The sequence below is a fragment of the Corvus hawaiiensis genome, chromosome 22, assembly GCF_020740725.1.
Source record: "Corvus hawaiiensis isolate bCorHaw1 chromosome 22, bCorHaw1.pri.cur, whole genome shotgun sequence".
NCBI classification, from domain to species: Eukaryota; Metazoa; Chordata; class Aves; order Passeriformes; family Corvidae; genus Corvus; species Corvus hawaiiensis.
The window spans coordinates 831,794-1,061,073 of NC_063234.1; the positions used below are offsets into that span (position 1 = coordinate 831,794).

The 229,280-nt window shown below is 48.4% G+C and overlaps 6 protein-coding genes across 24 annotated transcripts; 1 reads left to right on the forward strand and 5 right to left on the reverse strand.

Annotated features, from left to right (window-relative positions):
• Positions 1–3,422: 3,422 nt before the first annotated feature.
• On the forward strand, positions 3,423–35,979 carry CLSTN1 (calsyntenin 1). Of its 4 annotated transcripts, XM_048326637.1 has the most exons (19): positions 3,423–3,640; positions 12,676–12,798; positions 16,923–16,952; positions 18,342–18,537; positions 20,705–20,913; positions 21,862–22,011; positions 22,110–22,295; positions 23,418–23,666; positions 24,531–24,652; positions 25,414–25,576; positions 26,685–26,735; positions 28,438–28,595; positions 29,214–29,362; positions 29,846–30,072; positions 30,390–30,560; positions 31,152–31,297; positions 31,923–32,058; positions 32,717–32,901; positions 33,546–35,979. In XM_048326637.1, exons 1-19 carry the CDS (start codon positions 3,574–3,576, stop codon positions 33,738–33,740), a joined length of 2,913 nt encoding a protein of 970 aa, XP_048182594.1. In that variant the 5' UTR covers positions 3,423–3,573; the 3' UTR covers positions 33,741–35,979. The 4 variants fall into 4 exon arrangements, with proteins under 4 accessions (XP_048182594.1, XP_048182596.1, XP_048182595.1 ...); XM_048326639.1 differs by lacking the exon at positions 26,685–26,735; XM_048326638.1 differs by lacking the exon at positions 16,923–16,952 and having other exon boundaries at positions 3,424–3,640.
• Positions 35,980–36,119: 140 nt separating this feature from the next.
• On the reverse strand, positions 36,120–60,844 carry PIK3CD (phosphatidylinositol-4,5-bisphosphate 3-kinase catalytic subunit delta). Of its 9 annotated transcripts, XM_048326630.1 has the most exons (26): positions 60,531–60,573; positions 57,918–58,056; positions 57,454–57,671; positions 53,762–53,835; positions 53,235–53,398; positions 52,380–52,608; positions 51,756–51,985; positions 50,766–50,945; positions 49,967–50,116; positions 49,585–49,674; positions 48,659–48,880; positions 45,683–45,779; positions 45,243–45,373; positions 44,538–44,597; positions 44,190–44,357; positions 43,573–43,694; positions 43,275–43,418; positions 42,590–42,689; positions 41,567–41,745; positions 41,265–41,374; positions 40,615–40,693; positions 40,205–40,372; positions 39,407–39,530; positions 39,077–39,222; positions 38,751–38,883; positions 36,120–38,209 (listed from the first exon to the last, which is right to left on the reverse strand). In XM_048326630.1, the coding sequence occupies exons 5-26, from the start codon at positions 53,373–53,375 to the stop codon at positions 38,072–38,074; spliced, it is 3,141 nt and encodes a 1,046-aa protein (XP_048182587.1). In that variant the 5' UTR covers positions 53,376–53,398; positions 53,762–53,835; positions 57,454–57,671; positions 57,918–58,056; positions 60,531–60,573; the 3' UTR covers positions 36,120–38,071. The 9 variants fall into 9 exon arrangements, with proteins under 9 accessions (XP_048182587.1, XP_048182590.1, XP_048182588.1 ...); XM_048326633.1 differs by lacking the exon at positions 57,454–57,671; XM_048326631.1 differs by having other exon boundaries at positions 57,492–58,056.
• Positions 60,845–78,845: 18,001 nt separating this feature from the next.
• TMEM201 (transmembrane protein 201) lies at positions 78,846–104,120 on the reverse strand. 3 transcript variants are annotated; one of them, XR_007207902.1, is made up of 12 exons: positions 103,545–103,715; positions 98,336–98,456; positions 97,600–97,794; positions 95,978–96,154; positions 94,991–95,370; positions 94,418–94,621; positions 85,890–86,107; positions 85,612–85,683; positions 83,752–84,042; positions 83,472–83,603; positions 82,783–83,055; positions 78,846–80,498 (listed from the first exon to the last, which is right to left on the reverse strand). XR_007207902.1 is itself a non-coding variant. In XM_048326214.1 (11 exons), the coding sequence occupies exons 1-11, from the start codon at positions 103,980–103,982 to the stop codon at positions 82,958–82,960; spliced, it is 1,962 nt and encodes a 653-aa protein (XP_048182171.1). In that variant the 5' UTR covers positions 103,983–104,120; the 3' UTR covers positions 78,846–82,957. The 3 variants fall into 3 exon arrangements, 2 of the variants coding, with proteins under 2 accessions (XP_048182171.1, XP_048182170.1); XM_048326214.1 differs by lacking the exon at positions 103,545–103,715 and adding an exon at positions 103,909–104,120 and having other exon boundaries at positions 78,846–83,055; XM_048326213.1 differs by having other exon boundaries at positions 78,846–83,055.
• A 3,761-nt stretch (positions 104,121–107,881) lies between these two features.
• SLC25A33 (solute carrier family 25 member 33) lies at positions 107,882–123,197 on the reverse strand. The gene is made up of 7 exons (XM_048326490.1): positions 123,011–123,197; positions 115,651–115,830; positions 113,299–113,376; positions 111,757–111,857; positions 110,630–110,696; positions 109,073–109,353; positions 107,882–108,434 (listed from the first exon to the last, which is right to left on the reverse strand). The coding sequence occupies exons 1-7, from the start codon at positions 123,058–123,060 to the stop codon at positions 108,232–108,234; spliced, it is 960 nt and encodes a 319-aa protein (XP_048182447.1). The 5' UTR covers positions 123,061–123,197; the 3' UTR covers positions 107,882–108,231.
• A 32,725-nt stretch (positions 123,198–155,922) lies between these two features.
• On the reverse strand, positions 155,923–182,398 carry SPSB1 (splA/ryanodine receptor domain and SOCS box containing 1). 4 transcript variants are annotated; one of them, XM_048326363.1, is made up of 3 exons: positions 182,314–182,398; positions 160,959–161,774; positions 155,923–158,051 (listed from the first exon to the last, which is right to left on the reverse strand). In XM_048326363.1, the coding sequence occupies exons 2-3, from the start codon at positions 161,650–161,652 to the stop codon at positions 157,924–157,926; spliced, it is 822 nt and encodes a 273-aa protein (XP_048182320.1). In that variant the 5' UTR covers positions 161,653–161,774; positions 182,314–182,398; the 3' UTR covers positions 155,923–157,923. The 4 variants fall into 4 exon arrangements, with proteins under 4 accessions (XP_048182320.1, XP_048182321.1, XP_048182322.1 ...); XM_048326364.1 differs by lacking the exon at positions 182,314–182,398 and adding an exon at positions 181,887–182,029; XM_048326365.1 differs by lacking the exon at positions 182,314–182,398 and adding an exon at positions 170,286–171,603.
• A 5,519-nt stretch (positions 182,399–187,917) lies between these two features.
• On the reverse strand, positions 187,918–199,671 carry H6PD (hexose-6-phosphate dehydrogenase/glucose 1-dehydrogenase). 3 transcript variants are annotated; one of them, XM_048326475.1, is made up of 7 exons: positions 199,634–199,671; positions 198,423–198,572; positions 197,042–197,197; positions 195,209–195,864; positions 193,983–194,100; positions 192,198–192,467; positions 187,918–191,892 (listed from the first exon to the last, which is right to left on the reverse strand). In XM_048326475.1, the coding sequence occupies exons 4-7, from the start codon at positions 195,833–195,835 to the stop codon at positions 190,535–190,537; spliced, it is 2,373 nt and encodes a 790-aa protein (XP_048182432.1). In that variant the 5' UTR covers positions 195,836–195,864; positions 197,042–197,197; positions 198,423–198,572; positions 199,634–199,671; the 3' UTR covers positions 187,918–190,534. The 3 variants fall into 3 exon arrangements, with proteins under 3 accessions (XP_048182432.1, XP_048182433.1, XP_048182431.1); XM_048326476.1 differs by lacking the exon at positions 199,634–199,671 and adding an exon at positions 198,205–198,317 and having other exon boundaries at positions 198,423–198,741; XM_048326474.1 differs by lacking the exon at positions 199,634–199,671 and having other exon boundaries at positions 198,423–198,741.
• Positions 199,672–229,280: the final 29,609 nt, after the last annotated feature.

The window sequence follows — 229,280 nt, forward strand, 5'->3', positions numbered from 1 at the left end:
GTATTCACGGTGTGCATTGCCTGCCTTTCAGGAGCAGGAAAATGCATTCATTTTTCCCTATCACCCTATCTTTTCTGTTCTGGCTGCTCAGCTCCACTCTGACAAGCACAATAAATGTGTCCTCCTGGGTCCTTGCAAGCCAGGCATTAGTCACACTGTGCATTTCAAGGACATCAGGCTGATAGGTTTTCAGCTGAAACAGAAAACATGTTCTGCCAGGAGCCATTTGTTCCAGTTTTGTTGCTTACCAATAAAATAAAAATCAATGGTTTTTTGGAACCTGAGAAGCAGGTCAGAGAGTAGGAGGGAGATGAGTGGTAAAATGAAGGTGCTGAAGTTAGTTCCCTGAGTTTCTCTGACGTAATGGCATGTAGCATTTGGGATAGAGCGAGGATCTCTGTCAGTGTGGGAAATGCAGTTTCCTCTGGCAGACAGGAACAGGACAGCTCTTGCCTAACAGCAATCAGGACTGGTGCAGAGCAGGTCCCACACTGGGTGATTGAAATCAAGTTGAGTTTTGCAGAACAAAAGGGAGGATGTTGTATTTGCTGCACTTCCAAAGTAAGTGCCGATGGAACATCCATGGTGACAGGGATCAGGATTTCATTTGGCTGCCTCACCACATGTGTAGGGCCCATCCTGTCTGTATCAACCTCTCAACTGCCAGTTCAAACCTCTCAGTCATCCAAGGAAACACAGACAGGGAATTGATCCTAAAATACAGACTAAAGAATTGTTTGCTTTACTGAATCAGTGCCTTAGTCACAACTGACTCGGAGGAGTTTTGCTTAGAAAGTGAAATGCCATCAATGCCTTCTCCTTCCTTGGAAATTTCCCAGTTTCAGCATGACTGATTCAGCTGATTAATTCTTCTGAGCTGGTAGTGTCATTGTATAATAAATAAGGTTTTACCTGGACATAGCATTTCTTTTCTTAAAAATGTCTCTTCCTTATTCTGCAGAACCAGAACAATTTAAATGAGTCCTGATGGTACCACTGAAGTCCCCTTCTCACTGTGGTCCATGGTGCTGTGCTTTCTCCTGTTATAATGCATGATACAGCCCAAGTGAAATGCAGAGCTCTTTTAAAATGTGGTTTTGCCACACCTAATGATAATTGATTTTGCAAAAACTGTTTTATTAGAGTATGTGTATGTGAATGCTGACTGGCCAGACGTTCAGCCCTCTTCAGATACCTTTATATTGACATTAAAGCTCTGTACAGAGTTAGATTCCTAATCAAATTCCAATATTTGGGTGAATACCAGCTATGTTATACCATGTATTCATCAATGGGCAATCATCTTTCAACTGATGATATCTTGCCTAGTAAATCTGTGCTAGTGGGGTGGTTCTTACTCAGACATTACGTTAGTAAGCCTAGTTTGAGAGTCACACTGTGCTGGACAGTCCTACTCTCCATACAAAAGAAAAACACATCATGTAGCACCCTGTCAGCTGAAGCTGCGTTGGCAGAATGTAAAGACTCAGCTCTCTGGCAACAGATGGGCTCCAGGCTTCTTCTGACATGATCTGCCATCCAGCATATGTTAGCCAGGCTGAGAAATCAAGGAGGTTTAGACTGAGGCTTTAGCTTTATTTAAAAAAAGAAAGATGTCTTAGCTCTTGATAGAGCAGCTGCCCTACAGTCCACGGAATGAATGTGGAGTAACTTGGCTAAGGGAGAGCTCCAGAGCACAGGATAGTACCTGGGGGGTGTCCACTGTGTTGGGCCTCAGGTTCCTGCTCTGCTCTGCACACTCTCATGTACAGTGAATAAAAGTGGTTGGTCTTGAGGATGGAAGAGGAAGAACATTTTTCCTTTGGATACCCAAATGCACTGGCTTGTACAGACTAGATTCTGTCACCTCGTGAGACCTGACTGGCTGCTCCAGGGTAGCGAATAGGTTGGTTTCTCACCTTTGGTTTCTCCCCCATCTCGAGTGTGGGGTGACCAGGTAGTCAGCCCTGGGCTTGCCTCAGGAGGGAGGGGGAGGCTTTTCCAGCACAGATCAATCTTGGTATTTAACTTGCACAGAAAATAAGGAAATACCACATCTCTAGGATCCTGAACATTTTGGACTTTATTTTTATTTCACAGTGGGAGTGAAATGGCTAATAGGTACAAAGCATGAGTAGTCAGATCTAATTATAAAATAAGTTGGTCGCATTTTGTCAAAACTCAGATCATGGTATTGATAATTTTTTCCTTTGTTGAAACATTTTCTAATTGAAATTTTTGATAGTTGAGCAAAGAACTTTTCTATTATTCGGTAAGTTCTGTGCAACTTAATGAAAATTCTTGATTTAGATAGTACTTGGAAATTTTTCCAAACAGAAGTAATCTCTCCCCTTGATAGAAGTCACTAAGCCTACACTAAGAGGGTTTGGTCCTCTGCAGACTGAGCTGTGAGTGCCTCTGTTGCTCCCTTTGGGCAGGGTTGAAGCCGTGTCTCAGCACAGCCCTGCGCACCTGGGGAGCACCAGGGAACCCCTTCGGCCTGTGAGCATCCACCTGGAGCCCCTCGGCGATGCACCGCGGTGTGCTCGCCTTGGAAGTGGACGCATTCCTGCAGGATTGCGCTTCTAGAGCCGGGAAAACAGCAAGATGGGGGTGCTGGGTTAATGGTTGGATTTAGTGATATTAAAGGTCTTTTCCAGCCTAAATGATGCTGTGATTGTTTGTACCTGGTGCTTGTAGCACGAGGTGTTGGCAGTTTGCTCCTGCCCAGCAGCTGACTGGGCTTGTGCATCCCATTCCCAGTGCATCCCTGTACTTGTCTGCCTTTGGCATTAGCTTTGGGTTGGGTAAAACCCAACGGCTTTGCCTTTTTTTCTGAAAAGATGTGTGAATGTTAGGGTGAAAGCATTCAAATAGCTTTGTACAGGGTTAATTATTTCTTAAATAGCTTCATACGGGGTTTAACTCTTTCTAACGGCTTGGGGGTTTAACCAGCATTTATTAAATCAGCTGTGTGATGCTTTGGGGCACCAATTTAAATCAGCTGTGTGAGGCTTTGGAGGGGCACCGGCTTCCCTCAGCTGTGTGATGCGTCCGGGAGGTCCCGGCTCGGCCCCGCAGCTTCCTGCCCGCAGCGCGGTGCAGCCAGCGGTAAGAAGCGGTAAGAAGGCATAAGAAGCTATAAGAAGCCACAAGAAGCCCGAAGCGGCCGTGGCGGAGCCGCTCCCGGGCCCGGCGGGCGGGAGCTGCCCGTGAGGGAGCGGCGCTGCCGCAGTGCCCTCAGCGAGCCGGGGGCGGGGCGCGCCGCAGCCCGCGGCGGTCCGCAATGGGCTCTCCCGGTCCCCCCCGCCCCGCGCCGTTGGTTCGCTCCCTCCCCCGCCTAGTGCCCGACGCGGACCCGGCCGCCATTTTAGGAGCCGCCGGCGGGGCGGGCGGGGGAGGGAGGGGAGGGACGGCGAGCGGAGCGGGGCTGCGCAGCGCTTCTCCTCCCTCCTCCTCCTCTTCCTCCTCCTCCGCGGGGCCGAGCCGAGCCGTCCGCCCGCCGCACAGCGGAGCCCGGACCAGCGGGGGCGCCAGCCGGGCTGCGCGCTGTCGTCCCCGCTCCGCGCTGCCATGCCGGCCCCCGCCGCCCGCCTGCTGCTCGCCGCGCTGCTCTGTGGAGCGGCGGCGGCCGCTCGAGGTAACGCGGCTGGGGCGGGCGGGGGAGGCTGCGCGGCACCTTGGGGACGGCGAGGGCGACAGGTCCGGGTCGCCTCCCGAGCTGCGCCGGGAGCGGGCGAGGGGACGGTGTCCTTGGCGCCGTGCGCAGGGGAGGGAGCGCGGAGGCGGGTGGACATCGCGGGTAGGGAAAGGGGGGAGGATGGAGCTGGGGCCGGGGTGACCCCGCCGCGGCCGTTGCATCTGCAAAGGGGACGAGGGGATGGCGGTTCGTCCTCCCGACTCACCTGCGGCGAGCGGCCCCGAGCCTTCGCAGCCGCGCAGGGCAGAGCCCGGCCCGGCCCGGCCCGGCCCGGCGGGGGATGCGCGGCGGCGGCGCTCGCTGTGTCCGCCCGCCTGTTACATAACGGGGCCCGGGGCGGGCGGGGGGCGGCACTTGTTGCCGGGAGGGTCCCGCGGGCAGACCCGGCCGGAGCTGGGCCGGGCAGAGCCGCGGCGGGAGCGAGGATAAACCCCCTCGGAGAGCCCGTGGGCAGCCGGGCCTGGCTGGGCTGGCCTGGGAAACCTCCGTGCGGGGATGAGCCGGAGCAGCGCCTGGGCCAGACCGTGCGGGTTCGCGATGTGAGCGCGGGCCTGGTGGCTATTGATTGATCCCGAGGAGCAGCAGCATCATACGCATTGCGGGGCTGCTCCCCGGCAGGCTTCAGTGAGAGGCTCGGAGACGCTTCCTCACCTGAAGGTTACCCCTGGCATCGGGAATGCTGTTTCTGCAAGATTCAGCTGATCGTATGATGAGATTTAAGAGCGTTGAATAGGAGCGTACATCAGAAGTGCGGCTGTAAAATGGCTTGTACATACGTTGAAGGGAAGTTCTTGATCTAGAAACCAGCTCATTATGGACACATCTTGCTGCAGTTTCCCTATGTGGATCAAGAGGCTGCTGCCGTAGTAAGTCTAGGAAGTCTTCTGCCAGCTGTTTTAGCAGTGACCATCATTAACCTGCGTAAGATCCCTCAAGTACAGTTTGTTCACCAGTGTTCTTGGAATCATTAAATGTAACATTTACCACACTAGCACACAAGCATAGTGGCTTTGAATTCCATTATTTGAAAGTAGGAATAAGATTAACATCAAAAACCATTTTCCAAGCGAGCTGATACATGCTTTGGAAACAAATGGCAAATACAGGCAGTGTTACCCAGGACAGCGCTGGTAGGCAGCTTTTCTGCAGCTTGTTAGAGGCAATACCTGTTCTCAGCCAGATCTACAGAGCTGCTGGACTGCAGGTCCTGATCTGTTAAACTTCATCACACATAACTGAGTTACAGAATGAGGGCTGGTTCAGCTTAGTGTGTGCAGTTGCCTTAGTCCTTGCAACGTTTTGGCTGCTGTAGGTAGGCCTGTTAATAGTGTTACGTGGAGATGCATTTAATGACAGTTAAGCTCTGGAGAACACCTGGAAAGCTGCAAGGGCTACTCATTTTCATTTCCCTGTTGCTAGGAGAGGCATTTGTTTGGAAGCATTTATGGTAAGCTTTCCGTTTTGTGCCGGTTCAATTTTTTTTCAAGTACAGCTTCATCTTTTTCATCTGTGACTTTTAAAGTCCTTGTGATGGAGGTCGCTGAGATTTATTGTAAGTGGTGAAAATGGAATTGTGCTTGGTTCAGTAATGTGCAAAAATGGACTGGAAAGGCTGCACCAGAGTGGTGAGTTCCACTTGCCAGTTCTGCCATTCCTGTTGTTGGAACAGGGGAGTGAAAAGTGGTTTCTTTTTTGATAATGGAAAGAAAGGGAAATAGCATTTGGGGGATGTGATCTTGCACAAAAGGCAGGTGTGAGCTAGCTGACCTACCATTTTCCCTGTAGCTATTTTAAGGGGTGCAGAGAGTGATTTTGGGTTCTAAAGAGGCATTTTCCTGTCCAGCTGGTGCAAAACTCTTAATCTAATCGAATTTGTTTTGTAATTGATGAAGTTTGTAATTGATCAAATATTGCTAAGCTTGTTGCAGTGGAAAAGCAGTACCTAGCAGTGCATTCAGACTGTGTTTGTGGGTGAAGCAGTTGGATGTTTCTGGCCAGAGCTGGATGGGGAATGGAATGCAGGAGTTTCCAGAGGAGGAGGCAGTGCAGCTCACGGCTGCTGCTTCCATGGGTCCTGACCAGGCAGAGAGATAGACCTCTGTTGTCTTGGGGCCCTTCCAACTTACTATCATTTAGGATGTGTATTGACGAAAGTAATACTTTCTTGAGGAAGCTTTGCTGATCTGTGATTATTTCAGGAAGTTATGTGGTGCTGAGAATGTCTTAAATCCAAACCACAGACCACTTTGTTACTACCACAGTCTTGCTGCAGATGTTTCTTTGATACAGGAACAGCCTTTTTAATATAGGGCTGGGGATTAGGTAGGTTTCTTTCCCCTTTCTAGGGGCAAGGAAAGGTAACGCTACCCTAAAGCATTATGTAGAGATATTTTGGCTATTTATGGGGCCTGTTTTTTTTTTTTTTTATTCTTCAAGTGTCTGTGAAAGTAAGAAACCACTGAGAAGAGATAGAATTAATCAGTACGAGACCTCTCTACGATGTATAGTGCTTGGGAAAGCATTATATACAGCCATCTGTTCATGCAAACAATTTTAATCTCTTTTTCTATGTGTGTTATTTAAAAATAATGCACTGCTGTGGAAACTGAAATGGAGGAGAGATGGTCTGGGCAAGCATGATTTACATTGTGTTTGGAATACTCTTGTGCTGGTTGTCTTCTCCCATGTTATTAGGCTGCAGGTTGTGCTGTCTGTGCAGAGTTAGCAGGAAAATCTGTCAACAGAAACTTCTCTAGACTTAATAAATGTATCTTTGGTTTGAGGTCTTAAATGTTTCTGCAGACAAAAAATCACCAGTTGCAGATAATTGCAAAGATTTTTTTAAGAAGGAAAGAAGCTGGGCTCATGGGCTTCAATTTCTCATGGAAGTTAGAAGGGTTGAAGTTAAACCTGGGTCAGGCCACAGCTCTCCATAATGTGAACATCCCACAACTTAGAATTCTGGTATTCTGGGTAAAACAGCATTTCCTGCTGTGAAGCCCAAGTATGTGATAGCTGAGTGGCTTGTGGCTCTGAAGCTCTGCTGCAGAGAGGAAAAAACTTCTGTGGTCATTAAAGTTTTCTGAATAAAAGCACTTTTACAATTTTACTGAGCCTTACTCTCTTTAGTTCCTTTGGGAGAAGTCTCTGAAATGTGATTTATGATGTTAAGGGCCACACATCTTGTAGCGTTATTGTCAAAGAAGCGATACCTCGAAACATGGGAGAGTTTAGTGAGGTGGAAGCCTTGGTCTTAAATAAATCTTGTTTTCAACTCTAATTTATTTGTTTTGTGCTGATTGACTCGTATTGGCTTCTGTAGGGACTAAACCTCCTTAGGAGCCTTTAGAAGGGATTATTGGAAACCTCAGTGCCTTTGAAGAATTGTCTGTCTGTCCTTTGTTTATAGTATTAGGTCTCATCTCATTTGCTTTGTATCTGATTGCAAACAAGTTGCAGCTACTGCTCCCAGGGGGTTTCCCTGTTTTTAAATGGAGTCAACAAGTAGAGCCAGAAGTGCCAGCTATACCGGGGTGATGTTTGTTGTATTTCTAAATACTGTTTCCTTTCGAGGAGCAAAGTTTGTAAATATGACAACAGTTAAAACGGAAGGGGTTTCCACCCTTGCACTATAATTAGCAACATTTAAGATAACGTTAATTTAATATTTGTAGTTAAAGGCTTATGTTTTCTATTTCAGTCTCCTGTTTAGTGTAAAACATTTTAAATTTCACTTGAAAAATTAAGGCTTTGTTGGCTTAATCCTATTTAAACTGTTATGTGGTGGAATCTTTGTTTTCCCTGCCAGGCTTTTATCCAAATTCAAATTTGGTCAGTGTATCCTCTGTTTAAGGTCTTTGGTGCTCTGAATGTTTCTTCTGTTGCAGTTGTGGATAGTAAAAATTGCAGATAGTTTCTAATCAGTCATTTGCATGTCTCTTAGTTTCATCAGGCTTATAGAAAAACTTGCATGTATCTTTGTACAAATAAAATCAGATTTAGGCAACTGGTTCAGTGGAGAACAGGAAACTTTCTGTAAGTGGTGATAAACAGGAGATATTTCTCTAGGCAAAATATAATTTCATAAAACCCTGTTGAATCTCTACAGCTGTTGGTTTGAATGTGGTGTTTGAAGAATTAGTGTTAATTGTGCAGGCTCCTAGTGTAGGCAGCTGATAGTTTATAAACATTATCTTGTGCTCCAGTGTATGGCAGTTGAGCTTCTAGAGCAGGAGTTACAAGTGGTCCTTAACTGTGGCGAAGAATCCAAGATAGAGATCTGAAATTTTGGGATGAATTTCAACCACCGGCTTTTCCTTCAGATGGGAACCACAGAGGTTAATGGTGGATGTCTGTGCCCTTACTTAATCCCTGTCCTGGGGCATCTCCTGGATATTCCAAGTGAGTCTCCTGGATTAATTCCTTCATACTTTGTTGCTGCCTTGAATTCCCAGCAATGGAAATAGTAGTTTGTCTTGAAACCTCATACATGGATAAGTTCCACGCTATCAAGAAAGTCAGCATTTGAACAGAGTTTGTGTTCAGTTTTATCCCATTGTTTGTACCTGGCTGTATGACGATGACTTTTGATAAAATTCTAGGTAGGAGAAGACCCAGTTAAATAAACACATACAATACATCTTTTCATTTGCACTGGTTTATATCCAAAGTTAATCCTGGGTCTTTTCTCCTGGAGGCAGGAGCTGTGAGTGACAGGCAGGGCAGGACAGAACACACATTGTAATCAGGCCATGCTATGCCCTTTCTTATTCAACTTTACTTTCAGGGTGGAGAAGGCATATTTTATTGTGTAGCTCTTCACTCATTGGCTGGACTGTATTTTTCTGTGGTTAGGTACTACAGAGACTTGTTCTTTTAATGATATGGCTTGACATTTCTTCAGAACAGTACTACATTACGACTATTTGGGGTAAGGTATGTTGGAGTTTTTACTGTCTCACTGAAAGGCATCCTGGTGATCTCTTGCATCAAGAGGAAGACAGTTAAGCAAAAGATACACAGTAATCAGTTTTTGTCAGACCTTCAGGACAGAAGTAAAGGATTCTACTAGTTCATCCTGTGCAGATGGAGTGCTGTTCATCTATATTGACAGAGGATATAATTCTCTTTTTGTGAATTTTTCTCTGAATTTTTCATGAGGTTCAAAGGTACATTTTCAGAATGAGGATTTTGTGTTTACTGTCATTAGATTGAAAAATAGCTTTCAAACTCTAGTACTTGTTATTGAGTTTAGTGTGTTTAACCAGTTAATTCTTAAGAATTTATTTTGACATGAAACATCTTGATTCAGTTCTAGCAATGTGCAGCATGGCTAGACAGCACTGTATATTAGAAGCAGTTATCTAGAAGAGAAAGTGTTCCAGATACAGTCTTTTCTGGTTGAGGTGTGTTTAAATCTTCGGTCGTGTAGGTGCCAGATCCCATTTAAGTCAAATGAACTTCTGACCACTTGTAAGAAGATAACAGAAGTCTTCAGAAAGGACTTTGATAAGTACATTTAATTTTAATGTTTGCTTTCAAATTAGAGAACTGAATTAATTCTGATTGTCTTAATAGCTTTTGATTAAAATTTCCACACTAGCCCTAAACCCGGTTGCCCTGCCTACCTGCTCATTTACATTCATTAATTCTTTTAGGCAGCAGAAGAAGGTTATCTGCTGGATTGTGTTCTGCAGCATCAGCCATCGCTCCTGGGAAGGAAGCATCCTTGCTCTGAGGAGCATTCCCTTTGCTGCAGAACAGTCGGGCTGGTCTGTTCTGGGTCAGGAGACACTGAGCACATTTACCTGGAGCAGATGGTATTTTCAAACCCTGTGTTGGAGGCACACGTGTGGTTTCTCCCCCTGTAGCAGCAATTACCTGCAGACAAACAGAGCTGGGAAGTGGCTGGTGCTCACCTCGTGGGACATGTTCCGTCAGGCTGGGCAGTAGGGAAGGCTCTGCAGGAGCTTCTCCGTTCAGGGTGCCACCTGGGAAATGCCCGTGCTTTGCTGGCCTTGGAATTCCTTCATGCCCACTAAAAGCCAAGCAGAAGTCGGTGAGCTGCCCGTGCCAGCACGGCTCCCCCCACTTGACTAGATTAAATGCTCATTGGGATTTACAGCAGATTCCAGCTGAGGCGCTTACAAATAGTGTGAATATTGTATTTCAAGGAAACCAGTGTAGTTTATCCCAGTTAAAGGGCAAGAGATTAACAGCTCAGGGCACTTTGTTAGTGTCAAGCTTGGAATAGGCTGCTGCTCTGGTTTGAAACTACCACTCTGGCTTGAACAACTTCTGTGGATTGCATGAGTTTTGTGACAATTAAACTACCCCTTCACGTTTTTGTCCCTCTTCTCAGTCCAAGATTTAATGCTATTTAAGCAGCTGAGATCAGGATAACAGTTCAGTTTGATTGAAGGGAAGCGGTGATGTATTGCTCGTACACTGTACCTCATATTTCAGACACTAGCTTGAGAATTCCTTCCAGTGTGTGGTTACGGTGGAGTCAGTAGATCACAACTATGGATAACGGGCCTTTCCTGGATATTCAGCAGTAAGTTTGGTGTTTTAAAATCCAGTGATGTTTAGTATTCGTACACACAAAGGGATTTAAGCTTTATGTTTTGAAATCTGGTGATGTTTTAGCCTTCCAAAACACAAAGGGGTGTAAGCTTTATGATTTTATTGTCTGCAGCACAATAAAAGGACATGACTTTGCTTTCAACTGGGCCTGTTGTTTGAAGGTTCACTAGACTCTGCAGATGCTCAGCATACTCATGATGCTGTGGTTACAGTACTTGAAGGTTTCACAGAGCTCCCTACCCAGAAGTAGTGGAGGTAGGAGGTTGCTAAATTAGGAGAAGGTTTCTCAGAACTTAAAAAAAAAAACCCTAAGTATTTTTGTAATCCATATTCAGAAGCATTATAATGAAGATGGAGGGTTTTTTCTGGCAGAGATCTGTTCTGGTATTTTATACCACATCCTTGCAAGGACTAAGATGAACGGATGAAAGGACTGATGCTTTCAATTGGGGTATAACTGTCCCAGATGTACTTAGAGAAAAATACGCACTTGTGACCTCCTTGTGCTCCTGAAGCCAAAGCTGTATTGGTGGCGGTTTTCTCGAGACTAGGTTTGAGTTGTGGGTGAGCGTTCCATGGGAGCCTCACGCTTGAGCAATTACTGGCACCTTCCCTCAGAGGGAGGAATCTGTTGTAGTGCCTTGAGCATGACCAGGTTTGTTCTGAAACGCGGCGTTCCTGGGAGGGTGCTGCAGCAGCACTGAACTTCTCTGGGTAAATAGAACAATGTACTTGGCATTTAACTGGCTCTTTGGTGTGCTGCATGTTGAGAGTGTGGGTATTGAGGCAGTAAAGAGAGTGTTGCCTTATTAAGTAAAACCACATGGAGCAATTAAACACAGTTTGCATTAAAACAGTTCGTTGTGAGTTCTTTCTTGCTGCATTGTTATGGATGAAGATGATACATCCTGTCTACTGTTGTGACTAACTAGTAAAAGATTGCAGATGAAAGCATACTGGGAGTATTACGGTTTCCTGTATGAGTTCTCTAGGTTTAATCGTTTATTTGAAGTGTCCTTTTATCACTGTTTTTTAATTCCCCTGGGTAAGCATATGGCACATGACATGAATCCATTTTAGTTTGTTGAAGAGGCAGGATTCAAACGTCTGGGTTAGCCTTCCATCTCTGCCTGTTTTGACAATCTGCTTATATAATTCTTGAGAGGTGAAATAGCAGGACTCAGCTGTGTGATGTGTTCTAGCTGTTGTGTATATTTTGCTGTGATTGCACAGGCATGCATTTCTTAAATTTTAAGTTCTTGATCTCATGCAGACCAAAACCTGGATGATGCTGCCTGTTGAATGCTCTTTGGTGTGTTTGTTGTAACCTCTTGCAAGGCATTTCTTGTATTTTATTATGCGTTGTTTGCTGAAGGTTACTTGGCTTTGTCTGGTAAGGAGCAGTTTTTGGGCCCTGTAGGATGTTTTTCCATTGGTTCTAAGCAGCTGGATACATGCAATCTTCCAGAATTGCATTTGGGAAAATGATAGTGTTAAGGAAATTTAACAATCTGAGTGCCACTCAGGCAGTAGCACTCCACCACCTGAGCTGGGGAGCGTAACATAAAGCTAAATATTTAATAATCTAGGGACTGTCCTATTGGATTGTCACAGAGTAGATGATAACCTAGTAGATAATGTGCTTTGATCTTGCGTCTTTAGTGATGTACTAGAAGAAACTCTTTTTGAGGCTGACAAGAAAAGATACTGCATTTCTCTGCAGCCAGGGAAGACCAGTCATCCTGAGACAGTCTCAGGTGATCAGTTTGAGGCTCTTCTGTGCAGAGGTGAAGGATACTCTCGCAGGTGATTTTGTAGTGGAGTTTCCCAGTCTCTTAAAACAACTACTAAAGAACTGAAGTTTGATCTCTTTTCCACATGTTTTCTTAATGATGGTGAAACCCCCTATACAAGACAAAAAGCTGCCATGAGAACAAGCCCTCATGTTCTGAATAGTCCACCAGCTGTATTCCAAGTTTTCCATGTTGGGGAGGGGGGGACGTGGAGTGTAAACAAGCCCTGATGTTTCGTGTTGGCTGGACTTTCTTCATCTGGCGCTGACTGAGGTTTTGCTGGTGTCACACTTGGCAGTGATGGCAGCAGCTCCCCATCACTGTTAACAGGTTTTTGAATTGCACTTCAGGGGCATCTTAAATCCCAGCATAGTTAGAAACTAATTTAAATTCTCTGAGTTACTTTTGGAAAGCCTACAGGGACACTCAACTCTTCTGAACATACTTAGCTAGGATTTTGTCTCAAGTCTTTTAGTTTATTAAAATCTTGATTCAGAATTATAAAAGAGGAAAATACTGAAATTAGTGTTTTAAAGCGTTTTTTAAAGATATTGTCGGTTCCAAATGTTTTGACTTTGTACTTTGTTTTCCTTTCAGTTAACAAGCATAAGCCATGGATTGAAACAACCTATCATGGCATAGTTACAGAAAATGACAACACGGTGCTCTTGGACCCCCCGTTAATAGCCCTTGACAAAGATGCACCTCTGCGTTTTGCAGGTAAAGAATTCATCTGCACTTCTGTTTGAAGATGTGGAAATGCTTTCTCGTGGACAAATGCTCTGTGTTAGTGTGTTTTCCATAACAGTAGCATAACATTTCAAAGCTTTTAGATCCTAGGAAATGTGTGTGCATGGAACAGCATTTTATTTCAGATTTGCAGCTGTATCCAAGTATCCAAACCAGAAAGCACTTTGCTTCTTTCAGTTTCATGTGTACATGGTAATTTTCTGGTGTTTTATTTTTTGTTTTCATAGTGTCTATTCTTTTCCTCAATCCTCTAGATTCCACATTTCACAGCATTCAGCGTGGGAGTTCTGAATCAATGATTTCTTACCATACTAAAGAGAGTTTTGGTTTTCTTAGCATTTTTTGTGTCTTAATAGAGTGAAAATACTAATTAGTAGAATTAGGATTGCACGTCTGTAATAAGTTTGCTTAACAATCTAGGGTATTTTAAAAACTGAACAACTTCCTCTGGCTGAAGAAGAGGGTTTTTCTCCTGTAGCAAAGAATATAGGGAATGATACACAACATATTTGCAAAATGTGGGCTAATTCTTCACTTTGAGCATAGGACTGACAGGTTTCTTATAAACTTATGCAGTAGATTTTTTTCTGAAAACCTTTGTTTAGGAATACTGTATTCATTAATTGGATGCAGTGTTATGGAAAGTCCTTTTTTGAATTTGACAGTGTTAGAAAGATGTGTTTGGAGAATACCATTGGGCATCTGCAGGTATTTAAATTACTTGTGGTGGATAGCGCAAGCTTAAATTGGATATTTGCAGAAGCTTACTTCGTTAAGCAAAATTTGAGAGTTAAGAATCCTAGTGAAGTACCTAAAGGATAGGACATGAGCCATTTTTGGCAACATTGCTTAGCCTGGCTTCAAGGAGGAAGGGATAGGAGAGTGATGAAATTAAATTAAGAACCATTTTAAATGTTCAGCAGCCAACTGCATTGAGTGCTGCAGTGTTATGGCAGTTTGGTCACAATCTTCTTGAAGTAGTGCTTAAAGTAAGTTTTGTTGCATGATTGTAAGGCTGTAATTAATTCCCAGTGAAGTTGAAGATAATGGTAAACTTGCTATTCAGAAGTTCAGAGATAGTGCTACACCTCTGAAATTCAAACTTCGTCATGTATTGGTACATGTGGCAGAGGCTCTTCTGTTATCTTAACTGGAAATAAAGCTGCTGTCTGTGTACAAAACTTTTCACTGCCAAACGAAGAAGCTTGTGTTGGCATACACAAAATCTGGTCATTGGAAAGAGGTATGGGAAGCCTGACTTGTGTTCTCAGGGATGAGGAGAACGTGAATCACCTCTTGCAGTTCTTAAGTGCTTTAAATGTAGGTGCTGGTAGTTCAGCAGCATTGAACAGAATCTGAACATGGCAGTTTTATACCTCTTGGGTAGTAATGTTTTCAAGAAAGTACTGTCAGAGTATCTTCAAATATATTGTTACGTTTGCAGAGGAAAATCCAATGTTAAAGCATTTCTTAAATGAGACTTTTCCCATTGGGTTGATGTAAATTGTATAAACCTGCTTTCATTAAATGACCATTTTTATATACTGGGAATTGTATAAACAGAATATATTTGTATAAACAGAATATATTTTGGCTTTCAAAAATGGACATTTCTGAAACAGCAGCAGCAGACCAGTGGATTTAAAGAAATTAATGTTTAAGTGTAGCACATGAACATTGTAGAGAAATTCTTGGTGCGAGACTGTTGGGTTTGAATTGCATAAATTTTGAAGGACTGTGCCGTGGGGGTCTCTGGAAGTGTTTGTGTGCCATTAAATGGAACAATACTCGAATCTGTCCTTGAGGAGCCCCGGGGTGAGCGAGTGCTGACTCTGTTACCAGCTTTGCTGGGTGCTGTGCTCACATCCTGGCACAGACAGTGCTGGTGTCCAGCACCATCTCTGGAGGGTTCAGTGTGAGAAACCCACTGGGGCAGGGATGTGTTTTCACAGCAAAACAAAGCACTGCTCAGGATTAAATGGCTGCTTCAGCCCTTACTGGTATATTCCTACTTATAAATCAAATTTATTCATGCTTCAAAAGGCTGGATATTTTAATTAATTGTGCCCTCTAGCTGAGCTGTGAAACTTCTGAGCTTTCTGCAGGTTAAAAATATTTTAAGTAGAGCTTTTTTGCTTTATTTCAATTTTGAGCGTGTCGAAACATCTCGAAACTAGTTCATTTAGATGCTTTGTAGTACATGAACTGTGGGGCAAATAAAAGTAACATATTACTGCTTTGCTCACTTCGTGCTATGGGTAGGATCCTAAAATTTAGGTGTGCAAAAATAAGTAGGGTTATATAGATGTTTATTTCTTGGGTTATTTGTATGGTTTTAAATCTAAAATGACACACTTTGGAAAACTGTGTGAATATAGTCATGCCAGCTTGCTTTGTCAAACTGCCTGGCACATAGGGGCAGGATGGAATCAGTGTTCTGCACCATGACTGTTACAGATCTGCTTGAGAAGACAATGACCATTCTTGTTCCTCAGTGAATCTTTTCTACATTACAAATAGAATCGTGTTGGAATTTGATCCTAAGTGTTTTTGCTGAAAAAAATAAAAATGAAATAAAGGACAGTTACATTTTTTTATTGTATGTTTATTGTTTGTGCCTAAAATCAGTCTGATGGCTAAAGCTCTCAAGCAGGGATTTCCCCTTTACTGTGCATGCATTTTATATACTGTAGGGAACAGGGAGGTGGGTGTACAGGAGTTAAGATGTGGAATATTTGAAAGGTTGCAGTTGGAATGTCACTTCTGGCTAATGAGTGGTGTCAGCCATGAATTTAAACAGCGTAAAATTTTCTTCAATGATCCTATTGCCAAAACACATTAAAATCTAGGATTATATTTATACCCTGTGTAAGAATAGACTGAAATATAAATCATGTGGGTGCCACAAGAGGCAGCATACTTGGTGTGTTAAAATAAAGAGCTGATTATAAATCCAGGGATTATCTGAAGTGAGTTTCAGGGAGGACTTGAGAACTATTTCAGAAACTGTCTCTTTTTAAAATGAAAGGCTAGAAATCATGATAAGGTAACTTTCCTTACTTGTATTTCCACTTCAGTATTAAACTGTAATTTTGCCTTTTTAAGAAAAATATTTCTCTGTAACTGTAGTGCCTCATCTCTTTCTGAGGCCACTCTGGAATGGAAACTTGAATGTGTTACTGCAAGTTGTTGGAAAAGTATGAGAATTAACAGGAGATCTGCCAGAAGCGATTTTAAAGGTACAGGTCCACTTTGTTGTACAGGAATTCAGGCTAAACATGATGATTATCAGGAAAAAAAATAATGGACACATTGGATGATATGTAAAAGTTGGTAGTTGGGAGGTTTAGCAGTTCATGATTTCCAGGGAAGGGAAGAGCGGGGTTTGTCTTTTCATTAAAACTCTGAAACCGTTCCAGGTGTCTCTCACAGTCGTGTCATACCCCTGTAAAACTCTGTTATATCCGAGGTCTCCTCATCAGTGTGGAAAATCCAGGACACTGTGGAAGCTTCTCCTTTCGTGGGGTGGCTGGAGGGGGCAGGGCAGCTGCTCCTCAGTGCTAAGAGAGGAATATATCAGAGTACCTGGGTCTCTTCTGTCCAGCATTGCAGTGTTTCAGCAGAACAAAATGGTTACTTCTTTAACCCGGAAAAGCAATATACTGCTAGGAAAATATATAGCTCCCCTCCCCATTCCTTAAATTAAAACTCTTGTGTTCATCAGAATCACAATTTAATGCATATATTTTTAAATCACGAACTATGGCAAATCTTTAAATAAAATAATATAAATCAGATAAATTCTACTTTATGAATGGTTATTCATCAACGTGCAATTTTGAAAATATCTCTTGTTATGAACATATCAAATATTTCAAAATTCTGCAAATGAAAATGTGGAGTTAAAAGATTAAATCATATTTAACATAACTAAAACTCTAAAATTGCAACAGTTACAGCAAATCACCACTGGAATTTTAAAATACAATTTTTCAAAAGCTTTTCTGTGTAATGTGTGCATCTTTGCCTTTTCCTTATTTGCTCCCATTCAGCCTTTCCTGTTACTGACTTGGGTTTGTCTTTTTTCCCTTTAGAGAGTTTTGAGGTGACAGTCACCAAAGAAGGTGATAAAGGGTTCTTTCTATCCCTTTTATGAGTATTAACCTACTAACTTTGGTTATGAAATGGGGAATCAGCACTGAAACAGAAGATCCTGTCATGCTCTTTTGTCCCATTTATTCTCCCAGTTTTTTTCTATTTTAAAATATATTGATAAAAACTGTTATGTAACCAAACCCTTGGTTAGAAATATCTGTAAATCAGACATCCATTTGAACCATTTGGGGTTATTGTATGTTGTGTGGACACCGAAGAAGTTGTTTGAGGAAAATTAGCATTTTCTGGTATTTTCACTTGTAGATCACTTTTTGGGGACAGCTGAGGTTTTCCATATGCTTTGTGAAGTAATGTTTAGGTGCTAAAGCATTGCACCACCTTCCCTGCCGTACACACCCTTCAGGACTGACTTCAGTGGTTTAAAATATAAATCAACCTCCTTTTTTTGGATACCTCTAGACATGTTTTCATTAGAGTGTGTTGTTGGTACTAAGAAACCACTGCAACTATAATAGCAAAACAGCGGCTGTAAGAAAGTCCCCATCAAAATATAACAAGTTACAGAGGTAAAAACACAGTGTAGATGATCAAACAGTTTATTGAGTGGCTTTTCTTGTGTGCTGGGCTTGCTCACCTGTGCCAGCCAGAGTCTTGTAGTGCAGCCTTAGGCTTAGAAGTGTTTAAAAATGATGTGCTGGGGATTTCTCTTCCAAGTTTGTAGGGTAAAGAGTTTGAATAGAAGGAGAGCCTTCTAAATCATTCCCTGAGAGCTTCCTTGACTAACGTTTGGCCCATGTTAGTAGATAGCTAATGGATGAAATGGATGCCTGAGAAGTTGGTATTTCTACCTTTCTCATTCAGTAGTTTATTTTGATTCCCTGATTTTAGCCAGGTACATTGCACAGGAAGACTTTGTCCTTTGATCTGTTGACAGAATTTCTGTAATTGTGGTGCTGAACTTGTACTTGAAGCTTTTTCATCTCTTGACTTGTAACTGTGCATTTTAACTTCTTGCTCTGGTCAAAGTAAACCAGCTGCCCAGCTATTGCCAGTAGCTTGGCATAGAAGACATTACCAGTGGCCTTGGCTGTATGCTCACATAAGATCTACTCTTGCCCTAGAGCTGTCTCAAGTACTCCTGTGAAATGCCTGTCTACATTTCTCTTTTTCTCTTTTGTACTCCTGCATGAATGGATGCAAAGTAAACAAGTTGCTTGGAAGGCAGACGTTTGCTTCTTTTTACTAAAGTTCCCAGAATTCACCCATTTTAAAGCACAGTGCTCTTGCTTTGTCCACAGACCCTCACAAACCCTTGGCTGCAAAATATTTGGTCATTTATTTAAAAAATGTATCATGATGATGACCAGTTCTAACCTGTCTTTACTTTAACTCTGTAGGTGAGATTTGTGGATTTAAAATCCACGGGCAAAATGTTCCCTTTGAAGCAGTTGTAGTGGATAAATCCACTGGTGAGGGGATAATACGCTCTAAGGAAAAGCTTGACTGTGAGCTGCAGAAGGACTACACATTCACCATCCAGGCCTATGACTGTGGGAAGGGACCAGATGGAGCAAATGCAAAAAAATCCCACAAGTAAGTCAGTCTGGGGTGGGCCGAGGGGAAGTTTGGCTCCGAGGGGTCTCCTGCTTGTGGTGACTCCCGGTCTGTGTGTTGAGAGGAAATGTGAACCAAGTGTTAATACTGGAAGGCTTTTCATGTAACCACGCAGAGGGTCAGGTTGGAAGGGACCACACTGGGTCATTTGGTCCAGCCTCCCTGCTCAAGCAGGGTAATAATGGTAATAAAAAGAGCAGTCAAATGGACATGAGCTGCTTGGACATCCCTTCATTTGTGTTTTAGGTGGTACTGCTTTATCCCTTGATGTCTCTGAATTTACATTAGAGAGCCAGGTGGGGATAGAAGCAGGAAAACTGTTGATACACTTAAAATCTGTCCTGAGTTGGTGGAGTTTGCATGGGATACCAAGCCTGGACGTTGTTTCGGAATTCAAAAAACTGGTTCAAGAAGTCAGTCTGTATTAAGCTTAACAAAATGCCAAAGCATACATGTTTCTGTCATTTCCAGACGGCCTCACCAAAGAATCCAAGATCAATAGCATGGGGCTCATCTTGCCTACATTAAGGAATGGGAACAAAGCAGTCTTTAGCTAATCTTTATCTAAGGAAAAACCACAATATAAAATAGTCTCTCGAAAACCCACTTGAGAGTAATTGTTTGACACTCTGGTGTAAACATCTGCAGAGCATGTGGGAGATGAGCAGTTGTGTGAAGCGAAGAGAGGGACTTAAGTGAGATGAGGAATAGAGTAGCAGAGGTCGGCTTGCTGACAAACAAGACCTTGCTACTCTATAACTGAATGCTTCAAGTAGGCAGCAGAATGTTACTGCCTTAAGGATTGCACTTGTGGAAAAAAGTTGTGTCCTTAAATTCTATTTGATACTCAATTTGACTTTTGAAGGAAGTTTTCAAAGAGAAGGATAGCAATAAAGATTTTTCTTCTTAGCATAAGCATTAGAAAACTTCTGCTTTTATGGAAGGACTGTAGTAATTTAATTCTTCATTAGTTTACCTTCCATGATTCATCTTTTTCTCCTTTCTCCATTGTCAGAAACTGCATTATTTTCCTGGTCTGTGTATATCAGCAATCAGTGACAGGCACAAAAGGATGGCATTCGATCCAGTCTGTTTAGGATTATCTAGCTGTATGAAGTGTTAAAGTGTATCTGCCACTTCTGGGACTCTTCTGTTTAAATTGTCTGATTTCTCATTTCTACATCCAAGAAATAAGCCAGTTTTCACTGCTTTACACAGCTGAGTACTTTATTAGCTAATTAAAGCAAATCAGACTGAGTTCTAAGACCAGTCTTAACTGTCATTCTTGTTCACATAAAATAAAAATTGGTGTTTGTATCAAATACTCTGACAGCAGAAAAAAATCTAGGATTATACTGTTTTAACAAAGGCAAAAGTGTGTTTTGTCACAGCTCTGTTATGTTGGATTTCTGTAAAATGGCAGGAATTTGTTGGTTGCAATACAAGGGTTTGAGTTTTATTTGCAAATAACCAGCAATAGTAAACAAAACCTGGAACTACACTGAATTACATGGCAACACACTGGAGAAACACCCACTGGTTTCTCGGTTAGGGTAGTTGGGATTGTTGGGTTTATTAGTCATTGGTGGCTTCTTCCTGAGAGCTGGAATGCTGAGGGATGGCTACATGTGGAAAAGAGGGAGCTGCTATGGCAGAATTTGTAATACCCTAAAAGCATTTCTTTGAACAGGAGAAAAGTGGCAGTCATTCAAAACCAGGTACAAATATTCCTGTTAATCAAACCCCAGACCTCCACATTCGTGGAAGTAAGTGCACTGGAAGAAAAGAAGGCAAATGTGAATGGTTTTTCACTTGTTTAAAGTACACAGGAAACAGACCTTCAAAACAGGTTTTCCTTTTCTGTTCCTTGGTTTGACCTGACTGTGTAATTCTTGGAACAGATAGTCTCTGGTAGTATAAATGGCACTTACCTTCATTTCAGTGGTGTGTTTATGGTATGGGAAGACTGGATTGAGGTTAGTTGGACAGAGGCCATTTTGAATGCATTGCACTGGAACAGTGCAGATTCAGAGCTGTCAGGTTGAAAGATTGACATGGCTTTGGTGGCAAAGAGGGAGCTGCTGTATCCCAGTGCTGGCAGGAGCAGAGTTTGCAGCCTCTGGGAGCCCTTTCTGTGTCATTGCAGGGCCACAGTCCATATCCAGGTGAACGACGTGAACGAGTATGCCCCAGTGTTCAAGGAGAAGTCCTACAAGGCCACGGTCATCGAGGGCAAGAGGTACGACAACATCCTCAAGGTGGAAGCCGTGGATGCAGATTGCTCCCCCCAGTTCAGCCAGATCTGCAGCTACGAGATCGTGACTCCAGATGTGCCCTTTGCCATTGACAAGGACGGTAAGAGACAGAGCCAGGTGGGGTGGGAGTGACTCTCATTGGTCACCCAAAGAGCAGGAGTCACACTGGTCAGCACAGAAATACAGCACACGTGTTAAACAGCCCAGTTAAGCAGAGGTGTTCCCTTCAGCAGTTTGATTTAACAATGAAAAGTGAGATGTCCTTCAATACCATGCGCCATTACTGATGTAAGGAGCAGATGAAATGTTGCATGTGTGTTTCTTGAAAAATCCTTTTCAAAATAAAGGAAATACAGTAGCTCTACTATGTTTTAAAACACCTCTTAGCAGTTTTGGGGTTTTTGCTTGTAGTTTTCCGTCCTGAATTAGGATAACTTTAGCTAATAAGCTTTCAAAAATGGGATTCCATGTGTGTGCTTTTCACATTTGAGATGCTCATATGAGGCTCTGGAGTTGACAGTATTGTGGTTATTGGTTTTGAAGTGGAGTGACCTGTTTAGGTCATTTCCTGACATCCAGTGATCCATGGACCCTTCAAAATCTGTAAATTACTTCTAGTGGTTCAAGCAAGCTGCATAAGCAAAGTTAGCAGTTGTTAGTGGGCTTTAGTTTAAGGTTTTTTGGGGTCTATGTTGCCAATGGATTCTTTTCATGGGTTTGCAGATTTTAAAAAAGTTAGTGAATCCTGGCATGTGCCAAACAATTTATGTATCAGTTACCACTCGTAAACAGTTTCATTTGGAGTAATGTAATATACTGTGAAGAGCTGGAGAAGTACCTGCTGCTCTGTGTATGTGTGCTTATCACTGCTTTATGTATTTTAAGGATCTGGGCCTGAAGTCTGGCATTGAAAAGTCAAATAGTGCAGGGTAATTCACTTGCAGATGAGTCTGTATGAAGTACATAGGTGGTACCTGGATGCATATTATGCAGCAATGACCCTGAAGAATTATATTGATGTCTGACAATTGCTTTTTTTCTGTGTCAGGTTATATAAAAAACACAGAAAAGTTAAGCTATGGTAAAGAACATCAGTATAAACTGACAGTAACAGCCTATGACTGTGGGAAGAAGAGAGCTGCTGAGGATGTGTTGGTTAAAATTAGCATTAAGCCTACGTGCAAGCCTGGCTGGCAAGGTTAGTTTGCTCTCCTTCCTCTCTGCTTTTAGCGTTTGCTGGTACCTTCAGTTAAACATGAGAGATCTTTAATATTGTTTCTTTGGATAAATATTCAGGTTGGAGCAAAAGAATAGAATATGAGCCTGGCACTGGTTCTTTGGCTCTGTTCCCTGGGATGCATTTGGAGACATGTGATGAGCCAATAACCTCAGTTGAAGCAACGGTGGAACTAGAAACCAGCCATATTGGTAAAGGCTGTGATAGAGACACCTACTCTGAGAAATCCATCCACAGGCTCTGTGGTAAGCAGACTTTTGCTAAAATAAAAGTGGTCTCTCTTGCTTACTAGTTTTTCTTTGAATTTTATGTTAGACCAGAAATCGGTGAGTAGATCTGGTCTTCATTTGCACGTAGTTTCCTTCAATGGATTTCCTAACAGGCAGCAAAAGGCATGAAATTGCCTGAAGGTGACTTCTACAATAATTCTCAAATGTGGTAAAGAATCTCTTTCTTCTGCCTCTCTGCTGTCTTACGTAGACTAATAATGTCCCTTGCATGAGATTCATGTTCAAGAGCTGAAAGAATATCTGTGGAAGGGTGTAGCCACTAAAGCCTCTCTGTTTTTCTGAGCATGACAGATGTAATGGCTGCAATCTGAGAAATACATGGTGAAAAACTAGAGAAAACCAAGGAAGAGTGGTTTGGAAGAAAACAGTTAACTTGGATCAGATAAATTTGTACCGTGCTTGCCCTAGGAATAAAGGCCCTTGGCATCCACTTATGGTGCAGTTAAAGGTCTTACAAAAAGTCGTTGAATCTTTTGTAGACATATGGAAGAATTGAGATTTCAGGATAAATTATCACTCATGATTTATGTTTTCAACTTCAGTTGAAAGTAATTGAAAGTCTGAATGGCATGTAACCCCAGAGACCCAGGCAATTCCTGAGCTGTTCCCTGATTGAGGTCAGTGTGACATTAAAGGTACCTGCTGCTGACTGTGCTGTGGGCAGGTAGTGGGCTGGGAGGGAGTGCTTGTGCACTCTCTTCAGCTGGATGAGTTCTGGTCTCACAGCTTAAATAGAGTGTCTAGAGAAAGGCATCGTGCTCATGGGTCTGAGGGACAAGTGGCATCAATGAAAGGGTTCCTGAGATAGAGGCAAAATAAGGTTCTACAGCTGTGAAGATTGAAACTGCTTTGCTTATTATGAGATTAGTTGTCTACCCAGAAGTCAAATTTGTGGAAGTTACCATGGTATTAGATGCCTGTAATTAGTGCCACATTATTTAAAAGGAAAATTGCTCGATGGGTAGTGCATAATCCTGACAGTTGGTGCTGAGAAATTAGTGCTGAGATAAACAGTTGAATTTGAAACCCATAGAGGTCTTTTAAATTTCTGTTTTAATTTGAACATTTGTGTTGTAGGTGCTGCTTCTGGCACAGCTGAGCTGCTCCCCCCTCCAAGCAGTGCTGCTAACTGGACTGTGGGGCTGCCGACAGATAATGGCCATGACAGCGACCAAGTCTTCGAGTTTAATGGCACACAGGCTGTGAAGATTCCAGATGGTGTTGTCACAGTCAGTCTGAAAGAGCCCTTCATGATTTCAGTATGGATGAGGCACGGGCCCGGAACCAAAGAGAAAGAGACAATTCTGTGCAATTCAGACAAGACAGGTTTGTCAATACTTCAATTATAAAAAGTCTTTTTGGTGGGTTGGGTTTTTATGTGCTCTGGCAGCACATGTGACAGCCTTCAGTGTTTTCTCTACCTCAGGGTTTTCTTGGAATTGAAATGAAGGTGACTTCAAAAATCACTATTGTGCTTGTGTTTAGGTTCGGCCTTAAGATTATGTAGCTTCAGATTGGGCAGACTTGTTTTTCTAATTCTATTTCAGTTTACATTATGCACTTCTTTTGCTGTGGTAGATTACTTATTCTGGCAATGCAGCCTCGAGTTTGCATCTCCAAAGATAGCCTTGTTCTTGATGCTGCCTAAAAACATTAAGACACACATATCAGGTCTAGTGACGGCATTTTGCTGCTGTATCTTTTTTTTCCCCTAGGAGTATATAATTTCTCTTTCTCCAGAGATGAAGTTTCTTTTATTCTGTGCATAATTTCACTCTCTGCTTATGATACAGAAACAATAATTTTGAAAATGCCATTAATAAGAAGGAAGTGTGATAACCCTGTTTCCATAATTGCCATTTGTAACAAAAAAAGCTCTTCTGTTTGCAAATAGAGCTCTTTTTCTCCTGCTGACAGGTTTATCTCTGGCTCTTCGGTGCTATGCCTTGGTTTAGGTTGGGTTTGGATAGAGACACGTCTGTCTGTTCTGCAGCCTCATGGCTTCTTCAAGAGTGTTTACCCTCACTACTACTGCCGATGTTTTACAGTCCTCTTACCATGCCTGATTTACTTCTACATTGATTACTGCCTATCAGTTACTTTGAGATTTAAGTGTGAAATTGCAGAACAGGTGGATTTTGTTCTTAAGGTTTGCAGAAAGTAACGCTGTTAATTCAAACTGCTGTGCAGATATGAACCGGCACCACTACACCCTCTATGTGCACAGCTGCCGCCTGGTCTTCCTCTTCCGCCAGGATCCTTCTGAGGGAAAAACCTACAAACCTGCTGAATTCCACTGGAAACTAAATCAGGTGAGTCTGGAAGGACACTTGGTAGAGTGCTAGAGTGAAAGCCACCGAAGACTAGCGTCCCTGGTAGTGGACTTACTAGTAAATGCTTTCTGCAACTCCCAGCTCCTGATGGCCTGTTTTATAGAACCCAACAGTGCTTGTTCCACTCGTGATCAAGTGTCAGATTCAGCTTCACCTTCTCATCTTGAATATGAAATAGAAAATACAGCGTCAGTCTTATAGCTGTGATGTCAGTTATCTTCAGTAAATGCACTCTAAGGTGGAGTGCATGAGAAAACAGGAGGTATTTATTCCAGGTTGTTTATAGCATTCAGGTACTTCTGAGCATGTGACATTTTCCCAGCCCTCTGGGTCTGAGTGATAAATAGTCATGTTTTTTTTAACAGTTGCTCTCATCAAATACCTGTCCTTTGTCAAGTAATGTTATCTTAAAACAGTAGTTCAGGATGTGCTTGCATGTACATACATATTTTTAGAATGAAATATGCTGTTGTTTAATATAAGAATTAAAGGAAAGGAAGTATGTGCAGCTTCCTGTATTGGCAACTTAATAAAGAAACTTTTTTTAATGTTTGGGAGTCAGTTTGCTTTTCAGATGTGTGCCATGAGTGTGAAAGATCAACTGTGTCTGTACAGGCTTGTATTGTAGGTTGTTGGTACATCTGCACGTGTGTTTATGTAAAACATGCACCAGATCAGTTACTGAACTGCAATGGAAAAGAAAAAGTGACAGCAGAATTGTTAAAACTCTGTCCACTCAGGTGTGTGACAAGGAGTGGCACCACTACGTCGTCAACGTTGAATTTCCTGCGGTGACTCTTTACGTGGATGGTGTTTCCTATGATCCTTTCCCAGTCACTGAGGATTACCCACTCCACCCTTCCAAGATAGAAACACAGCTGGTGGTTGGAGCATGTTGGCAAGGTAACTGTTTACAATTGTTAATACTTCTAATTAACTGTTTTTAATGAAATCTTTGTGGTTATCTAGAAGTACCCAGCAGATCCTTTCAGTGCATGAAATGTAACTTGTTTTGCCTCTTGCAGATTGTTTTTGCTCCAAGCTGGTATCACATATTTCCTCTGAGTCATTTTTTCCATGAGTCTTTGTTTTTTCGTTGGCCACAGGTGTGTAAAGTACAAGGCTGTTCACCAGCCTGTATTCCATCAACATGATTTTGTGGTGGCCATGGGAATACTGATAGATTATTTTTAGTAATAGTTGTAACAATACCTCCTGTACTTCACATTACTGAGCAGAACACTTAATTTCAAGTAGGTTGCAAAGCATCTTGTAGGAAAAGTGTTCTCATTAATGGAAGCCTGTCCAGCAGACAGCCCTGCAGAGCAACACAGCAGTGCTGTCTCTTGGGTATTTTACTATTTCTGCTTATAAAAATAGACATCTGCTTTATTGTCTGCTCTATTCAGGCTGCTCTAAGTTATATATACAGCTCACCTCAAAGAGAGAGATTTTATCCTTTTGAGTTCTTTTAACATTTCTTTTAAAAATTTAAAAGCTGATTTTCATTTTTGGTGCTTCCATCTGATAAATTGACTGCTTAATACATGCGATGCTATTATTGATTAAGAAATCTGTGTTGATAATGGCTTCTTTTGATCAGCTTTCAATACCTTTCGGTGATTGGCTGTGTTAGTCTGGATCACACTGTAATTTCCCCTCAAATGGAGCCAGTTGTTAGACTGTGCCATCTTACTCTGAAGGCGGTTTGTGAGAGGTTTGCTCTCTTGGTTGAAGTGTTCTGCAGTTCTTGCTGGCGTCACTGCTGCTTGTGCGTGGGGCTCTTTGGGTTGTGGTGCCATGACTGTTCCTGTAACAACACAGTGATGCTTCTTCACTGCATTGCAGCTCTTCGTGTTTCCAAGAACTCATAATCCTTGAGAAGCTGGGTCCAACATAAGCAAACATTGGGGATGTGCTGCTTTCTGTTTTCTGGGATTAGAGAGTTTGCCAAATTGTAACTACTTGGTCCTTTCCCTATTGTCCTGTTCTTTGTCTTGCTTTTCTACAGAATATACAGGAAATGAAAATGACAATGAAACTGTGCCCGAGACCTCTGCAGGTTGCTGGAGTTTTTTCCCTACTGTTTTATTTCATTTTTAAGCCAAGACATTGCTTCATCTCGCACACAGCATGAAATGCAGGCATTGCATTTGGGCCATTGACCTTCACATAATCCTCTCCTAGGCTTGTGTCTTCATTGTGCTTCTATTTGCAGAGCATCTTCAGCTGACTTCTGCTTGGTTTTGGGGGTTTTATTTGGTTTGGTTTGGGTATTTTTTTTGGTTTGCATCCAAGTGTTCCTCCATGTACAAATCTGCAACCATTGTGATTGCAGTGAAGTGGTGTAAAAAGTTGCTGATGTAAAATATCAGCCATAATTTCTTTCATTCAGTTTTGTTAAAACACAAATGCACGTCATCCTATCTAAATGTATGTATTTATGCATGTAGGTATGTGTCTTTATTATAGAATATATTCAGTGCATTGAGAAGGACCTCTGGAACTCAGGTACCTTTGCTCCCCACTCAGAGCAAGACTGATTTCATATTTAGACCAGGCTGCTCATAAAGACAGACCTGTAATTTACAGGGGATACTCACTTGGTCAGATATTTATATAAAATTCTCGTTACAGTGAATGGACAAAAAAACTTTGGCTGCCAGGTATTTCAAATTGGCTACAGGGTTATTTCCTCATAACAAATTTTAGTGATAGTTTGGTGGGTTCTGTGTCTTGAGTTGAGATACTTAAAATTAGTGTGTATTCTTAAAAGTGAATTCAAGATATGTACCCTTCCTGTAAAGTTTAAGAATTCCTGGAATAGTCTGGGTGTAACTGGCAAGAGGTTTCTAGTTGTGCATCACATTTTAATTTGGCAAGGAGGTAGCAGCATCCAGGGGCTCCAGAAGCTGAAGCTGTATGGAAATTGTATAATTAGTAACGGGACATTTCACCCCTGAATATTTTTTGAGTTGTACCAAGGATCTTTTATCACTCAGAACCTTTAAAACAAGCTTAGACATTTTTCTAAAATCAGGCTGCTTAGTAAGTAATGGGCTTGAAATACACATTTCCAGGTGGTGTTTTGTGGCCCTCAGTATTTAGCAAGATGGACCAGGTGATCATTGTGATGTCACCTTCAAAAACATTAAGGAATAAAGGGCTTATTAGGCTGCAATTCATCAGACTTAACTCAGGTAACTAAGAATGAGTTACCTGAGTTTAAACTGCTCACTGAGTCTGTAGTGAGACGATGGTGCCTTTAAAGGGGGCAGGTAACTCTTGGACACCTCTCTCAGAATGAGCTGAATGACTCTGCAGAGTTCCTTTCTGCCCTTGGAGTGTAGGGAGAGCCTGCAGTGCTGGTTTAGGTGGAGATCCCTCACACCTGGAGGAGGGGTGCTGTCCTGTCCTGAGTAGCAGGAGGTGTTATCTCAGCAGGAAGATTCAGGTTTCATGGTTCATTCCATTGGTTCTGTGTTTGATTTCTGAGCACCACCTCGCTGTACGGGGCTTCTTTTGAAATGTTTATCATGGAACAGTCAGTTCAAGGTGGCCACAGCTGTCTGAAGGCCACGTGCATGGGGAACTGTTTAATTCTTGTTTTATGCCTGACCATAATCACAAGGTTAACGCCCAGAATGGATGAAAACTAACCCGCATGTGTATAATACTGTGTGTATCAGCTGGCATACTTGTTGTTTTACAAAAGAAAAAGTAAAAAGAATCAAAACAAGTAAATCCTGCCTCATTTTTTGAAGGTGGTGAACTGCGCATGGCTCAGTTTTTCCGAGGCAATCTGGCAGGGTTGATGATTCGTTCTGGTAAACTGGAGAACAAGAAGGTGATTGATTGCCTCTACACCTGCAAAGAGGGGCTGGATTTGCAGATGGCTGATGGTGTTGGCAAAGGTGTGAAGGTAAAGTTGCATATGAACAAAGGGGAATGTGTATATTCCTTCCCTGATAAGAGCTACAAGTTTTACTGGCAGAGTTAACAGCTTGTCCCAGATATAACAAGCTCATCTCTTGTGGCATTTTGCATTAAAGTTACATAAAAACTAGAAAATTTTTCTTGTATAAACATGGCCTTAGGAGTGAAAGTTACTCTGTTGTCTTTTAAGTCTTGAAGAGAAACTCCGTATTTGTAAGCCTTTGTTTTACCAGCTGTAACCACCAGGTTGTCTAACAAGCAGCTTCATAAAATGAGACTGTGTGGCTTTTTCAGTAGCAAGGTTATGTGAACAGAGCTAAATTTCTCCTTTATATTAGCTGTCTCTCTTCTGTATTACTAGAACCAGAACTATGATACATGCCTAGATTTTTTCTTAAAGAATGAAACACCAAATACATTCCACAGGGATAAGGCAGTAAGTAGGGATTCTAGACTGTGTGCCACAAGGCCAGTAAATAATGACCCTGTTGCTTTGAATATGGATGTAATTACCCTGCATTTACCAGTGCTGAACTCCAGTTTGAACTGACAGATCATGTCACTTGGTTGAGTGTTCTCTTATGGTTTTCTTCTGTTTTTTCAGATCCACATGAACCCAAGCCAGTCAACAGTGACCATAGAAGGGGATGACATTGACAGAGTTGACAAGGCCATGCAGCACATTTCCTACCTGAACTCCCGCCAGTTCCCGACACCCGGCATTCGGAGGCTGAAGATCACCAGCGTTGTCAGGTATGTCCTGGCGTGAACTGAAGCAGCACTGTGCAGTGGTGGTGGGGCTTGGTGTTTGTGGATCTCACTTGTGAGAAACAAAGGAGTCCTGGGCTATGTGACCATCACTCATTTGAATACAGAAAATGTTTTCCACACCAGCACTCTGCTTTCTGCCTGAGAATGGAGGAGGGACTGTGTAAGATGGGGAGGAAAGTACTGCCAGAGTGCTGGGAGTGTCTCCTGTGTCACAACTTCATTAAAGGGTTACCTGTGGCTCTAAGTCAGAATGTAGAAATGAGGCCAAATGGTAACTGTAAGTAAAAATTAATTGTAAGATTGCTCCCTTGGTGGCAAATTCTTACTTTCCAGGGCAGCTGATGGATTTATCTGAGACTCTTGGGTCTGAGACAGCTTTTCAAAAATTTATAAAGCAATTACTGTGTGTAATTGTGCCTCCCTCCAAGATAACCACCTTGACTGCAAAATGCTTCTGTCTCTCAGGTGTTTCAATGAAGAGGCCTGTGTCTCCATTCCCTCTCTGGAGGGGTATGTCATGGTCTTGCAGCCAGAGGAACCAAAAATCAGCCTGAGTGGCATCAACCACTTTGCCCGCTCTGCCTCAGAGTTCGAGAGCTCCGAGGGCGTTTCCCTCTTCCCTGAGCTTCGCATAATCAGCACCATTACCCGGGAGGTGGAGCCGGAGGGAGATGGGGATGAAGATCCTACAGGTAACAGCCACTGTTGCCCACCCTCACCTCGCTCAGTGATCCTGGGGGAGGATCTTCCTTCTGCAGAAAGGTGTGGATTTCTCTTTAAATACAGAATCCAGTAAGGGAAAAGAAGGTGTAGATCCTCTGGTCTGGGCTAACAAAAACTTACCTGGAAATGATAATAAGTCCAGGCTATTATTCTCATGTACATAACCCTTGTTTGTATTTTATTTTTTAAATCATTATTTCATGAATACTTGTTCTCCTCAGGCCCAGATTTTAGTATTTGTTCTGGTGTTTCTGCTTAAGTCTTTGGCTTTTTCTCTGCTTTTCAGTCCAAGAGTCTTTGGTATCTGAAGAGATCATGCACAACCTGGATACGTGTGAGGTGACAGTGCTGGGAGAGGAACTAAATCAGGAACAAGAGAGCCTGGAGATTGACATGACACGATTGCAGCAGAAAGGCATTGAGATGAGCAGTTCCAACCTGGGCATGATAATCACAGGTGGGGGTCTCTGCTGCTGCTCTTGTGGGGAGAGTCTGAAGGGACTTGACAAAGGGACCAGTTCTGGAGAGGTGGTTTGTAACACCCTGTTGTAAATACTTCATTTTTTTTTTTTTTTTAAGAATTTCAAGCTTGGACTATCTTTAGAATTCTAAGCACAGCAATTCTGTGGAAAGCTGTGATTCTAGAAAACACAATATTCTAGAACCTTCCTTCTGTTCTTTTCTCTGTCCCAAATAGCAGGTCACCTCTGCGCTGTAGTTAGACTCTGCCCCAAAAAAGGCTTGTTCCAGTGCCTAGGAGCACGCATTGTTCCTTTCTGTCCAGATTATGTTGAAGTATTCCATAGAAAAGCTCCCAGAATCCTTTCGAAGATTGACTGTGTTTAGGATTTTATCACAAAACCAATCCACAGGATTTCAGTGGAGCCACATGTGCATGTCAGTGGCTTTGCCATTTCTGTACCCCTTGAAAATCTGTCAGCCAAGAAAACTTAGACGAAGAAATGGAGTGGTATTTGTCCAGTGTATGAAGTTGTACCAGTGTTTTGCAGGGTAACTGTTGTTACAACCTGTGTGTCTCTGCCCACAGGGGTTGACACCATGGCTAACTACGAGGAAGTTCTGCACCTGATCCGCTACAGGAACTGGCACACGGTGTCTCTGTTCGACAGAAAGTTCAAACTGGTCTGCTCGGAGCTCAACGGGCGCTACGTCAGCAACGAGTTCAAAGTGGAGGTGTGTGAGCTGCCCTGGCCACTTGGAGGGGCTTAGGAGGATGGAAGTTGTTGCCTCAACTGATAGATAATAGATAGATAATTGATCAATTATTGATTTAGATTTTGTCCTGTAAATAAATACTAGGAAATGTGAACATTTCAGGCAATATTTTATATATAAATGTGGTTTTAGTCCTCTATTTCACCTTGAAATAAAGCTGCCTAAACAGAGCTAAAATTGTTGTTTTGTAGAAGAAATAGTGTGGCTAATGGAGAGGTGAAGGTGAAAAGGTTGCATTGAAAACAAAGTATTAATTGAGCAAATGCAGTGAGAGTGGTGCTACTGGAGAGCTGAGTGGCCTTTGTGTGTCACTTCTTGCTGGGCCCTGCACTGTTCTGCTTGTGTGATGCATAAATTTCTGATGCTAAGGGGTTACATTAAATCACAGAGAGGCTAAAATTGCATTTCCTCTGCAGGAGGGTACAGGTTAATTATTATTTAGTATGCTTACATCAAATATATGGAAGTACATCAGAAAATGGCATTAAAGGCACTAAAATTTTTATTTTTTTCTCTTTATTTTTATCTCTTCAGAATTAAACTATTGGGTTTCTGGAGTTTAACACTTTCTGTTTGTCCCTAGGTGAATGTTATCCACACAGCCAGCCCAGTGGAACATGCCAATCACATTGCTGCACAGCCACAGTTCATTCACCCAGTGCATCATTCCTTTGTTGATCTCTCTGGTCACAACTTGGCAAACCCTCATCCCTTTTCAGGTCAGGATCCTCAGCCACTGAAGTTGATTTGGTTTTTTGTGGTGTTGTAGAGTTGTTTTTCCCAGAGTTTAAACCAGTGTGTTGGACTAATAAACTAGGCAGCTGCTCAGTCCTGTCCTGTTGTAGCCCAGGCAGGGAGGAGTGAGTTTTTAGAACCCTGTGAAATTCCCTTTCCTACCAGCAGAAGAGCTTTCTGTTGGTGTGTGTATGTTGGAAAAGGGGAGGAGACTGCAAGACATCCATAAAGTGAGGAACTGGGACAGAATTTCTTCTGAGTGGCAGGAGGAAAGAATTGCACTGCTGTTCCTTTGAGGAGTCATGGTATCTGCCCTTTCTGTTTTAATTACATTAATTTGGCATGGGTGTAGGATGTGAGAGGAAGAAAAATAGGCGATTCAGAGAAGAGTCTGTGTGTGGTGGAATGTGCTTTCCTTGTGTTTTCAGTCCTTCAGATTGATGTAATTTTATTTAAGGAACTGGGCTCTAGTTCTTACTTTCCCACTAACTTTTTAAGTGGCTATAGACAAAGTGCCTTTGGAACATATATAATAAATAATATACACGTAATACTTGTATAATGCCATTTCCCCTGGCAGGTGATGGGGAGTAGTGGGGAGCACTGTGTAAGAGTTACCATGGTTGTGTTTTCTGGTTGCAGTTGTTCCCAGCACAGCCACCGTGGTGATCGTGGTGTGTGTCAGCTTCCTGGTGTTCATGATCATCCTGGGTGTGTTCCGGATCCGAGCTGCACACCAGAGAACCATGCGTGACCAGGACACGGGCAAGGAGAACGAGATGGACTGGGATGACTCTGCTTTGACCATCACTGTGAACCCCATGGAGGTAACCCTGTGCAGCTGGTGTCCTTTTTCAGCTGGAATGGGTGTGATTGTCCACGGGCAGAGGAGTAGAGCAGAACTAACCCTGAGCACAGGGCAGAGACATTAACTGGGAATTTAGAATGAGGGTGCCAAATGCCAAGGGCAGTTTTTTGGGATCTTGCAGGGGTTAGTGTTTGATGATGCAGGATGGGATTTTACAGGCCGGTGTCCAGCACTAGTGCTCATCATGAGCACAATGCCTTAAACACAGCCTGCTTTTGTCTAAACTTGCAGGAATTTATTGTCAAAACATCTGTGTTTATGATGTTTCCTTCTCCTGTAGCTGACATCTGAATTTTTAGAAAATGGCGAACAAGAAGGATGTGTGGCCTTCATGCTCTCTGTCCTATTGTAACATCCTTTTCCAGTAGAATTTGCAGTACTGGATCACCCTTCAGAGCCAGTTTGTGTAGAGTGCCAGGATTGACAGCAGTGTCACAGAACTCTTTTACTGAGTGCTACTTCCTTTGTCTTTTCTGATTTCTGGCTACTTCCTGCTGAGCTTCTAAAAATCCAGCAATAGCTCTTCTCGATATAGTGCCTTGAGTAAAGAACAAAGAGAATTCTGGCCAGTATGGTAATGACAGCTAATTTTTGTCTGAACAGACTTATGAGGATCAACACAGCAGTGAAGAGGAGGAGGAGGAAGAGGAAGAAGAAAGTGAAGATGGAGAAGAAGATGACATCACTAGTGCAGAGTCTGAAAGCAGTGAGGAGGAAGAGGGAGAGCAGGAGGAGGACCAACAGAATGTTAACAGACAGCAGCAGCTGGAATGGGATGACTCTACCCTCAGTTACTGATTCTAGCTGCTCCCTTTGTCTTTATGTTCCCACTCTAGAAGACTCCACTGTAACACACTCCATTGGTACCAAGGATTCATGGTGTTTAAAACAAAAGAATTCATTCTGGCCAGTAGATTGAGCCCCCACACAACCCGTGTTTGTGTTCTGTCAGCTAGTTCCTGATGTTTAGGGTTGTAGTTAGCACCTCTTCCTTCAGCCATGCCTCAGTGACTGGATTTTTTTTACGCTCTGTGAGGAACCACCTTGCACTTTTTTCTTCATGTCATCTCAGCTAAGTGACTCTACAGCTCTGTAGCCATTGCACATGAATTTCTGAACTGTCTTTTTTTGCTCAGTGAAACAAACTTGGCTTTGTTCCTTTTTTTCTTTCTAAAAGATGCAAAGATTGCTTGTTGACAAAGGGTTAAGCTGCTCATTTCAGCCTGTTGATTTCTTTTAATTTTTTTTCCCTGAATTAGTGCATGTGTAAAGTGGCAGAATGAGGTTAATATGTAGAAGATTAACAAGACTTTTTAATATTTTGTAAATATATTGGAATTATGTAATTATGTCATTTGTGGTAGTGAAAACAGGGATTGGGGTTTAAAACATGCTAAAGTAAAAAATCATGCAGCATGAACTATTCCGAGTCTCATCCTACTGCAGCAGGAGCACGGGCACAGTTCTTAGTGTAGATGTTCAGTAACTCTGTCTTGGCCTTGACTGCGTTGTGCGCTCATGCCCCGCTCTCCTTGAATTCCTTCCTTTTCTTTCATCTCCTTTATTTTGCAGAGGGAACAGGCAAGCTTGTGAGAAGTTGTAAAGGCTTTAGGAGCCTCTGCAGAGGTTCAGCTGCCCTGTGCACTACAGTTTGGTTTTAATTAATTTTATTTTTTTCTCCCAATTAAGGCTTGCATTAAAGGCTTTTAAGTTATTGGGGAAATAACACTACATGGACGGTGGGCAGCTCTGTGTGCTGTGGCTGTGGGGTGTTGCCACAGCTCCTGGTAGTTCCAGGGAGGGTGCCTGGAGTCCAGTGTGGGCTGTGCACGCTGCGGACAGGTTGGGTGTAGGGGATTGGTACCTGAGCACCTGGGCTACCAGTCTACAGGGATAGGGATTTGGGGTTTTTTCGTTGTTGATTTTTTCTAATTTGGGAGTGGGAAGGTTTGGGGTGTAGCTGATACCACTGAACACTCCTGCTCTTCCCCTGCAGTCCCTTGTACAGTAATTCAGATTGTCAGTGTTTTAAGCCTTTGTTTACACTTAGTAATTGTGTTTTCCTGCTGGTGAAAAACTCTAGCATAAACTATCCAACCAGAAAACCTTGGGAATCATGTTAATTCATGTGATTTGGGTTGTTTCTGATCCCAGTTCCAATTTGGGATTGCAGAGGGCAGTAGCTGGAAGGTACGAATGAGGGAGGGTGGGGGGGGGGGGGGTGCTGTTTTTTCTGTCAGGCAGGGTTGTTTAACTTTATTTGGTCTGATGCAGAGTCGTGAATAATGAATTTCTGCTTGATTTCTATGGAGGTGGATTAAAGAGTAACTTGTTTTGCCTGTAACAGGAGCCTGGGACTGCATTCCCTCCTGAGCACGGTAAGCCAAGCGCCAGCGTTTGCTCGTGGGTGTGGGCACAGAGCCCAGCCAGGCCAGGGCCAGGAGCACTGGGGAAGGGCCAGGGAGGGGGCACAAAGGGTCCTGAGTAACAGAGAGAGAAAGGTCAGGGTTGATCCCGTGTTTGTACAGCTGGATTTCCAGAGCCAGCCCTGTTCTCACCTAATGGGATTGATGGGAGGTTTGTTCTGGGGGAACCTGGACTGAGGAGTGCCTTTACACTAGAGATGGACCTGGCAGCAGGGAAAGAACCCACACCAGAGCTTACTGGTTTTTGGGGTTGGGTTTGGTTTGGGTTTTTTTTTTTTTTTTTAATGTAAAATTTTAGATTTCTAAAATGGGAAAATGGTTTTGACTACTTACATGGTAATTAACTGCTAGTTTTAAGTAAACTGGGAAACTTTTAACTTATGTCTGACAGTTGTCCTGTGTTAATGTGTAGAAGACTTATCCTTCCATATACTGTTGCTGTAGCTGCTGTATTTTAGACCAAAACTGATCATGACTTCATGGTAATAACTGAGGGGTTGTAATGTCCTGATGCAGTTTGTAGCCACTGTGGGTATAACTTTTCAGATGTGTATATTGGTAACAGGTCAGTTTGGACAGTCTATAAGCTACAATAAATTTCTGGTTCTAAAGGTTGTTTGCATTTTTTTTTTTTTTTTCCTGAGTGGAACAAAGCAGAATCCAGTTGTATAAATGGTGTTAATTTGCCTCTGCTGGGGGAGTAGGAGAGTTTTGTGGTCATTGCTCTCAAGCACAGAAGGACTTTGCAGCATTTGTGTACAATTTGTCAATATTTTTTATTTACAAAACATGTACCTAAAGCAACTGAACAGCTAAACATGTAAACATTCTCTTCTTGCAGAACCACAATTTGGCTTAAAAAAATACTTCTTTTTTCAAGGCAACAGAATAAGCACAATCAGTTTGTACAGAGTTAAAAAAAAAATAATGACAGAAACATCTCTAAATAAATAGAAATAGGTCTATCATTGTGAGCATATTTATAAAAATGAGAAGCCACTTGTAATGAGATGGAATATTTTTGAAAATTATTTTTCAATCTTTAGTACAATTCAGCTTACTGAAAACCATCAGGTGAGCTGTTGCTTTGTGAATTTGGAGTCAACAGAGCTGTCAGATTTATCCAAGATGCTCTCCCAGGGTGTACAAGGAAGAAGGTCCACAGGATGACTCACTGAATTTTTACTGCTTGTAGGTAAGTCAGGTTTCCAGACTAAGTAACCTCTGTAAAACTGTGCTCAGTTCTTGCCACTGATACACCTTTGTGTTATTTATTGCACTTCTCAAAGTGAGGGACAGGACAGGAGCCACTGCTCTAAAAGCTGTTGAGGGCCTGACATTTCTGCTGTGAGACCTGGGAGGGACTGAGGAGAGCAAGGTCCCACTGCTGCAGCATCCTGAACACCAGGCTCTGGCACTGCAAGAGAATTGCTTTTCCAGCTCTGGAATTGTAGTGTCTTCCCTTCCACAAGAACCTGATCAGGGGTGTAGTTTCAGTGCATCTCACCTTGCACAGGGCCCAAGATTTTTTTTTTTGCATACTTTCTGCTCTGTAAATTAGTTTAATAAGCAAGGAAATAGCAATATTTACTCTCTAAAATGGAGCAGAGGCACAGGACTGTTTCTCACTGATCAGCCTGCATAGAGCTCTAAATCCTGCAGTATTTCTCTCTAGTACCAAAGCAGCTGTTAGAGCCTGAGTGCTTCAGTCACAGTATCATCTGGAAGTGTAGGAAAAGGGGCTCTCCCAGGGTTAGAGTAAATCAAAATGAGGTGTCTTCCATGCCAGAACTGCTGCTTCTACCAACAGGTGCTTGAGAGGCAAGAGGGTTTGTATGGATCGATCCAAACCAGAACAGACCTCACAGCGTAACATCTTTTACAAAAAGCAGCAGTAAGTACTTTAATTTGAAAATGCAATCTTAGCGTTTTCAGGTTTGAAACCAAAATAAATGCAGAAATGCAGGAATTACTTGAGAGTCAACTAAAGCCTAACTTGGGAAAGCAAAGTAAGTACCTGATCCAGTGGCCACTCCAAAGCTGCTCTTGTGCCATCAGTTCTAGACAGCAATAGCCGAGTTCCAGCTCAGTTTCAGAACACTTTGGCCTCTGGAGCAGACAGAAAGCAATATGACAGCTGGGATGTCCTTATCCTGTCTCAAGGCAGAGTAAAACCATTTGTCCAAGTCAGCTTCAGTGTGCTGTGTGCTGACCCACCTTGGTGGACACTGACACAGGGCAGGAAGAGTGACCACATGCTGAAGTTAATGCCTCTAAGCTGTAACAGTGGTGACCTAGAAGATGGGCTACAGGCACAGGGGAATCTCTGTTCAGCTAAATTTCCAAGAAAATAGAAATACAGACATTAGCACACTGGAGGGATGTTACAACTGCCTCAACTCTTCCATTGAAAGATGTACTTGAAGCTTAAGGAGTTCTTAAGGGTGCAGTACCTCTACCTACCTTTACTGTACACAGGAGTTTTATTGCCTCAAGTCTCTCCCTTGTCCCCCAAAGATCTACGGCAGCCACCGTGGTGTGGCTGAGGACAGGCCAACAGTTTTTCAGTCATGCAGCAATGTCTGATCTCTGGGAACGAGGTGGGGGATCTTCAACACGACCATTCTTCTGTCTTTGGGAACCTGGCAGTCAGTGCTGGACTCGGGGCTGTTACATTCTCCTGAGCAGGTGCAGGCTCCTGCTCTACTGCCTGTTGTCTTTGGATACGTTGTGTGCCAGCCAGTTCACTTTGGTTTTCCAGCTCTCTCGCAGGGCTTCATTAAACTTCAGTCTGAAGTGCTTCAGTGCCTCCTCATCAGTTTTCCCAAGGGCCAGGGAGTCCTGTAGGCAAGAGGCATAAATCAGTGCACAACTGAACAATTCACTGTTCAACCAGTAAGATGTTTATTTATAAGAAATTACTCCATTGAAAGGAGGAATGGAGTTGCCATCAATTGTTTTTAATTGTTCCTGTAGTTGCAGGGTTTTTTTTCTCTGATAAACACTTGGACCCTCAGCTTATGTTGGTGCAGGGAAAGAGCAGGTTCTGTATTGCTCTCGTACAGAGTGTTCTGCAGCTGCCAGGGATGGGTGGTTGTAACTCAGGAGGCAAACTAGGAAATTAGAGCCCAGAGCTGGGTCTCCTTCCCTGCAAGCTGGCACCTGCTGCCTTCATGGTGAAGAACCTGAAGGGATTTCCAAGGACCAGGACCTGGCATTTCTGATGTCCTGCACACGGACCCTGGGCATCCACTCACAACAGTGAGTCCTGGAGCTCATCTGCTTCTAAGAATCTGTCCTTGCACATTGAACCCCCTTCTCCTCACCCAGCCACAAGATCAGGTGTTCAGTTTTAACTCCTTACCTGGGCTCTGCCTCTTACCTTTAGGTACTGGATGTCTTTGGAGCAGCTGAGCTCTGGCAGCCCAGCAGCTTTCATCAGTGCAAAGAGGTGCAGGAAGAGGAGCCCGTGGCGCCGCAGGATCATGTAGGCTCTTTCACAGTAACCCCTGAACCTGTGCAGGAGTAGATGAGGTGAAGGAATGAAGGCTGCAAACTCAACCATTTTGTAAAGCAAAGCTATATACTCTCTCCAGTTAATAATTTATTTACTTTCATGTGTACAGGCAGCTAGAGGCTGCATATTGGTGGAAATAAATACTAAAAATTTAGAGCTTAAAAAGCTGAAGTTTAACTCCCAGCACTTACCTTTCAAACTTCTCATTGTTGTTAGTTTTTCCTTGCTGGATGACATGCACAAAGTCGTAGGTTAAGATGAAAGGAACTCGTTCTCTATTAATACCAAATTTAGTCTTGAAGTTTCCCAAAAAGTGACCAAAATCAATATGGAACAGCTGAAAATAAGAAAAAATATTTTTGGAATATTACCTGTTTTAGCTGATTGGTGTTGAGTTACTTCCCAGTTACTGTATTCAGCAGATCACGACCATAGGGTTTTGGGAGAGAGAAAAATGACCTTGCCCATGGCCCTCCTTTGGGAAGAGACAATATTCCTTTGCTCAGGTAATCCCAGATTACCTGCCCTGTCTCCCGGACCATGATGTTGTCGCTGTGCCGGTCGCCAATGCCCAGCACGTAGGTGGCCACGCAGTACCCGGCGCAGGACAGGGTGAACTCCTCGATGGCTTGGTCCAAGGCATCTCTAGAGATGGCAAGAAAGAGAGTGAAAGATAATTTCACTTTGGACTCCAGTATTGCCCCACGGGGAAAGCTGTTTTCAGCTGCAGGAGAAGAGAGGAAAGCTCGTTTGGATTCCTGTAGTGCTCTCTGGAGGCAGGACTCCCACCCCTGCTTTACAAAAATGAACTGCAATAACTGACTGTAGCTGAAGGGATCTGAATAAGGTTGTGGCCACAATCTCAATGGAATTGACTTAGTCTCAACTAAATTAACTCATTTCTGTATATCCACGGATCCAAAGGACACACAGGACTCCGGAGTGATTCCTGTTAGGGCCCTGCTGTGCCAGAACAGCACTGATGCTTTGCTGCTCTCCTCCTCTCCAGTAACCCCCCAAGCCACACAGCTGCTTCCTTTTTCACCTCCCAGTTCTGGCATTACTCCTGCTGCCCTTCTTCCAGCTGGCCCTGTGCTGGCTGTGTATCTCTGGATCAAGGTTTGGGTCCAGCCCATGGTCAGAGCTGCCTTAGGCTATCAGAGATCAAACAAAGCTTGCAAACAGTAACCCAGAGGCCTCTGTTTCTGCTCAAGGCTCACATGGATCCACATGAGGGAGCAGCCAGAGCCTGGAGCTGTGCACAGCTGAGGGAAAAGGAGCAAGGCAGGAAGCAGGGAGGGAAAGCTGCGCCCACTCACCCCGGGTTCTTGGATTTGAGCCAGTTGAGCAGCGCATCCTTGTTGAAGGCGGCCGTGGCCACCATGTTGCTCTTGTTGAGCTGGATGTTGGCGATGGTGTCCGAATGCATGACCACCTCAATCAGCCCCGTCTTGTCTCCTGTGGAGAGGCAGCCATAAGGGGTCATCCTGCAGAGATGAAAGAAACCCTTCCACTGAAATCCTGCCCACAAGTGGGTGGTGTTGACTTTTAAGCTTTCCCTTGCCTGGCCCCTCTCCTCCCTTTCTCCTCTACAGTTCTATTCCCCAGCCCCACAGAACCTGCCCAGATGCTCCCAGAACACCAGACAGACCTCGGAGCTTGCAGAGAAAACAGCCTCACCACCCCTGATCTATCAGTGCAGGAGGACAACTGTGTGCACACTGCTCACCTCAGGTCCAGGCCCTCCTGCTTCCACAGGATGTCCATCAACTGGATCATCTGCAGAGTCAGCATGTCCTGGCGCAGATCTGGGCAGCATTACAGAGGAAAAAGGGTCATAAGTACCTCCCAAAGCCCCCCTGCTCTGTGCCTGCAGCCTTTGCCACGTTTGTCACGTGCTGGTTGAGCCAGGAAAGAAGACCAGCAGTGAGCAGTGTTTGCTGGGGCAGTAACAACGTAAAACCACACACCAGAGCCTCAGCCCACACAGGATTTTTACTGGCAGCGGTTTAGGCTACTTGACTTGGCCAAAGCTCTGCCCATGGGAGTCAGTGTGGCACTTCAGAAATCCCCTTCTGGGCACAACAGTGAGCAGCAGCCACCCCAACCCTGCAGAGCTCTTTCACTCCCCACATCAGGTTTGGTTTTGTTGTCCAAGGGTATCCAGTTACCACTGCACTAAAATCTTAATGAAAGAGGGAAGCAGGTGAAATATAGAGGGGAGTTTATTATGTCTTCAGATTACTGCCAAAAAACTCACCCAAAAACATTAAAGGTCCTCATTTACACAACATCTTAATGGTCCATATTTAGGCCTTCCCACCACAGTAAATACTTGAGACTAAAAGATACATTTGCACAGGCATAATGAAGACTTACCATCTCCATTTTTAAAAATGATACCCACTCCACCTCCACTTGTCTCTTCATTATTAAACACAATCCACAATGGTTTCATTTTGGAGTCCATGAAGGTGCACTGATCCACACTAGAGGAAATAAAAATATTACCATCGGTTTCCATCTATTAAAATATCAGTCATCCAAGCTGCCAGTCCTACAGCAACGACTGATGGACTTGGGACTTCCACGAGGAAAGAACCTTGGAATAACCCAAAGCCTGGCTCCAGAGTGAAACAAAGCCTTTGGCACAAATTCAGAGGTGCAGATCTCTTCCTTACCAAACTTCAGCGAGGATAATGTTGGGGTTCAGGGGGGACTGGAGGTGGGAAAGGGCTTCCCTGTAGGTTTCCTGCTTCATGCACATGTGCATCATCTCCTTGGTTTGAGGCTTGGTGGCCTTCTGAGAACTCACTTTCACAAAGTCATTCAGAGCTTTCATCTTGTTGAGTGCTTCTCCCTGAAAAAAGGGAGGGATGAAACAGGGTTAACAAATAGGAAATTCCTGGAGAAAGTTTAAAAAACATTAAAATTTTCTGTGAAATGTAAACCTTGGTTCCATCTCTTACTTTCTCTTCAATTTGTAGCAATTTCATATACTGCAACAAAACAAATTTAGTAATATCTGCTTGAGGAAGATCCATAATTAATTGTGGATACTCTGCTGGGTACAAATGCATTGCAAGGTAATGACTGCAGCAGGAATAAAGCACATTATCATGCACCAAAGGAAGAAGTGAGGTGCGCTGGCTAGAAAAGTGAGGATGAGACCTAGAGCCCAGCCTGTCCTTCAGTGCTTCTGGGGAGTTCTGGTTGTGCAAAAGTGCTGCTCAGTCTTGAAAAGAACCAGCACTGGCTCATGGGCACAGCTTGGCTACAACTTTGTCTAGAGATGAGTCTCTCACTTCTGAATTTGGTACAGTGACCCTTGACAGGTAAGAGAGGTTTGAGAGTGGGAAAATGCCAGGAGTACCTGCACACAGCAACTGAAAGGGAGTCCCCTGCTCTGAATCAGCCAACTGCAATCAGCTCCCAGCAAACAGCACCTCACCCAACTGACCTCACAACAGCAGTGCTCTGACCATTTCAAAGCATTCTAGACACAGACTGCAGCCTGTGTGGGTGAGTAAAGGACGAGCAAGGCCACACGTGCTGGGGACCTCCAGGACACGCCAAAACCAACACAGCCCTTACGAGGCTTTTCTTGTATTTATTACTGGTGACATTAATTTGGGAAAGCCAACAGCTGAGAACCAGCCCCAAGCAAGAGGGAAGGCAACCTTCTGGCCCAAAGCAATTTGTACCTGCTTCATCAGCACCTTCATGTGGTGGGTGCTGCCCCGGCAGTACGCTTCCAGGATCAGGCCAAACCTCAGGGAAACGGCAGGAACGTGCATTTCTGACCTGGGGAGGGAGGCAGGGAAGGAGGGAGGTTAAAGCAGTGCTGACTCACTGCAGGGAGTGACTCATGCTCCCATTCACACCAGCACCAGGAGGGGGGGACACACCAGAATATTTGGCTGCTGTTTAGATTCTTTGTAATGGGGAAGGAAAATAAATATCCCCAGCCCAGAAGGTGATGGAGGAAAACCATTGCTTGAGGTGATGAGACATCTTTCTGGGTGACTCAGTCACCAACTCCTCCTTTGAGAACATCGCTTGGGGAGCAAGAACAGTTCAGAGCTTATGGCTCAGAGCTGGCACAGGGCCATGGAAACCCAAAGCAAATTCCAGCTCACATGCATGTGTGTATATATTCACAAATATATATAAATTCTAAAAACAGAACCTAATCCAAACACCACCACTACAATGACAAAAGACAAAAATAAATGAACAAAAAAACTATACTGTGTCATCCTGGAATAATTCTTACTGAGTCACCCAAGGTAAAAAGCAGCAGTTCCCACTTCACAGAGCAATGAAGGACCCAGTAAATGCTGGTTTCACTTGATTACTGAGAAAAAGCCTAAAACATTTGCTCTTCACCTCAGGTGCCAGAAGAGGAAGTGGCCGATCTTGCGGTTGGATAATGCCCTTTCCAGCAGGAACTTGGTTAATTCACAGTCTAAGTAGGATTCATACTTGAGCACCTGGACAAGCTGCAGCAGGTACTGGAACACATCATCATCCCTGTGGACAGAAAGGAAACATGAAAGACAACCTTATCTTCAGTGCCACAAGTGTACTTGTAACAGCCCTTTGTAAAGACAAGGCTGTCACTCTTGTTCACAGCCCTGAGCAGAAATAGAAAGGGCGCTGCCTCTCCCCGGGGGCCAACACTTACGTCAGCTTCTTCAGGGAGTTGATAGCAAAGGAACCAACATAACGGTCAGGAAAGCTGAAATCCAGCAGCTCCAAGGCATTCAGGACAGGCAACTCTGGCCAGGTCTGAAGCAGGGAAATCATCTGGAATGACCAAAAAGAAAATAGCAGAAAGAAGGAACAAGGTTTTTATGACAATGGATGTGAATCTGAAGTTCTACTGATGAAAGAGCAGCTCCTTATGAGGGGGTCACTATTTATAGATGCCTCACAGCAAGTTTGCAGATACCAGGTCAAAAACTGATCCCTTGAGGTGGCTTGTGCTGATCTCTCACTATCATTTAAGAATATTCAATCCAGATCTCTTTTTTTCCCATTAATTAAACAGATTTTTTTTTTTGCCTCCAGTTTCTTGAAGGGATAAACAAGACCTTGCTGGCCAGTAATGAATCTGGGACAGCCCACAGAGCCAAACAGAGCCCAGAAGAATGAGACCTCAGCTGGTACCAGCTGGGAACTTCCCTGAGAAAACTGTGAAGCATCCCCTGCTCAGCTGGGCTCCCAAACACGGCACAGGAATGTGGACACTGAAAGATGGATCAGAAAGGGAGCCCTGGCTGCCAGCCCCAACATCCTCACCTGGGCAACATCCTCATGCTTGTTCCATTTGGTGATGATGAGCAGCTTGGCCAGAGCCTGTGGGTACTGGTCACGGATGTCGTATCTCATCTTCCATACCAGGTCCTTCTCGTGCTCGTACAGCTCCGTGTGGCTCCTCCGCTCCAGGATCTCCTTCAGCTGCAACTTCTGCTCACAGCAAGCACAGGAAAGAGCAGACACAGGGCTCAGTCCCAACCACAGGACTTGCTCAGCTCAGGGAGACCCTGCAGGACTGGGGCATGACCCAGTTTGGTGAAAAATGCTGGGGGTGGGGCATAAGGTGGAAACAACTTGGTCCATGCTGAAAACGGATGCCAGAAGACTCACCTCCTCAGAATCTTCTGGTGCAGCTCGGGGTTGTTCTCCATTCCTCCCCAACTCCAGCAGCTGGGACACAAATAAAGAGTCTGAGAAAGGCTCCTCAGTTCCTCTGTAATTGCAGCTCACCATCACTTCAGGCATTTGTGCTGCATTGGAGATCAGCCACTTGCCACCTCTGCTTGGGCTCCCCCTTCTCCCTGGCACAGCCTGTTCCAGCCTCTGAGCCACCCCTGCCTCGTGGGGAGCACAGACGTGTCTCTGGCAGAGCAGATCCCCTTTCTTCCCTGTAACAGGCACATTTCTTCTTCCACTTGTCTGGCCAGTTGCAGTGACAGATGGAAAATCTCCACCCCACACAGCATGTTACCACTCTGCTGAAAGGGAGGGAGCTGCCTACTTTCACTCATTTCCCCTTTATTCCTCTTCCTTCCTACAGAGCCTAATGCAGTTTGAAGGCAGCTCAGTTAAACCCATTTTTTAAACAAGTGCTCATCTATGAGAGCAGCTTTACCTCAGTAATTCACAGCTTGGAAAAGTTTTCACTCAAAGGTCCATTAGTTAAGAGGAAAAAGTGAAAATTTCAGTCAACAATATCTATTCATCAAGTTTGCTTGCAGCCAGTCCCTGTCAATGGCTGCCCCAGAGCTTCCCTACTGGAAGGGACAGTGAGGGAATTCCTGTGCCTCCCAGAAAAGTGTCCCTGTGCCCCACCTGCTCAAAGGACGGGTAATACACAGGATGTGCTGCCACGCTGGGGAAGCAGATGACCAAGGCTGCTGCACTCTCAGTGTTGGGGTTGCACTGCACTGTGCCCATGGGGTTCAGAAGTTCCCCTTTCTCATCTGAAAAACAAAGTACATAAAACCCATGAGCCCAAATCTTGCGAAGCTTTGGTGCAGAAAGCAGAGCAGAGACTGTCCCTGGGCACTGCCTGGCCACAAGCACTTCACCTTCCTGAGCTCTCCCCAGTGAGGGGCATGTGACATCCTTAGGTGAGTGGCCACCTCTCAGGTCACATGTGCAAAGCCAAGCTCAACAAAGCCCTGTCTTGGCAGGGCTCCAGCTGCCATCACAGGACAGAGCAGTGACCACTCCACTTCCTGGTGCAGACTAAGGATGCCAAAGGACAGCAGCTCCCTCTCCTGCCATACCTGGGAAGGAGGACCACATGTGCAGGCAGCACTCCCCCGTTTTCAGCTGGTCCTTGTAGTCGAAGAGCATCACATTGACCCAGGCGATGGGACAGTCCTGCGGGAAGACAGCGCTCGTGGGGAGCTGCACCTGCCCAGCTGGAGCAGGGGAACAGAAGGACTAACGAGAGAGATCCCCTTGCAAAGGGACATCCTGTCTGCTGACCTGCTGAGCTCTCTAAATTAAGAGTACAAGATGGCATCGGGCATTTGCCAAAACCTGGGGTCTTTTGTGTAGTGCTAAATGGCACCAAACACTCCCCACAAATGTGCCTAAAACTTCACCACCTGATATTTGGCATAGCTGAAGAATCTCTAAGTTTCCAATAAGGCCTTACTACTGTACACTCAGTATTTTAGGAAGCTGTGACATACTTCATATATTTCACAGTTTGAGGGGAAGGAGAACTTTAATTTTGAAACAGGGAACGTGGAGTAGGCACGACTTTGGAAAACGAAACAAAGGATGCTAGAAATAGCTCATAATAGGAAAAAAAGGCTTGGCTCCTTTGTACAATAATAAACACTATCTATAGAAATCAAACTTTATGCTGCCAATCCCCTGCCACACCCCCAAAATAAACCCCACAAATCCAACCCAGACTCATTTTGGAGGAGGGAGACTCCAACAAGTGAAGTGACCAGGACATGGCCAAGACAAAGAACTTGTCCCCTGCCCTCACCCAGCTCCCAGCCCCAGAGCAGACACACATTCCATGAGTGACCTAAGCTTTCCAGGTTCCCCAAATGGAACACTTTACCTCATACAACAGCACTCAGAGCTCAGATCACACCAAGGCTCAAGCACAGAAACTGAGTGGAAAAGGGGTTACATGGCAGAAATTCTGCACCGATGCAGCCACAAACAGTGTCATGTTTGAAGGAACCACAGTGAGACATCTGGTTCCACTGGGGCATACCAGACAATGCAGCCTTACCCCACAGGTCAGGCACTTGGTGGAGGTAACAGAGACCCCATTTCCCTCTAATGTGACAAAAAGAGTCACTTCCAAGCAGCCTCTCGCAAACCTTGGAGCTGATTTGATTACTCCAAGTACCTTCAGTAAAATCCCGTTTGACACATCAACTTCCAGATCACAGGGAAAAGCCAAACAAAACACCACTGCCAGCAATAACCTTTTCTAACAGTGTAAATGACATCTAACCACAGCTAAGAGCCTGCCAAAACACAAGGCAAGATTTCTGGTGGATAAGGTCCAGAAAAACAAGGATCCAGCATTCTGAAGACAGACATCTCCTGCTTGATTTAGAGAAACACTGAAAGCCAACCCTCTGGGTGACATTAACCCTCTGACTCATCCAGTCAGCCTGCAAACATGCCTGATTTTGTGGTAGTAAATGATTTAGTCCCACCTATCTGCTCTGGACAGTCTGCATAAAAACAACATATATGGAATTAACCTCCGAGTAAGGAAAAAAATTAACAATCAAAACAAACAAACGAAATATCAGAGTGCATTCTGACTGTAACCTGCCCTTACCAACCATTTGAAATGATTTCTGGCTTCTTCACTCAGAGCTGTAGCTCACCACGGGGAAAAATTCTTTTGCAGTGCTCAGCTCTAGTGAATGTTGTGATTTTATACTAAAAGTTCATCAGAATGCATCCACCTTTCCCCAGCACCAGAACACACATGAATAAGATCCTCTTAACAACTCAGCTAAACAGACTGGTTGTGTTTTGTCAATCAGAACAGCAAGATTTCCTTCTGACTGCTTCAAAACAGAAAATTATTCCAGTGTGACCACAAACATCCAGCCTGTGGATGAATCAGATCTTCTGTCCAACAAAAACCTCCAGCAGGAGCTGGGGTTCTGCTATTCTTAAATAAAAAAGAAACCCAACAATAAAACTGTTAATCCTGGTCCTGGCCTCAAAATGTTTCCAGTCTGAAGTCTTCAACCCAGAAATTGGTCCCCACAAGCAGGATTCATGAGCTGGCTGTTGCCCCCAGACATGACTGCACAGTAACCCTGAGAACTCCACTGATGTCAGCACAACAACGCTCAGTGAACCTCCCAACAGTGAGGAGGAGTGAGCAGAACTGAAATCTTCTCTATCACACTCATCAGTGCCTCATTCCTCTGCACTCTAGTACAGATGGCATGAGTAATCCTCTCCTTAAGGCACGAGAACAGTGTCTTTGTGGTCACAGAAACAATAATTTGCAGAGGAACAAATGCCTTTGCTGCTCATAAAGAAAAGTCTCACATGCGAAGAGCTTGAGGCTTAAGTTACAGCTCTGGGAAACCAGCAATTCAATTACAGGCTGCACTTGGATCTCCTTTTAGTTACTAAATCGTTAATGGGCTAGAAGTTCTGGAATAGAGCTGAGGAAAGTGAGAAATATCACTACCTCTGATTAAGATGCTCAAATCAAGAGCTTCCAAAGTGATTTAACACTTTCTATGCTCAGTTTGCAACACCTGAACAGTAACCTTGAAGAATCTGCACTTTCACTTTACGTTGTCTAAAGCTTTGCCATAACCAGTGTTTACATTCCTCAGTTTATTCCCCTTCCCTGGCTGGTAATTTGCTGCACTGGGGATTTGCAAGAAAGACCTTGTTAGAAAGAAAATGCAACACAGGTGGTGGTTTAACCTCAACTACAAAACAAGGAAGTTGCGGAACAGCGAAACAGGGACACCAACACAAGTGATTCCTCTTTAGGTCCAGTCAGATGCTGGGTATGTTTCTTAATGGTTTTTCTTGAGAAGAAATTACATATAAACAGCCTTTCTCGCAGGCAGCCACTCCTCAGCTTCCTGTTCCTGTTGAAGAAGTTACTGGCCATTACTCTGTAAGCTTTTGTTAACATAAAGCTCTCTGAAAGCAAAGGGCACTTGGTTCAGAATCATGTCCTGTGCTCTGCAGCCCTGGCCTGCCTGGCTCAGCCCCAGGCTGGCTTCACTTACAGCTTTCTTGGACTTCTTCTTGGTGGAACGAGCCTTCTTGGCCTTCTCGATGACGGCATAGAGGGCGAAGCAGAGCCGGGCCATGCGGGGCAGGTCACAGATGTTGATGTCGAAGTCCAGCCGCTGCTTCCACACCGGCTCCGAGCACACGTTCACCTCCGAGCTCGACACTGTCTTGCACAGCATCTCATTGCCATGGAACAGACCTGCCTGCACCACCAGCTGAGGGCAGGAAAAATAAGAGCACACCATGAATCCACAGGGGCTTGCCTTGTTCGCTGAAGACACATCACTGGAAGAGGAATGGGACAGGGCAGCCGCTCCCCTGAACAGGGTGTCCTGCTCCCATCTCTTTCCTGATCCATTGAGATCCAGTTCCTTTCTCTCTCTCTTTACTCTGCTTCAGTAGGTGCGTTGTTACCTTCTCACTTCATGCAGACTTGCATATTGAATAATGCAACACATTCTTGCCCAGTTTCCTTCCTTTCCCAAAGAGCAGCTGTTCCCCTTCTCCTCATTTTCCTGCTCCCCCTTCATGGCAAACACCCTGCATATCCCAGGGCTCTGCTGCCTCCTGCTTTCTGCCTTCCCTTTGCCAGTCACCACCTCTCCCATCACTCTCTCCTCAGAGCTGGGTTTCCCCTGCTCTGCTGCTCAGCTTCCCTGCCCAGCACTGTACAATGCCATTACCTCAGGGCAGCAGCTCTGTCTGCTGTGCAGCAGCTTTTCTAATGCTGGGCTGCTGGCCGGCCACTTCCCTCCCCATTCCTGTTGTGCTGCAGTTCAGAAACTGCCCAAAGGCTGAATGAAGCCCCACAGGAGCAGGTGAGATCATGCTGTCAGCCACCACTGTCCTCCCCACACAAACGAGAGGGATGTGACTGGGAAAGCCAAAGTACAAACCCCCAGAGTGAGCCAGTACCCACCTTCATTCTCTCATCTGCATTGACCTTGCTGCCTTGCACCAGCTCGATGTAGAAAGGCTGCTCTAAGGACCAGAGAGAGCCATAGTTCGGCTGGAAAGACAAAAGGGTTCTAATCAGAAATAGATGCAACAAAGGCCTCTCAAGCCAGCACCAGAACTCATCTCCCATTCCATGCTTTTTTCTCCCACAGAAAAGAGCGAGAGGCCTGGGACAACCAGGGAAGCTGTGGAGGGGCTGGAAGGCTGGCTGGGAATTCCCATCTTAGACCCCAGCTAGGAACCTGTCCTGAGAAGGGCAGGGAGAACCCACTTGCTGTTCCCAGCCAAGATCAGCACGTCCACCAACAAACGAGCCCAGGGTGACCCCAGGGGTCCCCTTTTACCTTTTTCTTGGGGAGTGGAGGGGGCTTGGAGGCCGCCTTTGGGGGGCTGGCGATGCAGTTGGTCTGCTCGTCCCTCATGGCAATGATGGCAGAGGAGTGCACCATGGTCAGGTGGGGGGTCAGGCCCCGCTGCAGGCAGCTGCGGATGTGCTGAGAGGGGACAGGGTCAGCCAGGGCCACCCGGCCAGAGCCACCCGGGCCTGGCCAGAGCCACCGCGCCAACCAGCACCAGCCCAGGCAGGAACCCGTGCAGGGAGACAGGGAAGGACCCAGCAACAATCGAATTCCAGTTCTCAATTATCTCCTCTTGCTTTGTAAACCTGCAACTCGCTGGGCTCATGTTGCCAGAACTGAGAATATGAAGTGCCTTTTATAGCTGGCATTTCATCAATGGACTCAAATGGCTGCATTAAGGGAAAACACTGAGGAGGATTCAGCACTCTCAGCAGCAGTTTGCCCTGCCAGAGGAGCACATGACTCAGGATTGCTTGCCCAATTTTCAAGAGGAGAACTCTCAGCTCACCATACAAGCAAGCAGATACTTCCAGAACCACAGCCTCTAAATGTATTTACACAGCACTCAGCACCCAGGGACAGGCTTAGATCACCGGCCCCCCAAAAATAGGGATTTTCTAGGTTGCTGGAAATACCCTTTGCCCTAAGCAGCATCCAGGTCCTGTCACTGATGTGCTGCACTCCTGTAAATAGCACTGTCTCCTTGACAACATGTCCCAGCCCACACTCCCAGCAAGGGAAGGCCATGTGGGAACAGACCCACTGATAAAGACACGAGGCTCACCTGGAACTGGTACAGGGGGTAGTTCCCATAGAGATATTCACATTTCCCGTTCACCTGCAGGGTGTAGTCCTCTGGCTTCTGCACGGTCTCGTGGCGGAACACAGTAGCCTGTTTCTTAATAGCATAGCTCATCAAGGTGATGGGGAACTCCCAGGGGGAGATCTGGAACGTGAAGCTCTCCTGCAATCCCAACAACACAGCAAACTGTCAGATACCAGCAAAGGGCTGAAATGGCACAGACAGGGAACAACATTCCTGCTGCTGGAAGTGAGGAGCAGGATAGGAAGGTGCAATCACACACACATTAGCCAATGATAACTAGGGATGTTTGCTAAACTGGGCAGGAGCAAGTTTCAGCAGTGCAAGCACGAGGCTGGAAATCAGGAACTTCAGTTTAAGCAGAATCACCAGTTCACGTGGTTGCCAGTCACTAAGAACCTTCCCACTGTCATTCCACCAGCAGGCAGAGGCTGTAAGGGTCACTGTGCTCAAACACACTGCTCTGGAAGGCCCTTCTCCCGTGAGGGTGACCCTGCTCCATGCCCAGGCACAACATGCAAAACACGAACCGAGGGTACGAGGCAAGAACAGGGCCCATGGGCAGCACAGACCAGTGCCTGCAAGCAGTGTTTGCTGAGCATGAGCTGAGGCAGGCTCTTGAGCTTCCAAAGGAAAGTCAAGTACTGGATTCTATGCTCCTTTCCTACCCAAATCCAAAAAGCTTTCCACCCCATGTACGTGCAGCAACCTCAGCTTCCAGCTAACCAGCACACCCAGTGCATGTTCAGGAGGGAGAACAGCTCCCTGGGTTGGAGGCTCAGTCTCCCTCCCAACCATCACTGCATGCAAAGGAATCTGGAGAATGAAAATGAACACTGAACACATGGAAACACTGTCCAGGCACACATTATTCTGTCTGCAAACACACAGAGGCTTCCAAAGGAAAAGCACAAACCATCAAACACTGTGACAGAAAACCTTGTGCTTTACCCCGCCAGACTGGAACTTGATGTTGACAAAAATGTTCTTGGTGGGGATTTGCAAAGAGCCAGTCCCGAGGCCCTTGGCCATGGGCTCCAGCTGCAGGGGGAAGTTGTACTCCATCCACGCCGCCCAGCTGAGCTGCTGCCGCTTTGCTGCTTTCTCCTCGCAGAACTGGCACATTTTGGTGCGGAAATCACTCACCTCTGGATCCTGCACAGAGTCAAACTCGTGCAAACCTGCGTGGAGAGTAAGAGAGGAAGGCAAAATAAGCATCTGCAGCCTTTGGGGGAAACAAGCCTTTTCCTCAAACGTCTGTGAAAGAGTCTCGAGACTCCCTGAACACGTGTTTAACATGTGGCCAAAGGCAGAGTCAGCCAAGCTACCAGCAGTCACTTATTTATGATGTAGAACTGCACTGACTCAACACCCCAGTGCTCTGCCAGCAGGAAGCATCACCTTCCCTGGGTCTGCACACATAGTGTTCCCTCTCTGCATCCACTGGAGACCAAACCTGCTGACGTCCCAGCGCACAAGCAGGGCTCCAGCACTGTCCCACAGGCAGCCAGGCTGTTTGGGACAGGAGCACGTTCCACCCACAGCCAGCACGCCTGCCGTGACCAGTGAACTGACCTTTCCCAATGAGCAGGCTGATCTGGGAGTTGATGACCTTCTTGACCCTGTCTCCCTCGCGAGCCACGAGGCGCAGGACGGGCAGGAAGGGCTGGATGTCACAGAGGCGGCGCTGCTCGTCCTCCAGCTCCTGCTGCTCGGCCGTCTGGTTGATGCAGGTGAACACGTAGGCCTCGGGGTCGCTGAGCATGTGGAACAGCGGCTCATACTGCGCGTGCTTCCACAGCACCTGCGGGGCAGCGCACACCGTGACCCTCCCGCGCCGCCCCAGCCTGCCCCTGCCCTCACTCTGCTGCTGCCACTCACCACCTCTCCCTGAGCACACAGCAAAGGCAGAGCACAGCCCAAGCTCCTCACAGCACTCCTGGACCTGCAATCCCAGGCTGCTCCTCAGACAAGTCTGGTGGCTCCAGCTTGTGCTGAACGGCTGGGTAGGTTTATTTGCAGGTGCCTTTAACTGACTTCCTTTCTTCACGCTTGCCTTTTGTTTCAAGCAATGTAAATCCCTCAACCTGAGCATTTAAATAACCCCCACCTGAATATCTCACAGTAAGCACCTGCTGCCTCTGGCCGTGTGAAACAGAGCAATTACTGACACTGGAAGCAAAATTGGGTTACGTAACTTGCCCCCAGTAACAAGAAATCTGTGACAGGAGCCAAGAGCTTCTCAAGTCTTGTCAACACTATCCGGTTCCCAAAGATCCTTCTCTCCCTGTAGATAGCACTTTCACATGACTTCACATCCCTTTTTTCACTCTCATCCTAAGTGCCTGCTATTGGAGGCAAAACTCTGGAGCAGATGGGCCTCTGGCTGTAACACAGACCTGTCACTAACAGCTGGTACAAGGCTGTTACCTGCTTGATGGTGCCCAGGCTGGCATTGCAGGGCACAGAGAGGTTTAAGTATATGCCTGTGGGCAGCAAAAAGTCCACCTGGATGTTTTGGTTTTCCCCCTTGGACCAGAATTCCGTAGGGCAGTAAATGCCTGGGGGCATCCTGCTCACTGCTTAGCTACCACCTGCAAGAAAAGGGAAAACAATCTGTCGATGTTGACTACACATTGTTTGCTCAGTTCTGTGCTGGACTCTGTAGGAAATTAATGTGCAAAAGAACCCAAAGAAAGGAAGGTCAGCACAGCCTTATAGCTCAGGAAAACATGGACCTTAGTAAAAATTCCACTCCAGTGCCTTTGAGCCACATGTAACTACAGCATTTGCTTCTATTTCAATGCAACCCTCTCTTAATCTCTTCTAGGCCAGAATTAACATCTACATCTGCATTTGACTAAGAAATAGGAGAATTATCTTCTCTGGAGAACAGAGACACTTGTCCCAATAGCTCATCTGTGACCAAGCAGCCAAGACAAACAGTAAGTTCCTACCCCTGGCTGTGTAAGGCAATCCTCAGGCCACATGCTCCAAGCTCCACTTTGTTTTTCCAGAGCTCAGTTCCAGTCTGCAAGAGGGAGAAAGAGTTGTTGCTGGTTCCAAGTATGCATGCATTTTTATACACACAAACAAATAATACTCTGCTGTACATCCCCCCTCTACAAGTACAGAAAAATGAAGTTGAAGGCTGAGGCAATCAGAATAGGTTTGTTAATTCCATCTGCAGCCTATCCCTTGGCAGGGTGCTGCAATTTATTTTCAGTACACCCAAGGAATGCAAAGACAAGAACAAGAAGCTGAACGCTATCAGGTACAAACTGCTGTTTTCAAACACAGGATGAAACAAAAGGCATTCACCAGAAGCCTGTCAGACATTTCCTTTCTCAAAAAGGCCTGTAACAAAGTCTCCATCCACTTGCCCACAAGCAAAATACTAGAGCAATAAAATCTCCAGTTTCCTGCACAGATGACAAGTGGCAGAGTGTGGTGTCCCCACGTGCTGGGAGACTCTGGAACTGTTGGCACTGGGTCCCAGCAAGAGACAGGGAAGTGGCTCTAATTCTCTCCAACCACCTCAGCAGGGAAACCAGCTCACCTCAATTCCCTCTCACCAGAATTTTTCCACCAGGTCAGCAGAGGAACAGCCTGGAAGGTGCTCCACGGCCACGGCTCCAAACCCAGCCCTGCACGTGCCCTGAGCAAGTCTGTGTCCCTTACCCTCAGCCCATGAAACCAGCACAAAATTTCCCCATTCACAACTTTAAATACGGCTTTGCAGCTGTGGGTGTAGAGACTTTGAAAGAAGCTGAGCGAAGTGCTGCTGATTCCCAAACCACAAAGTCCTGCTGGCAGCTCCTCATGAGCCAGCCCTGGGCTTCAGCACAAGGAGCCCAGCATCTTATCTGCCAGGTCCTGGGAACACACCACTTCCCTGTCAGCAGTGAGGTCAGGATTCCCAGAAATATGAGCTATGTTTTATCTGTCCTGCTTCCTCAGCACACAGGCTGCATCACCCAGCCACCGGATAGAGAGACCACAAACCACCCCCCCCGGGCCTTAGCAGGGAGGGGAGCAAGGGGGAGGAGGCAGGGGTTACAAATTTGAATAAAGCAAAACAAACTGGCCTTGTTTTCTGCTCATCAACAATAAAAACAGCAAGTCTCTGCTGTATCTGCCACCTCAGCCTAAATCAGCAAACTACAACTCTACTGACCAGCAGAGACAGACACAGCAATGGCTGAGCTGCTTCCTTCTGCTGAGGATTTCTATCTGGCACCACATCCCAGAGAATATGAAGTACCTCTCTAAGCCATGAGCACTACAATGTCAGTTCAAGCTCAACACCTTGTCTTTCCAAACTCTCTGATTTAGAGGATGCAGGATTTTTCCAACAGAACCTGGAGTGAATATACCAAAGGAAGAATAATTCTGGACTTTCACCACCTCTAATACATCATTTACCAAGTCTCTCCCCTTCCTATTGCTAAATTCAGAATGCTCGACTTGTTGGAGCTCAGATCTGATGCAGTGTGGCAGTTCTTACATGAGGCAAGCTCTGCATAGATGGGTACTTTTGCACCACCTGACTTCCCTCTTCCCCTTTGCCTTGGGAAACTGAACAGAGTTCTCCAGGCTCTAACCTTGTTTGCGCTATCTTGACCCCACGTGTGTAAGTAATTACAATTCCCTTTTCTCTGGGTCATTTACCATTTATGAATAGCTGAATGCAGCATCACTCCTTTTTGGCAGGGTTTACACTACTGGAGCTGTTCGAGATATACTCTTTGTCTTTCACTGCAGCAGTCTTCAAACAAAAACCCCAACATTCTCCAATATAATTGTCCATTTTTAAAGCCTCAGCATAATCTCAGACTCTCATTCTGGTGGGCAGACACATTAGTGTTAGAAATCTCATACCATGGTAGGGTTCAGACTTGTAGGTCTGGTAGCCTGAAGTTCAAGTTAATCAATCTACACTTGACAAATTAGTTTCCTGTACAACTTGTGTATCCCTCAGAGCCAGGGCAAGCCACGGTGAGACAGAATTTTGTGTTTTACAGGGATGTAAACCCACAGAACCAACCTCAGCAGGTACCCAGGCCCCCACAGAACCCTCCTCATCAACACTGGGCTGCAGCTACCCACATTCTACAGTAAGACACTCCCGGGTCTCACCCTTCCTGCTGCAACATACCCCAAAACATCTTCTTGCTAGAATACTTCCACATTCCCCCACCCACACCTTGCTGTAACAATTCTTCCTCCCGCCAGCCACACCTCCCACAGCCCTCAAGCACCGGTTTCAGGAGCAAGGCAGGTACACGCTGCTGCCTCTTCCCAAAAGGAGGAAGGGAACTTTCCTTCCTTTCCTTTCCTGCACGCTGGATGGGGACCTCAGGGCTGGCTGTGACAATGCGAGGCACAGCCAGGCACAACACAGGGGAGAGCCCAGCTGTGGGACGAGCTGCTGCTCCCCATGGGCTGTGCCTGCTCCCCATGGGCTGTGCCCACCGAGCTGTGGGGCCACCACAGCTGCTGCTTTCAGGCTGCAGATAAACAAACTCTGCACAGCAAGCGGTGCCTTGGACTTCTCAGACCGTGCCAGAGGAAGGGAAGCGCCACTGTCACACAACACAGGCCCCAAGGCACCAAGAACACGCCCAAGGATGGATTTCCATGGGTCCAAACACAAAGCTGTTCCACACAGTTCCCAGGGAACTCAAGTCTACTCCCCTTGTCACAGGTATTTCTGCTCTGTGGAATATTTTTGTAAGGTGAAAGTAAAATTAGGAAATTAGGAATGAAACACACATGGAGCCATTCCACACTGACTCCTGCCTCTGGTTCAGACCAGCACAAGCAGCAAAGACTCCACAATTGCTCCATAATCCCCCATTAATTTTGAGGTGTGGAATAATTTCCTGGGGAGCAATCAGAAAAGATGAATCCATCGGTACTAATCACTTCCTTAGAGTCACACATGCAATGAACCTATCATACAATGCCCAGACCTCTTCATCACTGGGCAGGAAAAGTGGTGGAGGAAAATAATCATGAGACGAAATTCCACTTTTTAGATGAAGGCAAGTCCACAACTTCCCCTGTGCCCTTTGCCTCAGTTCATTATTCTTTACTCTGCAGGAAAGCTACAGGCTGCTCTCCCCTCCTTAGGGTTTTCCCCTTGCAGTAATTAGTGTGAAGGTAATTAATGTGTATTTTTACCAAAGAGGCAGAGCTGATGTGCACACGGGACGAGTCCAGGCACTAGGACAGAAATAAACCCTCAATTTTACTGGATCCCATGCAGGGAATATAGGCATGACATCAGTAATAGGAGGGAACACAGCTGAGGAATCTGAGGAAAGGTAAATTCACGAAGAGTGTCAGAGCGCAGTGGACACATCTGAAACCACCCAGGCAGTATTTAACAAGCCAGCAGCCGACATAAAACTTACTAACACAAATTTCCTCTCATGAAGTTTATCAACCACAGCTCTGGTGTTTACAACATGCAACTGCTTTGGAGAGGAAAAGGTAAAAACCAACAAAAAAATAAAAGCAGCAAGATGACACATGGAGCAGCGTCCTCCAAACCTCTGTGAGGCTGCAGCATCAGACAGACACGGAAGCCCAAACACCCACAAACAAATTGAAAAATTACTAAACCCCAGGACTACCAAAATACCTCTCGAGTTTATAGGAAATGAGCAGTGCAGAGCTCACAGGTGATGTGCTGCGTGGGAGACTGCAGGAAGTCACTTTCATTGCAGGCATGGGCTTGGCTGGGGGAGGAGACCACGGGAATTTTGAAGTACACACGTGTTTGACATGGCTTTACCACACAATCAGGACACTCGGCAGACGTGAACCAGCTCGGAGCTTCCACAGCCACTTCAGTGTGTTCTGAAAGTGTTTTAAGCTCGGTCTTGATTTTTTGGTTGGGGTCACAGGGTGAAACAAGTCCACACTGCAGACAAGTCAAGTCACGTGAGTGCTGACTGACAGTAAAATTAACACACAAATTGCCCTTCAAGACAGACTGGGAAATATCCTGCAGCAGGTAAGTGTGCCAAACTGCACCTGCACGTGGGAGTTTGGGACAGAGGGAGGGAGGGGGCCGCCCCCTCGCAGGGTTTGCTGGAGACTCACACCCAGCGCCAGTCACTTCATCCCACAGCAGAACCACGCTGGAGCTGCTTCCCACTGGCGTAAGCGGCAGTAACAGGTCAGACTTTGCTCTTGTGCCAACAGATGTGCTTCCTTTCCTTTCCAACTTCCAGGAGTCCCTCTGTAAAACAGGATCAGTGTCCCAGCTGTGCCACTAGGCCATCACTGTTCTCCTTCAGTTCCTGGGCAGGGTTGCACCTTCAGTACAAACCCGAGCTGCACCAGAGCTGTCTGTGCTTCCACCCTCAACACACGCACATGTGTCAAACTCAGCTCATGAACTAGGTAGGAAAAACACTCTGGACCCCTTGGAAAGGTGTGGGGAACCATTCAAGCACTGAGCAACTCCTAAAATCAAGAGCCTGGCTTTTTATCTTCCTCAAACCCTAGTTTTAGGGTTTAAATTTCCTTTACTTGGTTTACCATTATACGACTTCTACCAAATATAAAAACTAAATAAAGTTGTTTTCTTATTATCAGCTTCCATTCTGTACATTGATCTCTCCTATCCTGCCACACAGTTGCCTGCACTGATTCACTCATTCTTTCAACAGCAGTTCATTGTTCATCCAGCTCTACATACCAGACACACAGTTATGTTGCTTTGACAATGCCTTTTCTTAGAGATTTCTAAGCCCCTGATTAATCTGACTTTTACTTACACAAACCATTGGATGGATGTACATGTACCATGAACTCTCCCTGGACAAGGGACAAAAATGCCCAGACCTAACCCTTCAGGCCTCTGAGACACTACAGAGCATCCTCTTCCCTACCAGAGGCACTGATAAAAAACAGCACTTAATTAACAAAAATCAGCATCTTCTGTGCATCAAGATGTCACTGGAGAACCATGGATTTTCCCACCTTCCATGGAAATGTTCTAGCTATGTGGAAACTACAAGGATCAAGCTTTACACAACCACTGGGGCTAAAGAATCCCTTGGCTTGGGCCCTTTCCATTATGAAATAAAGACTACTTTGAGCTTTTAGATTGTTCAATGCCCCCCTTACACACACACACACTCCCACAGAACAGGCTCGTAGGGAAAAGTAATGGAAGCAGAACTACACTAATGTGATCTGAACTGGGGATAACCTTGTTTGCGTGCAGGGCTGATGATCAAAGGGGTTGTCAGCAAGAGAAGAGATAGGAAAGCAGAATGTACATGTGGTGATAAAACCAGGCTGCAGTTTTTGGGGCTCCCAGCTCCAGGAAAGCATCAGAGCCATCTCTCATCATTCAAGCTCAGTAGAACCTTAGATCCCACCAGAAGCAGTAGCCAGAGGGAGGGAAAGAGGAGTTCATGCAAAGCAAGAAAAAGAGATGTAAAGCCATTCCTCATTCTGGGAGTAAAACAGTATCACCAGAGAGAGAGGCAGAGAGACACCAGAGAGTGAGAAAAGCATCTGATGGGAGACTGAGAACCTTTCTCTGGTGGAAACTTCCAGTCAGCTTTTAGGCAAGTTCACAGTATTGCCTGAGGAACTATCTAGTGGGAAACCATACATTTAGTGGTTAAAGCAAGAGCTTGAAAACCAACACTGTGCAAAGTTCCATTCCCAAACCTGACAACTGTTTGCTGCACAACAGCAAACAAAGAACTCCTCCGTGTTTCAGCTTTCTCACATGCACAAGTACAGTCTGTAACTCATGAAGGATGTTGTAACTCTTAAATGCTGGCAAAGTGATGTGAGATCCTTGCACTCTTGCTATTACTGCTAACACAGGCAGAACCTGGGAGTTGGAGGAAGTCGTGATAAAACGAAAGAAGTTGCTGAAATTAGGCTTTTTCAACTGTTCCCAATTGCTCCACAATACCAGAAACCCGAGTCTATGTTGTTGATGAAAACAAAAAATAAGTCATGCATTTCTAATGACCTCTATCATGACATTCAACTTTCAGGTTCCCATCTCAGGCACATACAGTGCACCGTGTTTGAGACTCTCTTCTGGGAGCTCTTAAAAGACTCCCTCATGCCCTGCCAAAAACATGATCCAAAGCTAACCCACAGCAGAAACACACATGGCTGTGAACAACTGAGCCAGGCAGCACAAGTCCTACACCAGGGAAGGTCTGGATGACCGGGTGTTGCCACTCCTCAAGCCTGGGAGTGACAATTGTGGCGACAAGGTGCCATGTGCCAAACCTACCCTAAAGGCCAGGCAGACACCAGAGCTCACCAGCAGCACCAGAGCTCACCAGCACCCCGTGGGGTGGGCCGGCAGGTGATGAGTGGTTACTGGACAAAACACCCAGCCCGCTGCCTGCCTGCCTGCCATCCATCCATCCATCCCTCCCTCCATCCCTCCATCCCAGCGCTGCCACCAGCACAGGGGACACGGCGCCAAGGGCACCCCCCGAGCAGCTCCCACCGCGCACCCCGCAGGTCAGCGGCTCCGCAGAGCCCCCATCTCCACAAAGCAGAGGCGCTTTTCCCGAGGAGCAGCGCTCTTTGCTAAGGGCGCCCGAGCAGAGCCGGGATTTGCCGCAGGCGGCCCCGCAGCGCCGGCCGCGCACCCCGGAGCCCCCGGCCCCGCCCGGGCCCCGCTCCCCGGCCCCAGCCTCCCCCCGTCCCCGTCCCGGCGCTCACCTGGGGGGTCCCGGGGGCTGCGGGGCTCCCGCGCTCCCGGCCCGGCCCCGCTCCGGCACCGCCCCGGCCCCGCCTGCAAAGGGGCGTCGGAGGGGCCGCGCCCCGCCCGCCGTGCCCGCTCCGCCCCGGACACCGGCCCCGCCGTGCCCGCTCCGCCGTGCCCGCCCCGCCGTGCCCGCTCCGCCCCGGACACCGGCCCCGCCGTGCCCGCCCCGCCCCGGACACCGGCCCCGCCGTGCCCGCCCCGCCCCGGACACCGGCTCCGCTCGGGTCCCGCCGCGCCGCTGTCCCCACCCGCCCCGGGGCTGCGCGGAGATGCCGGCGGGGAGCGGAGATGCCGGCGGGGAGCGGAGATGCCGGCGGGGAGCGGAGATGCCGGCGGGGAGCGGAGATGCCGGCGGGGAGCGCAGCGCCCGCGGCAGCGATCGATGCTGGCGGCCGAGCGCACGGAGTGTCCGAAGCGTGACGTGGCTGCCGCCCGCTGCCGCACTGGCGGCGTCCCTGAGGCACACGCGGCTCGCTCCGGAGCCGCAGGGCCAAACAGCAGCGCAACACCGAGGGCAGGTGCCACATCCACGTCTGTGTGTGAAACTGCCCACGTAGGAGATGTAAAACGGTTTGGGATTCACTCCTTTCCTGGAAAGCGCTCCTTTGACAACCTCAGTCATACAACTGTTCTTTCTTCACCTGAAAAACTGTGGGAACCCTAGAAATTGGCTGGCACCAAGTCTGGGAGAAAACGAGTGGGAAAGGCATTTAGAGGGAAAAGACATGGACTGTAGAAGAAAAGGAGTGAGCCCCAAAGACAAGGGGAGAGACCTTGGCTGGTGCTTGCAGAGTGCTCTCAAACGGGAAACAGTGCAATAAGGATGGGGAATACTCCAAGTCCCAAAGGAGAGTCAGGTGGATTTAGGGGATGAGAAGAAACACCTCCAAGGCAGGAAAGATGCCCGTGGGTCCAAAGTAGGAGCAGGATAGGTTTTAACACGCCTGGTGTTCCACTTCCACCTGCTAATCATGGGAACAGGACCAAGTACTCCTTTAAATGCTGGGTACCAAGGACACACAGGGTTATCCACTCATTTTTTTTCTCCCCCAACCTGTTGTACAGGTCCATTGACTGCAAGGGAAACCCACCCACGCACCAAACTACTGTGCAAGGTCTCATCCCACCAGTTTCCCAAAGCTCAGCCACTTCTCACACCCCTCAGGGCTGCCATCATCCTTTGCTCAGTGCAGCTCTCCCAGCTGTCACAGGAAATTAGTGGCTCCAAAGCAGCAGCAGATGGGGATAAGAAATGTTTCCAGTGTTCAAAGACAATCATTCCTCTCTGTCTCATTAAATTTTCAGCAGCAATTAGATACTCGAAGACCATGTGCTCATTTGAAAAGTCTCTTTCTTTTCACGCATCTCCTCTGAAATGCCCACGGTACTTTGGGTCACAAATGGGAAAATATTGGGAATGCGGATTTGTGATTTTAATTATTTCACCCACACAGGGAAACAAACCGCCTTGGTACAGGGCATGGTTTGTGGAGTCACCTCGACTGGTCTTGCAGTTTTATGACTCCCAGAATCACCATTTTTCCTAAAGTTTTTGCTGCCGGAGACATGTGATTAAGGTATAAATTCTTCCCCCCCCCCCCCCCCCTATATTATGATCTAAGAAAAGCTCATTATTCTTGCAATCTCTTTTTTTTCCCCTGAACATTACTAGTTGGCAACACAGATATCTTGCCAACAGTACAAGATGTGACTGTTGAAACATTCATTGTTCAACTCTGTTTGAATCTACTATCATGTCTCCATGTGACCTTTTAACGCTCAGGAATTGTCTATTTTAAATCATTGGCCCTGACATGTGTCGAAGATATTTTTAACAGACTATTTACAGGAATTCTGGTTTCTGTTCTGTTTTTTCCTTTTCAACAGCTTTTCTATTTATCATCTCCAAGTTTCACATGTACAGCTGTACTGAACACTGGCAGGGCATTTGCCCACATGGCTTGTGAGAAATTGGACATCAGAAACTGTAGGGGAGGGAAAAAGGAACTCAGGAAAAATAGCTGCAATCTGCTAGCTTTAAGATCCAAGACCCCCAGGAAGAACAGAAGGGAAGGTTACTTAGCTGATTTTCTTCTCTCTTATTGAGAACCAAACAGGGCTAATGCATTTGAAGAGAACACTCCTAAGAAGGGCAGGTGGCATTATTTCAAATACACCCGACATGAGGGACGTACAAGGCATGCCAGTTCACAGAGACCATCTCCACTCCATGCCAGTCTGGTTTACATCTACCCAGAATTGTTCATACCAGTCTGAAAGGTTAATTTTGTTTTTCTCAGCTCTTAAGCTCTCTGCAGCACGCGGACATGTGCTCTATGTCACCTAATCTGGTGAATTTGCAGAAACACACAATTCCACGCTGCTGCTGAGTCAGGGGGTGCCTTGTCCTCCTTGGGGAACGATACAGAGCCCAGCCTAATCTTCACCACTATCCCACTATCAGGAAATTTAGCCAATGTTTGCAGATGAGACATGGTCAGCTTTCATAGCAGAAACAGCGGGAGGGAGGATGACAACGAGCAATGCAACAACACCTTGGTATTTACAGGATCACCTAGCGCGAATGCTTCCACCCAGAGAGACAAAGACCCTGACTGCCCTCCTGGGTCCCAAGCCACAGAGATGTTGGCAGATGTAGTGAATAATAACGCTTCTGAAGGGGTATTCCCCACTGCCACAAACGGGGCCAGAAGAGTTTCCCTTGTCCTTCACCTGCATGGGGCAAACCAGCCAACCAACCAATCCAAGTCACTGCATTTCATTGCACCAGAGGGCAAACAGGAAGCTCGAGCAGTCTGAGGAGAGTTGAAGCTCTCTACTCCATGTGGTTAACAATGCTCGTAGTTAACACTGCTCAAGGTTAACACTGCTCAACAGCGGAAAACCGCGCCTGGCTGTGAGGCTGCAGACACGGCTGGGAACTCGCTTGTATTTAAAAGTCAAAAGAGGCTTTTTTTAGTTTGTTTTGTTGTTTTGTGTTTTTTGGGTTTTTTTTTTTTTTTTGCAACAAGATCTGAAATAGGATCACAGCCACCCAAAGCCTGCGGCACTGATCCACGCTACCTGTCAGTGGTGAGCCGTGGGGCTCACCTGCCTGAGCACAGCCCTGGGTCACAGCCTTTGCCTCTGGCCAAACCAAACTGCTTCAAGATTTGAAGGTTACTGTTTCTTTTTCCATGTTACACAAAAGCTCTCTGTGCTGAAGAATAACCCTATGCTGCTACAGGTCTGGAGATTTCTTTAAGCATGCACACGCACATATATATATATATATACACACATATATATGTATTTGGGGCACCCAGGTCCTCTTGCAAGCAAGCAACATGCATGTCAAAAGGACATTAGGAGAATTAGTGCAGTTTATCCTAAGTATTGTAACTGCACCTCACAGAGAACAGGAATAGGGACAAAGGCCTCCCAGAGCCCCCAGCTCTGCTCCCTGGACTGACCACTCCATACACCCCTAACTTGTCACATCCTGATGCTCAGACAGCCTTCACCCACCCCCAAACAAGTGCTGTTCCCGCTCTTCTTCATCTACTCTCCAGCAACCTTCTCAGAAGGACATTCCCCTGAAGACAAACGTGACAGGTACTTCATAGCGCAGTCTTTGGGACAGCTGAGGACACAGTGGTTTTAGTATGAGCTGTTTTTCTTTCAAGAACAAGGCCACAGTTTACTTGTTGATATTGCCACATGAGAGATTTCAGAGACTAAAACCATGACAAAACCTCAGCACGTTTTTCTCTTTGATGTCCATGCATTCAAACAAAAACACCATTAAGCAAAACCTTTCCACAAGCTGTAAGGAGGTGATGAAGAATTATTAGGGGGTCAGATTCAAGGACCTGAGCAGTCTGTTCATTTGAAAAGCCTCTGAAATTGTGTCAGTTTGCAACCCCAAAATGACAGAGAGAAGGGAGAATGATGACAAAGTACTCAGCTCTCTTGCTGAAGGCCAGACTAGCCTGATTTGGTGTCCTTGCCCAGATAAAATACTGTTTTATTTGTGTGACTATGTATTTAAATAAAGGATACTGCAGACTTGAGAACAATGCATTCTTCTTTGATTTCCCCATAAGTGTTTGCAGAGCAAAAAAATAACAAGACACGACCTGAGTCAGCTGCAGTGGCAGCTGAGATTCCCATCTTGACCATCAGCAGCACCACAGGACTTCAACAGGAGAATGGGCCCTGGAGGCAGTTTTCCTTCAGAGTTGTCAAAATGAAGCAGGAGGGTTTGTTTGCTACCTCCTTGTTGTTTCTTCATCAGAATTTCTAAGTTATAACCTCTGCCCATGCCAAAGTTTTGTGTTGAGGAAAAAGGCAAGTTCTGTGGATTGCAGGTGTTGCAAGCAGCACATCATCCCAGAGAACAGAGTGGAAGGTGTCAATCAAAGGTGAGACTGGAGGAGATGCTACTGACCCAGTCCTGCAAGGAACGTGGGGCTATAGCTCTGTCGGGGATACAGTGTGAGTTGCTGACTGCAAAAATTTAAGACAAAATTCTTTGGGGAAAAACCCCCACAAATCAACAAAATTGCCCAGCAAAACTACACATGCTGCTGTGAAAACCCAAGACTTTCAAGGACAGGATCTGGAGTGAGGTGCTCGTATTCTGCTCCTCACACCGGTGCCCACGTCGCAGCTTTTACTGTGTCGTGTTTCCCTGCATGCAGAACACAGGGAACATTCCCTCGTGTTCCACAGGGCATTTTGGGAAGCTTTGCTGTTTGTACAGCGCATCTGAGGTCTTCAGCTGGTGGTGCTGCACAGGTTCAGATCATCAATGTCGGGGCACACCACGTTTTTATCACTTCAGAACACAACTGCAATACAAACACAGCGTTTGCCCCCTCAGGGAATGCCGCTCAAAAGCTCAGTTCTGTTGAAGAAGGTTTTTGATGCAAAACCAAGAAATGTCAAACACAGATGGCCAGAAGCTCCATCCCGTTTTTCGCTATCCGTTCTTCAGGAGGGACAAACAACTTTCCTTTCTCTTGTTGTTTTCTTTTTTTGCAATACAAGTGAGTGATCTTTAAAACCACAGATTTCCATTATGAATTGTAACTGCCTATTTAGCTAAGCCACGCTATTTAATCTTGAAATTACTGTTAGGGGGTTCTGGATCCTTTTCTTTGCTACCAGAAGGAAAGCAGCACCCAGTCTTCCCACACTCAGAAGTACAGTTCAAGTTCACAGAACTAGACCTCAGTGATAAAGTCACAGTGCTAAAAAGAAACTCCTTCATCCAGTTTGGGAATTTTGGGGGTCTTTATTAATTGTTTCCAGTAAGACCGGATCTTGCAGACTTGTGTGTGGGCGGCTGGCTGCACTCTGAAGACAGATGCAGGTGCCTGCCTGGGCTAAATATTTTGCACAAACTCAAGAGTTTGTTATGTTTCAGTGGTTTTTGTTTGTTTAGCTTTATTTGACATCTAAAATGTGTATTCCAAACTAAGCAACATTCAGAACTCAAACAAATACACTCTCTGCATAAAAATCAGAATATATGTATCATGTTACCAAGTGAGGCAGATGCCAGTGACAAATGCTTTAAGGATTTTTTTAGCAGCCACCTGAAAAATCACTTAAGAGTCAGAAATAAGTAGCAAAGGCCATTGTATGAGTCATCAGTGACAACAAGGAGAAAAGGAATGTGAATGGAATTTTTTTTCTTTTTTTTCTAAAATGAGAGATAGCTCTGGCTGAAAGAAAATTATTTTTACTGTTACCAGAGGAAAATTTCCATTTGCAAACAGGGGAATTTCCACCTGAGACATATTGATGAAGACTCATTTACATAGCTGGTGGTAAAACTACAGATTTTACCCTGGGAACAGTGATGAAGGAAAAACAAATTCTCTTCAGTGGCGGGAAAGGGCAAAATTTTTGTCCTCAAATTTTGGTCTAGAAATAGATAATGTTTATTTTCATTAAGTCTTTAAAAATATTTACAAAGAAGAGAAGATGTGTTTCACAGAAGGGAACAGTCCAGCCAGCCTAAACAGAACCAGGACTGGGAAACTGTGCAGGACAAGTACTAACTGTGTCAAGCACTTGGATTATGTGCTACAAGGGCGAGTGTGGCTCGAAAAATAAAGTAAAAAGCTCCATTGTTTATTAGGAGAGTGTCATAATTTAAAACACGGCAGCAGCCAGGTCTGAGCAAGGGTGGGTCTCCCCTCTCAGCAGCAGGAGGCACTTGAGCAGCTCAAGGTGCAGGTCTCACCTTGCCCCTTTCCAGGGCACAGAACCACCCTGCCTTGCCCCTTTCCAGGGCACAAACTCCCTGCTGGAGTCTCCCTCCCAGGGCAGTGGGAACAGGAATGTTCAGTATTGGATCATTTCAGAGATCAGCATTTTTTCCCCCCCTCCTTTTTTCTGCTGTTCCCACAAAAAAGGGGAAAACCCAAGCACCACAAACTAGCAAAGTCTTTCAAATCAGTCACCTAAAACCCAAGAGAGAGGGGACAGCATGGAAGAGCACGCTGCTCATTTCAAGGAAAATACCTGGATACTTGAAAATTAAGGGGAAAAAAGTCCTGCTCCTTTAACTGGTGCTTTTTGGGTCTGGCACATTTTAAAAAATCTACTCCTAAATAGATAATAAAAACATCCACATCTGTAAGCAGCACTGAACATCAATTCAGTTATTGAATCGAGTGACTGACAGCAGTTTCCATGGGCAGTCTCAATTGCTTCCTAGAAGAGGCTGCAGCCTGTCATTGTATTTGTACATCTTACAGCCCTGAGCAATAAGGCTTCACCCAAGTGATTTTTCCATTTTTACAGAATTGCAGCGAGCTAACACAAATTACAGAGCTTGAGCACCTTTGCCCACACAACCACTCATTCACTCAGTTGGAAAATTGTGAGGATCTTGGATTGAATTTGATACAACTCCATTTTCACCAGGTCCCCAATAGCCAGTGTCATATGTATTAGTATGTCCTGAAGCTCCCAGCAACTCCCCTTGCACCCTAACAGGGAAAATGTCAGTATAATCCACACTGCCTGGATGTCCCTTTTCTAAAGGGTCTCTGCTGGGAGCTGCTCTGCTCCATCACACGGACCTGAAGTCCAGCTTTTACCCTGACACAAAGAGGAATAAACCATCAGACCAAAGCAGCCATAAAGCACCTGCAGTCTGTTGTGTGGGGGGCTCAGCAAGATGATAACTTTGCATTGAATTTCCTATTTTATTTCCTTGCTACCTGCAACAGGAAAAAACTCAACCTCTCATTTCCTTCCTCCTACCCACTTTCTGTTTGGTGTTTTGAGTGGCTGGTGCAAACCAGCTGCTGTCAGGAGCCAGATTTTCAATTTGCTCTTCTTCTGAAGGCCATGGATAGAGACACAGAGCAGAGTCTGCTGGCTAAAATGACAAAGTGACAGGGGTGAGGAGAGGGCAGTAACAGACACAGAGCTCACAGGCACAAGGGGAATGATGTTTAGATGCCGACAGGATGGAACTGGGCGCGCAGCACTGCCAAAAAGGAGAGGATGGAGCACGACTTTGGCTTTCTGAATTAGTCAGGGAAGTTTAACGGAAAAATGTAATGAAATCTTTGCAGCCTCAGCCACACAGGTGTGTGCTGTTCTGGACAGCAGAGTACTGCTGCCAAGCCACATTGGTGACTTTGAGAAGGGAATGACCATGCACCACCCACGCACTCATCCACTCTTAGGGGCGGGGACCCAAGGGACGCACTCAACCCTCTAGAGAACAGTTTGCAAAGAAAAGCTGCCTTGAAAGACATTCCTCCCCACCCTCAGAAGCCCCCAACAAAAATACAACTACTGACTACACGTGTTATTCCTTCCTTCGGTGGCAGAAGGAAAAAAAAAAAAAAAAATCCATAAGCCGTTTGACACTCAAAAGACATCCTTCCTCCTCCTCGAACTTCTCCTTTCCCATAAAGATTTCTCTTTCTGTGCCATTTCCCAGTCTGTCACACTTGTGTCTTGGCTCCCACTCCGGAGCCAGACAAACGCCCTCTCAAAGCACAGAGCTCCCGATGGACCATAAGGGCTTTTACTGCCGGGCCCTTGGGCCACGGCACCCACTTACAGCCCATTCTCTGCTAACAGGTCATGCCCTGACTGTTCCTCCCTGCACGTTATTGATTTACCATTCTTCTCTTCCTTCAAAGCTTTATGGATTGCTGCTGCTCGCTCCGTGTTCCCTGCGATGGGAAGTCCCACGCAGCGCTGAGAACAGACACCAGCACCGCTGGCTGCTCCTCAAACACCACACGGTTTTCCCCTGTGGCCACATAAGGATCCAGACAGCAAACCTGGAGATTTGAACAGCTCCCTCAGATTACCAAATGACAAAAAACCCAACCAACAAACCCCTCCAAACCCACACCTTGTCTTTTTTTCACCGCTGAATCAGAACCAGCAAAAGCCCGCAGACATTTGAAATTGTGCATCCCTCCTCTTGGCAAAATACAAATAAGGCACCTAATATAATTTCCCAGCGTGGCTGAGCTCTTGTCCCCCATGGCTCTCATCTTTACTGAATCTTTGTCTTCCCTTATCTCTGATAATGAGCAGGGCAGAATGTTTGGTGATAACAGATTTATCACAGGCACTGGGAATTGCTCAATCCACAGCATCAGAGCATTTTCCCCTGCTCTTCTTCTTGAGCCTCTTTTGTGGGGTTCTAGCTGACCACAGGAGAAAAGGCAGCCAAACATCTACTCAGCTTACAAATTACAAAAAATAGCACATGAAATCCTGCTAAGCTGCACAAAAGTAAAGATGACAACACCCAACAAACTTGCACAGGAGAGAGCTGACAGAGCAAAGCCCCTTCAGTGCCCCTCAGCCACTTTGGACAGCACTGACCAGCCACAGCACAATCAAAACTTGATTCGTTTTTTATCACCTTCTTGATGTTCAGTGTTTGCAGCTCATCACCAGATGGTTGTGCCTGTTACCTTGGCTGTACTCTGGAGCCCTTGTAAGGGCTACCAGCTGAAAACATGTCCTGCCCTCGTGTGAATTAGCAAAGACTGAGGGAGCCCAGTAAACTGGCCCAGGGAAAAGTGGCCTTCCCCCACTGGCAGCTTCAGGAGACAGTGTGAGTTGTCCAGCAGTGCTCCCCACTTATTGCCTTGGGATTAGTCTTATAGCAGAAAATTAAAACCAGTCACACTGCTTCTCTTATGTCACAAAAAAATAGAGGAAGAGGCCATAAAAAACCCCAGCCAGCAGCATAACTGATTCAGAATACAATATTTTGCTCTGTTCTGAATGAGGGGTCAGCAGCTCTGATTGTGTGCGTGCAAATTCCCCCAAAATTTCCCTGAAACCTTCCATTACAGAAAGGCAACTAAACTCCAGTATTCAGTTTAGGCTGATACTTGTTTATTTACCTCAATTAAGATTATCTGTTAGATCTTATCATGGGTGAGTGAATCACCCTCTACTACATATGTGCAGCTGGTTCTCCCCAAGGAGAGGAGCACAGCAGCAGCTATAAAGATTGCAAGTGCTCTCTGTAAAGGGGCTTCTCCCAGCACTGATTTTTCCTCCCCTTTTGGCTGGTTGCCTTAACTGAAGAAAAAATTCTGGTGGGAGGACTAAGAACAACCAAGTGACAGGCTGTTTCCTCTAACATACAAGACAGTTGTAGCTTCTATGCTGGCTGTGTGCATCACAGGTTTACAAAGCCCAAAAAAAATTCCCTTAGGTAAAAAATTTCTCTGCAAGAGCTTGCAGAGCAAAGAGGGGACACCTGCTAAATTCTAAACGGAGATGCTGGAAAGACTTGTCATGGGAAACAGAACCAGGGGGTTAACAACCCTTGGAAGTCATCAGGAAGACGTGAATGAGTGTCACCATGAAATCACCAATGACCAAGTGACATTTAGCACACAGTAGAGACTCGCTGTCAAATCTTATTAACTACATCCTTGTATCACAGCAGACAGCTCTGCCCACAGATCAGAGACCACAGCATTACAGTGCAAAAATCATTCATGAGCCTACTGGTGGCTCTGGAAGGAACTGTAGAATGAAAGAGAAAAAGTAATCCTGCTGGAAATCTATTCCCACCATTTAGAAACCTGGACTAACCATCATTCTGTCCAGTTCCCTTACAACCCTGGCACCAATTCATACATGGAAAAGTCAGGCAACCCTTCTCAACAAACATTTGCACAGGCTGTGCTCACCTCTCCGTGTATCACTGGTCTCATCTGGTACCACTGGTAACTGTTGAAAAGCCACAAAAATGGCACTCACAGGAGCTCCAGTGAGGGGATGCCCCCTCCCTCCTCGTCCTGCTCTAATGTGCATGCAAAGCCCATTCATTATTTTTCGTCTCTCCCCAGCCACTGATTTAAGGGGCATCTTACCCGATCCCCCTTCCTTTCCCATCCCCAGTGAAGTCCTGTCTTTCCCTGCTTAGGCAGCTGTTTTTCCTTCTCCTCCCGGCCCATTTGCCTGCTGTTGTCTTGCTAATTATTTTTACAAGGCTCAATAATTGATGCAATCTTCCCCATTTTTCATCTCCTTCCTGCAGCAGTGTTTGGCAAGCAGGGAACTCCTGCAGCAGCTGCACTCCGTTGGCTGCTCACCCACCTCCTGCCGAGAGCAGCCAGTGCCAGAACAAGACCGTGCAACCTAATCCTCTATTTACCTTTCCCTGGGCTCAGCAATCATTATCCAGAGGAGCAGCTTTGGAAGTCACTTAGCAACGTGCCAGCAAACCAGAGCTCTGATGTCACCTACAAAAATAGCATCTCAGAAACACCCAATTGTCTCATGCCCTGAACCAAAGCATCCGGGGCCGTGTAGCTCCATTCCTCAAAAATTGCTGCTTCTGGAGAATTTATCTTTGACTCGCTGGCAGATGAGGCAGCAACAGAGTGATTTCAGATTAAAAATAATCTCCCATTCTTCAGTAATCACACTGACTAGAGCTCTCCAATGCGTGGCATTGAACAAGAGCACAGATCAGATACTGAAGTGACACAGGTCTATGTGGTAGAGCAGCTCCCTCAACCCTTCAAGTTATTCACCTGTGAAGATGAATTACAGATTGGAAACAGCTTTTTTCACATTTTGCTTTTTACTTATGGTCAAACAGGCCATTTCCCCCCTCTCAAAACAGCGGGGAGAAAATATGGCAGCAAATACAGAAATTACACTGACAGCAAAGTTCCTAGTGCAACATCTTTGTTTTTTAAGAATGCTCTCGGGCCCCTAAAAAACAGAAGTTACAGCTCTTGAGAATTTTCAGTTCTTTGCTAATTTTCAGTTAATAATTGACCCTGGGTCTTAGTTTGGGAACCACTTTTCTGAGAGTTCACTCTTGTCCAGCTGTACAAGCTGGCCCAGGCCATGGAAAGGGAGGGCAGCTCCTCTCTGGGGCACTTCAAACCAGATGCTTCCTCATTTCACACACTTGAGCAAACCAAGACTGCATGGTGGCTTTTAAAGCATGAAATCCAAGATTCTGCAGGAATCAGCACTGGTTGTTCAACATTCAGCATTATTCTGACACTGAGTACCTTTGACTGATTATCACAAGACTCCTAAGAACAGGACAAATTCTAGATTTGTCCATCCAAGAGCAGTTGAGGAAAACAATTCAAAGGGGAAAATTAATGGATAGTTCTGCTGCTGCACAGCACTGAGCAGGGCATTTATGGGGAGCACACAGACCACAGCACCCCCTCCTTGGAGAGCCCCTTCTGTGCGACAGGACCAACACACAACCACGCAGTGCCTTTTCCAGAGCCTGCACCCAGACCTTTGGCAGGTGTTTCCAGGGGCTTCTTCCAGTCAAACAGCCGCCAGCCCTGTCCTACTCTCCTGCAGCTTGTTGTTTCTAAGAGCAATGGTGTGAAAAAACAGGAAGCCATGCAGAGGAGAGAGAGAATACAGATTGAGGCATGAAACTGCAGCAGCCCCAGCTCCCCCAGCACTCACCCCACCCCCTCTTCCCTTCCCACCCCCTCACCACAGGCCACATTCTCGATGAGAAATGCTCAACTTGCTCTTGACGGGAAACTGGGTACGGAGCTGGGCGGCCGGAGAGCCTCGGCGGGAGGGGAAATCCAGCAGCATGGGGGAAACGCGGCTGCCCGGGCTCCGATGGCCACGGATTGCAAGGAACAGCTCAAATCTGACTCTGCTCCGCAGGTGCATCCATTTCACGCTTCAAGGAAAAGTTTGAACCTCCTTTGTCCTCAAAAGTTCGGATTTGCTGCTTCAAAGATCCAGAGGACTGTTCTACAGACTGTTTGAGCTTTGTCTATGATTTGCTGCAATCCAAACAGGTCTTTGCACCATTCTGTGCCCATATAATTGTTTAAGGAATAAGGATCCCGAGTCACATCTCCCTGTTGAAAAAAGCCACCAGATCCTCTTGTCTACAGGGCTCCGTATTCACAGCTCTCCCAGCTCACCCCGCACGGGCAAATTCTGACACAAAGTTTTTGTTTTGCAGGACTCTTCATTGCTCACACTCTTATCCCTTCAGTCTCCAACACAAGGCTGAGAGATTGAAAGGGTGGAGATGTGGAAACAACAGTTGGGACAAAAGCACTGGTAGGGGACAGAAGGGCCAAGCAAACCACCAAAACCACTCCAGCACCCCAGCTTCCATGGCAGAGAAAATATTCCCAGCGTCATCCTGCGCATAACCATGGCTGTGCTTATGTCAACCAACTGTCTGGATGAAAGAGGGAAAGAGGAAATGTCTTGGGAATCCTGGTGTTGCTGAAAGCCAGGAAAAAGCCAAGCACCACACACAGCTTAGCCAGTGCTTCTGGAGACCAGTGCTCCAAAATCAAAGTGAATAAGGTGGGATAAGCGGCACAGCCTGAGCCACAGAGGGTGACAGAGCACGAGGTGAAGGCACAAACGACCTGGCACAGCCCAGAGCGAGCAACAACTCAGGACCAGTTACAGCCATTCGCCCATGGAGAGATCAGCACGGCACCTCCCTACACCGTGCCTAGCTTGTGTCAATCAAAAGTCTTTTACATCGGTGCTAACCCAGCACCAAGCACAGATAATCCTGCTTTTCTACTGTTAGTAACACATAAAACCATTGTTAATTGCCAAAACCAAGGGCAAATGTGTAAGGACAGACATGAGGCCACACAAAGAAGAATTAAACAGTCTGGTATCTACTGGTGGGAAAGGGGAATGCTGAATTTCCTTAGCCCTACCCAAAGCCTCTGTACTGTTCACAAGGGATTGTGCTGGGCTGGGGTTTATTTATAAAACCTATAAGAATGTTGACCTAAGGCTGTAACTTGGAGAAAAATACGCGAAGGTCAGGTTTTCTAAATGCAGTCACAAACCCCAGAGAGAAGCTTACCAGTAAGACCCTTGGCTTTTGGAGGGAAGCAGAACTAAGGAGAGGCCCCAGCACTTCTGAGCTGCCAAGGAAACCGTGCAAACCATGAGCCATCCCCTGGTTTAAGTGCAACCCATGCTGCAGCTTTCTGTTGCAGCCACAGAAGCAAGGCAGGGTCTGGGGGGAGCTTGAGGATGCCTGAATGAGCCTGAGGGGGATTCCCAGCACCTCTCTCTGCTGGCAGAGGTAGCCAGCCTTCCCTGGCTCTTAGAATTTGTTGTCTTTTTAAATAACTGATGAAGAACTACGCTCCTACAAGTAGTGATTCAGAGCGGGGCCTTTATCTAAATGCTCTGGATCATTCTTTGTAAGAGACCATCCCTGCTGACAATCGAAGGCGCCTCTGGAGAAGGGAGACAGATTGAAGTGATTAACTCTTGTGTGGCATTTGCATCAGAACGTCCAAGTAAGAGACTGAGCTGTTTGCTGCTGGGGCTGTGGCTCGTTGTCCAAACCTGCTCGAACAAAAAGCCAAGGCCGCTGCAATAAAGGAGCATTGGAGGAGGAAGAACAAGCGGTCTGCAGTCCAAATGTTTGGCCCACAAACAGCTCAGCCATGGACATCCCTACTATTATTAGGAATACCATGAAGTCCTCATCACCTCGAGGAAAATTATCCAAGCCCAGCATGATGGGGGATGCTGCGGGGAGGGGGTGAGCAGGAGGAGCCCCCTCAGGTGCAAACGCCTCCTGAACATTCCCATCTCCGTGGGCAGACCTCTAGAATCTCTCCTTGGCGTTGCTCCAGCGTGTATTGATTGTTTCGTTTTCCAGAGGGGATGCCGGTATCTCACAAGGAGCCTTTCCAGCCCCACGACACCGATCCCTGCGGTGGGCTGTGGCACGAACGCCCCATCTAGTGGCAACCAGAAAGGGAAAAGTTCCGGAGCCCGGCAACGCACAGCAAAGCGCTCGTTTAGGGGCAAGTTGCTGTAAATGGTCGCAAATATCTGGGGGAAAAAGCTTTTTTTTGTGTGTGTGTGTGTGTGTGTGTTCCACCTGTCTGGGCTGGGCCCTGCAGCCCATCGCCGCTACCACAACACAAACAAAGGAGAGAGAGACGACAAATTCCTCACTCTGAACCCACAAATAGCAAAGCTGCCCGAGCATCTCACAGCCGCGGGCACAGAGCCCCTCAGAAACACACCAGGCTATAAAATTCACTTCACACACTCCTTAAAAACTCTTATTTTCAAGTGGAACAATCCCGGTAGGAGTGTTCTTTACTTAAGGGCACATAAAAGCAGCTTTGTCCATGCATTTGGTGGGACCACAGCCGAGACAGCCCCCGCAGCCGACGGCAGCAGGTCCCAAAAGCAGCCCTCACGGAAGAAGAAATGGTCACCACTCACCTCAGTCCATCCCTGCCAGGTGGATGCTGAGCCGCTCCAGAAACAACCCCTGGTCAGGCACACGGGGGTGCAAGAATTTGCGGGGATCCCCGGGCTGTGGGCGCCTGGGGCAGGAAACCCTCCCGACCCCACACATCCCCCGGGTGCGGCGAGTCTGGGGCGAAGCGTCTGGGTCTGATCAGCACAGATGAGCTACAGGTGTGAGAGGTGTGAGGGGTGTGAGGGGTGTGAGGGGTGTGAGGGGTGTGAGGGGTGTGAGGGGTGTGAGGGGTGTGAGGGGTGTGAGGGGGGGACACCGCCCCCGCCCCACCCCCGGCCTCTGCACAGACTCGGCTCAGGTGGGCACAATTATTACCTGTTCCTTCAGAAATGCGCACAGCTGTTGCTCGTCTACAGGAGAGGATTTTCGTCTTAAAAAAAAACAACAACAACAAAACCCCCCACTAAAATAAACCCCCCACTAAAACCCCGAAGCCACCACTAAAAACCCCAGTGAAGCCTTCTTAAAAAGTTCCCTCTTGGGGCCGGGTTTCAGCCTGCACTGCGCCCAGCACAGGTTCCTAAGGAGGTTACGTGCACTGGACCTGGGCAATGGAAAATGTTACAGTATTTCCAGTGCTGTTTTTATCACATTGGTGGAATTTGAAGATGAGATTTAGGATCGCTTTTTAAGTATAAAAGTTACAAAATAACAGCTATAAAATTGAATTTCAGTTGTACATTCTTTCAAGAAAAGCATCAAAGTAATTTAAGTACTTTCTGGAGCCACAACTCTTAGGAAATACTATTAATATAACATACAAGTGCTGCCCCTCACATAACAGTATTTGAACTCTTCTCTCTCTTAAACTTAAAACATGGTTCTACTGGAAGCATATTTTGTCTCTGAGCCCTTATTTTGAGAGAAAAGCATAAAAACTACTCCCCTGAAATCAAAAGGAAAGAGATCCTTACACAGCAATTATAACATCATTTATAAGAAACATATTAACAATGAACGTATGCAAACATACATAACCAGCAACAATATAAAACAACCCGTATGAAAAATCCATATAAATTCACTCTAAGTACAAACCCACAAGATTCACAGTATTAATCCAAGTATCTTTGGGGTTTTTTGGTTTGAGGTATTTTTCACCCAAGACAAATCTATATTGCTTTTCCATAGACCTTGAAAGAAAAGCTTCAAATTAAATTAAGGACACTTGAAAAAATAAGTTCCCTGCATGAGGCAAGGTCTGGCCTGTCCAGGACTCCTCCTGCGCTTTCAGGCACAGAGGACGCGCGGTACCGATTCGTTTGCTCGGTGCTGCAGCTCCCTCTCGGGCTGCCTGGAGGCTCAAACAACAAAATCACAATTCCCCCCTCCCCCCCCAAATCCAAACCAGTGGAGAAGCACAGTTCACTCCCCTCGGGGCAGACAGGAGTGAGACAAGGGGCGCATCTCGGGCTCTTTCTGCATCGCTCTTCCGGCGGCATCTCCCGGGCGGTTCTAAGTGACTTCCTCAGGAATCCAGCGACGATGCAGCAGCGCGCCGAGCCCTGCCCGGGCCCGGGCACTCATCTGAAGGCGGGGAACAGCCTGACCCCCAGACCGTAGGCCACCGCCACGTCCAGTTCGGCCGGGCTCAGCGCCCAGGCGGGGAGCGGCAGCGGCAGCCCCCGGAGGACGGGCGGGCCCCAGGCGGGCAGCTGCGGGTACCCGCGGGGCAGCACCAGCACTGCCCAGGGCCCCTGCGGGCAGCCCGCGGGCACCGGGGGGACCGCGCAGGGCGGCGGGGGCCGGGGCCAGGCGGGGCTCGGGGCGATCCTGGAGGGCGGCGGGGGCCGGGGCCAGGCGGGGCTCGGGGCGATCCCGGAGGGCGGCGGGGGCGATGCGGACGGGAGGCGGCAGCGGCAGCGGCAGCGGCAGCGGCGGCGGCGGAGGAGGAAATTCCCCCCCGGGAACATGTCCTGGAAAGCGGGATCCAGTGCCCAGTGGCCGGCGCGGCCGTGGCGGGGGGGCAGCCGTCGGAAGCAGGGGTTGAGGCTGAGGTGGTGGCGGACGCTGTTCTGCCAGCGGCGGCTGGGGCCGCGGTAGAAGGGGAAGCGCCCCGCGATGTAGGCGTAGATGCCGCTCAGGGGCAGCCGCTGCTCGGGGCTGGCGCGGATGGCCATGGTGATCAGCGCCACGCACGAGTAGGGAGGCTTCTGCGGGCCCCCCGCCGTGCCCCGCTCGGTGCCCGGCTCGGTTCCCCGCTCGGTGCCCGGCTCGGTTCCCCGTTTGGTGCCCGGCTCAGTGTCCGGCTCGGTGCCCCGCTCAGTGGCTGGCTCGGTGTCCGGCTCGGTGCCCCGCTCGGTGCCCGGCTCGGTGTCCGGCTCGGTGCCCCGCTCAGTGGCTGGCTCGGTGTCCGGCTCGGTGCCCCGCTCGGTGTCTGGCTCGGTGCCCGGCTCAGTACCCGGCTCGGTGCCCCGCTCGGTGCCCGGCTCGGTGCCCCACTCAGTGGCTGGCTCGGTGTCCGGCTCGGTGCCCGGCTCGGTGCCTCGCTCAGTGGCTGGCTCGGTGTCCGGCTCGGTGCCCCGCTCAGTGGCTGGCTCGGTGTCCGGCTCGGTGCCCGGCTCGGTGCCTCGCTCAGTGGCTGGCTCGGTGTCCGGCTTGGTGCCCCACTCGGTGCCTCGCTCAGTGGCTGGCTCGGTGTCCGGCTCGGTGTCCGGCTCGGTGTCCGGCTCGGTGTCCCACTCGGTGCCCCGCTCGGTGCCCCGCTCGGTACCCCACTCGGTACCCCACTCGGTGCCCCACTCGGTGCCCGACGCCCGCCGCTCGCCAGAGTCCGTCTCGGCCATGGTCCCGAACTCCGCTCGCCCCAGCCCCGTGGGCCCTTTTAAACCCTCTCCCCGCCGCCCGGCCCGGCCCGGTCTGGTCAGTTCGGGGTCGCAGCCGGGTCAGGACGGCGCCTTGGCTTCGCAGCCGCCAGTCCCGGCGACAGGAGCGGGGCGGAACCCCGGCAAAGCTCATCGCGGGGCAGCGCCAGGGAGAAGGCCCTGCAGCCAAACCCGGTGGAATCCCCATCGTTTCTCGCCGTTCCCGTACAGGGGCAAACACAGCCGGCACTTGTGTCCCCACCCATCGCCCCCAGCCCCGGGGCAGGGCCGCTCGCAGGTCCCTGCAGGTACCGGGAGGATGATGGAGAAGCTGCTCCGCTGCAGCAATGGATTCTACCAGTGTCACATCCGTGCAAGCACCGCAAGTCACTAAACCCTTCAAAATACACCTGTAGGTACAGAATTATTAGTGGGCTGTTGCCAGTCATTTAATTAAAATACATCCTCCTTTAAGAACTGTTGATTTGATCAGCTTATGCCACCTGCCCCCTAATTTACATTACAAAATAAAAACATAAATTAAAGACTATACAATAATACGTAAACACTCTCAGTCATGATTTCACAAAGAAAAAAACCCCTTAAGTGCCAAATGAACACAAAAGTACAGTGTGCATATAACGGGACCACTCACACTAAGGTGAAAACTTATCTGGTTTTATTTTTTAAAGAAAAATATTCCTCTTTAAACACAAAGCATGAACTAAAAACCTCAGAGGAACAGCTTCTCCTTCCTTGGAGCGCGTTTGACTAAACTGTACAGTGATAGAGCTCCCCAAAGAAGTACACACACATAACATACAGTCTTTCACAGGAAATAAGGTTTAGGACTTGAAATTGTCCTCCTCACCCTCTCTAGATACCCATTCAATCCAAAAATACTCTGTACCTTACTCCCACCCCAGAACACAGTGATGATAATTTCTGGATGCAACATATATTTAAAAAAAAAAAAAAGTGTTGGCCAAATTGGCCCATTCTAGCCTTTTAACAAATGTCTGTGAGAGAGGTTAAGACCATCGTTATTTCCAGGAATGGTGCTTGGAAGAAAAAACAGCAGCATCCACAGGCAACACAAGCCCTTCAGTCCAGCTGCCCTGTTACAAGGAACCCAGCCAGTTCAGCAGTGTTTTACAGACGTTCCCAGCACCCAGGGAGTGGGAATCAAACATTCACAGACCAAATATGTTGCTTGAACAAATAGCCTAAAATTCAGTGAATCTGGCCTACATATGCCAGCAATGAGGTTTTTTTCCCCCAGTGACCAATTTAATGTCTAAGATTTTATGTAAAAAGGTATGATAAACTTCAGGAACCATCAACTTGTTCTACCCATTCCCTCTATCCCATCAAATAGATATGTGCATAATATTTGTCACATCTGCTAAACTCCCCAGACTGCAGAATTGGAACCAGACTCCAAAATACAAATTCTTTCTAATTCAGAACAGCAAAATCATCTAAAGTATCTGTAAGGTCTCAGAACATGCCTAACAAGCCCATATCCAAAGAAAAGTACCTGGACATTTTCAATGGAAAGTAGGAAATGGAAAAGGTCTGGAAATAAAGCTAATTTATACTCCACCTGATCATTAATTGTTGGTATCATTAAGTCATGTTCAAATCTTTATCAGGCCATTTTGCAAAGATCTTTTCCGCTCCATACACTCCAACAGTTTTTACAGTAGGAAAAGTATTAGAAAAATAAAATCTCCCCCCTGAATGACATTGTATGAAGATCAACATCATCAGTCACAGAGATTTTTACAGGGGGACCAGATAAACTTCTGTTTCCTCCAAACCAGCTTTGTACAGAAAAGAGCAGCAAGATAGACACAGTATCTATGAGCTAGATTAAGGCCAACAATATAAAGACAAACATGGGCTCAGATCTTCTGAAATGAAGAAACCTTCCAAATGTTTTTATACATCTGCACACACACAGACACACACACACACACTCGTGTATTCCTCAAGCAAAGGCTTCACAACCGTGAGAGCACCACGGGAGAGAGTTCTAGCACCAGAATGAAAAACTTCCCTCTTCAGTAATAAAATCCAAAGTCTCTCTATTGCTTTGGACAAGGTCACCAAACTCCCTTCCAAGAACAGTTTCGGTGAGCAGCCGCAGAGGTGCAGTGACAGGTTACAGCGTTCCTGCTCTGGAATGGGGGTGGGAAGAGGCGTGTGGAGATGCTGCAGCTCCTGGGTTGCTGGAGAGGAGGAGAAGGGTGGTATTGCAATCTGGTCGAGACCGGGATCCAGGTGAGGGCGGTGGTAAAACTCAGCGCAGGCTGGGAGGTGAAAGTGAGAGATTTGCATACACGAAGTCACAGTGTACATCTGCTGGGTGACAAAGACAAGCAAAGCCACGGTATTCTCTGGCAGCTTGTCTCTGTATAGGAGGCCTCTAAGTAGGACAAGGATCCGTGAATGGGATGTCACACACTGCACCAGAACATCATGAAACCCAGCGAGCAGAGGTTTAAAGAGAAGCTTGGCAGTCGCTCTGCCATCATCCTGCCCGTACACATGCTCGAGTGAGTGTGCAAAGTCTATAAAAGGGACAAAAATCTCTTTACAACAAGGTTATGGGTCCAGTTTGGCTACAAGGAACAATTCATGCAAGTTACAATAGAATTAATCATCAATCTACAGCACATCATTGTGCTGCAGGTCTCTCCTGGCTCTAGGCCTTTGTCCAGGAGGTGCTGGCTGTGCAGCCTTCAGCAGCTCTCTGAGGAGGCCGAGAGAGATGCAGAGTCAGGAGTGACCTTTCCTCAGCCCCTCGGATCAGCACGTGTGGGTGCAGGTCTGGCCTCCCCTGCGAGGCACAGCAGGGCCAGTCTCACCCACAGGGAGGGTGGGAGCAGCAGCTGGAAGTGGGAAGCTAAAACTATGCAGGGAGGCTTGGAAAACACAAAGAGACAACTGGTTTTTCAGTGCTTGAACCAGCAGCAGTAAAGCCCCATTTAAGCTGTCACATGCCTGCTGATTAGAGTCTGGCTATGGCTCCCCTGATCTACCAAGTGAGGCTGTGGAAGGAACTCAATTAAAGCATGCAAGAAAAGAAATGAAGTGAAAGGAAAGGGTGATCATCACTGCGAGGTGTGACTCTCAGCTTCAGAGCAGAGAATGGTCAGCAGCAGATACACTTCGTTCTGTGCACATGCAAGAGCACAAGAGAGGGAACAGCAGCAAACTGAAAGGGAGGGAAAGACACAGTAAGCACCAATTTAGGATGCAAACACAGGACAGTGGGGTGGGGGAGTGAAATTTGAGGTAAAGGAGCCCAAAGGAAGACACAACAGAAAAACTCTTAATAGATCAGAGTCCCACTTCAGGAAATACACAGCTAATACCAGTCAACTCTCTTCTCACCAGGTATTCTTGACGCACTGGTGAATCTTCTCTCTGCACTTGGTTTTTAGGAACCAAAACATCAAGATCAGGATTTCTTTTTTTTTTCCCTAAGATGCACTAAATGATTTTGAGTGTTCAGGACAATACTCTAAATGGGCCCTGAATTCTAAGCAATGCTGAAGACTCACCCAAAAGCAGAAATACCCAAATTACGAGCTGCTTTTGAAAATCTACTCCTTCCCTTGGGCTAGAAAAGAAGAATCTATCCAGAAGGCTGAATTGTCCAGAAGCAGGTTTAGCATTTCTCACTGAGAGCACCTGGGCATTTTACCAAGTAAGAAGTATCTTAAACAGTTACTTAGCAAATCCCAACATCAGACTGAGGTGCCAGGTTTCTGGACAGATGTATACAATCAGACAGCTCCTCACCTACCTCTAACAGAACAGATTTGTGCGATTTACAGCAAGAACAGGCTCTGCCACTCACTGCTTCAGTGAAAACTCCAGCAGAGCTGTGAGCTGAAGCCCTTTGCCTATGGTGCAAATCACACCAACATCCTTTCTTTTTACCCACTTCAGAGTAAGAGAATTAATGCCTCCTGGGCAAAGCAAAGCAAAGCATGGGCTTCCTGGTTCTGATGCAGCCAGCACAGGGTGTCTGTCTGGGGACACACAGAGCTGGCTGGACACAGGGACACACAGCGGGGCTGAGAACCAGCATGGCCAGAATGGAACTGGTGAAAGCGGCCTCAGGGCCAGGGCCAGGTGGAAGCACGAGGACATCTAAGATGCAAGAACATGACAGAGCAGCCAAGGTCACCCATGTGCTTAGGCAAGCTTAAGGCAACTAAAGAAAGTTCACTGACAATTTAGAGGAGAGTGCCAAAGAGAAGAGAGAAGAGAACCACTGAGCAGAGGCTGGGGATGCTGTCACAGTAGCCACAGCCCAGCACCAGCTACTAAGCCATCCCTCTTCTACAGCTCATTTGTTCTAATTCTCCTCATTTTACCAGCACCATCAGCACGAGGTCAATATGTCAGAAAGAAGAGCTGAGGGTAGGTTCCTAAAAACGCAGCTCACGCATTTTCAGGCTTGTGTCTCAGGTCAGCTCTTTTGAAAGAACGAGTGTGGGCCAATGGACTGGCCTCCTACTTTGAACTGGAGCTGAGAATTCTGCCTGCCATCTCTAGGGACAATCCTGGGATATGTTCTACCTGGAAGTGACGGCAGCAGCTGCCCAGGTTCCTTTTCATGACAGTTGAGTGTACAGTAGTTTTTCAGAAAACAGCATGCAGCGGTGGCACGGCCATTAGACATGAAACCATGGTTGAACTCTTCTTGTCTCCTCAGGACCAGGTGGAACCAGAGGAAAGGGAGTGTTGGCACAAATCAGCGCAGGCTCCTGTAGACATAGGCTGATGTGAAGACAGCATTGAGAGTCAGGCTCACGGCGAGCAGGCCCCGGAGAGCAGAGACACCAAAGCGACCTTGAAGAGGAGAACACAGAGAAAAAAAGGGAATAGTACAAAGATATATTAAAGAACTGGTAAATAAAAATGAGCATATGTTGTACTATTTCTCTCTGCCCAATGTTTTCAGCACAAGCAGAAATTGCTGAAGCACTTCTCCTGTCAGGAAAAGCTCCTCTGCTCTCTTTTGGCTCTATCTTCATCTCATCTCATGCTCTCGACACCTGCATCCCCACCCCTCTTCTTCTGTCTTGGTTTAGCCCTTTGTCAGTGTTCTTCAGACAGTCCAAAGAACAGGAATAGCTTTGTTAAGATCTTAGAATAGCAAGAAGGTCCATTTTGCAACTACTTATTTATTTGATTTCCAGGAAAGATCTGTTACACTTGCAGAAATGCTCACACATGCATGAAGCACTCACATGACTTGCACTCACCTCTCCAGCCAGCCAAATCTTCCCCTTTGGTAGTTGTGTCTACCACACAGGTAGACGAGTGTGATGACTGATCCTCCTTTTTGATGGAATTATCACTGCAAATACTCCCCCCTTCCACAGCAGATCTCATATCTGCAAGGAGAAAAAGATAAGAAAATTCACCACCTGGGCTTCTCCTGAAGGTTTCCCATCTATTGTGGCCTAGATGTTGCAGGGCTGTGCTTGCAAACCAACTCCTTCCCACAAATGCCCTGCCAGGAGTGCAGCACCGGCAGCGTACCAGGCACTCCCCGCTCCACGAGGTTCTTCCTGGGAAAGCCGGGCAGCTCGGGGGCAAAGATGTTGCTGTCGGAGTGGGTGTGCTCCTCGGAGCCGCTCGGGGTGAGCAGGGCCTCGTTCTGCGACGGGAAGAGCAGCAGCTTCTGTCCCTTGAGGTTGAGGCGAGCGGGGCTGATGAGGGGCCGGCGGAAGCGCAGGGACCCCGAGCTGGAGGTGACGGAGCCGGCGACCGACGGCGCCGGGGACGGGATGCGGGAGGGGACGCCGCTGCCGGACAGCGGGGAGAAGGGCTCTGCAGCGGGAACACCACCAGACAAAACCAGCCGGTTAGCATCCCTGTACAACAGGCACAGTGCTCTGTAACAGTTCCACAAGAAAAAGGAGTGGGAGTTGCAAATGTCCACCAATACACCTTGTACTAAAATTCCTTCTTTCTTTGAGTCCCTGTCAGAGACTGAAATGGTATAGTTTATGACTTAAACATTTTCTTAAAGGGCTTTTAAAACTATTACAAAAGCTGCAAAGAAGACTACCACACCCTGAATGGGGCCCTGAGTGAGGCCTGACACTGCTCGCTGATGAAGATAAGATAAAGGAACAGCTCAGGGCTGGGACATTCACTGAGCACGGGCTTAACACCTCCAAGGTGGAGACCACAGCCCCAGGGCTATCAGCTGCCAGGCTGGCACAGACCCTCCACCAAAGGGTGAGGGGAGGAGAGGCTTTGAGTGTGTGCTGGAAATGCCTCTGGTCAGAAGTTTATCCACAGCAAAAGGGGGTGACATGGCCCATCACAGGGCCCCCCTCAAAGGGGTCCGCAGACCCTGCAGCAGAGCACCAGAGATGATGCAGCAGACCCTCAGTGTTGCAAGGGACAGTGTGTCAAGGCAGCCCCTGCAAGAGAGGCACGTGGGCGTTCCCGCCTGGCCCAAAGTGTGCATTAACCCACGGAATTCTGCACCCTTCGGCTGTGGCAGCATGTGGCGGCGTGGCCACGGCGCCCACGGGGGACCCTCACCACCGGCAGGGCGGATGGAGGGGAGCAACGAGACGTCCTTGGGACCCTCAGATGGGTGATGGGCTTCCACCTAACCCGTATCACCGCTCCCTGTTCCCCCACATACACTTCTTTTTTTCATTTTTCTCTCCCCTTCTCTTTTACTATTAAATAAAATACATCCATTTTTTGCCATCAACATCTAACCTCGTTTGATTTTAATCTCGTTTCTGGGAATATTTTGAACCTTCTAAGTTCTTTCCAGTTTATGCACAGAGACTTAGCTTGCTTTGCTTTTCTGGGTTTAAACCGGATCGCAACAGTCCCCTCGCCGCAAAACACGGAGCAATTCCACCTGTACTTTGCACTGGGATGCAGGAGGTTTGCACCGGCCCAGGCTGTGACTGCCTTGGCAGCAGCACAGACAGCCCAGGGACCCATCTGGGTCAGAAGGGCAACAGACAGGTCACAGAGGACACGGGAGCAGAAGGGCAGAGCAGCCAGGGCAGCCAAATTACCAACTGTTGGACTCTGCTGGGAAAGCTACAAAAGAGCTGCCCTAGGAACAGCTGAAGTCTCCTATCCAAGCAGGCTCAACTCAGCTCTAATTAGCAAAGGGCTCCTTGTTTTGTCTCACTGATGGCCCTATGAGCTCTCCCAGGGAGAACATCCAACACACACAGCACCTGATTTTAATGCAAATCCACTCTTAGCTGGGACTCTCCCTGCAGCATTTCTAACAGCAAAATGGACATTTTCACTGGAATGCGAGCAGGGAGGAAAGAATTCAACCAGACCATGTGTTTCAACCCACTCAGTGCAAATCCTGCGAATACAGTTGCTCTGGAAGGCCTAGAGCAGTACCTGATGTGGGGGATTCCTTGGACTGGGATGACTGTGAGGCCGGTCGGCTTCCACTGAACAAGTAGCCAGAATCTAAAAGCAAAAATGAAACAATTTGAACCCAGCTGGCTCAGCTACTGCCAAACCCCAAACTCCTACTGTTGGATACTCCTCTGCGCCACAGGAGCAGCCAGCCCTGAACAGGACTGTAACGTGTGGATCCCTCCCAGCCCATTTCCTTCTGAAGCACTGCACCATTCCAGGGCCATTCCCACTGGGACAGGCCCCTGCACACTCACCTGCCCTGGCCAGGGAGGGGATGGTGCCCAGCGAGAGCGCCCTGTTGAGACGGCCGGGAAGAGAGGAGGAGGAAGTTCTGCGTGGGGACCTGAAGAGCTGCTGGTTTGTCAGGTGCAGGATACTGGGTGGTGTTGGGACAAACAGAGACGTAGCAGGTGAAGGGAAGGCTGTGCCAGGGCTGCTGGGAAAGACAGTAATCGAGTCCCCAGAGAGGTACCTGCAAAGGACATGCATGACAGACACTTAGCAACGAGAAATCCCAGCAACTGCCTCGCTCATTGTGCTTGCAGGAACACTTGGTTTTGTTACCAGGTCTGGACTAACTTTTCAGTGCAGGAGTGCTGAAGAGTTTATGAGAATGTTCCTACACCTTGGGAAAAGAAGAACTGCTCAGCTGTACTTAAATTATTGTGCACCAACCTGTCCCACAATACAGGGTGGAAAAGAGGGTGAACAGTTTAGGAACTCCAGTGCAAATACCTTGGAGAAAATTACCCAGAGAATGCTTTATGAAGTCCAGCTGTTGAAAATACAGGAATTTTGTATTATTTTTAACAACTGAATGAAAATACATGGAAGAAAATCTATCATATGAATCAGAATCTCTCAATGATCCCCTGTAAGATTTTTTAGTCAGAAACAGGTAATAGAATTGTCAAATAAAGCATGATGAAGAACTGAGTACGAAATGTTTGTTTTTAAATGGAGATACCTGACTTTGCAGATACAGTATTTGGAGGCTTAATCTCACTTCTGATGGAAACAGAGACAGATGAGAGCAGCAATATGGTTACATGGCTTTTCTCCCATCAGAGAAAAGCCAGGAGTAAATCAGAGTGTGAAGAAAATCTCAGCCTTGCACTGTGGGGTGATTTATGCACGTGTCATTCTCTCCTGGAGATTAAAGAGGTGGTGCAGCAATATTATGCTGTGCTAACTCTAGAGTTAAGATTACAATTTAAAGCATCTTATAAACTACTTATCTGCTAGTAGGAGGCAGCCATCACCAATCCTGACCAGCTTAATGAGGCTGAACACGTGAGCCAAGCAGGGTCCTGGTGCAGGAATGCCTCTAACAGCAGCCAGGGATGTGCTGGTCTTGCAGCCCCAGGGGCCCAACCTCTCCAGGTTCCAGAGGACCTGCAAAGGGCATCCTGCTCTGCATCCATGGGGATTCCTTTAGTGACCCCACACACATCTGCCCCACCACACACACAGATGGATGTGCCAGCTCACCTTTGTAAGAGGAAATGAACGGGAAAGGGAATTAGAAGTGCAGCTCAGGACTGATATGAATCATAGGAGAAAGAGTGATACCTACCCCTCACTGTGGCAGGGCTGTGGAGGGCCAAATCAGAGCAGCACCTGTGAGCAACAAGGCTCTTTTGTCCTAACTTTGCACCTTCTGTGTTTTTGGACTAAAGGATCCAACTTTACACAGCTCCTCGCAGCAGCAGAAAACAGCTTAACGGGTTTATTGGCTTTTGGAAGTCTTTCATTTAAAGGGCTGGATGATATTACACTCATTTATCACTCATAACCACAATCCTGGGATTGTAACTGTTTTGGACAAGGCTTCCAATGGCTCTGCTGCTCATCAGCCCCACTTCTCAATCTCACCAAGTTAGTGCAGCCAGATCCTCAGGGTAGTGAAGAATCATTTGACTTGCACCATCCAGAAAAGGAATTTTTCTCATTAGCAAAGAGGAGCTGAAGAATTTTATGTATAGCTTATTAACGCCTTAGGACTGAATGCTGACCAAAGTATGTCTTAAATATTGATCTGTTCTGAACAAATTCCTCCTAAGTGTGCAAAACCCCATTCCTGTTGTCTGCACTCTTTAGTGTTTGTCACTGCCATGTCAAGAGGGCTCGATGCTGCTAAAAGCTCTCATGGGAATGTGCTTCATGCCTGAGAATGGGCAGCTGAACTAAAACTTCTTCCAGAAGCAGATGAAAAAAAGTGAGGAGATTAAGAGGATCATAAAGCAGGAAGCAACTATATCACAGCCCTGGGATGGAGCACTGCAACTGTGTCTTGGCTTCAAGCCATTTATCACATGGTAAGAGTGGCTCTGGCAACAGTAAAAAAAGTAACATAAAAAAAAAAGAAGGAAAAAAAAGGCTCTGGAGTCAGATAGCTTGTGGAAATAGTCAAGGCCTGGAAGCCGTTTATTTCAGAACTTGATATTGTGAACATCAAAAATTGGGTATCTTAATTAGTGTTTACAATGATCACAATGTTACTAGACAGTTTGGGCACAACTCTGCTACACAGATACTTAAAAAATAAATAAATAGAAGGTTAAAGTAGAGTATTACACGGTATGGGACTGTACACGGTCCTGAAGAAACACCTCCTGCCAGCAGAGCCTCCCCTCCTGTGTCCCAACAGCTCCCTGTTATCCACAGACACCACCATACGTGTGTGCCTCTGTAATGCACATTCTACCAGAGATGCTGCATCAGCCCTGGGACAGAGGGAGACATGGGAGAGCACGGGGCAGGCCAGGCTGCAGAGGGACCCACTGCTCTATCAGATAATTCAGCCCATGAAGTAAGAAGGTAAGATGCAGTCACAGGCAGGCAGCTTGGGGGATGTGCCCAGGTTCGTCTGATCTGCCCAGGGCAGTCAGGGGCAATGTGTCAGTCAGGGGGTGAAATGTTTCCTCTGGCCTTAATGTCTCCTCAGAACTGAGCTGGGGGCTACCCATGGACAGCAGCCCCTCTCCCCAGGCAGTGGGTGCAGAACAGGTCCCTGTCACCCCAGGAACAGGGTTACTGGCTGGGGAGCAGCACACTGTGTGCCCTGACACTGCTCTGCCCTGCTGCACCTCCTCACTCAGGGCCACAGCCTGTGCCTCCAGCCAAATTCACAGAACCAGGGGTAAAGAGCATTACAGGAATAAAAAACAGGCATGAGGACAAGGGAGAATAATGCTAAAATGGGCACAGGTCTCAGACACATTAATATTTTGATATGTGACTTAGAAAGCTAGAAACTTCAGCTGCCAAGAGTAAGAATTCTTGTCTCCTGCCTGCTGTCCTGCTTTGGACTAAAAGGAGGGTTGAATTAGAGCTGCCATGTCCTGCACTAACATCTTCTGGAGTACAGATGTTCGGCATCAATTGTGCCTTTCCCCCTAGCCGGTGGCACAAAGTGGGGAGGTGTGTGTGTGTGTATATGCACATCCTTTGTCTACACAAATCCAGACTTGCTGGCATGCCAAAAATGTTCAGGGAACCTCTTCCTGCCTGTGCACTCAAGAGCTTTGGTCCCAAACAAGGCTTTACAGGGGATGACTTCAGGACTGAGTACCGTCCCTTTCACTGGAGAGCACCTGCCATGGCTCCAAGAGCCAAGTGTACCTGCAGGTGACAGCACACCTGGAAGGAACTGGCAGGTTCTATGTGACAGCACACAATTTCAAAAGCATCTCTGAAAACCAAAGCAAAGCCATATAGCACAGCCCCCTTCAGCTTTCATGAGTGCAGTCAGTCTGGAGCAATTATCTGGCTATTAATTATATTAATTTTTATAAGAGCATAAATACTTTGTCCACATTACATCAATACATACTTCCCATAGTATCTAAGCATGATTATTAGCTTCACATAATTTCAGCGCACTTGATAAATATCCATAAAGTCAAAATAAAAAGCCACTACACCGTTTTTATAGCCCCACATGTTCTCACCCTTTGACACACCCAGGCTCACCAGGACATGCAAAGCATGGATGTAGGAAAGGAGGAGTTAAGAGAAGGGAAAGAACTGGATATAAATACAGTGTATTTAGAATGGTAAAGGGCCACAAAGGCGTCAGTTTGCATGCACTGAGGGCCTCAGGAAGAAGAGAAGCAGCAGCAGCAGAGATGCTGACTTGGTTGCTACCTCTGGGTTCTCCCTCATCCCCCTGTGGAGTTGCTCAGAAATTTTAGCTCCTCTTGTGCCCTGCCACACTCAGTGGGGGCACAGGAAGGACAAAAGCACTGGCCTGGCAGACACATGGGCAGTGCTGTGCCGTGCTGCAGCCATGGTTCCACCAAAGCAAAGCAACACAGTGTTGTCCCAGATCTTGTCCAGGGAAAGGCACTTAATGAACCCACACTGGCCCCTTTATAAATCTGGTTCTGCTGGGCAGGGTACAAGATTTTGAGTTGGCAGATCAGCCACAGCCACTGAGGGCCAGAGTCAGGCACTTGGGGATGGAGCAGATTTGATTTCAAGTGACACACAAACCCACTAACAATCCCTCAGCACCTCAGCTCTATTCTGCTGTACCATCCCCTGGTCCAGACACATGGTCCGTGTGAAAAAGCAGCACCTCGAATTAGGGGCTTTTGGGCTAAAACCCGCTAATATTGTTAAGATGTTTGCATGCTCTGGCCTGCATGGCTGCGAGAATCCTCAGGCAACAAAACTGCATCTGGAGACCACAGGTTACCACGTGTTCCTCTGTGGCCTGAAGTAAGAGCCCAGCTCAGGGAGAACAAGAAGCTCAAAGCACTGACCGAGTGGTTCTGGATGATTTTGTGGCAGCTGTGGTTGTTAGTTACCAAGCCTTTGTCAGCTCTTATCCCATCCAGCAGAAGGAAATGTGTCACACAAAATAGCACCCAGCTGCACAGGACAGGAGCACTGTGCACCAAAACACACATTTTCTCCTGCTGGACTCGCTGTGGGACAAGCAATCATGCAGTTAGATGATGTACCTAAGATATCTACACCTCGATGACACAGATGGTATCTAACTGCTGAGTGAAAAAGGCAAAGCACCTTCCATACAGAACCTATGGCACGGCAGTGTCTCGAACAGCCTATTTGGCTTTGAAATCAGGTGTGGCAAGAACAGTCTCAGTAAAGGCAGCAGTGGTTTGACTATTTTTTTTTCCACAGTCAATGGTAGAATACTGCTAATTTATGACTCATCTGCAGGGCTCGTTGTCTGAGACACAACTGGTACAGATTGAATGCTACATTTTATAAATCAGAACACCTCTGGACAAAAACCACCCTTCTTCTCCTTTCTTCCCTTACCCCAAAAGATCCATCATCCTCCACCATCAGCAACAGCATGTGAGGCAAGCAGAAAGAGAGGAGACTGTCAGCATCAGAGTCTCTAAATACCAAAAATTCAATTGCTGCAAGTTTGGTTTTGAGGCTCTGAGGTTTTTGTTGTTTTTAGAAGCAGCAGCACAGACATGCTGAGGCATGAGAAGTGGGGGAAATAAGCTGACACCTGAGCAAAAACAAAAGCTTCTTTGGCATTAAAATTGAACCCCACTTCAATATGTATTGTGTTATTTTGTTTCACCTTTGAAATTTTCCCAATTACAAGCAGTAAAGTTCTTCAATTGTAAGTTGTGAACGAAGCACCACAGACATCAGTTGTACAGCTTGGTTGTAAAACAAAGTAGCTTTCTGCTGTTCGGACATATAAATCAGTGCAACTGGTAAATATACTTCATTTATATTAATCTGCATAAAGCGAAGACAAACTGATTTCTTGCTTGTATGTCACTGGCAGTTAACATATCTCCCAGATTAAAGGACTTTAAACTCAGTACAGATTTGCCCTTGCTGTGCAAACAGAGCTAAAATATTCCTCAACAGGATTATTCAGGCTTCACAGTGTAAATCCTCTCCTTCCCACAGTTCTACCAACTGCCTGCTCCCAATATTTAGTGTGCATCCTCCCCATCCCATCCCAGCACTGCACAGAGAAAAAGAGAAGAGAATAAGAGAAAAGAACAGGCATGGTAAACAAATATAACATTTAAGAGCAGAACATCACAAAAGGCGCCTGACTCCAGGGAGCTTGAAGATGAGCCAAGTTTAAATTGAAAGAAAAAACCAAAGTGCTCCTAAAAAGAGGGGAGGAAAACAGCTACTGAGAGGAGATAGGAGGCAATATGAAACAGGACACAGTGAAGCTTAACACAGCCTTGACTTTCAGCTCCTGAAAATAAAACATCTGAAGAGGCTGCCAGCCATCTTTAGAAGCTGCCACTGAGAGTTTCCTTACTACTGGGCAAGAAACTTTGGACAGATTCATGTCATTCTTATTAATAAAAGGATATTGCTGGCAGAAATCAGGCATGACATTACCATCAGCTGCTCACACCCCTTGTTTCAGCCTTCTCAAAATATCCTTCAAACATGAGACTCCTCCCATCCTTGGACACATCTCACAGGAGAACAGCAAGAGGAACTTTCAATCCAAATTGTACAGGTAAGTGCAGAAGACAATCACAGCTAAACAGAAACATCAGTCTTTTCTTACATGTACTTTATGAGGAAAATTTGGAAGTCCTGAAGCAGGAAGAAGGAAGGAATTTAAAAAAGAGTCTGGATGCCTTATTTCACTTAATGGCCATAATAGCTCAAGGTTTCCTGCGCCTGTGGGCTGGAAGACAAATGTTTTGGGTCAGCATTGACAAGTGATGGGAACATGGAAGATGGAACCAGACTTTGCAGGTGCTGGATTCCTTTTGTGGGTAAGTAAGTAAACAACCCTCAGCATCATTCACAAGCACCAGAATGGAGCCAGGTTCTGTTAGCTTGAAGGTGGATATTGCAGCTCTCTGAAGGCACCAGAAAAAGGTTCCAAAGGAGAGCCCAGGTGGGCAGCAGGTCTGTGTGGCCATTCCCTTGCCAAGTTACATGCACACAGCCAGGAGCTGCACCTTCCCATGACTCAGCCTGGCTTATTGGTACTGAATTTCAGAGCTTTTGGCAGTGCTGCCTTTGTGCTTTCACAATGAACACCGGTTCGAGAAACAGTGAGTACAAACAGCTAGGAGACAGTTTTTGTTTCCTTTAAAAAAGCTCCTCTAATTTCACCAGCATCTGCAGCACCCAGTAGTGTCTGCATTTCTCAGTAGGAGTTGCAGATACTTCACAGTGAGAGCTCCATTCTGATTATTAATAGTTTATACACTGGAAGATCACGACACCCAATTATCTTGTATCAGACTATTAGGGTGGTGAGTTCCACTGTGCTATTCTGAACAGAAGAAAATAGCAGACGTTCTTTAAAAGTGCTATTTCCTCTTGAAAGACCAAAATCCATATGAGAAGCTCAGCGGAGTGCCTTTCAAACAACTGTGCAGGATAATCAGACTGCTTATCCTAAGAGGCCCCAACAAGTTAATCCTAAAAAACCCAAACAGCTGGAAGTTCCTTTCTCCCCACACAGTAATACCTAGCCACCCCAGCTTTCAGCAGAGGACTGCCAGGCACTCAACTCCAAGTCACAATTTCCAGGCACCTTTTTTCAGCAGTATTAGCACAATGCCAGACTACAAAAAGAAGCCCTGCAAGGAACCCAAAAAATACATCTGTGTTGCCATGCAGTCCCCCAGCAGAGCTCCCACCCCTTCCTACAGCACACCCTTCCCATCTGTGTTCTCAGCAATAAACACTGACTGAGTAGTGATGTACAATGAAAGCTGAGCAGATATCACAGCATAAGGTTGTCAGTCCCATATTTTTTCTCTTTCTAATGCTATAGGAGTGGAGGAACAAATGCATTTTTATCCACTTCTGCTTGTACACACATGTTGCTCGGGGAGCAGGTGGGTAAAAAACCCAAAGAAAGCTGGCATTGAAAGCAACAACCACTGGTAAATCTGAAAATTTAACCTCAAACAGCTGAATACTTTCAGGTATTAAGACACCCTGAGCTACATGACTTTTTAAAGCACCTTTTTGAATAAATTAATGAAGTTCCAGTCAAAAGCACTTAAGGACACTTCTCCATTTAAAACAGGAGCCAGGAGAAGGGCAGAGCGAGACAGGACGCAGGTAAGTGATGCTACACAGTGGAAGGCAAGGAGAACCAGGTTATGGGCTCTGTGTGGTCCCCTCCTCACGTGCCTGGGCACCACAGCACGCGTTAACGAGGACTCCAAATCCAGAGGCAAGTTCCCATCAGTTCCAAATTAAAATGAACAGCACCATTAGGAAAGTGAAGGTGGCCTGGGGCCCATGGTGGATCAGGGCAGAGGGTTCCTCTGTGAGTGGCTAAGGATGGAGAGGCAGTGAGAAGAACCAGGAGGACAGAAGGAGCCAGAATCTCTCTTTGGCTGGAGGAGCAGAAGGGGGAGGAGGCTGCATTTTATGGAGCAGTTTGTGAGGCAGCTGCTGGAAGAACTGACTTTGGGGAAGCTGGATATTTGTGCTGCTGATGTAGAATGCAGGAGGAAGGGAGAATGGAGGCAGCACGAGTAGCTTCCATGGCTAGCAGTGGAAATGCTCCGAGCAGCTACCACAGTGGTAAGCAAGGATGGGGAAAAAATTACATATATATGTATCTACACACACATATATATACACATCTGTGTAGATAGATATATATATATCTATATATAAAAAAAGGAAGACTAGATCTTCACTGCTTATCTATTCTTAAAAAAGAGAAACAGAGGAAGGGAAAATAACAAGAGGAGAGAGAAGCACCAGTCACAAAGAGTTCACAAGGCTTTTTTCCTCCTTCCCCCAGCGTCACTGCTCTGGCTCTGACCTTCGGGGCCGGAATCTCCGCTGGCCCGTTGACTTCCGCGTGGCCACGGCTGCGGTGAAGCCCACCAGGCAGCACAGGGACGTGGTGCCAAACTTGGCCGTGTCCAGCCAGCTGGGCGTGTCCACCTTCAGGTACCTCTCGGTCAAGTGCAGACTCATCACTACGAACCACAGGACTGAGGCAAACGCATCGATTCGCCGGAGCCTGCGACGGGAAAAGAAACCAAACAAGGGTTTCAACACCACTGAACCAGCTCGGTCCTGAGGAAAGAGAGGGAAGGTGGAGAGGGTAGCCAGACTGAGCAGGCTCTGTACTGCCTCCGACTACAGCACATCATGTGCAGCCCTGCCTGCTGCTGGGCAAGTGTCTGAGTAGATCAGTTCCACTTTCTACCAGAGCTGCACAGGCAATTTTTCATTCACAGTAATTCAAGCTTAAATTGAATCAATCAAGGCATGCAGTACTACGCGTCCCATTCTGGAAAGTGTTTACCCCTGGATCACCGAGGCAACACAGGACTAGACAGCTCCCAGTAGAGCAGTTTGAAGTGAGACAGAAGCTGAGCACACCCACCTGATGCGCCCAGCCAGGAACATGGCCAGCAGGCAGGTGAAGAGCCCCAGCACGGCCACTGCCATCTGGTGATTCTTGCCGTAGGCCCACGCCGCGCTCAGGTTCTCCACCACGCGCTCCGGGAGCAGGCGCAGCAGCTCCCGCCAGCCCCTCACCGAGCCCTCGCTGCCCCCGCCTGCACGGGGGCTCGTGCCAGTCCTGTTGCGCACAGGGCCAGAGGGGACAGCAGCAGGGACGGCTGTGCTGAGGGAGAAGGGGTCGCCCGACCCGTACAAGGCCATCAGAACCAGGAACGTACAGCTGAGGAAGGCCAGGAACCGCAGAAGTATCACCTGAGCTGGTGTGGTGATGGAAGTGGAAGACGAGGATGAACACAAATTCTGCAGAGGGAGACAGAAACACCTTGTCAGAAGCTGAATGAACTGCAGCAAGGTTTTGAAACGGTGCTGTAGGAAACACTTCCAGACTGTATGGTTTACTGGACTGTTCTGCTCAAGTCCTTCTAAGTCTCTGTACTGGGCTGACACCACATGGGATTATTGTAGACTAGCAAGGAGAAACAGCAGAGATATGAGCAGAAACCACGGTCAGGCAGGGCAGTGAAACAACGAGAAGGTCATAATTCAATTCCCATTGTCCTTTTTTTCTTTCTTCCCCTTGTACTCTGTAATTTCCTGCACTGCACTCATAAACTGGCTTCCCTACCTCCCCTTCTCTGCCTGTCCCATTATTTTCCTTCCACTCTGTTATTACATTAGACTTACCTTCTGGCAACTGCACTGAATGACACCAGCAAGGGGAAAACCTCAAACTAAGGAGCATCTGTGGCAACACTGCTGTGCTCTTCTAAACTGCCGCCGCACCCCCAAGCTCCCAGGGCTAGAGAGCCCCAGGGCTGCTGCCTCCCTTTCCCAGCTGCAGACCCAGGTGCAGCGGTACAAAGCTCTCTGTCCCTGCCCCTGAAGTCCCTCAGGTGTCCCCACGTACCTGGCTGTAGCTCTTGTCCGTCTCCCGGCGCCTGAAGTGGTGGCTGAGCAGCAGCGCCCGCAGCTGCCGGTTCTGGTGTTTGATGTAATACTCCACAGCAGCCTGGCACGGGCGGCACAGCTTGTAGGTCTGCTCCAGGTGGTGCTTGTACACCTCAATCTCCTCGTCGTACTTGCCCTGGTGAGAGAGCGGGAGGGGGAAAGTAGGTGAGAAGTGCAGGTCCCTCACCAGTTGTCATGTTTGCTATCGACAGGTGGACAAAGCATGACTCCAGCCTCACAGGGACAGCTCCCTGAAACCAGACCTGGGCAGTGACCAAGCTGCAGGCCAGGCATACAACCAGCTTCACACAGAGCTGACCCAGCCTCCATGTCCCAGAAGGGATGGCAAAAAAGAGCCTTGGAGGAGGCAGCTGTGGCCCAGTATCAGCATGCTGAATTTCTGTGCCCGATTTTGCTGTCTTTTTTGAGATCTTATGAACTCCACATAGGTGACACAAGTAACTAGAATTACTCTTCCTCTCCTCAAATGAAGGGACACAAAATACCTGTTGCTCCTTCACTCCAGGCTCATCCCTCCCTGGAACAGCCAGCCCTGCTGTGCAAGGCCTCTGCTGTCACACTGACACCCTTATCCAAGCACACTTGTGGATAACACAGTCCCAGGTTTCTCAGCTGGCACAGGCACTGCAGTTCACTGAATGCCAAAAAAGGGGCCAAAGGCTGGCAGTACTTGAGCAACTGGATAGGTCTGGCAAGAGGCAGGGACTAGAAATAAAGCTGAGAAAGGGCATCAGACAAAGATATTTTCATTTATCATGATCAAATTTCAATCTGTTCTCTGGGAGTCATTCTTATTAAACCCATTACAATTACACAAAGCAGACTGGATTAGGCAAACCAGAGGATGGATACATCACACTACAGCTCAGTGTAACCCCAAGGCTTGACCACAGCTGAAGGCTACGGAGTGCAGCACAAAATTCTCTGCATGAAACTTTAGGGAGCCATAAAACTGTGAAGGAGAAACCCCACTATCCCATCCTCCATGTATATCAAGTAATGGGAAGGCCAAGAAGTTGCTCAGCAGGAAACCCTGTTGCTGTAACTGCAAAATCCCTTTGCCCTTCTAGGCACAGATGCCTAACCAGGGAAATTATGTGGCTGCAGAGGATTCCTCTCCTACTTCACTAGTAAATGCAGAGCAGAACAGCCAGGGCCTCAGGAAAACAAAATCTATTAAGGCTTTTATTGTGGGCTGTTGTGCCTCTCAGATCCCATAAACTCAGCCATGGGAAGTACCAGAGTTGTAAGATGATCTCAGAAACGTTTTGGGCTCGAGCTTCAATTTCCAGTGCTCATCTAGAACAGGGGTACATTCCAGCTCTGAAGTAGAATTAGGTAAATTTGCAACACTAATCAGTGAACTTCTCTGCACTGGAGTGCCACACAGTGCTTCTGAAGACTGTTGGAGCATCATTCCACAGCACACTGAGAAACTGCTCTCTCTCCTGCTTACTGGGCTGCATCATGGAATGAACAGAGCAGGAACAGCAGATACACGGATGGGAATGCCTTGGACAAACATTCTCCAGTGACTGGCAGTCCCTAACGAACACTTACCTCCTCCCTTGGTGAGAATGAAGCCAGCTGTTTGATTTTCATGGTTTGATGGTTGTTGCATTTCTTGCAGAGCAGAATTTGGCTGCTCACCCACTGCTGCGGTTTGGCGGGGTCACAGAAAGTCGGACTGCCCGACACAACGTGGTTAAGGTGTTCCATGTACTGGGCAGGGATGGGCTTGTTGTAGTCTCCATTCTGACAAAAAGCAGGGGGGAAAGCAAACATTCCATCATAAAATCAAAGCTAGGTTGACTGTAAGATTCCCTAAGCTCTGTCAGCAGCTCTACATTTCATTAGCATTCACCTACGTAACAAAATAAGTAAGTAAAAAAAGAGACAAAATGCTTCAAATCTTCGCCCCATCTCCAGTGTCCTGCACACCTATCACAAGTAGCTGGTGGTGCTGGATTTCAGCTTAAGACAGGCCTTGCTATTTAACGGGATACAAAACCAGAGAAGAATTGTTCCATATAGTAAAAAGAGTGTTCTTAAGAGATATGTCAAGGCCACTTTTGCCCTTTAAAGCAAGAGAGGAAAATTTGCCTTGGTCTCTCTAGCCAGCACACCCCAGTGCAGTGGATTCTTTCTCCAAGTTCAGGTGCAGAGCCCACGGGTGCTCAGCGCAGAGCTGCCAGCTGTCCAACCGCTGGACATTCAGCTGCCCTGCAGCTGTACCATCCCAACTGAGGAGCAGGGCTCCCAGGGCATGCACATCCCCAGCTGCTGCTCCCCGTACCTCCTGGAAGCCGTTGTACTGCTCGCAGTTGGGGCAGTCCCAGCAGTTGCGGTTCCCGTACGGCACCACCGTGTCCTGATTGCAGAACCAGCAGTTCACCGACACGTGCGTGGGCTTCTTCCTGTCGGGAGAGGAAACGTCTCAGGCAGGAGCACTGAGCTCAGCTGACGGAGAGGAAAGCAATGGCTTTCAAACAGGGAAATGCAGGAAAACAATCAATCTTCCCGTTCCATGTGCGTAGTGATATGACTCGGAGTAGTCATTTTAGCAATGAAAAGATGGACTGTTAAAGTGGAAATAAATTCTGCCTGACAATCATACCTCTGTTCTAGTACCATGGACGTGCCAGAATTTTAATAATAACCTTGTGAATTACCCATTTCACTGTTTTTCAGGGGCATATTTGGGGGTACAAGTCCTCTCCATAATCAGCAGTGTTATTCTATGAGAAGGTGCAGTAGAATTGATGCTTAATACACAGGATTCCAGGAGAAGGAAGTCAGGATCCACAAGAGCTGCCTGTGACAGTGCTCAGAAACACAGGAAACGGGCTCATGGTTACAGTTCTATCTGCCCCGTTTGGTAGAAAATTTTTCAAGGACAAGGGCATATCAAATTATGCTGAGGTTCCAGCACTGTGAACAGCTGTTTCTTCACAACTTTAAGTACTAAAGGAACTGAGGAATCAACATTTCTTCCCCTGCTTTTATGCACTAGAACTGAAGGGATAAAGACTAATGACCTTCATCCGTGAGCCCCTTGTTTTCTAAAGCAATCCTGTTAAAACAACAGCCAGTACAGACAAACAGCTGTGACGTGGCCCCACCACAACAGGTTGTGACAGATGTTTGAGCAAAGAACTTCAGTGGCCCAAACCCCTGAGCCTGTCTGCTAGAGAAGCTCTGCATTTGTCTCGACACAGTGCAATCCCCAAGAGGAGCTTCCTGCCAGGTCAAGGCACCACAGCCCAGCTGTCTGGGTTTATCAGAACCAGTCCCAGTTCCAAGGGAGGGCAGCTGCTCAGGACTCGCTATGGCATCTACGCAGACAGATGGAGCCAGCTGCCACCAGCCCAGCTCCACTAGGGAATTAATAATCTGTGTGGCTCCACTGCAGCAGCAGAGAGGGCGATGGAGCAGGGGAGCTCACCAAGGGCCTGGGGAGCAGCTAACAGTAGCCAAAGTGCTCCCAGTTGAGAGCAACTTTTCCCAGCTGTGGGAAATGTTCTCTGCTGCTGAAACATCTGAATGCTGCGGAAGTGTTGCCTGGCACCCTGCAACCAAACAGCCAGGGGGGTCTTCTCTCTCAGCCATCACCTCTCTAGATGGATCTCTACAATTGACATTTTTTCCCATTTCCATAGACCATGCCTTGAAACTCGGTTCATAAAATATCAAACCCTCAAGCAATGTCCGAGCCTCCTGTTCAGGCACTAACAATGAGGATATGCTTGAAATGAAGCACTGAAAAGCCAGAATGTACAAAGGATTCCCTGCCAGATGCTGAAAGAAAATGGCTGGAGCTACTAGGATGACAGATTCTCATCTCAAAATAGATGCAAACACCCACACCCCTCTTAAAATGAATATTCCCTGCTCAACTTTCTTCACTGCCAAGGGGGCTCAACTGATCCGAGTTAAAAATACCACTGCTAAAACTAACAGGCAAAAAAAACCCCCAAACCAACCCAGAGTTTAAAGCAGACAAATCTAGGTCGACAGTCTGAGTTATCCACGAGCTACCGCTGTCCAAAAGCCAAGCACATGCCAAAGCAGCCACGTGAAGGGTGGACAACAACACCTGTTGTATTGGTTCAATCTCACTGTCACAGGTGTAAAAGCTGTGCAAATATAACATGTAGGGTTCAGCCCCCAGAACACAAACCCTGCTGCTCCTAGGGCACAGCCTGAACTCTGAGGGAGGTTATTGCCCAGGTCCCAGGTACTGCAGAACCTGCCACAACCCCTCCCTCTCGCCACTGTGCACCATCCTCTGGCACCCACGGAAATAAGACACACCACCCCTCAGCTTCTACCCACCCCCAGGCTCTAAATTCCATGACATGACAGAGGTAGAAGCACTGATTTCAAGGATAACGAGTGGAAAGCACTGGCAAAGAAATGAATAAAGCAGTCATGCTATAAAGCAAAAGCCATCAATGCCAAACCCTACCTGAGAACTTGCTAATATCAAAGACCAAATCCTCAGTATACTCGAGACCTTTCCATCTTTTTCCAAACAGGATTTCCCTTCTCGCTCTTGAGGCTCAGGAAGTACTACCAAGGATTAAGTAGCAGCACTTCATTCTGACAATGTATGCAAAAGAAATGGCTACATCCTGGATTATTTAGGATAAAAGGCAGTAATACTTCCTTTTGTGAACCTATAATCTGTTGCCATAGAAATAGGTGCAAAAAAATCCCAAATTCCCAATCTGGTGCACGCAAAAAGAAGAACAAGGGGAGAAAAAGGTCGTTTAGGCAAGAACATGTAGGTAGGGTGCTAATTTTCTAGTTACTGGGCAGGACTGAAAAAAACCAGAAAACAAGTTCTGCATTTGGAAAGACTCTCAAATACAGATTTAACTACTTTGGAGCTATATTTACCTTGACTGAATTCAGGCAGCAGCTGAGGGCAGTGAGCTAAAGCACACACTGCTTTTGAAGTCAGATCCTGGTATGAGACTGACAACACATACCCAAGCCTTTAGCGTGCGCTCAATCCCTTGCAAAATGAAAGGCAAATCACCCCTGAGGAGTTTATAATCTACCACTGTACCAATCTGAACCAGCTTCACTGGACAGAGAACCTCCCAGCAAGCTAAAACCTGAGCAACAAGAAGTAATTGAGTTACCTGCAGCACAGAGAGATTCCATTCACAGCTGACTTGCTGTGCTAACTCCATGTGTAACCTGCACACCCAGTCAGGCTCAGAAAATATTCCCAGGCTTGGACAAATTGTTTTGCAGGTAGAAAGTATTTGCTTAAGACAAAATTGAGGGGAAAATACCTGCAGTAAACTCAGTTATGAGATCAACACCTAAATGTCTGACATTGCTCAGATAATATGACAAAATGCTCCTTTGTGAGAAGCTACTGGATTCCGTTATTTTGCTCACAAAAATCAGGCTGCACCTCTGCAGGTCCCATTGACAAACACTGGTTAGCAACCAGTTTGTGTCTGTCATGTAACGTAAGGAGGAACCTAGGCTCCTTCCAACTCCCAGCACTCTTCATTACTCCTCATTTATACACACATTTAAGGTCATGCTGAAGTCCACGCTTCTAATGGATTGCCACAACAACAGTCTCCCTGATAAGTGCTGGTAATAATAAACTGGATTTATAAATATTTTTATTTACATCTATTCCCCACCCTCTTTACTACTAAGAGAGAAGATGAAGATGTTTACTCTTCTATAGTCTTGAAAGAGACCACTGGTGGATGTGCAGTTCTTCGCTGGATTATCCTCATTCTCTGCCAAGGATTAGAAGAAAAACCCAATTCTCCATTAAAGGTATTTAAAGCAGCAGTCTTCACTCTGGCACAACTGTATTACGAAGCAGTTATTCATATGTCTATGCCAGCAAATCTGAACAAAAAGCACATGGGGAAGAGGAGCTGTTTTGCACAGATCAGTTTTGATCAAACCACATCTAGGGGCACTTGGACAGACCAAGCCCCGGCCCGGCACTGTTGGCACAACTGGGTTAAGAGCTCAGCTCCCTGGCAAGGAAGCTCCTGGGTGGCAGACAACAGCTGCCAAACTCTAGGTTGTGCCCATGTCCATCGCCTGTCAGTAAAGGGGTCTGTCAGTGCAGACCCAACACTAACCCCCATTTTCCAGTGCAAGAAAAACACATCACAGCTGCCTAGACTCCAGCAGGTGAACTATGATATAGATGCATTTGCTCAGAACTAGCACCTATAGACAAGATTTAGCCATGAGACCAAATTTCTAGTACAGCGTTGTAAGTTACAAAGCAGCTTGTCCTCTCCCAAGAGCCAGACTTAGTGATCTCTCAACCAGAAAAAAGGTGCCCAGTGGACCCAGGCAGGGACACAGACCCAGTGATAACCACCCCCAGGTTCTGTGCATATCTGGACATCAAATCTTTTATCTCCTTGATCAACAAAAAGCAAAGGCAGCATCATATCCATGCCTGACATCATGTCTGTGTCCCTTATTATGCTGTCCTTCTGATGGCTATGGAAGATTCATTTAACTAAGGCAGAACTAAGAAATGTGGAAGTATCAGGATAGTACTGAGAAATACAAACATGTAGCCTCAAAGAATTATCAAGGTCACCTGAAAGAATTTACCAGCAGTCTTCAAGGACTTGGGGAGAAATGCTTTCCATTCCAGAAACCTTTTAATGAACCTGAGCAAAACAAATCCAATCTCCTCCCTCAAAAGGCATGTTAGCCTCAACTGGGTCAAAGAAATCTTGCCTGCTTCAGTGGGATTGCTTTAGGCCACCTGGATTACTTGGCTACCCTAAATCTGTCATAGAAATGCTAAGTCTTATATATGGGCTAGTGTCCCATTGATCATTGATACGGTTAAATAAACAGCAGATGCTTTAGAGCAAACCTCAGGCATCATATTGAGGATGTAGGAATACGCTTCTCTTGCAAAGCGTAAACTTGAAATGAACCTTAACACAGGGAGCCCTTGGGACTGGCTTGTCTCCAATAGAAGCACTTAACAGACAAGCAGACTGCAAAGTCTATTGCTATAAAGACTGAAATGCCTCATATTCCACACATCCCTACATTCCTATCATGCTATGCTAGATTAGAATCTGTCAAATTAAGCTTTTCTCCTTTTACGAGATCTGAATCATGACATCTCTCCTGATGCTTTTCAAACCTGGTTTTCAATTGGTCTGAATTTGTTCTAAGACCAGGAACGTTCTGTGCAATTAAGAAATCAGTAACCAGAGAATTCTGGTCCTTAATCAATAATTTTGACTTGTAAGGCATCTCTCCAAGTTCTAGCACTGTGCCAACAGCGCTGTTATTTTACAGACCTGCTCCCCAGCAATCTTTCCTTCACCCCACATCAACCAGAGAAAGGAGCAGGATCTTCTCTCTCCCTGCCTCAAAGACGTCAGAAAACAAGCAGGGGAGACCCCGCTCGCCCCGAGCCGCGTCCCCCGGCGGAGTGCCCGGGCCGGAGGGCGGGCAGCGATGCCCGTACTCACCGCTCCCAGCGCAGCGCGTCCTGGATGCTCAGCCCGGCACACAAAAGCCATTCCCGGGGATACGGAAGAACGCACCCAGCCATTCTCCCACACACTCCTGCCGCCGACCACGCGGGGAGCCCTGCCCCGCACACCCGCTCTGGGGACGGGCACGGACCCTCCCGGGGCTCTCCAGGAGCGGCCCCGCTGCTCCCACCCCGCGGGGCGGCCGGGCGGGCTCCGGGCCCCGCGTGGCGCCTTCCCGCCGCCGCGGGCCGCATCCCGCCATGGCCCTGCCTCCCTCCTTCCTTCCCTCCCTCCCTCCCTCCCTCCTTCCTTCCTTCCTTCCTTCCCAGCCTCCCTCCCCGCGCCCCTCCGGCCGTACCTCCGCGCGATGCGGTAGAGCAGCAGCCCCGCGGCCGCGGCGCAAGCGGTGACGCCCAGCCCGGCTCCGTCCATGCCGGTGCCGCCGCGCTGACCCGGCGGCGGCGGTGCCGCTTTGTAGGGGCGCGGCCGCCCCCCGTCCCGCCCCTCGGCCCGCGGGGGCGGTGCGTGACTCACGGAAAGGCCGGAGTCGTGCGGCGGGGCCGCCGTGAGTCAGCGCTGCAAAGGCCGAGATCGTGGCGGCGGGGGCGGCCCGGGGCCCCGGCGCTGCCCCGGCCGTGCGGGGGCGGGCAGGGGAGGTCGTGCCTGGCCCGCCGTGCCTGGCCCGGCGCCCGGCCCGCACAGCTCAGAGCGGGGGGGCATTGCCTCTCCTAAATTTAGACGGCGGCGCTTTCTGTGTGACAACAGGGACAGGCCCCGCTGAAGGACGGCCGCCGCAGCCGGGCACTGCACGGAATAGCCCGAGCTGGAAGGGGTGTACAGGGGACACAGTCCAACCCCTGGCCCTGCACAGACACCCCAACAACCCCACCCTGGGCATACCTGGCAGCGCTGTCCAAACGCTCCTGGAGCTCTGGCAGCCGCGGGGCCGGGACCATTCCCTGGGGAGCCTGGGCAGTGCCCAGCACCCTCTGGGGGAAGAACTTGATACCCCACCTAATCCTCCCCTGACATAAATTCATACCCTTCCCTTGGGTCTGTCACTGCCCACGGCGAGCAGAGATCAGTGTCTGCCGTCTCCCCTGAGGAGGGTGGTGCAGACTGGGATGAGCGTCCCTCAGTCTCTCCAGGCTGAACGCTCCCCGTGCCCCCGGCCGCTCCTCTGCCCCACAGCCCCTCGCGGGCCCCAGCTCTGAGGGGGAAAAGGCTTCAAAGCCCTCAGCAGATCCACCCCCAGCACCACAAACAAGACTGGAAACAAGGCGTCTATAAAAAGGCAGAGAGCCGGCAATTGGTCAGTTCTCCCCTAGAAAGGAAGGTAACCCCGTTTATGCTCTCATCCCTCAGCACGCACAGATGGCATCTGCTGTTCTCACAGAACGTGAAGCAGTTGGTCGTTTGACAGTCGTGCCGTGCTTTTACACGAAAATAAGAGGTTAAGATCTTTCCAAAATATGAGACTGACCCAGCCTCAAGTTGTGTAGCTGTTTTTGTGATTAAAACAAAAGAAAAACCTCTCAGCGCAATAAAATTGCTTAAAATTCAGGAGTTCCAAGTTTTGTCAGCATCATGTTTTTTAAAAGGCATAAATGGAAAAGCTCTTCATAGACAAATATTTGTACTGGGAGTAAGCTTAACTACGGTTGGGCTCTTCACTGTTCCATTTCCATCTGTACAGATTTAATCATGGAAATTAATTCTACGGAGTAACAGTGAATATTTCATCTTAACAAATTTAAAAGGCGTATAATTTTTCCATCTCTCTTCCATTGTTTAGTGCGATTACTTAGGGATTGTATAATGAAACCAAATGATAGGGAAAGGAGGAAGAACAACCCACCCAGTCATTTGGTACACCAAGACCTTGTGCGTGTCCTCCAGGACTTGTGCTGCAGAGCTGGTCTGTTTTTCCTACACAAGTCCCTCCCTTCCTATCGGCTCCATCTGCAGTATCAGTGCAACCAGAGGTGCATTGTTTACAAGTTTCCTCCGTAGAGGAGCTAATGAGGAACTTGTGCAAGGGGCACCATCACAGTACAAGCATGGAACACAATTCCCAGCAAATGCGGATATTTTGAGGGTTATCAAGGCAACCACAGGTATCTAAAGGGAGGCAGTTAAGTCTTACAGTGTAAGGATTTGGGAAATCCTCAAGTGGCTCAGAAATACTTCCAAAACTAAATTAACCAACATGAGTAGCTCATAATATTGCAGCAACAGTATGTGTGTAACTTCCATTCAACTGTTAATTTATGAATGGGATGCAGTCCTGGTAAAATTAATGGAATCTTTGTGGTCACTTCAGATAGCACCGTAGTTTCATCACCTTACTGATAATTAAGCTACAAAGTAATGAAGCCTTTACCCACCTTCCATGAAAATGACTTTCTGAAGAAGCTGGAGGAAAGAACAGTGAAAAATTCTTTTAGATTAACTTTCACAAGCAGAGAAAGCTTGGTTATTTTTAAATTCAGGTATCGTTTTGGAAAAAGCTACTTCAAATTCTTCCCTCTGGTAATAGGCTTATTCCATACTCAGTGACATCAATGGGATTGCTCACAGAGCGTCACCTAAAAATGGTAACTCTTTACAGGGTTTAAGGAATCAAGGGCTAGTGAATTTTAAAAATTCTATTAGAGAGAGGAAGGAAAAAGGATTTAATTATACTAATTCAGAAACTCTATTGTCTCCAGGTATAGCTTATTAACCCCTTATCAAATTAAGACTAACTCTGTCAGGATTGGTAGCAAAGCTTAAAGGACAAAACCAAAAATCCTGCAGAATACATGATTTTCCATCAGATTTAGGCAGAACAAAAATGTGTTCACTTTCTCTTGCTTTCTCTCTTTCCAAGTCCCAGACTTCTCAAAAGGGTTGGAGTTCCTTCTCCTCATTCTCAGAAGACATCAGCAGTCTACACATTTGACTAACATTTTAGAAGTGAGCTAGTGCACTGAAGTACAGAGGAATGCTAATTTAGAAAAGCAAATCTCAGAAAATGTTTCAGAGTAGCAGCACAAGTGTCCTATTTCTCAAAAATAGCAACACTGTTTGACAGTTTTGCCTCCTATAAAGAGACTGAAGATTTTGCCTCTCATCATCTCCATAAAAAAAGCCATGTCGATTTTTACTCAACTGTTTCCTATTTTAGCTTAGGGGGAATGTGATAAGTTATTTCCAGTAAGACATAATAGAAATCAGTTATTTTTTGCAGTTTTGCCTCATAATGAGGTACGCACACATTCTACTCTCTTTGCACTAAGCTCCTACATCACACTGATGTCAAACATGACCTCAAGTACCAGTCATCAGCTGGGGTCTACTGGGAACAAATGGGAAGGTTTGAATCCAGTTACCAGCCCATCCTATTTCTGCAACAAAATCCCAGCCTGAAAACTTCATCTGATCAAAGACAGCCCTGCTCGCTACCAGGCTGTTTGCTAACGCTTCCCATGCTCCTCCCAAGCCCACACAGCATCTCTGCTGTGAGCAGTCCCTGAAGTCAAAGCTGTCCAGAAACACTTGTTTATGCTCAAAGAGGACTCAGCACCTGCTCAGATCATGAGGAGCTCGTTGTTGTCGCTAGCAGGGAAAGCCGAAGCTGGCCTCAGATGCTGCCGTGTTTGCCTCAGCTGCCAAAGCAAATGACACTAATGAACAGAAGGGCAGAGTATGGCAAAGCAAAACACCAGCCTACATGTGAGTGCTAAAATGTTATCCTGCACTGTCAGTAATAATTCATATGCCACATTTTAATCACAAGGTGCTGCTGCAATACAAGTGGGGTGAAGACTATTAAAATGAAAGCATATTCTAATGTTTTTGAAAGAACTAATCTCAAAGGTAAGAATTGTATCATAAGAACTGTTGAAAATCTCTATCTCATGGAATTTCCACAGGGCAGCCAGGCCGCAGTCACTGACTGTCTTTATGCTCTCAGGCCTGCACAAAAGCAAGGTCTAAAAGCCAAGTCAGGACAGATGTGTTTATACCCAGTACCATAACCAGGTATCCTCAGTGCACAGAGGCATGCACACAACTGTAATTACATTCTTCCTAAAAGCCTCCCACGATCCTATTGCCAGTGCAAATGGCTTTTCTAAGAGATTCTGGTGTGCATAGTTCATACCATCAAAACAGAGAAACAAGTTTGTCCTACTTGAACACTCCAGGATGTTCACACAGCAGTGAACGATGCACCTTGAAAAAACCAGAACTACTCTCAAACTTATTTGGGCACTTAGGCTATTACAGTGCTCACAAGCAACATGACCCAGTGGTAAGAAGACAGTTTCAAATGTCCAAGCCAGTTCTCCTGTTTTAATACAGTTTTAATGAACATCAGTCCAAGAGATCACTTGATAGTATGAGGTTGACCACATATGGCTGTGCTTAAGGAAAAGGACAAACATATAATTAAATTAAATAATGTAATTTAATTTAGTAGCAGTTTAATTATCATCAAGTTAAAAAAAATTATAATTAACTATTAACGTTAATGACTTGAGACCTTTTAGAAAGCATGAGTCCAAAAGGAAATATCCACAGGTGGTCACAGACTTGTAGTTTTCCCACCAGCACTGCCACCTGCACCAGTCTCTTAAAGGACTATTTGTTCAATGAAAAAATTGGTCTTCAGTCTGTAAGAGGAGCCTTGGCTCTGCTACTTTGCGTGGTCTTCTAAGAGATACACAATTAACTCGTAGGTGGACAAGACAATGGCTGTGTTTGGTATCTGCCGGATGAGCTGGGCAAAGAGTCCTCTGTAGAAGGCCAGGTACCCCTCCTCCTGTGCCACCAGCCGAGCTGTCTGGATGAAAGTCTTGTACTTGGTGCCTTCCTCTCGCAGCCGTGTCCGGATGACCTCTGCACAACAGGGAACCAGAGCCCAGAGTTACCAAGGAGAAACGTGCCAGTACCAGGAATGTTCCTGTGTTCAAACCCCAGGGACATGAAAACCTTCTGTACCAGCTGCCAGCCAGTACTTCCAGCCATGGAACCCTGGGCACACTGTCCTTCAGGCAAGAGGAAGAGTTAAAGAGGAGTTCTCTTTCATGTGGAATAAATGAATGATTTGCTCATTGAAGCTACTGCAGATCTAAATGCTTTACTGATGCTCACATAATCAATGCTGCTCTTTCTACACAACCACATCATTCACATCCATCCAAAAAGACTAACACCGTTCAGTCCACAACGTGATCACAGAATCCCAAAGGCTGTGGGTACTTACCCAGCTGAGGCTACTAGTAAGAACAGAAGCATTAGGCAATCCATTTTTTGGTGGTTTTTGAGTTGTTTTTAAACTAGCAAGTCCCAATCACCAATCACATGTCTAACTAGGAATAGTGGGACCAATACTGAAAATGTCAGTGCAGAAGCCAAAGCAATGTGCATTTGGCCCTTTGAACATCTAAGAGTTTTACAGCCCCAGGCCCATCATTTGTCTTGGATTCCAGGCAACAGCTGTTGCACTGCACTCATAAATGGAAGGGTTAACATACCATGAGGATAGGCAATACAAGAGGCACAGCCCTTGGAAACAGCAGCAGCAACCATCAGTCCAAAGAAGCTTGTCGAGTTCCTTTCGGTCCCGTTAGAAGAAGGGGGCAGATGGACTTCCTTTAAGTGCTTTTTTAAACTTTCATAAATAGCAAAGCAGATAATGGTCTCAGAAATCCCTGCATAGGAGGCAGTCAGGCCCCTATAGAAACCACGGATACCTTCTGTCTGGTAAACGTATCTAGCACACTGCAAAGCATTCATTGGTTTGGAGCCCCTCACTCTAAAAAACAAACAGAACAGAGCATATCATGAGCCAGGAAAAAGAATTAATGTTAAAAAAACCCCTTATGGCTTTCAATAGTTTTTTAACTACAGAAATGGTTCTCTAAGTTTTACTCCAAAATTCTCCTAGGAAAGCTGCACAGAGCAGGACTACTACGATGCTAAGAGTGCACACTTGGCTTTGCTACTTCATTAATATATACTCATAATTCCTTCAGCTCAAATTCAATCTAGTCTGTCACAGCTCACACCAAGGCCTTAAAAGACAATAAGCACTGAAGAGACATTGGCTTTAAATGGAATCACCAGTTTGACACAAAGCATCTTTAGCAGGCCAAGAGACAGAAGTCTGCTGCATGAGAAATGATCCTTCATTTTAAAAGGCAGCACTCAGTTCAAAGGTGCCACCCTGCAAAGTGCTGGAATTAACTCTTATAAATTATTTATAAAGTTGCTGTGCCTTATAAGATCCTTTTTATCTGACCTAGCATGTCCTTGCAGGAAGGAACTTCCATTCTAAGCAGTCACATTATTAGCAGAGTCCCTTATTGCTTTGATATCCACTAGTGACTGTGAATCATTCAACTGAAAGAGATTGCTGTCAAATTCTCTCTGCCTTCAGGAGGTGTGGTTAACAGGAACACAATGGTGAAGGAGGCAAAAGAACGTTAAACCACTGCAGCAGATTCTTATGGCCTCTAGAAAGTTTTATGAAATAAAACTGCTGTGTCTTCATCACAATTTAAAGCCAGCACCCTTTCTGTTACAGCTACCTGAATAACACACCTGCCTGATCTGGGATCTGTACAGGTGATGCTGCCAAAAGGGACACAGACTCCACCCTCGTGCTCAGCCTCCCACATGAGCTCTCATGACCCTTCCATAGCTTCTATTCAGTCCTCAATACATTTATCCTCATCATCAACCCCAGAACTACAGAGGATTCTGTAAGCAGCAGAGAGAAAAATAATGCTATGCTCAACTAAAGATTTACAGTGAAACCAGAGGCTGAACCTAACCCAGCAGTCAAGGCAACTCCCACATCCTTCTCAATAGTTTCTGTGCATCAAACTGAAGCAAGACACACAGAACCTGAACCTTTAGTCTGACCAGACAGAATCAAGGTGGCTTGAAAGATGGAACTGAGAGTCAGGGAAAAACTGGGCAAGATCTATCAAAGCACAAAGAGCCATGAGTAAAACCACAACAGTTCAGTTTTCCAGAGGCTCCTGTAGCCACTCGGTAGCACCCACTACCCTCCCTCAGTTACTTACTTCCGTTCCAGCTGCATTCTCGTCTTCACCATCCATATAGGGTTCATCAGGGAATTTGTGATAAAGGCTGAAGAAAACAAGACCAGAAGTACAGCTGAATCCAGGCCATTGTATGAACCTTACACCCTGTGCAGCGAGACAGTTCTATCACCAGCTCTAGCCAGAGGTGTCAACAGCCACACAGGTGCACAGCTTCCAACTTCATTTTAAAATTCAGGAGGCACCAATCCATGGATTCTTCCTTTTTGCACCTATTTTAATATGTGTGTCATGTTCCTAAAGGCTGTTGCAGACAAGATGCCTTCCTTACTGACTGGTTTTGGAATTCCAGCTCAAAGGAAACCCGTGGGGACACAAACCTGCACTGGACTCGTGTTCCCCAGGGCTGTAGGTGGTGCCATTGAGCCGCTCATTAACAGAACCCACCCCTAATTAAGGGCTTACTTTGGGAACGATTATTTTTAGTGACCACTTTCGTGACTGATGATTGAATTAGGAGAGCTCTTCTGCAGTATTTTTCCGACAAGAACAAACTATTTTTCCCAGCCTGGTAGGAAAAATACAACCTCCTGAAACAATTTGGCAAAAGCAGTATCAGAAGTTTAATGGTGTTTACTAATATTTTTTTCCTTGCATTAAGAGACATGACCAGAGCATTGCAGTTGGAAAAACCATCCCAGATTAATAAACAACAATCTAGAAATATTTCCGTGCTGAACAGAAAAACAGTTCCTCTGTAGACAAGGCCAGATAGGAGCTAGCAAACTCCTGTTTTTTGGCATATACCACTCAGATTAAGTGCACATATTCAGCACCTGCCACCACTGGCCTTTGTTCTTGTTTATAAACCACAATTAACCAGAGACATCAGCCAGGACTGGTGTGTTAGCCCAGGTCCTGCACAGACAGGCAGCCCGGTCCCTGCCGTATGAGCCATTCTAATTATTTCCCAACTATTGAGAGGGTTGGAAGAAGTCTTGTAGCAGCAACAGCTTGGCATAAATCCTTTCAGGTACAAAGTGCATCTCAGAGCCACCATCTCAGGTACCAGTGCACACATTGCCTGCTCTGGCTGCACACTGGGCCAGTGCTGCAGACCAGGGGGAGGAGGAATTACAAACACTTACCAGCAGAACCTGCCGAACAGACGTGCACAATGTTGCTGTTGGGCACAAACATGCTGTTAAACTGCTCTTTGGCTTTGGAGTAGCATGCAAAATAGACAGCTCTGTGGGGAAAAGAAGAAGAAAAGCAATGTAATACAGACAATGCCAAATTAGACAGTTACTGCTCTTCGCCCGGCCCCCTGAAAGCCAAAACTTTCTCTGAAGGGGCCTCCACATGACTACTTCCATCTACAAGGGCATAGGGCTTTTTGTTTTCTTTCTTCCCTTACATTACAGCGCCACAGTTTGACTTGACACCCACAGGGTAGGAATATTTTGCTATGGGAGGCAGCATGGTATTGCAGACAAAGCAAGTTAGATCAGACATCTACCCTTGCACTGGCATTATACACACTTTGGGAAGGTCACTTTCCCACCTGGAGCCCATGTTTTCCATACATTTGTTCAGCACTCTAACTGCATTAGCAGCACTTCCTGCTATAAGACTGAAATTCGAGTTTTATACACCTTAAATCCCTACAAAATGCACAGGAATGGAGGCAGCTGAGCTGATCTACAGCAGTCAACCTGCTGAGTAAGGAGCTGTCTGAGCCAAGTACGTTCAGCTCGCAGCTCCCTGAAGTGAACTGCTAGAAAAAGGTGGATAGTGGTGGCTACAATCTGAGAATTTCCATGAAATACCTTATGGAAGAATCTGAAGGAACACAACAGACAGCATGAGTGAGTTGCATGGAAAAGCAGAGTCCTGGATTCAGAGCCCTGCTGCAAAGGTTACCTGTACAGAAACAGGATTCCCTGCTGCTGGGGGGGACATCCCACCTACTAGGCAAGAGGCCAGAGAGGGAGTTCATCACTTTTCAGGCTCCTTTCTAACTGGTTCAGTTTCAGGCAGAGAACATCTGCCAATATCTTGACTGCTAACGAGTTTTATCATTTCCTAGACAGAAATATCTTCAGCCCTGCCAAGAACAGGACAGTCACAGGGAGAGACCATATAGGTGTTGTAAGACTTCCAAATGCAAACAAACTTTTTTGCTGCTAGAAGAGGGATACACACCCCTTTTGGGGTTGGGTGGCAGCAATGAGACTCCTTCTCCCTCAGCTGCAGTTTTTCATTTGAGAGGAATTTAGGCAAGCAAGGCCCAGAGAGCTACTCCTCTCCCCTGGCATGCAGCTCCCACTCACTGCTAGGCAGGCACTGGTATGTGCTCATGGAAGCAGGACATTAAAATAATGCAATTATTAACCCTACAGACTTTGCTGCACTACCTCTTCCTTTTCAAGCACAGAAGTGGCTCTTGCAAGGACTTGGAACTTAAGTATACTTGGCATTTAAGTGCCTTATTTGCTCTGCACCTTCCAGTGTTAAAAAGCGTAAACCAGATTTTTATCAGTATCTCTTGGCGTGTACACTGAGCAGAATACAGGCACAAAGTTTACAGATGGGATAACTTCATGGCCTATTATTTTGAATCACAACTGTACTGTAACATTTGTGTTGGCACCTTAAATGTGTCTTTTAGCAAGAGTTTAACTATTTACCTTGATGGTGCAACTCCAACCAAGTTTGGGCCCAGCCCTCGGAAGAGTGACCTTGGTCCTTCTTTTTCCAGAATTGACCTTAAAATAAAAAACAAACAGGGAAGGAGAAGATAGTATTTGGGTTAAAAGTTAGTTTCTTGTTCAGTGGGGCAGAGAGCCAAAAGAACTACACAAAATCAGAGTATGACTTGTGAAGCTCCTAGATTTTAATCTACATAATATACTACAAAATAAGTAGAATTATACACTGAGTAAAAGACACTGTACCATAAAATTCAGTGCTTTACAGGCAAACGAGTGTCCAATGGCACAAGGTTATAATTTCCATTCTTTGAAAGCTGTCAGGAATTGAATTAAAGTTTTGTGGAGAATTCAGTAATAGTTCAGCCTGATGAACAAAGAGTATTTTTAGTGTTTTCTGTATCTAAGCAATTCAGAAGTTTGCTTCCTGTACAGTTCTGTACAGAGACATGAAAAAAGAAATCCTTTCTCCTTTCACAATTACCTAGGGATGTGCTTTTTAGAAAGCTGAATGTGGCAATCATACTACAAATGGTGTGAGTGCAGCAGCTCTCTTAACTGAGCTCACCACGGGAAAACCATGCAAGAAATTCCGGATGGCTCCGGGCTCCGTGGGTAGATCACTGCACCCACTGGAACTGCCAGGTTTTCACAGTTTGCTCTCTAGGTCATTGGCACTGTTGAGAGTGCTTCCCATAGATTTCAAACCTAGCCTCATTAAGCAGGAGGAGACACACGAGCTTCTGAAACACTTTTGTTTTCTGCAGCAGAGTTGAACTTTTTGTCTAAACTCCACTGCTGAGTGTTTCCAAGGAGACAGATCCACCAACTACTTGTTCTTTGTCACTTAACAGTCACGACTGCAGCTTCCAGCTGGGCTAACTCATCAGAATCTTAAATGCATTAGACAAAACCAGCCTGTCCTTCTGAAGTGCTTTCTATCAGCAGCAGACTTAACCTGCCCTCTGGGTACCTGTTTTCTATTTACAGCAGTTAAGGGGCTTTCATACTTAACACCTTTAACTCTTACACAGCAATTTTATTGGTAGAGCTCTGATGGCTCCTTCCTTAGCCATACAATTTTCCCAAACCGTGAGGTCCAAGTCAAGTTCAGTTTGACAATGATGAGGACTGAGAAAGGGATGAAAGTGTGAAAGCAAGGGACCGAACTTCACTTCTTTCTTCCCATATTTGTATTTTCTCAGGTCATAATCAACAGCATTATCTGCTCTTCATAGATGCTGCCTGCAAGGGAATGACAGCAGAAATACTTTGCTCTCACTTCTCAACCCTCTAAAGTAATCAGGTTGAAAAAACTTGGCAATACATACAGCTAAGCAATTCCTCAAGCGAAATGAAATCAAGATCCCAGTCACCAAACTTAATGAGCTTAATAAATATATTAAAAGGCTGACCCATTTTAAACCATTTTCTCTCTCCCTAAAAAAAAAAAAGACAACCCCAGAAAAAGATGGGCCCAGACGATCAATTAAGATCTTTTTGCCTTAAAAGTTACCACTTTCATTAGTTACAGCTGCCTAAAGTCCCATGCTGCAAGGTGAAAAGATAGCAAAGGAAAGGAAATTAAAATCAAACTGGCACTGCGTTATGCATTCAGTCACGAATTGCTCTAGACTCACCTCTGAGTAGACAAAGAAATGTTTGGCAGGGGAAAGCAGGCTGTTTACAATACAGAAACTCAAGTCCCAGAATGACTCCAGCCAGAGAACTCTGCAGAGAATTTGAATTAGCACTCCAGTGTTATATAACTGTGCAGCTTCTCCCTAAGCAGTCTGCCAGGCGTGCTGGCCTTACATAAAATCATTCAACTTGCACTGCTGGTCGGTATTTTCCTTGGCACTCCTGCCACCTGATCTCAGCAGGACCTCTGCATCACCCTGGGGTGCCCAAGCAGCCAAACAAACTCAATCCTTCCGCAGGAGGTCTGACCGTAAGTCGATGGTGCTTTGGTATTAAAATACAGTAGCTGAGATTGTCATAGTTGCTGGTAGAACTATTGAGCAGATGTTAGATAATTTCACATTTCCTCTTCCTTATGAACACACATCTGAAAGGGAGCAGCTAGAGCATCAAACACTGCAGTCTGAACCACTCAAGGCTTTTAACAGAGACTAAGACAGGTACAGACAGGACTGATGCATAATAATAATCAGCAAAGACAACATCTAATAGCAGAGGAGAGCTCAGTAAGTCAGCTACAGCCGAGATGATAAAAGCCCCCAGGACGCCCATTAGACACCATATTTTAGTGAAGTGAAACTCTGATCAGTGTGTCAAGGAATAGTGAATGAGAGGAGGAGCAGCACTCACTTGAGAACACTGAAGAGCCCAGGGGATACAGACGTTGGCCTGACCATTCCTTCCCCACTGATGGTCCCCAGCTGCACCTGGGGGTAGTAGACAGTCCTGAAGGCCAGTTTTGAAGATTGAAGCCTCGTCTTTATCACCTCTAAGGGACACGTAAAGATGGCTCCAATTGTTCCTCCACACCTGCAAAGTACAATTCAAACAGCGGACAGAGTGTGACAAACATTGCTGCACAGATGTGTAGAAGCACAACACAGCATAGAAATAAAGTCTGAAGACTTGTCTCCAGTTTTTCCTCACTGTGGACAAGTCATCAGGAAACAGGCAGGTTTGGCACTGGGCAAGGGAGACTGTTCCCATGCCCTGGGGGAAGGACTCAGAGTGGCCATGGGTAGTGATGAGATCGGTAAACACAAAGGTGACACCAATACTAACAAAAAATCCCTGACTGACCATGGGACTGGTCCCATGGTCTACCACGACTTGGAATTCTGCCTGTAAAAACTTCCATGGCATCCATGTTTCGAGGTTGTTGTCCTAAAACAGACATAGCCTTGGATGGATTTTTCTTATGGGAAGCAGGAAGCTGCCAGATGTGAACGAGCCACTGGGGATTGGGACACTACAGAATGAAAAAAGCAGTATAATTCTTCACCATTTCGGTACTTATGATTAAAGAACTGTCTTCAGAAGTAGCAAATATCAAAAGTACACTAAGCTAGGCACTCTTAAACAATGGATATCAACTTTTTTAGGGGGGAAGGAGGGAAGGAAGCAACAAGGATGAGAGGGAGGGTTGGCAAAGAGAATAACAGGGCAGAAAGGCTCCTAAAGAACAGACCTCCCATACTCTGATAACAGAAGGACAAAAATGAAATATTACACACACATGATCCTATAATAGGCATCTATTCATCTTAGTACCCTCAGAATGAGCCTCAAAAAAAGCATATTGGGCCAAGAATATAAAGTGTGTGAGTCCTAGTTTTAATTTTTATCAGTGGTCTGGAAAGTGACTGGTTAAACTATTTCTCTCTGCTGCTGCTCCTCTTAGGTAACTGAATGTTCCTTCTGGCAAACTTCACAATTAAACATAATGCTGAGGTTGGCTAAAAGGTACTGTATCTACATCTTATTATTCAAACACACTGGGATTTAGGAAGACTTAACTAAGTACTTTGGGGTTTTTGCAAGGGCATTTACTACAGCTAAACTGACTAGGAAATATTTTCTTTGTTTGCACAAGTGTCAAAGCATGTGATTGCTTCAGAAACCTGTATTTACAATTTTCCTTAAAAAACACCAGGGGCCAAGAACTTAAATCTCTTTGATGTTCACGTGAAATTGCAATTTTAGTAGTTTTCTATGAAAGGGAGATGAATTAAAAGAAGTAACCATACCCTTTTTCTTGTGTTTAAAAACCCATACTGCTTGCTAAAGAACACTGCATGCACTAATTTGGGAGCAGAGATCCACAGAAGGACATTAAAGAAGGTATTAGTGCGTATTTTCTAAAGCCCCTTCCAGACATAACTACCTTACTAGGAGAATCTTTTTTTAAACACAAGGGAAAGGGCAATAAAAGAATGACAAAAAGATCCAAGCTGTAGATGCACGCCAGCTCATGAATGCTTTATCCAGTGCAGCTTATTTTGCCTGCTGCACCAGTATATTTTATATGAACAGACGCCATTCTGTGCCAAAGCCCCAAAGTCCCCACACTTGCATTAACAGCGTGGCCACCCAGGCTGTGCAACCACAGAAATCAAGGCTTTATACAGCTCCAAAGAACACCCCAGACCTCATGGCCAGGGAACACAACTTCCTCACCACAGCTTTCATGTTCTGCAAGGTTCTGTCCAAGTATGACCCCAAACTGGGCTTTTCAAATGCAAATGCATCCACCAGAAGAAACTGCTTTCATGGAAACTGGCAATATGATTCAACAGCATTGTTCAGTGAGTAAATCCTTGCTCATTCCTCTTCCTTGCTGAAAGGGATAGAAAACTAAACTAGGGACGATCCACACATCCACAATGACAGACACTATAAGAAAAAACTTCACCTTCATCCCTTTGTAAGCACTTATGCTTTTGAGTGTTGACTGAAGTCACTGAGTTGATCATGAAACTCAGTATAAAGAAGCTGAAATTGTGTCATTTGGCTCAAAAATGCTAGTGCTCAAAGACCTTATCAGGCCTCTGATTATTTTGTGTACTGAAGCTAGGTTTGGAGCTGAGCCCTCTGTGGGTCCATACGGCTTGGGAGGACATGGTTTCAGCTCCACCTTCTCTCTTTAGTCAGATACATCTCACATTCCTCACGTATCTCTGAAATGACATCCCAATGGGAAAAGGCCTGTCAGGAATGGTTTCTCCAGCAAAACCTTTCCTGTTCCCAGAACTCAGACATTGCTTGGAACAGAAAGTGTTTTGAGAGTCCCCCCCCTGCTGCCTTTCCAACTGTGTCTATCCAGCACAGACACACATATGTGCAATTAACTCCTGACTAATCAATGCACTCCAGAGCAACTGCAAGTCTGGGGGAACTTCATGAAGGTAATTTGATTGCCTTAATTCCCAATTCATTTATATACCAATGCTCCACTACTGTGTATTCAGTCTTCAGTCCCCATTTATTTCACATTAAAACAATACTTTGACAGTAACAATTCATAAATTCAGAGCACTGAAACTCTATTTTCTATTTCTGAACTACCAGCTGCTCAGTCTAGTGACTCCTTGCCCTACAGTTTTTTAGCCTCTCTGGCATATTCTCTCCCACATCAGCTGTCTTCTTGCCTTCCTAGCCCACTCCTTGCCTTTCATCCTTTTAGTCTGATAATCCAGTTGATTTATGCAGCCTTTAAGTACTTCTGCTAATGCATATGTAACCCTTTGATACCCTGCATGACGAGTTAGTATCTGCAACACCAGTTTTAACAGCTCAGAGTTTATGTTGTCAGTGCGACATCCAAGAAAAAAACATTATCGAACAGCAACTCTCAGAGTGTCACCAGGGTGCACACATTATGTCCCAAATACAAATACACTGCAGATAGTTCAAGTAAGGACTTTGATGTATTGGGCAGTTTTTTCAGATGAGATGATTTTCCTTCACATGGGAATTCCACACATCATCCCCTGGGAAGATGCCTGAAAAACAACACACTGTGCACAAAAGAAACACTTTGTATTCCTAGAATGTTCCAAATGCCTACATCTGGGAAAAAAGGAAAAACAACCTCAGCTATGTCAACAGCCATACACCCTGAAAGATTCAGGGGTATGCAGCAGGATAAATTTGATTTGGGAAAATCGTGAGCTGCAATCAAGGCAAAATCTCCAAGCCTTCATCCTGTGAGTCAGGGTTTTTTTGCTGCATCAGTGCAGAACAACAGTTCCAGAGATGTTAAGCAGCGTTTACTGCACAAGCCTCTTGCAAAAATCCTGAAACAATGTCTGTATCTGTCTTTAGGGAAAAGGATAGAAACCTCCCTGGAAACAAAACACCATGGCAGAGTATTTACAACAGGTCAAACATGGTGATCCATGGAGATACATAATGTACTTTCTCTATTAACAGCTGCAGAAAAATAATATACTTCCATAAAGAGAACATTGTTTAAAAAACATGCAGAGGACGCACATATCAAAATCCAATTTCCACTTTTCTCTTGCTGCCAAGATTTCTATCTTTCCAAAGTCCACCCCCGAAGTACCAAAGACCTGCGCTTGAAATAAACTCTCAGCACTCACTAACACAATTGATATAGATGCCAAGAATCTTAATTAGGACTTACTTCATCAGTCTTAGATTTAATCACTGAGCAATATTCTTAATACAAATATCAAGCCAATGTTGAATGTTAAAGGAAGTCCTGCAGAACAAAGATCTTGCAGTAGAGTACCACTGACTTCACCAAGATCACAAAGATGATGGAGCTGCCTGGTTAGAGCAATCACAGCTTATAACCAGCCTGACACATTTTGCTGTGTATTTGAAATTATTCTTATTTTCTAAAACATGCCACATGCTCTAGCATGACATGCACAGCAGAAAGAGCAAAGCAGGTTCTACCTTTGATATTTCATTACTGCATTGTCCAGACTGTCAACAAAACAAGCTGCTGCATTCTCAGATGCCAAAGGAAACCGAGTATCAGAACAATACAGACTGTTCCTAATGCTTTAATGTTATTAATCATTCATTCAATATCCACCTAATCATGTTGTTATCAGGTATAGGTATTCCTGTAAGCATTTCCTGTATTCCTTGAGCTGCTACACTGTTAATGAGGTAGGGAATGCACAGGAACCTAAACTAGGAGGAGGGTGAGACAGTCAATCCCAGCACCAACTCCTCGTCCTGCACCACACACACACCTTCAGGTGAACACTGCTTCTCTCCATTTTACAAATGGAAGCATTATTTCCCAAATTGCTTGTCAGCATCAGCACATTGTTTAACACTACCACTTCTTAGGAAATCTCTGTAGTAACCAGCATTCCTCCAGCTGGAAAGACAACATGGAGTAACCTCTGCTGCAGCAGCTTTTCCAAACAAAAACAAGCAACAACTGCACTGACTTCAGCAGGGAAACAGGAACCCTGACTTGTAAACACGCTTGTATCTGTCGTGCAAGTCAGGCATCATTGTCTCTGCTGCTTCTGAATCCTTCCCAGCCCTCACAGCCATGTTCCCATCAAAACACCAAGAGAACTCTTTGGTTTGCTGGTGCTACTGGAAGCCTGAAAAGGAACTAACAGAAACTAAAGGGCCAATGAGTCTGTCTGCCCGAATAACCTGGTTAATACGAAACCATCTCTTTCAACAACTGGAGAGCACTTTGCAACATTCAAATGCATTTCATCACTCCCAGCCTCTGAAGTGCTAAACATTCTATTCTGGCACTAATACTATCTAAGGCTGGCCTGCCTGCTTTGTGCAAACACAAAGATATGAATTACTTTTTAATCTGACACCACAGCCCATCCCCACCTTCCCAGAAAACCATCATAATACCAATAATGCCTCTATCAAAATTATTTCAAGTGAATGGGTTCCTTTTACTTTCTCTGCAAAAACCACTTCACAATTGAACAAAGGATGGCATCTTACATGACATATTCTGAGCTTCCAACATTTTCTTCTGCTGGATGGGTGATTTTATCTGAGGTCCTGGTTCTGCAAACAGCTTTATGTCACAGTACAACCCATTTATTACAACAGAGTTCTGTGAAATAAAGCGCAAAGCTAAAGGTATTTGAAGGTCTGAGGAAGAACCTCAATGGAGACTATTATTCCAGCACTAACACACCAACAATTCTTTCTAAAACTCCTCTGGGATGTAACACATGCAGCAAAATATTGTCACAGCTGAACTCCTTTAATCAGCCTTCATTGAGCAGGCATCCTCTACCACCACTACTACTACTAAAACCCAAAATGCTTAACGCAGACACAGCAGAGCCTCAGATCTACCAGGATTTGGATTTCCAGCCTGCCTCCAAACACATCACCTATTTCCCACAATATTTCTTACACATAGAGAAAGGCACTTTAGAGCTTGGGCACCAGTTTGAAACTGATGCTCCATTTTTTAGAAGTTCTACCCAGTGAGCCCCAAGAAGTGCATTTCTCACTTGAAAAGCAAGCAACAGCATTAGGACATCTATACACACACAGGACAGGGAAGGTCAGGGCCTCCAACTGGGGAAGCTCTGAAATAAACTGGATGGCAGGGGATGGACACTGCATCAAACACTTCAGCACTGGCTGGTGCAGGAGAAGACTACATCTGCTGTCTCATTTTCCTCTCTGTAGCATCACAGCGGGAGAAATGATGGCACTTTCCTGTGTCTCTTTAAATAACAAGAATACAGAACCAGACACAGGTCCAGCAATGACCCTTTAAAGGCCCATTTACCCTAAAAGGGCATCTCTTTTCTCTGTGCTGTATTTTCATCACTGCTTCTGAACCAAACCAGCCTTACCCTAACAGAGAGGTCAGGGGGACATTCCCTGATGTATTTCCCTTCTTTCCCTGCAAGCTCTCTCAAAGGCAGACAGGACCTGGTGACTTCCTGCAGAAGATGTTTACTGGGATCCTTGCAGAAGGCAGAGGGTACAATAAATCACTAAGGAAGATGCTGACCACCCAGTACTAGATTAAAACACTGATGAGTTTAAAATTCTTATTTATTTATAGTCTGAGGAGTTACAAGAGGACACCAAGAGCTCTGGATAGGTGCTGTTACTATCCAAACAAATTCCATGTGTACACTCCAGTCCAGCGTCTGTCCCAGGCTCCAGGTGCTGCTCTGATGCAAGTGGGGGAGGCAGGGGGGAGAGAGGACGTAGTGCAGAGTATTCAAGCCAGCAGAAGGGCAGTGTCTCTGCAAAACTTAAGCTTTGTTCGGTTTAATATTATATTAAATAAACCTATTGCTCCAGGGACATGTCAGAGGACACTTAAGTATCCTGTTAAGCAACAGAAAAACCAATGGTCTGCTATTAGTTTTAAATTAACAACAGGTTTCATGCTGGCTTCCTAACTCGTCAGCTGACAAGCACTATAGAATATTCTATTGCTTAGATAATTTAAGCTGTTAAAAAATTAAAATATTTCTGACAGGGCCAAAAACGCACTTAATCTACACAAGGGATGATTAAAACTTAATTTATACCATAAAATTATCTTACTCGACTTCTATTAAAATAACTGCAATAAGTTAATTTTCAAAGGGTTTCTGGTTGGCGGTTTGCAGGTTAGGGCTGTTACTTTTGGCTTTTAACACAACAAAACCAGTATCTTACAAGTCCTTGAAGCAAGAGCAGGACAGGAGCGGCCTGCCATGCCACAAGTACCAGGACCTTCGCGAACCCTCTTTCCCCCCAATCCTTTTCCCTTCTTGGAGCTCCTGCGTTTCGCTGGAATCCCAGGGATGAGGCAGTCACCGCCCCGCTGTCTCCCAGCGGGTGGATTATGGAGGTGCTGAGCAAAGCTCACCTTCCTCCGCAGGACCGAGCTGCGGGCCCTCACAAAGCCCAAGCCCGCTGTGGGGACAGGGATTCGGGGTGACATCCCGCGGCTCGGCTCGGCTGGGCAGGAGGGCCGCACGGACAGCGGGTCATTCACCGGGCCTGCCGCCGAACATCGCCACATGTCGCGACAGTGCGGCCACGGCTGTGAGCGCCCCGTGCCCGGCCTGCCCGGGCTTTAGGAACGGCGGCCGGGAAAGGCCCCGCTCGCCTCCTGCCCGAGCCCGAGCCCGTGTCCGTGTCCGTGTCCGTGTCCGTGTCCGTGCCGCGGGCACAGCGGGGTCCCCGGCCCGGCCCCGTCCCGGTGCCCCGCACTCACCCCCCGGCGAACAGGTGCAGCAGGGTGTTCTCCTGCGGGCCGCCCGCCATGGCGGCGAGGATGAGGGTGAGGAAGGTGAGGGTGAGGAAGGTGAGGGTGAGGAAGGTGAGGATGGTGACGGTGTCACCGCCGGGCCGCGCGCCGAACCTGCCGCGCGCGCGTGACGCCGCCGGGGGGCGCGGCCGACGGCCGCGGGTGACGTCACGGAAGAGAGCCCGCCCACCGTGACGTCTCCATGGTAACCACGCCCCCGTGACGTCACGGTGAGGCGAAATGGGGCTGGGGGCTTGTGGCCGTGCGGTGGGTGGTGGTCACGGCTCCGTGGGACCGCCGCCACCCTGGGTCAGCTGCACGGCCGGGGCGTTTATGAGTGCCCAGCTTTCAACATTAAAATCTTGAAGAAAACGTTAAAATCTACAAAAAGACTCGAGGTCTGCGTGTTTTTCATGCACACGAGTTTCCCATTGCCCCTGACAGCAGGCTTGAAGAGCTTCAGATTCCCAATCCTAAACCTGCCAGGAACTGGAGTCTGACATTGGGGTGTGCACATTCCCGGCATTTAAACCTCAGCCTGTTCAGAGGAACACAGAGCTGCTCAGGCTAAACCCAAGAGATGAAGCGATGCCTGGGTCCCCACCGGGGTCAGTGGTGTTTGGGTGTGCCTGTCCTGGACCCTCAGTCTCCAAAGAGCCTTTTAGAACTTCATGATTCTGTTGGAGGTGATGGTGATGAACCCTGAGGTGCTGTTAAGAACGGCCTGAACTGATCTGTGTGCTCTACACGTAATGATTTACTAAAGCAGAGTCAGTCTGGTGGACAGGAGTGATGGGATCCTTGGTTCATGGAGTTTGCTGAAACCAAGGAATTAAAAGAGCATTAAAGTGCAAACAGGATCTGAGGCAAAGTTACAGCTCTGACCGGCTGGTCCCCATTCCTCCTGGGACCCTGAGGACTCCAAATCATAACAGATCCTGTGAAGTTACTGTTTGTAAGGACATAGAACATATACCTGACATCCAGGCAGCAATATGGATTTGCTACTGTAAATGTATTAAAGACGCTGGGCTGGTAACCATTGCAGGTTATCAGGACAGAGATGACTCCATTAACACATCTGCTTTGTTTGCTCAAGGTATTGATTCAACCACCATGTGATCTTTGGAGGCCCCCCTTGTTTATAGTGCCTCTCACCAGCCAAAAAAAAACCCTTTTGGCCTTATCACAATGACAGAAACTTCCAAGTAGGTGTAAACATTGAGAAATGCATCTCTGACACCTGATAACATCAATACACCCTGGCTGCAGGGGCCTCTTTGCTAAGCCTTCCAGCTCAACACAGCAGTGGGACACCTGCAAACATATAAGGATTCACAGGAAAAACGGGGCCAAATAATCTCATTTACATCCACAAACTACAAAGGCACAAAGGCAGGACTTCAGTGCTCACACAGGGCCCTGTTACACACGCACAGCCCCAGTCCACAGGGCTTGGCCAGGTGTTGTCCCACATGCCCCAACAGGAAGCTCCCTGGCACATCATGGTCAGTTCTGAACCTCAGTCTGGTGCTCCCAGTGCCAGAGGCAGAGCAAGCCTTCTTGCAGTGGGAATCTGCATGGACACCACAGATTTTGGGCAGACATGCAGAGGCAGGAGGTATTTCCAGCCCACCAGGAAACGTAGGGATACAGTCAAATGGGTTCACATAACCTGGGGAGGTGCCAGGCAGTCCTTTACAGTGTGGAAACAAGAAACTTGACCTGAGGGATTCTGCTTCGAGCAGGGAGCAGAGGAAAGAAAGGGGAAATCTGCCTTCCTGCACAACAGTGGATGAGGTCACTGTGATGTGGGAGGGAGAGGAAGAAGGTGGGATATTCAGGTAGGAAAGGTATTGGTCAGATGTTTAGGGACACAGAGATGTGGAGCAAGCTGATCCCGGCAGGATCTGCCAGGCCAGGGCTCTGTAAGCTGTATGAAAAAGGATGGAAGTAGCTATAGCAGGGGTGGCTGAGGAGAGAAGCAGCTGTACCTTCTGAGCACAAAAGAGGAAGGAAAAATCAGTTAAAGCAGCTGGAGCATATAGGATCCTTCAGAACATTCACATGGTATCCTTTCCCTCGATTTGTTTTATTCTGTTGCTATTGCTCTGCCCTTTCCCTGCCCTCAGGCTGTGCACAGCGAAGGATCGGGACCAGGGCAGTGGGGTTTTCTGCCAGGCTGGGGCTGGGTGGGAGCAGGAGCAGCTGCCAGGAGCAGGAGAGCTCCAGGGCCGTGTCTTGGGTGCCAGCCCAAGCAGGGGTGTGCGGGGGGCGTAGGCTCAAGACAGCCACTCACCAGACAGCTGCCCAGAGAACCCTCCAGACAAGGCTTCCCCGGGGCTGCCGTGGTCTGGGAGACAGGGAAGGCGGTGTCCAGGGCTGTGCTGTTGCTGGGCACAGCTCCCGAGCCGGGTCAGTGCCTGCCGGGCAGGGCCTGGGCAGTGCTGCCAGTAAAGCTGCGGGGCCTCATTCCCAGCCCTCTGTGCCAGCCAGGCTGAGGCAGGACAGGTGAAGGTCAGCAAAGTTTCACCCTTTGTAGCTTCAGCGTAGTGTATGCTCTGCTCCCTATGGCCCATGCAAAAGCAAAGATGGGCAGCAGGAGAAAAGAGCTGTAAGGGCGGCAGGGAGGAGCTGGGCGCAGTCTGCCCTGGGTGTGTGTGAGATTTGCCAGCCGCAAGGTGACATCTTTGAACACTCGACTTTTACAGAACCATCTTTACTCCCTTTATGCCCTTTGGTACTGCCAGAGACACACAAAGCCATAGACTCATGGAGTGCTAAGGGTTGGAAGGGACCCTAAAGATCATCTAATCCCAAACCTACTGAGAATGTTTAGGGACAAGCTGCAAGTTTTGAGCGGTTATACAACACCAGTAAAGTAGCTACAGGCTTTTTATGGGGAGCACTGTTCCTAAAGAGCCCCAGCTAACAGGGAGGACTCCCCAGTGGCACAAGGCCAGAGTGGCAGGAACCGAGATTTTGCCCAAAATTGTCGCTTTTCACCCGGTTTCTGCCCGCAGCGCCCTCTGGTGGGAGCAGCGCCAGGAGGCGGCCTTGTCCCCCGGCCGTGTCCGGCTGCAGCGGGCCGGTGACAGAAGCGCTCCTCCGTCACCAGCTCCCAGGGCAGGCGATCAGCAGCTTGTGGGTTGATGTGATTAGGTGAGCAGCCGCCGGAAGCAGCCAGGGGCACGAATCTCATTGTCCCGCTGAGCTCATTACGGGTGTCTGTGCTGGGCAGCCCGAATGTGCTCCCAGCCGCACCAGACGCTGTTTGCCTGGGGACCACTGTCCCAGAGAGAACAGCAACGGGCTGCTGACCCCAGACACTTGTGCCACCTGCTTTGCATCGGCCAGGAACTCGTTCCTGGAGCACGGCTCCAGCCTGGTTTGCACGGCTGGGCCAGAGGACGCCGCACACATTCACTGGAGCAAGGCGTGGGCTGAATCTGCACATCATTCCTCAGCCTGAGGTTGTCTGCAGTCCAGGCTGGAGGTTGCTTGGCAGTCCCTGCTTGCCTCTACCTCTCATTCCCCAGCAGAGAGCACTGCAAGAGCAGTGTTAGGAGCAGAGGCACCTGAGAGCAGTGAGGGATTAGTCCGGGAAGGTTTGATCTTGTGCAGTCTCTGACTGCACCTCCAGCTTTGCCTGTATATGCCTATCACCCACCCTGGACACTTTGAAGATGCTCTGTCTTGTGGCTCCTGTTCCCTGTCACCAAACGCATCTCCAAGGAGAGATCAATTCTAAAAAGCTCAGGCAATCAATGACTTTTTCTGAAGCCCTGGCACTGTTTGGGCACCTCACTTGTTTGAACCAGACAGCAAAAGTACTCCCAGCTTCGTGGGCATCATCACTTTGATTTTGCTTCTCCTCGGCCAGGTGGAACAAGGAGCTGTGTTTGCTTGTACCTGCTTGCACAGCCTCAGCAGCTGTACAGCTGTGCTGTGTAGGGGAATGCCCCTCCTTCTCCATCGTCATTTTCTGGTACTGATCTCAGATTGGGGTAGGTGTTGACTGTCCAATCTCCCACATGCTTCCCGTGCCAGAGGGATATTGCCAGAGAATCCGTCCCTTTCTTGCTTCAGCCATCCACTGGGTTTGAGCTCCTGGGGTACAACACACTCTGGTGTTGTCTGCTCCTCCATCCAGGGTGCCCCTCACCTCTGAGAGCTGCAGGGTGCAGGTTTGGGTGCAGGAGATGTGGGTACAGGCAGGGAAATCAGAGGAGGGCAGGTTTTGTGGTCATGCTGAGAACATACAAAAGCACCAGCAGAGTGGGCCAGATCTGGGAAAACTCTGTGCTCCAGACACTGTTGGTACAGCCTGTTGAGCATTTCTAGGGAATTGCATGAGGATAAATGTGCACAGAGGCATTGTGGCCTCCACAGATCAGACACCGCAGGAGCCACATCAGGGGAAGTTCCTAAATTACTCCCATGCCAGTACAGCATGAACCCAACCAGGACAGGGTTGAGCTGGCTATTCCTGGGACTTGTTTTGTCTGGTGGCTTCCTACAAACTAGAGCAAGGACTCACCAGCTTGTTCCACATCATTAGCAGCTGGCAGCTTCCCAACCATTACCAGCATAGTCTGGATCTCACCCAGCATCTTTGAGATGAAAGACATTGCAGCACCATTGCACTCACTGTTTTAGGTCCCAGTCCAGCTCCCATTCAAGGCAGTTACTCTTTTTCCACTGACTGCAGCTGGAGCTGGGTCTGACATTCCTGTAACAGATCTGTCTCAAGTCCTGAGTTAGGTGAAATATTGGTAAAATAGTCCAAAACAACAGATAGGGGCCTGCAACCCTGCTATTTTCTGGCATCAAATTAAAAACAGCAACACAGTCAAGCAAGAGCATGAGGAATTCTGTTTCCTTCCTGAAAGCACTGAAGGTCTGAACTTAGAGCAGCCAAAGCACCTGGTGAAAGGAATCTGGGAGCCTGCTGTAAGTGGGTGTCTGTGGGAGGCTGACACTCTTTCCAAGGTGCATCCCTGCCAAGAGCATCATCAAAGAAGTCTCTCTGGTGGTGATGAACATCCTGATAATAGCACTCATCTGCCCTCAGAATGGCCAGGGTCACTGCTCAGATTTTGGGAGCAGCTTTGGGAGAATGTATGTCCAAGAGAGTATCCAAAGTCATAGTGAAGACTGTGTAGTATCCAAGAGCACGGTGAAGAGACACATCACTGGGCTATTCTGTCAGAAAAATTTTGTTGAGAGTGATTTAAATCACTTGGAGTGATTTCATGGACATCCCAAAGGCTGTAAAGTAAATGCATATAGTTTGAATTCCTTCTATCTTTCATTCTGCAGCGAGTGATTACTGACTCCTCCTGTTCTCCATGAGGAAAGATGAGGCATGAGGGTACAAAATGAGCAGGCAGGGGTGAGGCTGGAGCAGACTGCCTTGCCCCCAGGTCAGCAGTTGTCTGTCACACATGCAACTCCCTCAGTGAGCTGCTCTTGGATGCTACAGATGGAGGGCCTGGGTTGTTATAAAACTTGGCCTCTGTTCCTAAACATCTTGTCATTGCTGAAATAGGTTTAGTTCCACGCTCAGGACCAGGGCACCAAGCAGCAGCTGTCAGTTCAAACACTGTCATGCAGCCACTGGAGGGCTGACCCACCCTGGGAGCAGCAGCCTGTCAGCACAGGAACAAGGTGGACATTCAGGGGAAAGGGAAACTGGGCAAAATTATAGCTGGCAAAAGACTTTCTTTCCACACTAACATGGAGCTGGATTCATGAGCTTATGGTAAGAAGATGCCACTAAGGCCAGGAGTGTTTTCCCTAGAACAGGAGGTGTGATCAGTGGGAAGGAGGGACTGAGAGCCCGGAGAGCCCTTGGGAAGCTGTTCAGAGCCTGCCCACGGCCAGCCTGGCTCAGTGCTGACTCAGACAGACACCACTGACTGTGGGACAGCCAGCTCTGCTTCTGCTGCAAACATCAGCAAATCCTGTGACTTCGCACTCTGGGCAAGTGCTGAGACACCTCTAAAGGAGACATGAAACTCCCAGGGGTCTCTGAGGAACACCAGGAGCCCACGGGAGCCTTCCAAGAGCCAGCATTGCTGGAGTGCAGTGGGTGAGCAGAGCTCCTCCATCCTTGGCAGTTCAGTGCCAACACAGCCTAAAGAGCCAAATAGAGGGTATGTAGTCAAATACAGGGGATATAGCCAAATACAGGCAGAAAGAATCCTGATTTTTGGAGGATTAAAAGGGGATCAATGGAACAGAGTAGCAGTATCCCCCCACGTGAACCAACTTCCCTCCATCCTGCAAGCTTCTCTGCAGGCAAGACTAGGATTAATGGGAAACATATGGGAGGAGAGTCTGTGATCCAGGGCTCCAGGACGAGCAGCTGAAGCACGAAGGAACACCTGGACCCCATTCAGGAGTGAGCTCAGGGATAAAACATCTCGTGAATGGGGAGTGGGCTGGGTGGGGAGCTTAAAGGGTACGGGGTCCAGTTTGGTGCTTCCCACCCTGCCAGGGCACCACGCCAGTCTGGGAGGAGCATTCCAGTTCCAGCACAACAAAGGGTGAGAGTCACTCACCATACCCTGCATCTTCCACACAACTTCTCTTTCCCGCCCTCCCAGGTTAAATTGTCACAACTGGACTCATGGTAGAGTCACCAGGGACCCTGGTAAAGCCAGTGGGGACATTGCTGGGGACTGAAGACAATGCTATAGTGCAAGTGAACAGTGCATTGTTATGTAGCAGAATGAGAGTTGCTTCCAATTTAAACCCTGGTTTCATGGCGACAGCTGCATCACCTACGTGCTCTTGTCATCCCCCAGCTGTAATTACAGCAGAAACATGGTGGGAACATTTTCAGTGTGACAGTGTTCTGAATATCTGTTTTCCATGTTCGTGGTACTCTGCAGTTTAATTAACAAAACACCTGCAGGGGTGAAATATCCTTCATCTCAACAATACCTCGCGCTTGCTTGGATTTGCAGATAATCACTTGATGAAATCTTTCCCTTAAAAATAAGGATTGGTTATTTTTAAAGAGGAATTAAATAGCTGAAGTGAGGATGGAACGCACAGAGGAGAGGAGCTCAGTTACCACAGGCTCTGCTGTTTTATTAGCTAACATCAGCATAAAGTGCTCAGTAAAATGGCTGCCCATCCCATCAATTTTATTACCTTCCACATGTGCTTTTTTATTATCATTAGCTTAGCTTTAAACAATCCTTTCCAACCTTTCCTGTGTCTTGATCTTTGCTGTCCTCACTCCAGAATTAAGTAACAAGGTTGTAACCAAGCATTTTCCATGCCTTACTGTACAAGGCTCATTGGGTCATTCCAGGACTACTTCCTTTACCTCATCCCTGACACCCTGGTTCTGCCATGAAGTCTGTGCACACTCCCTGAAATCACCAAGGCTCTCACTACAACATTAAAGCTCTGCCTGACCTTCAGATTTATCTCAGTAAATCTTCTGTCCAGCATGGCCTTAAAACAAACTGCTCTAACAGCCCAAGATGAGGATTAAGTTTTATAGAAACAAAAGCAATAATTGCTACAATTTGAACATATTTTCCCCTGAATTTGTTTTTTATTCAGTAAATGAGGATTTTCATTTAAATATGTTCTGTAACATTACAAGTGGATACTGGAGCAATGAGCCAACAAGGCTCTTGCAATACAGCAATAAACCCCTCAAGGACTGTGTGTCCTATTGTTACAGCTTTATGGGCACTGCCTCTTTTTCTATAAATTTGACACTGTCAATCACCAGATCCTTCCAGAAATCTCCTCAGTCAGCTCCCCCAAGAACTCCAGAATAAGCTGCAATGCCCTGAAACATCTCAGGATTTCTTTTGGGACCAAATCTGAACACAAGGATCTCTCAAAGCTCAGTCCTCTCCCTTTTTCCTGATGCTGAAGAGCTGCCTCAGTGTCATTGCTGCAGGAACTTCCCCAGCCACATCCAGTGCCCTGAGTGCTCTCACCCCGGGGTCCTGGAGCTGTGCAAGTGGCACACAGATGCAGACAGATGCTGACTTGCTCCACACTGTGATTACTCACCAGAGGAGAATGCTGTGCTGTAGGCACAGGGATAAGGTGTGAGTAGGAAGCCTATGTGAAAGGGGGGACTTCTCCCACCAAGAATATGTGCTTTGTACCCTCCACTTCTCTGCTTTTCAGCCAGCCAGTAAAATGAAAACCATGTGAGGGGTGGAGCAGGAGGGCAGGGATTTATGGGTTGTTTTATAGGAGATGATATAAAACACTTTTATGTCAAGCTCTCTGTTGTGTTAATTTCCTTTCTCCTTCTCTTGTTCTTTCCTTAACCACATGGCAGGAGAGATCCAGGCAGTTACAGAATAAATCTACCTGTGGAATGCCTGGGGTCAGTGCCCAGCCCACCCTTCCTGTTACCATGCCATTTATTGTGGCTTAAGGGAAATAAAACCTGGAGCCAGGGGTTGTCTTTGTGCTGTGGGCACATCAGTCTTGTTGGTTCACCAGCTCTTCCAACAGCTGTGCTGAAGTGTGCCCTAAATGCCACCTTTTAATCTGAACCTCAGGATTCCACTGCAGTTTTAATCCCATTGTAAGACCTACCTGGCACACAGTCTAAGGGGATAAGGCAGGTAAAAGAAGGAGAATTATTTGTTTTATGGATTTATAGAGATGGCTGTGGGAGCTGGTAACAGCTGACTGCAGGGGATGCCAGTGTGTGATCTCAGGGTATGTTGGCCACTGAGAGAAACAGGTGACTCCGTGGCAAATGCCATTATTTCATGTAGTTCACACTTCTTTGTCATCTCTGACTGAAACAATGAGGAAAGGCAAAGGATGAGAACGGGTTAAGAGGCAAGGGGAAGCAGCACAAGGAGATTTTAAAAAATAAATTACTCCATTCAAGGCAAACGGCAGCCTGTTGATATATCTCACCCAAAGGGGACTGAAAAAGTGACCTCATGCTGCTTGTCAAATACAATCCCATCCCTCCCATAACTACCTAATGCTGCAGCTCCATCTGTCTGGAAGCAAGTCCCACCACACCAGGGCCAGCTTTACCACAGAGACAGAGCAGTGCCTGTCATTTGTAATGACTGTGTGTTATACAGCCTGCCCTGGTCAAGTCATTTTCCGGTAAATCTGGGAGCAGCAAACAAACGCTGAGCCCTGCACTGTCACGTGGACATGGTGCAGAATGGTTGAGTGCTTCCATGCAAGTTTGGGTCATGCTTTACACACTATGCAAAACCCCTTGATTCATCTCAATATCACAGCCTGAAGACCTGGTCATGGGCCTGGGTCACACACACCCCCAGCCACTGGACTGGCCCCACACTGCCTGAGCTGCAACCTGCCCCAGGGTTTTCTCTTTCTTTTGCTATGAGTTTCAAGGATGAACCCAAAAGTAAGCTATCATTGACTAAATTCTAGCAGTTTCTTTGGTGCCAGAGACCCAGATTGGTGCTCAGAGTCTCTGAGGGGTGTGCCAAGAGGCTGCACCGCCTTTAGAATCCTTGGGAAACAGCCTGTGCGTAACTCTTCCCACTTGGATGTGTTTCATGGAGCCATCCAGAGTCCCATTAAAGCCAAAGACAACACGGAGAGGTGGCGGGCAGTAGCAGGTGACTGGATGTGATGGTGCAGGAGGCCACCTGAAAGGACCAGGACACCACCATGCCTCAGCCTGGGCACAGCTTGCCGAGAGCCCTGAGCAGGGGCTGAGCTGCAGCCAATTTGGCTTGCTCAAGTAGCTTTTCACTGAGGATTTTATGGGACTCCCTGGGACCACGGGCAGTGGCAGCCCCCCTTCCCCCCTTCGTCATCTCCCTGATGCTAAGCTATTTTACAATTATTATCTGAAGTCAGTGTTTAGCTGTTGCCCAGGTAACAGCTCAAACACGCCTCACCTCGTGGCCTCCCTGCAGCTTCACATGGCTGGGAGAGCTGGGGAGCAGAGCTGGTGCCAGGCGCTGAGGAAATGAGCTTTGCAGCCTCCCCAGGACATCCCAGAGCCCTGGAGAGCTTGGAGGAGAAACATCCCCAGCCAGATTCCTGGGCAGGCACCTCATTCAGCACACAGTGCCTGCCACAAACCCCGCAGCATCCCCCCCACCCCTCACAGCCCTCGTTTCTCCAAATGTGTGCAAAGCCACGAGGCAAAGGCACCACCCCTCTCCCTCTGGCACCTCTGCCCTACCTGCAAAGGCAGGCTCTGGGATGGATCCTCTGGGGAAGGACGTGCTCTGACACACGCTGGGAGCGCCCACAGCCTCACAGCCCTGCAGGACACGCTGTGCTCCTGAGCCACAGCCTGAGCTGGGGGACAAGAACCCGGCACATGGAGCCCTTCAGTCCCTGCAGGGGCTAGAGCAGCTGCTGTGAGGGCTGTGGCAGGCACCCAGCAATCCTAATTCAGGAGACTCACTGGAGTCACAAGGAGTATTGTCTAGGTAAAGAGGATACTGTCAGGGCTGGCGTCCCTCCTACAGCCTTCGTATGAAATGTGCTCATCTCCCAAGTGGAAGCACAGTTCTAGCAGTGTTGCTACCTGGCATGTCATGACCACAGGTTTACCTTTCCAAGGCCTTAAACTGCATCCGATAAATCATCAGAGACTCCTCGGGGACTGAGTGGCAGCTCTGTGCTCCCTGCAGTTTGGAGCCCTGCCTGCCTGCATGTCACAACCACACTGAGATGTTCCACGTTCACAGGCAAGCCACAAAACTTCTGTCGCGATGCCCTGTTCCTGCAGGGAATGCTGTGGCCCTCGTCAGGGAGGAGCAATGCTATAAAGCTCTAAGGCAGCATAGGAGGCAAGGAGGCTTCAGCATGGTACTGCCTGAGGTTATGGTCTAGTGAGGGTTCACCAGTGTTGACACAAAAAGTGTTTATAGCCAGTGCTCTGATGTGAGATGCAATCCTCTGTTCTGTCATTTATCCATCGTGGAACAGCCCCATAATATGTCAAGAGTGCTCTCAGCCTCCAGGCAAAACCCAGGAGTGGGAAGGAGTTCACAGGGTCCCCCTTACAGACAAGCTGGCCCAAAGTGGTTCACTGCCCTTAGTCAAAACACAAATTATCACCCTCATGTTGCACGGGGAAACGCATCAGCTTTGCTTGTGACTCTGTATTTGCCTGCAGAGGTTCCTGCTGCAGCTGCACCAGTGTGGCTTTAACAGGCAGCTGATGCTTGTTTGTCCTTCCTTTCCAGCTCAGCCTTGCAGCCATCCAGCACCTCACTGGTATCTCAGTCTCGACCTGAACCTAAGCCCAGCCTCAGCCTGGGTCTGTCAGGGCCAGGGAAGGTGAGTCTGTGATGTTTTGGACCCCTTGCACTCAATGGTGCATTGAAGCCCATCAGGAAGGGATAAGGTCAGGTATTTCCTCTGGGCTGGGTGCCCAGCAGCTTTGGAGCACAGGAGGAAGAGATTTTCCAAGGCCCCTTCAGACAGTGGGGCCAGTGCTGCTCTGGCATGGCAGGAGGAGAGAAGTCTCTTGCCAAGCCCCCTCTGGACCCCTGATCAAACACTTTGGAGCACCTCCTTTGTGCTAAGAGATGAAACCACTCCTCTCATGAATCTGGGTGCCCAATGCCAAGTTTAGATACAGTCTAGACGCAGCGGGGTATTTATAACCCTGGCACATAACGTGGCAGCCAGTGGGGTATAAACAACATTCAAAAACCATGAGGTGAAAAGTTATTTATACATCAAAGTGCTGAATGCAGGTACCACAGCCCCCAGGGCAGGAGCCACAGCTCACTGGGCACAGGGAGAAGCTGCACTATCAGTGGGAGCAGGGGTTTTGAGACTGGGACACGAGCAGGTAAGATCTAATCCAATCCCTGAGCTCCACTGACCACATCTCAGAGGGAATTTTCAGTATTCAAGAAAAACTTTGATTTTACCTGTTGCCACAAGAGATGGAAATGAGCGAGGAGCAGCTTAATGGCTCAGCCATTGCCTGAGATGTAGGCAAATCTCCATTCTATCAGAACAGCAAAAACATCCATATTCAGCAGGTAAAATTCACAATGAAACTCTACTGACAGCTCGACACGATTGAGTGGCAGCAGCTCTCTCACAAGTGCAAGAACTGACTAATTCATGACAGTAATAATGCCTTTTCCTGTCTTAAAATCAAGAGTCAAACACGGTTAGAAGGGGAAAAGGGATTTTACCTTGGTATTTATTTTAAGGAACCTTAGGTGCACACATCTAGTTCGAATGCACCGAAATGCACCCCTCAATGCCCCCCAAAAGATTGGGTATAACATTATATGTGCTACTAATTAGCATATCTATCGAAAATTCCCCAATTAGAGGCTTGAATGAGCCCCCCTCCCCAAGGAACCTTCCCCTGGATGGTTCTATCTTGGTTTACAGGATGTGTTCTGGAGAGGACCTTGGGGTCTGGGGCACACTGACCCCTAACTACGAAGCTTCTAAAATGTTGAGTCTCTCAGCTTGACAAACAAGTCCAAGAATGTAGGCAAAAAGCACTGGGAATACAGAAGCTGTAAAAAAATATAACAGGGGTATAAAAGAAAAGGCAAAAAGTCTTCATGGCATCGGTAACACAAGTCAGGATCTCTGCTGCCTCTTGAATACAAGAGAACATGAGTGCAGTGAGCCTGCAGCTGCCCAGGTGTGAGGGAGGGAGGCATTACCAGACAGACAATCTCTGCAGCTCGCAGTTAATTCGATTTTATGCAACAGAGGTGCAGTCCACTGTTAAGCAAGGTTTGGCTGACATTGTCCTGAGCTGACAATGCAGATAAAGATCTAAAGCTGAGAAAACAGAAGAATTAGAGGATGATTTGTTCCAGAATATTGGCGTGTTTGTGGGTAAAACTGATCTCCTTGATCTCTTGGACTGAAATGGGATGGAAGCACATTTTTTTGCCTGGGAGCTGGAGCTTTCAGGCAGCTCTGGCTTCCTTGTGGAAACTGCTTCCCCAGAGTAGGCTCACAAGATGATTTTATTTCCATCTTGGCCTTGATACAGGAATCAGGTAAGGGCTTTAGGTGCTTATACTTCTCACCAGACAGTGGCTCTCTGGGGTGTTGTCAGTGCGGCTAAGTCGTGTCTGGTGGCTATTAATGTCCCGATCCTCTGAAACAAGGACACCTCGTGAGACAGCCTGGCGGGGACAGCCAGACAGAGGGATGGGATCAAGTCACTGATAACAGGGTGAAGGAAGTTTCCATGTCAAATCTTCCTGCAGCCCTTCAGGGAAAGGAGTGTCACGTCAAGAGCTGGACACGACTGCTCTTCCCTCTCCTCTCTTGTCTTGCTGCACAGGGTTTTAGGTTACTGCCTCTGGGAGGGAGAACCGGTTCTGCAGGTCATGTCGGGGGAGCAGGAGGGGAAGAGTGAGGTTGGACTCCTGTGGCAATACATACCCATCTGTGTCCTTTGTGTGACTTACATGTCATGAAACACCTCAACCTTCCACCCGGAAAGAAATTTTTACAGGCATAATTGGCTTTAATAATAGCTTGCAGAAACACGGTACTTTCTCCTGGGAATCCCACGCACTGGGCAAACATCTGACCTACAAACCTCAGCCCTGAACACAGAGGTGTCACTGTCACTCAGAGATGGATTATCCCAGCAGAAAGTTACTGCCCAAATATTAGCTCATCCTGGAAGTCAGAGAGAGGTCAAGGAGTTGAGTCCTCCAGTTCAGTCACTAGGAAAGTGTCCCTTCTCCCTAGCAGGTCTTTAGGAGGCGTGGATGCCAGGGCTCTGCTTTCAGGTATCTGCTGCCTTTTCTGTAAAGTGAATCCAGTCCTTGGAGGGAGAGGGACAGACAGCACAGTCCAGTGACTTACAGATCTTGGAAACCTTCTGGTGGAGGCCTCACTGCCAGCTATGATTTGTCAGCACAGCCTCTCCCTGTGCCCATGCCCATCTGAGTTGGGAGAAATTATATCAGCCCAGGCACTTGAACTGGATTCAGGGAGAGAAAGAAGTGGGCAGCACAGCAAGCCAAGCTGAGGAATCCTGCACAGTATGTGGGTAGCACAAGGGTCCTTTCTCTGACTTTGAGTCTCTGTATTCTGCTGGACCACGGCCTCCCTCAGAGAGAAGAGGTTTCTTGGCAATTTGCTTAGTTCTGTTACAAAAACCATCACTCCTGACTTGATTTCTCCCCCTGCTTGGTGTGCAGACACTGCCCCTGGCCTCGTGATAAGGGGATCATTGTTGAGCAGTTATAAATAGCTATCAGACAGGGCCACTAGGTCTGTGTTACTCACAGCAAATGTGTCAGCCAAAGTTCTTCCACCAGGAAACTGCATTTCCCACCCTTTGTCTGTCTCACACTCTCCTCCCTTCCTAGAGGTATCTGAGGTGTTAACTCTTCTATCTCCAGACTGTTTTCCTCTCCAGTTCCCTCTCCCTGCCCTTTCTCCAGCGTGGCAAAGAGACAGTGAGAAACAGACACTCAGTTTAGTGAGGACATCGTTCACTGGGATCCTCTCCTGTCCCGACACCACGGTTTGGAAAGTGGATTCTGACAGGACAGGGACGTGCCTGACTACTGCTGCCCTTGTGACAATAATTAGTGTAATTTAAGCAATAAAGAAGCTACAGTCAGGTCATAGTAGTGAGTCAGAGTAGACAGAAGTGAATAAGGGATGGAAAGTCACAGCACTGAGTTGTTCAGGACAAACTGCCCAAGTCTGGGGAAAAGACCTACCAGGGGCAGCAGTGAATCCACTGAGGACAGGGCAGTGCTGCGTCTGCGTCGAGTGGCCCTTTGTCATAGTCCATGGGAATCTCTGCTTGGGACACAAAACTGAGGTTAGGCCATTTTTAGGTAGCAGTGAAGAGGCTGGAAGGGTAACCATGCTGGTCCCAAAGAGACAGTGAGATTACAGAGAAATTAATGTTACACAATTGTCTTTTATAGAGACCCAGGGGCAGGTGAAGGGGAGGGCAGGGTTGTTTTTCCCTGAAGTATCTATACTAGGTGTTCTCAGAAGTTACTGAGCAGAAGACTCAATTACACAAGTTCCTAATATAGCAGGTTATATGATGATGGGCTATGTTTTTAAAAATTTTGAGTCACCCATTTGTCCACTTCTAATGGTAAAGGTCTTTACTCTGTGGAAACTCTTCCTACTAGAGATTGAACTGACTCAAGGGAACATTTATTTTGGGATACTGTCCTTTAAAAAGAAAACAGGGTGAAAAAAAAATCAGCTCTGAGCACTATTCACGTTTATTCACGTCTTGAGCGAACTGCTTCCTGTGCAGACAGAGTAACGCAGAAACCAGGCAACACCCAAACCCAGAAGCACCGTGTTCTAGTGAAGAGAGCTCTGGACTGGAATTCAAGAGACTGTGGCTCAGTTCCTAACTCTACACTGGCCTTTTGCTGCCATTCAATGAGTCAATTCATCGATCTGTGCCTCAGTTTCCTTGCTCTGTAACAGGCAGTGATACACACATCCTTAGGGGTCTGCTCCTGAACACTGCTAAGAAAGTGTTAAATATAATTTCTAGAGGGCTTGCCTAATTCAGCCCCAGCTGTCCCTGTTCCTAATGTGTTTACTGCACTTCATTCCCTCTACAGGATCCTCTACTTCAAATACTTTTCCTTAGAATAAAAGGGGAAAAAAAGTTTACTAATAAGTAAACAAACCACAGCTCCATCAGCCAGGAAGAAAAAACAAAAAAAATGCAGACAAAGAGACTTATTTGGCTAGGTGACATCCTGCCCAGCAAATTCCTAATTGCCCAAGATGGATCTTGTGAATGGAACTGTTTTGTGTCCTCGAGTGAGGGTGTGTTAAATTTGGGGAGCAGGGGGAGATGGAAACAGCAGAGAAATTAACTCCTGTAGCTGGGGAGAAGGAGAAGGATGATCCTAACAAGGTCGCATCAGAAGGCAACCCCCTCTTTTTCAACCATGTCCTCCTGAAGGGCAGCAGGGGTGGGGCTGGCCCTGGTGTTTGTCTCCTCTGGCACCCCGAGGTGTGCGGTTTCAAACCCTGTCTGCCCTGAGTCCTACGGAGCAGCACTGAAAGGGAGAGAGAGAGACAGAGAAAAAAAAAAGAGAACCTAACCCCAAATCTCTAAAGGAAGTCAAAGGCCAGATGTTCCTTGCTTCCTCCCCGCTGCTGCCACAGTTGCCATAGCCTGTGGTTGTGGTTAGTCTGTCTGGAGCTCAGATGTGAGAGACTGAAACTTCACTGGAAACTCCCCCCAGCTCGGTGGCTGCTCATCTGCAGCAGCACCTGACAGCAGAGCCTGCAAAGCCCCGGCGCCGCCTCAAAGCCAGAGATTGTGTTTCTGCTGGGCTCGTGTAGCTGACGTTCAGAAAAGGTGTTCTCCCCTCAAAATATAAGATAGGTAAGCATGACATTAGTAAAAGAAAAACTGTGCTTTGGGCTGGCTTTAAAAGAAATATGTCAAAAAACATTGCTCCCTTCAGCCCTTTATTCTAAGGCACCGGGAGGACTTAAAGACATTTATATAACAGAAAGAAAGGTGCCTTTTGGGCTCTGCCTTTATAGGTGGCCAATAGCTTTGACACAGAAGTGACATTTCCCTTTCCACCCAAATGAAATATTTTTGGCAGAAAAGAAAATGAAATAATTCCCCACACCCTGCTCAGCAATCTCTTTTCTCAGCAGTCTTGTTTTACTGCACACAAACATTCTCACTCCCTTTTGTGATGTAGGTGAATGGAAGAACCACGTTCCAGTGAGAGAAAACACAAATGCACGTGCTTTGTTGTGATGTGGAGCAATGAGAAGGTATTTCTTTTAAAGTTGGGAAGCTTCCTATTGGCGTGATGTCCTGTGCTAGGGAATGCTCCAGAAACTAGGAGGATGTATAGACTCAGGCATGAAATGTGTATATTTAGTAAATACCATTATATTAGATCATGTTTCTTCACATTGCTCCTCTGTAACTGGCTGCATATGAACAACACAAAAAAGAAAAAAAATACAATTGTGTCGACTACAGAAAAGAAACTGTGAGCAGGCAGAGCAGAAAGTGAAGCAGACCAGCTGCATGGCGTATTTTGGCCACTGCTGAGTAAGTGGAGTGTGTAAGATGGGCCAGCATGTACACACATGGCTAACAACTGCTCACAGGTCTCCTGAGATCAGAGCACAGCAATAATCCAGAACAGCTTGGAGAGGCTGGGCAAGTCTGCAGTAAAGTGGAACTAGAAGCAGGACATTAACAATTTATCTAAAATATTGACAAGCTTAATAAACCATATTAGTCTTTTCCCTGTAGGTGGAAAATTCTGTTCTGCTTGAGATATGGAGAGGGCAGCCCTAACAGTCTCAGTGAAAACATGTGCAGTGCCCAGGGGTGAAAAGCACGGATCTCATAGCAGGGTTTCTCTGTGCAGACCGGGGCCTCAGGGACCTCAGGGCTGCTCTTCCCCTTCCTTGCACGGGACACTCTCTCTTTGTGTTTTATTTAACTGCGGTGTAATCCTGATTAGCTCCAGCTCCTCCGCAGAGCCGGGCGGGCAGCGCAGGGCTGTCTGTCCGGGCTCTGCGGGGCACAGCGGGGCAGGGGCAGCGGCAGGGGCAGCGGCAGGGGCAGGAGAAGGGGCAGGGGCAGGAGCGGGGGCAGGGGCAGGGGCGGGGGCAGGGGCAGGAGCGGGGGCAGGAGCGGGGGCAGGGGCAGCGGCAGGGGCGGGGGCAGGGGCAGGGGCAGGAGCGGGGGCAGGGGCAGGAGCGGGGGCAGGAGCGGGGGCAGGGGCAGCGGCAGGAGCAGGAGACGGGGCAGGGGCAGCGGCAGGGGCAGGAGCAGGGGCAGCGGCAGGGGCAGGGGCGGGGGCAGGGGCAGGGGCAGGAGCAGGAGCAGGGGCAGGGGCAGGAGACGGGGCAGGGGCAGCGGCAGGAGACGGGGGCAGCGGCAGGAGACGGGGGCGGGGGCAGGAGCGGGGGCAGGAGCAGGAGCGGGGGCAGGAGCAGGAGCGGGGGCAGGGGCAGGGGCAGCGGCAGGAGCAGCGGCAGGAGCAGGAGAAGGGGCAGCGGCAGCGGCAGGGGCAGGGGCAGGGGCAGCGGCAGGAGCAGCGGCAGGAGCAGGAGAAGGGGCAGCGGCAGCGGCAGGGGCAGGGGCAGGGGCAGCGGCAGCGGCAGGAGAAGGGGCAGCGGCAGCGGCAGGGGCAGGGGCAGGGGCAGCGGCAGCGGCAGGAGAAGGGGCAGGGGCAGGGGCAGCGGCAGCGGCAGGAGCAGGGGCAGGGGCAGGGGCAGGGGCAGCGGCAGGAGAAGGGGCAGGAGCGCTGCCTGTCCGGTCCGGCCCCTCCGCTCCCGGGGCACACACAGCCCCTCCAGGGGCCGCGGGAGGATGGCACCCCTCCGCATCTGTGGGGTGCAGAAGGGGAGTGCAGAGCCGGGGGGCTGAGGATAAAGTGGGGACGAGACACAAGGAAGAACAAAACCAAGAGGGAGGAGCAGCAGGAAGAGTGAACCCAGCCGTTAGGATTAATTAATTACTGCAGAAACGCTGAGATGAACCTGTCTGAGGGACTGGATCAGTTCCGTCTGTGATGGCAGTCCATGGATGCCATCAGGCAGACGTCCCCTGTAGCTGGATTTGTTCCCTTCAGAAACACCCTCACCTGCTAAAGCACAGGCAGCCCCCTGGCCTGGGGGAGTGGGACACTCGTGTGCCCTCCTGCCTGGTGCTCACGGCCAGGTCATTGCTGAGCTACGACGAGTGCTCCAGCCCGAGGCAGGATTTGCTCACACATCACACCTCGTGCCCTCTCTCAGGCCTGGGGGCATAAAACATTGCTGATGTCATCCATCATACTGATTCCTGCCACTTCTTTCAATCAGACCAGTGGATAAGAAATAGCAGGACTCCTAAGACAACACACCTCCACTGAGGTTCCTGCACATTCAGCTTCCTTCCAGCAACCCTGACACCCACCTCTTGCTGGGGCCATGTGTTATACCTCATACCAGTTTGTCTATATGACCTTAAGGAAGTGATTTGTCAATTAAACATGACATTTTCAACCTACGAAGTCTACTTAACGAGCATGAACTATTCTGCTTTCAAGTGGTTTTGGCTGCAATTCACAATAATTAGGGGGATTTTCCATGCTTGTCCTTCTCTTTTTAAGCAAAGCTGATTTTTCTGCCTCTGATGCTTAGCTTGGGTGGCATATGGCCACCAGCTCTGTGCAGGAATCATCTGTACATCCAGCGATCTTAACCTGGCAGAAAGCAGCAAATGCAGGGATTTGGACTCTGCTGATTGTCCCCACCATTCAGCTCACTTCCCTGGTGATTTATTCATACCAGAAAGGAGCCAGTTCTACTTCTGTAATCCCCAGGAAGCAACCAACAGCTTTCTACCAGAGTGAACGAGAGCAGAATTGCATTCACAGTCTCCCTAGATGGTGCCTTGGGTCATATTCCTCTCATGTGGAATCATGAGCCATCACAGTCACAAGCAAACCAGGTCACATTCTTTGGGGTCTGTGTCTTCTGCAAACATCCTACTCTGGCTGACTTGTCTCACACAAAGCAAATTGGCTGTACAGGGAAAATAATCATCACAGACATTTCCTCTGTCAGTGGAAAATAAATCCTGGCCAGTTCCATGCCACTAGGAAGGAAAGGGTAATACAAGGAGCCACTGGATGCAAGTAGCACCATGGGTTTTCACAGCCATCTGCCTGGGGCAGAGTTGACCCCTAACATTTAGGGCATGTACAGATTAAAATGTTTTTCCTGGCCCAAAATCACCTAAGGAGCTAAGGCAAAAGCTCAGTCTAAAGACAGACATCCTCACCTTCAAATCCTTCATGTCCAGGACTGACATGGGCTTCTCTGGACCACGTGTATTTGGTGGAGATCGATGCAGTTTGGCCTTGAGTTCACTGGTGGTGACACACAGCTGTCATTGCAATCGGCCATCACCAAACCAACCGAGTCCCACCCCTGCCTGGATATAACATCCCACTTTGAATAAAAGCTTGGTGCTGGCCTTGGCAGAATAAAGACAAGTGCTCGGAAGATTCAGATAATAACTTGTGCAAATCCCAGCCTGGGCTGGGTAAGACTGAACTCAGCCAGATATTTTCATCTCAGAACAGATTTTCTTTCCATGGGCAGCCTGTTTCCACTTACAGCAAGACAGGAACAATGCACAGTTTCCCTCTCTGAAGGGCAGGAAGGCAGAAAGTTAATTTGTGTTTTCTTCCTGCTCCAGGATTCATGAAGAACACCACGCTGAGTTAGACCATTGTGACCCATGCAAACACGAAGAGTTCTTTCAGTTTTCCTTGGACTGAACTTCAGGTGAGCTGAAAACATTGCCCAGGTGGCATTTCCAAAACCAGGGGGAACAATTCCATATTGCCCTTGCCCTGAATGGCTCTACCAGCACTCGTGCTAAATGCGTGACTGCCAGCAGTTAGTTCTGCTGCATGGGCCTCAAAAGCAGAAAATAAGAGAGAAAAGGCAATATAAAGAAAGCAATGTGCAACGTGAATGCAACAGAGCTGTTGTGATGCTCTGATGTAGACCTAAAGTTGTCTCTCTCTGGGAGCAGCAGTTAAAACCGATTTTTTTTTTTTTTTTTTTTTAAATAAAGAGTCATGTAATCCAATGAATAGGTCATTCAGGACTGACTGGGAGTGGGATAACACTGGGAAGATGGGAGGGTGTTGTTTCTGTCATCACAGCTTGCAAAGCCACCAGACCGACAGGAAGAATTGCAGTCAGAATGTGAAGGAGCAGGGGCAGGCAGGACCAGAATCAACCTGGGGAGGTCAAAGCACCAAGAAGTCAACCCAGGCCAGGGTGGAATTGAGACACTGTGTGTGCCCAGGCAAATCTCTGAGCCTGCCCACACCTCAGTGTTGCCCAGCTGTGAAATGGAGATGGCAGGGGCATTGTCAGCCTGAGCTCATTAACGTCTGCCAAGCTCCCAAATCCGCTGACCGAAGTTGCTGCGCAGCAGGAGCACAGAGTTGTTGTTTTTTGGGTTGGGGTTTTTTTTTTTCTTGAAAACACTAAAGAGATGAGCAATTGAAAGAGTAACCAACATAGTTCACTGCCTCTTTAGAAACGCCTGGTGAAATCCCAGCCAGCAAGGGAAAAGGGCTTGTGAGGGAGGTGAGAAGTGTTGCTGACGCCAAGTCCAGCGAGAGAGTTCTGGCACAAGGGTGGTAAAAGCATCTATCCCTCTCCCACTTGCCTGTGAGGAGGGGAAAGAAAAATTAAAAAAAAAAAGGAAAAGAGAGAAAAAAAATATAAGGGAAAGAAGAGGAAAAAGAGAGAAAGAAAGAGGGAGGGAACAGCAACCCAACGTGGTTGGAATAACTCTGCTCACTGTAGCCTGTCCAACAACAGCCCTGGCGGATCATAAAACAGCCTCTCACATCCATGTGGTTTTTGCTGCTAGGAGACAAGGTACAAAACACACAACCTCACGCCGGGCTCTATAAAACCTTATATTCCCCCTCAGACCCAGAGTTCATCTGAAGAATTTGCATCACCTAATTAGAACCAAGTTCTAAAATAATAAAAAATAGCAAAGTAGAAAAAAAAATGAAAAGCCCCTTTCCTTTCTTTACCCCCTTTTTGTGATTTTAGTTACCATAAAACTTGAAAAGTACCTTTCTGACTCTTCCAGGCAAAATTTCCACACAGAGGCTTTGCTGGCAGGTCTTAACTGCTGAGCACATTTGAAGGCTAAATCCCTTCCCCTCCGTGGTGCCCAGTCAGGCGTACCCCGTTCTCCTGCCTCCATGGTGAGAGCTGCTCACAGGCAGCACCTGAGAAGCACAAGGAGCCCTCAGCTGCTGTTGGCACTTGCAGGGTTGTTTTTCTGCACAGAGGATGGGAAGCCAATCTTTGCTGTTAGAAACTGTGATAATGTTTCTCTTTTATTTTCATTCTTTTTATATCTTTATATTCTTTTCCAGCTGTCCACGAGGATGAAACGATCGGTGGCGCAGGTGCTTAAACTGGCGTTGTCTCTCTGTAACAAAGACACTCCCAACTTACCTAAGGAACTTTACCACAAAGAATTTCCTTTGTGTGGCAATGCACAATCCCTGCTTCTCCAAATTCCCTATGCAGTTTTATCTGTACATCCTCCTGCTAACCCTGTCCAGGGCCTCCCATGACTGCAGCTCATCAGGGGTATGAAATGTCCCAGCAATTCTGGGACTGGCTGAGAAAACCAAGGGTTGGCCAACACATGCTGAGCATGCAGCCTGGTTTGTGGCTGCCCTCTGCCCCCTCGTGCCACCCCTGATGGCACAGAGGCCGTGGGTAGCTGCTGTGGGCAGTGCTGGTCAGCTGGGCAGTGCGAGCCCAGGGAGGAGCTCTTGGGAGGAGCTGGATGATTCACGTGGCCTCTGTCCAGGCATTGCAACCAGCACACACCATGGACAAGTCTTGCCTGCCCTCACACAGAGCCACAGAACCATTTATGTTGGAAAAGACCTCTGAGAGCATCGAGTCAAACCATTCCCCCAGCACTGCCAAGTCCACTGCTAACCTGTGTCCCCAAGTGCCACATCCACGTGGCTTTTAAATCCCTCCAGGGATGGTGACTGCATTGCTTCCCTGGGCAGCTGTGCCAGGGCTTGAAAGCCCTTTTGGTGAAGATGTTTTTCCTAATATACAACCTAAACATCACCTGGTGCAACTTGAGGCTGTTTGCCCTTGTCCCTTCTTCCCTGGGAGCAGAGCCTGACCCTCACCCATGGCCTGTCCTTGGCTTGCTTCCCCGTCTGCCCACACTTTATTGCTCTGGCTGAGGTCTCACAGAGGGGCTCTGAGGAGGGGATATGCTGTAACTGTGGGTTTGGGTTCTATTTTGATTGCAGAGGCTGTGAGCAATGTTCATTCCTAGTGGGTGTATCATGGCCTGGCTTCCGGAGAAAGCAGCTCCCTGGCAGGGAGGGTGGATCCGCTGCAGCCTGGACGCTCTGGAGGATGCAGCTGTATCCTCCCCGCCAGGGCTGCTCTTGCCTTTTCCTTCTTCAGACCTCAAGCAAGGGCTGCACCTCCTCTCCTTGCAGCCCAAGTGACAGCTGACCTCCTCATGTGCCTGCCCCACACAGTGCCCAGTGGTGGCAAAAGGGAATTAAACACATCCACCCTGACATAGCCACTGTATCTGCCGAGCCTTGAGCTGTGTGCAAGAGGAGGCAGCTGGTTTAGGAAAGGGATTGCTGTAACCTGACCTCTGCAGCTAAAGTCCACCCTCACAGTCCTTCAATGCCCACAGAGACAGCAGCAACGAGCTGGACTGGAGGCACTGATGTCAAGGAGACCTGGTGGATACTGTGTGCGTCACTGCACTGCGAGGAAAATGTTATCTCAGGGAGGGAGAGCAGAAAGAAAACAAGAATCCCGAGGATCCCATGCTCAGAGGATGAGAGGGGAAAGAGGTCAGTTCCTGACAAGCAGCTCAAAACAAACCCATTGTTCTGAGTGAGACTCTGCTGTCACTCTTTCACCAGGTGTTACCTGGAAAATCCATCTGCCCATTCCCCCTCCCTTGGCCATTCCTCTGCCCTGGCAAAATGGGGAAATTCGTGAGACAGCTGTAATGGCACCAGCTTCCTGGCTGGTCTCCCTCACCTTCCTAGAGGAAAAGCAGCAGCTCTGAGCTGGTGTCTGGAGGAGGAAACAGGCCCTGGACTGAACCAGAAAATGCTGTGGGAGAACCAGGCAGCCCTGGGACAGACACCCTTTTTGGCAGAAGCACCACATCCCATGGTAGAACACTTGGATTTTGTGACTTGTGTGTTTTTTCCTGGCCTACAGATATACAGATATATCTGCTCTGTGGGTTCACCTGCCAGAGCTGCCCTGTAGTAACACACACCAGGACCAGAAACCATCCCAGCCCAGACACATGCTGCGTTCTGACCTCCATACTTTTCCCACTACCTGCTGTCACCTTCTGGAAAGGCTAAAAGGGACACACATTTTTCTAGAAGAATGATAAAAACACCTTCCAGGCCCTTGTATATCAGAAAAAAAGTCCAAATCTTTTCCTTGTCTCAACTCCAGTGAAAAAAGTCTCTTCTGGGTTATCTCACACTTATTCCAGGGTTTATCTGTAAGACATTTCAGTTCAGAGCAAAGCTCTAGTCCTGGATTTTGCAACCTGATAAAGACCGTAGCCTAGCAAAACTAAACCAAAACAGTTCTCTGTCATGTCCACAGTGCCCTTGCATCCCAGCAGCACTGCCCTGCGTGGTGCCAGAGCAGGCTCCATAGGTGCACATGGAGTACATAAACCTTTTGCATAGAATGGCTATTTTAGAAATTCCTTGAGACCATAACACCAAAGAAAGGACCCTGCAGAGCCCAGTGGTGCACAGAAAATGAAAACATTATGCTCCCCAAAATGCTGTCGTGAGGAAGCAACGCTGAGAAGGGAACTTCTTGCCATGGCTGATTTATGGTTGCCTTGGCTCATAGCCAGCCTGGAATACCCCAGCCTTTGGAGAACCCATGGAAGTGAAATGCTGAGGAAGTTGTACATCCTCTAGAAGAGTCAAGTAAAAACAAAGTGCAGGCTTTATAAACACGGTGTGTGTACACTGTTAAAAGAGACTCTTTCTGCTGGGTTTTGGCTTTGTGTCTAATGCTGCTGGCCAGAAAGGCTGGTTGTGAGCAGGAATTTGGGGATTTCTTAAAAATGACAGTATTGGAAAAATGTTGAAATGTTGACATTTCCCATCAAATGAAAGTTTTGGTTTCTTTTTTGGTCAGGATCCATCAAACGGTATCATTTTCCTTCTTTTAAAATAATATCCATATTCAGTATGATTGTACAGGCATGATTCTTCCAGTGTTTAAAAGGGAACATGAAAATTTTATGGATTACAGATCTGCACCTTTATTTGTCAAGAGAAAACCAACCCACCCAAAACATTTTAAGTGTTATGATTTGCCTTCTTTTCTTTTTTTTCCTTCAGTATGCCAGGGACACTAACTTTCAACTGGGAGTAACAGCAGACAAAGCTAACCCAAGTGCTCTTTACAGGGGTCACCTGTGTGAGTGTTCAAATTGGAGCAGGTGCTAAAACCTGAACTCAGAATGTTCCTGAGGTGAGGCTGAAGGAGGGCAAACGTCAAATCAAGCTTTGCCACTGACATGAGCAGGATTCAGCACAAGCCCAGTCCTGGTTTTCCAGATCCCTAGGAATGGATGCCATTCATCCCGTGTTGATGTGAGCTGGCCCTTGACTGCAGCCTGGCTCATCTGCTTTTTATAAAGCACAAGTCCCGTTCCAAGCGGGAAGAGAAGCGTCCTACGCACGGGGCTCTGCTCCGAGCGGGTGCCACTCTGGATCCCAGCCCTGTCCTCCAGTCAGGCAATAAATTCCATTCCTTCTACACACTTCAGCAAAGGCCGTGTGAGTCAGCTCTGGGTGTAAGGACAATGATAAACGCTCCCTCGAAACGGTTTCTGCTCGACTCTCCCTTCTTTAGGAGGCCTTTTGCAGAGATGCAATCAGGTCACTGCAGGCCACGCTGCAAGTGCACCACCATCCTTAAAAGCCTCTTCTTCCACTCCTCCTCTCCTTGCCTATGGGTTTTGGCAATAAAAAGGTAGGCCAAGCACCTGAAAGTGAGCCAGGAATATGCATCTCCCCATCCACCTGAGACAGGTAAGCACAGGCAGGAGCACGTGAAAGATGGGATTAACAGCAGTGCTGCAGGAATAAGGTTTTTCAACCTGTGGGGCACTTTGGCATCAGCTCTGCCATTAGGAAAAGATCAGTACATGCTTTAAGTGAGGATTAACGCCTTCTGTAATAGTATCAGAAAAGGAAATGTAATAAGAGCATCTCTGCAAAAGGAGGACAGTCCAGGGCAGTGCTGCACAGCTGTAACAAAGAACAGAAGCTGCAAGAAACTTCTCCTTCCCCCAGGAAAATCCAGCTGAAGGTCCATGTAGTAAAAGCCATGAGAGGCATGAAAACCTTTTCAGTGCTCCTCTGTGAAACCTAGGAGATGCACAACATAATTGTGAACTCCATCCCCATGTTCCTTACCTAGAAATATTTACATTTCTGAGACACCAAGCATCCCCTGGCATGGCCCCGGCCAGCTCAATTCCATCCAAAAGATGGCAAAGGAGGTGAAAACGGTGCAGTCCCTGCCTTCACATGGCCAGTCTCTCCTGCCAGTCTCTCTCAAGTTAGTTGGAGAGGAGAAGGAAGGAGAAAACAGACCAACAAAGCCCCAAGACTCTTTTTGTTTATGATCATGTCCATGGGCCACTCTGTCTAGACAGCTGGTATTAGCATCTGAAGCTGTCCTGGAATCTAAAATACCATTTATCTACAGGGGAAGTAAAGCCTTGGATTAAACAGACCATAAAAGCAATCTGGGAATTGACATGGGGCCCAAGGAGACTGAAGGTAACAAGATCTAGAGCAGGCATCTCTGTTTGTCTTGGCTGTAGGGATGTTTTCTCAGAAAACCAAACAAAACAAAACAACTTCCCCCTCCCAGTAACCCCCCCAAAATAATTTGGCTTTAGGAGAGTGTTTCCTTTTGCTTCTTCTCCTCCCACCTTTGTTTGATTGCTATAAGCATATCCCCATCCACCACCCACAGCAAAGAAGTTTCCAAACATAACCGGTCCCCGATTGAAAGTGGGACTGGAGAGGGGCAGCTCCTCCTTCCAAGGATGTCCTTGGAACTGTGAGCCGCTCTATTTTCCTGCAGAGAGACTCCAAATGCTCAAGAGTGCTAAGACCTTCTATTTTACTTCACTATTGCCTAATGTGGGGTTTTCTCATGTAGCCATTCTGGCAGACCTTAAATGAATGGGCCTTGAATGAATTTAATTAAACTACCAGTTGTAGTTGGTAGTCCCATGTTAACATTTAATCCAAGGAAATCTGCCATTTTAATCCAATGCAGACAGTAAAGAGTGAAACAAAAGGTCACTGCGAGGGCTTAAAGCAAGAGACAGCAAAAATGTCACTCTATTTAGGTGCTTGTCTTTAAAAATCAGCCTTTCCAGCTATATGGAACAGTCTGGAGAGAAGGCTGCGTGTTGGTGGCACACCTAAAACAGATGTCTCATTTCCAGTTGTGATTCAGAGTTCACACACAGCCTGGTGCGAGCTGCCCTGTTCTAAAGTTCAGCCAATAAACATGTTAGGTATGAAATATTCCTTCTCTGTGTGCTTTGTTTAGAGGCAGATTCTGCCTTTTGTAGTGCAAAGAACAACCAGCACAAAAGACTGTGAATTCCAAATTAATGCTCGGCTTCCTTTCTCCTGGCAGGCTCTCTGCAGTCTTTGAAGCCTCTGCCACGTTACCACAGGGCCACTTTCTGTGGGGAACAGCTGAGTTTTGGCTACTGGTGCAGGACTCAATTTACTGGCCCACGGTCCTGACTCGAGATGGCCAAACTTGTCATAGTGAGAGAGACTCTGCTGATGAGATCAGAGTCTGAAAAGACAAATTCCAAAGTGCAAAGAGAAAAGGATGTTTTCTTTTCCGCTGGACAAAACACAACTTTTCTGGCAGGCCCAGGCAGGACAGTCTGTCCACTTTGGCAATACCCTGCACGCCTGGACGTACACAAGTGTGTTTTTACATGCAGCCTGGTTTGATTACACAATCTCTGTCCAAGAGAATTTGGCAAGAAAGATATCTGAGAGAATTTAGAAACAGCACAGTCTGCAGCGTGCTGCTTCTCTCACACAACTTCTAGCACCATTTGGAGCCACTGACCATTGGGAAAACACCCAAAGAAATCACCCTCAGTGCTGCTCAGGGACCCAGCCGGCCCTTTGGGAGATGCTGCAGGGTCAGCCTCAGCTGCCAGCTTGTACCCACAGACCTTTATCCAGCAGCTCAGTCCACCTCAGAACACTCAACCAGCCCCAAGGCCAAACCTTCCCCCCCCTTCCCAATTATGATTCTGAACCTTTGCCAAAGGCATCTGGTAAAAGATTCACATGTCAAAGGCTTTTCCTGACCAACAACCTTTTTGTGCCCTGGCTTCTTCCAGAGTTAGATCTGCTCTTCCAGCGCCCATCCCCTCCTGAAAACACTGTTGAACACCCAGCTGGGGAGATAGTGTTTAATGCTGGTGCTCAATGCTTCTAAACTCCAACTTACTGGGAAATGAATCATAGCTTGTCTTGGGATTCTCATGCTTGTTTAGGTTGCAAACACCCCACCTGTTTGACCATAATATTATTTTATTTGCCTTTGCTGTTTGTAGAGAAAGATACACCCCTTGTGCTTACTGAAAAGTTCTTGTGATTAGTGCCAGTACCAGGCAACCTGAGAGAGGAAAACAAGTTTATTCTAGTGAAGGCCATGGTTAGTCTTGATTATGAAGTCCAAAACACAGTTAGCAAACACAAACACAAGAAAACACAGACCTAAAGCATGTGTGCCACAAGTCTCTGCTGTAAATGTTAGGCATCCTCCAAGGTGCACAGTCCAGATCCATGATCTGTAAGCCCACCTCAAGAGTGCCTGAGCTAGAGGATGCAGCTTCTCAGGGTGGGTTCCTCTTCTGTCTCTCACCCTTTTGAAGTCCAGAGTTATTTGCATTTCTCTGTTTTTTAAAATGCAAATAAAATGGTCAGATTGAATACAAAGAATCACCTTCTTTCTAATAAAAGGGATCTTATCACACAGCACTTCACTTTGGAAGAGGTAGCTGGCATCTGTGAGAGCATTAATTGAAAACATTTGTGTTTATCCAAGTAGGATGCATCATAAGGACCTTGAGTGGTCATTCTTCTAGGTTTTCCTTTACAAAATCGATTGTAAACTTCATTTCTGACACTCTGTAAATCTAACTTTCACTGCTGTAACTTCCTATTGTGCAGCACAGTTTCAGTCAGTTTTCATTTGGCAGCACTTCACAAGGAGCTCATGTGAAACATCCCCACAGCTCACTGTTGTGAGGGTTTACTGTGTCAGTGGTGTTATCAAACACCACAGCCAATAGCTCCTGAAATCTCTGCACTGTCTATACCAGGTCAGAATGAAAAATGTCCAAGTGTCAGCCTCAGTGATCAAATTGCCTCGCTTGTCTGCTTGATTCACCGTGTTCCCCTGGGTTTCCATATAGCTCATTAAACAAAACAAACCTTTAGAGAACGTTTGACATGATTAACTACCTTTGCTGGTAATGTGTGCAACCCACCCAGGTGTCTAGACAGTTTGAAAAATACAGATCATATTTAGGAGTAACAGCTGGTACTCCTCAAGTCTCTCTGCTGGACCTCAAATTAAGTAGAAGCAGACCTTATCAATATTATGTGGTTCTCTTCCAAAGAAAACATCCAGCCTGCTGCAGGAAATTAAGTTACTGCTTTGGTAGATGGCACTTTACCTGCAGCCTACCAGGAAGCTCTGCACTCCCAAAGGTCCTGTTTTGAGAACAGTGAGAGCACAAAGAGTTCAGACCCATTTCCATTGTAGGAAACCTTCAGTATTTTTCATAAAAGGAAAAAAAAAAACCCAACACCTGTGTCCTACCAGATTCCAGTTTAGGCAGGTGTTTTTTGCCTGCCCGTGTACCTTTTAAAATAATAAGCTGGAGAACCTGTTTGCTTATGCAGGTTTTAGACCGAAATTTTGTTAGGTGCTTCTAAATAATGGCTTGACAAGAGGTTCTGGGAGGGAACAATGACAGGCTCTGGTAAGAACAGGCATTCCAGGGACTCTTCAGGACAAACCAGGTGCTCTCTAGAAGGTCACCCAGAGGCAGCTCCTCTGCCTTGGCCCACGTCCCACCCAAAACCTCTGCACAGCAAAGCTTCCCTTGGCCATGGGCTGTTGGCTGCAGAACACTCACACATGATGTCAGAGGCAAAAGCAATGCTAGGTGCCCAAAAAGTGTGGACAGGAGTCCTCTGATTATTAAAAGATGCGAGTCTGAGCAAAGTGAAAAATTGCAGGTCAAACCCATTTAATGAGGACTGTGCCCCAAGATGCCACACGTGTACAGGATGTGGTTTTCCAGGAATGTGAGGGGGGGCAGAAGCCCAGAAAGTCAAGGAAGTAGGTACCTGTAAACATGATGGCAAATGGGACTGCTCCCAATTAACAAATTTTACACAAGTAATGTGTAAAGGCCAGGCAAACAGAAAGGACATCCCAAGGTATTCCCTGTTCAGCAGGTATCTGTCTTCTGACTGAGTCAAATTTGTCACAGTTCTGAAAAAAACCACAAAGGTCTTTGCCCCACTTCATTGTATTTGAGAATTTATCGTCCCTCTTACAGGGGGAAATAAGATTTAAAACTCAGCTAAGTCCCTGTCCAAGAGGCTGCCCAAGCCCTGACCTGCGGCTGCTCAGCAAGGCCTAAACCCAGGCCAGGAGTGCTGTTATTGTAAGAGACTGTAAATCACCTCCACTTTCATACCCCGTGGCAGGATGTGAGCAGAGGAATGTGGCTGCTCTATGCTGCCCCAGAGCAGTGAAATGCTCAGGTTTGTATCTGCCCCGTGTCAGGGTGAGCGCGGGGGTGCCACAGGAACAGAACCCGCTGGGAAGAGCATAAGCAAACTGTAAAACACGAGGCAGACAAAACATCTGGCAGCTGCTTCAAATAGTTTTCTGTCTGAAGGGCAGACAAGCCTGCAATAGTTTCGAATGAAAACATGTGCAAAGGCAGGATCAGTGCTTCAGTGTGTTTTGTGCAAGCATTGAATGAGTTTTGCTCCTTTCAGCGCTGTTTTGTAAGCCAAGAAAGGCTGTGCTTTGGGTAAGGTTTTTAATTTTAATAAACTTTACTAAATAAATCACTGTATTTCCTTCTCCAGTCAAATGCAACTTTGGCATAAGATCAACAGCATTAGCTCTGCATAGGAAGCACGTGGGAGAGATGAGGGGCAGTGTGCTAGGAAATGTTTTCCATAATTGTCTTACCTTACGCAGGAGAAAAGGTGTGACTGCCAAAATAAGTTCTTAAAAGAATGACGCACGTTCTTTCGAGTTCCCACGTCTCAGGGAAAGGGAAAATTGCCTTGATACTGGCAAAGGACTTGACAGGTACAGACTGGTGGCTGGGCTCCAACAGGGAAGTTAAGCTGATTGAGCTCAGACATAAATTCTCAGTCCTGCGGACAAAGGAAAGAATTGGCAACTGTCTTCCTCCCTCCAAGTTTTCCTGTCCTGACACTGTCCCAGCTTTGATGAAGATCCACAGGCACAGGTTTGTGCAGGAGTGTAACCTGCACCCAGGCCAGGCTTCCCTTTTGAGAGGAATGTGACAAGACTGCTAAAGAAGGATGATGTATTTCCTTATCAGCTACTGCACTCCTCCACTGAACACTCACTCCCCCCTTGCACACTTTCCCAGACACAAATTACTTTCACCAAAGCCTCAACTTCCAGGAGGAAACAAAAGCTACTCCACTGCTTGTCCAGGGCACCAGGATGCCAAGGCTCTGTGCAGAGTGGCCCCAGCACTGCTGCAGCACAGGCAAGGCAACAGCAGGCAGGCTGTCGAGGCCAGGAGCCTCCTAAAAAATGTAGGAACAGTTCCATGTGCGCAAAGTGGTGAGTCAGCAGCAGCAGGAGGATGAGATGCTGGCAGTGCAGCAGGGGTGGCTTTCAAGGCAGTCCTGAGACAAGCAGAACTTGCAGCTTTTACTGCTACTCCCAAAGGCAGAGAGAGATCTGCCTGCCACAATGCCAGGGCTGGGATGGAGGCAAGAATAGCAGGGAAGCAGAGCACCACTGATTTATTAGGACTTGCTAATCCGTGATTTCATTTGTTGATTCCATCAGGTCCAATCCCCATCTCATGACTTCCTCCCCTGTTGCCATGGCACTGTACATAAACACTGCAGGCTCCCAGCCCTGAGCAGGTCATTTGTTTCAAATATTCCATGCAGCTGGAACACAAGTCTGTTTGGGTGTCTGGAGCTGAGCATGAACTAATTCCTCAGTTTTCTGCACCCGCCCCACCTTCTGCACCCTCCCAGCCTCCTGCTCTCCCCCAGCCTTAACTGCAGGGGAAGGGGAAGGGGCCTGGGGCAGAAACAGGCACAAAGTAAGAGTTCCACTGAAGTCCTGCAGCAAACCAGAAGTGTGATTAGTGAATATGCTGGATAGTAAAGCTCGGGATCTACAAACCCTTGTCTTAATCATGTGGTTTTCCCACATGTACATGTCTCTTACACATGTAAGAGACACCCAAAATTTTAAAAAAAAAAAAAAAAAAAAAAAAAAAAATCTTGCCTGACTAGAGACAAGAAACCACTTGTCTTTTTTTTGAGCTCTCCCTCCCCACTACCCTTATTAGGCAGTTCTCAGGCTGCAGTGGAACCTCACATGTTGCAGTGTGTGTGTGTGAACTGATTAAAAGATTTGGCTCCCTCACACACCTTGGTGGCTGCAGGGAAGACAGAAAAGTGTGTGGACAGGAGGAGGACTTAAAGCCTTCACCATCATGGACAAAAGTACCTCATCACCACCACACTTCCAGTCACTTTGGAGGCTTAACCTCACTGCTGGCACAACGTGGGAGCACCTCTGTATTGCACAGGTCGGTGACTGGAGGCACAACCAGCAAGCAGCTGTAAAATCAGCTATAAACCCAGTTACAGCAGGAACCCGAGGCTGCCTCATCACAGGTTAGACTGAGCTCCATCTCTGAGGCTGTAGGGGCAGCTGTGCACACTCTCAGGTTACCACACCTCACCACCCTGTACCCACAGCTGCAGCCTGCCCTCCGTCTGTACACACCTTTTAGATGCCAGCTTTAAATTGTTATTCCTCCAAGCAGAGATAAGGCCATGACAGCCCCTGCTTTGCCTGTTTGGGCAGGCTTCCTGGGAATAAGCTCACTGCTCATGTAGAAACAAAGGATAAAGAAATCTGATCATTTCATGCAAATAAAACCCATCACCAAGTAATATTTAATAAAGTTTATTAGGTTACTGAGTATTATCTACAGTCATAAAATAGAAAGAATTTTAAACTGTACAAAGTAATGTCCTGGTGAAGTGAGGAGAGATGGTAACAAGGGAGCACAAGGAGCATTAGGAGTAGGGAGAACACAGCTACCTCCCTGGAGTTCTGGAAGACACTGGTTCAAGTTGAAGGCAACCAAGTAGGGCTCCACACACACTGAATTTTGTGTCCCACCCTGCAACAGAAACTAGTACAAACCCCTACATTGAAAAAAAGTCATATAATATTAGAATAAAAAAGGGGCACATCACACCCCACCCAGTCTTGGCACCAACTCTGTGCTTTAAAAAATATACTATGCAAGTAGTTTATTTTCAAAAAGGTACCCTACAGCAGCTGTTTAAAACATGTTCTTATACATACACCACAAATATATATATTAACATTTTCAACAACTAAACTCATTTGTACCTACACAAAACTGAAGGGGTAACTCAAAAGCAAAAAAAAAAAAAAAAAAAAACAAAACCAAAACAATCACACAAACATTTTTCAAGAAAAAAACACAAAGAAATGTGCAAAATAACCCCAGAAAGGCAGCATAGTAACCTGTGGAGAGGTCAAGAGAGCAGCTCCTGCTAATAAAGGAGTGTCATCCTCTTTACTTGGCTACTGAGGATCTATTTGGGATGTGCTGATTTTGCCTGAATTGCTTGTCCTGTTTATTGCAGTTCTCTCCTGCTCCCCAGCTCTGGAGAGGTTCAGTTTCTTCTTGCTGTGCCTGAAGATCACCCCCACTCTCTGCTAAATCCTCCCAAGTTCCACCCTGCAGCAATCCCCTCCTGGGCTGCTCACCTGCCTGCTGAAGGCATTTCTGCAGCCACACCGTGGCCACTGCTCTGGGACAAACTCCCACCTGCAGCAGGGCACAGAGAACCATTCCTGCTGCAGAGCTAAGTGGAGATTAAGCTGGTCTATGACAGCACAAAGCCTGGTCTGGATGAATTTAAGCAGCTTATCCAAGAAGAGAATTCCCTAGCAGTGCCATTAGAGAAACATGAATGTTTCTCTAAAGCCCCAGCATGGAACAGGGGCAGAGCTCAGGGGACAGGACCTGCAGCTGTGTGACAAAGCTCATGCAGATGGGCTCACCCTATTGCACAAGTTTGTCCTTCCCTGTTCCCACATCAGCCAGGAATCCCAGACCTAAAGCTGCAGGTTTCAGTTGGGAAGGAGGCATGTGGAGACACAGCCTGACTGCAAAATTGACTGAGTCAGGAGGAGGCAGAGCAGAGAATGGAGCAGGAGAAGCAATGGTGCTAAACAAGAAAGCAGGAGTCACAACCCGTGAAACAGCAATAGAGCAAGGTGAGAAGTCCCAGCACAGATACAGACATCAGCAACATAACCACCTTCTCCAAATCAAGAAGTGTCCTGCTGGAAGGGCTCTTGGTTTTCGTGTTCCAGGGCTTGGGGTTGTACTTTTTATTTTTTGGCTTTTAAAAGCTCATCAATTAATTCTTTGTGGCATTGTAGACTCTTTCCAACTCTGCTGGCTATCCCGAGCCTTTCCATTCTTAGGACCTGGTCTTAACATTCCTATTCCTAATGCTTCCTCTTTCCCCAGATTATGTTTTTATTCTTTTATTATCATCCTTCCCTTTAGCTGGTACAGAAAAATCATTCACTCCGAGGCCCTCGAACCCCAAGGATGCAGCACAGCCTTTTCTCAGGAGGAGCAGGGAAGCACAGAGCCTCTGTAAATGTTCCTTTTGTAAGTGTGCTGGGGAAGTGACTTCCAAGGAACAAAGCACTCAGTTGTGAAACAAGGATTACTTGAGAGCTCGCCAGTGAGGGCACATGGAGGCTGAAGCAGTGGCAGGAATGCTTTGGCCGAGGAGCTCCAACAGCGGGGATGACACGAGGGCGGAGAGCCCAGTGCTCCGCGGGTCGGCTCCGATCCATTGCCTTGGTTCCACCTCTGTCCTGGAGCACGAGGGTCATTGGTAGAGCAGGTAACTCTTGAGGGAGGCTGGCAGGGGCAGGGTGGGGATCTCAGTCAGTCTGTCCTTGCCCAGGGCAAGCCTCACGGCTCGCCGGCACAAGTCCATCAGAGGCAGTGGTTCAGCTGGGAAGAGAGACCCAAGACATTAACAGCCCAGCCCACAAGGCACACGTTCACTCTGCTGCTTCTACAAATCCCCCAGGAAAGACTGAGCAAGAGAAGGGAATGCCTGGCATGCCTGCAGGACCTAAGCCATTCAGCAGCTTCAGCTCATCAAATACACCAACAGAGCATGAGGTTTCTGTAGGTTATTTAAGCCATACATGTGGGAATGAAACAATCCTAGAATACCAGCTGGAAGTTCCTCCTCTACAATACCATTCATTCCAGTCAGAACACATCTTCTAGCTCGTGCCTCTTACTGCAGTGTCCAGAAACTTTTGTAAGAGTCACTGAAGCAAAAGACTGCAGCAGCCAGAGCATCATGTGGTCTGGGTACCCAGAAGCACCATGATTTATCTCATATAGGAGGGTAACAGCTGTCAACCCCTCCATTTATACTGCATAGTTCCCATGAAAAACAAAGCCATCTGTCAAAGCTTCATGTTTCTACTTGCACCATGACATTTTCCACTAGAGGATTCCCTCCTGTGTCACAGATCCGGGAAGGATACAAGCCTTTGGCTATCTTTTTCTGCATCCTGTACTTAAAACCCTGAACAAGACACTACAAGTTTTTCAGGAATGGCACAGGGGGCCCTTTGCTGCTGAGGAGTCATTCACACACGGAGGGGACTGAGGTCAAAGCCAGAGCTAACACATCCCAGCTGCACACAAGGAAGATACACATTAGTTCCTCACAGCCCCCGCTGCTGAACCTGTCACAGCTCACCTTGACACTTTTGTCCTGCCCCCAGAGAGGGCTGACAGACATCCCCAACCAGATAACTGGACATCCTTCTACAGCCTGAAGGCTCTGCCTGCACCTTTAGAAAGCTTCCTTTACTTGGGCTGAACACAGACACCTAAAAGCACCCACGAGCACGGAATGAGTTTGGCTGAGAAGCTGCAGTTTTCAGTAACTTTGATAGATGCCTACAGCTCCAGCTTCTACTGCTACGTGCCAAATTAATCTGACTGTTCATACAGCTCCCCAAGCACCACCATTTACCACACACGTTCTGTGCCACAAGGAAGGCACGGCTGCACTCAGCTCTGGCCTGGCCGCTCATGACCCATTTCAGGATCTGTGCTGCCTCTTGCACAGGGACAGGTTCCTGCAGCAGGCTGCACCTCTCTGCTCTGGCTGTGACACTGCCAAAGAGGCCCATTACTGGCAGCACTCCTTTGGCACTTCCCAGTGTAGCTTATTCTTAAACCACTGGGGCACAAACTCGCTGCATTCAACGTCTGCCCCAATTCCGCCTGCTCTGCACAGAGATAGTTGGGACAGAGGCACTGCCCAGCCAGCATCCCAGGGGACAAGGGCCCTGACCTTCAGAGCCTTCAGATATTCACAGAACAAATACATTTCAGTTTAGTGGCCTTAAAAGGAGAGGATCTTCCAGAGAGATCAAGATTTGTCCTCGTCTAGTTTGCACTGATAACCCCATCTGACAGGAGACCAGAAGAGAAAGCACACACACATCTGACCTCCTTCCATTCACAAGCACTACAATCACTGGACAGTGTTGCCATTGAATGCTCAGAAGTGGTTAGAGCCAGACACCTTCTTTCTATCTGTGCCAAAACAGCATCCCGTCATTGCTGGCCTGGTGCCCACAATTCACTCCTTAGCTGAGAGCACATTACAACCAAATCCAGTCCTGGAGGTGGCCGTTTCCTTGCTAAGTGCAGCTCTGTGCCAGCAATTCCACAGACTTGCTGGCTTTGAGTGGAGCTGCAGGTTTTGGCTTTGACCTTCCAGCAAAACCTGGTTCCTGGAGCTGCTGCATTCTTTAAGATGTTGTGGCAGAAAGAGCTGGGCTTTCTTTGGGTGAGAAAATGCTCTGCCAAGAGCTCTCTGTTTGGTCTTGCAGAGCTGAAGTGTATTTCTCAAAGCACTTGCAGATTTTGCTCCTGCCCCTTTGCAAGGCTCTCCTGGTTATTCTGACAGTTCAGTTTTTCAGCTTTGTTGCACCCCAGTGTCAGGGTTTACCAGAGCTGGGCCAGCATCAGGACACCTCCAGCACAAAAAGAAGAGCCCAACTTGCTACAGCCCTTGGGCAGACACTGTTCTGGAATGCAGGAGAAACTACTCTTCATACCGATACTGCCAAATTCATTTCACTAGCAACATAAATCCAGATTTTAATCCATTTCCTTCACCTCTCTCCTCCACCCTACCCAGAGGACTGAGTCACAGTCTGGCCCCATGGGAACTTCTGACTATGAGAGATAACAGACTTTAGCACATTTGGACAGCCAAATTTCTTACTAAGCTTAGCTAGAGATTGATGTGCCTGTTAGTAAAAGGCCTGGCATGCAAGCTGGGCTGACTACAGTATCCAGCCCCTCGACAGAAACGAGCACACCCTGCTCTGAGAGAAGCAGGGAAGGGAGCTACTCTTCTGAAAGATGAAAAACATTCCCATTTTCTTAGATAGGGAGAGATTTTCCCATTCTTGCCTGCAAGGGATTTTAAATATCCCTTCATTACCCACTTAAGGAAGGGGATTGTCTCAGAGACTGTTTTCTGTAAAGAGACACCAGGATTCCAGTGCCAGTGGTGCAACTGTCAGAAGAACGTTCCTGCTGCTCTTTTGGTAGCAATACAAGGTTCCCCATCTCTAGTTGGACAACTGGCATCACCTTCTCCCACCACCCCACCTCCCCAAGCCCTGCCTGCTCCCTGCAGTGCCCTGGTGACAGAACATGTGTGCAGTCAGGTAAGTATTATGTATTTGCCATCGAGCATTCTGCTGACACGAATCCTCACCTCTCTAGAAAGAGGAAAACCCTCCCCAGGATGGCCCAGCAAGGGCAGCCACAGGCCTGTGCTGCCAGAACCAGCACAGGAGTCATACTCACGGTCAAGTCCGTTCAAGTAGCACATCCGTATTTCACAGTGGCCCCACACTGCGCTCACCACCGGGTACAGTTTTTTCCCTTTGAGTCCTCGAAAGGCAACCCCCATGTACTGCCCATCCACAATGAAGCTCAGTGTCCCGTCATCCATGTCCAGAACCACCAGGAAGGAGTCGGGCACGATGAAAGTCTCGTCCGGTTCTAGGAAGGCAGGGTAGGTTTTGCTGGGCTGGTTCTTGCCGTCGTGGTAGAGTCTGTTGCGCCCGAGGTCCCAGCCCCAGGACTCGTGGTTGTTCCCCACGAGCGTCGTGTACCCCACGGAGTGCAGGGGGGCCTCTGCCGTGGCCACCCCGACCACGGCGTGGGTGCCCCGCTGGCGCATGGCCCACGTGATCTGCCACACGTGCAGTCCCCGCGTGTACCCCACCTTGCCCCTGATGGCATCTGTGCTCTGGGCCACCGGATGCCGGTGAAATATCAGTTTGTCGTCCTCTTTCACAAACACGTTCAGCGAGCGATCGTCGTTGTTCCACGAGTGCAGCAGCTGCACTTCGTAGGACACCGGAGGCATGTCCAGCAGCAGGTCCAGCCGGGTGGGTTTGCTGTAGTCCAGTCCTTGGAGCTCCTGTTTCAATGGCCTGTATACAGGGTCCCTCATATCCACAGTCTTTATCCCACCTGTGACCTTCTGACCCATTGTGTGTCTTGATTTCGCCTCTTTATAGGCTCATCAATTTACCTGGCAGCTTCTGCTGTCATTCAGCCCTGCAGAAAAGGTTGCCAGGAGACTTTGTCAAGATGTGCACCACTCAGTATTGCCTAATGGATGGAAAGAAAAACAAGAGACCAGTTAAACATTAGCACATTCAGCCTTGTATGCCACATTCACAGAGCGCAGGTTCATCTGTTTATCCCAAAAACGCGTGCTTCCTTTCCACCAGCAGGAAGGGTTGCACAGATCAGCTGCCAAAGCAGCCATTGATACAGGGTTGAGGAGATAATTCTCTTCAACTAAAGCTTTGCTGAGTACCTTGGAGGCCTGACTGCAAGTCTAAAACAACAGACAAAAGCTGCTGGGTCCAGCCTTGGGGGGACACTCAATCCAGCAGCTCTTGGCCCCTCTGAACCCCTGCAGCCACGGAGCAGATAAACCTGCTGCCTGGTTTGTCTCAAGTGAGCAGCTTCGGTTGGGACAGCTTCGCTTCTCCAAGAGGAAAAAAATTCCCTAGTTTCAGCTGCAGAGTCCAGGGGGAGGAGCAAGATTCTTCTCACAGTTTAGCAGTTTTCCTTCCAGATTGCAGAGAAACCTCTGAAATGTTTAAGCCAGCTTGGCTAGAGATACTCACTCACTCTGTGCACCTCTCCTCCAGCACTGCATCCACTGAAGTGTCTCTGCTCTCACTCAGCAACACAAACAACCCTCTGTCAGACAGCTGCCAAACTGGGGGCAGCTATTAGGAGAATTAGAAGTGGGAGGGGTGCAAACGAGCTTTCTAAGAAAAAAAAGTGTTATTTTAACATTTCCTGAAGTGAGGCAATCATGCAGCGCTCCTGCCAGCTACAGTCACAACACTTACTCACAACCAAGGACCTCATCTGGCATAGAAAATAGAGCATGAATCAGATCTGGTTTAAAAATAAGATTACTGGACATCAGCAAGGCTTCAGCTAGAAGGTGAGCAGGGAAGGCTCACGTATGGTCTGGGTCAGGGATCAGTTCAGCAGCTTCCCTACAGGTCTTTACTACTAGTCCAAGGTATGCCATTGGAACAGTGAGTTAAATCCCAATTCTCAAGTAACAAGAGATAAGACTACTTTTTCTTTCCTTACCCACTTTTTATTTAATCATGGACAGAGAGGAAAATCCTGAGATTCTTTAAAAGCCACATCCCAATGCACAGGCTGCAGTACAGCTATTTCAAACTTTTCAGGGACCTCAGATGTTGGGCACTGCCAGGCAGAAGATGCCATTTAAATAGGCCCAATCATGTTATCGGCTGCTGAGATGACCACGACATCCTGGAAGTCAAATAAATACCATCCACAACATCAAAACAAATCCTGAACCATGTTAGCCAGCTGGTCAACAGCTGAAAACAAGCAAGGAACAGCAAAACCAGCTGAGGGAGGGCAGTCAGTGGATGCCAGTGCATATCCTCCCACGGCACATGATTTGGCTGCTGTGCCCCACAGCTCATGCCTGGGCCCACGTGTTTCCATGACTCACAGGCACTTCAGCCCCAAAGGGCACAGGCTTCCTTGCTCTGCAAGCCTAAGGAACAGCAACATCTCAAACCAAGGGATCCAAAGAACAAGCCAAAACAGACATTAGCTGAGCTTCCCTGGGAGAGGCACATTAATGCTGGCCCAAAGCAATTTTTGCAAAGCTTCAGTGTAAGCTGGTTGCTCAGGCTGGGATAAAACCCATCAGGCTGCTGAGACAGAACATGTGGTGCTCTGCAGAAAGCACCAGGTGAAATCCCTGGCATTCCAAGGCCTGCGGCACATGGACAAAACCTGTCAACAAGGGACTGACAAGGCACACGTGGAAGTCCATAGGCAAATTCAGCGTCGGAATTTTGATTAGGATAAGGGAACAAAACATTGGCAGAGAGAGGAGAGGCAGAGATTTCCTGTGCAGTACATGTGAGAACACAGCATAGGAAACAAGAACCAAAACAAAGCAGACTGCAGGAGTGCTGTTGCAGACCTCTTTGAAGCACAAAATACTCAGGACAAGTAAGGGAATAGGATTGTGCTCTTCATTAGCAAAACAATGCCTTGTTCATTATGGCTTTTTGCCTTTTGCCAACACAAGCTTCATCATATTTCTCTGAGGCTGCTGCAGCAGAAAGGGAATCACCCCAGTGAAAGACAGCAGGGACTCCTGAAGCCCATGGGGCAGGACAGCCCTCACTGCCTGCTCTCCTCCAGGGGCAGATTTCTGAACACCAGCACCACTCATCACTTCCATTGGTTAGGACTTCCCCAGGCAGACTGCTAACAGCAGATGAAAGACAATGGCCAGAATAAAGAGAAAGGAGAAAGGAAGGAAAAAGACTGAAGCAAAGGGGTCAATCGGAGTGAGAGCAGGTTGGGTACTGAGCACCCTGTGCCAAGACTTAAGTGCAACACAGCTCCTTATTAGGGCAAGGCAGTAACTCCTGCCCACAGCTGGCTCTGCTGTTCCTGGCACCAGTCTGGTCTAGAACTGCAGAGTGGCACCTTGCCCTGCAGTCAGGAACACAATTACGCCCTCATTTTTTACAAGGAAAAGCCTCTTCATGCACAAGACAATACAGGCACTTTCCCGCAGCAGGAGAGAGACAGAAAGGCTTCTCCTGTTAAATTAATGGATTAATGCCCTGGGCAGCTTGATATGAGACACAGCCAGCCATAAATGAAAAGATATGCTGGGGAAGGAGCTGCTTCAAAACCTTTGAACTGCTACAGGTTTAAATACAAATGTAAACACTGAAAGTGCTTTTATCGATCTTATCAACAGCTCAGGCTTGCTGCAACTCTGCTTTACCAACACAAGCTCATCCCCATGATGCTCAGTTCTGCTCCCATGCTATTTTCAGTTCTATTGTTAACCTTCTGGGCTTAAAAACTGTGGAATGAAATTCTAAGGGTGTCTCAGAGGAAAGCATTCACTGCTATTTTCAGTGAGAATTGGACCTCCCTTCCATTTAGCTGTTCAGAGCAAGCAGTCAGTTTGCCATACTAGGAGGATATGCCAGGTTCCAAAACAACTGCTTGCTGCAAATAGATCAAGGCAGGAGACAGCAAAGACATTTAAATGGAAGGCAAAGTCCTGCTGTTAAAATAGGGAGAACACAGCTCTGCAAGTAAGCTATTGCACATGGCAGAGCAGAGTTGGTGTCCAGCTTCTCTTTGCAGTTCAGACACTCATGGCTCCTCACAGGTCCTCCCTTGCTCTGCACCTACAGGACACTCGTCTGGAGCATCAACAGGAACACATGAAGGATCCTCAACTCCTTGATTCCTATCCACTTTTAATTTATTTCTTCGCATCAGTTTACTGTGGCTTTATTTCCTTCCCAAATATTCATTAGGTGTACTTCTACAGATAAGAGACCAAACTTTTAAACACCTCACAGGCTCTGGGTGCTCTACAGACAATGAATCAGAGCCCTACTCTAGAGATTTCCAGCCTGGAACACACCTCAGGAGAAGAAAAGAAAATACATATACTGGACATGGTCATTGACTTGCTAACGGCTTTAGAACTAAAGGATTCCAGACAGTACCAATGAACGAGACTAAAAATCCCACTGCGGTTTTGCTCATGTTTCCATGATTTTGCTAGAAAAGCGTAAGGAGAACTTGGTTAATTTTCTTGGGCTGAATGTTCATCCTGCAAGCCAATAGCCAAGGGAGCCACACAACTCCCAGTCTGCCAGGTAACCTGCTAGCAGGTAGGTATGTGCACAGCCAGCACGTCAGAAACCCCACGAACACCCTTCACTGTGCTTTCCCTTCTTTAGAACGGATTCCACAGCAGAGATTTCCCCTTCCTCCCCTGGTGGGGCTGAGAACAGATCCCTTGATCACGGAGATATTCTGTGTAACCAAACTAAAAGCCAAGGTGGATCAGCAATGCTACAACGCATCTCGAAGAGGGGAGAACTCACGTGCCTCTAACAGCATCCAAACTTCAGCCCCAAAGAACCAGGACACTCGATTTTCCCTGGTGCTAGCTCTCAGCATCAGAAGCAGTGGGTGGCCTGCACTGTGTACTTCTGCCTGCTGCAGAACCCGGGCAGGCAGGCTGTGACATCCAGCCCAGTGCTGATGCAATCCCTTCACCAGCACTCTGGCCTCAGCACCCTTCCCACCCATTAAACTCCGATCAAACCCTGGGAAAAAGCAAGCTCACCTCTGCTGTTGGAGCTCTCCAGTGCTGTGTTAGCACAGACCAAGCAGCTACAGCAGAGATGACAGGAACAACTGCCCCAACAACATGGTCAGGGCGAGTTTCGGAGTGTTGCAACTTTGCTTAGATCAGGACTGGGCAGACAACCCTCGTTGCATAGCAATGGTTTTGGCAGCCTCACGGCCGCCTTGCCCCACATGGAGAAGGTTGCCACAGGGGCAACTTGCTCACCCCCACCTCCTGAGGAGCAGCAGCAGCTTGGCTCAGCAGGTTTGGCTGCTGGCAGGGCTCCGTGGCCGCCGCAGAAAGTGAAACTGCAGTCACAGATCACGAGAGCTTGGGCAAGGAAGAATTAAGAAAGGTGGCACGCGTCCCAGCAAACAGCAAAAAGGAAAATCTTCCAGCAGAGTAAGAGGCCCCTGACAAGTCACTGTGCTCGAGATGTGTCAGGGATGGGGGGAACAAGTCACTTGGTGTTTGGCAGCGCTTGACTTGCCTGGACTTCAAGGGCAATGCCTGCCCTGCTGAGCAAACAGCCCCATCCATCCCCTGAGCAGCACCAAGGGCTCTGCCGTCCCCACAGGAGGCAGCTGGCACAAGCCAGCCCACCCTCAGACCTACAGGAAAGGCTCCTGCCCATGGAAGCCAGGTCCTTGTATGGCACTGTTAGGACTTGCAAGGACTGAGCATCAGCTTGTCTGTGTGAGCACAGCTCGCTCTCACTCCTCGCCGTGGAATGATTCAGGCAGCTTCTGCTGAAGTTTTCTAGCTATTTTTGCCATGCTGAAGGCATCATGCCTTCTTACACCATCTCTCCAGTGTCTGGTTGTCCAAAACAAAGCACTGAGGTTACTCGGAGCAGCACATCTGAGTAAACTAAAACCCGAAGTAACAACCACCACCCATCCTCAACCAAGCCACTTACTAGACACCAACTTTAACAAATTTCCACTGTCCACATACCCAACCAGATCCTGTTAACTACAATGCTGCATAATCTGGCAGAAAACAATTCTAAGCAACAGGAGAGAGTTTACTTTGCAAAGTATTTGTAATGATGGAAGTACCTCAGAAGGAGTTCCAGAAGTTCCTGCCAGAGATCTTCCCTCCCATTAAAGGCAGGTCACAAGCAGCAATTTTGATTGCAGAGAAAAGGCATTTCTCTAAATGAAACAAGTGAACTCAGGCTGGGTTTCCTCACAGAGGAAGTTTAGTGGATGTTTCAAAGGTCATTAGGCTCTTTCCAGCTCTGCATAAGGTAACTTACGAATGTCAACTGCATGTTAAAGCCCAGGCACAAACAAGACTCACTTTAAAGCAGCTTCTCAGAGGCAGACTGCAGTCATTTGCCTGCAACACCTATGTTCTCGGCACGAGGAACTGCTAGTCCAGCTTCCTATGGTCAACCCACTTAGGCCAGTACTCTCAAACAGTTCTTTTGTCCCTTTTCCAAAGCTACCTTGCAGAAGTTTTGTCCTGGCTATTCTGAGGATAGCAGCAGCATTAGGAAGCTATATAGGTTAAACCATTGCTGCTGCTGAGTCCAGATCTCTGCATCACCAGCAGCACAGTTGCTCCTTACCCTGCTCTGATGTGTCCATTTCCTTTCCACGCTTACTCATAGTCTGTGGCCTTTACAGCCCGAGTCAGGACAAGGGGACTCTGGCTGCAAACAGTTCATTTACTGGTACTGGAACCCACAGATGTTAAAAGGACGTAAGCCATTTGCCCTTTTTTCAGCATGCTGGTTGTACAACAGGAATTAACTCCAAACACACGTCCTGAACACTGTAGAACTCTTCCACACAGACACACTGACCCCTGGGCTGCAGAGTGAGCAGCATTATGTGGCATAAGAAGGGTTGTTAAGTTGGCCATGGGGCCTGAAAGAAGCCATGGTAGTGTATTCACAGTGAGCAGCTGGTGAACAGGCCAGAAACCCAGCAAGTGAAGCTCTTCTCGCACCAGGCAGGATGGAGCCCCGGGTTTACCATGCCACACTGAAGTGACAGCTCTGCATCACAGCTAAACACTGAGAAATCCAGCCAGAGTCCCTTCCCATGTCCCCCTTTGCAGCTGCAGCACTGACCTTCCTTACACCTCTCCCCTTTGCTCCTCTCCAGCTTCCTGCTGGTCTAGAATATCTGCTTGCAGCCAAGTGGTGAAGTGCTATTTTCCAGAAGCAACTTTAAACTGCGTTGTAGCAAGTGTTTACAGGCAGCTGTTACCTACCAGACCGACCTGATGAACTTGGGTTCCAGTTTAGCATCTGAATCATGCTTGGTGCCACAAGAGAGATTGTCACCTGCTCGGGTGTCAGCCAGGTCACCCTGCAGCCCAGCCATTCACCTGAGGCTCCCAGGCTCACAGTACACACAGTGAACTGCAGACATCCCTTGCTGTCAGTGCAGGAGTTGGGGACAGAGAGATTCTTTTGGAGGAAACAGCAGAACAGCTGTGCTTTGGCAGCTCAGCCTGAGCAGACACAGCACCTGTACATAGTGCAAAAGGCACAGACTTTTGACAGCTCCAGTTTCTTTACATGCACTCAAGAGATGTGTCCATAAGCTGCTTGCAGACTAAGTGCCATCAGATATAAGTCACATAAGCAGCAGGAAGAAAGGTCACAGGCAGCCCTTTCTCACATGTCCAGAGGTTCACCTTCCTTACACCTTTCTACCTGTCCTGCCACCTTCAGCTGGTTTTCCCCACATTATTGAGACTTTGCATGTGAACAAGCACTGCTTCCAGAAGCCTCACAACCCTTTAAGGCTGAAATCTACGCCTGGCACATTGCAAATACAAACCCCCCAGTTTTGTAACCAAACACTTGAAAGGCCTGGTCCAGCTGCCATGCTTGCCCAGTGTTTTTCCCTCCAGCATTGGAGCCATTTGATAGGCTGCATTTAGAGAGGCATTTCCTCCACAATTAAGCCACTATAAATTTTAAATAGTAAATGTTTATGTTCAGAACTATTTGCATTAAAGAAGCCCACATAATCCATAATAAGCCACCCTCTTGCACAAGAACTCCCTGCTTTTTGTTATTTCCCCACTTAATTTGCAGCCTACACTGCCCACTGTCCATCCCTCGTCTCTGTTTAAGTGTCTGGATTCATTAGTTTTGTCTGATAATGAGGAGATGGGGAGGGGAGCAGTGGGTGGAAAGAATGAAACTGATGTTTCTACCTCTGCCCAGAGTTTCCACTCCTGGATCAAAAGCACTTTTTTGGCTCTAACTGCGAGATTGGCCAACGCCACAACCCATCAGGACAAAAATTTTGTTAACAAAACACTGCTTTCCCCTAAAAACAGTTCATGAAACACTGTAGCTTCTTGCTAGCAGCAGCTGCATTAAAAGAAATCCATGTTCTCAGCAGTCACCTACCAAAACTCCCCTTCTGTCTTCTTCCTAGGTGACAGCAGGGCACAACAAAGAGACTTTCTCAAACAGATGGCTTGAAAACGTCCACAGTGGACTGTGAGGATTTCAATCCCTACTCCTAAAGGCAATATAATATACTCTGTCAGGAGACACAGGATCCAGCAGGATTCCTTCTCCCAGGTAAACCATTTGTAGATGGAGCTGTTTTAATGTTAAGGTTGTTCAGTTACTGTCTCTTCCTTTTTTCATTTAAGGATGTCACAAGCACTGCTAACAGTAAAGCAAAAATCCCCACAACAGAGCAGCTGCCAAGCACCAGATTACTCAGCCTGTTACCCTCAAATACGTTTATTGTGTCTGAAGCTTCAGCACATGTATTTACATCAAATACATCTCTGCCAGAGGGGAAGTTGTGCAAGTGTCTGGTACTGCTCATCACTACAGAAAAAGCATAGTTGAAAGCATAGTTTCTGTACTAGAAACAAATCATTCTTGGTCCATTGCAACAGAGTCTCTGCTCCCTCCAAGCAGATTCTTACAGCACCAGGAACTGGATGCTGCTCTGATTCAGAGGGCAGAGCAGCACATTCAGCAAAATCAGGGCCTCGTGGTGCAGAACTGAAGTTATGCTCCATCCCTGCTTCCCTGGTGCTCAGCTTGGGAAGCTTTGGCACAGCACCTCCCTGGATCTGCATTTCCCCCGTTTGGATGGGCAGCAGCAGCACCAGCCTACCACAGAGGAGAGGAGGAGACACTTGGTAAGAGGGAAAGATCCAAGTGCTGCACCCTTCTCAGCCTGGCACATCACCTGGAGAGTGCTGGAGCAAAGGTGAAGGTGAACAACAGGACCACAGAGGATGCCACGAACTGCCTGTTACTGAGGAGGAAATCCCAGGTTCTGATACCCAGAACACCACTCAGTTCCTCCTCACAAAACCCTGCCTTGTCCCTGACATTTAAGGAAGCAAACAACAGATTCAGTTCACATGCCTTATGGTCTTACCTTGACACATGGAAAAACTCAACATTCCTCTATAATACTTACCCAGATCTCTTCATCCTCTGCTTCTTAAGCGTTGAAAAAAAGGAGACTGAAGTTACATCCTTGTCTATGAAGACCCCTGTGGATCTTTCACACTTTAAAACTACAGATTCAGGTCTTTCCTGTCCTGAGGTCTGTGGAGACTGAGGGTGTCACCACTGAAGACAAAAGCCTCACAAGAGGAGACAGCTGAGTCACTGAGGAAGTGACTTTCTTCGTACTGCTTAGGAAACCATTCTGTTCACTTAGCAGAAGGATGTTTTCAGAAGTCACCACCCCTGCAATGCATCCAAAGCAGGAGCTCATCACACAGTCCTGACAGGTTCCTTAAAGCAAGAACCCCAGAGCCTGTCAGATTCTCCAGTGCCTCAGATTCTCCAGTGGCACTTGCCCATAGGCAAAAACACCTTCCATGGTTTCCCTCAGTGAGTCTGGTAGTTCCAGTAGGTATTTCCCATACCCCTACTCTCAAATGAGATCTTGCACCATGACCTGCACAGCAGATGTGCCTCTGCTGCATCAGACAGCTCTTGCAACGTGCTAAATGATGACAACATCTTTTCTTCCATGCCCTGGCCACTGGCCAAGCCAGCCATGGCTTAAGTTTAGGAATTGCCCATTCCCTGAAGTCACCAGCTACATAAGCAAGGCTGTGGCTCAGCCTTATCCACCAGCTGTCCTCCCTCTGAGGACAGGCAGGCCTCAACATCCCCCTTGGAAACAGCCCTCACATCACCCTTTAGGAAGTATTGCAGGAACAGCGCTCGTCTTTTTAAGTGGAAAAGATGAAAGCCAAAAGCTGGATGCTCACACGAACCTCATGCTCAGTACGAGTCTTTGAAGGCAGGAAGGCTGGGGAGGGCAGGCTGGGCTGGGAAAAACAATTCTGTCTGGCTAGAGGATGCAGACTGCCTCGCTGCCACGGCGCAGCGTCGGAAGGGCCGTGCTCTCCCCAGGTCCTTGCTCCTGCTGTGCTGCACCTCGAGCTGCGTGGCCAGCACCCCTGACAGCTTCAGCCACACGCTGCAGCTGGAAGGAAAACAACCTGCACAAACACTGTGCACTGACACCAATGTCTGGCACCTCCTTTCCCACGTGCAGCTTCCCCTGAAGCAGCTCAGCTTCATCTACACCTCCCACCCCAAAAGAAGTCACTGATGCTCCCAGGTGAGGAGGGATCTGCATGTTCACTTAGAGCAAGCAGGGTTCAGGAGCTTCCAACTCTCAGATTTGTTTCCAAGGAACACAGAATTACCTTCAAGATAAAAACAGCAGTTTTATTATCAAAGTTAACTAAGTACTTTGCTTTGAAATACAGTTTCTTCCCCTACATCAAAGGGCTGTTAATTTTAGTCTTGTAGCAAAAAAAAAAAAAAAAAAAAAAAAAAAAAAAAAAGTAGAAGAAATGAAAGCAGCATCTGCTTGGAAGAGATGAATGCAAGATAAAAGGTGTCTGTGACAGAAAGCTGGCAGCAGCCTTATGTTTTCTATTCAAGTTTAATCTGGGAACAACAACCACCCTTAAACATAACAAAAGCTGTGGAAAAACCCTTTCCAAATCCAACGACATAGCCAGAAGATGCAATTTCTCTTCTCCAATTGCTGCAGCAGCCAATTGAGGTGAAGAGTCCAGACAAATCCAAGCTTGCTATACCAGGGTCACCCAGTACCTCAGCTTGCTCGAGTCCACAATATCCCTGCTTTAGCTTCCAATTCCTCTTTCCCTCCCTCAAGTCTCCACAGAAAAAGCAGTTTCCTAGAGATCTCCCACAAAAGGAGGCAGTCACACCATGGCAGAACACCTCCAGAATGTCTGGGCATAAATGGTTTGCAATCCAGCCAGCAGAGAACAGCAAACAGCACTGACATTTCTCGTCTGCCCAGGACAGGCTGTTCTCTGCAGAGGCTCCAGTCAGTATCATCACTTCTGCAGTGGAAGAAGTGAAGCATGGATCCTTCCAGTGCATAGCAGGGAGTATGGAAAGCTGCTCCTTGTGACCTTTAAACTGTTTGGAACTATCGAGGAGCCGGCGCAGTGCACTCTGCCTGACCCAGCCCACTGCCAGCTTCTAGAAAGATGTGGTGCTCATCTCCCATTTCTGAGGCAGCTGCCAGAAGCTGTGTAACTCAAACATTGGCTATAGGAGCAAAAACCCAAGGAAAGAGCTGGATAAACATGGAACAGACCAGTGCCCAGACTTTTGTCAACATTCAGCAAACCACTCCACCAGCAGGCTCAGTAGGGTGAGCCCTCCACGTCCAGGAACACACACCAGCAATGAGAGATCGCCCAGCAGCTCTCGAATGCTGAACTAAGAGGATATTCCTGGCAGACAGATTGCACAAGAGACAGCTCACACTGCCAGCTTTACTGGAACACACTCAGCAACTCCCCACAGCAGAGCATGCCGGGGTGATGCTTCACTGGGTTTCTGACTTGTCATTAGCCAAAAAAGTTTAATGACATGGTTGGACTCTGTGTTTAGCTATAATTGACCTGGGACATCCCATAATTAGGAAGAGACACTGCACATGTCACTGGAGCTGGCTGTGAGTGCAGTCTCAGCGTGATGCAATGTTTTGCTTTCACCATCACCTGAAAGGGTCCCTGGAAATTGGTGTGGTGGTTTGAGACAGGCAGGGTGACCCAAAAGCTTTGGCTGGCTTCTTAAATCATCCACCAAAAGGCTTCACAAAGCAGCAATTTTAAGAAGCCCTTCTAGCCTGCCTGCTTGAAATTTTATCCCTGTAAAAGCTCAACGAGATAAATCAGATTTGAAAGGCAGAGCGCCAAAATGAAGAGGATAAAAGCACTTTACCCAAACTGTGGCTGCAGGAATGTACATGCTGCTTTCAGAGGACATCTGCACTGTAAGGTGGCCAGATATCCCAGAGCAACTTTTTCCTGGAAATAGCAGTTGTGGTAATACAGAACAAATGTTTTTGCCAAAAAAAAGTGACCAAGACAGGCACTGCAGCATTGTCCACACTAGCTTCACTACTGGTTCAAGTGGCAGAGGGTGAAATTTGTCCCTTAGTCTTACTGGGACACACTCAGAAATTCATTCCTAAGCAACAGCTTCACAAGCTTGAACTCTGTAAATAAAGTGATATTTAAAGTGGCTTCCTCACCACCTCCAGTGTGCCAACACTCAGCCGCACCCCAAGGCACAAACTCCTGCACGGGAGGAACGAGATGGCCACTTCTCAGAGTCTGAGGTCTGGCTGGTGGTGACAGGGAATGCTAAGATGGTTTTTATCCCTTCTGTTTCCACCTCCCAAACGCTCTGACACCACCACAGAAGCCTGAGTAAGCAGAGTCCAAAGAACATGCATGTCCTTCCTTCCCTCCCTAGGGCTTCTCAGCAGACTTAACTGTGGGTTTCCTCTCTAAAACAACAAAATTCCATACCTGTAATTAAGCCAACAGCTTTCTGCTGTGACTATCCAGACTTTGCCATCTGGGTCCTTTCCACTATGGTGACCCATTGGAAGACCTCTCTAATGTAAAAGACAAGGAAGAGTGCAACAGTCAGTGATGAAACACGCTCGTGAGCTGTACTCCTGAGCCCTTATCTAGGCACTAAACAGCTGCCAGGACTTCCAGAGTTCAAAGGCAAGACAAAAGCTGTGCAGCCAACCTATCCTCCCAACATACCTCAGCCATCACAGGTCCTCATAAGTCAACATGCCTTCTAAATAAGTGTTTAACATAAACATTTGTAGAGTCACTTAATTCCTGGTGAACGCAGCTATTTGATGTGGGCCACAGAAAGCTCCCATGACATCAATGGAAAGTTTCCAGTTAGAAAACCAGGTTTGAAACAGATTAATAGAAGTTAAGAAATAGAGATGAAGAAGCCTTGTAGAAACAGTCAGAAGATCTGTTCTCAAGCAAGATGCACTCAATACACTCAGGACCAAGGAGAAAAGAGAAGCTGCCTTGCTTTTTCAAAGTTTAGAGATCAAGAGTAGTAGAGATAAGCCAGTTAAGACAGCTGCTGTCTCCAGTGTGTAGGCTTCTGTCTTTTCTGAGGCTGCTCAGTCTCAGTCAAAGTATGTTCAACTGTTTCTTGGCTGCTGCTGGAGTTCTTACTCCTCCTTTCGAGGAGGCTGGATGGCTTGGCCAGGATTTGCTGTGTGCAAACACCAGTTGGAAAGTAATGAGAAGGCCACTGCCACCCACCACTCAGTGCACCACAACCTCCCAAACACAGGATAGATGTAAACTGCCTGGAATAGCCAATGCCTGGAACATCAAACAAAGCCACCACATCCAACAGCCTTTTCTTCCATTAAAACCTCGCACCAGACTAAACTCACCTTGTGGTTTTATTCCCACAGTCAGCTCATGACACTACTACTGCTAACATTCAATGAAAGCATAAACTGAACCCCCCTCCAGATAATTCCAGTGCTCTGGGGATGCCATCCTAGACTGGACAAAGCTGGCTGTGGAGCTCTTCACCCTGGAGGAATTCATCTAAGCGTGGGTAACTGGACTGCCCAGCTCTTCTATCAGACCTGTAGGCAAAATAGGGTTCCACTGAGGGACCTGCAAAGCCACCTTGTCCCTGCTGCCACCCTGCCACCTGCTGGGCCATCTGCTCTGTCCACCTGGGCCCCAGGGCTTCTCTGGCACCACAACCCTGGGTCACACACCATTTCTGTGACAGACCCGTTCTGTGGGCCTCTTAGATATGCCAAAACAAGATTTAAGAGCATATTGAATGTTTTCCTGTTGAAAAGGCTTTTATGCTGATACAATCACTGCCGTGCCGTTTTGCACCTTGAAATGGAGATTCCCATGAGGCCAAGGATTCTTTCAAAACCAGTCTAGGCTGAGGATTGGTTGGCGTTTTTGCCAAGTTTGAAGACAGCCTAATCCAAATAACGTAAGAGCACATGCCTCTGAACAAGTGCTGGTTACAATACCTTCCTCTCCACCTGAATGACCATGAGCTTAAACCCCATTCTCGTATCTTAAATACACAGGGGGATTTGTCCTCAGTCCTAACATAGAGCACATTGCTCTCCAGGGCCCACCTGCTTCAAGAAATCTCTTAAAGCTCCGTAAGCCACCCAACTCTTGTTTCTTACCAAAATTCGCAATTCTTCTCCATTTAGACAGAAAAGTGTTGCTATATTTATCCCAGAAAACACAGTCCAGCAGAGGATAAGACACATATCTCATTTTACTCTTGCGTGTTCCTAGGTGCAGCCCAAAAGTCTTGCCACACCTCTGGCCTAAAGCCCAACCTGCTCAGCTGAGTCAGGGGCTGCTGCCATGTCCCGGCGTGCAGTCAGTGGAAATTCTGTTTAGCCCATGGATAAGGTGCTGCCATGTGGCTGTGCCACAGCAGGAGGCTGAGCTGTTCTGCCTGGAAGGGAACACCAGCATGCCCTGAAAGCCACATCCCTGCACCAAGGGGCAAAGGTGGAAGGCACCTCATGAGTCACAGCCAAATTCCTTTCTGGAAAAAATAGGTACAGCAGAAAGTCCTTATAGAAAAAATACACACACCAAGTATGCATTCAAGTGCACCCAGCAGCACAGATTTCCTTCCAAAATGAACAAACCCAGTCCACCAGCAGATTCACTGGAGTTCCTTGCAGGCAAACATCTGGAGGTCTCTGCCATCCCGGGGTGACACAGCACGCTTGGCAAGCTCCCCAGGTAACACAGAGCCTGGCTCTGGAGCGAGCAGAGGGCAGTTGCACAATCCCTGCTGCAGATGTGGGCGACTGCTCCTTCCAGGCAATCTCATCAGGTGTCCCTCCCTCCCAAGGTGTTGACACACAAAGCTGTGCCTCTTGCAAATCCAGTTCCGTGTCACACCAGGCTCTATCAGGTTACCCAGACAAAGCCTCGGATTTAGTGTTATTGTTGCTCATGCCAGAAGGGCAGAGCTGGACCTGTGTGGGCACTGCGGGCACACAGGACCTGCCCCTTCAGCAGCCTCCCCAGAAGGCAACATCCTGCAGCCACCTGCCCTCCTCACAGCCAGGGGACCAGGAACACCAGCACAGCTGGACAGCAGCACGGCCACAGACACCAGTGCCAGGGAAACAGGAACGATGCAGCTGAATGAACTGTTCAGGAAAGCTCTCAATTCCTTCAAAAGCTACTTGTAAACACAGTTTAAAAAGTTCCACTATTCAACAGCTTGCTGGTCCTTGAGTGGATCATCTGACAATCAATTAACTGAGGCAGCTAGCAAGAAACTACAGTGTCCAAGTTCCAGGACGAACCTCAGTCATTGAAATAGGGCAAACTGTGTATCTTATGTTTTTGAATGTATCTTTCTTCTTCTCCCCATCTCAACCTTCAGCAAGTCAAACCCACAGCCTGGAAAACCAGCAGCACATTACGGTGCTGGTCTTCGTCCACTCCCTGAATTTTCGCCCTTACCCAAGCTCACAGCCACTTCACAGCACATTAGCTGCCCCTTTTCAACTTCTGCACAGCAGCTGTACCTTGGCAGGACAGCGTGCCACATACCTCACCTTGCAGCAATATCCTGCTGGAATCAGTGCCATGTGTGCAGCCCTCCTGCCCTTCTCCTCCCAGGCTGCAAGCTAAGCTGTGCTGGCAAGATCTAAGAGATATGTGTGCCTGAATCAATACCAGAGTCAAGTCTGAGGCTGAAACCACTTACAATTGCCTATCTGATCCTCTCTGCAAGAGGGAAGCACAGCACTCCAGAAACGCTGAGAGGAAAGCAGTGCCCCGGCTCACGAAAGATCAAACGTTCAAGGGTTTGGTTCACTCCCACCCCCAGCTCCAATCGGTTCCAGCTGGAAGTGCACAGCGTGCCACACAGATAACCCCAGAACAGGAGCAGTGGCACCGTGGGGGACACCAGGCAAGGGAGCCCAGTGTTCAGAACGTTCACAGAAGGGTGACAGCACAGCCTGCAGCAGCTCATGCCTATCATATAACCCTGGAACAGACAGTCCAAGCAACTGCATTTCCTGCCCACAGGCATCCAGCCAGGTACTTTCTGGATTCACACAGGCCCACCACTTCTTCTCAGCACAAGGGTCAACAGGTTTATTCTGCAGCTGTTCGAGTTTACAGGAACTGGGATGCAGACACGAACCCTCCCAGTTCAGCTTACTCCTCACCAGCTGGTCACAAAGCTCCGAGCATTTCTTTACATGGGCACCTCTTGAATGGTCAAGTCCCAGATGCACGACTGTCCTGGGATTAGTGTGGAACAAAGCAACCTCTCCCTCATTGTCCACATTCAATAACATGACTGGTTTAGCCTTAAAATAGCACGGGGAGACTGAGTATCAATGTAGAACTGCTGACAACACAGCACAACCCCATCCACTCCTCACACCCAGTGTCCCCACAGCTCAGTAGCAAGGGCCACTGTCTGGAAGCATTTCAAGAGTCATTATTCTCTTCTTACTGAGAAGCAATGCTGCTGTCCCTGCAGCACAGACCCAGGGGTCCTGGAGTACCACCCAGCAATGAATTAGGGCACCTAGGTAAGAACCACACTTTGGCAAACTCCAGGGCCTACCACTATAGCCTCCAAACACTATAGTTAGGATGTAGGCATTTTTCACATGTCTGCATTAAGTAGATTTTAATTTACAAGAGGCCATTCAAACCAGAATTTATCCACAGTGAAGTTTGCAGAAGTTTAAACCAAGAATTTCTAAACATCTGAGACCAATGTAGCCTTCTCATGTAGAGAACAGCTTGGTCTTACCCCTTGCTTGCTTTTCTTGGCTGTTTACCATCTGTGGCTCACGTTCTTCAGAACTAAGTTGTTTCTGCAGTTTTTGTGCAACTGAGTGCCTTTGTACATTTATGGTGTCAAGGCCCCATCTGGGATCTCCTCAGGACAGATTCCTGACTTGATAACATACCAGCTCTCCAAAGAAAGCAGTTTGAAGCTAACATCGACACAGCTGCTCTGACTTAGAAGCTTCATCAAATTCCCCTTCCAGGCTAAAAGAAAAAGCCCATGTTTGGTAACTCCATTCAGACATTACCACCTTCTGCCCCAAAGCTCTCAATTGCTCTCACTTCGCAGACAGATGGTGGTGGTTGTTGGGGTCTTTTTGTTTGTTTGTTTAAGTAAAAAGCTTTCTCCTTAAAGAGAAAGCTTTGTATGAGGACAAAGAAGTGTGTCACTTTCGCCTCCCAGGGGAAGTTTTACTCTTGCACAGCAGCAGCAGCACTGCTTCAGCTTGAAATCTGTCTTCCCAGGTTCTAGAACAGAAGAAACTCACAGAGCCACGGAAATATCAGTGGACAAGACTCTCCAGCATTAAGGAAAAAAGCTACGGCAAAGACATGTGGCTGTTTCTCTATTAAATGAGAAAAAGATGCTAATCCAAAAAACTCTGAAGCTGATCCTCAATGCTGCTGAAGTGCAACACATAAAACCAGAAGGGAGGACGGCATCTTCCACACAAATGGAACACTGGCAAGTCAATGACTGCCAAGCCCCCCACTCCTCACTGTGGCACTTCCACACTGTGCACAGATAGGAAGACATTTCCCACCTTTTCCACCCCACTGCCAGAATGAGCCACATGGCAGAGCCCATTAAATAAAACCTGGTATCAAGTATCCAGCCCAGCCTTAGCTACCAGACAAGCAAAGCATTAACTTCATTCTCTGCCTTTCTGAACAGCCGAGCGCCAAGGGGAGCGATGGAAGCAGGGCCACACATCGAGGCAGATGTCTAGGAAGGCTTAGCCCACAGCTGTCCCTGGCCTGCAGCCCTGCACTCATCCCTCCAAACCACACTCCCTGGAGCACACAAACACTGTCAGGTTGCCACAAGCACCAGCTGGCCTGGAAAGCTCTGGGCTGTCAGACCGAGCCCAGGCACAACAGCGTGTGACAAAGAGCTGTCCCCAGCAGTCATGAGACAGCACCGAGCACCCACTGCACCAGCCCTTGCATCTGCTCATCCCAGAGCTCAGGGATATTGTCCTTCCCTCTCCTCTTGCCAAAGCAGGGGCTCTGCAAAGGCAGCCCCTTGGGCTGGGACAGCTTTACTCAATTTCAGCTCGAGAGCAGGACACTGTTCATGGTTCAGCTGAGTGTTCTGTCAGTTCCTTACTCGCTGCTACATGCTGGGGATGGACCTCCACACAGCATCCAGTTCACACCAAACCGATTTTACTAGGGAAATTTTTTTTGTATTTCCTTCCCTTAAACACTCCAGGCAGCTCGTGCCACCCCACAGCTACAGAAGAAAGCAGTTCCTGTACCCAATTAACACCCAGAGTGAGGATTTTTTCTCTTTGCTGTATAAACCACTTAGTCTGCAAGAGAATTTTCTGACCATTGCCACAGACCAATTTACTTTATCCCAGGAGTTTCCAAAACATTACCATTAAAGGCAGAGCAGTACAGAGTCAAAAGGGAATAGATGCTTTAGTAGTCCTTGGGAAAACACAGTTAACAGTGGCACATTTTCCCCACCACGTGCTTGGAAACTGTTATTTTTTAGCTGTATTTTCTCACACTCAGCAGAGAGTATTTGGCCATCACCTGTAGCACATATCCCATCTTTGCTAAGGACAACTGCACTCTTCCCCCAGCAATTATTTATGGAAACAGAGGCACTATAGCAGTTACTCACATGGAGTAACTCAAGGGAAGGTTTCTTTGTTGGCCAGAGCAGTGCAGTAACTGGAAGTGAGTCAACACCTTGACATGAGCTCATTCTGCAAAGGCCACCAGCAGAGGAACCCAGTGACTGCAGTCTGGTACCAGACACTTACTCACTTTTATTCTGCAGGCATCATACAGCTTTGTCTGAAAGCAGCTGGTGCCTGACTTGTGACTTGGCAAGTGATGGGTATGAGATCCATCACACACCTGGAAACACAAAGGAGTAGGGCAGCAGCTGCACAGCCAGCCACAGACACCAGGTTTGGGAAACTGCCACCAGAACAGAGCTGGTTACTGTGGTTCATGCAGGTCTAGCCAGCTGTTCCTCCACTGCTGTTATGCTGCACTGCTCTGCCAGTTCATGCATGTACAAGGCTCCTGCCACAGGACATGGAGATAAGCACAGCCCAGCTGAAACCACCTCATTGATACTCCCTGCCAACACCACTGAATCCTCCTCACCCCTTGTCAACACAAGCCCTCAGTGACTCCAGACTCAGTAAGTACAAGTATACTAAAGCCCAAAATTATAACCACCACTTGCATTGGCCTCTCAGAGCCCATCAGGTGCCAATTTCAGCATATGCAGAGGCATCAGCCACGAAATTTGACTGAGACACAAACCTCGGACAGCCACAGAACATACTCCATTCCACATCTTGTATTCTTCAAAACCTACATTGTGACTTGGAATATTATCTGTCAGCACTCAGTCACAAACCCTGGCATAGTGTCCTCACTGGCTCATTAGCTACAGATTTTTAATTCCAGTAACTTAATGAATTCTTAATTAGCCCTCACAAGACTTGCAGACTGCTTTCACTTTTTCTGAGGAAAGGAAATAGGAGCCAGGGAAAAAAAAAGCCCAGACACAGGAGAGCAACAAGCAGAGGCCATTCCCCACATGCAGCAGTGAGTGACTGCACACAAACACAGCACGTGTCAGCCGGCCAGTTCCTGGAACACAGGCCCACATCTCAGAAGCATCCAGCAGAAGTTTACAAACAAGCTCCAAAGCACATTATAGTGCACTTCAGCAACCTCTAGGGCAGAGGAGAGAGGCTGCAAAAGCTGCTGCTGATGCACTGCAACAACCCAATATCCCCCGAGGAATACCCTGCTGGAGTTCATCCCCTGCCTTTAAGGGAGGGGAAGAGTAAATTGCTGCTTTGCGCATCCATCATCACCACTGTGGAGAGCTCGGCAGGGCCAGCGGGCCAGGCACGGTGACAGAGCAGGGAGGGGACAGGGCAGCTCCCGCCGGTGGGTCAGGGAAGATGCTCCTCCACTTCGGTGCTTCCTGGCAAAAAAACCCCCAGCAGCACGGCTCCATCGCGTTCCCGGCTGTTCCCTTATCAACTTACCACAGAAATATCCTTCCCTGTAGGCTGTGAGAGCCCCTCTGACCATCCTACAGCCAGACCTCTCTTACTGTAGGCTCAGCACAGTTTGGTCCTGGTGATGCAGCAGCCAACTTACACCAGCAAGACTGAGCTGTCTGTGCTACCGAGCTTTGCAATGCTGCATCTGGTGTAGAAACCAGGTGTTAGAGGGGTGGGAAAAACACTGATTACTCCTGGGACAAAAGGTTGATAGAGCCATCCTGCATCGCTATCATGCAAAAGAAAAAAAAAAAAAAAAAAACAAACGAGGTGATCTTTCTCCAAGGAGCAACTCCCATTTTTGCAATCATTTTGTAAACTTCCTTATCTTGAGCCACGGCTCAGACAATTCACAGGTTTTGATTCAGGCATGGCCACCAGCAGCCACCAGGCACCCTGGCTGCCCACTTCAGTCACAGAATGAGGACAAAACACGGCACAGTCCAGCAGGAGGCTACAGCAAGACTGACCTTATAACAACAGTCTAGGTCCTTCAGGTACAGGATTATATAAGTCCCCGTTGTATTCGCAAAGGTTTATGTAGTAAGAAAAGAGACACAGTAATCAGACCTTGTAAGGTGAGCTCCGGAGGCCACCGCGGTAACCACAGATCCTGAACAAACAAGCTCGCTTCCCTAACGAGTCGGAGCTATCTGAACCGATTATCGCTGTTTGCTCTCCAAACCCGCACCCGGCCGCGCCAGCCGGGCTCCGGCAGCCGCCCCTCCCGCGGCATCCCCGGACCGCGGGGATCCTCGGGGCGCCGCCGGAGCAGCGGAGCCCGTCACCTCCGCCAGCCCCGGAGCTGCTCCCCGCGCCGGGACGGGCTCCAGGAGCGGCTGCAGCCAGCGCTCGGCCTCGCCCCGGCGTTCAGGCTGGCACCGCCCGCGGGCCCTGCCCGGGCGGAGGCTCCGCTCCGCGGGGACCGAGCGCGGAGAGGCCGCGGAGCCGCCCCGCAGCGCCCGCCCCGCAGCGCCCCGGCCCCGCCGGCTCCTACCGTGCCCGGGCTGCCCGCCGGACCATGGCCCCACGCCGTGCCCGCCGGGCAGGCCGAGCCCCGCGCCCGCTGCTCCCGGCGCCAGGCGCGCCCAGCGGGGCCGGGCCGGCATCACATGGCCCAAATAGCGCCCGGCGCGGCCCCGCTCCGCCCCCGGCCCGGCCCGGGGCGCGGCCGCTCCGCCCGGGAGCGCCGGCGGGGGCGGGCGGCGGGCGGGGCCGGAGGTCGCGCATCGCGGGGCGCAGCGGAGGCCCCGCTGCCCGGCCCCGCTGCCCGGCCCCGTTTCTGGGTGAGATCTGGGCTGCTTTAGTGCTGTTCTGCCACGCGGAAAACAGCGGCGAGTCCCGGCCGTGGCGCTGGGGATCTCCGCGCACGGTGCGGTCGCTGTGGGTCGCATCCTCGGTGGCCGCACACCGACACAGAGTTCCGCGTTTTTTCACATAAAAGGGGATCAGGAAGGGGCTGCCCAGGGAGGTGGCGGAGTGTCCGTGCCCGGAGGTGTTTAAGGAGTGCCCGGCCGTGGCACTTTGTACCGTGCTCCAGTTGACACGGTGGCGTTATGTCACAGCATGGACTCGATGATCTCAGAGGTCTTTTCCAACCTGATTGATTCTGTGATGTTTCAATCACTCCAGGGAATGTCTGTTTGCTTTTTAAAGACTCATTTGTTTACCGAAATGAACCAGGGAAGTACAATTCTCTTCATTTCAGTCTTCATTCAAAAAACAACTCTCTGGACAAATCTGACCCGGTAGGGTCCCTTTGAGATGACTAATTTTTCAGCATTTCCAGACAAAAAGAGTTGTTTTTAGCAGTACTGCTCAAGCTGCAAACCCGTGGATTGTCATAAATTCAGCAAGCCATATTGCATGGGATACCTCCAAGGACCACCTAAGAGGTGCAGGAAGTGGTGTGAGTGATTCAGGAGCTGGCAGTCTGCCATCTGAGTCAGTGTGGAATGAATGCCCCTGCATGCTGCTGGAGTTACTGTTTTTAGGGATTGGACACTGACATGGTCTTGACATTTCTCATCACTGATGGTCTTGGGGCACACGTGAAAAAAGAGCACAGTTAATTCATGTGCCCTCATTTTTGTGCCTCTGCTTCCAGAGGACTTTGCTTTCGTCGGCTGAACTCCATTTCCAGCACAGGGACCTCATTCAAACAAGGTTCACCCATAAATATGTGAGTGCCTTTTCCTTACCTACATTTTAATTGGGCAGGATACTCAGCCCTTTTTCCCCTGGCTGTGCTCCTCGTAGGGAGTGCGTAGTGAGTAGTGAGGAAGGCAGTTCCTGGGTGCATTTGTGTGCTGGATCTCTGGGGAAGAAGAAGTTATATTCTGCTGAGAGCTCAACAGACTTTTTGACACATTTCATGGGCCATGCATTGATTTACAATGTAGTTACACCAGTTCTTAGAAGATAAAAAAAACCCCTGCAGCTGCACATGGGATGAAATGAAATTGTGTGGTCCCCAGGGGACTGTAGGAACCACTGCTGGGTTATTTCTGCAGCGAGGTGGTCACAGCAGGGCATTCAGTGACAAATAACAGGGCAGGGTCCAGTGCGGAACCCACTGAGCTGACAGAAAATGTCAGAAGGAATGAATGTGGTGTGAGGGCCAAGGCAGGCAGCTACCCTGCCGAATACTCCTCTCCTCCTCACCCTTTTCAGGCCACAGAATCAAAAAATCCCTGAAGAGGACTTCAGCCAATAAAGGGGAAAAATTCTGCTGAACTCCATGGGACACTGCATGTGTGTGAAGTTGTTCATATGTGCATTCATATCTTTGCAGGACTGAGGCACTAATTTCTTGGGCATATTTTGATGTCCCTGGGGAATAGTTGCTCTATGCCAGCCACTGTGGTCCATTAAAAAAACACATTTGCATCAGATTAAATTTATTACTCTAGCTGACCAGAAACACCGGGGAGATTGTAGATACAGCACAAATATGTTCTTTCACACCCTGCAAAATAGAAATAGGAGGGTTTATGTCAAATAGATACATATTTGGGTAGCTTTTTCAAAACTACATCGCTTTGACCTGGTCCTGCTCATATTTAAGTCCCTTTTCCCCACTAATTTCAGCAGAAGTTCTTCTGCAATGTGTGTTGTGAAAGTCTCCCCCTTCAAGCTTTTTCTGCAGGATACTCTTCAGTTCTTGGACAGTTGGCCAAGCCTTGGGGGTGAGCTTCTCTGAGAGCTACTCAGTCCTGCATTTTCTTGTGTGCTGGTTCCAGGTGAGCAAGGGTTTCCTGCTCCAAGAGAGACCCCTGCTCTTTACAGCAAGAGGAGAAGTGGGGTGGAGGAGGTGTGGGAGCAGCAGGGAAGCTGGAGGAAACCAGACGTGACAAGTGCTGAAGCAGAACTTCTCAGCTTTGTGGTGGCTTCTCGCCAGATGAGATCACAGCTCCTATGGAATCTTGTCTGCTTTTATTTCCTTAGTATTTGACTTTCTTGCTTCCTTAAGAAGCAGGAATTGCTGATCTTCAATCACTCGCTTTGAACACTGCCTACATCTCAAACAACAGGACAAACAGAGGCAGAGGGGGGTGACTGACCAGGGCCAGTGCTTATGGCCTGCAATGGAATCCCTCTCAGCCTTTTTGGAGAACTGACTGGGGATGGAGCCTGGATTAGCAGAGACTTTTCCAGCTCCCATCCTTGTGAATTTATGCTAAGACTATTAAAAAGAAGGTGGGAGGAGGAATGGCTTGGCATGCCTGCTTTCTTGTGGTCAGCATCCAGCACTGTAGATTAGCTCTGGGGTCTGGAAGGGGATGAGCATCCACCATCTGAAAACTGCATCCCTTTTGAATGTCTGAAGTTAAAGATTAAAATCCTTTGGACTCCCAGCACGGACTCTGAGGCTGGAACAGACTCTGTGGATGTGCTTTATGCCTGACTGACACTGCCCTTGAAGCAGGAGGCTGGCGGACTGCAGCGACAAAGGGGATCCTATTGCCTTGCGTTCGGAGGGGGTGTACAGAGACAGGCAGGCAGAAAGCCTGGAGCTCTCTGTGCCCTGGGGAGAGCAAGGGAGAGAGAGAGCAACCACTCTGCCCGGAAACATGTACGTGCTGCATGCAGGCTGTGCCTGTGGGAATTGAGGGAGACAATGCAACAGATAGTGAACAATGAGCGTCTGTAATGTGTAGCCACGAAGCCAAAGTAACCCAGTGTGCTGCAGGATAGAGAGAGGCTGTGAAAACAGCAGCCTCACGAGGGAGAAACCCTGCCAAGCCTGCTCAGAGGACAATCAACAAACCCTCCTCAGCTGGAAGATGGGGTGGAAAAGGGAGTAAAAGAGAATGGGATGGAGGAGAATAAAGAAGCATCCCCATGGGGCACTTTGCAGGAAAAAGAAGTAGTAGTCATCTACTTTTTAGTCCCTTCTTGTAACGGGAGCACTTGGATGCAGAATTTACTCCCTGTTCTTTTTAGAGCAACCCTTACATCCCCAGCTGACTGCCCAGTTAGCTCTGAGGTACCTGTACATGACTCTCTCTCCACGAGGGGAGCACCCCTGGAAATCACAGCGATTTACTGGCTGACACGGGTCCTGCAGCTGCGGGAAGAGGCCACATCCCACACGGCTTGTGCCACCTGTGCCTGTGGGGAGACGAGCACATGGTGCCAGCCTGGGCATGGGAGGCCACTGGGAGTGGGAAAGCAGAGAAATAAGTTCCTTGCCTTCTTGATGGATGGCCACGGATGGAAAATGGTAGCAACCAGGACGATACAGGAACAGCAGCTCCCGGGAGAACAGCTGGGCAGGGAGCTCGCCGTGCCCCAGGAGCCCCGGCTCATCTCCATCCGTGCTGGTGTCAGACACAGCTGTGCTGGTCTGGGCCTCTGGAAAACGCTGCTCCGGCAGGACAGGGCTGGGAAAAGCGGCTGCCAGCAGCTCCTGCAGCACGGGCAAGCAGCACCCTCTGCTGCTGGCAGAGCTGTCTCCAGAGCTGCTCTGTGCCTGGGGGTGCTCGCAGGGAGGAGCCGCGGAAAGGCACCGCAGCGATGTCCCGTGCTGGGAGCGCAGGGGAGGTGTCCCCGCTCCCCCGGCACGGGACGCTCGCCGTGGAGCTGTGCCGCTGCCAGCGCCCTCCCGAGAAGGCTCGGGGGTGATGCGGGACCCAGGCAGCCAGATGGATCCTCGTCGCCCTTGGGTTTTTCCCCTCCCTCGTGCTGCAGACTTTTCGCTTTTCCCGAATTAAGCTTTTTAGCAGCACTCAGGTCCATCCCACAAGCACATTCCCAAATGGGATGTGCACGCCTCAGACAGACGCAGAGTGCTTGGTCTCTTCCTCCCATTTCCTCCCTCTTCCCTGAGTGAAGATGCCCTTTTCCCCAGCATCTGACTCAAGGTTTCCCTTCTTCATGCGGGCAAATATCCAAAACCACTCCCTCCGCTCCCTCTCCTCTCTTGCCCCTTTTTAGGCAATGGCCACATTTTCAATCCCATTTTTCGGGGAGAGGAAGGCAATGAACCACATCCCTGCTAAGGCAGGCAATGCATCTGGAGGTACAAATCCTGCTAAGGAGCACCCTGAGCTGTGCACAAAGCAGAAGCAGAGCACGGCACCAAAAACTTGTTTTAAAAAAGCGTTTAGACACTGAAAGTTTTGCTCCTTTTACCACCTCTGCCGCTGGTCCCTGTGTTTGGGGGGCATTCACTGTTCCTGGTACTGTTGAAGCATCTGGAGAGGGTTTGGCCGCTGAAAAGCCCCACACCCCTGGCGCTACATCAATGCCCTGCTGCAGCAGCAGCAGCCCAAGAATCCACTGCAAACCGGGTCTGTGAGGGGCAGAGCCCTTCCAGCTGCAGCCAGGGAAACCAGCACTTGTGAATCAGCAGGACTGCAGCAAGAAAGCATCTGATTTAAATCCTCCCATCCTCCCCTTGCCAGGAAAATGAAGTCTTCCCCTGGGGCACTGGGATGAAACTGCTGTGCTCCTCCTCCCCTTCCCCGGGCACGCTGTGCCTGCTCTCTCTGTGGGATGAAGGTGTCAGGTGGGATTTTCCTTTGGGTCTGGGCAGGAGCGCTTGGGAATCAGCTGGAGTGGAGGCCAGGACTCAGCTCTGGGACCTTCCACAGGGCCCTGCCAGCCCGAGTCACAGCACAGCTCCTGCTGGAACTTCAACTGCAGCCTCTCAGCTCACAGATTGATAGACTGCACTTAAAAATGCACTCCTATAAACTCTGTGTTATTAAGCAGCTCTGCACTATGGTGACAGTATCCATGGAAATGCAACTCAGGGAGTAAATGTGGATCAGGGGAGGCTTTCCTGAGGCCTGGCCATTCCAGGACCCTGCACAGCATTGGGTGATTCCATCTTCTCACCTTAAAAGGGCTTTGGCTGCTCCTTGTTTTGAAAAGTCCTGGCCTTGTCTGGATGAGACACCAAAAAAAAAAAAAAGCAAGAGTCAGAGTGAACATTTAATACTGCAGTGACATTGTCCACTATGCACAACTAAAACCCCAAAACTTCACTCACCAGGAGGACAGGGAAAAACTCTCTGGAAGAAATTAAAAGACACTTATTATTAAAAACTATTTATTTTTTATAAATATAATTCTTCATTCATTAAACAACATGAAAAGAATCACAAAACTTTACTCATGGGAAAAAGGATTTTACAATTTGATTTATAAAAGTTGATGTGAAAAATGAATTATTTCCAGCGCTAGTTTTCCGTAAGACATATAAATAATCATACCACTGAATTGTAGGAATGCACTTGACATTAAAAAAATTGATAAAAATTGGTATCAATAATCACTTACAGGAGAAACAGAGTGTAAGAAGTCACTCCATGGAGCTGCCTTTGCAAAGAAAGGTTAATACAAGCTCTCAAGAAGGTGCACACCTTCTATTAATAACTTTCCCAAAATAAAAATAGCCCTGGTTCCTTGGCCTACAGCCCAGTGGATTGCTACCATTCCTCCTCATCAGATTTGTTGCTCATTTAACCCTTTTTCCCACCCAGTCTCTCGTTCCAGTCATAAATTTTGTATATTCCAAAATATTTGGTTTTCATTTAGCAAATGCTAAGTATTAAAGAGTTTAACAGGAATTGTCTGTGTGAAAAAACCCCCACAGTTCTAAAAAATCCCCCAAACAACCCAGACAGCTCCATTCACGAAGGAAAACATGGGGAAACTTTTAATGGATTTTAATAAAATCTAGGATGAATTTTGGGGTGACCCACTAGATAGAGACTTCACAAATAAACCCTATTTTCAGCTGGAAAAGACAGTAGCTCCCTGGGAAAAAACCCATGTGCTTACTCAAAAAGTGCAAATAAACCTCTCAGTGTTTATTTCAATTATTATTGCCAAGAAAGTGTGCAAAAATAGGAAAACTCCAATGCCACAATCACCTGTGAGACAGGAATAAACTCCGGTGTTCATAACAATATAGTTACTCTCACATAGGTCAATTTTTAATTAAAACTTGTTCCCTCACACCAAACAGAAAAGAACTGGAATGAAGTTAACGTGGACATTTCTGTTTAAAAAGAAATGGTGTTTGAATTCATGGACGTACCAGACCTAAACCACCTTGCTCTGCACAGCTGCTCCAACCACTGTGGTGGATTTTGGAGCCAGTGTCTGCCAGGACACAGCCACAGAGAAAGTTATTCCAGAGAGCTCCTGGCCACGGGAGCCTGCAGTGCTCCCCTTCCTGCTGCTCTCTCTGGGCTTGGAGCTGGGGGTTAACCCTGCCTGTGACCAGGGCACACCCAGAGCAAACACCCCCAAAAGGGGGACACCAGCCATGCCAGCTGGCAAACCTGCCCAGGTAAGGCACTGCCTCAAAGGCAAATAACCCATCAGAGCATTTGGGGATGTCCTGGAAGCAGAGGACACCCCTTGTGCATGGCAGCGTTCTGGGAAGGTGAAAGTCAGAGAATTAGGAAAGGGAGAGTGGGGTCTCTGGGCACACTGGGTGTCTCCAACGCTCCCTGTGAGCAGAAGAACCACACGTCTCTATAAATTTCTGTACATTCCTATAAATTTCTGTACATTCCCACGAGCACTTTCTGTTGTCCTGTCAGAGGTGAATCTGCCAGTCCCGTGTGCCCAAGGGCTGTGCACAGAGAAAATTCCCTCCCTCCTAAGTCAGTGTCCACGAGCTCAAAGAGCACCACCACCTCCTGCCAACCCTGCAGCTCCCTCAGCGTGTGCAGCAGTGACAGATGTGTGTGCACTTTACAAAGCTGCCTCCCACAGAAACTTCACAAGCCACCAAATGATGCTGAAAGTTTCTGTTCTGAGGAGAGAAAAGTTCATTTCAGAGACTGAGACAGTTAAAGAAAACATTTCTTTGCTAGCTAAACCCAACAACTCCTCTGAGCACCAAGCTTTTCCCTCAATAATTATTGCACTGCTGGCAAACAACAGCTCTGTGAGCTGCCATATTCCTCACCCTGTCCCCATTATTTTAACAGCCTAAAAAGTGGTTTGTCTTCCTTCCCCATCCCCCGTGGTATCAGCCATCCACTTAATGAACGCAGCTAATTACTGCTCACAGGCTCAGCCTCTGCTGCTGGGCAGTTTGCAAAGGCTCAGGACTGCAGCGAGCTCACAAATCCCTGTCAGCAGTTAGGGGCCACCTGCCACAAAGGGCAGCGGGTGTCTGTGCTCCCAGGAAAGCACAGCCACAGCCAGAGCCTGGCTCCCAACGGGACGGGCTGCACGGACAAGGTTACGGATCCATGTGCACACAACCATCATTTCACTGAGACAACGACTCTGGCCCAGCCAGACTGAGCAGGGCAGGGGATGAATGTGTTATTGTTGTCTTTTAGCCTGAGAATTATATAAAATTTACATAGAAGAATTTGGCAGGCAGTTGATTTAACAAGTCTCCTGTAGTGCCTGTGAGGTAGTTACATGCCAGTAAGCACAAAGGCCTGACAGCAAAACTGAGGCACTTCAAGGTGAGGTCATTTGTCCAAAATCTCGGTCAGAACCCAGAGCAGAGCCAGAAATGCTGCTCTGGGCTCTTGGCTCCTCTTGGCTCCTCCTGGACACTGAGCCCAGCTTCCTCCAGGCTCAATGTCAGAGGTGCTGCAGGCCACGGATCTCCCAGAAGGTTGGAGGTGTCAGGGGTGAAGCCGCTGCTGACAGCAGAGGAACGTGGACACGGTGTAGGAGAATCCAGGGTGTCAAGGCCACGCAGACAAGGGAGGAGGGACATTGTGAAGGCATCACCCAAGCAGAGCTTCATAATCCACGTACCAGACCAGCTGGCCAGAGCTGGGGCTGACGCCTGAGATCGGCCACTTCCTGGGCTCGTGGCCCACTCTGCTGAGCAGGGTGGTGATGTCATGCTTGCCCTTCCCCAAAACCAGGACAAACACCTGCCTGGCCCTGTTGATGAGGGGCAGGCTGAGGCTCATCCTCTGGTGAGGTTTGACAGGGCTCTCGGTCAGCACCACGGTGGGAGCCCCTTCCAGGCCGTTCTCGGCGCGGGGGAAGAGCGAGGCCGTGTGCCCGTCCGTGCCCATCCCCAGCAGCACCAGGTCAAAGCTGGCGTTGGCCACCAGGGCCACGATGTCCTTGGCATAGAGCTCTGCTCCCCTGTCCTCCTCCACGCAGAGGCGCCGGTTGAGGTGCACGGGCATGGGGTGGATGTTGAAGTAGGGCACCCTGACGTGCTGCAGGAGGTGCCTGTGCAGGCCCAGGAAGTTGGACTCGCTGTCGGTCAGGGGCACGCAGCGCTCGTCCACCAGCCAGACGTGAGTGTGCTTCCAGGGGAAGCCGTAGTGGTGCCTTGCCAGCCGCTGGAACAGCACCACGGGGCTGGAGCCGCCCGACAGCGCCAGGTGGAACTGCCCAGAGCGAGCCACGCTCCTCACTGCTGCCTCCTCCATGTCGGATGCCAGCTGGGAAATCAGGTCCTCAGCCCACGCTGAGACCAGGGGACTTTGCCGAAATTTGGACTGGATTGCCCTGAAATCACTTGGCATCTGCCCACTGGGGTTCAGCAGCTCCGCTGGCTCTGCCAGGGTGAACGCCACTCCCCCGCTCACCATCTCAAAGTCCAGGAGGTGCTGGTTCTCCACGCCCCCGGGGTAGAGGCGTGGGGGCTGGCGGGAGGTGCTGTCCAGCAGAGGTGTCCAGAAGGCCCAGGAGGCGAGCAGGTTCTCCGTGGTGATGAAGAAATCCTTCCTGCCGTGGTAGATGTGGGAGATGAGGACAGAATATGCATCTCTCTCTTTCACAGGGCTGTACATGTAGAAATCAGACAGTGGCTGTCCGAAGACGTGCAGGTCTGACCGAGCCTCTGCTTCTTTCCAACTGTCTTTGGGCATGACAGGCTGGAAGAGGTTCCTGCTCACCAGCACCGCAGGGGTGTTGAGTGCACCGTGCCCGAAGTGGAAGATGATCTGTTTGGGTTTACATTGGCTGTGCCCTGCATCCCTCAGAGCGCCACTCTGAGTGCAGTAGGCCCTGTTCTTGAAGAGCACACGGGCGTAACCCACCCGTTCATCCAGAGCCTTCCCGGAGGTGAGGAGGAAGGGGACCCCTTCCCAGCGCAGGCTGTTGCTGCAGATCAGCACTCCTGGAACGACAGAGATCCCAGCTACCATCCCACACGTGGACAGCAGGCGCTCCCGGGGGTCCCCATCACCTGCCCATTACTGTCCCTCCTCAGCTCCCAGAAATCCTGGGTCATTAGTCAACTGACATGACAACAGCGTTATCCTGTCCAGCTCCCAGCTACCACGTCAGTGGATGCCTGGACACATCCCTGAGTCAGCAGTGAGGTCCAGAGCCATGGAGCTGGTACTGCACGCAAGGACTCGCATCTCCTGCTCTCCTCAGCTCTGACTGCTCCCCTTGCCAGGGCCCAGCCCAAACTCTCACCTGCAAAGGTTGGTGTGGTGCTGACGTAGCCCCGTGCCTCCTGCAGCTCCTCCTGCACCTGGCTGTCGTAGGCCTGGTACTGCCCCAGCACGGCACTGCTCCTCTCCAGGCCCCACAGCGACTGGAACGCCTGCAGCTTGTGCTGCACCACCTCGTGGGCACTGCTCACGTTGGCGGGGAGCTCCATGATCAGGAACATGAGGGCCTCGGTGAGGTGGTTCTGCAGCACGTCCCGGATGACCCCGTACTGCTCGTAGAAGCTGGTGCGGCCTGGGCACAGTGAGGAGGCAAAATGCTGCTCAGGTGATGTGCTTCCCTTGTCTGCATTATAGCTCCAAGCTCCTCTCCTCCCCACCCAACGATTAACCTGAAGCAATCAAGCTCAGGGAAGCTGTGGATGTCCCACCACGGGATGTGTTCAAGGTGTGGTTGGACAGAGCTCTGGGCAACCTGTCCCAGTGGAAGCTGTCACTGCTTGTAGCAGGACTAGATGGTTTTCCTGTCCTCAGAAGGCTCTGGCTGAGCCATACCCTCTGGAGACAAAATTTCGTGCACAAAGCCATGCTTCCCTTTCCCTGCCTGGCTTCTCATGAGGTGGGAACAGTGGGAGAAGGACAATGCACTTCTGGAGTGACTCAAGGCTGTGTGTCACCAGGAGCAGGCTGCATCACGACCACAGGCTTCCCCTATTGACTGATAATTTATCTCCCCTGCTCTAATCCAAAGGCACACTCATTAATGGAATCAATGCTGCAGACTTGCTGGGAGCCAGGCTGCCAGCTGAAGCTGCACAGAGGAAAAAAGATATCAAATGAAAAATCACCAAGTTGTTCAGAGAGGGGAGGGCACAGGGAGTAGCTGGGGCTGTGCACAGACAATGCTGTTCTCCCTGAACCTCTCTGCAGTGCATCCCTCTCCCACAAACAGGCTCAGATGAGCTCTGAGCTGCCAAACCAAAGACTTCTCCAAGTTTGATAAAATTGCATTAATTGAGTTGGTGATGGCTGGGGGAGGGAGGCAGAGGTAAAGTGAGTGGGGGAGCAATCCTGATGGTGCAGAGCCCAGGGCACCTGCCGTGCCCAGAAGTGCTGCGGGTGGCAGCCCAGCTGGGAGCTTTGTGCTGAGCACTGCAGAGGGGATGCTGCAGCATTGCAGGGAGGCAGTGCAGCCATGTCCTTCAGCAGGAGACCCACGCTACCACTCCGGGCTGGGACTGTCTCTGCAGTGCTCTTCCTACTACAGAGAGGCAGGGAAAGAACCAGGCACACAAACCCAGACTGACCCAGGGACCCGAAACATCCAGGCAGGAGATGCATGAGCACCTCCCAAAGAACAGCACAAAGGCACACTCAGGGTGAGCCTGGTGTCTGACAGGACAGCAACACAAAAGGCTTGTTGTTACAACAACCAGATTACTGCTGCACTGAGCTGAAGTGGCCTTAGACTGCATCAGTTCCAAATCTAGTGCTGTTTACCAAGAATTAGCATAGAAAGGCCAGCAGTGCCCCCAGAGCTCTGCAGCAGAAAACGGTGGGGGTTCTGCCCCTGCTCCCAGATGAACTGCAAAGGGATTTTTTCTCAGAGGCAGCAACACAACCTGGAAGTCAGCACAGGAAGTGTAGGACAGACCCTCTCTGCTTCCAGGGAGCAACACAACATTCACCTGTTCCTTTTTTATTTCTGTACCAGTACCACCTCAAGGGCCACCTCCCCACAATGAATGAACCTACCAGTTCTCCTTCCCCCTCACTCACCCTGCACACTCTGCACACTCGCCTCACCAACCTTTAGCATCCACAGTCTCCTTCAAGACAATCTCCACTCTTTCCACATGATGTTGGTTCCAAACTGGGTCCAGAAACTGTCGGTTCTGATCCCGAAAAGGCAGGATATGGGCTACAGCCTGCAAAGGGAAAAATTCAAAGACCCAATAAAAACTCAGCAGATTCCCACAGTGCCTCTGCCTCACTGCCCCATCCAGCAGACAGGCAGCAGAGCAGAGTGGGTCAGAGAAGAGAAAAGCAGCAGGAAAGCCTGCAGTGATGCACACTGGGGTCACCAGTGACTGTCCAGAGCAGACATTGAAGGTCTTTCTGAGGCATTTTGAGGTTTCATGTGAAAAGGCTGAACTACAAACTGCAGAGCACTCAGTTTGTATCTGTCAGAGGACAAAGGGCTGAGTCAGGCCATTCTGGGACTAAAGCAAGGTTCCGAAGTGCTGAAATACATCAGTTCAGGTGCTTACACCACTAAAGACATCTGCTCTTTTGGGGAGACAAAATAAACCCCCAAAAACAAAACAGAAGAAATCCCCCCTCTTAGTGGAGATGCTCTCCTTGCAGCTGGACATGCAACTTCTCAGTAAAACCTGTCCAGTGCTGTGGCTGAACAGGCTGCCTTTAAAGTGTGACATCACATTCCTGTGGCACAAGGATGGCATGTCCTTGAGCACGTTCCCTCTGGGGCAGTGCAGCTCCACATCCTTCCAGCCCAGAGTGGAGCACAGGGCAGGAAGAAACCTCCCCCTAAGCATCCCACAGAACTACCATCCCATCAGCTCCTTATCATATCAAATGAAGGCGTGCTTTCAGAAGCCATGGCTAAGCAGAGAGCCCTGTGTGTAATGAGATGTGGAGCTGTGAGAGGACAGGTGCTGCTTACTCAGCGAAACCAAAGCCCTGACCTTGGGCAGGACACCAGAGGAGTTCTGCATCTCTGCTCCAGGCACACAGAGCCCAGCCCTACACCCTGGCCCCGCTCTGCAGAAGGGACCCTCACCACTCCAACAGCAGGAAGCCCTGCTCTGGCCTGCATATTCCCTCTACTCTCTCAGCAGCACAGGACAGAGAAACAGGACAGGATTCCAGGAGCAAATGGAGGCTCTGGATCACACTGACAGGCTCTGCCTGGATTTGGGAGGGGAACAACACTCTCATCAGATGCAGAACTGACCCCCAGGAGTCTCCCAGGCACTGAGCCCCTCAGCCTGGCAGGGGCTGTGTGCTGCTCACCTGCTTGCCCAGGTAATGGTCCACCCGGTACATCTCCTCCTCCCTGAAGAAGCCTGCCAGCTCTGCTGCCAGCTGCTGGGCCGACTGCAGGTCGTGGCCAAAGGGCTTCTCCAGCACCACGCGCAGCCAGGCCCCGGCCGGGGGCCGGCAGCTGCTGTTGATGTGCCGGGCAATCTCTGTGTAGGCAAACGGGGGCACTGAGAAGTAGAAGATCCTCCCAGCCTCCTTCAGCCCCTCCTGGCGAAGCAGGGTCTCAATCTCTCTGCTCAGAGCTGTGTAGTTTTCGGCAGTCTTTAGCTGGTGGTACTGGCTCAGCTTCAGGAACTGGTCCTTGAGCACAGCACACCTGTTGGGAGCCTCGTCTGGGGGACAGGACAGCTTCTTCAGCACGTCAAACATCAGCCTCTGCCCTGGCTCCAGCGCTGCCAGGGCAGCCCCATGGAATGTGAAGCTGTGGCCACTGCTCACTTGGTCCATGTAGAGCTGGAATAGACCCTGCCACAAATACTTCTTGGCCAAATCACCCGTGGCTCCCAGCAAGACCACGGAGATGTGGCCCTGGGATGCTTCAGCTGGGGATGGGAAGGCTCCCACAAACAACACCATGAACAGGACCCTTCCCAGCATCTTGGGGAGAAGAGGTAGAGCCAGGAACACTAAAGATCAGGAATAAAAACCAAAATCAATCCATGTTGTAGCGCTGCAGAACACAACACAAGGTACCTGCTTTCCCCTGGCTGAAGAGCCAGGGGCTCCTGCCTGGATCCTCCACCCAACAGCCTCTCCTCCCCTCCAGGATCTGAATCAAGGCAGTAATTTGGGTTCTCGACAAGGCTGCAGCCTCCTACTGCACCAGAAGTGGAAGGCAGTGTGTGCTGAAGGTCTTTGGGCAGCACATGCACAGTTCCACAGCTTTGCACCGGGAATCTGAAACCCATTTTCATACAGATCTCAGAGCTGCCCACAAAGGAACACACGTGCCTGCATACTGAGCACATGTGCCTGCACACTGGATCCTGCTTCCAACGTCCTGTTTGGGACTTTGCTCAAACAGTGCTGTGCTGTCTTGGCACGGCTTCATGTCAACATTGTCAGAGCAGCTCAGGGACAAACATGACCACTGGCAGTCCCAGGCTCTTCTCCTTCCACTTAATGACTCGTGCACCACCACTGAACTGGGTTCTAATGGCTACTGGGAGACTGGTGTGATAAAACAACTCTGGGGAAGAAGTTTAGTCCTCAGATTGATGTGAGCCACTCAAGATGCTGCCTCACCGTGGCTGTGTCTGTGGCCAGGTGACAGCCTGGGGTTTGTGTTCTGCCTCCTGTAACCTCCACCACTGAAGAGCAGATCCTGTTCTGGCCTTCTCCACTCAGTGCCCATTCAAACCACTGCAGCCAGGACAAAAAGTCTCTTTGTTCACGCTTACTTATTCAAAATAAAGTTGTTTTTAAGAGAAAAGACAAATTTAGCGCTTACACTGAGACACACAGCAATGACTTTGCAGCTCAAGAGATGTAATGCTACTGAGGAGAGGTTTAGTCACCCCTACAGGAGTGACTAAACCACCGTGCTGTTCTCATTCCATCAGGTATTATTTCAGGAGCTCTCACACTGGCTATCTCCTTCCCTTAATTCCATTCTCTGAAGTTGTGTTTAGTTGGAGCAGAGCCTTCGCAGCACACAAGGTTATTAACTTCTTTAAAAACTTGGAGCTCTGGTCAATAAATTAGGATAACTAAATAATTACAAGGAACATCTGGATATCTCTCCCTGTCTGCAGCTTGAACTGGTCTGTAGAAGTCTTGTGTCTCTCTCTCCAGCAGACTCACCTGTAACACAGAAGCTTTAGAGACCACGGTGGCAAAAGCAGCTGGAAATTCTTCTCCTGCACAGCCTCTCCCAGTGCAGATCTCCCTCCTCCTGTGACCGGGTGTCCCTGATCAATGGTCAGGTGAACAGGACAGATAAGGCAGCTCGTTCCCTTCCTGGGAAAGGGGAGGAAAGACCCAGTGACAACAGAGGAAAAAGCAAACGTGCCTGAGCCAGCAACGCCCCAGCACATCCCAGCTCTCAGTGCAGCCCCACTGGCTGCGCTGAAGCTGTTGGCTGCTGTTTGTGAGCAGGTGAAGCACAGGCATGTGTGCTAATTCCTGCTCCCAGAGAGCTACAAGGTATAATGCTGTCTGCGAGTTTAACTCATCTCTCCAGCCCTCTGTTGTGGCTTTCTCCCCTCCCTCCCTTCCTTCTGCACGATTTGAGCTCCACAGACCCACTGAAGGAATCCAGCCACCAGCGCTGCAAAGGGGCACAAGTGTGGCTCCTGAGGCTTTGCCTGCAGTACAAACGATTGTTTGGTTTCCCACCCCCTGCTGTGGGGTTATAACACAGATGACAAAGTTTCTCAGAGCAATAAAGTGGTATTTACTCTTCAACCTTTGTTCCAGGAACCAGAGGCCTCTGACACACTGCCCGCTGCGCCCGGGCAGCCCTGCTGTGCTGCAGCCAGGAGCAGGTACCCCCTGAGGAATGGGGAGGGTCTGGGTGGGCCATGCTTCTCCAGACCCACGGAAAAGAGGGAATTAGTCAAGGCACTTCCTGGCAGAGTCAGCCAGTCACGTGTATTCCCAAACCAACGGAGAGCCAGTTTCACAACCCTCCCAATTGCAAAATATTGAGCTACACTGCACAGAATAAGCTCAGTAAACGCAGCAGTGTTTGTTTACTGCTTTCATATCAGCGAATCACCACTGCTCACATTAAAAAACAATACTCCAAAAATCCCCCAGCCAGCCAGAAAAAAGTAAGGCTTCAGGAAAAAATTCCTGGGCCCGATCCACATAAAACATGTAAGAGCTTAGCCCAGCAGTCAGACTGTGCATTCCCTTGCACAGCCACTGGAGCTCCAGGTTGACAGGAACTCCTTTCAGGTCTTCATAGAAAAAATGCAAAAGGTATTTTTTGTTACTGTTGTATCCCCACTAAAAATAATTACCAGATGCACAGCCAAAAGAGCTGGACTTTGAGGATCCTTGTGGGTCCCTTCCATCTGAGGATATTCTATGATTCTATGATAAATGCAGCATGGCCTGGGGCTCCCACAGGACTCTGCACAGGTAACACACGAAGGAAAGGGTTCTGAGATTCTTTGAGAACTGGGCAAACCATACTGGTCTTCTGCATATGCAAACATTAGGGCAGCAATGATCTCACCATCAGCTTCTGGAAAAGTCCAAGGCTTAATGAGAAGACTCGCATTAAGAGCAAGCTGAGAGATGCACGAATTCGTGTTCGGCCCTTCTGGCTCTGACTCAGCCTCACTCCGTGTGCTCCGGCATCGTGACAGCAGCTGCTTCCAAAACCCTGGAGAAGCAGGACAGGGGGACCCTGAGAAAGCCACGCCAGTGCGTGGGCAGCGCGGAGTCCGAGGGATGAGCTCACGAGTGACAGCGGCTGCCACAGCCCCGAGCACCGGGAGGGACCGGACACCGGGAGGGGACCGAGCACCGGGAGGGGACCGGACACCGGGAGGGGACCGGACACCGGGAGGGGACCGAGCACCGGGAGGGGACCGGACACCGGGAGGGGACCGGACACTGGGAGGGGACCGAGCACCGGGAAGGGACCGGACACCGGGAGGGGACCGGACACTGGGAGGGGACCGAGCACCGGGAAGGGACCGGACACCGGGAGGGGACTGGACACCGGGAGGGGACCGGACACCGGGAGGGACCGAGCACCGGGAGGGGACCGAGCACCGGGAGGGGACCGAGCACCGGGAAGGGACCGGACACCGGGAGGGGACCGGACACCGGGAGGGGACCGAGCACCGGGAGGGACCCGAGCACCGGGAGGGGACCCGAGCACCGGGAGGGACCGAGCACCGGGAGGGGACCGGACACCGGGAGGGACCCGGGCCCGGCGCTGGAGCTCCGCCAGCCCCGCGCACCGGGAAGGCCGGGCCGGGCATCGAGGCCGCGGGCAGCGGGGCTGCGGGCAGCGGGGCTGAGGGCACCGCGGCAGCGGGGCCGAGGGCAGTGGGGGAGGCGCGGGCTGAGCGGGGCCGGCAGCGGGCGGTGCCCGCAGGGAGGGGGCGGACCGGGGCTGCGCCGCGCTGCCGCTGCCCCAAACACCTCTGTCCGTGCCTCCCCCTCGCCGGGGGCCGGGAGCACCCCCGCTCCGTCCCCGCATCCCCGCTCCGGCCCCGCATCCCTCCCGCGGCCACGCGCGGAGCTCCGGCCGCCCACGCGGTGCCGGAGCGGGGAGGCCGATGCGCGGTGCCGCAGGGCAGCTCAGAGCGGGGCCCGGGCTGACCCCTCCCCGGCCCGGGCTGACCCCTCCCCGGCCTGAGCTGACCCCTCCCCGGTCCGAGCTGACCCCTCCCCGGCCCGGGCTGACCCCCGGCCCCGCCGCCCCCCGCTCACCTCCCGCCCACCGCACCGCGCCGGCGGCGGCGGGCCCGACACAGCGCCCCGCCCGCCGCGCGCCGCGCCCCGCCCACCCGGCCGAGACTCTGTGGTTGGCGGCGGCTGGTGCCGGGCGGCGGCGCTCGGGAGGGAGAAAAATCCTGCAGGGCTGAGAGGGACACAGGGACACAGGGACACAGCCCCCCGGGGGGACACGGACCCCGCCCGGACACCGCTGGGCACCGGTGCTGGGAATGCGTCTGAACACTGGGCAGGCGCCCGGACACGGGGCTCGCACCCTTTTCCCGCCTGGGGGTTGCATCAGGCGTGTCCCCGGATGGGTGCGTGGTGCGTTCTCCACCGGGTGTCCGGGCTGGAAATGTTCGGAATGCACCATTACAGCAAAACCTTGACCGAAACCAGGGCTTTGGTCACCTTCCAGGCCAAGCTCGATGTGGCATGAGCAACCCGGCTGAGTGGAAGGGGTCCCTGCGCATGGCAGGGGGTTGGAACAAGATGAGCTTTAAGCACCCCTCCAACCCAAACCATTTCATGATTCTGTGATTCATTCTAAAAGAAAAATGATCTGCTTTCCCCAGCTGAGTGGCTGTTCTAATTTTATACCTATATCTGTAGGTGTATTTGTCTACAGCCCTTGCGTTGCTTTGTGTCCTGAAATGACTCTGGCATCCCCCTGCTAACCACACGCGTGCCCTCAGCTCCAGTCCTGTGCTTTCTGAACGGAGGAATTATCTTGTGAACCTCCTGGGGTGCGTTTCAGATCAGCCTGACAGTGCTTTTAGGCACCTCAGGCTTTGTGAAGGCAGGCGGAGTGATCAGAGGCAGACAGGAGAGGAGCGGAGGAAAGGTGTCTTTGCACGTGTGTGGCAACAGCAAGGAGCTGTAAAGCAGACTCGGACTGTTAAACAGCTGTAACCGCACTCCAGAACGGATGGCATCACATTCCTTGGCAACACACACCGTTCCTGCTGTCTTTTCCACTCCAAGGTCTCCAATTATTTAATACAGGTAGATACACTTTACCCCCACCGCTTTACAGGTGGGGAAACTGAGCCACCTTGGCAGAACTGGGCACAGAGCTGGGGCAGCTTCCTGCTGGGGCTGGTAACTGAGAGATGAAATTGTACCAAACACAAGCCTTGCATTATATTTGAGATATATATATATATACATTTTGAGCAATCTGGTCAAGAGGAACGTCCTGCCCATGGCGGAGGCTGGAGCCAGGTGATCTTTAAGGTCCTTTCCAGCCCAGCCCATTCCATGCTTCTGTGACATAACTCTGAATTTTATTCACAGTATAATTTCGATTCTGCAGCTTCCGCCGACCTGCTCCGGGCGTTATTCCCGCAGCACGTGTGAGAGCCCCTGCGAGGCACTGCAGAGGTCAGAGCGGCACCGTGCGAGCCCGGTTTGTCTGGAGCCGGGTCCGGATTCGGGAGGAGGGGGCTGCAGCGAGCCCTGCTGCTCGCCCACCGTGCTTTGTGATTCCACCCATGCTGCTGATGCAGCTTTGGGCTGGCTGCGTCCAGAGTGATGCTGAACCCAGCATGGGATCCATCACAGGCACAGCACAAAGGATGCAACTGAACAAACCAAACTGGGTGAGGGGACCAGTGACGCATCTGAACGGGCCAGCTGGACAGATAGCCCGGGTCTGGAGATGTCCCTTCGCCGCTCCGTGTGACAGGACTACACAGCACATTCAGCGAGCAGCTCAGGGGAAGCAGTGCTGCATCCCACAGCTCTGTGTTTAACCCATGAATGGCCTGGTGACAAAGCTCGGCTCTCAGAAGCTCCCTGGGCCTGTTTGGGCTCAGCAGCTGCGAGAGCAGGTTCATGGGGGTCCCCTCCTGAAATCTGTGTTCTGCTCTGGAAGAAAAAGGGGGTTTGCCACCTGCTTTAGCAGAAACCATTGAAGAACAAATCTCCCTGCTGCATATTTCTGGCACATGGAATGAGATGAACAGCTGAGGCCCTGGTCACTTAAGCTTGTTATTATTATAGACAGAGCTGGAAGTTGGGAGTAGCAGCAGTTGTTTAACATCTTCTGTTGAGAGACCGTGTTTTCAGCTAGTTATATGATGCCAAACTTTAAATATGGAGGCTGAAATTGTAGGGGTGGTTTGCTTTATGCAGTAATTTTTTGGAAAACTGAAAAAAAAAAAATAGTGCAGCTATTTCTGAGCTGAAGGTCAGAAGATAAAATAGGTTTTTTGACCATGTTAAAAATATCTCAGCTGTTTCGTTAAGGAGCTCTAACATCTCATAATTTGGGACAAGTAAGATTTTGTGAGGATGATGGTTTGGATCAGAATGTGCTTTTGTCAGAGCCTTTTCAGACTTCCTCAGCTGCATGTGCCTTTAAGGGAAAAAGGTCCAGTGTGACAGATGAGACATGTGATGCCAATAAAGGAATAAAAGGCAGCTAGCAAGGAAAGGGGCCTTAAGGAGACAGATGTTCTACAAGCAAATAAAAGCTCTATAGGAAAAAGAGCTGCTCTGGGTGGTGTTTAAAGATGGTGTTTGAGAGGAGGAAGCATTAGGCTGGAGAGAGCAGCTTATCAATTCAGAGCCTCTATAAACCCTGGGCAGTGGCTGTGTTTTGGCATTGCAGTGGAAATCTGTTCCACAGCAAGGGGTTCTTTCTTTAGGAGTGGGGAAAACAATGAAAAAAGTGAGTTTGCTGCAGTGGGGCTTTGTTGCCCTTTGGTGTTGCAGCTGCAGACCCAACTCGAGGTGTGGAGAGGTGACACTGAGCTGGGCTGGGGTTTGCACTGCTCTGAAGGGGCAAAGTGTGCTTCAGGAGAGCAAGATTTTGGTGAGGTAACCTTAGAGGAAACTTGCCTGATACCTGCCAAATTTATCAGCCTTTGCAAAGGCATTTACTGCCAATGAACTGGAGAGGTGGCTGTAAATGACAGAGTAATTTCTGGGGATGCTTCAATTCCTTGGTTCTCGTGTGCTGCTCTGTGAGCTGGGAGCCCTGTTTGGTGCTGCTGCTGCTGCAGAGCTAGTGGAGCTGGGTCACTGGCTGTGCTGGGGGATGAGCTTCCAGGAAAGCTCTCAAGTTCTGGGCTATCAAGTTCACATGGCTTTGAGTAAGGCTGTTAACTTCTGCTGTGAAGCAATAAAGAACAGCTGTACAGCAGCTGGGGTTCTTAGAAAATGAAATTACTGCCTTGTGGCTTCTCGAAAACCAGACTGTAGAAATGATAACAGCAGCTCCTAAACTGGTGTGGGGGAGAATAAGGAAGAGGGGCTTTGTTATGGCTGCTGGGGCAAGTGAACACCTTACCTGCCTAACGAGTTCTGGAGCGTGGAGCTGGTTTGTGGTTAGGTGTGCTCAGCCTGACAGGGAGAAATCTCCAGTTTAAGAAGTTTAGATTTAAATGCTTTGGCCTGTTTGGTATTAACCAGTGCCCCTTCTGTGCATCCAAACTACGTTCAGAGGCTGGAAAGCTGATCCACACAGGAGCAGCATTCCCAAGACCCCTCTGCTCTGGTGTTCTGCGTGGACAGCTCAGCTCTTAAAGAGCTTAGCATCAAAGTACAGCTGAGACACTCCAAGGTGAGAGAGTATTAGAGTAATGATGCCTCTTAAGAGCTTTTGTTTCTATTGTTTGTTGGCTTTCCTCTCCAGACTGTGGCTTTTAAACGGCAGAACCCATGTCCACGGAGTGCCTCTGGGGTGTGCAGCTGGAGTGGGGAGTGAACACTGCAGCCTTGCTGTGAGGCTGGAGGGGATGGCATTGCTGGCTCCTTCCATCCCCTCTCTGCTGCTTCCCCAGCCAGTCATGGCACTAAAGCCTGACTTAGTGCCCGCTGAAAAGCCCTGTCACCGGGACTAGGGGAGCCGTGCTGTGCTGGGTGGGGTGCAGTCTGGCACCCTGCAGCACCCGGGGTGCAGCTGGCACTGAACACTCCATAAAAGCAGTGACAGCGGGAAGGGAGCTGGGGGTGGGGAGGAGGAGAGCTCATCTTCACCAAGTACTCTGCTTGAATCAAACAGAACTGATCAATCGAGTGAGCTGTGCCTGCGTTCTGCCTTTGGTTCTGAGGAAGTGATGCTCTCATCGGCTTGATCAGCAGATTAAAGACTGAGTGCTGGCACCTTCCCCAGGTGTTCCTGCACTGGGACAAGCTGCCTTCGGTCTCCTCCTCCGCCTTGGACTAAAGGAGGATGAGAATGGAGGTTATAGGCTAAACATGCTGTTCCTCCATTGTAAAATAGGGAAACATAAGGTTCCTCTTGTGCATGGGGGCAGAGCACGTCAGGCAGCTTTGCTGAGCCTGTGTGCCCTGAGGACTCCTGGTGCATTAACCAAAAGAGTGACTTGTACCTGTCCTAGCTGAGAAAAAACAATCATAAAGCAATGACTGATTCCCACTGTTGCTGACACAAATATGCAGAGATGGGCTAAAACCTGTCTGCTCAAATAAGCAAAGGTAGCCCACGGGTGAGGGGGCTGCCTCCTCTCTGCCTGTGGTGTAAAGAAAAACCATCCTTGTTGGTTCTATGGCATGAACCGCCCTCAGTGTGGTCCAGACTGATTCAGAGCTTCAGCAGCTTTGGGTCTGTACTATAATCTGTTCATTTACTTCAGAAAGGAGTACAGGGTGGGTACCTCATGCTGCTGCCTGGCTGGCTCTGGCAGCTTTTGACAGAAGTTACTTCTCTTGGCTTGTGACGTAAGAGGAGGACACAAGACAGGCATGTAGGAAGTGCTGTCATCATTGAGGTAATTGAAGTTTCCCCAGATGTACTTGATTGGAGTTTAATAGTTACTGCATCTTAGATAAATATTGATTGATGAAGGTTGACACACTGAGCCTTTGAACTCCGTAATGGGCGCTGTTGTTATCAGTTTCCTGACCAATTAGTATTGGATATATTGTCTTAGCTTGGCAAACAAACAAAACTGACCAACAGCAAAAAACGAGTGCTTTAAAATGGCACACTTGTGAGAAGAAACATTCAAATATATGGAGGCTTCCTAGTCTGGGAGCATCTTAGCTCTTGATTTATATTTCACATCTTCAGTCCAAGGTTTTTACCGCTCAGAGTGAACAGTGCAGCCCTGAAAGCCAGTGTCTGCCTTTATCTTGAACTCTCATTGAGTGATACAGGTTTAACTATTGCAGCAGGGTTATTTCTTCCCTTCAAGAAGTTTTGGAAACTGTAGTAAAAATAAACCCCATATCTACCAACCCCCTTTATGCTCTAATGCAAGCAGTGTTCTGGGCAGTATCTGATGGTGTAATACTGCAGCAGAGCAGGGTTGCACTGCCTGTCAGAGCTGATCAGCCCAGGCTGCTGCACTCAGAGCACAAATGCAGCCGTGGCAAGTCAGAGGTTTTCTCTGAGCATCTGACAGCTGAATGGGAAGGCAAAGTTGAGAAGATGTCCCTCTGCTCGTATCTCTATGTCCTACTAAGATTGGACTCACTGATAAAGCTTAAAACCAAAATCCTTCATCCTAACATCCTCGTTCTCCTACAGCAAAGTGAAATGCACCAAAATGCATGAGCATGTTACTATAAATGGACTGTGGTGCAGCAGGGAATTGGTGCAGAGTTTGGGATGGTACGTGTTGTGCGGTGCATTCCTGGCATCCTGCACGCAGCCCGGGCACTGGGGCTGCCGGTGAAATACTGCTGCCTTTCCTCACCCTGCCTGCTGCAGATTAACTCCGTGTTTCTGGTTTGTGGACTCAGTGGCCTTGAAATGCTGTGAAATGTCTCAATAAATCAGCGTTTCCTAAGCCGTGCAAAGATAGGTAAATATTCGGTGAAATATTTTTGCTGTTCAGGGGAGTCTCTTCTTGCTGCTGGTTTCAGCACACTGTCAGGTGCCACGGAGGGCTGGGAATTTCCTGCTGTGAATGCTCACCCTGCCATGCAGGAGCTGCAGCAGTGCAATGCTGGTAGCAGGGCACAAGGAACTAGAAATACAATGCTGAGTACCCAGGTTTGTCTCTCTGTGCTCTTCTGGGGTGGTGAAAACCAGGATTATTAAGCATTGTTACCTTAAGCAACAGGTATAAAGAAGTAAAAACCGACCCAGACCTCTGCAGAGGGGGTGGTAATGAGTGGAGTGCTGGGTGCAGACCTGAATCTCCATCTTTCCAGGCATCCTGTGCCTTGGGTTGTACAGCTGGTGGGTGTAAGTGGTCCAGTCAAAAAACTGGTCTCCAAATGGAAAAGCAGTGACAGTGAAAGGGAAGAAAAAGGCTCCAGGGCAGCGCCAGGACTCACTCAGATGCAGATTATCAGCAGATCTGAAAACTTGATCTGAAAGCTTTCAAGGGGGTAGCAAAAGGCAGTAATAAATTGAGATTGACCCTGAGGTACACTTGGTGTTTTGCTGTGATGCACTGGCGTGTGTAGATGAAAAATTAACATATTTCAAAATTATCCCTTCGCAACTGTTGGTTCCAGAGCCAGCGCGTTGCAGAGCTCTTGCCCAAGTATTTTAGATGCTCTGTGCCCCTGGAAATGTCCTTCAATAACCTTGAGCTTGCAGTGGTTTCCCCTGCCTCAGTCTCACTGAAGACCAGAACAGCAGAACCAGGAATCCCCGTACTTGGTAGTTGCAGGATGTAAGGTCAAGTGTGTTCTCTGGACACTTCACTTCCACGGAACAGAAGGAAAATGGACTGGTGCCTGTTGTCTCCGTGCTCTGCCATGGAAATGGGCTGAATCCCCACGAAATGCAGGGTCTGCACAGCATCAGTGGCTGTAGCCTTCCAGGGCCCGAAGCAATGGAATAGCTGGGGACAAACTGTGCATTTCCTCAAACCAACAAGGGGCAGGAATTAAATTGCACAGGGCAAAAAGCATTTCGAGGCCTGAGCTGGTTTGGAACAATGTAGTTTAGCTGAAGTTAGTGACAGGTCTTTGGACGAGGCGTTGCACTGTTCTGTGTATCAGGAAAATAAATGGACCTGTCGAGTGCTAGGGGGATGCATGAGCTTTTTGTTTGGGTGTTTGTGGGTGTTAGTTTCATTTTTTTCAAATTTATTGTTTATACTTGCAGCTTCTGTCTGAATTCTTGATGTGGTTAAGACCTCTTAGCACTGCCATGGAGAATGAGATTTCCCCCTGCTCTCTCTCTGCCACCCCCTGTCCTCGCTGCCACAATTTGAGAGCGCGTTCCCTGCGTCTCACACCGGAGAAGACACTGCCGACTCCTGGATAAGTTCCAGCCTGCTCCCCAAATTGAGACCAGCTCAGGTGGGAGCAGAGTGCACTTGAGAGGCTTCTGCAGATATCTGGTTTGCTTTTCGTTTTTGCTCTTGGGAGAGCAACATCTCCAGGTGAGAAACCCTGGCAGCAATCAAACGTCTGAGTCCCCACCTCGTTGGGAAATCCGCCTGCACAGGGAGCCGGTGCCGGCTTTTTAGACCCAATCCTATAGGATCAGGGTTCTTGCAGTGTCAGGGATTTAAGACTTTTTAACTCCCCCTCCCCCGTTTTTTTTCCTCGCCCGTCTGAGCAGCTCCGGGCTCTCCCGGCATCACTTCAGTGCAAGGACCCGTCTGACACCGCTTCTGCCAGGTCCTGCCTCCCTCCCAGAGAAGCGTCTGCAACTTTTGCTGCTCCAGACAACGCTGCATCCCTGGGAAAGCAGAGCTCCTCAGAGTGGATTTGGGGTAAGAAGAGACAACTTGGGAGGGAGGGAAGGTTTCCTAACCTGCTTTAATGGAAGCTCTTTCCTTTGCATGCTCTTTTAGGAAGGGAGGTATTTTAAAGAGGCTGCAGTCCTTCCTTCTGCAGGGCTGTCTTTTACGACTGATAAAAGATTAAAAAGTGCAACTTCTTCTGTGTGCTTGCTAATTAAACTTCATTCAGTTCGTTTCCTTTCTGCCTTTTAATATGAGGGAGGCTGAATCAGCGAAGGCTTTTTTTTTTTTTCCCTCTCCATTCTGCTTTTCTAAAACAAGCCAACAAAACCAAATAAAATAATAATAATTAAAAGAAAAAACAAACCCTCACAACCAAACCCAGTCCAGGGACCAGTGAGGACCTGTGGTTCTGCGTGCTGGCCGCTGGCTCGCGGGCAGGTGGTGGGATTTTCCTGGCTGGCTGCTGGTGCAGTTGTGCTGCAGTCCGAGCCCTGTGCTGGCTGCGGAGCTTTGCAGGAGTGCAGCAGGACGCGCTGCTGCTGCTGCTGCTGCTGCTGCTGCTGCAGCACTTCGGGGACGGGCACTCCCCGCAGCTCCGGCCCTTCCCCGCCGTGTCCCCGCTGTCGCCGTCCCCGCCCGGAGCGGGGCTGCCGGGGAGCGCGGGGGGAATGCGGCGCGGCCGCTTTAAGAGTGCGGAGGTGCCCGAGCTCTTCTCCTCCGAGGGATCTGCAGAGCAGCATCCTCGGCCAGGGATTCCCCTGCCCGCGCCCGCCGGAGCTGCCGGCTGCACTCAGGGGTTTGCAGCCCCAAATGACGCGTTCCCACCCCGCGTTTTCAAGCAGTAGGTTAAAAAAAAAAAAAAAAAAAAAAAATTGTTGTGTCTTGAAATGTCCAGGCTCAGAGCTCAGCCCCAGCGCCCTCCTCCCAACTGAGCGTGTCCTTGTACCTGGTGAGCCGAGCTTAGAAAGTGTGTTGGATGAATCTGAGAAAAGCGGGCTGATGACCTCCAGGCGTTGCTGCCTTTCTACAGTCGTCAAAAGTTGAATTTGCATGGGAATGTGTCAGCACAGCCTCTTACTGCAGAAGTTTAACTTGCATTTTCTGGAGGCATGTGCAGTCTGATTTATTAATGGCGCAAGGACTGGTTGGTTTATTTTAACTCTAAAGTAAAAAAAAAAAAAAGACATCACTTTGACATAAACGTCTGCTAGCAACTTGCATTTTCCTAGTATAAAAATATCTATTAATTGAAAGGCAGCTTCTTAGCAACTCCAGAGCCTTGGGAACTGTATGGGGCAAGGGGGAAAAATGCAGTTTGAGCAATTATCAATTCTGTTGCAATAGCAGTGAAGTCAGCTGCGCTGGAATCCCTGCAGATCTGGGTTTGCTATTCCGTGTCTGGGGGCGAGGGGGGGAGGCTGCTCAGCACTCAGTGCTTACAGCACATCCCGAGTCAGAGCCTCGCTGCAGCCTGGAGTTGATGCTGGATGACATTAGCAGCATCTGAAATGACCAAATATTTGCCTTCCCTATTTTAGTGATGTCTCTTGACACCAGGAAGGGTGTTCTCTTCCCCACCGAGGCTGAGGCAATTACTGCTGTCTGCGACTCCGTTTGAGAGTGGGAGCGCGTGTTTACACTGATTAGATCTGTAATTGGGGTGGGCTTTTATCGTGTGCTTGCACAAGGACTAAGAGAAGTCACTCAGATCCGTAGGAAAGGTGAGTGTTATCCTCGGCACAGAGGAGCTGGGGCTGAGGTGTGATCTCTCAAGGTCACACAGTGCCAGCTGATGCTAGAGACAAGCCCTTGGCACCCTCAGCTCCCAGCTGCTCCTTTAAATTCAGTGAAACTTTCATATCTTCCTTCAGAGATGTCTCTGGCCCCAAGTCATGGAGGCACAAGGGGAGTCAGATGTAAGGCCAAACCCCTGAATTTGGTGTGATTTAATGCAGACTTTATGCAGCACATTAACACCGCGTTACTTCTGTTCCTTGCATCATCATCTTAACGAGCAAGGAGACTCGAACTCATTTGTAAAGTACTTATGCTTTACTTTTATGTAAAGTACTAATGTTTGTGGCATTTATGAAGAACTCTCTAATCGGTAGAATAGGAACAAAGTAAAAGTAACTGAGTTTACAGCAGGCTTGGTGTAAATCACCAAGGGGCAATGACTGCGCCAGGGTGCTCCTGCAGATGGCTGGCTGAGGAAGGGTTCTCAGCATGAGTAAATATCAGTCTCTGCCTTAAGGAAAAACACGCAACTGCTGTAAAACTGAACAGAACAGATTCCCTGAAGGTGGTACAAGGGGGGGAAGCTGCCACATTCCCTGGAGTTCTGCTCTCCAGAAGTGGGCAGAGAGCCTCTTGAAAGGGTTCTCCTCATGTCCTCTCCCCTGCAAAGCTGGTGTGAGTCTGTCCAACAGAGAGGAAATTATGATTGTAGAGGGTAAAAAGGAGACAAATCAGAGAGCTGTGAGTCTGAGATAGAAGCCCCTGTATTAAAGTGTCCCTGTCCTGGTAATCAGGTGATGTGTGACGGGTGCCAGGCTGCTGTAGGGAAGTTAATGCAAAGAACCCTTCAGTGCTGAGCAGTGGGAGGAAGAGTCCCAAAAGACAAAATAACACCAGAGTGCAAAGGCTGGGGAGGGAGGATGCACTCAATGCTATTTCTCCTCTTACATCCTCTGCTGCTCCGGCAGTTCTTGCTTTGCACACCTGGGAAGGCGCCTTCAGCACACATTAAATCTTAACAGGAATTCACAGGACCTCCAGTGCCACCCTAAACTCCTGTGCTGTGCCTGCAGTAGCCCATGATAGGTCCCCAGGCAGTGTGAGTACAACATCAGCCAGGCACTGAGCAGCCTGAGTGCAGAGATTCAGTGCCTCTGACACCTCGACTGTGCTGTGCCTGTTGAAAGGCCATATTTCAGCTGATTTCTTCCTTTAATGCCAGTCTCTGATCTGGAAAGCAGTGATCTTTTCCTGGCTGCCATAGTGGATTTTAGAGTGAGTTTTAGTATTTTGGGCCGCCTGGGGTATTCGCTCCTGCTGGAATCTTTTATTTTAATAAGAGTAAAGTGTCTTGAGAAAGTAGGAGCTTTATGAAATGTAAGGAGGTTTATTCCTGGTGCTGATGAGCTTGCACAGAGAGATGCCACCTGAAATCCTCTGGTCACAGCTGGCACTGCTACCAGGGCCTCAGATGACTCTGCTTCACCACATGTTTAAGGAGTGGGACTTAAACTGTGGTTTGCTTGTTGCTACTTGACTTTTCAGTTCTGTTTCCAGGGGCTGGTAGAGAAATGTTTTTGAAGGACTGGGTCAAGTGACAGCATGTGTTTTTGGAGAAGGTCATGGATCCTGTGCCTGGCTCCCCACTGCAAAGGGCAGAGAGCCATTAAATATCTGGGTGTATTTGTTTTAACTCCTTGGTGCTGCTCAGGCAGAGGCAGTGCAGTGCAGCAGCAGGCTCTGTGCTCGGCTGCAGGGATGGAGCTTCTTTCCAGGCTAATTTGTGCTTCTTATTCCCTCCCTTAATTTACGACAGACTCTGTGGGTATTGAGCAGCACTGCAGCAAACCCACGTGCTCCAAGTTTCTTTCTTCTAAGAGCTCTGGTGTTATCATGAGTGAAGAAACACAGAAGTGCTGTGAGGAAGGGCCTTCTGTACAAAGTGGAATTCACAAATAGTTCCTGGAGCCCAGTGGAGGGTCACTGGCAATGCCTGTTCCTGTGAGGGATCGGGAAGATGAACTTTTCCTTCCTGATTAGTGTAGAGCAGTTTTGCCCACTTTCCTGCAGACCTGAAACTCTCAGGCTGGGGCAAGGAGAGAGGCTGCTTCTTGCAAAACCTCTGCAGGTTCTCCCAGCTGGCTTTGCCCCTGCAGAATCGGAGTGGTCGGGAGTGCAGGGGGTGGGGGGGGTTGGTGGCTCAGTCCTGTGCTGTGATGCACCAATGAATTAAAAAGCCTCACCAGCTGCTGTAAATTGCTTTCTGCCCATCCCTGTCTGACACGTCAACACAGGAATTCCCATGTGCTGGGAATCTTAATGTTTCCTTCTCCTACCTCTGTGCCTGGGTGTAAATGTCCTTAAGATGTAATTTTTCCAGCTCAGCCTTCAGAATTTCTAATTATGCCAGGAGAGCTGAGCTGCAGTGGGGCTGCCATCCGGCTGCCCTTGTGCCTTTCCCCTGCTTCCCAGACAACTGAGCTTTTGAGAAGGGACAGCCCCTGCTGCTGAGTGAGGGAGAACTAAAATTTGGCAAATCTAAATGAGTTTTCATTTGCGTCAATATTCTGCAGCAAATAACTTTGCACATTTGTAAACAGAGGGCAAACTTACCACACTTTAAGAGCTTTCTTGGGATGAATTGGAAGTACTCTGCTCTTGTCTGAAAGTACAAAATTCAGTGAGGGATGTGCTTATCGAAGATGCCTTTCACTTGGTTTAGCAGCAGAAATTGTGTTGAATCCTGTGGAAACAAAATAAGGTCCCTGCCCTAGAAAGCTCACAGACAAGAGCTTATTCAAGAAAAGAGTGGAATTGGGCTTGAGCTGTCTGTTGACCTTGAGTTGTTGGTGAAATTTTTGGTTTTAAAATATCGGTGGATCATAACTGAGCATCACTCATAAGCCCTTTGCCAGTCCTGTCACTCAAAAAGGCTTGGCTGGTTGGTAGCATTTGATTAAACAAAGGGAAAGGATGTGAAGAGCCATTTTCCACTTTGAAGGTCACCGTCAGACTGGGCAGAGCAGGGAGGAGGTTGGTGGCTGAGGTCATCCCTCAGGTGCTGCATTTTGGCTCCCAGGCTCTGGGATGTTTCCCCACACCCCCCTTCTCCCCGGGGACACCGCTGTGTGCCTTCACACACGGCAAAGAACCCTTTTCTTGGCAGCAGTCGCTGTGCTAATGCAGCGGCACTGCCATGGCAGAGTGTGACTTCACCTGTGTCCCTTGCAGGGCTTCTAGAAGTGTTTGACAGTGCTGCTGTGCCTCAGAGAGCACCCCCTGACCTGCTCGAGGCAAAGAGGGGCCTCAGGTAAAGGTCTTCAAGGTGAAGGGCAGGAGAAACTGGACGCTGAAGGCTTGGAAGTAGCCTGGGCTGTGGGAGTGTGAGTTGGAGCCCTGGCTGCAGTCCTGAGGAGCCAGACCTGGGGCTGAGCACCAGGAAACGTCCCAGGCTCCAAGGCTGGTACCTCAGCGTGCTCAGGGCAGAGGTGCTCTGCAGAGGAGCTGTGGCAGTGTGGTTGTGGCACAGAGAGGGTGAGACGGGGCAGGAGCCTGGGCCGCTGCTGGGGCGTTCGGAGGAGGGTGGTGCAAACCAGACCTGCTCCTCCTGGAAGGCTCAGTCCTGCCCAGAGCTGGGCACTCACTCAGGGACTCAGTGTCCGGTTACTGAGCATCAGCTCCGTGTCTGGGGGAGAGAAGGGAGCACTCTGTGGTTTGCTGGCAAGTCACCCGCTCTTTGATGCACTGCAGCAAAAGCCCTGTCTGAAAACTCCTCAGCAAAAAGGACATTGCAGGGGAAGGGGAGGGGGGACGATGGACGCCCGGGACACAAAGATGCTGCTGCAAGTGCTGTGACAGCCAAGCCTGGCCTGTGCTGCTTCCCCTGCACCCATTTGGTGATTGAGTTGGCCAAGCCCATTGCCTTGTGTCTGTGGGTGGAATGGAGTGTCCTTTCCCTGGATGCCCTTCAGTCGCAGGAGGGACAGGACTGCGTGTTGGTGCATCCCCAGGGGCTCAGGGTAGTGATTCAGGGACCAGCCAGGGCGAGGGAGCAGCTCCAGGAGGTGAAGTGAGCTTGGGTGAGAAGCCACCACTGCAGCAGCTCTGCAGTCGCCTCGGCCAGGCTGCTCCAGTGCCGTGGGGACAGCAGTGACAGATGCAGCGCACGGTGGAGCAGCAGTGCTGACGGGAGGGAAGCTGAGGACCAAAGAGAAGCCTCCTGCTGATGCAGTGCAGGTGATCCTTGGCTCGGTGTTGCAGCATGTGCAGGGTACCCTGCCTGTACTGCAGGGCAAAGGTGAGGTAAGGGGGAGTTCATGCGTCTTATCTAAAGGGGTTAAAGCTCTTCAGTTGCTGGCCCCCCATTAATTTCCTGTTGCTGCAGATGCAGATTGCAACCTGCAGGCCACCCCATCAGGTGATCTGTTCTGCCCCCCTTGGGGGAATTACACCCAAAGTGGCAACCCAGGGATGGAAGAAGATCCCCCTGGTCTCTGGGCAGGTGCAGGGCTGCTGGCCACAGTCTGCCAGGGACCACAGGAGTGCTCCTAAGGGTGGGCATCCTGCTACGCTGCTTCCAAGCTGGGCCTCTTGGCAGCACAACAGAGCAGAGTTTGGCCACCTTGCTCTGCAAGGAGTTGCAAGGCAGCGTGGTAGGGCTTTTTAACTCGGTGTCCTGCAGTGAACCTGTTAACTCCTCATACTACAGAAAAAACAGTGAGGAAGAGAAGGGAGTGCTTGCTGGTGTTACCTGAGGTGCAGCTTCTCGTGGTGCCAGTGGCTGATGCTTTGGCACTGGGGAAGCAAAGTTTTCAGGAAAGCCTGGATACAGAAAAACCTTCCAGTTCTGCTCCTGATGCTTGTTCTGTGCAGTGCCACTCCGTGGCCTCAAACTGCTCTTCTTTAGGTAGGAACGGGCAGAGAGTTTGGAGAAGGCAGGATTAGGAAGAGCATTTCTTTCCATGGCTGTCATTTCAAGAAGAATCGAGGGGTTGCAGTGGCAGGAGAGGAAGTGTGGACAGGTGACAGAGCTGGCAGCTTTCTGCTGGCCTTGCAGCATCCCTGGGTGCAAAGGCAGATGCTGCTGCACAGACTGCCCTCCCTAAGCACCTCTGCGTGTGAGGAACTGAGCCTGACCCCTTTTCTTGATGGAAACTGTTGGTTCTGCAGATGTGAGCATGGAACAAAATAAAAATACCTGCAGTCTGCTGGGCATGGGGGAGAGAAAAAAGCTGACAGCAAAAAGCCCAGTTTTCTTAAACTGATCAACCAAAGGGACCCTTTGTTTCCACCCCTCAGTCAGAGCTTCCCCCAGATGTCACTGAAGGAGACTGTCCCATCTGCAGAGCCCCTGGGTGGGGGATGTCTCTCCAGCAGCTTGGAGGAGGCCAGGATATGTCATTCCCAGGACAAGGTGTCCCCTCTGCCTGGCTCCCAGCAGAGGGAAGCAGCAGCTCACCAACTTGCAGCCCTGAGCTGCTCTGTGCTCCTCCAGCCTTGGCGTCATTAAAACAACCAAACAAAACTCCACAACACCTCCCCAAGTAAAGATTAATTTCTCTTGCTGCTTAACTGAAAAGCTTTTGAGTAGCAGGGAATTGCTACCTGTAATTGCACCAGCTAATCCTACCTGCAAGCTGTGTCCTTCACCTCAGGTGCTATTCTTAGTTCAGTCCCTGCTGGATTCCTGACAGAGCAAATGCTGAGGCTTGGTCTGTGCCTTTGGACAGATTAGTGAGATGAGTGGATTGGGAAGGATCTTCCCTTTTATTCTCCATTATGCAGGAGAATAATGGAGACCCTGCTTTTCTGAGGGAAGTAAGTCCAGTGCTGATGGAAATGCTAGAAAGTGGTGAAAATGCAGATGGATGAACTTGGGGAACTGTAGCTGGCCTTGACTCAGCCCGAAGGAGAAAACGGAATGACTTCAGTTTCTTGTGACTCTTTGCTCTTATGACCTTAGTCCAAAAGTCTCTTTTGTCTTTTTGCCTTTTTTTTGATCTGAAACTCGGTCTCCAGCTTGCTGCCCTCCATTTTTTTCATCAGCTAATTGGCAGAATCCCTGTGCCATCCAAGCCCTGCTCGTGTGAGTGTGACAGTGTGACCCTGGAGAGGAGTGACACGGTCCAGGAGATCAGCAGCTTTTTAAGGGGTGTCTGCTTGGTGGAGCAGTAATGTGGCTGCTATGTCCTCAGCAGCATTTTCCCCCCTGAGACTGCAGGGACAGGTTTTTCCACTGCAGAAAAGAAGCAGAAAAGATGCGTACGTCCCTCTGCTTTGGGCTTTTGCAGCCTAGTGGATTTCAGTGTGTCTCAGTCCCCCAATGGTGCAAGTCCTTTCTAACAGGACAGCAGCAAGACATGACAGTGTGTTGGGATGTAGCTGCACCTGGCAGCTGCATCTTCCTAAGGAACAAAAGTCCTCATCTTTCAACTGGTACGGGTCTGAGCAAGAGCAGACTACCGGGGGAAGAAGGCACTCGAGTCTGAGCAGTCAGATGTTTCACTGTCACTGAGAACACGCTCAACCGCCTGGAACGTCACCCCTTGCTCTGTGCCTGAACTGGTTCAGTTCCTTGTGCTGATCCTTCTGTTTCCTGTTTCTGCGAAAGGGGAAGTGTTCACAGGCTGTTCTACTCACAGTGTTTTGGGAGAGCTTTTGCCAGTGATCCCAGAGCTCTCTGATCCTGGTCACTTTGCCCTGTGTTTACACCTGTGCAACTGAAGAGACTTGTGCCCATCTCATAATCTGTGATTTGCCTCTACAAAGTGTGTGTGCAGTCGTGCATGGCTGCAGCAGAGGTGCCAGAGGGATCTGCAGAGGAGCTGAGGAGAGCTGGACCAGCATCTGAGTGTTCCAGTCAGCGGGTTCATGACAGCTCAAGTTCCTTGAGCAGCCTGAGGACTTCTCCTGCGCTGCTGCTCAAGTTCCAGCTGGTAAAAGTGCCTTAGTCACCAGCCTTGTCCCCCTCACTGCTGTCAGTGAAAGCTGCAGCAGGCCAGCAAGGGTGAAGCAATGCCAGGGTCAGACACGAGTGGGGCTGTTTGGAGATGGGCTGCTGGGCGAGAGGTGCCTCTGCACTCTCAGCTGTGGCACCCTGGAGGCTGCTGAGGGGGCTGGGAGCTTCTGTGTGCTGTTAACCCCTGCTAGCACAGGCTGTGAGCTGGTGCTCAGGGACGGGGAACCCAGCTCTGCTGGAGCAGGGAATGCTCCCAGCTGGAGAATTTGTCCAAACACATGGCACTGCAGTTGGTTGCCTTCCACACTCACTCGCTGCTGGAGTTTCCCAGCTCTGGTGCTGCCCAAGGTGTTTCTGCAGGGGAAGGTGCCAAACAGGTTATTGAGGTTTGTCAGGTTTTTGTGAAGACCTTGGGCAGGTTTTACTCATCACACAGAGAGAAAGGGCCTGTGGAGTAGGCACAAGGTATTTACGTGATAAATACAAGCTCAAACACAGGAACTGGTGTTGCACATACACTATTTCTGTTCATTGTTAACAGGCCACTTTGCTGCAATTAAGGTAATTGGTTCCTCTGCTCATTACAGGTGCACAGCTACAAAGTCCTCAGCTTATCTGCCCTTGCAAAAGAGATCTGGACATGTACTTTGGGGAAAGCCTGAATTTTTTTTCTCCTCTATGTCAAGAATTTTGTCATCTCTATGTTAAAGTGATGGGTTTTGAGGGGAAAGAAATCGTGTATTAGTGACTTGTGACTGGCACTTTGCACGAGCACACAGGAATCTGCCTCCACGGGGCTACCACTGGTGGGAAAGCGTTGGAATGGATGAGGAAGGTGGACGCTTCCTTTGAAGTAGGAGAGCCCTGAGGAACTGCATGAACAAGTGCAGAACTGGCCCTTTATGCTGCCTGTTGCTGTTACTGTTCAAGCCCTCACACCCCTCTCCAGGGGACTCTGCTCTGCATCCTTCCCCAGATGATGAAGGGGAAAGGGTGAAGGGCCCATCCCCTTGTAGTACAAGCTTAGAGCTACTTTATTTTTTAGATATATTTGTAGAAATGCATTAAAAAATAAAAAGAATGCTTTGGAGCTGTCGGATCTCCCACTCACCCCTGTCACACTGCGTATCCTGACCCTCTTTTTCCCCCAGCTGCATCTTCAGGTGAGGGCAGAGAAGGGAAGCCAGGGCACCTGGAGAACGGTGGGGAATCGTGGGGTCATCCAGTGAGGCACCAGAGGCACTCTGAGCTTGTGCTGAGCTGGCATCTGCATCTGGCCCTGCGGTTGTATTAAGAAAAGTTAAGTGGACCCTCGCTGGTACAAAGGAGAGGGAAAATATCTGCATTGTGTGTGGGGAGGAGGCTGCTGCAGCTCTGTCTCTGAAGGGCTCGTTATTAATTAGCTGTGTGCACAGCAAGTGCTTCTCTGGAGAGTGAACCAGGTGCCTTCGCCTCCCTCCGCACCCTGCATTTTTAACAATTGGTGCTGGGGGAGAGGGGGAGCTTTTCGGGAGATGGGTCCTTGAGCTGCAGGGACTGGCAGAGGAAATCGTGCAGCGCCTGTGGGGTGAGTTTGGGGTGTGCACTCCAGCCTGGGCCCTGCACCCGGGGCGTTCTGCTGTCCTCGCTGCACGACAGATCCCAGCTCCCAGTTCCCTTTCCCAGTTCCTGGAGCCTCGGAGGGGATTACAAAGTTGTGGGTGACATCCCTTTGCCGGGAGCAATCCTGGAGGAATCTTGCATTCCTCCTCCTCTGTGAAAAGGACTGGATTCAGTGTGTGGCAGCTCGGGGTGACTGAGCTCCTCTGGCGCCGGAGCTGGGGCAGGAACCCAGAGCTGGGGCAGAGCCCGGAGCTGGGGCAGAGCCAGGAGCTGGGGCAGAGCCCGGAGCTGGGTCAGGAACCCAGAGCTGGGGCAGAGCCCGGAGCTGGGGCAGAGCCCGGAGCTGTGCCAGAACCCGGAGCTGGGGCAGGAACCAGGAGCTGGGGCAGGAACCAGGAGCTGGGGCAGAGCCCGGAGCTGGGGCAGGAACCAGGAGCTGGGGCAGGAACCAGGAGCTGGGGCAGAGCCCGGAGCTGGGGCAGAGCCCGGAGCTGGGGCAGGAACCAGGAGCTGGGGCAGGAACCCAGAGCTGGGGCAGAGCCCGGAACTGGGGCAGAGCCCGGAACTGGGGCAGAACCAGGAGCTGGGGCAGGAACCCAGAGCTGGGGCAGAGCCCGGAACTGGGGCAGAGCCCGGAGCTGGGGCAGGAACCAGGAGCTGGGGCAGAGCCCGGAACTGGGGCAGGAACCAGGAGCTGGGGCAGGAACCAGGAGCTGGGGCAGAGCCCGGAGCTGGGGCAGGAACCAGGAGCTGGGGCAGAGCCCGGAACTGGGGCAGGAACCAGGAGCTGGGGCAGAGCCCGGAACTGGGGCAGAACCAGGAGCTGGGGCAGGAACCCGGAGCTGGGGCAGGAACCAGGAGCTGGGGCAGAACCAGGAGCTGTGGCAGAGCCCGGAACTGGGGCAGAACCAGGAGCTGGGGCAGGAACCCAGAGCTGGGGCAGGAACCAGGAGCTGGGGCAGGAACCAGGAGCTGGGGCAGGAACCAGGAGCTGGGGCAGAGCCCGGAGCTGGGGCAGAGCCCGGAGCTGGGGCAGAACCAGGAGCTGTGCCAGGAACCCAGAGCTGTGCCGCAGCCCGGTCCTGTCCGGGCTCGGTGCGTGCGGGGCTGTCCCCGTGTCCTCGCTCCCCCGGGCGGTGACACCGCGGGGCCGGCGCTGCCTCCGGCCGGGCAGGCTCAGGAAGAGCCTTCCCTGGGGCTTGTCTGGGCTTGTTCAGGCCTGAGCCCGCCTTTGTCTGCGCGGTCCGGGACCGGGGGAGCACGGGGGATCTGGCTCCGTGGTCTGCAGCCGCTCTGGGGACGCCGGGACAGCCCCGGCAGAAGGAGCTGAGCGCTGTGCGAGCGCTGTGCCCGCTCTGTGCCCGCTCTGTGCCCGTCCTGTGCCCCAGGTAAGCGCGCTCCGCCGCTGCACCGATGCTCCTGCCTGTCTTGCCCTCCCTGCAGCTTCTCGCAGAGCCCGTCCGTGCCTCGGGGCTGTGGCAGGAGCTGCCGGTGGTCTGTGAGCCCGCGTGGGCTCTCAGAGCTCTGGGAATCTCGTAGAACATTACAGTAGCTGCCCCTGCTCGTCTGTCATGTCGGGGTAAAGAATGTTTCCTTTTCCTTTTCTTTCCTTGCCTCTTCTGTAGCCCTTTTCCTTCAGGCCACTCATACAAAAATGCACGTTGGATTTGGGGGTGCTGGTGTGGTTTTTGGGGGATCCCAGAAAGCGATAGCACCCGAGAAGCAGCCGTGTGCTCACACCGAGCGTGCTGGAGCTGCGCAGGCAGAGCCGGGTGCTCCTGAGCGCTGGAGCCCGGGAGCTGCGAGTGATCCTGGGGAGCTGCCTGAGACAAAGTACCTGGATTGATGTGGAATTAGGCTCTCTGTGGTGCACTGTCATGTCAGGCGTTTACATAGAGAACATAAAGCTGAATGCTTTGTAAGGAGCTGGCAGCTGCTCCCCTCTCCTGCCACACTTGGCACAAAGTGTCCTCTCCATCCAGTTTCCAGTGCTGTTACCTGGCTCGGTGTGTTGCCTCCACATTCCCTTTGTGATGGAAAGGATAAATAACACAGCTCAAATGCTCACATGGGGGAGGAAAGCTCTGTTTTGTCTTTATTTTGGAGACAGGCCCACCCATGCTTTATATCTCTGATGTCAAATATATTCATTTGTAAGCAGCTTACCTCTCATCTGTACAGTCAGTTTGATATTTTATTAGCTGTATATCTGCCAGGGTATTTTGGAGTTTCCACCTACAGGGGGTGAGTTTGATTGATTGTAATTGCCTTTGTAACTTTTAAGTGCTGTAAGGTGGTTTTTCTTGTTCATTTTGGTACATCAGGGGGGCAAAGGATTCTTAAATAACGAGGCTCCTTTTTCCTTCCCTCCCAGGGCACCTGGCCCAAGGATGCTGCAGACAGGCAGCTCTGGTGACCACCCTCTGTCATGTCATCTCACATGGTGTTTTGCCCCCTGAGGAAGTTGATTGATCTATTTGAAGCAACTTTAGAAATCTGAGGCAACAAAAAAAAAAAGTTTTGAGTGTACAATGAAACTTCTTAGTCCATTTTATAGGCAAGTCTGTGTTTCTTTGTATTTTGAAGGTAAACCACCAGTAATCTTCCAGTAACTGGTACAGATCATTTCTTAATGCAAATGGAGAGAAGTTAATAACACACAAACCATTGTTTTGTTTCCAAAGAGAGACTCAGCTGAAGGGGCTTATACAACAGTGGGGATCTAATTCAGCTTTCAGTTTTATATATTTCTTTTTGTTTTCATTTGAATACATTGTAGGAGAAGTGACCAGGCATTCAACCTATGCCCAGCCTGCCTGGAGCAACCTTCTCCCTGAGAAAAGAATCCTTCACCCAGTGGACAAGAGAAGGCTTTGGTAAGAGGAATTAGAGTTAAAAAATTGTATACTACTGAAGATGGAGTGGGAATCTTTTCTGCATAGCCTCCCTGGTGATGTGAGTCTGCTGTTGTACCCCTTGACAAGGGAAGCAGCTGAGGTGCAGGACTCTTTCCTTGTCTGGGATATTGCAGTGCACTCCTGGGGAGCCCACAAATGCATCTTCCAGGGGTGGTGGTTCTTTCTGTTAGGGAGGTGTAGCCCAGGCCAGGCTGGGGAGGAGGATGTGGGGAGCATCTGAGGGTAACAAATGTACAGATAGGTGGGTCTGGCCTTGGAAGAAAGGAGAGAGGCATGTCCTGGAGGTTCTCTAAAGACCCCTCCATGTCCTGATGAAGGAAGAGCTTGAGTTTAAAAAGCTAAAAAAGGTGCTGTGAGAGTAAAATCTCTGCTATGGATCAGCGTGGCAGCATCCTCTGTCCCAGCTGGCTGATCTGGGGGGCCAGGTCGGGAACTTTTGGAGTTGGATAAACTTGTTTTTCCAGGCCCACCTCGGCTGTAACCCCCAGGTTCCTGTTTGGGCTGACAAGCTGGAGCAGGGGTGGGGTGCTGAGGGCCCTGCTGGCTCCTGACAGCCCTGCTGGCTGCTGACAGCCCTGCCTGGCTGCTGCTCTCTGCCTAATGCTGCGCAGTGCTGGGTTAATGAGTCATGGCTCTGCCGGTCCTCCCTGGCTGCAATGGCCTGGACTCTGCCCAGGCTGCTCCCTGAATCAGCAGAATCCCTCAGCCTGGTGTCCTTAGGTTGTACTGGCTCTGCAGAGTGGAGCTGGCAGGGAGCAGGGGCAGCTTTGCTTCCAGGAGCATCCCCGCAGCCTCGGAGGTGGCTGGAGGGTGATGGTGTCTGGGCCACGTCTGCACAACCATTAACAGCTCCCACTCAGCTGCTGGTGGAGCTGCGAGCTGCAGAATGACAGCTCCTCAAAGACCTTCTCTGGGTGCAATACAGGCAGAGCTGGTGTTCAGGGTGTGTGACAAGGGACCGCAGAGCAGCCAAAGCAGAATGTTTTGGCTTCTGCTTAAACCTTTGGGTTCAGTCTGTGTGTTTTATCTAAGTTAGATAAGATATGGGGAGGGAATGGTGTAAAGGGAAGAGAACACGCACTAAGTTCATGCTCTCGTGTGTGAAATACATTCTGGGTGACACAAAGGTGCTCGTGTGCTCACTGAGACAGGGCTGCTTTGAAAACCTTGCACTCAGCTTAGGATGCTGCTGCTGGACATGTCTGATCCCATTTGGGAGAGAAGAGAGTGGAAAAAGGTGATGAAGGCTCTGTTACTCATTGTTACTGCAAGGGGAAGAACAGAATTTCCTAGAATGTGGAAAGCAAGGGGCTTTTTTCCTTGTCTTCATGTAAAAAGAAAAATTAAATCTAAAAGAAAGAAAGAAGTTTCACTGAATTGTTTAACCCTGCTGGGGGAGAAGGCCCAGGTCTGCGGTACTGTGTGAGCGTGTTTCTCCCTGCACAGAACGTGGAGAAATTCAGTAAGTGATGCTTGGATTGATTCTGTGGCTTCAGCTTGTTTTGATGTGGGGATTTAATATGGCTTAAGCCAGTGATATTAGCCAGGCCCAGTGAGATCCCAAATGAGGATTCACTTGGGTGAGAGGAGATGGATTTTCAATATGATGCCTTTCAAGGGGTGGGAGGATACTGTTGCTTTAGGTTTTCTTCATAGTATCCTTACCTGTACCGTGTTTTATGGAACTTTTGTGTCTATATTACCTGGAGCAGGGGATTGAGTGACAGAACAGGGCTGTCCTGCAGATCTTGGGTATTGCAATGACCTGAAATCCTTCCTGAATGTTCCCTGTTACATCAGAGAGTGCAGGAAAGCTTGTGGAGAGAAGCTGCTGTGGTTCCTACACATCAGCAATGCGATCCCAGGGCTGCCAAACTGCTGCTGCCTTTTGACCTGTCCCTGCAATAAGATGCAGGGAGCCCGAGTGGCCGCGTCCCTGTGAGCTGAGTGACCAGCTGACCATCAGTGGGGCTTGGGATGCAGTTGTCCTACAGGCAGAACTGCTGGCCGCTCTCACAGGACTCTTCCCTTGCCGTTTCTGTGTGATTTTTGCCTGTTTTACCGTTCTACAGAAAGCAGCTGCCCGTTCTGGCTGTGCTGCTCTCAGTTCTGCTCCGTTCTCAGCCACCTGTGGCTCAGGGCAAAGGTGTTGTCCCATTTCCCAGCCTGAGCTCGGCCCAGGAGCAGTGGCAGTGCTGGGAGGAGCCCCAGGAGGGGCGGAACTGACCGGGGCTGGAGTGAGAGAGCTCTGAGCAGGTGCCTGCACCTCCCGGAGCCTCTGCTCGGCTGCCCTGCCTCGGATCAGCCCTGGGAGCACGAAGGTGGGATCACCTGGACCTTCAGATGGACCTCAGGGACTGCTGCCAGCTGGATCAGCTCCTACCACGGCCCTGGAGGGAACTGGTAAATGTCTCTCCTCTCTGGGGAGTGTCAATTCATCTCTTAAGGGAAGTTTCTGCCATGTGATTCATTAAAGAAAGGCAAACAGGAGTTGTTAAGCTGGTGTCTTGTATTTGGGGAATTAGGATGCTATGGGGAGTTTGGAGGAGAAGAAAGCAACGGGGAAAATACAATAATAACAGTGATTAATAAGCACTGCCAAGAATGAAAGCCCAGAAGCACTTTCTGGATGGCTTGGTGGGATGTTGCAGGAGTTGCAGCAGAAGGTGGGCTAACACAGCACTGACCTGAAAACCTTTGGGGCGACTAACCTGAAACTCAGGACCCACAGATTGTAGGATTTGTGTCAAACCAAAGGCAGAATTTATCAAATGTGTTCTCAGCTTAAAAAGGGAAGCCTGTGTGTAAGGTTGAAAGTCAGGGAAACTGAGTGTATTTGGAGAAGCAAGGCCCTTCCTCTCCTACCTGAAGGTTCACAACAGGAAAGATTGATATCTTTGGGGAAAAGGAGAGAAATTGTTCTCATTCTGCCACCACCACGAGTGGTTTGGTCTGGAATAATGGAATTGTTTAGGTTTAGGCTGACTTTTCTCTGGGATGGCAGTTCATCCTGGTGAGCATAATGGACCCAGCTCAGACATCACTTCTAATTCCACGGCTTAGAGCTAGAAAGGCTTGATTAGAACAGCCTGAATAAAAGACCCTGGGCATCCTGGTGTAGTTTCGAAGTCAGCCTGGTTTAAAACAGGCAGTTGAAGGAGCTGATTTCAACCCAAATCTTTCTGAGGTGTGAAAACTGTTGCTTTGTCTTTTTCACTCAAACTTTCTCCTCTTGCTGGGTTTCACCCAAACATTTCACAGATGAAAATTCGGCTTTGTTTTGCCTTGCTGCAGGAATGATTTGAAGCTTTCAGAGGCAGATGATCCGTTTACATCAGATTTTCAGTGAGAGTTGCTCAAATCTTTAGTGAAACTCTGCAATTCTTCAGTTCCCGGCTCAGGGCTTGTGACTGGGTTGGTCAGAGTGTAAAACTCCACTTGTTGACAAGAGGAGGAAGACACAATGCTGGGAATGAACTGAAACAAATGTGCTGAATTAAATGAAGCTTGTGGTATCACATATTTCTGTGCTGACAAAGTGATTGCTGCAGGTCTTACCTGACAGAACCTTTTACCTTTCTTGGAATGCAGAATTTCTGTAACAGGAGAGTATTTCCACCTTCCACACCCCTCAGCTTGTTGTTTTATGGTGATGATTTCTTCATAGGCTAATTCACTGTTACATGATCCACCAGGCAGCTTTTTCCTGCTGCTTTGTCACCCCTACAGTGAGATTTAGCACGAGCTGGCATCCAGCCACCTACCCCAGCAGCTGGGGGTGAGTTGGTGTGATTTGTGCAGGCTGAGGCACCTCTCTCCAGGTAAAGCACCCCAACAGTCAACGGGAAGTAAAACAGGTCATGTGTTATCTTTTCTCTAAAGGGAAAATTGCCTTCTCGGGGCCAAACTGAGTCCTTAAATGGAAAATTCAACTCAATGTGCATGACCATGTAAACTTTGAGCAGCACCTCTTTAAACTGTGCTTGTGAATTTATTTGTTTCCTCCTTCCCTAAACCATTAGGGTTTCTTATAGGTAGCAAGCAGCAGAGGGGAACTAAAACCATTCGAAAAATTAAAAGCAGGATCATTATCCTGCTGTAAAGATGTTCCCCAAAACATCATTCCCTGGCCCTGTCATGCTTAGTTTTTAGTGGCTCAAAGGAAAGTTTTACAGTTCCCAAAACAGCAATTCTGCAGCCTTGTCTGTCCCCCGAGGAGGAGGACAGATAAAGCAGGATCTTCCTCTTCTGTACCAGATTGTTTTGCTCTCCTATGGCTGTGCTTGTCCCTGACCTGTTAATTGCCTTTGAGATAGTCTGGTTTGTCCTGATCCTGGTGGGAAATGTTGGAGGGATGGTGAGGTCATTGTTTAAACAAGGCAGCTCCTTCCAGAGCCGGACGTGTTTGCAGGACAGGCAGGTGGGTGCTGCTGTCAGGTCTTGATTCTGATGTTTTGGAATTGCTTGCTTTTTTCCTCAGGGTGAAAAGGTTACAGTCAAGAAGTGGTTTTTTAATTAATTGGTGCAGTCTCCTGGGAATGGAGCCCTTGTTGTGCCCTCACAGTGCCTGGTGGGTATCGCTGGTCTCTGCTGTCCTGGCTGGTTGGATGGGCACTTGCAGCACTTTGTGTCACCTTTGTCTGTCCCCTTTGGTGTCAGACCGAGGGCAGGAGCTGTCCCCACCACCTGCACTGCTGTCCTGTGCCAGAGAAGCCACAGAACTTTGTCGTGATTCTGGCAAAAACCCAACAGTTTTGTCTTGAATCACTGCATGTCTTTTGTAAAAACATCTGCTCCCAAACACTGACCATGCTGGGGACTCGGTGAGAGCCAGGAGTTTGGGGCTTTAACATCCCCCTCTTGCCTTTCAGCTGGTGCTCACCCCTTTCTCTGCAGGATGGCAGGGGTCTGGTAACCTGTTGGAAGAGGAAATACAATTTCACTGTGAGCAAAACAGGGTGGCAGCAAAAAAGAACCAAAAGTCTCCGCTCACTCTGTCTTGCTATCCAAACACAAACCAAATTCTGGAGGTTTTGGAATTCAAAACCTGGTGCATTGGGAGGGGGAAAGGAGGCTTAGATGTCTCAGAATCCACAGGTGTGGTGTTGCCAGTGGATCCCTGGCAGGAATCAGAGGCTGGTGAAAGCCACGGGGCTCCTCCTGTGCAGCACCTTTGCACTCAGCTGTTGCACAAGAGGCCCTCGAGCAATCTCCTGCTCCTGAGGCTGTGGGGCAAGAGCAGGGGAGTTCTTTGTCCTCAAGGCTGTCTTCTCACATATTCATGTGTTTCCAGGAACTGAGGGCTGCAGGAATGCTGGATAACCCCGTATCTTGTGTACCCCAGGCCCTTCCAATGTATAGCAGCAAAGTCCGCTGGCTTTAGCACGAGTGAGTATTGGTGCCTTTCTCCTTCGTGTTCCCAGCGAATTCTCTTTCTGTCCAGCGTGTGTGACCCCAGAGCAGAGCTGTGCAGTGCAGTGAGCACACCGACAGTTTAAACAGGTTTGTATCTTAAACTATTCGGCGTTTGGAAACACTTTGTTGTTCCACTGTCTTGTCTGAATGGTGCTGTGGGAGACGTGGGCACTCGTTGAGCTCAGAGTGGGTTACAGACGACTCAGCTGTGTTTATCTTGTTAGTATTGGTAACTTTTAGAGGCCCTAACCAAGATTTGGGGGTAAGGGACGTGACAACTGTTGATTTATGAGTTCGAGCCTCTTCTCCCTCGAAAGCTTTTTCTTCAGTACTGCTGCAGTTGCTTCCCTGACTCTGTTTGTCCCCAGGCTCTGACCTTCTGTGAATGAGAAGAGAGGAGGATTTCACCCCCCCTGCCCCAGCTCCCCCCTTGTGAGATGCCGGCTGTGAGTGTTTCTTTGGCAGTGTCTTAGCTGGTTGTTGTGAGCAATGGTCAAGGAAGCAATCAGCAAGTATACTGCCCTAGAAGTGCTGCACATTGTTGGGCTGCCTCACCTCCCTGCCCTCGGGTGAGGGGATCGGGGCTGGGATGCTGCCCAGGTGATCTGTGTGGAGCTGGAGCTGCTGTGAGGAGTGCCCCGGGGTGCTGTCACTGCATCGGAGAGGAAGAAAAAGAGAAGATGAACACGCTGCTGCAAGTTTTGTTCTTTCTTTGTCCTTCCCGAATGCCTCTGGAGGGCTCTGTTGCACCCTGTCCCTGTAGCAGAGCTGTCCTTTTGCTGCTTTGCACTTCTTCTGTTCCAGGTCACTGGTGTGAAATAACTCGAGCAAGGCTTTCAGGGAAGCTGATGTGCATCATGACTGTTTTCCAGCTTGAGGCTCTCATCAGCTTTTCTGTCTCACCTGTGCTAAAACCACAGGCTGTGGGCAGCCCTTTCTCCTGCACAGTGTTTGATTTACAGGAAGCTACACCTGAAAAATCCTACAATCTGGCCTGTTTTTCAACTGCTAAATATAAAGTACTTTGGTACTGTAGGTAATGAGAATATTAGAAAAATATCACTGAAAAATTCCACGAAGAGCAGTGCAGAGGCAGCCTCTTTGCACTCTGTGGAAATGCCCTTTCCCAAAGTGCCACCCCTCTCTCCATGCTGGAGTCTGAGCTGGGGGGTCTTATGATCAGGTCTTAAGTGTAATTTTTGATGTTTGTTGGTGGCATTCTCTGTTTCATTATGAATGTACAATATTAATATCTTTATTTTTCTCCACACAGCCGCAGCATGAAGGAATATCCCATATTAATCCCCTAATTTAAATTTGAAATTAATAACTATCTCAACACTTGGAGCATCCTTTAATCCATTGATTGTTGCTGGCTTAATTCCAGCAGTGTCACTAATTACATTCTGCCTGCAAAAACATCCTCACTGCTCGTGGCTTTTTCTTGAGAGCTGCTGGCTTGAATTCTTATGCCATCTCTGCAGCCTGACTACACGTTTTTGTGCTGATGGAACTGTTTAAAATGACTGAGCATCTCTGCTTGCTGCAAGGAAAGCCCCTGAGGGGGAGTGCTTGGCGTGAGTGACGTGTGTCTTCAAGAGCTGCCTCTTGTGTTGGTCTGGTTAAAGGGGATTTCAGGCTCCAGGGAGCCCCAAGGAGCCAGGTTGGAGAGGAGCTCAGGTGCCAGAGTCAGCTCTCAGCCCTGGCCGCAGAGCTGGCTGCCTTGGGGGGCTCGGTGCTGTGTTATTGCTCCTCAGCAGAGGGGTGGGAGGCAGGAGAAGGGGGGTACTGACCTGCAGCAGCAGCAGTAAAGTCATGATGTTTGGTCTTGCATGATCAGGATAAAATAGGAATTCATTCATACAGCATTTGCTAATTCCAGAGGACTGGGAATAAGTTAAAACTAATTTTAATTCAACTTATTTTCAGTTAGTGTATCCAGAGGACTTGGGATAAACTAAAACTAGCTTTAGTTCCATTTATTTTCAGTTGGTGTAGTGACATGAGGGCACCTTGGGTTGGCTTTTATTGTGTGACACATCTGGCTCCTGCAGGAGAGTGGGAGCGGAGCAGACGGAATGTCTGCACCTCTTTAACTGCCTGCCTGCCTCTCTGCTCGTTTTCCTTGGTAGATACAGAGAGAATGTATTTCCTTGGGGGTTTTTTACTTGGGGGTCTTCTAAATCTCCTTGAAGAAGGGTGTCTGGAGGGGGCAGCTGCTGAGAGATGGTTCTGAAGGCTCTGAGTGATCATTCTGGAATTTTCTGAGCAGCCCTGGATGTCTCTCAGCAGTGCTGTATCAAAAGCTGTCAGTATTAGTGTCTATCCAAAACAGAAGGGAAGGGGTTAATGAATCAAGGATTAGGTCCTTAATCTGTGCCAGGAGTGCAAGAAATGTGGACCTTTTTTTTTTGTCACATGCTAGAAAAAGCAACAAAGGGCAAGCATGAGGATTTTCACCTCTCTCAGAGGCCTTCCCTTAACCACGCTCCCCGGCTTCCCTTTCAGCTGGTGCAGCGACCCCAAGGACCAGGTGAGCACTTAGGAAAATGGTCCTGTTCTCCTGGAAATGAAGAGCTCAGGTGCTGGTAAAACTCTTGGCTGGCTTTTTTTGAAGATTGCTTTGCAATTCCAGAGTTAGGTCTCTGTTTCAGGTTTGCTCACTCCTGGCTGGGGTCTCACACAGACCCCGTGCCCTGCGTGGGCACAGCCAGGCTGGGCTCAGGGTCTGTGCCAGGGAAAGTTGTGCAGGATGCATTTAATTTTCGATTCCTCTGAGAAGGGTGGGAGTTGGGTGCCTTAACTGTTCTAAGGCTGAGCCCTGAGAAGCTAATGAGTATAAGAAGCAGTTGTTCTGGCTTCCTTGATTGGAATTAGCTGCATGGTGGTTTGAGAACTAAAACATTAAAGGGTTCTGGTTATTGCAGTACTCATCTGCTTTTTACTTTTTTTTAATGGGTTCGATGAAACTGGACTCGGCTTCTTTTCCCGGCTCCTACTTGAAAGGGCTGTCTGATCTGTGGGAATGATGCAGGGACGGAACAAGGTGACCAAGGTCCCTTTGCTGCTGCTAGAGGCAGCTGCGTCCATCAGAGGTGGAGAAGAGCTGGTTGGAGCAGGACGGTGGTGATGGGGAAAAGAATCCTTTGCCTGGACCAGCAGTGACCTCTTGTGGGTGGTGAGGCTGGCTGGGGACACGGGGGCACGCTGGGGATGCTGGCAGCTGGGACTTGGGAGTCAGAGGGTGTTATTCCATCTGTGGCCTTAAAGTGAGTGTGCTAAAGGCAGCTCGGGTCCTCCTGGCTTAGATATCAGAAACAAACAGCTATAAATGGTGCAGAGTCTTCTCTTCCTCACAGTCTGTGCCCCGAAGCTGGGATGTGAGA

Bases quoted from the DNA above. Each gene is read 5' to 3' on its own strand.
- CLSTN1 (XM_048326637.1), top strand. From the start codon at position 3,574: ATGCCGGCCCCCGCCGCCCGCCTGCTGCTCGCCGCGCTGCTCTGTGGA. The intron at 23,667-24,530 runs GTTTGTCAATAC...ACTGCTGTGCAG, and splicing joins GTGCAATTCAGACAAGACAG to ATATGAACCGGCACCACTAC. The intron at 28,596-29,213 runs GTAAAGTTGCAT...CTGTTTTTTCAG, and splicing joins GTGTTGGCAAAGGTGTGAAG to ATCCACATGAACCCAAGCCA.
- PIK3CD (XM_048326635.1), bottom strand. From the start codon at position 53,375: ATGCCCCCAGGCATTTACTGCCCTACGGAATTCTGGTCCAAGGGGGAA. The intron at 39,223-39,406 runs GTAATCTGGGAT...TCTTATTTTCAG, and splicing joins TGGTCCGGGAGACAGGGCAG to CTGTTCCATATTGATTTTGG. The intron at 38,884-39,076 runs GTAAGTGCTGGG...ACTCCTGCACAG, and splicing joins AACAATGAGAAGTTTGAAAG to GTTCAGGGGTTACTGTGAAA.
- TMEM201 (XM_048326213.1), bottom strand. From the start codon at position 103,627: ATGGCTGGGTGCGTTCTTCCGTATCCCCGGGAATGGCTTTTGTGTGCC. The intron at 98,457-103,544 runs GTGAGTACGGGC...CTCTCCCGACAG, and splicing joins GACGCGCTGCGCTGGGAGCG to GAAGAAGCCCACGCACGTGT. The intron at 83,604-83,751 runs GTACGCTGCCGG...TTCTCCTTGCAG, and splicing joins CGTGGAGCGGGGAGTGCCTG to ATATGAGATCTGCTGTGGAA.
- SLC25A33 (XM_048326490.1), bottom strand. From the start codon at position 123,060: ATGGCGGGCGGCCCGCAGGAGAACACCCTGCTGCACCTGTTCGCCGGG. The intron at 115,831-123,010 runs GTGAGTGCGGGG...TGTACTTTGCAG, and splicing joins CTGCACCTGTTCGCCGGGGG to GTGTGGAGGAACAATTGGAG. The intron at 111,858-113,298 runs GTAAATAGTTAA...TTTTCCCCACAG, and splicing joins GTTGGAGTTGCACCATCAAG to AGCTGTCTATTTTGCATGCT.
- SPSB1 (XM_048326363.1), bottom strand. From the start codon at position 161,652: ATGGGTCAGAAGGTCACAGGTGGGATAAAGACTGTGGATATGAGGGAC. The intron at 158,052-160,958 runs GTGAGTATGACT...CTCTCTTCCCAG, and splicing joins CTACTTGAACGGACTTGACC to CTGAACCACTGCCTCTGATG.
- H6PD (XM_048326475.1), bottom strand. From the start codon at position 195,835: ATGCTGGGAAGGGTCCTGTTCATGGTGTTGTTTGTGGGAGCCTTCCCA. The intron at 194,101-195,208 runs GTGAGCAGCACA...TTCCCTTTGCAG, and splicing joins ACCATTACCTGGGCAAGCAG to GCTGTAGCCCATATCCTGCC. The intron at 192,468-193,982 runs GTTGGTGAGGCG...CACTGTGCCCAG, and splicing joins GGAGACTGTGGATGCTAAAG to GCCGCACCAGCTTCTACGAG.